The sequence below is a fragment of the Biomphalaria glabrata genome, chromosome 2, assembly GCF_947242115.1.
Source record: "Biomphalaria glabrata chromosome 2, xgBioGlab47.1, whole genome shotgun sequence".
Taxonomy (NCBI): domain Eukaryota; kingdom Metazoa; phylum Mollusca; class Gastropoda; family Planorbidae; genus Biomphalaria; species Biomphalaria glabrata.
This window is the reverse complement of record NC_074712.1, coordinates 32,351,858-32,595,650: the sequence shown is the minus strand read 5'-3', so window position 1 is coordinate 32,595,650 and position 243,793 is coordinate 32,351,858. Positions and strand designations below refer to the sequence as shown.

The following is a 243,793-nucleotide window of genomic DNA, read 5'->3' as shown; positions in this document are numbered from 1 at the left end:
AGTGAATGCGGCTGAAATAATGGCTAATATAGCTCCACTAACCCTTAGGAGGGAAAGATCAGTACTGACCTGCTGGGAGCGGTATAAAAGGCTGGATGAATACCTCCCAGCTAGAAAACTAGTGGATGGTTGGAGATGCAGAAGACGTATCCAGATACAGTCTTTTATGCATCATGCCACTAGACTATCTGATGAAGCTGGCCTCTCCACCAACCGACAAAACATTCAACGCTTTCATCCCCTTCCCCCTTGGTGTCGCCCAACAACCCCAGACATACGCTTGAAATTAGTAGACCCTAATGCCACTAAGCAAAGTCGTTCATCTAACGACCTTCAAATCCTAGCTCTGGAGACCATTAATACCTTCAAGCCCAGTGCTATTTTTGCATACACTGATGGATCGGCATCAATAGATTCTGGAAGAGCAGGCTATGGAGCCTACATCAACTTTCTTGGCTCTCACACAGTCAAAATCTTTGGACCATGTGGTAGTGTTTGCAGTTTTGATGCGGAGACCATGGCAGTCTGTGAAGCCTTAAAAGTCATTGACTCTCAACTTGGCGAGGGACATTTGAGGGCAACACAGATTGTTGTGGTCACTGACTCAAAATCTGTACTACATGCTTTGCAAAGCCCCGGACCATGCCCCCCCCCCCCCAATATCAACACTGTCATCATGGCTTCACATAACATCAAACAACGCTATGGCACCCCTGTAATAATGCAGTGGGTACCGAGTCACATAGGTGTGACTGGCAACACAATCGCAGACTCTTTGGCCCACCAGGGAGGGCAAATTCCACCCACTGATCAGGCTGTAAGCTTTCATCAAGCCCTGGCTATAATACAAAAAAACAGAAATGGAAAAGTGGTTTGAGTGCTGGCACAAGTCCCAAAAAGCCCGTGGAGTCTGGGAGCGCATGAGGCGCCCTGACCGCACTTCCCCGTGGTGGAGGCTGTCCAGGCCTGAGCAAGCTATTATAGCACAGTGCAGGACAGGCCACTGTCCTGTTGGCTCATATTTCTCGCGGCTATGGCCAAATTTCGATTCACGGTGCCCTCGCTGCGGGGAAGAAGAGGAAACCGTGCCTCATATTCTGTTTGACTGCCCCAGACTTGCTGATCTCCGTCTCGACAGGTCTGGGAAACCCAAAATTCTCGACCTGTATGGCGACATTCATGCACTACGCAAGACAGCAGGGTTTCTGTCCAGGGCTTTTACAAGAGAGGATTTGAGCCTCTCAAGCCCTCACTCTAATGGAGTTTGATGATGATGATGATGATGATTAAAAATATAGATCTTAAAAATGTAAAAACATAAATAAATTATACAGATCTAGAGATTCAGACCTACATTTGATCTAGACTCAAATGACTTAGGCCACATCGCGAAAAAAAAACTTTGTTTTTTAATTATTAAAAAGATTTTGTAGTTGGCAGCTATATCTACGTATAGGGTGTTACTGTAAACATCAACCTGAGTTGGACGGGCAGGTAAAACCCGTCCGTAGGTTTAATTATTCGCATTACTTAGACGTCTAATTAAATGTTTTTCTTTTTTTTTTTTTTTGGCATAGATCTGGTTTATGCGCTATGTCTAGATCAAATCGTGTGATGCCAGATCTACTAAGATGATTAAATTAACACACTAATTTTCCAATGGATGACTTTTTCGATCTATATCTATAAATAATAATTTAAATAAGACAGTAAAATCGTCAATTCGATTGGAACAAAAAGAAAAATGGCGTCAAAATGCCAAAAGTTTGTTCCTAATATGTTTAATAAATCAAAGTGCCAGCATTGTTTTGCGGCAAAAGAAGCACACTCTGCAGCAGCTCTGGAAAACAATAAGGTAAGCTATAGACACGATAGTAATATTAGTATTAATAATAGTTTAATAATTAAACTAGATCTAGACTCTGTGAGTCTGTCAACTCTGTCTAGATAATTTAAGATAATGATTCTAATCTTACTAGATCTAAATCTTAGTCGTAGTCGTAGACAAATCTAGTTTATCTAGTCACCTAGACCTAGTGACTAGTCTAGTCAGTCTAGAATAGATTGTAAATTAATATCTTTTTAATTTTTTTTTTAAATCTTCTAGATGTAATTTCTATTCTACCCCTAAATTTAAATGGCTCCAAGCAAATCAACACCAAAATAAAATAACAATTTAAATTTAAAAAAATAAATAAATAATAATAACAATAAACTCAGGTGCACCCTGACCTCAACACAAGGAACTGTCTTTAGTTAGTCTTTAGACTTGTCACTTTAGAAGTTTAGTTATATTAATTTTAATATAGATCTAGTTACTAGAGTCTAGATATTTATAAGTCTACTAGATGTGTTTATAATTTATATAGATCTAGATCTAACTATAGTATAAATAGTATAAAAATATAAAATAATTTTATTAATGTAATTATAATATCTTAGCCGCTTAGACTTAGGGCTTAGGACACACTTTCTTGATTCTAGGTCTAAATTCTAAATGGTTGATTAATTATAATATATTATAATTTAAATTTATATTATAATATATTAATATAATATTATATTCTATATTCTAGGCTAGATTGCCTAGATCTAGATTCTAGAGTCTCTAGACTCTAGTAGAGTAACTGACGCCAATTGAACAAGTTAAGCTCAGTCGCCGACATTTTTTATGTTTGAATTTATTTCCACAAGGATTAGGCCTTAGGTAAAAACTGATTGTATCCATTTGCCTTAAAATAAAAGTAGATATGTTTTATAAATTCTTGTATAAATAACTATTCATAGTTAAAATTATATTTGATGTTAAAAGTGGGTCAGATCGATGCTTTTAAGAGCTTACTGCTACCTTCAAGAATCGAACATCTTAAGAAACTTTCACAGGAAGAGTATGGTGTTTTAAAAGTGCTATAATCTTAAAATTGTGTTATTTATATCATTTTCTTTTTACGCCATGTCAAGACAGACAGGTCTTAGTCAATTTCCTATGTTACATATTGCACACCTCTGCTTAAAAACTGACTGTACAGAAGTGTAAGGTGCTAAGCCCAGTAACGCATTACTGACATATTACTGTACTGATACTTATTTAGTTGAATGTCTTGAAAAGGCCCTAAACTATTTTGAGATATAAAGCCCTTTTAAAATCCATATATATATTATTTATTTGGGGGAGAGCCGAATAAGCTTTGGTAACCTATAAATAATCCCGCCATCCACAAGATATTGGAGGACACAACAGTTTACCTGGTTGACCTAAAAAAAAAAAAAGGAACAGCTGTACGTATCTAGCAAGCTCAGTGTATGTAATGACCCAAAAGTCAGTGCTAGATATTTTCGGAAGGGGGGGGGGGTTAAAAAGCTATGGTAGCTTGTGAATTGTGTTACCTATAGATCTAGATAAATCTGCGCCCCCCCCCCCCCCCAGCCACCTGGTTGCCCAAAAAGCGTATTTTAGAGCAAGCTGAGTATTTGTCATTCACACACACACAAACAACTTATCTATATATATAATACACTTCTAGCATGCTTAGTGTTTGTGACCTAATTAGCGGCTTGACCATTGGTACTTGATCGATCAATAATTGGCTCCTCCCTCTTTCCCCTCAACATTTTTCTCACTACAACTTGAACAAATAATGTTTTGGGGTTTGTGTTAATGGTCTGGTTTACACCTGTGTGTTGCGCTATCATTGACCCTTTTTTGTTGTGTCTTAGTCTGGTGACTGCTCTTGGATTGTCTTGAAATTTGTTACTTGCACTGAAAATGTGTGAATGTTAGAAAGTGAAATTGTGTAAGGAGAAGCCAGGGAAAGGGGGTGTAGTCAGAATAAGAGAGTGTTTGTGTGTTATTATTATTATTTTATCCATTAGTGATGACATTATTATCTGTTTTAAAGAAGTGTCTTTGTAGCGCATCATGAGCTTTGTGTAAAAAAAAATAATTTTCTAGACCCTGCGCCACATGTCTAGATCTAGAAGCACAACTGACTCTGCATTTGAGGCTGACATCACATTTTAATGGTCAATCAATTATTGATGATTTATTGATACAGTGTCTTGACTGTTCCCCCCCCCCCCCTTATTACCTGCCAAAGACATTTTAATTTTACAATACCATATCTACATTCTATATCTCCCCCTTTCCTTTTATTAATATCTCTTCACATCAAGTAAATGCGTTAGGTATTGGTTTTAAACACATGAAACAGAGATCTATTTAGTATATCATAAAAATACTTTAACAGAACTTTCCAATGGCTTATAAATTTAACAGTTAGAGAAAGTTATGATTTTTTTGTGGCATTTTGATCTAACATTGAGCACAATGGAACAAGTGAGAGGAGAGCTTGGCTGGGCGAGACACACCCCCAGGTCAAAAGTTCAAAGATGAAGTCTAGTTTTGTAGATGATAGATCTACTTATTAAATTAAAATAAGAAATTTAATATAGATCTAGTATTAGTAGTAAATTTCTATCTGACAAAGCTGATTTCATTTATCTTTACTTGTTAAGAATGTAAATATTGAAGGAAATAAACAAATTATCAGGTCTTGAGCTACAATGTCAGAGTAGTGTGGACAAAATAGGGGCGTAGTGATGTCAGAAAAAAACAAAATATTTAAAAAATTGTGATCAAAATAGTCTGAAACAATTTTTTTTTCAAATGCGCTTTTAAAACTCATGCACATTTTTTAGTACACAAAAACTATTTGAATATATGCATAATATATGGCCTGAAGTGGTTTTATGTTTTTTAAGAAATTTCTGTAACTGTAAATCCCATAGGGTACAATGCTAACTGTATTTTCAACTTAGTGATATGACGTAGCGCGATAAAACTTGGTAGAATTATTGCCAGGCATGATATCTAGCATTAAAAAAAAATGTTTGATTATTTTCCTGAACTTAATTAAGCATTAAATAGGCCATTTTCTAAAGTTGATAGCACTTTTTTAAAACCTCTCACATTTCACATTTAATTTCCAAGTGCAGCCTGTGTGAAAAAACATCAAAAAGGCGATCTCTAAATTATCTGTCGTTTTTTACTTCCGCACTTCCGTTTTTTTTTACCAGCTACTACATATATATATATACATATACATATATATATTACTAGATATAGAGTTAGCTCTTATATTTCGAACACCTCATCAAATTCTCATTCACCGAATGCATCATTTTTTTTGTTTGTAATTCATTTGTGTTTATGGTTGGAGCAAAAATCTATGTTTTGGGACTGCGCCTGTCCAATTTTAGATAAGTCCCCCTGGCAACTCAAACCCATAATGGAAAAATGTACAGCTGGATCAGGGCATTCTTAAAAAACAGAACCATCCAAACCCGATTCGAAGGTGCCATCTCTAGTAAAAAAAGTTTGGAAGAAGGACTACCACAAGGTTCAGCCCTTAGCTGCACTCTCTTTCTAATCTTCATGAATGACCTCCCAGACCTCATTTCGGTCAATAAGGCACTTTATGTAGATGACCTTTTAATTTGGACTACAGAGAAATATCCAGTGCTGACTAGATCCAAACTAAATAGAGCCCTCACAACTATCTCCACATATTCAAAATTATGGAAAATGGAAATAAACAAAGAAAAGTCAGTTTATTCAATATTTAGCAACAGCAAAAAGAAACTACATCCTAAAAATAGACTCTCAGCCAATAAATAAAGAAGAAAATCCAACATATCTTGGTGTAAAACTAGATCAAAGACTGTCTCTAAAACACTTTATGGCAGATTTAAAAGAAAAGGCATCACAAAGATTAAACATAATAAAACACATAGCAGGAACATCCTGGGGAGCTGAAAAGAAAACCTTAAGACAGTTATACACTGGATATGTCAGATCTGTAATGGATAACTGTCTCTCCATACAAGTAGCTGCCAACAAAACCTATCAATCATTATTAGATACAATCCAAAACCAAGCCTTGCGGCTAATTAGTGGAGGTATGAGAACTACTCCCACAGCAGCCTGTGAAATAGACTCCAATATTGAACCTCTCAAGTTAAGGCGCAACAGAGCAGCATTAGAAGCTATTGAGAGATACAGAAGGTTGGAGGACGATCATCCAAACAAATTACTAACACAGAGAAATAGGAAAAACAACCAAAAAATTAAAGGACTCTGATCCAACTTACTGATGAACTAGCCCTAAAACACCACCTACCCAATAACAGAGAAAAAATTACCAGGTTTTCAAACATTACACCCGGACTAAACTACAAACAACCAACCATCAAAACACATTTACTAAATAACACCTTAACAAAAGAATCAAATCCACTGGAGCTCAAAGTAGGCACGCTTGAAACAATCGAAAGCTATCAAAAAACAGCTATCCATATTTATACAGACGGATCGGCTTTCAAAGCTACCATCAATGCTGGTCTTGGTGCCTTCCTGGTCTTCCCTAAAAATAAACACTTTGAGATAAGCGCACACTGTGGCGATTACTGCTCAAACTTCCAAGCCGAAATTGAGGCAATTACCATAGCACTACAGACAGTGGAAAACAAATTATATGAAAGAGTGCAACCACCATCAGATATTGTTGTCTTTACAGACTCCCAATCTACTCTGCAAGCACTTAACAGCAGCAACTCAAACAGCCCAAGAGAGTTGACAACACTCATTGTGATAATCCACCAGATGATATCAAAATTAAATATCAATATCACACTACAGTGGATCCCTGGACACATTGGCATCATGGGAAATGAAAAGGCAGATAAGCTATCAAAGGCAGGTTCATCTATGGAACAACCAGATAGACCTGTTAACTACCTCACCCTAAGGTCAATGTTAGTCAACAATCACAAAGAGGAGTGGCTCAACCAATGGGCATCAGGAAACACAGGCAGAGCCATGTACAGAGAAATGACTACGCCTAACAAACTGGACAGTATTAACTTCCTCCCCCGCAAAGAACAATCCAAGTAAGAACAGGACACACACCACTATTAAATTACCACCTGAACAAAATAAACTCCACACAACTACCCCTTTGCAGACACTGCGCCCACCCCTTTGAAACCGTAAACCATATCCTCTTTGAATGCCTGTCCCTAATCCACCTTAGGCAGACCCTACTTCCACTACAGCCCAACATAACCAACACCCTGTACGGCAGTGCTGAACAACTGAAGAAAACAGCACACTTTTTTTCCTTGGCACAGTCTGCAAAAGAGCTCACAGCTCAGCAGCAATAAAGCTGGCTAGAAGAAGAAGAAGTCTTATCTGTGCACAAGTGAATGATCATTATTATTTTAAACTATTGACAAATATATATTTTTTATCTCTTGTTAGTTTTAACACAGAAAAAGGTTTGAAGAAAAAAAAAGAAAGAAAAGAAAAGGCATAAAACTGTACACAAATTTTATTTGACAAATTCAGAAATCAAAACATTCCACTCTCAAACTATTGCCGTTTGGTATCAACATCACTTCAGTAACAATCATATCTGCATACACTAACTGTATGTCCTGCACCTCTGGATATACAAATATATTTTTTATTTCTGTGCCTTTTTAAAAAATTATTTCTGCGCTGATCATCCAGGACTTCTATCACAACTCCTGTTAGAAAAAATTACCAGCAATGTTGAAAAGTTAATACTTCAATCTAAAACATACTTTGAACTTGTTTATTGAAATTAAAAGGTACACAGTGCAAAAAATTATACCTGGATAGAATATTTCCCCATACTTGACAATCACACAGCTATTTATAATGTACTTTTGATTAGTGAAGGAATTTGTTTGGGCCTGAAAAAAACAACAACATGGGGCTGAAATACTTAATTTCTAAAATGAGTCTAAAATTATTTAGCAGGGTATATTATTAAAAAACAACTTATACAATACAGGTAACATAAGATTCAATGAAAATTTTAAAAATGTTTATATGTAAAAGCTCCTTACCTTTGAATTTGAGCATATGGGACTGACATCCAAAGAGTCTTTAAGATTTGACTGAGATTGCACTACTGAAGAAAAAGAAACAATTTCATTTAGAAATCAATTAGGTAATTTTAAAATGAATAATGTTTTTTCTCAGATAATTGTAAAGTGCTATTTAAAAATAAATAAATACAAGGTACTTACCATTTTTTTTCTGAAGTTTGAATACCTTCCAAGATCCACATATTTCATCATGCAGGCACTGACTGCCATATGAATTTCTGCATGGAAAGCAGAAACAGCTTCTATTTCTGTAAGCAATAGTGTTAGGTGTAATACCTCTCACTAGGTCATTGAAAGATCCTTCTTTATTTACTGGTTGCCACTTTGTTACCTTTCACAGTGTACCATCACTCTGAACATACTCATCCATCATCTTTGACCATATACTATACTCCACTTTGCTAATTCATCCGTGCAATTTTTTAAAGGCTCAATACTTGTTAATTAAATCCACACCACAGTTGCTACATGATCTTTCAATGCACTGCAGCTTATGAAAACAATTGGCATTAGTTCTAGGGCATAGAGTAAAGTTGAGTGATGAAGCTGGATTTTTAAATGTCAGCTCTCTGTGTCCTTTTTTATTAATGCCCTCTATATAAAGAAAAATCTTCAAACAGAACTCACATAAGCAAGACTTCAACTTATGTTAAGTAGCTTTTGCATGAAACGTTTTCCTGTTTGAGCACTAACAGATGATTGAGAGGGATCAGTTCTTGAGACATCCTCTCTACTGTAAAAAATGAATATTGTTTCCAAGGCATTTTGTGCAATGCAATCACTTAGTTTTTTTTCTTGCAATTTGTTCTGATTTGCACTTGGACATAAAACTTTGGAAGACCAAAATGTTAGAAATGAGTAGCACAACCTCTGAGTTTGTTGTACTTACTAAGGATACTGCAGTGTACTTGTCTATGAGCACTAGACATCTGACTTTTTTTTTTGCTGGTGGAGTGTAGTTAGGTTTTGATACTTTCTTTATTGTTGTTTAGAAAGATGAGCTTTCTTCTCTCAGGTAGGTGCAGAAAGCATATGTCATGGACAGCTTTACTTTTTCTTGGGGAGCATATTTGTGTGAGACCATCAAAAACTGCAGCATATTTCTTGGGTGACCTAGGCAATTTCATCAAAGCCCTTGAAACAGCCATTCTTTTTGCCACTGGAGTCTGGAATCCAGTACCTAGTGATTCACCAACCTCTGCTGAGATGACATTAAGTGGACTATTAGCTTGCTGTTTTCTTTCTTTGTGTTTTCTGTTTATCCAAGCTTTTTCATGTGGGCTTAATTAGGCCCTGTATGCAGCTTTTCTCAACCTTTCCTTTTCTCTCCGCTCTAAAACAGCAACACGTGTTAGAGACTCAGGCTTTGATGTTTGTAAATTTAGAGTCTTTCTTGGCTTGTAGACGCCTTGAAACTCTAACAGATACTCCATTACTGAAATCTGTAATTTATAAAAATGTATAAGTATCTAAATAAATAGATCTATTATATATACTAATAACTTTCATAACATATATTATATATTGGTGCATTATTTAAATCTAGTCTAGTAATGCCCATAATTGCTTGATAGGGATAGACTCAATCAATAGTATAGGACTAGTACTGTTAATTATATTAACTTAAGTTATAATCATTCAGTGGTAGACTGAAAGAACTGAATACAATATAATTGAATATACTGTATAAACAATACAATGGAAATTAAGTGCAGGTTAAACCAAACTTTGGTTTAGATACAATCTACATTTTAATATAGAATAGGTCTATAATATAGATCTAGATAATTTTCTAGATACTTGTCAATTTAAAGAAAAATATATATTAGATTCTAAATCTAGTCACTAATGACCTAGTCTAGAGTCACTAGTCTAGATTCATAAAAGATCTAATGATTTCTAATCTAATAATCTAGTTTAGATCTAAATCTAGATATTGAATTAGATCTAGACTCTTGTACTCTACTCTAGGTCTAGATCAAGAGTAAATCTAGCTATAATATAATGAATTACATAATTAGATCTAGGTCTAGATCTAGAGTAAATCTAGATAATGAATTACATAATTAGATCTAGATGTAGAGTAAATTAGGTCTAGAGGTCTAGTCAGTCTATATTTCTAGATCTAGAGTTTAGCTATTTAAAGTTTTAAAGACAAGTGTCAGAGATGCGCCTCAAACGAAAGATCAAATTTAAGTCTAAATCTTATTTACAGTAATAAGTAAATTTTAATTATTTAATATTTCTTAAACAGTACCGCTTTATTTCTTTTAGATGTAGCTAATATTATCTGACACTGTAAAATCTTTAACAAAATATCACTAAAATCTATTTGGACTTAACAGACGCAAACTAGGACACCATTTGTAAACAAACGGAGTAGTGTCCACTGAAATGCCCCAAACGATGTAAAGTAAAATTACTAAAAATATAAAATGAAAGATGTCAACAAAAAAAATATTCATTTAAAATGATTATGAAAATAGTTTATTACATAGAGTAGAGTCACTATTGCGGAACAGTTTGCAGCTACTTTTAGTTTTCAATTTTTTGCTCCGTAATGGTTAGAACTATGGAAAAACTAAAAGTATCTAGGCATTGCCCATCCATTTTCCGATAAAAATAGACGCATTGTTTAGTTTTTCAACAGATATTTAAATTTTACATTCAAATCGACTGAGATATGGTCAGTCACAATTACGGAACAGGATTTTTTAAGAAGTCACAATTGCGGAACACTGGAAAAATGTCGGAACAACGCCTATATAAAGCATATATTTATTAGTCTAATATAATACTTGAACTCCTTATCTTTTACATTAGTTTTATTTTATTAAAGCTTAAGACAACACATTGTCACTTTTTGATCCTTTACCTCTTTAATTAATTGACGTCACACTACCCTGATTTTCCTTTCAAGATTTTATTTTCCACTATTCTTTAATTCTTTTTTGTTATATTATATTATATAGGCCTATATGATATTATTTGATATTATGATTTGTCCTCTTTTTGCTGGACGTCTGGTAATCATAAATTATATATTATATGCCATTTTATTCTCTAAATGTTTTTAAATTATGTATACTAATACAAACTCATATTTAAATTCCGATAATCTAAATCACTATGTAAATATTAAGCTAAATGCGCAGGTCAAATAAATGACATCTATAGTGTTCCACAATTGTGACTATCTTTAAAAAGGTAAAAACTGGGTAAACACCTCCCGATTTTTTAAAAATTAAATTACTGGTAGATGGCTATGAAATGAAGTTTTTCCACATCCATTTATAAACCGAAATATAGGTGTATCATGCAGGTGATGTGTCATTATCATTTTTAAAAAGTCTTAAGCCCTGACCTATGCGGTTCTCCTGGTACGTGAAAAATAATGGACGATTCCACACCTGTCAACTTTAACCTAGAGTCAAAATTAATTTTCTGCTGTGAAAGGAAAACCCTTATATTGGAAATGTAGAGAAATGGACCATTCGCAGTACCGTTACAGTATTTTAGCAGAAAATTTCTAAATAAAGTAGATTTTAACTAATTTCGATGAGCTGTTCCGCAAACATGCCTGCTCCGCAATAGTGACTCTACTATATATTAAAATCATTTAATCTTAATTGAAATTTTCCATGAATACAGAAAACTTAAATCCTGAACTCGCATTAGACGCTACACCAACACGGGGTCCCATGGAGTGCCTCAACGCCTAATCCAATTTTCTTCTCAAAATAAAAACAAATTAATTATTTTAAATCCCTATACACGTCTACTATTACATCAACATAATTGTTTTAGAAATATAAACTTTTTGTTTAGTAACAGGCTTTAAAATTGATTAACTTTACGATTTAAGACTAAATTGTATTCAAGATGCTTCTCGTGACGTCATGATTGAATGGTTAAATTTAGTAACCTCGTAATAAAAAAACACTTCGATTAGGATATTGCAATCAATCAGTAGAATAATGAAATATCTACGTACCCGATGGGTTGTTGATTCACAAAAGATCACAAAAAACAGATTAAATGAGGTTTTTGTGCAAGATTGCCGGCGATTGATCGTGTCGACGCTTGAGGCGCATCAATGGTTAATTGTGGGACACGCTATTGTTTAAGTACTCCTGTTAATTACTACGCTAGTATTTCCAGCGGAAACGGCACTTCTTTTGTTCTACACAATACCTGTGATGCTCAAAAGAACTATCATTCATAAAAAGTAGTTTCGTGGGAAAAATAATCCCATTCTTAACACACGCAGCACAGGGCTTCATTTGGGACACCTCGACCTATTTTAAGCTCGTTATGCATGTTTAGAAAGCTTTTAACAAAAAAAAATACTTTAAAAGAAATCTTTAATGCTTGTTGTAACAGAAATGCAATGTTGAGCATATTATTTATTTCTTGTTTACAATTCATAGAGGATTGTAATTCCGTATTAAAGTGGGACACATCGCGATGCGCTTCAAACACATTTTTGTGGCCGTGTTTAATCAATATTTTGATAACCTTGAGAAAAACTAAATAATGACATTGAAATATGAGGATCTTGTTAACATATCCCAACAAAGATGGAAGTTTTATGCCCCTTGGTTTTAGTACGATATTAATTCAATCATACCATGGTGTTCCGTGTTACATCAAAAGCCGTCATTTTGGGTAGTAATTTCACACATTTTTTACAATTTCAATATTTCCCTAGCACCTTATGAGTTCAAAATATCAAAATTTATAGATTAACCATTTCTTAATGCAATGTAATGTAATTTGTCAAATTTTGAATAACAATCTTATGAAATACTGACTTTTTAGTGAACCAACACCTAGTTGTAACCAGTACTGGAGAAACACTCAGATATTATTGGGAAGGGGGGAAAGAGTCATGAACAATTTATAACCATCTATGGGGAGGGGGTTTAAGGTGCAACATAGCAAACATCCAAATTATGAAAACAAGAAGAGGTTCCATGGATGGAAATTAAAAGAGAGAGAATACATGTAGTTGAAAATGTCACGTTTATTAAATTATAATAATTAATTTATACATCTATAATCTATATATTTCTGTTTCTACTAATAGATTATACATAGGCATATAAATAAAGAAGCTAAAAATAAAAAATATACATATATATATGTATATATATATATATATATATATATATATATTATATATATATATATTGTGATGTTGTTTGTTCAGGCTGTCTTGAGGTCAACCAATTACTCTGCAAGCGTTTGAGTTTTATTGTTCGGGTGTATTCAGTGTAGTTGATCGACAATACAGAATAAACAAGACATCGGTTTTAACAAGTAAAGAGATGTAGTCAACGCTGATGAGCAACTTCACATATATTTATTCTAAGAAAAGGCCACAGTAAAAGTCTCTGTCAACTAAACACGTCATTACCCTAGAGGATTATATTGTTAACTGATTTTCCGGTCTCTAACCCAATATATCCCAAACGTCACTAGTCCCGTTCAATATGCGTGCGTCGCTAAATAATTAAACTATAAATAAGGTGTCTAACAATATTTATAATATATAAATAAAAAACTATGTTATTTAAATTTCAGTATTTATATCATTTTCTTTTTTACCATGTCAAGACAGACAGGTCATTGTCATTTTTCCACTTTCCATATTACCTATCTTTGCTTAAAAACTGACATCACACCCAAGCCAAATTCTGTATTTAAGACTTGAAAAGCCCCTTTAAAAGCTATTTTGAGATATGGGGCCCTTTATAACCCTATATATTATATATGTCAGTGCTAAATATTTCTTTTTGGGGCCCTTACTTTGGGCTTTTTTTAGTTTTGAAATGTGTGCCTATAGATATATCTGGCCCTGCCCAAGCCATTGGAGGACACATCAGTATATCTTGTTAGCCAAAATAAATTGCACAATGACTTAAATTTATCTAGCATGCTCAGTGTTATCTTATCTTATATAATACAGATGTTACTTCAAAAAAGAAGATGATTACGTCCCACGCGTCAGTGTTTGCGACAAAAAATAAATGTGGTAGGGTGTGTTGGGACATTAATGTTATATTTTAAAACTTTCTTTAAAGACAAGCTCATCCTATCTTGTTCACAATGAGATATGTTTAACTTTTTTATTAAATTAAAAAAAATAATTTTGAAACTAACAGGCCAGCAGCTCCAGGAAATTGAGTATACATTTTTTTAACTTATTTAAAATTTTTATTTTAAAGTTAAGAGTTATCTCTTTCTTGATAAGCAAATCATTTTTTTTTCCCAAACACCTTTGAGTTAAAAAAAAGATGTTAAAGGTGTAGCGAAAAATTGGCTTTAGTTCATGTGAAGTAACTTAATCTAGGCATCATAAATAATAAAAAAGTTATCATGGAATTCCATGTTGATAAAATTGTAAAAAAAAAAATCAAACAAAGCTTAACAAAGCATTAGGATTTAAAAAAAAAAAGATTATTTTTTTTTACAAATCAATAAAGAACATAAAACTAAAATGTTATTTAACCTTGGTTAGGCTAAATCCATTATTAGAAATCCATCGTCAGTTTGGGACCCCTCAACTCAGGAAAACATAAAGAAACTAGTAGAACAGATGCAAATAAGCTGTGAGATTTATAGCAAATAAAACTTGATTTAGATCTAGTCAATTCACATTTGAATTTGAGAAACATCAAAATAAAAATCAATAAATTTTAGAGATGCTACAAAGTTCAGAGGACATGCTAGAACAAATTTGTACAAGTGCTCCTTCGATAGTGCCATTAGCACATGAATGAATCAGACAGGAAAACCAAGAATTTAGCAAAGTTAAAGTCTCTGATTAACATGTATGACTAGATTGACACTTTGATATGCTAAGACGTAAATAGCTTCTCTTTTAAAGTAATGTCTGTAATTTATACAATAAGATTTATCTAAATCAGATTATTCTAGATCTGTTACGGTTATTTAATTAGATATCTAGTCTACTTAAATCTTGTTCTATAGTCACTTTAGTATTTTTGATTAGATCTATCATCTAGATCTACCTCTGTTAACTTAATCTACTCTTATCTAGATTCTAGGCGGATCTAAATCTAGAATACTAGCTTACCTCTAGAGATCTTGATAGATCTATATAGAATCTATCTATCTTTATATATTTAAATAAATAAATATATATATTTAAATAAATAAATATATATATTTAAATAAATAAATATATATTTTTCAATGGTAATAGTTTAGATGCCCAGATACCTTTACTGACCACCATGTTGTTTTTAATGTTTCTTCTTTTTTCAATAACATTTTTAAAAGAGATTTCTGTTCTTATGCTGTCAACTTATACATTTTTAAGTGTGTTTACTGAAATGAAGGTCTAAAAAAAATGTTAATAATAAATTGATGAAGTTGTTTCTTCATTTTTTCAATAACTTTTTTAAGAGAGTTTTTTGTTCTTATGCTATCATTTTAAATGAATTTCAATATTAGATCAAATAGCTGCTAGAAAGAAAGACAAAACAGCAACAGAAAAATGTTGGCAAGTAATTCTAGGGAGATAGTCTAGTATTAAGGCTTAAAACCAAAATGGCGTATTTCCAATGACAATATATGGTAATAAGAAATAAAACTTTACAATTTATATTTTAAAAACTGTTTATCTCCGAGGAAATCAAATTACATATTTGTAATCTGCATTTTTTTCTGCATATTCTTTAAAATATAAGAGAAACCTGATTTAGCGTTTCTAGTCACGTAAACTAATACCATTTAAATATATATTTATGTATATATACTAAAATTTGATTTAGTTTATGTTTATGATCTTCCAATCTAGAATCTAAACAGAGTAGAGTCTTATCTTCTAAAATACAGGCTTCAAAAAAGAAGATGAATACGTTCTACACCTGTCCCTTCGTCCTATGTCAATCTAGTCATGCATGTTAATCAATGACTAAAACTCTGCCAAATCATTGGTTTTCCTTGCAAATTCAGGCAACACATTCCATGTTCTAATAGCTTTAGTGAGGAATGATAGATTAGATCTTATCTCTCATTCAAATTGTAAATCACTGTACTCACTAGACACTACTAACTTATTACTGCACTAGATAAAAAGTAGATTACTGGATATAGGTATCTAGATTCTCTAGTCTAGATTTAATATTAGTTTACTTATAGCCTAGGTTGAAAGTCTAGAAACCATTCTATTTAATACTTCACAAGAAATTTATTTTGGAAGTTTATATATTTAAAAAAAATGTTATTTTTACAAATAAATTGAGATTGACATTAAATTCCAATGTCTTTATTGCAGGCCTCAAGGAAGGTTTCAAAATGTGGTTACTTATTTGTGTCTCCTGGCTTTGATTTTAACAATCCTCTGGATAGATCACGAGTAAGTAATATAATTATTTTTTTTTAACAGAAGAGAGATATAATAAATCTCATATGTTTTGTGCTGTAAGTTATAGATGTATACATTTAAAAAAATATTTTAAACAATAAATTTTATACTATTAGATGTTCTTATTAGTTTATATTTTTTATAGTGATTTATAATGTATTATAAATCTAAGCTTTAACATGATTATTTATTACTTAAATTTGGACTTAATGCTTAGCTTTTGAATCGACTAATGTCTTAGACTAGAATCCTGTTCTGTTATCGCAACTGTTGCTTTTGTAGACATTATATAAAACTATTTTTGGTCGTATGAAGCTGACATGGACTGAACTTGTTTTTGTATAAATTTATAAAAACAAAATGAAATGTTGGTATAACTAAATTAGTTTGTGTATAAAGGGTGGAGGTATTAAAAAATAAGATAATAGAATTCTAATATTAAGTGGCTGTTCTAATCCAACGTAACACACCGGTACTTTAATTCATGGACCAAAATTATGTTGGGGTAGCATTAAATTTGTGGAAGTTAAATTGAATTCAGAGGCCAGAAGAGTTTTTGGGAGAGCATTTTATAGCAGGCCATTCCACTTTACTGTAATATATACTAAAATACATAGGCCAAAAGAGGGAGGGGGGTATGTCCAAAATATTATGTGAGTGTTACGATTTGCAGGATGTAATTAGAAAAAAGGGCCTAGGCTAAAAAATTGGTTTCTAGATCCTGAAGATTGGAGAACTTCTACACTGAGCTTGAGAGTCTTTAAATAGAGGAGACAGGTTATGTCAGGGTCCATCAGTCAATAATTTTCAAGCTTCATGTTAAGCCTACTTTTGTGAATTTATTAATGAATTTGGATTATACTGTGTATTATATATATTATTACATTGTAGTAAATCAACTAGGTACTCTGTACAATCAGATTGTCTTCCTAATAGATGAAAAAAACAGTTCTCAAATTTGAAAAACTCTTCCTCCTATGTGAAACTACACAGGACAGCACTTATAATGGTCAACAACAGCAGCAAGAAAATGGATGCCAGTACTATGAGTATATATTGAACTAGAAGAAATTGAGAAGGCTGAAACACTGAAACTAATAGTGAAAAGAATAAATAAGAAATGGACAAGCTCTCATCCAAATCACAAGACAGACGACGCCTATTATAAACTATCCTAATCTGACCAACATATAATCTTTTGCCTCAGAATCTCACATAACATATGTTCTAGCAAGTGCTGCCAACAAAATCTGCCTTTGTGGAGTGTCACCAGAGAATGCTGACCATGTCCTTCAAAACTGCATTTTTATCAAGAGGCCCATAAAAGACACTGGCCCCAAAACACCCCTATAGAAAGAAAACTGTTTGGAGAGCTGCCTGATTTGGAAACCACTGCACAGTTCATATCATGTAATCGTCTAGTCATCTGAATACTCCAACATAATAATGAGAATGAAGAAGAAGTACCTTGATATACAGTATTTGTTTCTAATCTCTTACCTATTTTTTTATTTCCTGTTCAAACCTTTCTGAAGTATTTATATGTCTAGCACTAATTAAGGAGAAACACCAACCAGAATAATACACACAGTCCAGTGAACAGGCTACTACTGCCCGATTAACATATTAATGACGTTTTTGATAAAAAACCTCCAACAAATAAATATTTTATCAAGCCTTGTATTTTCACTTTGTTTAGATACTCTGGTAATATTGGAAAATATTTCATTTCAGAGGTGGCAAAGAAGATTTTTTCGCCTTTATGATGATGGAGAGTTTTCATATTGTGTAGATGAAAATGTAAGTAAAGTCAATCTTTTTGTATTGGTATCTTCAAATAACATGACCTGCTTTTTTTGTTAAACATCATAGCATTTCTTAAGCTAAAGCCCATTGTTATCTTGGCTTATTGAATCATTAAGTCTAAAAAAAAATTTAAACCTTATTTTTAGCATCTCCAGTAGGAAAAGCCACTTATGTTTTTTTGCATCTTATGTCCATCTATGTCTGGCATATTTAGATCCTAAAATCTAAATGCATTATTTAAAATCTGATTTCAAACTTGCCTTTATTATGCTTGTATTAATGTAATTGCTATTTAGATATAATGAACCATTTCAAATCAAGATTAAAATATTGTTTTAACAGTGTTTTCTCAAAGGATAAATACACTTGAAAATTCAGTTCAATTATCATATTCATAGTGCTCCTTTAAAATAAGTGAAAAAATTGGTCCTTCTAATCCTAATTACCTTCATTTTAAGATAGATTCTTAGATAAAAAAGCTCCTTTCTAAATAAATATGTATAGATGGGATTGTGTATACTTTGTGTAAACTATTTTTAATACAAGATTTCAAAGCCAATCATGTTATTCAATAGCTATGTGTAAATGCACGTTTAGAGACATAGCGTTGATATATTGTGACTATAAAGGGACTGGTCACTACTACTGTGTCGCGAATGCGTAGAATGCTGGGTTCGTGCTTCCTGGGGTACTCTTGACACGTGACAAACATAGATACTACAGTCCGTTTCAGCAGACAAATATAAAGTTTATTTGACAACAATAATAATAATACTGCACTTCTTGTTAGTGGCACAAGTCAAGAAATAAACAGTCCTATCCGCATAACAGGGGTATAAAATATATCCAATACGTTACACTCTCCAGAATAGATTACTTACAAATCACGTTCGCATCTCAGCGAGTAACACTGTACAGAATAACTACTAGAAATACATGTCTCAAAAAGACCACTGGCATCAACTGCCCAAAAGTTACTAACAAACTGAAATTACTACTTGACTTTCTAAGTCGCTACTGTCCGTCCCGGACCGAAAATACTACTTGACCGCCCGGTCCAAAGGATACCACTTGACTGAACTAAAAAAAACAACTTTATTCATTCTACTTTCTGTTTTCTTTATCAGGAATTCCACATGTCTTTTAACCTCTTAACATGAAGTGAACATTAAATCAGGCAATGTCAACTGAGACTGTGACACTATATACATCAAACAGATTTAAATATTAACCTTCTTAAGACGGAGCATTTTAGCATGTCTTGTGCCAAAAAGACGGAGCACTATTTCCAGCCTTAACACTTCTCTTACAAAAAAATTCCTAACAAATAAACTAATTACTTTACATATACAAAACTATATATATTATTGAAGGGAAATGAATGAACTAATTTAATATTATGGAATTTATCTGAAATATTAACATTTATTAAAATAAACCAAGCTAATTTGCATAATTTATGCCCATAAAATTCCAAAAACGTTTTTTCAAAACAGAACAGAATTATAAAGGTAAGAGTTTTTAAAGAAGTTTTAGGCTTGAATAAGCCCTAATACATGTGTTTAGGGAAACAAGGTACATTGAGACCCTTCAGACACTTCTATCACATTATTTTACTACTTTTCTCCCCCACCCCCCAGGTACCATGGAAGAGTTTTTAAAGAAGTTTTAGGCTTGAATAAGCCCTAATACATGTGTTTAGGGAAACAAGGTACATTGAGACCCTTTAGACACTTCTATCACATTATTTTACTACTTTTCTCCCCACCCCCCAGGTACCATGGAAACAAGCATCTTCATTATTGTCACAGTGACAGTCACCCATTTATGACTCAGGGATTGTTTTTTTGAGCTGTTTGTTTTCAGAAAGTTGGCATCATACTTATTAGTCTCCCTGACAATTGTTTTAACTAAATTGGTAGTAAAAAAAAGAGCATAAAACAGTCTATTGGGTGCTAAAGACTTGGTTCTCAAATAGGTCTTCTCTATCCAGCTACCCACCCTTACTTCTAAAGCATGTTACCAAGGATAGACATCGTCAACACATACTAGATCTAGATCTAGTATTAGTGTAAACTTAGATCTAAAGTTTTCCTCAATTCTGCCCTTATTTTTATTAATTCTAGCATATTTTAAATAAAATCAGAGTCAGTGAGTTAGCTTTCATCAATATCAACGGCTGACATGTTAAAATTTTCACCTCTCACTAGCTAACTTCAAAAAATAAAAAAATAACAATTATCGTGATAAAACAGCGAAGGATGCCGCCATTACAGTCTATTAATGTGTAAAAATAGTAAGAACTAATCTGATTGGCTGATACAAACACTGGCAAGCCAATGCTACGGTTGGAAACATCGCGGCCGATAGATCAGCCGGCTTGTCTTTTTCGGCAAATAGCCTTGGGCCAATAGATCGGCCGCGTTGTCTTAAGAAGGTTTAAAAAAAATGATCCACAGTTTTTCACTTCCAAATTTGTTGATGATATTAATGGTCTCATAGTTCAACTCAAAGGTAACTGTTTTGAATGTAATTTATGTATGACTAACTAGCAAGTGCTGCCAACAAACTTTGTGTGTAACACTAAATATCTTTGTCATTTTTTTATTATACCTTTATTTTCATTTTTCTATTATTATATTACTATTGTCTTTTCTTTATTATATTATTATTATTATTATTATTGCTACGAAATTTAAAACATAAATTCTATAACATAAAAAACCCCACCTAGTTTAATTATTAACATTGTTCGTTGGATATAAGAAAAATATATTGTTCTGAAATTATTTCAGCCTGATACAGTTCCACAAGGAATAGTTGACATGAATAAATGCACTGAAGTATTGGATGCTCAATCTATTACTACTCATTCTTACTCATTGTCCATAGTAACACCTGAAAAAACGTTATTCATTAAAGGGAATTCTAAAGAAGAAATTCAATGGTAAGATTTGTTTGTTGAAGTTAGTGAAAGCACTATGTTTAGTTCTAGTGGAAAAAAAATAAGTAGAGATAAATCTTTGCTTCCAGCTTGTAAAATAGCAGAAAAAAAAATTAAATCACTACTTGTCTTTTGCTCAGGTGGCATGACGTGCTGGCTGAGTTTCCAAAAGCTCTTAAAAATGTGAAACCAAGGAGGAAACAACCCTGTCTCATCCTTAGCAGCAACAAAGAGCAAGAAGTAAGAATAATTATTTTCAAGTTTTTTCACTTAGATTCACTAGCCCTCAAGAGTTTTACCTCAGAATCTTTTTAAATTTATTATAAGTAATTAAGAAGAGTATTGTGTACATTTTAGACATACAAGTTTTTACTTTAAAATTCAATTGAAAAAGTTCTATAGCTAGAATAGAAGCAGACTTTGATTAATTATATTTCTATAGCCATCTAACACAGGGGTGGGCAAATATGCGGCCCGCGGACACCTACAGAAATAAGGTGTGAACCCACAGTATAAACATATTAAAATGCAAATATATTAAAAATAATTCTAAATATCTATACAAATGATTAAAACGGTCTCATTATAATCAGTTTCAAGTAAACGAAGATTAAGCTAATTGACTATACTTCAATAAACTCAGTCTAAGAGACAATCTCAGGCCAGTATTTATTCAAAGCTATGAAGAACTTGTTTTGTGTTGGGTATGCTTAGAACAAGATGACAAGTGTAACAACTGATTGAACTCGATCTTTAACTGAGAAAAACTGATTTTTTTTTTTGTTTCTTTTAAAGAATATCCCAACCATTAACTATAAACAGGAAAGTTTGCACAAAGTTGCATAAAACGTCATCAGGTTATAGACATCAGGTTATAGACTCAGAAGTCAAAGCGACCAAAGATATCAGAGCTAGGGGTCATAACCACAGGCAGTTCCGACAAGATTTAGAAACATAATATTCCGAAGTATCCGAAGGCTTAGCTTGGTCAAGGTAATGAGAAGAAAATATACAATCTAAAGGAAGAAACTGTTATGTTTCTTGAAGGACATTGACAGTGACCTTGTTACTAATATTTCTAATGAAGAATGGAAGAAAGATTTCATGTTTTTCATAGCAGCTATTGCAATGGGTTGTTTGCACATTGTTATTTGTGAAACTATTTCTAGTAAAATGGTTAAAGATTTATTTAGATTCCTTAATTATGGAATTTATAAAAGCACATTTTAAGACGTAAGAACCAATTTTGAATACCAGTATCTCACTATTTAGCGAAAATACTGATTCAGCTCCATGCAAATTATGAACTGAAAGAGAAGTTCCAGTCAGTACTTCCGCAGGAGTTTAATGGTTGCCACAAGCTGTATTTCCATATTTTGAAAAACTTTGCTTCTGAACTTTCTTATTTTTTGGGTAAACATACATTTGGGAAATTTTGTTTTTGTTTCGAAACTAAACAAGTGTAATTGTCAGGTTTAGGATTTATTTGGGTTGTTAACTAGCTGTATACTATTACGGTCCCGGGGTTCAACCTGACAAGAATATCACTCACACACAGTCGTACATACAGTAACCAACTAGGTGAATAGTTTAAATAACAACAAAAATAAATGAATTTAATTGTATGAAACATATATGTGCATGTACAATGAGGATGATAAATAGACAATATATATATTATATATATATATATATATATATATATATATATATATATATATATATATATATATATATATATATATATTAGGGGTGCACCGGATAGTCGCTCCGGTCGGATATCACTACCGGATAGTAAAAAATACACCTATTTAATATGCATAAAGTCGACCTCGTTCCATTAATGTCTGTGTAGAATGTATTAATGTTTATATTAAAACAAAATAATGAGCTTAAAAATAGAGCCATTATGAATATGCACGAAACATCGTTTATTATAACGACAAGGCGTGTTAATAACTTAATATAAATAGAAATGAAACTTTACATCATAAATGTGCTTTACATGCAGAGCAGCAATGGCTGACACTTTTTTCAATTTGTCTTGACCTTTGAGTAGGTTAGTTAACAATGCTACGACGTCATGCTGACCAGACGTCTGTCTAGCTGTGCGGGTATATCTCCAGAGGTAGAGATGAACAACTCCCACCCCTTTTATTTGTTAAGTCCATCACATTGAGTTTTTTTATAGGCAGGTGACCACAAGTTAAATACGATGGACGTAGGTTTAATGTCAGCGTATTGACACTCTCTAGAGGTCACACCTTTCAAGGGAACTGAGTTTGTTTATTTAGTAGTTAATCTTTATTAGGGGGGCTGGACTACAAGAGCCACACCTCTAAGGTAACTAGGTATATTTCCAGATGAACAACTCCCTCCCCCTTTTATTTGTTTAGTTCATCACATTGAGTCCATTGATTGACAGGTGACCCCAAGTCAGATACAATGGACGTAAGCACTCTCTAGAGGTCACACGAGGGAACTATGTTTGTTTACTTAGTAGTTAATCTTAATTGGGGGGTGGGGGGGTGGACTGGACTTCAAGCCAAACATCTACACGGGTATCCGGACAAAGAGTTTGCTTATTGGGAGAAAAATCTTAATCACGTGGTTGGGCTAGAGGCCACACCTTGCCTTGCATTAAAATCTTTAGAAAGAAAGCTATTTTCATTGTTTAATTCTTTTAACTTAAAAAGTAACGGAAAACCTTACAGTAAATTTTAAAATTGCATAAAATAAATTGAATAATAGCACAGCAGTTAGATCTAGCAAACAAAGAAACAATCAGCTGGAGCGTAAAAAAACAAAACAACCCTTGACCTCTAACTAGTGGATGGGTATAATTTATCTATATGCTTGACTGACCATGCCAATGTGTTATCTTTTTTGACTGACACCCAACTCTATTGCGTGCGTATGCTCAAGGAAAAAAGAATGTTTGATGGTTAACACAAACAACTTTACACACTACACTAGGACTAGATGTGTAGGCTCACTAGATATATCTTATCTTATCTTATATAATACAGACGTTACTTCAAAAAAGAAGATGATTACGTCCTACGCGTCATGCATTTAGTCATGCATATTAACCAATGACTTAAATTCTGCCTAGTCACTGGTTTTCCTGGCTAGCTCAGGCATCCCATTCCATGCTGTAATAGCACTAGGGAAGAAGGAATATTTGTACAAATTTGTCCTAGCATATGGGACGAGGAATGTGCATTTATCTTTGTGTCTTTCAGAGTATTTTATTAATTTTGTTTTTGTATTTGAAGATTATGGTTCAGTGTTTTATGTATAATTGCTACTTTACTTTTGAGTCTCTGTTCTGAAGGCTTTCTTATGGTATATCTGACCAGGTTGTTGGTCTGAAATTCATGAACACATACATCCGACCACTATACAAGGCAGATTGCACTTTACTTATGAGATTTACATTAGTAACTAGTTAAATATATACTAACATTTTTTACATTGACTTTCCTACACACATCCCTTACAGTTGGTGGCATCGTACATACACACAGACACACTCATGCTATACAGATTTTTAGAAATACTGTTAAGCTTGAATAAATCAATCAGTAACAGAGTTTAAAACAATAAGGTATATAAAAGGAAAAAAAAATAATACCAACCAATATAGGTATGTTATTTACAGTTTCGTAAAATGTTCAGAAACACAAGCTATTAACAAGACACTTAGGTATCCGGCTCCGACCCCGGCAGAATATCAAATTTTACTATCCGGTCATATCCGGCCCCGGCCGGATATCAAAAAATACTATCCGGTGCACTCCTAATATATATATATATATATATATAATAGGTATAAATAAAGATATTATTCAATAATTAATTTAAGCACCTTTGCTCCTGCTATCAACTTGTCACCCTGGTTTTATGGTCCACCAGACTCTGACCGACTGGCGTCACAAAACTGCCAACCTCGGTAATAGTAAAGTTAGACCTCAGATAATCGCTAATTTGACAATGACACTGAAAAAGTGTAATATATATTTCTGAGACGGCAAGCGACGCCCACAACTCCAACACTGGCACCCTATAAATGAAATAAACACAATACTCTCAACTTCTACACTAAAAATAGAAATAGTGACAACCTCATACAACATACAATAATAGATATCACAAACGAATAACTCACCCTAAACAGGGGTCCCAAAAATCCAACTGAATAATAAGTCAGAGAAACTCATACAGACAAATAACGTTTTATAACCAAATTCAGAGGGTGAACTGCCTCATGACAAAGAATGACCGATAGATGTCACCGGACTTTGTGACGTAGCAAAACAATTCAAAACAAAAAAATACAAGACACTCTCGCCCCGTACACGTACTACAAGTAGAGGAAATAAAAAAAAAAAAGAGTTAGGATAACTACGTGACAGTAATCACATGTCGATGGTGACTGATTGTAATTTGACAGCAGTCACAAGTATAACAACTAGTAAGCTAGTTCCACAGTTACGGAACATTACGCACGAGTGTAAATAGTGAAATACTTCCCATTAAGTACAACTGTACATTTGTGGTGAAATGTTGTGATGTTAAATAGCAAATTTTTAAAATAAAATCCTAAATTGGTTTCAGAAATTCTCAGAAAGACAGAATTTAAGTCATTGGTTAATATGCATGACTGAATGCATGACGCGTAGGGCGTAATCATTTTTTTTTGAAGTAACGTCTATATTACATAAGATAAGATAATTGCTAACTTATGTTGTAAATCCTCAATTGGGAGTATGAAAAAATGAAATGTGAATAAATAATACAGTAAAAATATGAATTAAAAGACATTATACACAGTTAGCTAGCGTATTTTTTAAAGTTGTAATTACATATAGGCTATATATATATATATATGCCCCCCCCCTCCCCCCCCCATGCCCAAATATTTTTTTTTGCGGCCCTCGATACAAAAAGGTTGCCCACCCCTGATCTAACATAATGAATCTTGCCTTAAAATTACTTCAATCATTCATAATATAGCTTTTTTTTCTGCAAAAGGAAGAACAAGAGGAAAGTAATACCTGTTTTATATATAGATTTTTTATTAAATATTTGGTCTTTTGGAACTTACTATTTTAACTTGTTCCATTGTTTTTAATATCCAACAAATATTTTAAACAAGATTACAGAGAGAATTTGCGTTGTCGCACAAACTTAGAGGTGGCCCTGTCGGAATCGGATCCACCTATTCACAAGGAATGTTCAAGACGTGATTTGCTTTGATTGTTAAAAAAGTATTAATGTTTCAAAGATTCATTTGGCATTGTAAAAAAAATTTTTTCCCCTGTAAAATGTTTTACATGTTTTGGATGTTCCTTCATAGTTAAAGATAATTTACTTCCTTATCCAAATCTCCCGCTGGACAACGGGGGATGGCAGCATGCAGGGTATGAAACTGGCACCGTCGAGCTAATCAGTCTAGCGTGCTAACTGCACGACCAGGCATTGTTGTTAACTTAATAACAAACTAATAGCCTATTATTGATAAAGAGATATATTACACATTACGTCATGACAACTAATGAATATGTACAATATGTCAGACGAGCGAAAAAACAACACAAAACAAGGCTTCGAGCTTGTACTTCGGCAACGTCTGCTCGATGTCCCAGCAGTTACCAACAGAGCTATTGGCATTTTCATTTAAATGGAACTAGAATGAGGATGTAGATCTACCTAAATTAAACTTCTGATTTAGCACTCTTAAGATCTATATCTACTAGATCTAGATCTAAAATTTGGAATGATGTAGATGTAGATTAGATAAGATTTATGTAAAAAAAAAAAAGCCTAGATCATCTATTAATAGACTGAATTCAATATTAAATTTAAAAATAGTAGATTAGTTTTAGTATTTTATAACATTGCAATATTGATCTAGACATTTGAAAATAAAAATTTACACTTTAAGTCAAGAAATTGAGATTATAGATCTTGATCTAGTCTTAATCTTGGCTGCCTGGTCGTGCGGTTTGCGCGCTGGACTGTCGTTTGGATTTATCAATGGTCCCCTAGGTTCAAACCCTGCCCGCTCCCATCCCCCGTCATCTTGCGGGAGGTTTGGACTAGGAAGTAAACATCTTCAACTCTGAAGGAACATCCGAAACATGTAAAACAACAAACATTCTAAACTAGACCTAGAAAATCTAGATCTAGAATCTACAATGATTTTAATTAGAATATAAATTTAAATCTAGATCTAGTATAAAAAATCTAGCTCTAGATCTAGATCTAGATCTAGCAATTCATTTGAAGAATTTATTCCATATGATGTCAAAGGAAAAAAAATCCAATACGTCACACAGCCTAGTTAGACTAAAAAATGTCATCAATATGAGCAGGTTGTTGAGGGTTCATAGACATTGGTGCACCGAGTTATTTTAGCATTTCATTTAAAGAATTAACTACATATTAAGTCAAAGGGAAAAAAAAATCGATTACGTCACAATGGGCTAGTTAGACTTCTTCTTCTTCTTCTTCTTCTTCTTCTTCTTCATCATTCTCATTGTTATGTTGGAGTGTTCATATGACTAGACCAATACATGAGATGAACTGCGCAGTGGTTTCCAAATCAGGAAGCTCTCCATATAGTTTTCTTTCTATTGTGGTGACCTTGGTAAAGAGAGCAGTTTTGGAGGATGTGGTCGGCATTCTCTGGTAATACTCAACATGGGCAGATTTCACTGGTTCCAATTTTGAGCTTCCGGTACATGTGTTATCGCATTCTATTGTGTCCGGTGCTGAGTCGAAAGATTAGACGTTGGTCTTGTCAGGATAGCTTATAGTAAGCGACATCTTTCTTGTGATTTGGATTTCTCATTTATTTTATTTACAATTAATTTCTTCATTTCTTCTGGATAGAGTGCGGAGTTTATTTGTGAGTTAGTTCTCCCACTCTTGGCGAGTGTGTCAGCCTTCTCATTTCCTTCTAGTTGTATATGGGCTGGTATCCATTGTTAGACTAAATATGTTTGTGTGTATATATATATGTATATATATGAGGATTAAAGATGCATTTTTTTTTTATTGTCTGCCAGTCTGTCCGTCATGTTAATATCGAAAAAAAAAAAGACTTAAGGCTATTGAAAATCTGATTAAAATTTAATTTTCCTTCCGAAACATCACAATAGTTTTAAGTTTCTATAATAATTGTTCCGGATGTTTTTATATATATTATATATATAGTGAGAGAAAATAAGAATTCCAGATAAATCAAATACCGTTGATTCAATTTTGGGATGGTTTCGCTTGAAAATTAGATGTACCATAGCCTTGTGGAGAGATTTTCAGACCATACTTTGGTGTTAGGAAGTTGTTTTCCTTAAAAATCGGAACATAATATTTACTATAATTAGATTTTCTAAAGTTTTAGCTAGAAAATGAAATGTAATGTTAGAGAGAAGTGCAATTTTACATAAATAAAGTTAAACAAATTTTCATGAAAAATCCGGAACAACCAATTTTCATAAATGAGAAGATTATCTGTTTTTATTTATTAGAATAGTGATTTCAAAAAGTTATTTGGCGTTAGTTGATTTTGCTTATAAAATTCTGAACATTTTTGGTGACGATTTGTAAGAAAATGAAAGTAATGTAGGTCAATTTCTTTTTCAAAACAAAATCCAGAACATTCTTTATCCTGAACAACCTATTGTTGATATTTTTGAAAAAATTAATTCATTTGACATAAATTTGTTTTAAGATGAAAATACGGAACAATTTGATATTGATAAATAAACGGTACGTGACATTTTGGCGCCGCTGTTTTGGCCCCGACGTTTTGGTGACGGGACGTTTTGGCGCGAGCCGTTTTGGCGACGGGACGTTTTGGCGCGAGATATCATTTGACTATAATTTAATAAGCACGTAGCATTTTTAGCGGCCCCCGAAAGGGGAAAAGACGCTATTAGTTTTGTGCGAAATGTCTGTCCGTCTGTCCCGTTTAGATCTCGTAAACTAGAAGAGATATTGAAAATCCGACTTCACAATATTTTAGACCATTCAAAGTTCTGATGCAAAGGCTACTTTTTTTTTTTCCTGAAAGCGAAAATTCTAATTTTTAAAATCAATTATGCAAGCAGTTTTTTATAAGAAAAAGCTAATTAGTATGCATTATATGTAAGACCTAATTTAAGACGAATAGTAATCTTATAAACATCAATTTCGTGAACATTTTTTCTATATAGCGGAAATTTTTTTTTTTTTTTGAGGATTCGAATATGAGATTGAGCCTTTTCAAAACAAATAACTTATTTAGTTTGAACCGAGGGTCCCGGGTTCGAATCCTGGTGAAGACTGGGATTTTCAACTTCTGAGTCTACCCAGCTCTAATGGGTACCTGACATTAGTTGGGAAAAGCAAAGGCGGTTGGTCGTTGTGCTGGCTACATGATACCCTCGTTAACCGTAGGCCACAAAAACAGATGAACTTTACATCATCTGCCCTATAGACCACAAACTAGTTAGGCCAGGTTCACATCTAACTTTACATTCACTTTCACATATCCTTTGATCTGCGGGACGGTTGGGGCACTACACAAGATCTGTTAACCTTCTTTCTCCATTCTTATCTCTCATTTGTCTTTGATATAATTTCATTCGGATGTTCTTTCTGAAAATATTGAAGCCTACCTGGGTGGACCACTGGTCGTGCGGTTTGCGCGCTGGACTGTCGTTTGGATTTATCGACGATCGAAGGTTCAAACCCTGCCTGCTCCCATCCCCCGTCGTCCTGCGGGAGGTTTGGACGAGGAAGTAAACTATCTTCAACTCTGAAGGATTATCCGAATTATGTAAAACATTTTACTTCGGGGGCCGATTTTGAGTTTGTGTTTCCACACAAACTGTCTTTTGTAACCTTGTTTAAATGAACCATTGAATTCCAAACTTAAAGTATTTTGAGAAACATGGTACATGTATTATATTTTTACTTATTATTAGCAAGTGTTTGGTATGTATAGCTGGAGATAACATACAGTCATTAAATAAACCAATGTTAATGTAAACAAATAATTGCATCAATTTTTAGTCTATCATTGTTTCATTTTGTTTTTAATTTTAAAGTAATATCTTAAAAAATTTTTTTGAAAATAAAAGTGTGCCTCTTAATAAACACATACACAAGCCAAAATTTTTATTAAAGAAAATGATGTGAAAAACAAACACACATTTACATTTAGTACGTGAAAAATATGTCTTAACACAAACACTCATGCAAAAAAAAAAAAGAATAATTCTTTTAAAAGAAATAATACAATAAACGTAAATAATGTATTTCGCGCCAAAACGTCCCGTCGCCAAAACGGCCTTCGCGCCAAAACGGCGTCGCCGAAATGTCCTGCTTCAATAAATAAACTATATTGACGTAGTGTCAAAGAATATAAGTGTAATATTAGTCAATTATGCGATTGCAAACAATCATTTGACATTATTTATTTTTTATAAAATAATATCCGTAACAACTTTATAGTTAATGAAATATAAGTCAGTGTAGAGATTTTCATTTAGCATTTACATGCTATTTGCATTAAAATACCAGAACAACATATTATTGATCATGTGTTTTTTCAACGTTTAAGCATGGAAATTAAATGTAATATAAGTTAGAATAGCAAACAAACATTGGTTGGCATTTATTTTATTTTTTTTCACAAAAACATCAGGAACAATCTATTATATATGCTTAAAACGTTACTGATGTTTCGGAAGGAACATTAAAGGTTAAGTCAGATTTTCAATAGCTTTTAGAGTTGTTGTGTTGTGATGTGGGCACTAAACAAAAAATAAATAAAATCTGATTATTTAAAAAATTTTGAGGAAACTGATTAGTACCATGTTTTGCCGCTACTTGTTACGCTACTGCACGAAAGTTGCTGTATGAAAAGTCCATTTTAAAAAAATGTGCGTGATATTTACATACAAAGTGCATTCTTAGCCTTTATAAACAAACATACATGTTTTCATTTAATTTTAACAGCTAGTTGACCAGAAAAAAACACCTTTAACTACTATTTATATTTGTTGTGAACATTTCTTGTACATTTTATAAATATATTTGACTTAGTGATACTGAAGATACACAAAATATTGTCCTTCTTTTTTAACATATTGTAACATTACCTCCCTTACATTTATGTAATTGTTTTAGAATTGGTGTATTTTTATGAAAAAATCGCTTGCATAATTAATTGTATAAATTAAACGGTTTGCTTTTAGAAAACCAAAAGTAGCAGTTGCACCTAAATTTTTCAAGCTGCATCGCACGATGAAAAAATATTTTTCATTTCTCTTTTAGTTTTCGAGATTTGAGTGTGACAGATGGACAAACGGACATTTTGCACACACCTAATAGCGGCTTTTCCCCCTACAGGGGTTGCTAAAAATACATCAGATAATTTATAACATTCTGCATTGTCATTTCTTAGTTTATCAGTTGTTTGAATTATAGTTAACTTTTCCTTTACTTTTTTCACAGATTGATTCTGTTGATGGTATTTGTGAAGGTAAAATTGATTTTAAATCAGATGCACCAGCGTATGTAACATTCAAAGGTGTGCGGAGTCTTAAACACAAATATGACAACTCTTATCAAGAGGGTTTACGGAAAAGCAGTAGCCTGCATGACCTTTCCTCTGAAAACCCTGAAATGAGAGAGTCTCTGGAGTCATCACGTTACCTGAGCCGTTCAGGGGACAGGCTGGACACTCTTACTAGAGAGAGCATCTATTCTTTGGCTCGGAACACGCCTGTAAGTGTTCACAAATCCACAGTGCCACATTCACCTTGGATGCGCAGCAGTTCCCTCAATTCAAACGTTACTAGAAATGTTGCATCCTCACATTCTTCCATTTCATCTTCTTCCTCGACGACCTCGGACAGGCAGGTGACAAACACTAGTAAAAATGCCAATGGCAAGCTTCACAGAGAAAGATCTTCAAGCCTGCGAGATTTTTCAACTCAGTTCAGCCTCTTGCGTGAAGGTTTGGACAAACCTTTGCAAGCCCCTGATGAAACAGACAGCAACCAAACAGATGAATTAAAAGTAAGTATTGATCAACTTAATAGCTTCTCTTTTTTTTTTTTTTTTTTTTTTTTTTTTTTTTTTTACCTGAAAAAAAATGAATTGTTTTGTTTTTAAACTATTTCAGATACCTTTGTGCGGTTTTCTTATTGATGATAATTAAATTGTTTTCTTTCTTAGTTATTGTTTCCTTAAACCAAATCTATCCAATTGCAGACTTTACAACAAACATATAGATATATATACCTAAACCCAATCAACACTGATAAACTAAGCGTTAATTTATTCCTTTAAAGGATTGTATTTCATTCATGTTTTGTTGATTTTTTCAGCTTAATGGAGATATATAAATTGTAAAAAGTTTTTTTATTAAAATCAGCATAAACGTAGATAAAGTTTTAAAAGCTAGAGTCTATGTAATTAAGTAAATTTATATAGCTTTAGGTTCTACATTTTCTGGAAATCAATAAGTAAAACACATTTTTGAAATAGGTCCTTGATTTATTATTTTGTTAAGGTATGATTCTAAAGGGAAAAAATATGCCTGCAATATTGCAGCATAGAACGATTGATCAATTCAAATATTTTCCTTAGTTTGACATGACTAGCACATCTTTGCTTTCAGTATTTTTTATGTTAACTATATTGGAACAAAAATGTCGCTATTGATTTGTAACCCATATTGATCTGTGTTGCCATGTTAATGCTTCAGATAGCACAAAGTTCAGAAGTTAAAACTTCTGCTCGACCAATTAGGTATAAGTCTTCCAGCACTTCATCTGTTAAAGGGCAGTCTGTCTCCAATAAGTTAGAGGCAAGTATACAGCAAGAGGCTAAATGCTAGAAATGTATTTCAAAACAAAATACTGCAAACATTTTTAAACAGTAGAACTTTCTATAGTACTGCTTTCTTTCCATTTATTCATATCTAATGATATCATTATGTGCACAGTAAATATTCTAACTAACTTAGTACATGGCAAGTAGATTTTAAGACTTTGACAGTGATGCTTCCATGCCTCACTGATTTTCAAGTGTCATCCAAAAATTAGGTGATATTATTTTCAACTACTGATTAATACTCTTGCTTCCCTTTTGATTGATACATTGATCTAATGTAGTTTTTTTCTTTTTTCTAAATTTATTTTGTAGGTGTAAGTTTGAACTGGTGTAAAGTCTCGTTAAGATATAATAAATCAGAAGTTATTATTTGGTGATGATTGATGATTTTGTTTAAAAAAATCACATTAATAAATTCATTTTCATCTACAAGTAGTTTCACTTGAAGACTCTTATAGATCTCAATTTGAACAACAACAAAAAAAAAAGAACTATCATAGATATGATCCAAATGTTTCATAAATGATAATATTTTCTTTTTAACAGTTATTATTTCATAGTGGTCTTTTTTATTTTATTTATATGTTTAATAAAAATGTTAATTAATTAATAAATGTTAATAATTTTTATAAGTGGGTTGCCAGTGGAGAGTAAAAGCAGGATACTGTATTATCTAGATTAAGCTATGTAGCCACAACCATAATCTACTAAAGAATCTACTCTTTTTGTTCATGTTCATCACAAATCACTCTGTGTATGTAGTCCTGTATAATATATGAAGTATTACTGAAAAAGAAGGTGAAAGAAGAGTACAATAGAGATTGTGAAAGATTCATAAAATAAAGTTTAATTTGTTGTAAGACTAACAGTTTGAATTAATGGGGTTTCCACGTAGGAATGGCTTTGATGGGATAATTTAAATAGGAATTAGTATGGTCTCAACCTGTGAATGGCTTTGATGGGATAATTTTAAAATTTCAATAAATTGTGCCTGTACCCCTAAATGGCTGTGATGGGATAACTCCAAAATGTTGTGTCTGTTCACTAAATATCATATATATCTATATGTACTAGTATAACTTCTTTTTCATTTCTAAGTATTTTTACAAAGCTTATATGAACTCTCTATCTGTCTGGTAAAAAGTTTGTACACATTATTTCTCCCACACCCAATCTCGGACCAAGCTGTGATTTTGCACAATTAAAAACACAACAATCAATAAGAAAAATTAGCCACTTAGTCAATTAATAATTGGTAATTGATTATTTTGTTTGGTATTTCGAACAAGGGAAAAAATTTTACTTGACTGAAGTGGTGGTTTAAGTTGAATTAGTCCCCTTTCTAGGTCATTGTCTAAGGCTTAGTGAACACAAACATAGATAGAAACAATATAATTTTCCATGTTCATACGCGCTTCTCTTGCAGAGTGGTTACAGTGTTGGCTTGAGAAGCCTGAGAAGGCTTTAGCCCACTCAGGTCGTTCACTTTTTGTTTTGTAAATACATTTAAAAAATGATGACCCAGATACTCCATTCTTTCTCTCCCACCCTGTTCCAACTGGTCCAGAAAAATGATAGGATCAGAGCATATTGAGAAAGCTAAATGCATGAAATTGCACTAAACAAAAACAATTGGTAAAAATATTTCTAATCGCACAGATTTATTATTGTTAGTCTAGATGTATTACAAATTACATGATCAAAACTAATTTTTGAAAGTTTTTTTTTTTTGGTATTTTGCTTGTTATTATGTACATTCAAGTATATTTTAATAGTAAAGTATTTTAACAGGAAGAAAAGGGTATCAATTTACTTACCTCTGAATTTATATGTTGTTTTTTTATAAAGTATGCAAGCATTTATCTACAAACATTATGCTCATTAATTAACTAATACCCAAGTCCTTATAAATATTTACTATGGTTCATCTGTATTTGACATACCATGTCCAATCTTGTCATGTAAAAGTTGTTGTTTTTTTTAACATAAGCCTGGGTGTATACCTAGAGTTTCCCTGTTGTAGTGATTTTACAGTGATTAAACATCAAACAATTTTAATAATATAAAAGAATGTCATAAAGCTAAAAGTATTTTGCATTGCTTAAAGAAAAATGTTTTTTTTTTACAATTCCTGAGATTACTTATGTAAGTGGTCTCCATCATCCTAATTTCATTAACAATTTTCTGACATTTTATACAAATCAGAAACTATATTTTTGGCAAGCAACCAAAGATTTTTTTGGTCATTGTATTTTTAATGAATAAGATGGTCCAAAAATAAAATAATAAAAATATTATAAAATGGTTTTAAAGATGAAAACATTGAAGTGGCTAAAATGAATAAATCTGATAATTTAAAAAAGATCTTTTTGTTTACATGTTTACATGCACTTCTCTACTTGAGTTTACTAACTGATGCTTCATTTTCAAATTGCTTTAGTAACAGCATCTACATTTTTATTGCTTCATTTTTTCTTTTCAAAACTGTTTCACTAAGGATAGTTTTTATCTGTACAGTGAAATAGCAAGAGCTTAATGAACATGCTAGTAGAATGTCAACATTTAGTCAGGATAGATTCAGAAAAGACATTTAAAACATTGTTAAAAAGCAGTTTAGGAAATTACAGTAATTTTTTTTCCTTTAGAAAGTGCCTGCACATTGAAAAAAAAAAATTAAAATCTACACCTACATTCTTTATACATTTTTCAATCTTTGTATATTTTTCTTTTTTTTTTTAAGTGTCTTATATGTTTGTGTATAAAATATTTAATGACTGTTTTCTTATTCCTATCATAGGTATTATCATTATTATATCTGGTAATCATACTTATTTTGTCTAAAATGTCATTCAATAAAATATATAAAAACTTGATCATTACAAAAATAACACAAAAGATGGTTTACCCAAATTTATCTTATGTAAAAGTTCCAAATTATTGTTTCGCTCTTAAATTTCAGTCCTTTGAATGCAGTAAACAATTCTAGAGGGGGGAAAAGCTGATTTTTATGTTTTCATTTTTATTTCTGCCCAGGATCTAGTGTATATGAAGAAAGGTTGGTTAATTAAACAAGCCTCAACTGAAAAGGTTGGTCACTTAAGTAGTCAATACTTTTTTTTTAGCATTGAAATAAATTTAGTTGTAATAAGCTGGAAATGACATAATACATTATTGAGATTTAAATATTAATAGCTATCCATTTGAAAAGAATACTTTTATTTCTTACAGTTCTGTTTTGTAAAGTAATGAATGTCACTGATCTATGCTATGCAAGTCTATATGGCTACTTCAATAATATCTTCCTTTAATCTAAGCAATAAAAACAATTTCTCTCTCTATGTCTCTTGCTTATGTTGTCTTTACACTTCTGCTTCCAGGTCTAACACCCCAATGTTTTTTTTGTTTGTTTTTTCTTCATTCCCAAAAGAGTTTTTTAATTCTGAAATACCAAAAAAATGTGTTCAACTCTCCTAAACGCTTTTCTGTCATGCTTCTACCTTGTACAGCATATAAGGTATTTCAATCTATTTTGTCAATCCACTACCTTGTATTGTATAAAATGTTTTCCAGTCTACTTTGTCAATCCACTACCTTCAATTGTATTATATGTCTTTCAGTCTATTCATAGTATGTCTAGATAATTCTTTCATTGCATTATCTTGTATGTTGTTTTTTTTAAATAGATGCTAGTCTCAATTAAAAAAAATGTTTGAAATTATCATTTAAAAAAATGGGATCACTGAACTTATCAGTAGAAGTTGTAGTTCCTTTCAATCTAATTGTTTTTTACCCGTGAGTGTATCTACTTTCAATGATCTCTTATTGTATGTAGGAATCACACAAACATTGGTTTGTATTAGCTGGAAACTCTTTAAGATACTACGAAGATGCTAAAGCTGAGGAAGCCAATATTTTAGAGGGCCGAATTGATTTATCCACTTGCTATGAAGTAGCAGAAATTTCTACTCACAGGAACTATGGTTTTAAAATAAAGGTCAGTATCACAGAATTTCAACTCTTCGATTATCATGGATCTCTTGTGTGGTCTCAATTCAACCATATCTTGAACCTGGCAGTAGTTTACAATATTTTTTTTTTTAGTTATGATGCCCTTAATACATTTTTTAAATGCTGCTATAATTATACAGTAGACTTAAAAATTAACCTTCTTCTAAAGCAATACTAGATTTTTGTCATTTTTGTGGTAACTTTTTGCAAACAATTAGATATCTAAAACATTAAGTTTCTGGAAAGATAAAAATTATTCACGACAAAGTCATAAATTAACTTGTAATCATAGTTGAAGGTGTCACTGGCAATCATTGTTTGATACCATTTTATTAGTGCCTAAATATTTCTTCACAAGAATATTCCCTAAGACTAAGAAAGTTTAACAAAATTTAACATTATAGCAGAAAACATCCTCCTATTCTGTAATCTTGCCTTATCACATGTAAATGTTGGTTTAGAAATACTTTAGCACTTCCTAAAAACAGTTCCAATAGAGTAGTGTTGCACAGTCACATCTACCATATCTTGTTTAGGAATTTAGAGAACAGGTAAAACCAGAATGGAAAAATGCAAATGTTTTTTTAGAAAGCTAGTTTCTCCCTGCAAGGACTTGGCAAGATAGTGACTGGTCTTAACTGATGTATATGATTGTGTTGCATTTGCCTTTGTCATGTTTAAACCAGTTTCCTATCAAATGAATATTTTATCTTAAGCCCTTAACAACTCACAATGGGTAAAGGACATCTATAAGGTGTGGAAAGAAAGGAATAAATAAAAGCAGGCTTAAAAGCACAACTCTGCAATAGGATCATTTAAACTCTCACATATCTAGGACATTTGCTCATTCTATTGAAAAATAATGAATAAAAATAATGGCCTTAAAGAATTTTTGTGATCTTGAAATGTGAAATAACTTTTGAAAAATAATTGTAATTGACAATCAAAATTTTGGACCAAGCATGAATTGTTAAGTCATCAGATCTGTTATTCAGTTTTTAAATATTTTGAAGGTGAGTTTTAGTGCAATACTTAAGGAGCGACAGCAATTATTTTTTTATAAACCTCCATTTTGAAATCATCTAAATTTTAAAATGTTCATATCATATCACTTTCATATTCAATGTGGATGATGTCCATTTTGTTATTCTTCTTATTGTCAATCCCAAACCTTTGTGCTATCTTTACCCTCCTTCCTCAGACTGGAAATGGTGAGTACATTCTGGCAGCCATGACTTTAGGTATTCGCACCAACTGGATGAAAGCTCTTCGTTTGTGCATGGAGCTACACAGTTCTATACCCAAGTGGAAATTGTCTTCCAATGCTTCTCCATCTACCACTCTAAGCCAGCAGAGAAGTGCATTAGATGACCTTGAGTTTAAGACATCCTGTACAAGTTTAACTGCAGCTGTGAAAGGAGTGGGTGGAGAGACTGCATTTCAACTTGTGGGCCACAAAGACCCTTATAAAAAAGAAGTGCCAAGGCAAGCTAGGCGCCACCATTCTGATGTTAACCCCAGTAATGTGAGCAAAGTTTTTTCAGTCAAAGAGTTCTCTCCTACTCTTGAACCAGCCAAAGATTCTCCAGTTATCAACCCGCTCACAGGGGACAGCTCAGCTTTGTCAACTGCTAAAAACAACTTTAGTGGAGCTAAAACATTAGGCTCTTCCCTTGAAAGCACCCCAAAGTCTGCCAGATCAATTTCCAGAGAAGGAGTCCTGAACCTTAAACGAGATGCAACTGACTCATCATCTTTAACATCCAGCAGTGGAGCTGCTGCCCAAGGTCCAGAACAAATTCTGCAGACCCCTAAGCGCAATATTACCAGTGAAAGTAACAAGGAGGAAGTGAAGCGTGAAATGATGCGTTATGCCAAAGCACCCAGTGCAAGAATTAAAGAGAAGACCAGGGTCTCAAAATCAACCCTTTCCCATTCATCCATTTCCTCTGTAGAAGATGCTTATGGGTTCCACTTGGCCTCAGATGCTGGATCAGCCATGTCAGATACCACCAATGATCCAACCTTTAATGACAGCCACATGTCAGAGGTATATATCAGCTAGCCAGATTTCACTGCTTTTCATTTTACTTTTAATGCATATTTCAGTGCTTGCCCTCACAAATAACATCTTATAGATTACTATCAAGTTTGTACTAATCAGTAGGCACTTTAACAAAAGTACCTTCTACTCAGAAATTTCAATGATATACATTTCAAAACAATAATTTTTAAAGTTAATTTTAAAAGAATAGAAAAACATCAGCATTAAATAAATGAGTTTAATAAATTTCACATTTAAATATTTTTGTTTAAATTTAGCTGACTAAAAAAAATAACTTTAAAAACTTATGTTCAACTGATTTGTTTTGTTATTCATTTCTACTTCTTGTAAATTGTTTTATCTTTGACTTTTAGTACTTAATAAAGATCAATTTATTAGTTAAAATTATTAGCTAGAAAATTAGAAAATTTTCATTTTATTTTAGCCTTGATTTTACAAAGAAATTTAAATATGTTTTGGAAATAGTCTATGCAAGTATTTCTTCATTACATATCAATATTCTTCTACAAAGAATGTTTCTTTTTTTTTTGCCAGCTCTTTATGTTTTGTTCTTTTGCTGGCCTCAAGATTTTAGCCTTCTACTTGGGAAATTTATTTCTAAACTGAGGTTGGCTTATTCTTTGGAATATGATAATAGACAGTGCTTCTAAGTTAGGCAAAACAAGTCTTTGTGTGAGTGTATTACTAAAGTAAAAGTTGGAGGAGTAGATACTTTGAAAAACAGTCCACCCTTGAAAAACTTGTGAGAAAAGCAGTTGAGAACTTTGCACTGCCATACTTTGTGATTTCTGAGCTCTATCCTTTTTTATATACTAAACATAAACAAAGGAAACAGAAATGCTAATAATGATCACATGATAATTGTATCATTGTGTTTCTTTTAAATACTGTATACGTTTCACTGTAAATCAAACCATATGCATGCAGCCTCTGCCTTATATAATAAATTTGGCCTCTCTAAAAACTATGGATTAACAACTTGCTGACTGATCTTTTTCTATTAGATTATTTAGCATGGGCTAACAATGTACAAGCTGATCTATACATTAAGTTTAACTTTGGGCTAGCAACAAGAGAATGATTTTTAAATTCTGTATAACTATAGCTAGTTCCCACTAGGTTTCTTTTATTTAGCATCGAGTATAACTGTGAGCTAATAATAAGTGAATTGTTTCAGGACATAAGCATTTGCACCCTGCAGTTAATGTCATTTTATTGTACTTCTTTACAAGTAGCAGTTAAATTTTTGGACAAATGCTTGCATCTTAGTATTAGATTTATTTTTTCATAGTGCATATAGCTCAATCTTTATTGTCCAGAACATGTTCCCCAAAAATTTATGTAAGCTTATTGATGTAGTATATTTATTTTATTATTTTCTAATTAAACAAAAAATGTAGTTTCAATTGTATATAAAATTATTTTTTTATATTATATTATAAAAAAAAATAACCTTAGCAATTTCAAAGAGTCCCACACAGCACTTAAAATAAACATAATTACATTTGTAGGAAGATTCTGAAGATTACCCAGCTCATGAAGATACAGATAATGATGAGGTTGGCAGTGCAACAGCTTCAGATGTGATTGCTGATGATGCTCTTGTGGAAATTTTGGAAACAGAGGTTATATGTCCTAATATTAGATCTGAACTCATGTGATCACATCCTCTTGGACTTAAACATGTTAACATAATGAGCTGAACAGTCTGTTTTACTTTTAGTTAGATTTTAATTTGTCTTTATAACATTACTTAGTCTAATTATTTAGTCTTTTTATATTTAATATATTTACTAAGCTAGGAATATGTTTTAAGACTTAACACCTAAAGTGTAGAAAGTTTTTCAAACATCAATTTTAGTCATGGCATTCAGATGAGCTACATAAAATTTATCTTTTCAAAGCACCAACTACATACAATTTTTCTTTCAAAGCACCTAATAAATAGATCTGTATAGTATATGCACCTATTAAAACTAACTTTTCACACACAAGTACATAGTATTTTTTATATGTATATATACCTTATTCAACTAAAGAGATGGTCATAGTATCAGCTTGGGCACCAGAGGCGGATAAAAAACAATAATTTGGCAATGTAAAATATAAGCAATAATCAAATCTTTTTTGTTTCTGACACCATTTGGGAGTACCAGTACTGTGTTAACATTTCATCTCATCCTCCTTTGGTGCCACTCACTTTGTTTTGTGTGGAAAGAAAGTTTTCCAGGCAGCAGACTGTGTACTGTTTTGTCAGAGACCTAGTGAAAAAATTCACTTATATCCTAACAGACTGCTAACCTCCTTCTAAGTGTGAACTTACCCTGGTGACTTTTCTAACAACCCCACAGCTACCTTTACTCACTGGTCTGTTAAATCACAAATATGTTTAATAAATATATATACTCTTGCTGTCTTCCAATGGTATTATTTTCCAAGTATTTATAACCATATCTTCAAAGAAAGAATTTTAATAAACATCTTGGTTAATGGGTATGTAAGAGTGTCTGTTTTATTCACTTCAGTTTTTGACATTTAATGTACAAGTATTTTAAAAAATAATTCTAATTCCTTTCTAATTATACATATTTGTGAATATAATTGCAAACTGAAATTCCCCAGACCAAACAATTATGACAGTGTTTGTTTGTTGCCAAGGAAGTAGGATAATGTAGTAAGAGATTTCAATGTAAATTAATGATGGTCTAATAAAGTGAGATTTTGTTATTGATAAAATTGCCAAACCATTAATCTAAACAGTATCTTAATATTTCTTTCCATCTTTAACTTAGGTTGAAACATTAAAAGACAGACTAGAACTAACTCAAACTGAACTGGACAAAATACACAAGGATAATTTGGATCTCAAGTCTCGATTACATAAGGAGTCTATCCAGGTAATTGTGGCACTCTATACTTAGCTATATCATTTCATATGTAAAAAGATTACGGTAGAACTTTTACATAGTGTGTGCTTTTTTTTCTTTTAAGCACATAAAAGATAGCAGATTTTGTAACAATAAAGTATTGTAGGGCAATCATGTTTCCTAATGGCAATCAAATCATGTTTCCTAATGGCAAACATCAAGCTTATCTTGCACCTAGGATGTATTCATCCTGTAGTTTGGGCTCGACATGGCCTAAATTGTGCTGATGTGCCAAATCCAAAAATATATAATAAAAATATATTAATCCTGTATTTCTTTTACCATGAAAATGTATTCTATTTATATTTACGATGTTTCATCTTTGATTTTGTTTGAAGAGCGTAGATAGTGGTTATAGCAGCCGTTGGGGAGGACAGAACACAGCATCAAGTGACAGCAACAACTGGCTTGTACCTGCCACTAATAATAATGAGGTAATTTAACTTCTGTTGGGACTGAATTACTATTGTTGAATTATGTTATTTGGGTTAATAATATTTACAATTCCAACTGATAAGCCTTATTCTAGCATCACAACCATTATCTATTTAAAATGCACCACTCATGGTAAATAAACAAAAAATAGATAAGAGCTGCTTCCTTTTGAGACCTAATGATCTATGAAGCACATGTATAAAGTTCACCTACTTCTTTTGACAACATTTAATAAGGGTGTCTTCTACTATAACTTTTCCCATCAGATTTCAAAACAACTTAAGGCAATCCTACTAGAGCCTAGAAGCTTAAGTAAATAACAAAATAATTTTGAAACTAATTCTGTATATTTCATATTGGTAATTTTCCATTATTAATTAACATGCTAGAAACAGCCAATTATATTGCAAAACATATTTTTGTCATAAAAATGAGCATAGACTATCGCTCTTTCCTCTCACTCCTTATTCCCTCACCCCCTCCCATTCAGTCACTCACTTCAAAATGCACAGGCATCCTTAAGAATCCCTGCATTTAAACCTTAGTCTACTTTTGATTTATCCTTATTTTGCACAGATGTTAAAACGACATTTAAAGGAAGCTAAAGATACTATTCAACGGCAGAAAATGGACATAGAAGGTTTAAAAAGTAAGCTGGATATGTCTGTGTCTAAATTGACAGGGACAGAAAAAGCTTTGTCTGAAGCTTTAAGAGACTGCAAGCAGGAAAAAGATAAGGTTGGTAGTTACATTTAAAATAAGCAGAAGAATAAGGATAGTATATACATTTGTCATTTGTCTGATTTGGGTACAAGATATTTATGATTTCCACAAAGTATCAATACTTGATTTAAAAAGGGCATAGTTTTGTGTACGTTTTACATTGTATCACTCACACACATATATATACATTTCCTCCTTAAAAAAAAACTAAAATTTTGTCATGGAAAAGTGCTATTAACCCTGATTTGGAATAAGCAGGAGAAATCAATAGTTGGTTGATACTTTCAAACTACCAAGAAAAACCAAAGGTTGGCAGACATTTAAGCTAGCAGGAGAAATCAAAAGCTGTTGGAACATTATAACAATTTATTCATCAGTAATCTGTATTCTATTAAGATACAACATGTACTTCATTCAATATTTTGTGTGTGTTTGTCTTTCTTGTTTAAGTTAGTTATATTTAGTTAATTGGAACACATATATTTATTCCAGTTTGGGAAATTAAGCTCAGAATTTAATCGCCGCATTCGCTCCATGGAAAATCAGTCAAAAGATACAGTTCATAAGTTGGAACGAAACAGAGAAACTCTTCAAGCCAAGGAGCGTGAATGTCGCAGGCTTGAAGCGGAGCTGAAAACAAACCTTCAGAGGACCAGGGAACAAGAAAGAGAGATTCTCAAACTCAAGGCAGTAGAGCATGAATACAATCAGTTAAAAGTAAATATCTTTCTTATCAGCTGTGTCATTATTCCTTGTCAAACTATAAGTATAAACTTTTGTCGTAAGTTATCTAGTTGGTTATTTTTCATGTTGCATTGTCAGGTAGCATCCTCCATAAGTTTTAGACACATTGTCTTTGGATCATCCCACTCAACACCAATGGTTTGCAAGGTTTTCTTGTATGTGGCCTTCTAGGTGATCTTGGGTCGTACTTGTATGTGTTTTTAAGTTGAGAGAAAACCTGGGATGTCTTGTGTTTCAATGATATTGCTTGTCCACTTCATCTTTAGGTAGAACAAAATCTGCCATTGACATAAACATTATTGCTGTGTGATCCTGTTTCTAGTATGGTCAGAGTAAATGACACAAACATTTCTTCTGACACTTTAAAAGGAATGCATTTGATCACAAATCTAAACTAGATCTTATTCTTTTTTTTTAATTTGTTGAAAAAAAAAGATCAAATAAGCAACTGACCGTATAATATATTTAACAAAGAAATAAAAAGTTGCTAAAAGGGGGGGGGGGGGGGGGGGAAAGAGTTTCAAGCACTTAAATAATCATCCTAATTTTTTAAAAATTTAATTGAAATAAGAAAAACAAAGAATATTTGTTGTAAAACAAAACAAAAAAAAACAATAAAAACTTAATATAAATTTACTTAATAAACCACCTTAGTGATTAGCAAGTCTTATTGTGAATAGTAACAATGCTTCTCAAAATATGTCATACATATTATAAGAATTGGTGTGTGGTGGCTGAGTGGTTCAACTCCTGGAGAATTATGAATTTTATTATTTTTTGGGTACCTCTTAGTCCACCAAGCCCTAATGGGGGTACCTGACATTAATTAGGAAAAAGATAGAGGTAGTTAGTCATTGTGCTGGTCACATATATTCCTTGATAACCATGGGCCACAGAATAATCTGCCTGATAGATTGCAAGGTCTTCACTTTTATTTATTAATAAGATTAAGTGATACTCATTATTACACTAAAAAACAACTTTGAATGTGAACTAACTGCAGCACTATTGCACTATTGTTATATTAGGAGAAACTTGATGACAGGGAACATGAGCTAGCCAACTTGAAGTCTGAAATGAAAGAGAAAGAGCACTTTGCCAAGAAAATAAAAGATGATTATGAGAGTCATCTTGAGGAGCTTGATAGAGAGTTTGTTAAGGAAAGAGATGATCTAGAGAACCATGTGGAGCAGCTGAAGCTGGAACTCTACTCTGCCCATGATAGGCAGGCTTCTATGACAGACAATATGACATCCAACATAGCAGACATATTGAAAGAGAAAGATGACATCATAGCTCAGTTAGAAGAAAAGGTGAGGATATTCTTGAGTCCTCTGAACCCTTAGTACTAAACATTCTCTTAAGATGTAGATACTTTTCATTTTAATAATGCTTTAGATTTAAAAAAAAGCCTTTTAAAATGAGACCATTTTGTCTTCTTTATTGAGAAAAAAAGGTTCACACAATCAACTTAGTTTTAAATTGTTTTGAATGTTTTGTATTGATTTTAAAAAATATACAGAATATTAATGTTGAAATTTATTATATTCACACAAATTATGACAATGATTTAAAAGTAAGCTAAAAATATTTTTATTATATTTTTTCACTAAGTAGTTTTTAATCAAAATTATCCGTAGAAAACACTTACATTGCAAACTTTGTTTTGTGGACCATTATGACATATTTTGTAAATGTATTTCTTAGATGATTGAAGCAGACAAAAAACTTGTGGATCTCTCTGAAGAGCTTCATGCAGAAATGGGTGAAAATGCTGACCTGGCTCATAGTATAGACATGTTACAAAAGGACCAGGTTAAGTTCACATCTACAATTGAAGAGCTGAACACCCAGTTGATGGCCATGAGGACCAAAGTGTCTGGCCTGGAATCTGACAATACATCTCTCAGAAGACAGCTGCAGGAGCTTAGGATTGAGAACACGCAGCTGCACGAGGGCTTCTGCAATCAAGACATTGATGGATTGGTGGCCTTACATGTTGATAAGGAGAGGGATGAGCTGAGACAAACTGTTGTGGAACTGAATAGACGACTTTTTGACCTCCAGGTAAGTAGTGCAGTAAAGTAACATTCCGTTAGTTGAACTGGTGAGTGTAAGGACATAAAGATTTTTACAACTAAATTAATATTGTCAGTGAAAGGTATTGACTAAATGTTTAATGTTAAAACTTATTTACTATAAAATTGCATGGATGTTTTTTTTTAAATTAAATTTCATGTGGGATGTGTGGTTGATTGACTAAAACGGCATGTCTTCCTAATTCAAGTGGCTCAAGTTTGAATCCTAGAGTAAACTAGGTAGAGATTTGGCTTTAGTTGTTTTTGTGAACATATGTAGCATGGAAAAATTTCCCAGCTACCCTTTCCCCCATGTCCACAAAGAAATTGAAACAAACAGACTGAGCATGCTTTAGGAGCATGTAAAACATTCAATAAGACATTCATAAGCAATTATAATAATAATGTCATAGGCTCTCATCAGGAGAAATGGAAACAAATTGAAAGGCTCAAAAGAACTTCCCTAGGTTAGATCAGGAAAGTGGGGAATAACCACCATTACTAACATTGTTTAGCTAGTGTATGTTTTACAGTAAACTCTTATAGGTTTGACATTTTACTTTTTTTTTTATATACTTGCCCCAATTCTCTTTAGTTAATACAACTTTTTATTTTCCAACTCAGACCAAAATGGAGCAAGTTCAGATTATGGCTGATAAGAAGTATGAAAGAGGAGGATCTGTGAACAGCATCAGTAGCCTGGCCAGTGACCACCAGCAAGATCTCCTTCACAATGTTCTCATTGTAGATTCTCAACTAAAAGAAATCAGCGCCACCATGTACTACATCCACCAATGTTTTGACACTTACATTGAGTCTTTGCCTGAAAGGGAGCATTCTAAAGTGATGAAGCTGTCAAACTTAATAGAGAATGTCTGCCACAAATGTAAAGAAACCCAAGACATTCTGCGGGAGGGTGGGGGTCCAGCTGTAAATACAGACTACTCTCACGTCATCACAGTGAATGCTCAAACCAATGGTAAGATCATTATGGAGGAGTACTTCAACTTGAAAGAAAAGTTTGACCTAATTGTGGCTGAGTTGAGGAAATTAAAATTTAGTTCCGTAGACTCATGTAAATCTTGTGATGCTGCTAAGCAAGAGGAAGCTAAATTAAAGGAGAAACTAACATCAATACAAACTTCCTATAGCAAGCAACTTGATGAACTAACTACTAGAGTTGAAAAACTAGGTGCTGGACAGACCAGTTCTGGTATGTCCACTACTAAAGAAAATACAGGTGTCAGTATGAATGATATTGAGGCTCAGTTGAGTAAACTAGAGAAGCAGATACTTAGCTTAGAGAAAGTGCCTTCCACTACTAAGCCTGTTGGGGTCACCATTCAGCAGTCAGAGGAACTAGATAAGTTAAGTAGTATGTTACAGACTGCTCATTCACAAATAGAAGCAGTTGTAGCCCAAGCTAAACAGACTAACACTTTGTCATCACCAGTTTTCTTTAAGCTGGAATCTAGTGGTAAAAGGATTGATTCCTTGTCTTCCAATCTTCATTTACCTGATAAAACTAGTATGACTAATAGCAAAGAGGCAAGCCAGATGGAATCAACCATTGTGGCTGGAGGTGTGATGAATTGTCTCAAAGAAATCAGAGAAAAAGTTCAGGAAATTGGGGAGCAGTTGGACTTGTTAGATGAAGAGGATGAGGACTCTGACAGTGAGAATGAAGGTGATCAGACAACTGTGAATGACATTCGTGACAGATTAGCCCAGCTGACAGAATACATAGAAGAACATTCTAAGTTAGACACATCTGACTGGGCCCTGTTAAGGCTTGTCACTTTGCATAAAGAAAGTCTGGCACCTAAAATAGAAAACACAGAGTCTATAAACACTGACATTGACTCCACAAAGTTGAAGTTATTTTCAGACAAACTTGCTTTGGAGGCTGTAATTCTCTCAGAAATGTCTCATATCCTTCAGGCTAGAGATTATTTATCTCCTCCTGACATTGTAAATAAGGAAATTGATATGTTAAATAGCCAAATGATTTCCCTTTATCAAATGTTGGACAATGAAATGAAAACTATGCACTTTGAGGAGCAACTACCTGATGTTTTTTCTAGCTATATAGAATTGGTGGCAGAAAAGATTTTAATCAATGGTCATCTGTGTAGCAGCTTATTTGACCAGAAGTTCCACATAAGTGTCAAAAGTGACACCCCATCCTCAATTCAACCTGGACTTTTAGCTGTTGAAGCACTTGAGCGAAGTCAGATTGATTCATTCATCAGCACTAACTTAGATCGAACCTCTAAAGATATCTTGGACATTCCGACTCATCTTACAAACCATGCCATTGTTCAAGGGGAACTAACTTTTGCACTAAGGCACTTGAAAGCTAAGTTAGTTCATTGGCCAGAAGCTTTAGAGCCTGGGGCTGGAAATCACCAGTTTATTCTGAGCCAGTTACTACAAAGACAGAAGAGAATCGGACAGTCGTTTGACTCTTATTTTAAACAGATTGTCCATTCTCTGGCTGTTATTATATTCAAAGAGAGTGAAGAAATGACAATAGTGCAAGGTCCTGAAAGTGTGATGGAGTCCATGTGTTCTGAACTATCCACGATTATTGAAACACATATTCAGTCCTTTAAAGAAAATTGTCGCAATGCACAGAACACACATATTGCACACAAGTATGACTTGATAGTCAATGAGTTGCGATCAGTCAGAGAGGCAACACTCAGTGAAATAAAACTAAAGCATGAAGCTTATGTCAAAAATCAGACAGACATAAGAGACTCCAGCTTGGACATACCAGTTCAATCCCTTGATAACACAATAAAAAACTTTGGGGAAATTTTAGCACTAAAAGCAATAATGATGGGATCCAGTGTTTTTGTCATGGAGCTTATTAAGATGGGCAGCTCTGTACTCTCTGACTTGGAACTAGACTTGGGTGACATGACACAAGTCAAACCCAGTTTAGAGAAAGGTCTATTCAGCTATGTTAATGTTTTGTGTCAATCACTAGAGGAGGAAGCATTGTCTAAGTATAGTTTGTCTAAGAAAGTAATGGATGAAACCAGCAGTGATCATTCTGAGGAGGAGGGTCAGACATTGCAGGATGTAGTTCTTCAGATTCCGGACTTATCTGGCTACTCTGGTTTAGCAGAAGTGGTAGTCAGAGAAGCTGTTCACAGCGCCCAGTTAACATTCTCATTATTCAAACAAAAACTCACATATGACCGTGAGCTGAGCAGGACCAAGGGGAGAAGATATACCCAAGCAAAGCATGACCAAGAAAGTGGAGACTCTGAGGAGGCACTGGAGCTGCAGGCAGATATTCAGGTAGTTTAGTGTTTTATACATTTGTTTTTTCATTTTAAATAATTTAATTTAAAATTTAAAAAATATTTGTTAATGTTCTGGTCACTAAAATGAAGGAGCAAAACATTTGAAACATATTAACAACTATTTGTGGCAACAAAATTATTATAAGTCAACACATAGATGCGATTCAAAATAATTATTCTAACTTTGAAGGAATGCATATTTTGTTATGTAGTATGACAAGCATTTAAAAAAGCATATATACATTTATATATATATACATTTACTATTATTGATATGTAAAAATATTAGTTTCATTAGTTTTGACAAAATAATTTAAACATGTAGTTTCATGTTTGTAAATGGATGCCAAGATTTTTTGAAATTCTAAATACAGGGATTTAAGCATCTAAATAGAAGTATTTACTGGCTTCCAATGGCCTCCTTATTTTATCTCCTAGAAATCTCCTGTTTAAATCTAAAATAAAATTCAAAAGCTCCTGAAAAAAATTGCAAGTTTTCATTAAGAGATATAATATTTAATAAATGAAACAAAAAAACTTTAACCTGCAATAAAAAAGTAGGCATTGTCAGCTTTCATTTAATAAAAAGTTAATAACTTAAAGTTACCAATGTCACATGCACAATACTTTATTTACCGACATCAATCTTGATCTCGTAATGTTCCCTAGAATATAATTCAGGAAGAGTGGAACCCACTTGATTGTATTTTGCTTAAGTTGCTTAGTCACATATCAATTGAATAACGGCAGTCTACTATACTGTTTTGTTTATCAGTTATGAGTGCATCCATAGAAATTTCTTAACATCTGGTGTTGACATATGTCTCACAGTTTTCACACTTCAATGTTTTCTTTTTTAGCTTACAGATAAAAATTTGTTTAAATCATTGTATTTCTATATCTTTTGTTAAATCGCAATGGTTTACTTTTATTTATTTGTTAGGTTTTCATTGCCATTGTTTTTATAAACTATTAAATACAAAATACGTTTTTTAACCTCAAATAGCCTTTTCACTTTTATTGCCTGAACATTAAATCATTACTTACACCAACTTCCTTATAAATATCTTCATGCTAGACTCAATTATAATTCTTGAAACAAATCAAAAAGCATCATGGGACATGTTGTTTCTTTTAAGTAAAATAATTTAATATTTTGTGAAAAGTTGTTTACAATGTGGCAAAATTATTATTGTTTTATTTTTCTCACCTAATTTTCACACTAGCACTTGTTAACTGTCTGTCTTTAGGCTTTGCTGGGACCAATTGAAGAAGTTTTGGAGAGTAAACATGAGGATGAACTGGAAGTACTTGATGTTCTCTTGGCTATGATTCGGCAGATCAAACTGAACAACTTGCCCTCTGTAGAGGAACAAGTAAAGCAATTAGAGCTGAAGTTGCAACATGAGCAGGAGGTGGCCAAGGATCGACATAACACCTACCTTGAGGTCTTCAAACAGGTAACTCTTTCACACTCAGGACAATGACAAGGATGACTAACACCTAGTGGGTTAGGTTGAAAAGTATAAAGAAAAAAAAAACTTCTACATTTCCTGTTCATATCATTATATTTATAGATCATTTGCATTAATTTATTTTACTTGTTTTTAATTAAGCTGTTTACTTTAAAGTTTAGAAAACTAAACTTAACATTTATATTTCTTGCAATAAAAGAAGACCAATACTTAATATTAACAAACTCAACACTGTTCCCTGAATATATTTTCTTTGTAGTTCTTATTTAGTACTATGAACAGAAATTCATTCTCTCATTTCTAAATGCAGGAAACCAGTAAACTGGAGAAAACATTAGAGGAGCTTCAGTCAGAGCGTGATCATTATTTAGAAAGGTCTGAGCAGTTAGAAGAAGATCTTAATATACTTCAGATACAGCATGAAGAAGAGAAGGAGAGAGAGAAACAAGACATTCTTACTGCTGTTCATGCCATTAAAAGTAATGATGAAAAAAGTGGAACACATCTGTTAGAAAAGTCTTCCAGATTGGAGAAAGAGCTTGTTATGCAAAAAATCCATTTCAGAGTTAGTATAACACCTTTTTTTTTTTTAGCTGAACTGAACACACAAGTTTTTCTAATAACAAAAACACAATAGGTTTAATCTAGACAAAGTACTTTATCTGTACTAGTAACCGTATGTGTTCATAGATCAACTCTATTTGTCTAGAAACTATTGGGTTCACTGAAGAAAGATTTGGCAACTAAAGACAAGAGTAACATAATCCAGGGCATAGAAGAGCACATGAAATTGATGTCACTCAGTTCTGAAGAAGAGGTTTGTTTGACATTTGGTTTTATAATTATCAACACTCTAATTATAGTAATAAATTAGTATCATTTATAACAGCTATTTAAAAATAAAATACAATTACTGTCTTGGTCCAATTTGGTGATGTATGCTTATATTTGTTTTAGATTGAGCAATAGTTAAACAAATAATATTCTTTTGTGTCTTGCTTTTAGGAAGAAGAAGACTACCAGCCCCCTCTGCCCAGCCAACCCCCTCCTAATGTCACTGTTCCAGAGCAGTCTGTTAGTCCAGTTCTGGAGGTAATCATTGTTAATGTAGTGGATTGAAGGCAAAGTAAAACACACAACATAATGTTTGCAATTATTATTTAGTTCATTCAAATTCTTATATTTCAGGTTGCATCCAAACCTCTGAACTTCAGCTCCCATGAACATGCTGTGGAACTATTAAGAAGAGAGAAAGAAGAAGCTCTTGCAGAAGAAATCAGAAATACTAAAGCTGGTAAGATGAAGCATCAAAGTTTCCTTTTGATCTCTATTATTGAGTTCCAAAAAGAAAGAGTCTCTGAGCTCAAAATTATACATTGGCTTTATATGTCAAGTACATTGTTTTGCTTACATCCTGACACTTCTATGCACAAATATTTATAGAATGGAGGCTGGTAAACATATTTATTTCATTGCTTGTTCAAATATTATTGATTATCTTTTTAAAAAATGGTAGCCATGCTTCTATGTTTATTACAACTTCCTTTTTGATAGTTTGAAATACTTTTATTCTTGATGATTCTGAATTTTATTTCCAAATGACATTCATTAGCTTTAGATGCAGTGAGAAGTGCCTATGAAGATGAATTAACCAAAGAAAAAGACAAGTATAAAGAAGCTTTACGGACAATGTTCACAGAAGATTTTGTTGAAGAAATTCGCCTAAGACATCAGTTAGTATTATGAAGGGCTTGTATGTATTTTTGTGTGTATGTATGTATATATATATATAAACATGAGTTTTGTATAACAAATGATCTAGATTTGTGTATAATAACAAAATTTAGATTCTTTTTTAAAAGTCTTTTCTCTTGTAAAATCCAAACTCTTGATCAATAGTTTTGTTTGTTTTTGTTTGAATAGAGAAGAAGAAAATAGAATGAGAGAAGAACTACAGAAACTTAACATGCATTACTCCAGTAAATGTGAAGATTATAAGCTGCTGGAAATGAAGCTTCAACAGACCAAACAAGATTATGAAAGTCATATCAGTCAGCTGATATCTAGGTTGCATTTTTATTTATTTTTATTTAAAAAAACAAATATAGCAAAAAATGTATTTAAAAAAAAAAATGAGTTTATTGAATGAATTTTATTTTGTATTAGCAATGACCATCTGGAAGAGTTGCTGAATCGTGAAATTGACAGTTTAAAGGATTTTATAAAAAATAAGCCATCAAGTTTAACAACTGGCTCAGTCACCATGGAAGAGGAACTGTATGATGCTAAGGTAAAATCTGTTAGTCTTTAAGTTTACTATTTTTTTTTTCATACATTTTTCCAGAATTAAGCAAGAAATATAAATGTTAATTTGTTACCATTGTTTGTCCAGATAATGGTGAGAGTTAAAGATACTGAGCTTCAGAAGTTGCGATCACAAGTGAAAAACTTAGAAAACAATTTGCATAGGACAACTGAGGTATTTTTGCTTGGTTTGAATAAAACATTATTTGGATGCCTGTGGGCCTACTCACTAGCGGATCCAGAACTTTTGAGTGGGGTGGGGTATTTTCTTCCAAACACTAACCCATGTAAACCTTAACCCTGTGTATAAACATACACATATATTTATGTTCAGAGAATTCTATATATATATATATATATATATTTATATAAATATGTATATTTAGAGAACAACATTAAGGAGTCTATATCAGAATTTAGAGAAGGTTTCTCAACCATTCGTCCCAAAAAAAAAATTACATATGTGCCCCTCTTCAACAGCTAAGTGGTCTGGGAGAGTGCTGTAATCTTAGAGCGGAGCCAACCATTTTTAGATACACAAACGCATTCTCCTGACATGTACAGCTCACACTCCTTCCTATTACAAAAGGCAGGTCAAATAAACTGAAATAAAGTCCCCTGGTTGACAAAAGTGGTCGTCATCTAAACACAATGGACCAACTATCTTCATGTTAATTGTAGTAAGCTGTTTTGGTTAAGTGCAACCCTCAGGCTGAGAAAAGCTGATTTAGAATATTGGGGGGATTTAAGGGTTGCCACTGAAAAAAATGTCTTTAGAAAATAATATTTAAAAAAGGATGTTCAAATTTAAATAAATAATTGTGTTCAATACGTCTGTATGAAACTTTGTTTTGTACAGAAATATAACAAAATCTTACAAAGCTCTGAAAACAAAAAAGGTTGGGGAACAGGAAGAAAAAAGAAGCCCTTTCACTCTTAAGTTTGTGAATTCTAAGCAGTTCATCAGACATTGAAAGTGAAATTATACAATAGAAAAATCGGAAACTGAGAAAATTTTGGGAAATGGTGACTAGGAAAAAAGTATTTGGGTTCAGAACTCATCTCTTTTGTTCCATTTATAGTTTAAATTATTTTTTTTTTAATTCAAAATTTTCCAAAACAGTTTTTCTTAAAAAAATTGTGACAAAGTCATGCCAGAGAATAATATATAATAAAAATGATTAATAAGGTATGGGTCCATTTTATATTTATTACTAATGATTTAATTTGACATTAGCGAGGGGAAGGGGCAACTCAATATAAGAATGTAATATGTTGTATATGTAACTTATATCAGTACATCAACTGCCCCTCCCACAGTTCTACATGGTATTGACCACCCTCTTTTATTTTATATTTACTAATGATGGGATAAAATATCAGTAAGTAGCAATGTATTATATAGATATTTTAATTCATTTTGTTCACAATCTGTGAGTTCTGCAGTAAAATTGAACTGCACCCCAACCCACAACTTGAAAGGTTAAGTTTTATGGGGTGGCGGTAGATGCAATCACCCCTACCTGGATCCGCCAGTGGGCCCTACTATTCTATAACTTTTTTTCCCCATTGACAGCTGGTATTATACAGAACTATTTTAGTTGAAATTGATTTTGTATTTTTGTCACTACAGTATATATATCCTATCTTATAGTTAGCTTTTTATTAGTTAAAGTGCCTATTTGTTTCTCATTTTTCTGTCTTCATTCTTTTGATTAGATATAAGTTGAATTTGTTTTGGATTCATCTAGTTTTAGTTTTAAAGTAAAAGTAATCATGAGATAAAGTCTTTTTGATGATACATTTGAAAAGTTACCTAAGGTGAAGAAAAGTTTAGCCATTTTTGTGGTCAAGTAATATCAATGCATCAGTGGATTAAAGATTTTCTGATAAACTGTAATAATAAATGGCTCTAAATCAACACCAATAACAGTAAACTCAGGTGTACCTCAAGGAACAGTCTTGGGTCCACTACTATTTTTAATTTACATAAATGATTTACCAAATTGCATTACTTCGGGAACAAAAGTTAGATTATTTGCAGATGATTGCATAATATATAGAACAATAAAAACAACACAAGACACAGATATTTTACAAAGAGAATTAGACTCAAAAGTAAAGTAGCAATTATACATAAAACACTGAACCATAATCTTCAAATACCAAAACAAAATTTAATAAAATACTCTGAAAGACACAAAGATAAAGGCACATTCCTCATCCCATATGCTAGGACAAATTTGTACAAATACTCCTTCTTCCCTAGTGCTATTAGAGCATGGAATGGGTTGCCTGAGCTAGCCAGGAAAACCAGTGACTTGGCAGAATTTAAGTCATTGGTTAATATGCATGACTAAATGCATGACGCGTAGGACGTAATCATCTTCTTTTTTGAAGTAACGTCTGTATTATATAAGATTATATAAGATAAGTCTGTTAATAGCTAGGCCAAAACCTTCATTTCTGTTGCCTGGAATTTCTACGTTCTACTCAAGAGATTGTTAAATTCAAATAAACTTCAACCACCAGTTTTAAATTCTATCAAGATTGTTTCCTGTAATCTTGAAGCTGCTGAATGTATCCTACCCCATCCCTTACTCTAGTGACATTTCATAACTTACAATGTGACAATTAGGCTCAGTATAAAACTTTTTTTCTTCCTGAATACCAGGAGCACAGACAGACCATGACTTTATATATGCAGACCATGAAATCAAACAGTGAGCTTAAGAAACAGCATCAAGAGGAAGTAAGCCAACTTACAGACAAGCTGAACAAAGTGTTGGGGAGCCAAGGGCTTAAAGCTAACATACGGCGAAGTAAGTTTTTGAACACTTAGTAACAAAAGACATTCAATATTTTTTTTTGCATAAACATTATTGATGTGTAAAATATCTTCAAAGGAGAAATTTAGTCTTATTTAGATTAGACTTTTAGCATATAACCTGTGTAACAATGCATTGAAAGAGTAGTCACTGAAGGAGTAATGCAGATATGTTTTTCACTCCCCATCGCAGAATGTAATCCACAAGAGTCTCTCAAGGGTGACTATTGTGTTGCACCCCAGCTCCTATGGTTGGCTTACACCCTAAGTCTTTCCTTTCTCTTTATAATAGCATGCCACCACTACTACATATCACAGCACTAAACACTGTCTACATTTGTGTTGTATTTTTTTATTTTTATGTTGTTGTTTTTTTAACATCAACACATTATTAATTAGACTAAAAACTACAGCAAAATTTCAGTTTGATACTAAGTTATTATTAAGTTATGATTAAACTCTCACATCACTGTCACCCAAGAGATACAGATTAAATCAGATTGCTTGAAATATTTTGTTTACATTTATCTAGTGTTAAAATCATTATGAACATGGTAGACACACACATACATAATGAGAATTATATTTACTTAAAAGAAAAAAAATTATGAATAATCTAGACTTGCCTACCATTATACAAAATCTAACTAACTTACCTATTTATATATTTTACTGCTATACAGTGATACTAGTGACTTAAAGGAAAAAAAAAGAACTTTTGGCTTCTGCAACATAGATCTAAATTCTATGTAATGTTAAAGTATTTGTCAATTTCTAAGTGACAAGGAAAAAGAAAACACCCTAAAGACTGAATTCCTTTCAATGTAATAAAATGTTAAATGTTTCTCTGTACTACAGAAACTTATTATTTATTATATGAGTGTACGAAATAAGCAAGTTTTGAAACACTATTTAAAAGAAATTAATGTTTATCACCATCTGTTAATGCCATCTAGGTATGAGCTTGTGTGTAAAATAATGTGTAAGGGGAACTGAGCCACAATGGCTGCTAATATGAGTTTGTGTGTATCTACTCTGTTATATTAATCATGTTATTATTTAGCTTGATATACTTAACAAAACAGTATTTGAGGCACAAGTGTTCCATGTTGAAGTCCTCAGAACACTTTATGGAACAATCAGTATTACACATCTGAACTTTTTACTTGGCAGGTCTGATTACCAAAACTAAAAACATAAACAGTAATAAATATCAGTTTTCCTCTAATTTGGTCAAATAAATATTTATCATTACTAAAAGTCTGCATGATTGTTATTTTAAGTTATTTTCATCATTTCCTCATTCAATTCAGTTTGACAAAAGAACTAAAACATTTCTTTTTGTACACACATACTAATATTAGTTGCGTAAACTCAACTCTTAGGTTCTTGAGTTTTGGTTAAGCAAAACTTTGGGATCTAAATGGGATATTTTTAAAACTACATTTATAATTATTAAAAAGAACCAATCAGAATTGCTTTGAAAAAACTTAAGTAAATTATTAAAAAAAAAACATCCAAGAAAAGAAATCTAATAAGAATTAATGACCCTAGTTGTTTTTTTTTTGTTGAAAATCTTAATAAATATTTTACTTTTATATTTTTAGCTCCATCGTTTCATCAACGTACTCGTAGCCCTAGTCCAGGAAACACAGCTTCTGTCCGTAAAGAATCAGATCATTCTAGTAGAGATTCTCATCGGCGTAGGCACATCCATCCCAAAGGTAAAATTAAACTGGTTTAGCATTAGCATTCATTAGTCCAATTAAAGTAGTTGCTGCCAGTTTTTGGGCTTGTTTATCAAATTCTGATTTTATTAATAAGCTATTTTAAAATTAGTTTACTGTTTGATAGACATTTGTCACCTTTGTCATTTTCAAAATTCCATTTTTACATTTAAAAGAACTTACAGGATAAATCAAAATGTGATGATGGCCCATAAACAGATTTTCAGACATGCCTACAGTCCCGCATTATGCGGAACCGTCCCGCAAAAGCATCAAAAAGGCTCACATGTTCCGCATTGACGATTTTTTGTTCCGCCAAGTCTAAATTCCGACACAAAAAAAATATTTAAAAATTGCCGATTTTTCATTCTTTATTAATAGTGCGAAATGAAAATACTGAATACAAAATAAAATATATATAGGAATATAGGTCTTTGTTTATTGTTTACATTTCATCTCTTCTCGGACCAGGTGAGTCCTAAATTTACGAAGATATTGTTGAGCTAGATCTAGACATAGATTTAGATCTAGTACTCTAGATCTAGATCTATTCTTAGAATCTAGAAAGTGCTAATAAGCCAAATGTTCTATTCAAATCCCTTTCTTTTCCCGACAATAGCTCTACTAGTCTAGACTAGATCTATTCTAACACTAACTTGACTAACTCAACTGGTTTCTAAAGTTTCTTAGACACTTAGGTTTCTATGACTAATGTCATCTAAGAAAAGGGTTTTTTAAAAAATACGTTACCCGTTATTAAATTAAAGATCTAGATCTAGACGTGATTAATTAACTTAGACACAGTAAGGCTAAGGCCTAAATATGGCTATATATCTACTCTACTTACATAGTTTTAATTAGTATCTAGATTTAGGACTAGCACAACTGTTACTAGATAACTAGATGATACTAAATCTAGATCTAGAAATAGATTTAGAAGGTGATAGATGATAATAGATCTCTAGATTCTAGATTTCTATGTATCATTATGTAATAAATTTAGTTGTCAATAAGTCTCTAGATCTAGACATAAATATTTAGATCTATAATATAATTATTATAATCTGTGTTCTTAGACTTAGAGGACTTATTAGTCTAGGTCTAGACTAGTTGACTCTTAAATTATTTTAGATCTATTCTAGATCTAGAACTAGAGACAACATCTAGAGTGACTAGAGTAAAGCCCTAGAAAAGGATAGATAATCAAGTAGATCTAAAATCTAGAATAATCTAGATCTAGTCATTAGATTTAGTTAGATCTAGTAGTAGTAACAAATAAAAATAAATCTAGACTAGTAACATTTGAGTCTAGTCATTAGAATACATTTTTTTTTAGAATTCATCATATAGGAACTATTGATTTCAAACAAAGGACATAATTATGAATTAAAGGTTTTCTTACTTTTAATTATACTATTTACATCTAATTTATAAGAAGCTAACTAGTATTGTTATTAAAGTAATAATTAATATAATTGAAGTTTTATTTATATTGCGCACTGTATGGCTGACTAACATAAACAGGTTTATGTTCCACATTGGGGCCCAAAATTCCACATTTTCAACCTGAGTGTTCCACATTCTGGGTCTTGGGGGTAGGCATGTCTGGATTTTGAGCTTAGCAAAATCGTGTAGCTATTTCATCTTCTGTAAAATAAAATTCTTATTAACTGATAATTAAGTCAATAGTTAGATAACATTCATATGTATTTCTTAGACAAATATTTGTGAAGATACTAGTTGTAATAAGCAAAAATGAAAATTAACAGTAAATTTCCTTTATAAAAATGTATAGTTGCAATTTGATATGACATGTTATTGTTTGTGGGAAACAAAAAATCACTAGACCAGTTATCTTTGAAATATAAATTAGTTTTAATAATTTGTTGGGTCATCATCACAAATGTAAGTTTTTAACATTTTTTTTTTGTTTATACAATTTATATGCTCACTTTTTATTGAATTCAAGCCTATGTGTTTACATTACAGATTTAAGACGATCAAAGAGCAGCCCTTCACTTCCTTTTGTATTTGATAATAAGGCCATATCTCCTAAGCCGGCCACTCTAGGCTCTACTGCTAAATCCAGAAGATCACGTTCCCCAAAGTCTTAGTAGATAATTGTTAATAAGAAATGCACACCACCGGTGTCACAGTGTATACTTTTGTTTTTAAACTTCAGTATAGAAGAATCTCATAATGCAATAGAAGCTTTTAAGAAATTATTTTTTTTTTAGTTGTGAGGTTTATTTTTATATCTAAGTTTTATTCCATGTTTCTCTATTGTTTTGAAGAATTGTTGTGATGGACACTTAAGATATATTCTTGCTTAAGAATATTAGGGACATACAAGAGATTAATTACTATTTACCTCAAGAGTTGATGTTTAAAAGTTCCTTGATTTCAACTTTAAACTTTTTTTTTTCTAAAAAGAACAATGTTGTACAAAGAAAACTGTAAATGTTCTGTATCCTGTCCAGTCTCATACACAATCATTTATCACTGTCAGACATATCATTGCTTGATATGGTGTTGTTCTAGACATGTATTCAAACTGTACATATATTTGGACTCAACATATCCATTAAAGAGAACTTACTGCTTCTATTGTATTTATTACTACTGCTTTTTTGTTTGTTATGCCATTTATTGCTATTCATTTTTTTAGTGTAACAAAGAGTGTATCTGGTGCAGGCTAGTTGTACCATTGCTAGACATTTTATTGTGAATAATGTAAAAGAAACAATACTTATATTAATATTGACTTAAACTATTTATTTGTGATGTTTGATAATGCTGGTTTGTGTGCAATAGGTCATTTAAGTGTATTCATTGCAGAAACGAAAAATGTTTATTTTATATTTACATTACATTGAACCAAGCATCTGGTTTGTGTAGAACTTAACAAAAAATGTAGATTTTGTTTGTGTTTGGAAATAGACTGTGTATAGAAAGTTCAACTGTCAGGTTTTTTTAGGAAACTACTACTGTCCAGAAAATGTGTTACACATAACATTTTTCAACTTTAGAAACTTTCTATAAAAATTCTCTTTGTAGTATTGGACTATTATTTAAAAATGCAATTTGAAACCAAGAAACTATTGATTTATCCAGTATATAATAATACATTTTATGTTTAGTATTTTTTTTAGCAAAAAAAAAAAACAGAAAAAAAAAACAATCACTATTTGGTAGTTGGACATTTTTTACTGACAAAAAAATGAAAACACTTCAAAAGCTCTAGATAACTGGATCTTTTAATGGTCAAAAAATGAAAACACTTTAAAAGCTCCAGATAACTGGATCTTTTAATGATCAAAAAATGGCATGAAACTTATTTTTTTGTATTTATATTGCTAGGATTGTGAAACAGTTTTGCAATACTAGTTTAGCTAGGCCTGTGACTTGTCTCATTCTTATATAGTCTTTGAACAAATCAAACTCCACAAGACAGAACAAATCTTATTTATGGAAATAAATCCATGGTCTTAGTGGTTGAGATTATAGCCTGTAAGACTTTTGTCTGCAAGTACTTAGATGTCTGGTGTAAGGAATTCAGTCTTTTAGGGTGTTTTCTATTTCCTTGTCACTTAGAAATGCTTTAGCTGTGTATTGGTCTTTTTAATCAAGAGCTTTGGAGAATTTTTTTTGTTTACAATTGCATGTTGAGCTTTGACATTTATCAATATTCCTTGAGATTAAATTGACATGAACAAGCATCTTCACCATTCAAAATGTACATGATATCTTTACTTTCCTAAATTATATTTATGTTTGTTTCCATTTGTAACTTTTGAGTTGTGGTGTGACAAGTATATTGTTTTCTAAACTGAAATAAGTTTGTAAAAAAAAAAAGTTTGCTGTTTATCATCAAGTTTATTATTTTCAAACTTGAAATTAAAATTGATTGCCTAACTAAAGATGTTTTTTAATACTAATTAATAACATTCTAAAATACAATAAATATTATTTAATCTTTACACACATTTTTTGTTTTAGTCTTTAAACAATTGGAATTTATTTATCACTTCATTTTGTTAAAACAGAAAAATAGATTCACTTTTTTTTATTTTCAACTTGTCCAGTGCAGGACAGTATTTACAAAGTCATCACTTCCTATATTTTTAGCATAAGGCAACAACAGATAATCAAATTCTGATGATTCAAATGTTGAAAACAAATGCATGTGATTTCTCTATGGAGCATTTCCTCTTTAAAAGAAATCAAGCAAGTTTGATGTAAATGGACAAATTTAATAAAAACAACCCTTTAAAAATATTTGTTCTCCAGCAGCACATTCCATGGAGAACTATCTAATATTAAAACCTACTTTGTTCATCATAGTTATAAATCATTTTGTACCTTGCAAATAGATACATATGACTACATAACGGTAGCATTATTTTATAGATATAAGAATTTTTAATCCTGTATATAGATCTATGAAAAAAAAAGTTATTACTTTCTAAAGACCAAAACAACTTTTTATAAATTAGACCAAAGAATGACAACTCTTTCCACAATTAAACAGGATATAGAATGTAGCTCTATTCTACATTATTTACTTTATTATATATTATAGACTATGAAACAAAATCCTTCAAACGCTTAATCTAGTCAACGTTTTAAACGAACACTGCCTAACCCAAATATTTTAATGTTAATACAGCTGTGTCGTAAAAGGGAAAAAACGTTATGATTATTTGCAACTTTAAATTATCGGGATGGCCTCCCTTAGCTACATTGAATGTTATCGTTTAATTATGTCTGCATTTGTTGTTATTGCTGATAATATGACAGGACGTGATAGCATTAAGATTTAGATCTAAGTAGTGAGAGCATGGAACTAGATCTAGATCTAGATATATACTTAAGCGATCTCGCGTTACTAGACTAGATCTAGAAGTAGACTAATCTAAGATGATCTAGACTAGTATTTATGTGACTATATAATTATATATAATATAATATTACCAGAAAAATTACTTTTACTGAAGTGTTCTGAAGTTACTACTACTACTAGATTCTAGATCTACTAGCCTAGCCCTAGATATAGTTCCTATCTAGCAGTCTAGATCCGGCAGCTCTAACCAATCGTATCAACTTCATTGATCCACCAAGTAATAGACAGATCTAAATTAGTAAATAGGTCTAGAGTCTAGATCTATATATATCATACTATCTAGACTATTCTAGACTAGATTAAATAATTCTAGATCTAATCTAGAATTCTAGATTTTGTAGGAGTAGACTGAGTTAACTGAGTAGATGTCAAGACTCTCTAGAATATTATAGATCCATCTTGATCTTATCTAGTGAAATGAGTTTGAGTTTTTGGCACATGGAATGATAAAGGATAGTCATAATGATAAATGATGAATGAAATACTTAAATCTAGATCTTCTAGTTTAGATAATTATAAAGAGTTCACTTTTTCCGATTCTTCAAAAAAAGATGAACATCAAGTCACCATTAAAATATTAGAGGTAACCAATGATCCATTCCAGATGGGCAACATCAGTAAAAGTATCAGTATGAGTGTCTATCTATACTGAGCACATAAACTGGGGAATTTATACTTAACTAAAAACAGTACCGGTATTCTTGACTTGTCTTGGGTCACTTTCCTAGTCCTGGCTATAATATACAAATAATAATAAGGCTTAGTTATTTTAGATCTAGTCTAGCATGTCCCTTCAATCCTTTACAAAGTTAACTAAGACACAGTAAGACTAGCACAAAAGTGTAGACTATCTAGATTCAAGATGGACATTTGAGACTTCAAAGTCACAAAGACAAGACAATTAAAAAAAACCCAACTTAATCTAGATCTAAATGACATAATGGAAAACGTAATCAACCAGCATCAGACAAGATTAAACTGTGTCTAGGCGAAATATGTTGCTCCCAAATTGGTCGTACATAGCTTAATCTTTGGACTCAAAGACATGTCATTATTATTATGACTCCTAATTGCCTTAGAAAGTAAGTTCTAATTCGATTTCAAAAGATGGTATCACCCCCCCAGTTTTATGATGTTTATTGACTTGGGTTGATTACATGGCTGCCTGGTCGTGCGGTTTGCGCGCTGGACTGTCGTTCGGATTTATCGACGGTCGAGGGTTCAAACCCTGCCCGCTGCCATCCCCCGTTGTCCTGCAGGAGGTTTGGACTAGGAAGTAAACTATCTTCAACTCTGAAGGAACATCCGAAACATGTAAAACATTTTACAAACATTTTTTACAAACATCACTATATCCTGTATGCTTGAAATAGTGATGTTGAACTCATGTTGATGACCAGCTGGTTAAAAGTCACTTACTATGTATTTGATATGGATGATTAGCGATTGGACTTTTTTTTCAATGGACATTTTGCACTTTATGCACTAATAGGTGGTCTTCCAACTTCATTTGAGTTTTGCTTTTCTGGATTAGTGTTTTTTTGTGTGTTCCCCCCCCCCCTCCCCTTTTTTTTTAAATTCTGAGTGGCTAACTGCCTATCTCCCAAAATATACTGATTCTTTCTGGCATATGCAAGCATAACTAAAATTTCAGGCTTGTTATTTAAACTATCACACCATAGCCATGTACATCCTTTTCCCTGCTGTTACGGAGTGGCACAACTGCATTTATCATTCAAGTATATTCTTTCATTTATTGTATCAATTATAGTATACACAATATTATATGATTATATGTTATATGATTAAGGACATGTTTCAGCTCCCAGGTGCTGATTATGGAACATATATTTGGCCTTGTGCACCAATACTTGCTCAGTATGTGTGGCAGAATAAAGATTTGGTTAGAACACAGAGCATTTTGGAGGTAAGCATATATTTATATATTTTTTTTTTTAATGCTTTTTGTTTATTTTCAAGTTAATAGTTGTTCTCTTAGTTTGTAACAGACAGTTTTTCTCAAAATTAAATTTCTTTCATTAGATTGGAGCTGGTACAGGTTTACCTGGCATTGTAGCAGCCAAGTGTGGAGCCAATGTTATTCTGAGTGATAGCAATACAAAGCCTTTAAGTTTGGACCTGTGTAGAAAAAGTGCTGAACTGAATGGATTGAAGAATGTGACTGTCTGTGGAATCACTTGGGGAGAAGTAACACCAACACTTACACAGCTACCACCTATTGATCTTATTTTGGCTTCAGACTGTTTTTATCATTCAAAAGGTAATATTTAGTCTTCATATATAGAAGGCACTGCAGCTGAATGGTTAAGCACTTGGTTTCTGAACCTGGGGTCCTGGGTTGACTGGTATTTTGAATTGCTGGATTTATATGATCCACCCAACTCTAATGGGTACCTGACTTTTGTCTGGGAAAGTAAAGAAGGTTGGTCATTAACTGATGGCTAAAGAAACAGATGACCTTAACATCATCTACCCTATAGATTGCAAGGTCTGAAAGGGGAACTTTACTTACTATTAACATACATTGTACCGGTATATATTTTTTTTTTTTTTTTAAATATTGATCTATCATAACATAATTAGAAGTTATTTGAATCTTTATGTTTTTTAAAATAGGATCCATGAGTGTTTTTTTTTCTCCCACCCCGGCAAATATCCAGGAACTAAAGGGACCCATAAATACAATACTGAATATTTTGGCAGTTACATATTCCCTTATTAAAAAAAAAAGCAGCAAATTATTAAGTCAAAGTTTGAGACCTGGAGGTCCTGTTTCTTTTACACTCTTTATGTCAGAGACCATGACACTATGTGGTAAAAGGGCAGTGTCATAAATCTTATTTTGCTTTACTTTTTCTTGACTGTTAGATTTTGAAGATGTAATCATGACCATGTCTTTCATTCTGCATCGATGTCCCAATGCAAACGTCTGGTGTGCCTACCAGGAAAGGAGGTACCATGTATATATATATATATATATATATTTTTATTAAATTACCTTATTGGATTCTTTTTAAGTTTATTTACACACTCATGACCTTAGAATTTGAATACACTGCAATCATATTGGTCCAATTATCCAAACAATATTTGTTACAAGCATGTTTCTAATTTTAACTGTATTCTATTGTATTTATAGTGTAAAAGTGAAGGCTAATGACTTTGTCTTCAATTTTGTTTTCTTGCACAGCTCTGAAAGGTCTATAGAATATTTATTGGACAAGTGGTCACTTTATGGACATGAGCTGCCCCTTCCAAGTATGGAGCACTGGACAAGCTCTTATGACAGCCATTTAAAACATATAATAAGAATATACGAAATAAGGATAAAAATGCAAAATAAAGTTTATTGAAATATTTTCTTTATTCTTAATTTTATGTTTAGATATTTATGCTTAGGATAATAACAATATTGAAGACAAATGAATTTGTTCATAAAGTAACAAGTGCAAGTAAAAGAGCAAGATAGAACACATTTTAGTACAATTATGTAACATCATCATGAAAATTAGGAAATTTCTTTTCAACAAATATATTTCGAAACATACTGTAATATTATATGTTTTTAATTACCATACATTTGTACAGTGTAATTTTCATACTATAGGCAGGCTCAGGTCCAATCTCCTTTGTAGAACCATGTGGGGAAGAGGGGCTCTTGGAGGTTTCTAGGCTACCTTTACAGGAAACTTAAGCCCCCTTGATAGGCTACCAATTGGTTTTTACCACTCAGCCACATATCCCACTAAAATATTGTTACATTTCATGCATATACAGATACCCGGTATATTATCTGTAAAATATTTTTTATTAATGTGCAACTAAAAGACAAGTCACAATTTTCAATAATAATAAATAAAATTCACTAAGAAAAAGTTGTCTTTTGCATTCATAACATACAAAGAATGACTTGGCATATGAAAAATGATTAACATTTGTAGAAAAAAAATGATGTGAAATAAAGATATGTTTTAATGTATAAAGTAAACCAAAGATAGGAATGTACACTCTTGTGGGAAATAAGTGGCACAAAAAGAGGATTATTGTTAATGGATGATGTAATGATACATCAACCTTTCACTTCATTGTCACCTTTAAATAGAATCTCATATAAAAAAAAATATACCCTTTTCACTGAGAGGTCAAACATAACCCATCTACAGAAATCATTAAAATTTACACATATACATATTTGCATATACCAGTACCAGTAGTAAAGATAAATGTAAATTGTATTACATACATTTGTTTCATTATGTTGTTTATACACTCTAGTAAAACAGTGACTCACAAATTTGAAGTACTCAGTGTAAAATGTTTTCTACACAAATCCAAAGAACTCCTTAACTTTAGTACTGTATATTTGAGATATTTAAAAAAAAAGTAACTTTTACTATACTCAAATGCACAATATATAACTTAAGTCACTAAATACTAAGAGTATGTATATACATTTTATCTGCCTAATCTATAACCACCACCAGCTCTTCCCCTATTTCTGTTATCTCTGCCTGGATTTTCATTGCTTCCAAAAAAATTGGAAATAAAATCAGGTGCACCATTCTGACTCCAACTGCAAACAGCAAAAAGTAAAGCTCCGAAAATCAACCCAGGAAATCCAAAAAGCAATAGAGCAATTAAAAATCCCACAAGAACTATTGGTTCAATCACTATGTTTCCCATATTCCAGCGAGGTATTCCAAAACCCAATAGTCGTTGATTTAAGATCTGAAATAAACTAACTTGTTGAGGTATGTGATTATCTTGATTTACCCCTGCTGAATGAAAGCCTCCCTGTAAATTAAATAGACAAAATAAAAACATTGTTATGCCATTCAATATTATTTAACCTTTTCTTTTATACAAAATCTACAGCAACTGCCTTATCATTAGCTAAAAAAAGAAAGAAGAAAATGCTAAATATTTATAACCAACCTTAAAAAACAGCCACCAGAAGTTTATACAGATAAATTATTCCCTAATTATTTTATTTTCATTACTTCTCAATTTCTATCAATATCCCCCTCCCCTCTGTCTTAGCTTTGTTAACAAATACTTTTCAGACTACCTATAACTCTTTTTTTTAGAAAGAAGTTATAGCCTTTTAAAATTATTTTAACCCAATCCCATCACTCTAGTAATAAGTTTAAAATTATTTTGATTTTTTTTTTTTTTTTAAAAGGTTTACATAATAATATGATACCTAATTAGTAGACTTTAACTGTGACTATAAAAGCTAAAAATCTATACCACTAATTGAAAACAAGTAGTTACACAAGAAACAGTTTTAGGCCTAGTTCTTTTATAAATATACAAAGTTACTGAGTATCCTGCAATCCCATTATTGACTCAAAATATTTGTTTCAAACAAAAACCTGCTGTTTATTAAAAGAAAGGTTTACCTATCAAATAAGAAAATTAAACTAAGACTGCTATTTAACCTTAGGACAGTATCAGTATTTGTACCAATAGACATCTGTTAAGAAAACATTGCAAAGTACAAACCTTTGATTAGAGGAGGCGTAAGATTTATTACTACAAGAGTAATGCTGTTAAAGCAATCATTTAATCATTATAAAAGATGGTTTTACATCATTTCAATGAGAACTGAAATTACCTGAGTATTGTTCCGTTGTTGAGCCCTATTTTGTGTTACCCTAGGATCATTGTCGGGAACAATATCCCCATTAGCCAAAATTTTAACCATCACAGTTCAGAAATTACGTTTGCTAAAACAATAAAAATATTTTTTTTATTATCAGTCTCAAAGTATTACATTTTTTCAAAGTTCCTGTTTGGGGTTAAAAATCTTTAAGGAAGATAATCATTTTTTAATGTGGCCATTGGTTTATATGGCTTATTACAGAGATTAGGCATTGTACCACATTGTACATTTTTATTATTCCCTTAATTTAAATACAGTATTTTTCCCAAGGATTGAACTATTAGTCTTTAACTTATCTAGAATTAGTCTGAATAGATTTTTAACTTATAGATGAGTTTAAATAATTTCCATCATGTTTATTTGTCTAAGGAGCGCTTGGCTTCTGAACCAGGGGTCCTGGGTAACAATCCTGGTGAAGACAGGGATTTTTAATTTTGGGAACTTAGGGCACCTCTGAGTTCACCCAGCTCTAAATGCTGGCCACATGACATCCTCGTTAACCGTAGGCCACAGAATTAGATGACCTTTACATCATCTGCCCTATGCCTTCTATAGACCACAAAGTCTAAAAGGGGTTTCTTAAAATTCTTATTCTAGATACTTGTGCCGATGTGCCTCAAATCAACAAATCAAATTCTAGATACAAGATCTATGTAACTATTAGTTTACTGAATATAAAAGTCTATAGATTAGATCTATTATATATAAGTATAATTCTATAATAATATTTATATATAAATTGCATTATATATATATATATATATATATATATATATATATATATTGTATTTCTTAGAGACTAGATCTAGTGTTCTAGATCAACACCTAGCTAGATAAAAAAAATACTACCAAAAATACATATTTTATAGTTACTATCTTAGTTACAAACTAGACATCTGATCTCGGATGATCTAGAATTAGAATCTAGATTATTCTTGATCTAGTAATCTAAGTATCTTAGACTAGCTAGAGTAACTATAATTATAATAATATAAAATATAATGACACTGGTCACTATTACTTAGTCTTAGTACTAAGTATATAGTATTAGTATTATTTCATTATAATTATATAATATTTATAATATAAATATCATAATCATGTACAATGAATGTAGACGTAGATCTATAACTATAATCATAATGATTTCTTTTTTCTCCAGATAATGTTAGTATAATATATAGTAGATTCTTATATTAGGCACACCGTATTTGGGAACTAGGTCACATTTTTATTTTATTTTTTTATTTGGTGACGGTTTAACTTACAAAAAAAACTGAAAGCAGTTTCTTATTCTGCAACTAAAGGACTATAAAAAATAGCTCAGTTTCTTTGAATTTACCACTCATAGTCAAGATTTTATTTTAAAATAAATCAGGTCACTTCATGCTCCTATAATAACACATTTTTTGTGCTTTCTCCTTTAGCGCACATCAAGCACCGTTAAGAAACACCACTATGTTATTGCTAATAAATTATTTAGATTGTATTAAAAGAAGTAGATTCACTTCTCCAATATGTATTTATAGTATATTGCCTCTATCTCTCTCTCTCTATATATATATATTGTTATAAACCTGGTGGTGGCACAGATGGGGGTGGTGTGTGTGTGTGTAGTCAGCCAACGCCAATCGCCCCAGGCCAGCGCTAGATGAGCGGTCGAGCGTGACGAGTTACGACGGTCAGCCGAGACGAGTTTCAACATGACGGTTCGGGAAGGATCGGCGTCGTGAACACAGCTCAGGAGCGTCACGAGAATTGTAGTCATCTGACCACCCAGAATGGTCGAGCGACGTTCTGTCCGATTCGAGAAGGCCAGTAGGGACCCTATATAAAGAGCGAAGGTATCAGAGACCAGTCAGTCACAACTTCCCGATCTACAGTTCGTTACAACGGCTCAGTACAAGTCCGAGACGAGACAGAGAGACCAGTGCAAGAGTGGATACGGCGGAGAGATATTTGTACAGTCTTGTGTTACGTGCTGCCAATTGTACAGTGTTGGCTGCTATTTATTGACATTAAACTATTACGTTACTTTGAAGCCCAGAGTTGTCAAGTTCTTTAAGTTGAAGGTGTCGTTTGGTACCATTTGCAGCGAGCCTGGATAGGGAGATTCGTAACAATATATATATATATATATATATATCGTTTTTATAGTTTATTTATTTATATATGCCTACCTATATAATATATGTGTAGAAACAGACAGAAATAAATCTCTATAAATTATAGATCTAAAAATTATATATCATAATTTAATAAACATGATATTTTCAACTAGGCTACATGTATTCTCTCTTTCTTTTTATTTCACATCCAAGGACCCTCTTCTTTTCATAATTTGGATGTTCGTTTTGTTACACCTTAACATCCCCTCCCTCCCATAGATGCTTATAATTCTTTTCATGACTCTCTCCCCCTTCCCTCCACTGCCTGTATGATAGGTTGTGACACTACACGCTTAGTGTATACCTCTCCTCACCACCAGCACTCGCCTGGCGTGATCACCTGCAGTGGGCATGGTCTCTGGCTTCAAATTAGCAGCCCACACTTTTTCTTTCATTCATAAATTATATATTATATATATCTCGATCTAGGTCACGTTTATTCATTGAAAAAATCATATGATTTATTAATCCCAGTAATATTTCTTATTACGATTTTGCCTTGTGCACTATAGGAGAATGTGTTAAATTCATTATTAATGTTGAAACACCTCCTTTTTTAATTTTATTTAACTTTTAACAGCTTATGGAATAAATGTGATTGAAATGTCTTTCTAAAGATGTTTGGAACCTTTTTTTGATATATCCATCAGCCTACGATCAAAAAGTTGAAACAGGCTAATAATATAGCCTTAATCCCTTATATGGGTATGAATTGCCAGGGGAGGTTAAAACAATAGCTTTACATATTTGGTTACAGAGAATCTAAAAAACTGCCATCTGCTTTGGAAAAGCGGAACAAAAATACAGGAACTTATCTAAAATTGGACATGCACTGTCCCGAAACGTCGTTTTTAGCTCCAAACATAAAAATAAATTAATTATAAACAAAAAAAGCGACGTGTTTCTTAAAGGAGAATTCGATGAGCTGTGCCTAATATAAGAAGCTACTATATATCTAGTATTGTTACAGTAACAGTTAGATCTACATCACGGTAGTACATTAAGTAACATTACTAGTCTAGTACTAGATCTAGACAGTAGATTCTAGACTAGATGATAGCATAGCATTGATTGATACTAGCTAGTAACTACTACTAATTAGCTACTATAATATAGATCTAGATCTTGAGTCTAGACTGCTAAGACACTAGAATCTGGACACTGAAAATCTGGTTTAATGATAAAAGACAAGTAAACTAGACTAGATGTTTAGGCTTGCGTCTAAAGAGTAAAGTCTAACTCTAACTCAAGTGTCTCAATGGCCACGTAGATCTATAATAATAGTCTAGTTATAGTCTAATATGAAGGTCTGTGTGTAGTCTTTCTTATAGTAGATCCAAATCTAGATCTATGTTTGTAATCTTTTATCGCGTAAGAGTGAGTAAATTTGAGCCCACAGACCTATATATATATATATATATATAATGTCATTTGAAGTGTTGCCAATTTAGCTATTTTGTACAAATTTTATGTCTTTTTTTATGCTTGCCCTGGGTGTGGCAAAATATGTAGGTCACAGTTGGGGCTGCGCAGCCACGGGAAATACTGCATTCCCAATGATCTTGGGACTTGAAGACAAGCCTAATTATTATTATGTGTTTTTTTAGCAAACGGTTACAAAAATATATTTCTTACAAAGATCACCAACTTCTTTGTAACATAATAGTAATATATGTACATTTGCACACTAGCGCGTCAGTGCAACACCGCTTGTGTTTACGTAATAAATGGAGTTCCTAATATGTCTTCCCTCTTAAACACTAGTTTGTTATTTGTGTAACACGAATATTCTACATGGTGTCAGAATAAAACTTAAAAAGCTGTCCAGACAAAGGTTTTTATTAATCTAATAATGGCTTCTTTTTATTTTGAGCAACCAATCTTGAATTGGAATGCTAAAGATCTGTATCAAGAGTTTTTAAGGTTTCAACAGCAGGTGAGCTTTTGTTTCAAAGGACCGTTAGCTGGTGCCGATAGTAAACAAAAAGCCGGATGGCTGGGAATGTGGATAGGCCAGCAAGGCCGTGAGGTTTACAAAACTCTAAATATTACTGATAGTGAAGAGGGAGATCCGCAATTGCTATTAAAGAAAATAGAAGACTACATAAGGCCAAGACAAAATAAAAGAGTGTCTAGATTTAGAGCACATCAGAGAAAGCAGGTAGAAGGAGAAAGTTTTGATAACTTTGTTAAAGACCTAAAGCTTCTCATTATGGACTGTGAGTATGACAACCCAGACGATATGCTTATTGATTTGATCATTAGTGGAGTCATACACGAAAAGGTACAATTAAGACTTCTTGATCAGGGACAGAAGTTGACCCTTAACAAGGCTATAGAAATAGGACAACAATATGAGATGTCGCAAAGCCAAGTGAAAATGTTTAGGGGCCAAGAAGTTCTAGCGATCAAGAGAGGGTCACACAATGTACTCAAGCAGAAGTCTAAAGACAACTCAGATAAATTATGTAGTAAATGCGGCAAGAACCACGAAAAGGGAAAATGTCCAGCAATAGGAACCACATGCAATTTCTGCAAGAAGAAAAACCACTGGTTTCAAATGTGCAGAAAAAGACGCAACGTCAATCTAGTAGAAGATGACAGTCACAGTGATGAAAATATTATACCTGTTAGCACTGCAAGTAGCCAGTATAGAAAGGGTAATATTGAGAACATCAATGTCGTCGAAGACAAGTGGACTGTAAAACTAGTCGTGCATGGCAAGACATTAATTTTTCGTATCGACACTGGTGCAAGATGTAACATTCTTGTCAAGTCAGAGTTTGAAAAGCTCAAAGACAAAGTAAAACTTGCTTATTCAGCAAAGTCGCTCAAGTCTTACTCTAATCATGTTATTAAGACTTTAGGAGCAGTAGTGCTACCTTTGAAAAATAATATCCAAGAGGTGAAAGCAAGGTTTGAGGTAGTAGACATTAGCCAAGAGAACATTTTGAGTGGTGACACAGCAGAATGTTTAGGACTACTACAACGGATAGACAGCATAGAATCCAAGGCAGAAGACGAGTTACAAAGAGAATTTCCTGAAATGCTGAAAACAACTGGAACACTGCCAGGAGAATACAAGATTCAGTTACAGGAAAATGCTAAAGGAGTTATCCATCCACCAAGTCGCTTAGCAGCATCACTACGTAATAAAGTTGAAGAAAAACTTAAAGAAATGCAAGCTGATGGATTTATTACTCCAGTACATGAACCTACTGAATGGGTTAGCTCCATGGTTGTTTCGTTCAGGAATGACAAAGTTAGAATATGTATTGATCCAAAAGATCTCAATAAAGCAATCAGAAGGGAACATCACCCGATGAAAACTATTGAAGATGTGATCACTAATATTCCAGATTCGAAGATATTCTCAGTTCTCGATGCCAAGTCAGGGTTTATGCAAATAAAGCTTGAAAGAGAATCTTCATTTCTCACAACTTTCAACACACCTCTGGGAAGATATAGATGGTTACGATTACCTTTTGGTATCAAATCAGCGCCAGAAATTTACCAAAGAATTATGGATGAAATGCTTCAAGGAATTGAAGGAGCATATGTCATCATAGACGACATTCTAGTAGCTGGTAGAGATGTTGAGCATCATGATCACATTTTGAAACAAGTCATGCAAAGAGCAACGAAGTACAATCTAAAGCTGAACTATGACAAGTGCAAGATAAGGCAAAACAGAGTACCTTATATGGGCCATATCTTGTCAGAGAAAGGTTTAGAACCAGATCCAGCAAAGATAAAGGCAATTATTGACATGCCAGCTCCTCAAGACAAAGATGGAATCAGAAGATTTCTAGGTTTAATTCAGTACCTAGCAAAATTTATTCCTTATCTAAGTCAAGCAGATGCTCCAATACGAAAGCTTCTAAAAGATGATATAGAATTTCAATGGAATCATGAACAAAACAAGAGTTTCAAAGAATTGAAACATCTTTGTACAAACCCTCCAGTTTTAGCATATTATGATGTCAACAAGAACGTAGAGATAGAATGTGATGCAAGTAAAGATGGACTGGGAGCAGTATTACTCCAGGAAGGTCGTATAATTGCATACGCATCAAGAGCTCTCACAGATATAGAAACAAGATATGCTCAAATTGAGAAGGAAATGCTCTCAATTGTGTATAGTACAAGCAAATTTCACTGCTACATATTTGGTAAAGAAGTAACAGTTTATAATGATCACAAACCTCTGGAGCAAATCTTCAAGAAACCTCTATTGTCAGCACCAATGAGAATACAGAAGATGCTAATAAGACTGCAGTGGTATGATCTGAAAGTCTGTTACAGAAAAGGCAAGGAAATGTTTATCTCCGATACACTTTCTCGTGCACATCTACCAAATACTGATACACAGACATGTGAATTTACAGATGATTCAGTGCATATGATCTCTGTAAGTGATTCGAAATACAATGAAATTAAAGACTGTACAAGCAAGGAACTTTCAATGCTTCTGGAAGTAATTATGACTGGTTGGCCAGACACAAGAAGCGAGACTCCAATTGAAGTCAGGCCGTATTGGGATTCAAGAGACCAGTTATCAACTTCGGATGGTATTATATACAAAGGTCTGAGAATAGTCATGCCACCAAGCTTACGTAAATACATGCTAAATCTGATTCACAAGTCTCACTTAGGAATAGTCAAGTGTAAGCAGAGAGCCAGAGAAGTCATGTATTGGCCAGGCATGAATGCAGACATTGAAGTGACAGTTAGGGATTGTAGCAGGTGTGCTGAACAACAGAATCAAAATGTGTCAGAACCGCTAATACCTACCAAGACACCAGATCTCAAGGTGGTGAAGAAACACTTTGACTCCGAGAAACAGTCTGAGAAACATTGTTATGATAAGAGGAAAGGAGTTAAGAGTCATAATCCACTACAAAACGGAACGGCAGTCAGAATGCAACTTAATTCTGAGTGGAAACCAGGAACAGTAGTTTCGAAGCATTCTAAGCCTAGATCGTATAATGTCAAAAGTGGAAATAAGGTCTACAGAAGAAACAGAATACACATCAGAAAGTCTTCTGAGAAAGCAAACAGATTTGACAATATTTATGACTTTCCAGATGACATCTCAGAACAACCAGAACCACTAAATCTAGAGAGTCCAAGATTACAAACTACACTAGATTTTGAGCCGCCACTACACACTGCTTCTTCTAACACCTCTAGACCAAATGAACCTTATGTAACACGCTCAGGCAGAATAGTTAACAAACCCAAGAGACTTGATTTGTGATGAACTGATTAGACTTTTTAGTTGACTAGTTTGTTAGTTATTCTGATAAATAGATTTTCTAAATTAAAGAAGAGAGATGTAACATAATAGTAATATATGTACATTTGCACACTAGCGCGTCAGTGCAACACCGCTTGTGTTTACGTAATAAATGGAGTTCCTAATATGTCTTCCCTCTTAAACACTAGTTTGTTATTTGTGTAACACGAATATTCTACATTCTACATTCATAATTGTCCTTAGAGTTGAGCCTCAGAATATTGGGAATCTAGTCTACGGTTAACGAGGGTGTCATGCACTGGTGGATCCGGGGGGGGGGGGCGGTAGGGGCGATCGACCCCCCCCCCCCCACTCGGCCGACCAATTGGGGAAAAGTAAAGGCGGTTGGTAGTTGTGCTGGCCACATGACACCACTAGCGGATCCAGAACTTTGGAGTGGGGGGGGGGGATTTTTTCCAAACCCTAACCCTAACGCCCAGTAAACCCTAACCCTATGCATAAACGTGCGTACAGCAAATATATATATATATAATATATAATATAAATATATATATATATATAACATGGGCTTAGCCAGGGAGGGGGGATCGGAATTTAGTGACTGATTTTTGGCTTTGATTTGTTTATTTTAGGTGAGATTTTAATAACAAACCATCACTTGTCCCAGCACAGCCAAGGGGTTTTTGAGTTTAAAACCCTCTACCAGGGGGTTTGAGTTTACAACACCCTACCAGGGTTTTTAGAGTTTAAAACCCCCTACCTGGGGATTTTGAGTTAAACCCCCTTACCAGGGGTTTCTGCAGTTAAATTCCCCTCTTCTATAAAACAAAACAAAAAGAAAATGCAAACGACTATCCTCATATTCCAAGAGCACAGTTAAGGAAGATTTTGATTTTAAAATCCCCTCTTCAATATAAAAAAAAAAAAGCAAATTACACACTCAAAATTCTATGAGCATAGCCAAGGGTTTTGAGTTTAACCCCCCTTTTCGTCAGTAGGCTTTGAAGCTAAAAAAATACTTCTTCAATATAAAAATAAAGCAAATTACGCACTCAAACTTTTATGAGCGTAGCTAAATGGGTTTTGACTCAGTTTTGAGTTTAAACCCTCATTCAGCGGGGTTTGAAGCTATAAATACCTCTTTAATATGAAAAAAAAAAGTAAAGTATGCACTCAAAATGTTATGAACGTTGCTAAATTAGTTTTGATTCAGTTTTGAGTTTAAACGGGGTTTGAATGTAAAAAAAATACCTCTTTAATATTAAAAACAAAGCAAATTATACACTCAAAATTCTATAAGTGTAGTCAAAGGGTTTTTGAGTTTAAACTCGCCTCCAGTGGATTTGAAGATAAGAAATACCTCTTTAATATAAAAAAATCTAAAATCAATGAGCGTAGCCAAAAGAGTTTTGAGTTTAAACCCACCGCCAGCGGGGTTTGAAGCTAAAAAATACATCTTCAATGAAAAAAAAAAGCAAATTACGCACTCAAAATGCTATGAGTGTTGCCAAAAGGGGTTTTGAGTTTAAACCCCCCTTCAGAGAGGTTTGATGCTAAAAAATACCTCTTCAATATAAAAAAAAGCAAATTACACACTAAAATTTCGTAGCCAAGTCAAAGAAGGGGTTTTGAGTTTAAACCCCTCTCATACAGATGGCTTTTTTTTTAAAGTTTAACCCCCCCCCCAGATGGTTTTGAGTTTAAAATTCCCCTACAGAGAGTTTTGATGTGGAAAACCTCTATCGTCAATATTATTCTAACGCAAACTACAGTTACCAAATTCTATGACCGTAGCTAAATGGGGTTTTGAATTAAAAAAAACAAAAAAACTTCACAGATTTTTTAGTTTAAAACCCCCAACAGATGATTTTGACGATAAAACTTCCCTTTTCGATATAAAATCTAAAGCAAACTACAGTCACCTAATTCCAAGAGCATATTCAAGAGAGGTTACACATTTCCACCAGAGGCGGGGCTCCATGACGGCAAATGCGCCGAACGGCGCGGGAGAGTCTAAGTCACTAAGAATAGCACATTAGCTTTTTGAAATAAAACTTTTAATAGCAGGAAAATGCACTGCAGATACCTCAGAATGTGCATTTTGTTGGCTTTCAATACCAGAAATAGTGCTTGGCGGCGGGGCTCCGCCCCGCGCAGAAGGAGCTCCAAGCGCTCCCCCAGACCTCCTTGCTGGCAATGGCGGGGAGTCTACATTTTTTACACTAACACCAGAAAGAACCTTTTCTAGGGCACAATAAACGTCTTCCGAAAGAATGAAGGGTCAGAATGTAATAAAGATTATGTACACACACACACATACATACATATAAATATTTTTTTTCTCGTGGGGTGGGGGTGGGTGGGATAAAAAAAAGCCCCATCCCAAAAAAAAAACACCCTGGCTACGCCCATGATATATATTTTTTTCGGGAGGGTTTTTTTTTTTGGGGGGGGGGGGGGAAATGCCTCCCCCGGCATATAGTTTATATTATATAGATATTCGACTAATTTTGTTCACATACTATGATTTCTCCATAAAAATAGGACAGCCCCCCCCACTCAGAGGGCTAGAGTGGGGAGGGCAGTACTTGCAATCGCCCCCCCCCCATCCCCCACTGAATCGGTCAAAATAAAAGAAAGGGAGTGACATAATATAAAATTTATATTTTAATTCAACTAATTTTGTTCACAAACTATGATTTCTCCATAAAAGTTAGACCGCCCCCCCACTCAAAGGGTTTAGGTTGGAAGGGAAGTATAGGTATTCGCTCCCCCTCCCCACCCAACAGGGGAACGACATGATATAGAGGTCGGTTAAAATACCAATAACAAGTTTTAATCATATAGATATTTAATTGATTCTGTTAGCAAGCTGTGATTTCTACAAATAAATTGGACCATCCCCTCACTAGAAAGTTTATGGGGGGGGGGGGCGGGATTGATGCCATCACCCCCTCCCGACCCCACTATATTGGACAACATACTAGAGTTGGGGGGTGGGGCGAAATAATCTAAAAATAGGTTGAAATATAAATAATTAGTATATATTATTAACATAAGTAATAAATTCGTATACAAATTGTGTGAATTATATTCTAAAATTCTTCCGCCGAGTGGGGGGGGGGGGCGATCGGCCCTGCCGGATCCGTCAGTGTCTCTAATAGCATTTTCTTGACCAATTCTTTCCTGTCCTTCATCTTGCCCCAAGGAATGAGGATTTGAGAGCATTATTACTAAATGCTCAAGTAGGCTCAGTATATGTTTTCTTTTGCTGGACACCAACCATCCTCGTGATGCCATCATTCTTTATTATCAGCATTACTGCAATCAAGCCTGAAACACGTCAGCATCGTACTGTCAAGACACTGAAACATGCAAGTACTGATGGATAGGAGAAAGATATTATATAAGATATATTATATAAGATAGTATATTAAAATTAAACACCTAACCCAAAAAGTAAGCAGACTGCTGCAGAGTGAATACATAAACAATGTAATATCTAAGGATAACAACAAAAACATATGCCATACATTAATTAACTCCAAGAAAATGGAAAAAACTGGAGTAGCACCATTAAAAGGAGAAGATAACTTAAGACAAAATGATAATGAAACTAAAGCTAGTATACTAAATAAATACTTTCCATCAGCTTTCTCAGCCCCAGGAGACAAAGACATATTACTTAATTTGAACCAAGTAGATAACATAGGAGATATAGAAGTTCCAAAAAAAAGGGGATCCAAAAACTATTAGCAAATATTAAACCAAATAAAGCATCTGGACCTGATGGTATTTCAGCTAGACTACTCAAAGAACTAAGCAATGAGCTAGCACCAGTGTTCAAAATACTTTTTCAGTCATCTCTTAACCAGGGCAGAGTACCAAGTGACTGGAAAGAAGCTAACGTCATCCCCCCCCCCCATTTAAAAAAGGAGAAAAATCTGACCCAGGAAACTACTGACCAGTATCACTAACCAGCATCACATGTAAAATCCTAGAACACATAATATGTAGCAACATCATAAACCACTTAGACAAACATAATGTCCTCACCTCATACCAACATGGCTTTAGGAAATATAGATCATGTGAAACACAACTAATAGGACTAATTAATGATTTTTCAAAAGGTTTAGATAAAAGTGAGCTAATAGATGCTATCTTATTAGATTTTTTTCCTAGACTTTTGACAAAGTTTACCACCATAGTTTGCTTAAAAAATTAAAATATTTTGACATTGATGGTCCATTGCATCAGTGGATTAAAGATTTTCTGATAGGGAGAGAACAAACTCTAATAATAAATGTCTCTAAATCAACACCGATAACAGTAAACTCAGGTGTACCTCAAGGAACAGTCTTAGGTTCAATACTATTGTTACGAATCTCACTATCCAGGCTCTCTGCAAACTGCACCATACACCACCAACTTAAAGAACTTGACAACTCAGGGCTCCAAAGTAACATAACACTTTAATAGTTGAATAAATAACAGCCAATACTGTACAATTGGCAACACGTACACTGTACAAATATCTCTCCGATAACACCGTTCCGCCGTATCAACTCTTGCACTGGCCTCTCCGTATCGTTCCGGGCTTGCACTGGGTTCAACTGTTCAGGACTGACTTCACACACTAGGCTCGTTGTGTCGGACTCGATCGCAGACCAAGATCAAGACGCCAGCCATCTCAACTGTACTTGACAGTACTCCGCACTGAACCGTCGTAATGCTCCGTACAGAACCACACCGCTGAACTGTGCTGTAGTCGACCGGACTGTAGTGAACCGGGCTCTGAACCGTCTTGACTGCGTCACCTCCGCTCTTATATAGGGTACCTACTGGCCTTCTCGAACCGGACAGAACGCCGCTCGACGTTTCTAGGTGGTCAGATGACTACAACTCTCGTGACACTCCTGAGCTCTGTTCACGACGGCGATCCTTCTCGAACCGTCCTGTTGACACTCGACTCGGCTGACCGTTGTAGCTCGTCACGGTTGACCGCTCGTCTAGCGCTGGCCTGGGGCGGTTTGCGTCGGCTGACTACACACACACCACTACCCCTCTCTGTGCCACCACCAGGTTTATAACACTATTTTTTATTTACATTAACGATTTACCTAATTGCATTAGTTCAGGAACAAGAGTCAGATTATTTGCAGACGATTGCATAATATATAGAACAATAAAAACAACACAAGATACAGAAATTTTACAAAGAGAATAAGATGAATAACATAAATGTCTTTCCATCCTGAAAAATATCAGTTATTAAGAGTAACAAAAAAACTTAAATAAATTCCACTTATCTTATTCATGGTAAACCAGTAACACAGACTAAAAACGCAAAATATCTAGATGTTATAATAAATGAAAAACTGTCATGGAATCTCCATATTGATGAATTATCAAAAAAATCAAACAAAGCATTAGGGTTTATTAAAAGAAATTTCTAAAATCAAAAAAGAACATAAAACTAAAATGTTATTTGACATTGATGATTGGTTAGGCCAATAACAGAATATGCATCCTCTTTTTGGGACCCCTCAAGAAAATATTATGAAACTGGAACAGACACAAAATAGAGCAGTGAGATTCATAACAAACGAATTTTCACATTTGACTAGAGAAACACTAAAATCACTAAAGTTAGAAAGCCTTCAGAAGAGAAGACTCAAAAGTAAAGTAGCAATTATACATACATAGGTAAAACCCTGAACTATAATCTTCAAATGCAAAAAGAAAATCTAATAAAATACTCAGAAAGACACAAAGATAAAGGCACATTCCTCGTTCCATATGCTAGGACAAATTAGTACAAAAGCTCCTTCTTTCCTAGTGCTATTAGAGCATGGAATGGGTTGCCTGAGCCAGCCAGGAAAACCAGCAACTTGGCAGAATTTAGAATTTAGGTCATTGGTAATTTAGATCATGACTAGATGCATGACGCGTAGGACGTAATCATCTTTTTTTTTTTTTTTTGTTTGAAGTAACGTCTGTAAGATAAGAAGATGTTGTCTCCACATACCTGAAGGCTAAAGGTTCTACACGATTTCCTCTCACTAAATTTACAGTCTTGCCGCAGTCTTGCTCCAGATGAATGTTTAACATCGTTTTGTTTTTTTTTGTGTTCTATATCCTTCAGCATGGTTTGGAAAAGGGTAAAAAGGGGGGGGGGTCAAACATGTAGGAGCCTTAGAATAATTCATCCATTATCCCTTCCGAATGAAGCTCCTCGAAATCTTTTAAGTAATGAAGTTATAGTTTTATGCCTTCCCTTGACAGAGGCCTGTTATTTTTGATAGTCGACATGATAAATAAATTGTAATGTTTTAACATTGTCACGTTTCTACAAAACATGTATGATATTATTCTTTGCCAAACTGCTATGAATTAAACTTTACTTCTTGAAGTTTTATCTTTTAACTTTATTGTAAAAGTACGCATTATTTCTCCCACCATTCAGTTTTATGAAATGTACAGAGTCAGCAGAGTCATTGAAACTAATCTATCGTGTCTTCTCTTTCAGTCCTCGACAAAAGAGCAAATATCAACTTCTAGAAAAATCTGGCTATTGATCTTTAGCGCCATCGTCTGCTTGTTAGGATGTTAACGATTTGGCTTTTATTGATTGAGGTATAAAAAAAATATTTATGCAATATTGGGGTCGTATCCATTTTCGGGAGACAGTTTCGAATTCCGTTTCCTGAAATCTGGAGAGGCTATTTGATCAACAATATTTACATAATCGCCCGAAATCGCCGAGCAATCGACACCGAAAAATGTCCATGCTTTCCCCCCTCAAATTACCACGTTTTGGCGTCGTCCTTAGAGCTCCCATCTAAATGGAAATACAAGTCTCGATTGAGGGCGATGCGCTGTAAGATTGGCTGGACTTCCTCCGCCCAATGGCCCCCTGTTTCTTGTGTATGAAGTAATTAAATTTGAATTAATCAGTCTCCCTGTGAACACCGTGAACGCGCCTGATAATTGAGTTTTCTGTGTTTAGATAGAAGAGAGCTCAGAAAGATGACGTATGTAATATCGGGGTAATCAAGGGAGCTTATTGAATGCTGCTGGATTACATCGTAAAATTGGCGGCGCGAACGAGACGGATGGTCTCCCGGGCCTCGTAACTATTCCGCGAGTCAGCAGATAAAATCTTGGAATGGGGAGTGGGTGCGTGTAGGGGTTGGGGTACAACTGACCAGTGTTAGCCGCTTGACCGCTGGATACGGCGCTCGAGACTTTTGATCAGCAGAAGAGAAATCGGAATGGCTAGTTACCATTAGTTATATTGAACGGCGGAATGTTGTTGTTTTTTGTTTGTTTTTAGCTAATGTAGTGTAGGCAACGAAAAAAAAAACAGGAAAAAAATACATTTAACATATTAAACTTAACAAATCTCAAGAAAAAAAAATTATACATGTATTGTAGAACTATTAGGCCTAATTATTCTACGAAATTCTGACATTGAAAAAATTAGCCCTTCAAACTTTTTTTTTTTGGGGGGGGGGGGGGGGGGAAGGCGGGGCTGGGTTGACCTACTTTTTCAAATAGTTACCAGTTTTATCTCGATGCTTTTAATATAGTAAAAGCTAATTTTCTATGGATTCCCACGATATCAACAAAACAAAAGGTGTTCCACTTAAAAAAAAAAAGGAATTCATGCAATTGTTAAGAAATATGATTTTTTTTTTATTGAAAAAAGGCAAAGAAAAAAAATTGTCGGGGGCTTGGTGGCTGAGTAGTTAAATGCTTTGTTTCTGAACGCAATGGTCTCGGGTTGGAATTTCAGTGAAGGTTAGGATTTTTTATTTTGGTATTTTAGTCATCCCTGATTTCCCCCAAGTCAAATGAGTATCTGACATTAGTTTGGGAAAATAAAGGCCGTTTGGACCTTTGTTAACCGTCGGCCAAAGGAGCAGAAAGATGACCTTTTCATCATCTGCCCTATATATATCGCAAGGTATGAAAGGAGTAATTTACTTTTGTTTTTAGTGGTAGATAATACAAGATAGGCTATGTGATGAAAAGAAAAAACAAACAAATTAAAAAAAAACAATTATGATGAAAACTTTGGATAATTTACACGAAATGAACATTGGTAGGTCACATTAAAAATTTCATTTCTTGAAGCCCCTATGATAAACTATTTTTTTTACAAGCTTCTATCAACTCACTCCGTCTGTCTGTCTTGTACAATATTTTTACACGTCGTTTCTCCAATCACAATCTCGGATCAATCTGAAATTCTGCACAATTATTTCTCTTAGCTGACAACACAAGAATCAATAAAACAATTAACCAATTAGTTAATTAAATATTGGTAATTAATTATTTTGTTTGGTATCTCAAACAAGGGAAAAAATGTACTTGACCTTTGACTGTAGTGGTGGTATAAGCTGCTTTAAAGTAAATTTGAAACAAACAATAGATTAGTGTACAATCTCCAATTTTCAAACGCACCTCACTAGCAGAGTGGTTAGTATGTCAGCTTGGGCCATGAGTTCAAACTAAGGTCGTCCCCCCTTTAAAAAAAAATGCTTTTTAACGGCGACTACGGTAAAATTCACTCAGATCTCCCTTTCGCTCTCCCCCCCCCCTCCCCATTTTCCTGAATGGTTCACATAAATGATAGGATCATAGCGTTTTGAGAAAGCTAAACGCATGAAATAGCGCTAAACAAAAACTATTGGTACACTAATTGTACAGATTTATTGTTGTTGGTCTAGATCTATTACAAATTTAATGACATGACTGACCCAAACTAATTGTTACAATTACACTTCGTATAAGCTTTTTTTTTAAAAAAACAAACAAACAACTTTCCTCCTCCCTCATTTAATTTCTTAAGAAATTGATTCAACTAAGATTTCAATTGAACCAGGCTGCTTAGCTTAAAGTCACTGATGAAAGGAACTCGAAAATTGAAGACTCCAAGTCCCGGTCCATCCTATAAAACATCGCGTCTGCTCCTCAGGGACATGAAATGGCTCACATTTGCTGCTTCCCGCCAAATCCTTAGGGCGGCACTAAAACAATCTTCTGACACACGAGTCCATTAGCTGACCTGACAACACTGTCTCTTCGAAGCTATTACAAGCCCCCCATCCCCCTTTGAGCCCATTAACCTCCCTCTTCTCCACCCCTCCCGGAATATTAGATGTTGTTCTGACAGCCTGTCCACACATTGTTTTTAATTGTTTAAAATCTTTGAAATGCTCTAATGGGTGACAAGCGAGTTGTAAGATTGCTTGACTACAACACTGTGTAGAGATATAGTCTATGTGTGACGTTATTCGTGGCAGACCCGCACTTGGGAGTATATTTAGTGTGGGCATTGAAAATAAGAAAAAGAAGATGAAATTAGGAAAGAAAAGTTAATAGGCGAAATTGTTTTGTTGGCTTGCTTATTTATGTACAACGTTTATATCAACTGTCTTTCTGGGTGGAATCTTGTACACGTCATTTCTCCCACTTCCCGTACTTGGAACAAGTTGAAACTTTGTACAACTATTTGTTGTCAATGACAACACACGAACCATTTAAAAAAAAACTAATTAAGCGATTACTCGTAACTAATTAATTTAGTTTTATGAAGAGAAAAGTAGGGCCTAGTGTATTAGGTCGTTCGCTAAAATTTTAAACTAGCAATAGACAATAAAACCTACTTTTATTAGTACTTAGATAGCTCAATGGCTAACAAGTTGGTCTTCTATAGCTATAATATAATATTCAATATAAGCTTTATTTTTTAACAGCTTTAAAAAAAATCTACTACTTTTTTTAAAGCATTAGGCCTACTATGTCATTTAAAAAAGACATTTTTCTTTATCTAGGCCAATATTACAGAGTGGCCCAAAAGCACTGGCTATCGCCGCCCCCTCCACTCGGCCAACCCCCCTCAACGAAAAAGGGGGGGCGAATTTTAGTAGAGAAATCACACAATTTGTATTCGAATTCTTTATTTAAATTAATATTATTTATATTTTAACCTATTTTTAGATTATGTCACCCCCTTCTAGTATGTTGGCCGATTTGGGGGATGAGGGGGGGGGGTCGATTGCATTAATCTCCCACCCCGACCCTAAACCTTCGAGGGTGGGGGGGCTGTCCAATTTATCTGTAGAAATCACAGTTTGTTAACAGAATTAGTTACATATCTAAATGATAAAAGCCACTTATTGATATTTTAACTAACCTTTACATTATGTTGTTCCACTTCTGATATGCTAGCGGATTCGGTGTGTGTGTATGTGTGTGTGTGGGTATTATATCTACTGCCTTCGTACCCGTTCGAGTTGGAGTGGGAGGAATTTAGTGACTGATTTTTTCCTTTGATTTTGTTTATTTTAGGTGAAATTGTAATACTAAACCATCACTTGTCCCAGCACAGCCAATGTTTTTTGAGTTTAAAACCCCTACCAGGGTTTTTTAGTTTAAAACCCCTTACCTGGGGGGTTTTGAGTTTAAAACCCCCTACCAGGGGGTTTTGAGTTTAAAACCGCCTACCAGGGTTTTTTGCAGTCAAATCCCTCTCTTCTATAAAACAAAACATAACAAAAAAAAAAAAAAAGGCAAACGACATTCCCCAAATTCCAAGAGCACAGCTAAGGAAGATTTTGATTTTAAAACCCTCTCCAAAATTTACGATAAACCCCCTCTTCAATATAAAAATAAAGCAAATTACACACTAAAAACTCTATGAGCGTAGCCAAAGGGGTTTTGAGTTTAACCCCCCTCCCCTCCTCAGTAGGGTTTGAAGCTCAAAAAATACCTCACCAATATAAAATAAAAGTAAATTACGCACTTAAAATGTCATGAGCGTAGCTAAATGGGTTTCGACTCAGTTTTGAGTTTACCCCCCCCCCCCCTTTCAGCGGGGTTTGAAGGTAAATAATACCTCTTTAATATTAAAAACAAAGCAAATTATACACTCAAAATTCTATGAGTGTAGTCAAAGGGTTTTTGAGTTTAAACTCCCCTTCAGTGGAGTTTGAAGCTAAAAAATACTTTTTGAATATACAAAAAATTAGCAAATTACACACTCTAAAATCTATGAGCGTAGCCAAAAGAGTTTTGAGTTTAAACCAACCACCAGCGGGGTTTGAAGCTAAAAAATACATCTTCAATGAAAAAAAAAAGCAAATTACGCACTCAAAATGCTATGAGCGTTGCCAAAAAAGGGTTTTGAGTTTAAATCCCCCTTCAGAGAGGTTTGATGCTAAAAAATACCTCTTCAATATAAAAAAAAAAGCAAATTACACACTAAAATTTCGTAGCCAAGTCAAAGAAGGGGTTTTGAGTTTAAACCCTTCTCCTACAGATGGCTTTTTTTTTAAAGTTTAAAACCCTTCCAGATGGTTTTGAGTTTAAAATTCCCCTACAGAGAGTTTTGATGTGGAAAACCTCTATCATCAATATTATTCTAACGCAAAATACAGTTACCAAATTCTATGACCGTAGCTAAATGGCGTAGCCCAAGGGGGTTTTGGGTTTAAACCCCCCGCCAGCGGGGTTTTAAGCTACAAAATACTTCTTCAATGTGAAAAAAACAACAACAAATTACGTACTCAAAATGCTATGAGCGTTGCCAAAAGGGGTTTTGAGTTTAAAGCCCCCTTCAGAGGGGCTTGATGCTTAAAAAGTACCTCTTCAATATAAAAAAAACAACAAATACACACTAAAATTATTTGAGCGCAACCAAGCCAATTAGGGGTTTTGATTTTAAACCCCTCTCCTACAGGTGGCTTTTTTTTTAAAGTTTAAAACCCCTCCAGATGGTTTTTAGTTTAAAATCCCTTTACAGAGCGTGTTGAGATCTAAAACCTTTATCTTCAATATTATTCTAAAGCAAACTACAGTTACCAAATTCTATGGCCGTAGCTAAATGGGATTTTGAATTAAAAAAAACAAAAAAACTCCAGAGATTTTTTAGTTTAAAACCCTCCAACAGATGATTTTGACGATAAAACTTTCCTTTTCCATATAAAATCTAAAGCAAACTTCAATCACATAATTCCAATAGCGTATTCAAGAGAGATTACACATTTCTACCTGTGGCGGGGTTCCATTAATAAAGTGCAGTGAATAGTCATTTGCCGAAATTGAAAAATACTAAATGTGGCTCAACAAAGATGGCTATGACAGATTTTAGGAGTCAGCTATAGAGATCGGGTCTAAATCAAATAAATCTATGCCGAACTGGGAGTCGACTCCCTAGTAAGATTGTGACAGTGCGTCGCATGAGATTTGCGGGACATGTTCTCCGACAAAATGAATTACGCATAAAAAGAGTTGCGATGACATTCTAGTACAACTTGGCTCCACACAATCATGGAGGTCCTCAGAGCATGTGGGAAGACGCTTTAGACATTAGGCCTACCAGTGACAGATTTTTGTGGAAACTGCTTGACGGCAAATGTCCCAAATTCTCGGGAGGGTCTAAGTCAGTAAGAATAGCACTTTATGTTTTTGAAATAAAACTTTTTAATAGCAGGAAAATGCACTGAGATACCAATAATTATAAAATGAGATACGACTCTTACATGATTAATCGCTTTCACTCTACTGCCCCCTCCCCTTTTACGACGAAAACATGACGTTTAAAAAACAGAATATTCAAATATGACGACAAAGTCTATGTAATTGCGCATGAATTAGTCATAATTATGTAAAGAAAGACTTTGTTTTGGAAAATTTAGAATTCATAAGAAATAATAAGAGTTACAATTAAGATGAATTCTGAGCCCAAATATTTCTTCCTAGTCGCCTTTTCCCAACCTTTAGAGATTTTTCTATTCTATATATAACTTTGGGGCTATAACTTAAAATTTATACTTCGATCCTAAAAAATATATTAAAAAATTAATTGGTATTCTTAATTTCTCCTCCCTCTTAAAAATTTTTGTTCAGAACTTTGAATTATATTTCTGTAACAAAACGAAGTTACAAACAGGCGTACTGAACAAAAGTAATTATTTATAAATTAACTTTTTATTTTTTTATATATTATTTTTCGAAGACTTTTTTTCGGCTGCGACCCTCAAAGCCTTAATCTAAATATGTGGGGAAATCTTTTCTTTTCAAGGAAAAAATCGGTATGTCTTTACCAACCTTTTCCCACTGGTGTGTGGGAACTTCATGATTCATTTAAGTCTCTTTCTGTTGAATGAGTTGAAAAGCTTGACATATTTCGCAAGTTGAAATATAATGCTTTATGTCACTAGTCATTCTTAGCCAGAATAAACTCTCACGAGCTCTTTTCAAGCATCCTTCAATGCCTGAATGTGTAGATGTAGACTGAACTTCTCTTTTCATTTCTAATCGTAGCGACTTGGGCACTACTACTCTTTCACCTTTGAATATTATATAAGCCCCTCTTGAACTGACATTTCGTCTCTGAAATTATAATAAGGCGTTATTTGATATGGTAGAAGATGCTTGCCTTCTGGCCAGCCTTGATTAATTGTGAATAGAAGTTTTTGAAGCGTCCGATCTCTCTCGGTTTCTTCCTTTAGTCCACGTAGTCTTCTTCCCCAATGGCTAGGAAACTGGCCATATTTATGAGCTCAAACTCCCCTTGACTGTTTGCTAATGACTTGATATGCGCTCTAAAAAGTGCATCGGCCAGATACATTTTCTTTTTATAAACTACTTTTATATCAGAGTTTTGTATGTGCAGCATCATTCCCTGCAATCTTTGGGGAGCAGCTGAGAGAGGTTTAGACATTATTGCTTCAAGAGGTTTGTGGTCACTTTCAATGTATGGCGACCAAATGTGTATTGGTGGAACTTATCCAGCGCAAATACAATTGCTAGCATTTCTTTCTCGATCTGTGCGTATCTTGTCTCAGTATCAGTCAAAGATCGACCTGCGTAAGCTATGTGTTTACTTTCCTGCATTAAAAACAGCGCCAAGACCATTTTGACTGGAATCACACTGTATGGTCAATTCTGTAAGTGGATTGTAGAATGCTAGCATAGGAGCTTGAGTCAACCAAAGATTGTATGTCACAGAACACGTGAACACACTGAACAGTAGAACAAGGGAGATTACAAGAAAACAAACATAACACACACACACAACATATATAAAGATAAATACACATACAAATGTAACCCATAGGGTTTGGTTTTACTTGGCGTTAGGGTTACCATTTGGAAAAAAATCTCCCAAAATCTACTTTAACATTGCAACATTCTTCAAATCTCCCCAGGACACTCTGACACACAATGTGGTAGTTAAATAACTGCAAACTACTTTTGGGCCACCCTGGATATAGATAATAGTATATCGGTATGTCATGGTAACTAGGAACGCTAAAAGTGTACAACAAATATTCATCCTTGAACATTAGGTTATGCTTGCGCATGTGTGCGTGTCTATTTTCTTAAAATTCTAAATATTAAAACAAAGTCCCCCCCCACAAACACGTCTTCGCCTTCATCCAAAACTTATTACTAGAAATTTCTTGTTCCGACTTTGTACAAATGTTGACCCTGCTATTTACACACAGAAAATGCATGTATTAGAAAAACAAAACCGAATGAAATACTCAGAAAGACACAAACACAGAGGCACGTTTCTTATTCCTTATGCTACAACAAATTCGTACAAGTGCTCCTTCTTCCCTAGTTCCATTAGAGAATGGAATGGTGTGCCTGAATTAGCCAGAAAAAACAACAACGACTTAGCAGAGTTTAAGTCATTGATTAACATGCATGACTAGATAAACATACGTAATATATTTTTTTTTTTGCAACGTCTGTAATGTATATGATATGATTATTTAATATTTTAAAAGCGAGGAAGAATGTTAGAATAAGAAACTAAAATCAAGTCTTTAATAATTGCATTCCTCACTTATAACCGGCTTTTGAAAGCGACAAATAATTTTCTTAGTTCTCTTTTGGTTCTTAAAATACAACACGACGGTGCTCGTCTTTTAAGATTTTAATTTTTGTAAATATATTAAAGGCTGAAGATGTCCCGTAGAAAAGATTTGTAACAAGTAGCGAATAATAAACTAATGGAGTCATAAAAGTCTTTTTATTAATCGTGCAATGGCGCACCATCCATTGATAGTCATGCTAAGTCTTGATCACTGCTGACTAAAAGAGTGTAGGTAGCATACCACATGGCACTATTTTGACTTTCATCTCTTACATGCTGTACAGCACTATTTTAACTTTCATCTCTTACATGCTGTACAGAACTATTTCGACTTTCATCTCTTACATGCTGTACAGAACTATTTTAACTTTCATCTCTTACATGCTGTACAGCACTATTTTAACTTTCATCTCTTACATGCTGTACAGAACTATTTTGACTTTCATCTCTTACATGCTGTACAGAACTATTTTGACTTTCATCTCTTACATGCTGTACAGCACTATTTTGACTTTCATCTCTTACATGCTGTACAGAACTATTTTGACTTTCATCTCTTACATGCTGTACAGAACTATTTTAACTTTCATCTCTTACATGCTGTACAGCACTATTTTAACTTTCATCTCTTACATGCTGTACAGAACTATTTTGACTTTCATCTCTTACATGCTGTACAGAACTATTTTGACTTTCATCTCTTACATGCTGTACAGCACTATTTTGACTTTCATCTCTTACATGCTGTACAGAACTATTTTGACTTTCATCTCTTACATGCTGTACAGAACTATTTTGACTTTCATCTCTTACATGCTGTACAGCACTATTTTAACTTTCATCTCTTACATGCTGTACAGCACTATTTTAACTTTCATCTCTTACATGCTGTACAGAACTATTTTGACTTTCATCTCTTACATGCTGTACAGAACTATTTTGACTTTCATCTCTTACATGCTGTACAGCACTATTTTGACTTTCATCTCTTACATGCTGTACAGCACTATTTTGACTTTCATCTCTTACATGCTGTACAGAACTATTTTGACTTTCATCTCTTACATGCTGTACAGCACTATTTTAACTTTCATCTCTCACATGCTGTACAGCACTATTTTGACTTTCATCTCTTACATGCTGTACAGAACTATTTTGACTTTCATCTCTTACATGCTGTACAGAACTATTTTGACTTTCATCTCTTACATGCTGTACAGAACTATTTTGACCTTCATCTCTTACATGCTGTACAGAACTATTTTAACTTTCATCTCTTACATGCTGTACAGAACTATTTTGACTTTCATCTCTTACATGCTGTACAGAACTATTTTGACTTTCATCTCTTACATGCTGTACAGAACTATTTTGACCTTCATCTCTTACATGCTGTACAGCACTATTTTGACTTTCATCTCTTACATGCTGTACAGCACTATTTTGACTTTCATCTCTTACATGCTGTACAGCACTATTTTGACTTTCATCTCTTACATGCTGTACAGAACTATTTTGACTTTCATCTCTTACATGCTGTACAGAACTATTTTGACTTTCATCTCTTACATGCTGTACAGAACTATTTTGACTTTCATCTCTTACATGCTGTACAGAACTATTTTGACTTTCATCTCTTACATGCTGTACAGAACTATTTTGACCTTCATCTCTTACATGCTGTACAGAACTATTTTGACTTTCATCTCTTACATGCTGTACAGAACTATTTTGACTTTCATCTCTTACATGCTGTACAGAACTATTTTGACTTTCATCTCTTACATGCTGTACAGAACTATTTTAACTTTCATCTCTTACATGCTGTACAGAACTATTTTAACTTTCATCTCTTACATGCTGTACAGAACTATTTTAACTTTCATCTCTTACATGCTGTACAGAACTATTTTGACCTTCATCTCTTACATGCTGTACAGAACTATTTTGACCTTCATCTCTTACATGCTGTACAGAACTATTCGACTTTCATCTCTAAGCTACAAAACGTCATTTATCATTTATTAGCAGTTGTATGAACCTTCCTTCTGTCTGACACATTGTTTAAATCCACAGAATACGATCTCTCAATTGTTTGTTTTGTACTTCTATATCAGAACATCTTCGTTTAGGTTTCTGAAAGCGAACATTTTTGTTTTTTTTAAATATTAAATATGCAAACCATTTTTCACGCACATGCACCATTTACAAAAGACGATTTAAAAGTCTCCAATAGTTGTCCAATGGAGATCGGGAGCTGTAAGAAAGTTGTGAAGTGATCCTACGTCTGAAGACTTTGTTCTTGGGTGCACGGAAGGGTAGAAGCTATCCAGTGTGTGTCACTGTGTCTTCTTTTCTGGACAATGTAGTCTGGCATTGACACAAACTCAATGGAAAAACATAAGTTTGCCAAAAAAAAAAATATATAAATAAATAAAAAAACAAAAATGAACAATGTCTCTATACTGTTGGTCATTTCATTGTTGTCTTGTCTACTTATGGTCCCAGCCAGTGTGAGTCTTTGCTTAAAAAAAACCAACGACGTATGTATTTCCTTATATACAAAGACTTAGATACAAATATTATAAAAATTATATTTAATGGTACTTTTTAATGATCTCTAATTTTTCCTAATGAACTTGTAAAGTTTTCTGTGGGCACAACATACCTGCAGGACCTTCCAAGAGTTTGTCTTAAACACAAAACTCCCTTTATTATCCTTTTTTCTTTTGGTTAAACTAAACTAATTGTCTTGTATTTGTCTTTATACTCGCACAATTTTTTTTCTGCATTTTCCTTGAGCTTTTCAAACGTTTGCCTTTGTTCCAGAGCTTAAGCTCCGACGCCATGTATTTGAATTCTTTCCATTTCAGCCATCTCGATCTCTTTCTTAGGATCTCATTCTTTCAGAATCAAACCATCGCCTGGCTCAACTTCTCCACCCAGAGCCTCGATCGCCAGCGCAGACTAGGCCGTCGATGCGAAACAATTACGCGGTTAATCTCGTCTTTAGGCCCAGGGATTGCTCGTGCATTTCCTTCCGGCATCGCTCGTTTAATTCCGAACCAGCGTTGCGACTCCGGAAATAAATTTATTCTATTGCCAAATCGCTCGTGCGTAAAATGAGTTTTCTATTCTGATGAGTAATTGATATGTTGAAGGAGACTGTGATCACTGGAGCGACTTGGAGTTCTCTCCCCTAGACTTCTGCTTTAATGTAGTCATGGGACTATGAATAGGAGACGGGTGAAGTCAGGTCATATTCGAAGACGGTGAAAAGGGGACGTGTGGGGGTTCACATTTTGTTTTTGACAATGCTCAGTGAAGAACTCGGAGTATCTGTCAGTTAAACATTGAAACATAATTCTAATCGGATTTCGGCTTCGCAGCCAGTCATCCCGAGAGACGAAGTGATGACCAAACATCTCTTTTGTTTCTATTTGGTTGAGAAAGAGAGAGAAAGAGAGAGAGAAATAGAAGGGGAGAGATTGGGGTAGAGATTTCTTTCGTGACGTGGAATTTCATCCATGTCAGGTTTGTTCAAGGCTGTCACGTTTATTTTGAGAATATGCTCCAAGTTGTTGTTTGGTGTGAATACATCCCCAACAGAATGAGGCTGTAATGGGGAGACAGTTCTCCACAGAAAACTTAACTCGGGATGACATGTTGCACTTAACACTGGAAGCGAAAGATACAAGAAAGCCAAAAAAAAAAAAAAAAAAATGTCGCGCGCAAAACTTGAGACTGATCATTGAAAGGGAGAATTGTGGAGCAGTTGATTCTAAAAATGTCGGCACGCCAACATTAATCTAAAGGCAGAGCCCTCTTAGTTTGCAGAAGATTTTTTATGCATGGTGGAAAACCAATCAATAGCTTGCTGTTTGGTGTATCCGATGTACAAAAAAAAAAGGAAGTGCTGGTAAGCTGTTATTTAAAAAACAAATTGATATTATTTGTTCACTTTTCGAACATTTTCTAAACTCGTTTGTAGTACAAAATAATTTCACTATGGAGGAAGCCTTACAATGTAGACTTTCAATCTAGGACTTAACAAAACTGGCGGTACTATAGCAGTCTTGCAATGAAGACTACCACGCATTGAGATAGTATAAAAACAATGGCTCAATTCTTTTTTATTTCGTTGGCAAAAGTAAAGTCCAACTTAGCGACCTTGACATTGTTTATTTTATCGGAAAAGTCTCCAATGTTGTAACCATACCAAACTAATCTCATTACATTGGAGATTTTTAAACTAAAGGTTATTTACAGTAATCTATTTTTTGATTTGATGAGTATAAAGCAACAACGCTCCGTAAGAGAGAAAAAATAAGAGAAAGCGATATGAAAAAATGTGATGGTAATATAATGGAAGCTAAGCAAAAACGTTTCTCCTGGAGGGACCATGTCTCCAATCAGGAAGTTTTGAAATTGGCCAATATGCACAGCATCTATGCTCTCCTTACACCGAGAAGACTACTCTGCCTCGGACATTTCACCCGATGCCAGATGGTAGAACCCCGAAAGATATCTTATATGCTGAGCTTGTGGAGGGAGTCAGACCCAAGTGCCGCCCAAGACTAACCTATAGAGATGTCTGCAAGCGAGACATGAAAAGCACAGGCATCAACGGATATAGCCCAAGACCGTAGTGCTTGGAGACAGACTGTGCGTGCTGGTACGATCCTCGCTGAGAGCAAAAGAAATGAATCGGCCTTAGTCAAGGGAAAGAAAAAGAAAGCTGCCCTAGCAGCTAGCCCTAAAACGGATGCATACACATGCACGAACTGTGGTAAATTCTGCCGCTCCAGAATTGGCTTGATTAACCACATCAGATTCTGCCCCGTCTCAAGACGAAACCAAAACCAGTGACTCATCTGGGCGCATCCATTATCTTCCGAGACAGAATATATCAAGAAAAGTGAAAAGAGGATTGCTGATAGAGATTTTGAACTAGACAAACTGAGCAAAGTCAAGGACGCCTTAGTGAAAGCTGACTGTTGCCAACTATCAAACTACTTTGTGCTAGAAGTGAAAGAGCTTCAAAATGAAATTCTTCAGTGCTGAAAAGCTGACACCTCACTAGAAATACGTTCATATTCTGTACACCGGATACACCGAAATGCTTACTATTTATGGATTTACCTCCATGTATGAAAATCACCAGTACATTGAAACAAACCCTGTACTTTTCACGATGATTTACTCAAGCCTTCTTGGTAGGTAGCCAAGCATCCCACAATGACATTTAGATTTATGAGGGACATAGTCACCTGTAAAATAAAGCAAAAACGAAAGTGCAATAGTTATAGTAATACATAATAAAAGCAATAGTAATCTAACTTCGTCTTTGACCTGCGTTACCTATCAAACAGCAGTCCCACAGAACCGTCTACAAGTTTTAGTGAAAACACAAACTACGCTATATTTGTTGTTGTCTTGTTTAAAATACAATACATATAAAATTCAATACATATTTCTTTATCGGCTCGCACTTTCTTATGAGACCATGCAATTAGAGAATGGAATGGTTTGCATGAATCAGCCACGAAAACCAACAACTTAGCAAAGTTTAAGTCATTGATTAACATGCATGACTAGATTGACACATGAAATGCGTAGGACGTAATGATCTTCTTTTTTGAAGTAACGTCTGTAATATATAAGATAAGATTGGATGTCAACATATAATGCATGTCTATTTTTTTTCCTTTCAAGAAATTCACATTCAAATTGAAAGAAGTATACAATAAATGGCCAGCTGACATTTGGTGAAACAAAATTTGGAAGTAAATCTCAAAACTTCTGTTTCTCTTTCAACTTTAACTTCAGATTAAAAATAAGCTAAAAATTAAAATATGAAACATATCAAAATGTTCACTTAAAAAAATGCTCTTGTACAGCGCATTTTGAGCATGCTCAGTGCGCTATGGTCCAATCTCTCTTGTGTCTGTGGGGACGGGGGTATGTTGGAGAATTTTTCCATGCTACCATCAAGCTCTCAGAAAACACAACTCAGCTTGAGTTGGATTTGAACTCGAGTCCGCTTGTTAGATAGCCTTTCAACCACACATTTTACATTCAAATGATACGTCTTGTCTCCGAGGAAAACGTTTTGAATTCTGTCAGATTTTATTTTTCATTATTTCCTAAAACCAGTGACAGTTGGGTTGGCGTTTTTGCTGAATTATAGAGTGACTATAATGTTGAAGACTCTGTTTGGTTATTGTCACTTCTGCTTAGAATGGTTAAAGTTACTGTAAAATGTGCTGCATCTCCTCTCCCCCTATCACAAGAACAATCTCAAGAACTTGTATTTACATCAAATTTAATGTAACTTAAGTAAAAGCAAAATATGGAGGGAAAAAAACCTAGGAGGTCTACAGGAAGCAAACCCAGAAATGTTTGATTTAGCTATTCTCTTTATTTCAATCTAATGAGACAGCAGAGCAGCTAGAGTCATCAATACCATTCAATGAGGTGTATCATTATTAAGACTTTAATTAAGTAGTCCTATTAGATTTATAAGGCATTTTCATTATTAGAAAACTATTGTATTTAGTGAAATCTTAAAGTTCAATTTCGTTCATAAATTTTAACTACTGGTATAAAATGTTAAATGAATTCGGTATATTATAAATTGAACAATTTGGGAAAAAAAAAATTTAGAGTTCTGGCTGTTCATTCATATAATTTATCTCTGATAAATTTGTGCATGGAAACATTCCTGCTTCGAACTTATCAATCTTCTCAAGTCAACATCCAATAAATGTCTTCTGAATGTTTTTGTTGTTATTGCTTTTATAAAATCTAATTTCACTTCGCCTCTTTTCGCCTCCACCCTCTCCCCTCCTCCCCGCCTCCTATATGACTATTTTCAGACACTTTTAAAACCTCTTTTCTTTTATATCAAATTACTCATTTTTCATAGAACCCAGTCACGTGATGGCGCCTAAGTTGTGCCCCTTCCCGCCACCTCCAGCCCACGCAATAACGAGATGTGACATATCAATGAAAGTGACAAGTGATAGAAATTATATTCTTGCCAGGCGACACCGTGTGTCTTCGAAATGTAATAGTATTGTGATCCTTATTCAGCGGAACTAGCACATTTTTCAATGTCTGGACTAATCTGCAAGTTGGTAACACGTGTGGTCCTTACACAACACAAGTCTGTATGACGTCTGCCTCTTTGTTGTCTGTAAGCACTAAATGTCTGTTAGCTGTCTGTAAGCACTAAATGTCTGTTAGCTGTCTGTATGCAGTAAAGGTCTGTACGTTGTCTGTATGAAGTAAATGTTTGTTGTCGACTGCATGCAATAAAAGTCTGTTAGTTGTCTGTATACAGTAAATGTTTGTTAGCTGTCTGTATACAGTAAAGGTCTGTACGTTGTCTGTATGAAGTAAATGTTTGTTTTTTGTCTGTATGAAGAATATGTTTGTTGTCGTCTGTATGCAATAAAAGTCTGTTTGTTGTGTGCATGCAATAAATGTCTGTTAGTTGTATGTATGCAGTAAATGCCTGTTAGATGTCTGTATTTAGTAAATGTCTGTTAGTTGTCTGTATGCAGTAAATGTCTGTTAGTTGTCTGTATGCAGTAAATGTCTTTTTTTGTCTGTATGCAGAAAATGTCTGTTAGTTGTCTGTATGAAGTAATTGTCTGTTTTCTGAATGAGGTAAATTTCTGCTTGTTATCTGTATGCAGTAAATGTCTGTTAGTTGTCTGTATGCAGTAAATGTCTGTTAGTTGTCTGTATGCAGTAAATGTCTGTTAGTTGTCTGTATGCAGTACATGTCTTTTTTTTGTCTGTATACAGTAAATGTCTGTTAGTTGTCTGTATGCAGTACGTGTCTGTTAGTTGTCTGTATGCAGTAAATGTCTGTTAGTTGTCAGTATGCAGTAAATGTCTGTTAGTTGTCTGTATGCAGTACATGTCTTTTTTTTTTGTCTGTTAGTTGTCTGTATGCAGTACATGTCTGTTAGTTGTCTGTATGCAGTACATGTCTGTTAGTTGTCAGTATGCAGTAAATGTCTGTTAGTTGTCTGTATGCAGTACATGTCTTTTTTTTTGTCTGTATACAGTACATGTCTGTTAGTTGTCAGTATGTAGTACATGTCTGTTAGTTGTCTGTATGCAGTACATGTCTGTTAGTTGTCTGTATGCAGTAAATGTCTGTTAGTTGTCTGTATGAAGTAAATATCTGTTTGTTGTATGTATGAAGTAAATGTCTGTTTTCTGAATGAGGTAAATGTCTGCTTGTTATCTGTATTTATCAAAAGTTTGTTTGTTGCCGTATGAACAAAATGTCTGTTCTTTTATATAAATCTACACAATGTACGAGCTAAGGAGAGATCTGAATGTAAAGTTGTGTTGAAGCAGGCCAGAGTCTCTCCTTTTATAATTCAAAACTTCTGGATATTTTCTTCTCATTGGAAAACAAACGTTTTAGAGGATCATTTGGAATACAATATCTGGCATACAAGTTTTATATTCACATTTTTTTAATTGAATGTAGACCATAGACTTATATAGACTACTCTAGACTGGAGATGGAGATTTTTTAACACTACAAAAAATGTCGTGAAAATTTTTTAGAAAGTTGGATTAAGGCGTTGTTTTGTAAAGTAGTTAAAAGAAGTAAAGTTGTTGTTGTTTTTCAACCCTAACCTACGTAACATATAATTTAATTTTTAGATCTAGATCTAGTAATTGAACATCAAAAATAAGAGTACTCTCGTCTTATAATTATTATTTTGCAATTTTTAGATACATAATCTAGAAAGATCTAGGTAATCAATCTATTTAAATGTACATAACATGATTTAAAACCTTATCTCAATGGAAACAAACAGGAAATGTCTAAACTTTGAAAACTAAAGATCATTACTTTTCTAAGACAGAAAAGATTGTTTGGGGCGACTCCCCTTAGAGTCTGAAAAAAGAGTTTACGTACATAAAAATCTCTATATGTATAGGTCTGTGAATCGATCAGTCACAGATAAGAATTTACTTCCGGTTTCCAGTCTAGATATAATATAGAAGTTTTTGTTTTTTTTTCTACTTATTTCCGCTATTTTAACAATAATTGTTTATACATGAAGAATGAGAAAAACTAATTATAAGGAAATTATGCGTAAGTTTGTATTCTTTCGCTACAACTGACTCAAAACACTGATACAAACACATAGGCACAAAAACACAAATAGGACATTAAAATGAGCCTTTGAAAAATGGCCAACAAAAGTTAGTCACATATCACTGAATGGAAGAGTTAGTCACATATCACTGTATGGAAATGATTGCCGCTGCTGTTGTTAGTGATTGATCACTCAATGGAAGACACTCTAACACAGGGGGCGCTGTAGTAAAGTGTCATTGGGACCTTCTCATTGGCTAGTAAGCCTCGCGTTATGATCTTCCATTATGACAGATCTATCGGAGTTGGGGTGGGGGGGAATTTTATTTGTGAGTTGTTTTTAACATCAAATTTGTTTCATTTTTATTTTCACTTCTGAAGTTCATTTTTGTTACATTGTTTGCAATACCAAGTTAATTATTCAATTATAGGTAACAAATAGTCACTATCATAATTGACTTAAGGCTTAATAATAAAAATTGTTTCTTAAAGAAAGGAAAGTGTATATAGGAGCAAATCAATCAATCAATCAATCTATCTATCTATCTATCTATCTATCTATCTATCTATCTATCTATCTATCTATCTATCTATCTATCTATCTATCTATCTATCTATCTATCTATCTGTCTGTCTGTCTGTCTGTCTGTCTGTTATATATAATGTTAATTGCTTAAATGTAAGATAATTCTTAAGATTTATAACTTATTTTACTGTTTTTCACACAACCACATCCCTTTACCACACACACTCACACACACTCACATATACACACAAGAATTCGTGCTAGTCTTTTGCCTAACAAGAAGCTGATCTACAATATATTCCATAAATCAAGAATAAATCTGTTTTACTAATGCCGAAAGGAACATCCCTCCTCCCCCCACTCCTTCCACTCGTCCAAATAGACACCCCGGAGTGTCTTCATTTGCGGCATCATTTCTCTTTGACTGTTATTGGAGCTCTCACATACGCCCCCTCCCCATCCACTTATTTTTACGTTCATGCACGCTAACCTCCTGCTGCAAAGAGAATTATGGGTGTAGGCTGGGGAGGAGGGGTGTCAGAAGTTGTGATATATATATATACCTTGTCCTAGATGAGGGGACATTACATTAGTAAACATGAATGTAGATATCGGGGGCCGCTCGTTTCTCTTTCGTTTCGTCTTATTTACCAATCACTTCTTTTAATCTCGTTTGTGTGTGTGTGTGTGTGTTATATCTAAACAGACGGAGCGCATGGATTCTGGCAACAAAATGGCGCTGATTTAAAAAACAAAACAAGATTACAAAGAGAGTTCTGACTAGTGATGTTGAACAGAGGGATAGATGGGCGCAACACTTTCAAGAAATTTTGAACCGACAATCTCCAGAATCTATTCCGGACACACCACCAGCAACAGAAATAATGGAGGTCAACACAGCGTTACACAGGTACTCCTACTAAAGTGAAAATCATCAAGGCCATCAAAATTACAACAAAAAACAACAACAAACAAACAAGGTTACAAAGACAGTTTGTGTGGAAACACAAACTCAAAATCGGCCCCCGAAATGGTCCACCCAGGCAGGTTAAAAGGCAGAAAGAACACGAGAATGAAATTCTATCAAAGACAAATGGCAGAGAAGAATGGAGAAAGAAGGTTGACAGATCTTGTGTGGTGCCCCAGCGGTCCACAGACCAAAGAATAGGTGAAAGTGAAAGTGAAGTTAGATGTGAACCTGGCCTAACTAATGTCTTATAATGAATATCTAATTGATCTAATTGTTTTGTAAAGAGTCAATCTCTTATTCAAAGCCTCAAGAAAAAAAGAAAAACATTTCCGTAAAAAAAATTCCTTTAGTTAAGAGTTCCATCAATATAGTGCAGCTCTGCACTTTATATATACATACGTAAAGATAGTTATGAATTGTTGTTTTAAATATATTCCATTTCTATGTATACTAAATAGATATTATCTCTTGAAAAAAAGTAATTTTAAAAAATTTGAATGTAGTAGTTAGTATGACAGAACTTACGTAACTTAGCAATACAATTGTGAAAAAGGTTTTTTAAATTAAAAAAATCTAAAACCGTTTGCATAAATGTCTTTAAAATATTGTAAATAGATATATCCTTTGCTAAATAGCCTCCCGTGTTTTTTGCTATTAATAATGAATAGTTGTAAAAGTGGTGTCTTTATGAAAAAAAAACTGCTTGCATACTTGATTTTAAAAATTAAAATTTTCACTTTCAGAAAAGAAAAAAGTAGCCGTTGCATCAGAACTTTAAATGGTCTAAAATATTATGATGTCGGATTTTCACTATCATTTCTAGTTTACGAGATCTAAACGGGACGGACGGACAGACAGGCCACACAATACTAATAGCGTCTTTTCGTCTTTCGGGGGCCGCTAAAAAAAAGTGGAAAGGCGGGAGGTGCAGATGGTATACCGGTGGAAGCAATTCAACTAGACCCCAAAACATCAGTTGAAATGCTACATCCGCTGCTGTAGAAGATTTGGGAACCGGGTTACTTAATCAAGTTTCCCAAAAATTGGACCTTACTCAATGCAATAACTGGCGAAGAATCGTGTCATCGTCAAACCTTAGTATGGTATTAACTAGAATAATACTGAAACGCCTAAAATGCCCTAAAAGATGCACTAGACAAAAGACTAAGACCCGAACAGGTTGGTTTCTGGAAGGTAAAATCATGCACTGACCACATTGCTACACTGAACATTATCATAGAACAATCTGTTGAGTGGTAATCTCCTCTGTACATGACTATTGTGGATTTTGATAAAGCCTTCGAAAGTATTCAGAGACATAATCTGGAGACTGAATAAATCACTACGTAGTTCCAACCAAGTTCAGTAATATCTTTAAACAGTTGTATGTTGGCTCATCATGCCACTTAATACACAATGGTAAGCTGACAAAGCATTTTCAAGTATTAACAAGAGTAAGAAAGATATGTAGGCTTTTACCATTGATATTTTTGTTGGTGATTGGTTGGGTCATGTGACAGACAGTCTTAGACAACAAAAGCGGCATGCAATGGACCCTAACACAACATCCGGAGGATTTGGATGTCGCTAATGACATCAGCCTCCATACGCAACAAAATGCTCAGACCAAGCTGACCAGACTATCAGAAGTAACGAAAAAGACTGGACTTGTAATAAGCAATAAAAAAACAGAGGTTATGGGAATCAATAACAGACATGAGAACCCAATCATTCTACAGTGTAACTACAGGGGGGGGGGGAATATTCTCGATGTAAACCACTTCACATACCAGGGAAGTTAGTCAAGACAGTGGAACTGGTGACGATATACAAAATCGGATTGCTAAAACAAAGATAACTAGTGTCACTTTGTGGGAGAGAACCAAGCAAAAACCCTTAGCCCAAAATATCAAAAAGCAAAAATGGAACTGGATAGGTCACACCCTGCAAAAACAAGCTAATATTGTTGCAAAACAGATACTTGAGATGAATCTTCAAGGAAGGAGGAAAGTGGACAGACCCAAGCAAACCTGGAAGACGTCTGCCATCAGTGAATCTGAGGAGACTGGAATGACACGGGAGCAGATGAAGAAAGCTGAGGACACTGGAATGACACGGGAGCAGATGAAGAAAGCTGAGGACACTGGAATGACATGGGAGCAGATGAAGAAAGCTGAGGACACTGGAATGACACGGGAGCAGATGAAGAAAGCTGAGGACACTGGAATGACATGGGAGCAGATGAAGAAAGCTGAGGACACTGGAATGACATGGGAGCAAATGAAGAAAGCTGAGGACACTGGAATAACACGGGAGCAGATGAAGAAAGCTGAAAACACTGGAATGACATGGGGGCAGATGAAGAAAGCTGAGGACACTGGAATGACACGGGAGCAGATGAAGAAAGCTGAAAACACTGGAATGACACGAGAGCAGATGAAGAAAGCTGAGGACACTGGAATGACACGGGAGCAGATGAAGAAAGCTGAAAACACTGGAATGACACGAGAGCAGATGAAGAAAGCTGGGGACACTGGAATGACACGGGAGCAGATGAAGAAAGCTGAGGACACTGGAATGACATGGGGGCAGATGAAGAAAGCTGAGGACACTGGAATGACACGGGAGCAGATGAAGAAAGCTGAAAACACTGGAATGACATGCTGGCAGATGAAGAAAGCTGGGGACACTGGAATGACATGGGGGCAGATGAAGAAAGCTGAGGACACTGGAATGACACGGGGGCAGATGAAGAAAGCTGAAAACACTGGAATGACATGCTGGCAGATGAAGAAAGCTGGGGACACTGGAATGACATGGGGGCAGATGAAGAAAGCTGAGGACACTGGAATGACATGGGGGCAGATGAAGAAAGCTGAAAACACTGGAATGACATGGGGGCAGATGAAGAAAGCTGAAAACACTGGAATGACACGGGAGCAGATGAAGAAAGCTGAGGACACTGGAATGACATGGGAGCAAATGAAGAAAGCTGAGGACACTGAAATGACACGAGAGCAAATGAAGAAAGCTGAAAACACTGGAATGACACGGGAGCAGATGAAGAAAGCTGAAAACACTGGAATGACATGGGGGCAGATGAAGAAAGCTGAAAACACTGGAATGACACGGGAGCAGATGAAGAAAGCTGAGGACACTGAAATGACACGGGAGCAGATGAAGAAAGCTGAAAACACTGGAATGACACGAGAGCAGATGAAGAAAGCTGAGGACACTGGAATGACATGGGAGCAAATGAAGAAAGCTGAGGACACTGAAATGACACGGGAGCAGATGAAGAAAGCTGAGGACACTGGAATGACACGAGAGCAGATGAAGAAAGCTGGGGACACTGAAATGACATGGGGGCAGATGAAGAAAGCTGGGGACACTGGAATGAAACGAGAGCAGATGAAGAAAGCTGAGGACACTGGAATGAAACGAGAGCAGATGAAGAAAGCTGAGGACACTGGAATGAAACGAGAGCAGATGAAGAAAGCTGGGGACACTGGAATGAAACGAGAGCAGATGAAGAAAGCTGGGGACACTGGAATGACACGAGAGCAGATGAAGAAAGCTGAAAACACTGGAATGACATGGGGGCAGATGAAGAAAGCTGAAAACACTGGAATGACATGGGGGCAGATGAAGAAAGCTGAGGACACTGGAATGACACGAGAGCAGATGAAGAAAGCTGAAAACACTGGAATGACATGGGGGCAGATGAAGAAAGCTGAGGACACTGGAATGAAACGAGAGCAGATGAAGAAAGCTGAAAACACTGGAATGACATGGGGGCAGATGAAGAAAGCTGAGGACACTGGAATGACATGGGAGCAGATGAAGAAAGCTGAAAACACTGGAATGACACGAGAGCAGATGAAGAAAGCTGAGGACACTGGAATGACACGAGAGCAGATGAAGAAAGCTGGGGACACTGGAATGAAACGAGAGCAGATGAAGAAAGCTGAGGACACTGGAATGACACGAGAGCAGATGAAGAAAGCTGAGGACACTGGAATGAAACGAGAGCAGATGAAGAAAGCTGGGGACACTGGAATGAAACGAGAGCAGATGAAGAAAGCTGGGGACACTGGAATGACACGAGAGCAGATGAAGAAAGCTGGGGACACTGGAATGAAACTAGAGCAGATGAAGAAAGCTGGGGACACTGGAATGACACGAGAGCAGATGAAGAAAGCTGGGGACACTGGAATGACACGAGAGCAGATGAAGAAAGCTGGGGACACTGGAATGACACGAGAGCAGATGAAGAAAGCTGGGGACACTGGAATGACACGAGAGCAGATGAAGAAAGCTGGGGACACTGGAATGACACGAGAGCAGATGAAGAAAGCTGGGGACACTGGAATGAAACGAGAGCAGATGAAGAAAGCTGGGGACACTGGAATGAAACGAGAGCAGATGAAGAAAGCTGGGGACACTGGAATGAAACGAGAGCAGATGAAGAAAGCTGAGGACACTGGAATGACACGGGAGCAGATGAAGAAAGCTGAAAACACTGGAATGACATGGGGGCAGATGAAGAAAGCTGAGGACACTGGAATGACATGGGGGCAGATGAAGAAAGCTGAAAACACTGGAATGACATGGGGGCAGATGAAGAAAGCTGAAAACACTGGAATGACATGGGGGCAGATGAAGAAAGCTGAGGACACTGGAATGACATGAGAGCAGATGAAGAAAGCTGAAAACACTGGAATGACATGGGGGCAGATGAAGAAAGCTGAGGACACTGAAATGACACGAGAGCAGATGAAGAAAGCTGGGGACACTGAAATGAAACGAGAGCAGATGAAGAAAGCTGAAAACACTGGAATGAAACGAGAGCAGATGAAGAAAGCTGAAAACACTGGAATGACATGGGGGCAGATGAAGAAAGCTGAGGACACTGGAATGACACGAGAGCAGATGAAGAAAGCTAAGGACACTGGAATGACACAACAGCAGATGAAGAAAGCTGAGGACACTGGAATGACATGGGAGCAGATGAAAAAAGCTGAGGACACTGGAATGACACGGGAGCAGATGAAGAAAGCTGCCCAGAACCGAGTTAGGTGGAGAGGTGTGGAGAATTGTGGAGAGGTGTAGTTGTGGCCCTAAGCTCCATAGGGAGTTCACAGGAATAAGTAAGTCAACCTTTATAAAAGAAAACCGATTATGGAACTTTTGGACCTTAATTAAATGCAATATTATTCAATATAATTTCAAACAATCATTTGGCGTCAAGGTTCTTAAGCAAATCATTTAACCGAACGAGGAATCGAGTACTTTTATTTATGCAATCTTTCCAAATGACGCCAAAGAGAACAAATATAGCTTTTATTTCATGTTACAAGGCTTAATTAGACTAAAATATTTATATGTAAATAAGACATTTTAAATGAATCACAAGTGGCTAATAAATGCACCACTGTGTCCAAAAGCAACTCGTGATATACATCTAGCATAATTCTGAAACAAACCATTAACCATGTGAGGAATCGAGGTACTTTTATACATAAAATCGTTCCAAATACATTTCCCTCCAACCTCCTTGTTTTACACCTCTTTACCTCCTTGTTTTACACCTCTTTACCTCCTTGTTTTACACCCCTTTACCTCCTTGTTTAAAACCTCTTTACCTCCTTGTTTTACACCTCTTTACCTCCTTGTTTTACACCCCTTTACCTCCTTGTTTTACACCTCTTTACCTCCTTGTTTTACACCTCTTTACCTCCTTGTTTTACACCCCTTTACCTCCTTGTTTTACACCTCTTTACCTCCTTGTTTTACACCCCTTTACCTCCTTGTTTTACACCTCTTTACCTCCTTGTTTTACACCCCTTTACCTCCTTGTTTTACACCCCTTTACCTCCTTGTTTTACACCCCTTTACCTCCTTGTTTTACACCCCTTTACCTCCTTGTTTTACACCTCTTTACCTCCTTGTTTTACACCCCTTTACCTCCTTGTTTTACACCTCTTTACCTCCTTGTTTTACACCTCTTTACCTCCTTGTTTTACACCCCTTTACCTCCTTGTTTTACACCTCTTTACCTCCTTGTTTTACACCCCTTTATCTCCTTGTTTTACACCCCTTTACCTCCTTGTTTTACACCTCTTTACCTCCTTGTTTTACACCTCTTTACCTCCTTGTTTTACACCCCTTTACCTCCTTGTTTTACACCCCTTTACCTCCTTGTTTTACACCCCTTTACCTCCTTGTTTTACACCCCTTTACCTCCTTGTTTTACACCCCTTTACCTCCTTGTTTTACACCTCTTTACCTCCTTGTTTTACACCCCTTTACCTCCTTGTTTTACACCTCTTTACCTCCTTGTTTTACACCCCTTTACCTCCTTGTTTTACACCCCTTTACCTCCTTGTTTTACACCTCTTTACCTCCTTGTTTTACACCTCTTTACCTCCTTGTTTTACACCTCTTTACCTCCTTGTTTTACACCCCTTTACCTCCTTGTTTTACACCTCTTTACCTCCTTGTTTTACACCTCTTTACCTCCTTGTTTTACACCTCTTTACCTCCTAATAACCAAAAAAAAAAAGGTGAAATAAATTAGCACTAATTATACTAATGGTATTGTATATTGTACTAATAGTAAGAATTGTGGATTCATTTTAAACTGTATTTAAGACAATACAGATTAAACGTGTCTCTCATACGGTGCAGAGCCTCCTCAATTTTCTAATTTTCCCAACTCACAGCATAAAGAGAAATGAGTTTAAATTCTGTCTTTCGTTGACCGGGCATAAAATAGAAAATTTTTTGTTTTCCAAGTGGACCATCCAAATGTGGGATTAGGTGCGAGCTATGTCTTGTGAATTCTTGTCATCTATCACGTATGGATCACGGCTAGGAATGACCTGCCATTTGTTATGTGTCATTTGATGCATTGAATTTCTAAATTCACTCCCCTTGTCCATAGAGCTGGCCCTAGTAGTGAGGAGGGGGGGGGGGGAGTACTCGAAGACGATGAATAAAGGGAGCTTATTTAATGTATGAGGCAATTCAGTTTTGTACATTTCGATCAAATTGTCATTTCAGTAACAATCTTTTGTCTGTCCTATCCTGGTGGCATGATTGATAGATTGATCCTCCCCATGGCTATCAAAGAAATGTATTTCTAGGAGATTGGACGGAGCTGCGTTTCTATTTGTGTCAGAGAGTTAACAGAGAAAATAAAAAGTGTTACCGGGAAAAAAAGGAATGTATAAAACAAAACGAAAATGTTAGGAAGAAAGAGACTAAGACAAAGTCAAAGAGGAGGAAAGAGTAACAAGCGAAATATTAAAAAAGATACTATTTAAAAAAACAAGGGAAGGAACTGTACATTTACTGCCACATCTCTCAATAATGCATGATATATTTCTCTTTTTAAACAAAATTAATTAATTACCGCCAATTAATTAACTAAGTGGTATTTTTTTTTCTTTTTATGCGTTGTCATTGAATGTGCACACATTTCAACATGATCCGAGGATGGGAAAATAGAAAAAACTTGTAAACCAAAAATCCTGCCAGACAGACAAACAGACAGATAGAGTACATATAAGCTTTATTAAAACACCCCACTGGTCAACTGTTCCGATGTAATCTCTCACTTTGTTTTTTTTTCATGTAGGGTAGTGCGCCTATGAGCAGTAGCTTTCTGTTAATCATTAATTATGAGAATGCTGAGAGCATTATCAAGGACATACTCATTCACTCACTCACTTGCTCATTCACTCACTCATTCAAACACTCGCTCACTCAGTACCTGCACTGAAAAAAAAAATGTTTCACCGTGAATCATCGGAAAACGTGAGAGAAAACTAGAAATTATTCCTTATTTTAATTAACTACGACAGTGCTTAGAAAACGTTTTGACAATTATAAAACAACAATTGTTTTGAAGAAAAAGCAAAGGAATAAATTGCCTTATGTTGACTACAAGGGCCCCCCATATGTCAAACGTAGAGCCTTATCGTCTAAAACCGACCTGGTTGATTTGAAAAAAATCTATAAATATGAATAAAAAATATTTAAATAAAAATAATCTATAAATATAAAACATAAATATAAATATATAATATTTAAATATATATAAATAGGCCCTATATAAATATAAAAAATAAATATAAATATATAATATTTAAAAATATATAAATAGGCCCTATATAAATATAAAAAATAAATATAAATAAATACATATAAAAAATATAAATATATAGAAATAAAATATATATATATATAAATATAAATTTCTTTGTATATACATATACACTTATAAATATACATGTTGACATTTGACACTCGTCCACGTGGGGTCTATTGAGTCCCCTAATTAAGTCTCACCGAATGTACTTCATGTTAATTAGCTCTGGGACATCGCCCAGTTACTATACCTGTATAATGCACATGGGGGGGAGAGTGGGGTGAGGGCGGCACTGCACCCGACGCAACGCCTCAAGGAGAAACACGATCTTAAAATATCCACTTTGTATTCATTAATTTTGCTTAACACATTCTAATATGCTAATTCTAATGAATATTAATTTTCATATTTTCTTTGTTGGAACGCGCTGCTCCAAAGGGAGAGAATAGCATCTTGACTTGACTAAGTCCGCCGTGATATAAAGGAGTAAATGGAGACAATATGCCGCTTTAATTAGAATAATAGAAAGAAACATATTCAGAGGAAGAGAGAGAGAGAGAAATAATACAATAGTGAAATTCAATTCAACTACAATTTGGTAGTAGATAGTACTATGATAAAAACTTATAGGCTATATTGTTTAAAATACTGCATTAAAATCCCATAATCAAGCAGTTATTAAAGAATTACCAGTACTCTATTCACACACTGAGCTTTACATTTAACTGTATATACACTAAATATACAAACTCCATTGATTCTTGTGCTTAAATCTCAACGTCTTTGATTTTCAACTTAGAATTTAAATCTTAGACCTTTACGCAGTTATCTTTCTCAAGCGTCCTGAACGACAGCCTGGAAAAAATCATTTTGCTATATCATTCTTATCATCACTAATTCTACTATGAAAAAAAAGCTGAGGCACAATATATATATATCATGGACGTAGCCGGGGGGGGGGGATGAATGAATTTTAGTGACTGATTTTTTGCTTTAATTTTGTTTATTTTAGGTAAGATTTTAATACTAAACCATCACTTGCCCCACCGCAGCCAAAGGGGTTTTGAGTTTATAACCCTACTGGGGGGTTTTGAGTTTAAAGCTCCCTACCACCAGGGGTTTTTGCAGTTAAATCCCCCTCTTCTATAAAACAAAACGCACAAAAAATGCAAACGACAATCCCCAAATTCCAAGGGCACAGTTAAGGAAGATTTTAAAACCCCCTCTGAAATTTACGATGAACCCCCTCTTCAATAGGAAAACAAAAGCAAATTATGCACTCAAAATGTTATCAGTGTAGCTAAATGGGTTTTGACTCAGTTTTAAGATTAAACTCCCCTCCAGTGGAGTTTGAAGCTAAAAAATACATCTTCAATTAAAAAAAAAGCAAATTACACATTCTAAAATCTATGAGCGTAGCCAAATGGGTTTTGAGTTTAAAACCCCCGCTAGTGGGGTTTTGAATTTAAAAAAAAAACAAAAAAAAAGTCCTGAGATTTTTTAGTTTAAAACCCTCCAACAGATGATTTTGACGATAAAACTTTCCTTTTCCATATAAAATCTAAAGCAAACTTCAATCACATAATTCCAATAGCGTATTCAAGAGAGATTACACATTTCTACCTGTGGCGGAGTTCCATTAATAAAGTGCAGTGAATAGTCATCTGCCGAAATTGAAAAATACTAAATGTGGCTCAACAAAGATGGCTATGACAGATTTTAGGAGTCAGCTATAGAGATCGGGTCTAAATCAAAGAAATCTATGCCGAACTGGGAGTCGACTCCCTAGTAAGATTGTGACAGTGCGTCGCATGAGATTTGCGGGACATGTTCTCCGACAAAATGAATTACGCATAAAAAGAGTTGCGATGACATTCTAGTACAACTTGGCTCCACACAATCATGGAGGTCCTCAGAGCATGTGGGAAGACGCTTTAGACATTAGGCCTACCAGTGACAGATTTTTGTGGAAACTGCTTGACGGCAAATGTCCCAAATTCTCGGGAGGGTCTAAGTCAGTAAGAATAGCACTTTATGTTTTTGCGATGACATCCTAGTACAACTTGGCTCCACACATTCATGGAGGTCCTAGGAGCAGGTGGGAAGAGGCTTCAGAAATTACCAGTGACAGATTTTTGTTGAAACAGCTTGACGGCAAATGCGCCGAACGGCGCAGGAGGGTTTAAGACAGTAAGAATAGCACATTAATTTTTTAAATAAGATTTTTTAATAGCAGGAAAATGCACTGCAGATACCTCAGAATATGCATTTTGTTGGCATTCAATACCAGATATAGTGCTGGGGGAGCTCCTAGCGCTCCCTTAGACCCCCTTGCTAGCAATGGCGGGGAGTCAGCAATTTTTCCACTAACTACAGGAAGAAGCTATTCTAGGGCACAATAAACGTGTTCCGAAAGATTGAAGGGTCAGGATGTAATAAAGATTATGTACACACACACATATACATATATACAAATATTTCTTTTTCGCGAGGGGGGGGGTTAGGGGAGATGATATATATATATAACTATTTTGATTTTTCAGTGAAATGTTAATTTATATTTACACCGACTCCCATTTATTCTCCCCCCCCCCCCCCAATTCTTTTTTTTTCTTCAAATTCCCCCCCCCACCCCAAACCAGTCCTTAGGCTAAAACAATTGAGATCCTAACTGCATTAAATTTAGCCTTTACTATGACCAACGGAATGAGCCAGAGGAGATAGACTCGATGGAAACACGACTAAGGGGAGGCTATTAGCAAGAGATCATGGGTTAATACTTCCCCCTATTGTTACAATTCCGAATTGATTCTAAGGGAAGTAAATGTGATGATTGTTCAGATAGGGTGCGAGGGGAGACTGCGCGCCTGGATATTAATATCAAAGCAAAGAAGTTAAAGATGTATTAATGGATGGGGACCGGTTGGAGATAAGAGAATTATGTCCCTTGGCTGAGATAGACTTTGAACTTCTTAACGGTTATAGCCCTGTGCCTTAATTGCTCGTGGGCTGAATGCACAACTTATTCAGGGCACAGCGTCATCAGGTCAAGCATTTTTTTGCTTTGTTTTAGGTATGCTGAGATGCTGACTGACTATTCAGACAATAACGACAACTTTATATCGAGAAGTTCCATCTTAGATGTCACCGGTGTCTGTTGCCAATATGCGTTTAAATGTTAAAAAGTTTTTTTTTTTAAATTAACTCCACCTTTCCCTCCGTCACCCGTAAGCTATACTGCCGGGTAGTTCAAATGATAATCTACTTTTTGTAATTTTATGCCTCCTAAATAATAAGCTCCCGTTCATTTACTTACCCTGTGGCACCTCCTCTGAGCTGAATTACATACTGAACCTGTTGGACTATCCTCAACATCATATGCAGTCACTAAATAAGCTCCCCCTCCCCCACAACCACCACCGATTTCTGCTCTTATCTTGACCCCAGTTTGTGTTGGTCATGACAGCGTCTGGCCAGATCAGATGAATTTGAAGGCCGTGACACTCTGACCAGTGGTCAGTCAACTGCTGACATGCCGCCATGTAGCTCACCGTCTCCCCTGTCCGTTTAAAGGTCATTGTTTCGAAGTGACGACTGCAAAGGGTAAAGCTGTTCCTAGGGTCCACCGTTGGAGATGCGACACGTGTCGCAAGCGTCTCGATGGCGTCCCAAAACGATCGTTGACAAAGTATGGCCTGGGGCCTTGCTGATGACTTCGACACTCAGTAACGTAGCCTACCTGTTTGTTTGTGTTTGATCTCTTCGTTCACTAAATGATAACTTTGAGTCTATGATACATTGTCATTTAAAGTGAAGGCTACAGACCAAGATGTCAATTTCTTTAATTTTATGTCTTCAAGCTTTGCAAGTGGCATACTAGGCCAGTTTTAGGTCATGCAATAACTAGCAATAACATATTATTATTTTTGGTATCAGCACTGTAGAACTTTTAAATGGTAATATTGGAGATTTTCTCGATAAAGGCACCTAATGAAAAAGACGCTAAATTTAACTCCACAATGGCCAACTAAATAAAAGTTACAAACGGAAGAACTAAAAAAAAAAAAAAAAAAGATTCTGCAGTGTTAAACCGCTAGTCAAGACAATTTATGAACTTTAAAAAAACATCTAGCTTATCAACATTTTATTTGGTACACCGGATACACCAAAAAGCTTATTATTTATAGTTTTTTCCGCCATGTATGAAAATCTTCAATGAAGCTAAGAATGATTAATGCATACAGGTTACATATATAAAGACACGTTTACACCGGAAATGGCGAACACTAACAATCAAAAAGATTCTTTTTTTTTTATTTCCGGAAGGTCAAGCGGTTAGTTCGCTTAGTTCTGCTGGGCAAGGTTTTTGATTTTACTTTGTTAGGTCACAATATACGTTTTGACATGTGATACTATTATTATATTTTGAAAATGTATTCATCAAACATTGCTTAGACTAGGATTTGTAAGTGAGAACGTCAACAAGAGTTGGCAACATTTTAATGCTACTACGAAGAGGCGCCTTCCCCATAGCCCTCTAGTATTATGCTGTAGAACACTTGCTTTTGACGACCCACAAAGTTCCTTATTTAGGATCCACGCTCCGCTCCTGCTGGTTGAGACAGGAAAACTACCACTTCGAGGAGAACTACGTCACTGGGAGCGCAAACACGAGCTGCTACTTATCCCCCCCCCCTTTTTTTCCCCTCAAAAGTGTCTGACGACCAACCACCCCACCAGACCTTGCACAAGTATCTCCCTTTTGGTTTTTGTAAATACTGGACAGCTCAATTTAATGGAACGACAACAAATAGAATACCTCCACCACCGCCCCAGCCGCTCCCGTCTCTCCCGCGCCATCATCGACAGCCTGTATTGTTGTGCCATTTGAAAGACTTAATACTCTCTAAGAGCCTGCTAGTTATTTTTTCAAACTGAAAACTGGCTGCATTTTGGGGCTTTTAACACAACCCGGCATTTCGTATCCGCCGTTGGGACTACCCACATGGCAAATAAGCCATCAAAATTCCTCAAAGCCATTTAATTCAATCCGGGCTTTATAAATACAAGAACGAGGAGTAAAAAAAAAAAAGTAGGCGGCCACTCATTCATTCAGCGTAATTGCCTTAACTTCTGAGTGAATCGTCTGCTACTCACTTCCTTACATCTTGTCTTTGTTGGCGTCTGCAGCGCGCGCGCGCCGGTAAGCGTGCAGTGAGGGGCAGAGAGTAAAGGGGGTTTGAGAGTAGAACAAACCCATTTGTTACAGCCAATCACGTCATGGAGACAAGTAGGTAAATAGAGGCTCTAATGTCCCACGGTCTTTGGATTGGTTCCATTATTTTTCTCTGGTTGAAAAGCAAATATCTTTTTATTGTTATTTAATTGTAAGAGATGTTTGATTTCATTTCTCCATCCGGTTGCTCAAACTTACGCAAAGGAGCAAATCATTGTCATAGATTTATTGGAACTTGATATTGGAAATATGTTATTAATGGATGGTAATGGTTATAGAGGACAAACTATTTTCTGTTTTGTATTCAGGTATATTTAGATGTTTGCAGTGTCAATAATGACAGTTTAGTGCTGTACATAACCTTGACCAGTAAAGCAAAAATCATGGCGCCTGAGACCATGAAGAAATAGGGGTCAACAAAGACACAAGGAACAAAAAAACGGAACGAAAAAAAAATCAAACAGTCCTTACATATAACTTATATAAGTGTTTTCGAATTGTAAATTTGTGTTTGTTAATATGAACTTGTGTAAGTCATATAATACTTGTAAGAAGTTGTAGCAAAATTGAGTCCTGGGCAATGCTTCTCAGCTTAACAAGATGTCTGGCTGGAAACGATGGTTAGAGGAAACGACTAATATGGTACGTTACCCTGCCTCAAGGCGGCACTCGGGTGAATGAAACGATTAGGCTAAATGGGTACTACAACAAGATTCCTGTGGGAGTGTGGAAGGGAGTGCGAGAGCATTCTAATTGCACAGTGCAGAGCTGTAAGGGAGCTTCCATGACCTTGTTCAAATCCTCAAGGGACCGTTTCATCAATGGCGAGTCCTGCACAGTTAGCTTGGTAAACTATAGGGAAATGGAGAGGTTCCCACTGCCCTCGGCCTACGGCCACCCATTCTAGTCCGTGCGTCCAGAGTGTCCGACCCATTGAAAATATAAGTGTTAAATATGGACATTAGTCTGGGCATGGACCTCTTCCAGACAGAGCGCTTTGCTCAATCAGGCTTACTCACCTAGAGTTTCATGAGTTTCGGTTCAACTCTTTTTGAGAGTAAAACGATCAATAAGGAAACAAAACAGAACTTATCCCGTTGGGGTACCTAATGACAAAGTCTATAGTACTAGCGGGGATGGAAGAGAACCCTAACTAAGAAGTCACTATCCACACGCCTCTAGGTTAACATCCGCACGGCTGATGTGGTACAGCAGGCTGGTTCCCGGTGTGCTTGACCCAAACGTCTTGAAATACGAGCCATCGGCACTAGTGATTTAACAAAATACATCTGCTTGGATACCTCCCAGAAAGGACTGTAGTTCTGATGGAGATTCTGTGAGCCTAGAATTCCAAGAGACCATTTGGTTTACAGTTAGTGTAAACGCTATCCTGACGTACAGCTACATACATATACATATATATATATATAATACTAATTAATGTGTGGGTAATACAAATAGAGGTAAGGATATCATGTTTTGGCCAGGAGGCTCACATTTGTGGATATAGAACTAATTAAACCAACCAGAATGCAATTAACATAAGAATACTAATGTGGGCCCGAGAGCAATGAAATCGATGGTGATATTAGATTTTTATAAAGGATTCTCATTCATCCTATGGTAAAATTTTCCCGTCCATCAAGCCATCCGTCTCTTTGACCCTCCCCCTTAGTTTTCTAGATCTCATTCTGATGTCACCCCACCAGGGCCGGCCCTAACAAATGCGGGCCCTATGAGAAATGGATTGCGCGGGGCCCAGTCTGGGTAGGGATAAGCATAATGTTAAATTAAGATTTTGTATTAGAAAATGCAATCGACTTTGCTGTTGTTGTTTTTTTTCGTGCGTAGGATTGGCTCCCTAAATTGACAACTTTGTCTATTTTTCAGGAGATTTTAATAATTTCAGGAGATTTCCAGGACTTTTTCGTATATTTTGCAATTACAGGAGATTTCCAGGAGGCCCTGATAAATCATGATAATGGTTTAATTTAATAAATTAAACCTAGAATTAGCGCGGGGCCTATGAAAGTGCGGGGCCCACTGCGACCGCACTACGGCCGGCCCTGCTCCCCAGTCTCTGTAAGGCACATAACGATGACGTTGATAGCTATGACCATCTAAGGTGATCTGCACAATGACTGGGTGTTAGAGCGTTGATACAGAGTAACCGACTGAATGATTGACTGAATAACCGACTGAATGACCGACTTGCAAGAATGACAAAGACATCTGTTGACACAACAGTCTCCGTACACCAGGAGCCCAGTGTGTATACTTCTCTCAGCTGATCTAGTCGGAGAAATGACAACCAACCGCCCGACTCGATGCCACCGTGTTCGCTAACAAAAAGGTCGGCAATTAGCACTGTTAATTACTCAGTAACCGGGAACAAATAGAATTCAGCAGCCATTGTCCTTGTCTGCAGAGGATGTGAGCAGTGGCGTGCCCAAGCTCGCGTGGATGGAGGAGGCGGCATGCGGACACACGCTCTTTAAAAAAAAAATTGCACTAACTCGCAAAATATTTGACCATCTCTTGGAACATGTCGCAAACTTTGACAAAAATCCTAATTGAAGCTGATGGTAATATGATACTATTGTCGATTTAGAGATTGGGCTGAATTAGCTGTCAATATCAAATGTAACCCTGGTCTAACAATTAACTTGTTTTATCATAACAGACGAGCTAGTTAGATGCGGTTAAGTTATGTGTACAATTCATACAATTACTGTGTATCCGGGAATGTCTGAAAAAAAAAAACGCTTAATGTTTAAACGAGAATATAAATTGCGAAACTATTCAAGGCAGTGTTGCGTTGTTTTAACATTTCGTTTAATAAGATTTTTTATTAAAAGCTCGAGCGATAGAAACATCCGAAAAATAATAATTATAAAAAGACAAAAGGGATGATGTAATGGTCCAGATATTATTGATGTAAAGTACCATATAGTATTGAGATAAAGGACCAGATATTATTGATATAAAGGACCAGATCTTATTGATGTAATGGGCCAGATATTATTGATATAATGGTCCAGATATTATTGATGTAATGGACCAGATATTATTGATGTAATGATCCATATATTATTGATGTAATGGTCCAGATATTTTTGATGTAATGGTCCAGATATTATTGATATAAAGTACCAGATATTATTGATAAAGAGGACCAGATATTATTGATATAAACTTTTTAAAGGACCAGATATTATTGATGTAATGGTCCAGATATTATTAATATAAAGGACCAGATATTATTAATATAAAGGACCAGATATTATTGATATAAAGGACCAGATATTATTGATATAAAGGACCAGATATTATTGATATAAAGAACCAGATATTATTGATATAAAGGACCAGATATTATTGATGTAATGGTCCAGATATTATTGATATAAAGGACCAGATATTATTAATATAAAGGACCAGATATAATTGATATAAAGGACCAGATATTATTGATGTAATGGTCCAGATATTATTGATATAAAGGACCAGATATTATTGATGTAATGGTCCTGATATTATTGATGTAATGGTCCAGATATTATTGATGTAATGGTCCAGATATTATTGATATAAAGGACCAGATATTATTGATGCAATGGACCAGATATTATTGATGTAATGGTCCAGATATTATTGATATAAAGTACCAGATATTATTGATGCAATGGACCAGATATTATTGATGTAATGGTCCAGATATTATTGATATAAAGGACCAGATATTATTGATGCAATGGACCAGATATTATTGATGTAATGGTCCAGATATTATTGATATAAAGGACCAGATATTATTGATGCAATGGACCAGATATTATTGATGTAATGGTCCAGATATTATTGATATAAAGGACCAGATATTATTGATGCAATGGACCAGATATTATTGATGCAATGGACCAGATATTATTGATATAAAGGACCAGATATTATTGATGCAATGGACCAGATATTATTGATGTAATGGTCCAGATATTATTGATATAAAGGACCAGATATTATTGATGCAAAGGACCAGATATTATTGATGCAATGGACCAGATATTGTTGACGTAATGGACCAAATAGAGATAGTATGCTGTTGTTTAAGCAGTTAATGCATTAAAGAAGTCTAGTTTAGTAGATGCCAGTTTTCTTAGGAAGCGTCCCATAGGTGGCGCGATGTCCAACCAAGGGGCACAACGCTCTGACTACTGGAAAGGGGAGGGCGCGAGACCTGTCAATTTATTTTTCGCGATACAAAATCTTGTAGTTTCATTGTAGTTCTAAATCCATGTTCTTCTAATATTAATCAAGTAAAATAACAATGTTCCAAGCATTTAAATATTTTAAGTAAGAAACTTCGTTTTATCTTTAAAGTAGGACTTTTAAAATGTTTTCTGTTTTCACGAGAAGCGTCTGCAACAATATCGACTCACAACCTTTTGAAAACGCAATTTTTCCTCGACTTTCGTTTGTCAGCAAGCTTGAAGTGGTACATGGTTAAGTTGACGACTTTTGCGCAGCAAATAAAAGGTCTGCGACAAAAAGTCTTACTACCAAGAGCATCAAACGACGATCACGCCTTTAACAGACATACGTGGGCTTCATTTACCTCAAATGTCCCTCGCATAGTTGTATTGACCTGTGCTGTCATTTTATTAGATTTCATTTGACAGGCGTATTTCACCTCTTTCTTAATACAAAAATTATTTAAAGAAAAACTAAAAGAAGTGTGTTATATACGCCAGGAGAATGAGTTTCTGAAGCTCAGAATGGCAGGGAAACGCTCTGCTCCGGAACCCCGCCAAGGGATCTTACAGCGATCACTCATAACCCTTTGCTAGATAGAGTGGAAATCCTCTGACTATCCAATACTATCTCCAAAAAGAATTGGTTCAAGTCTACAAAACAATTACTGTGTACGAAATAACGATTTTGCTTCGTTAGAGGTGAAGGCAGGAACGCCACTGGTAATAATTTGAGAAAAACTGGTCTAAATGTCATTAATAAAACATTAATATGAGTAACTTAAATCAATTAATTAGCAGAGATCAATATGTCTGTCTGGCCCCATTCTATCTTCGTTTTACTTGTAATAATCTTCATCTAAATAAATAGACTCGAGTAAGAGCGGGAAGTCCACGCGCCCTCCAGCGCGCTCGCGGAACTAAGAAATCCTTAAAGAATGAGCCGTCAAGCATTCAGCCGTAAGTGTCCATGACATTGTCGAAAATCGGAAGTAGATTTGCAGACGACTGCACACGCGACGATATCATTGGATGATTTTGAACAAATTATTTTAAGCTCACAATGAAATTCAAAAATTTGAATCAAAGCTCCAAATTAAAGAAAAAGAGAATGAAAATCATTATTTGAAAATTAAAATTGCAATCGAAATAAAATGATAAAAAAACAACTGCGAATACTGTAGCTAGAGCAAGTCAAACTGCGAATACTGTAGCCAGAGCAAGTCAAACTGCGAATACTGTAGCCAGAGCAAGTCAAACTGCGAATACTGTAGCCAGAGCAAGTCAAACTGCGAATACTGTAGCCAGAGCAAGTCAAACTGCGAATACTGTAGCCAGAGCAAGTCAAACTGCGAATACTGTAGCCAGAACAAGTCAAACTGCGAATACTGTAGCCAGAGCAAGTCAAATTAACTTGAAACAATGAAATTTGAAGTCTTTTATTTTCTTAAAAAGTCTGGTTTCTTCAAATAAATAGTCTACGTGATAACTCTAAACATACCTTTGGGCCCTCTTGTATATAAATAAATTAATGTGTGTGTGTGTGTGTGTAATGAAAAAAAACAATGTTATTTGGGGCTGAATAGACCGATGTAATTAAAGGAGTGTGTAAAGCAAATGGAGGTCAATCGAGGATAATGAAAGGTCCAGAACTTGTAATCATGTTTCAAATTCTACAACTAAGTTCTCCCACTGATCAGTGTAATTTGCTTCCGTTTGGCCAAAATTGTTTTTGTTTCAGAAAGACAAATAGCTAAATCTGTTACTTCACTTTGAGTACTGTGCACTGACTATTGGGCAAGTAACTTGCTTACTCTTTATGAAGAGTTACTGAAGGAGAGGTACAGGTTAACGTATATGTATATCTTTGATTTTAAGAAACTTCAGCCACTTACAATCTATATAAAGCTTATATTAACTCACTCTGTATGGTATAACTGTTGTACATGTTATTGCTCCCACACCCATTCTCGGATCAAGCTGAAACATGACACAATTCTTATCTTATCTTATATAATACAGACGTTACTGCAAAACTTTGTACCTACAAAACATGAATTAAAAAACAAGGTTACAAATACAGTTTGTGTGGAAACACGCATTCAATATCTGCCCTCGAAGTGTCAGCCCAGGCAGGTTTCAATATCTGCCCTCGAAGTGTCAGCCCAGGCAGGTTTCAATATCTGCCCTCGAAGTGTCAGCCCAGGCAGGTTTCAATATCTGCCCTCGAAGTGTCAGCCCAGGCAGGTTTCAATATCTGCCCTCGAAGTGTCAGCCCAGGCAGGTTTCAATATCTGCCCTCGAAGTGTCAGCCCAGGCAGGTTTCAATATCTGCCCTCGAAGTGTCAGCCCAGGCAGGTTTCAATATCTGCCCTCGAAGTGTCAGCCCAGGCAGGTTTCAATATTTGTAAAAAGAATATCAGAAACTATGAACTACAAACTATCAACAACTACAACCCAATCTGTCCGTCGATACAAAAAGAAGAGACGTGCTCGTGTCGAAAGTATTGCCGATACTGTTGTAATTTTAGTTCGATTAACGACTTGATACCACAGGATTCGAAGATTTATTAATATTATACATTGTTAATATTCATATGTATTCAATCAGCTTATACTTATGAAGATATAGTTAAATATGAACCTGGCCTATCTGATGTTATTGAATGATCACACTCTATAACGTTGATGTGATGAAAAGGGATTTAAAATCAGTGCACATTGATACTGACCATTGCGAATCCTTAGACCGCACTAGTTGGAGAGAGACGGTGACCAAGAAAGCTATAGACAGCGAGAAAACATGGGCCTCAGAAAGGCGTGCCACACAGAAAATGGCCAGCTTCTCTACCACCAAAGCGAAAGCTACCTTGACCTGCAATATATGTGGACGGGAGTGTCTCTCCAAAATAAGGCTCCACAGCCATATGAAAAAGTGTTCGAGATGAACCATAGTCATTTCACGACTGAAGGGGGCCGATGATAACAATACTACAATGACAAACTAATTGACTACTTTAAAAAACAAACATATTACCGCTGCAATTTGAATAATTTTTTTTACAAAGTCCAAACTAAATTGTTTTTTCTGACCTGATGTAAACAAATGTCTATACATTACTCCAACAAAAAAGATTTAATTGCCCCTGTAAATAAAAAAAAAATATTTACAATAATAAATGAAAACACACGTAAAATTTAAATTTATACCATTTCATAATTTATCACGAGATTTATAGTTTGAAAAAAAAATCCAAATATTTTCTCTCTAATCTTTTAATGAGGCTTGACATAGGACTGAGCAATTACAAACAAATACAGCAGCTTAACACTGTCGTAAATGCACACATAATTGTATATTTCCTCACATTAACACACGCACATATCTCACACAACCCATTACATCAATTTCTGGACTCTGAAATGCAAAAGAGTTACAGTTTAAGAGCCAAAGATCATAATCCTTTAATTTCCTGTTGCTAAGGACAACAAAAGAGCAACAGAAAAGACGCAGCCCTTTTTAATGGAGTTCTCTCCCCCCAACAATTTGGTTTACGTTAATTTCATTTGGGATAATCTCCCTTTACTGGCAGCCCTGTGTAATAATAACATTGAACAAGAGAAAGCCACAGCGGCAATAGGGCTACTTGTGCGGGAAATCCCCGTTTCTTCCCCTGAGTCGCGGAAGCGAGTGAACGATGGAGAGCTGTTCGCTCATTACAAAATGGTTGTCAATGAATAAATCCTGGCCAGTAAAACTCACCAAAAGGATTATCTGAAGTTGCAAGCAATAAAGATGATAGAAATGGGTAAAATTTTGAGTTGCTTCCCTTGTTTTTGTATTTGCTGGTTTTATTTAGATCTACATATTAGCCTAAAAATAAATGATAAATAAATAAATAAATAAGAATAATAAATAAGAAAAAATATCCATAACCGTTTTATTAATTATATTTTTTTTTGTAAGTCATTTTCAAACTTGGGAACATGACGATGAAAAGTATAAAATTCTGAAATCGAGGCTCTAGTTTAATTCTTGGTGTCTAAAACAAAGTTTATTAACTCAAGTATTGTTTCACACTAGAATCTGACAAGAGATTCACTTGAAAGATTTCATGGCATATAGGGAATGGACATATATCAGTTTCATTCTTATTATTGATTAATTCTATATCGTGATCCTGAGCTACAGTGCGATGATCAAAGGCAGCTTAATTCGATCCCTGGCTTTGTCTGCTTGGATTTGGCAAAATATGTAGGTCTCAGATAGGTCATGCACTTACATCATTGGACTTGGAGACAAGCATTATCACATAGACTACACTGCTCAGTGTGCTGTGTGGTTCCGTCGTGTGGAAAAAGGGGAGGTGGGGCACGTTGTGCTGCCTCTAGTTTAGAGCGCGATAAATATAAATCAGTTTGATTTAAATCTCCAATTAAACCTTCTTAGTCTCAACCAGGATTTGATCTTGAGAGCCTTGGTTCCTCGGCAAAGTGGTTTATGACATTAAGAATTTAAAGTTTTGTAAATGTATCGCCAAAAAGGGGACAGAACTCTTCAACATTATCTGTTTATATCAGTCAGAGACATCTCGTTTGGTGTCAACTCAGTTGCAAGAGCTCCATGAAATAGAAAAGAAAGCTCAGGGGCCAGGTAAGTCTCTGCCTGGGCGGGGGGGGGGGGGGGGTAAACTGTCGTCACGATAATCCTGGTATCAAAACCCTCCCCGCTACCATTTCCTGTGGTCAGGAGGTTTGGGCTAGGACGAAAATAATCTTTTCTGAAGGAACATCCGAAACTTGTAAAACAAAACATTTTTAAAGGCTTTAGGCAGGTCATGTAGAGCTACCGTCAGAACATTTTTATTAATTTTTTAAACTGCTTGTTTTACTGCCCGAAATGTGATTACCGTCCATAATGAATAAAATTACACTCCAAATCACAGTGTTGTGATCAAAGGCAGCATGAACAGTATGAAATTAAAAGCAGTTTCTAGTTACAATGGGCGAGTCACTTATTCCTATGGCGACGAGGCTATGACAATCTTTTCAACATCATCTTTCTGCTACTGGCTTAAAGAAGAAACAGATGAAGAAAGAAGATGCGCTTATATTTGTGAGTAAAATTGCCATTGAAGGATGACGCAGATGACCAGTATATTCTAGGCTTCATCGTGGCACCCCCATGTAAATGTTTCTTAGGGAGAGACTGATACACTAGCTATGATACTGACCGAACACTGCCCCCAAAGCACTTTAATCCAAACAAGCATCGCTCATGGAGATGATACAGGAGTTACTCCGTTAACATGTCCCATCCACCTCGGGGTCATATTGGTGGTGATGGCCTTCTCACGTATAAAAGCGGTACATTTTAGGAACACATAGTAACCCCTCATGGGCTCGGTCTCCGGCCTCATTCGGGAAGGAAGAAACCAGATGTGTCTCAAAGAGCTATGTCTCACAATAAAAAAAAATATGATAAATGAACATCTTGTTGATGGGGAAGGGGGATCGGTGAAGTGACACTCCTGGCCTCTAGTTAAAATCCTTCCTGCTGGTCAAGGGCACAAGGTCAACCCTAACTCACTGAGGCGCACACGACCCCAACCTCTATCAAACTTTAGATATGGGAAAATATGTAGGTCACTGGCAGGTCCTTAGCCTTGAACACAAACTTTGGACGTTATAACGGTAATAGGAAATGTCATGTTTATCATTTTGAATCTGTCCCCCACGCGTACCATGGTGTCTTCGTCTGTTTCGTAATGGTCATAAGACTTGCGCCTCGTTCTGCATGTCTAAACAAACTTCTGCCTGGGAACGATCCAAGCAGATGTAAATTTTTATATCCCTATTATCGATGGGTCGTATCTCAAGAAGCTCGGGTTAGAAGCGAGGCCGAAGGCCAAGCACACTGAGAAAAACTCTCTCATATTCATTCTCTGTACATCAGCCGTTTAGGTATCCGACATAAAAAATGGCCCATTGAGGAATGGTGAGTGAATAGTAACATCTTTTGTTGGGGCTTTCTTCCGTCCCCGCCAGTGCAATGGACTCGGTCCTTGGGTACCGCAAACGGGGGTTCTCTTTTGCTTCCCTATTTGCTTAAATCGTCTCTTCTAACGATCGTTTCCACTCGAGCGCCACCTTGAAGCTACCACTACGACAAGCCGCTCACTACAAGGGTCAAATGGGAGCTGGTTGGACTAACAGCTGTCAGGATGATGGTATTCCGAATGAAATGTTCAAGGTTCAGCAAAGTTTGCTTTCTTTTCAACATAGACTCTACTCGCTCTTTTTCAATTTACAATACAAACTTTATGGGATTAAAACAAAAAGCAAGACAAACATAAAAAATACTTTAAAAAAAAAAGGCTTATATTAAGTCTATTGTATCAATTATTTTTTACATATGATTTTTTATCAGTCATGTAGGTTACTATTGACAAATCTGTGCGATTATAAACATTTTTTACAATTCTTTTTGTTTAGCTTTTGGCTTTCTCGGTGTGTTATGATCATATCACTTGTCTGGACCAGCTTTGAAAAGGGGAGGAAAGAAGGGGTTATCTTGGTGAATGTTTACATGATTATTTTTAAATGCATAAAAAAAATGTTCACCCACGGCTCGATTATTCAAGGGGACTAATTCAACTTATACCACCACCTGTCAATTACGATTTCTTTTTCTTGTTCAAGATACCAAAACAGAATAATTAATTACCAATAGTTAATTAAGTAATTGTTTTTTCTTTAAATTGATTCTTATGTCGTCAGGTAAAAGAAATATTTGTGCAAAATTTCAGCTTGATCCTAGATTGGGTGTGGGAGAAATAACGTGTACAGCCTTTTAACCAGACAGACAGACAGACAGACAGACGGAGTGAGTTGATATAAGCTTGCAAAAAAAAAAAATAATTACAAAAATTATGAACCCAAAAAAAAATTACGCATATATTAAAAAAAAAAACAACAAGGTTACAAAGACAGTTTGTGTGGAAACACAAACTCAAAATCGTCCCCCCAAGTGGTCCACCCAGGCAGGCAAAAAGGCAGGTATCAATATCTTCAGAAAGAACATCAGAATTAAATTCTATCAAAAACAAATGACAGAGAAGAATGGAGCAAGAAGGTTGACAGATCTTGTGTGGTGCCCCAGCGATCCAAAGGATAGGTGAAAGTGAATGTGAAGTTTAATGTGAATTTGGCCTAACTGATGTCTTATAATGAATATCTAATTGATCTTATTGTTTTGTAAAGGGTCAATCTCTTATTCAAATCCTAAAAAAAAAAAAAAGAAAAAAAATTCCGTAAAAAAAAATATTCCATGTACATATTAAGGCGCTGTAGTTCACGCAATAATATGAAAAACTAATTGTTAATTGTTGTTTTAAATTATGTCCAACTTATATACATATTAAATATATTTGTTTTCTTTTTTTAAAAAAGTAAACATTATTTTTGGGTAAATGTGTATTCAGTAGAACAGAACATAGCAATACAAATGTAAAAAAAAAATATTTTTTTTGACAAAAAAACTAAAATCATTTGCATAAATGTGTTACAAATATGGCAAATTTTCATCCCCACTACTAAAGAGCCTCCCGTGTTTGTTACTATTAATAGTGGATAGCTGTAAAAGTGGTGTATTTTTATGAAAAAAACTGCTTGCATAAGTGATTTAAAAAATTAAAATTTTCGCTTTTAGAAAAGAAAAAAGTAGCCGTTGCATCAGATCTTTGAACGGACAAAAATATTTCGATGTTGGATTTTCACTATCTGATCTAGTTTACGGGACGGACGGACGGATAGACGGACGGACAGACATTTCACACAAAACTATTAGCGTCTTTTCCTTTTTCGGGGGCCGATAAAATTTAAAAAAAAAAATGTCATTTATTCAAGAAATCCTTATTTATAGAATACGAAACTTAACTAGAGTGACTACATAAATGTTTGTTGATATTCAGTGTAAAAATAATCTCTATATTTGTAACATTACAATGTTGCTTTTTAATTTTTTTTGAAGTACGACTGTCACCCTTGGTAATCATGGTGACATATATGTTTCATGTCATGCCCAGGAATGCCCCTTATGCCACTGTAGGCCTATATCCTTTCGTTGTATTGTCGAGCCCTTCTAAGATACCTTAACGATTACGTCATTCTGACATGCCACATATGCCCCTCTTGATATGCCTGTCAAGGAACTCTGATGTGCCCAACTGTTTCAGAAGACAATTCTATTTCTAAACACTCCTATGCCTTCGTGACGTCTCAGTAAACAGTTGCCCTCAAGTCTGAAATATTAAATTTCTTTTTGGCTATTGCCCCGGCAGCAGACGATCTTCACGAACAGGAATAAAAAAAAAAGAAACAAAACAAAAACGAATTCATAATGAGGCTGACTAGAGGTCACTCCGTGGTGTCCCTCCAGGCTAATGCTGTTGTCACGTCGAACCCGCTGAAGCCGACAAGAGGGAGGGGGTGTGTAACACCACGAGACTGACGCCTGTCATCCGGCTGGGCCACGCCATTATTCTCCTCATTGTGAAGTGGCTAAAGACAAAAAACAAGGCTAAAAGGGGCGGAGCTGATTAGCCATAACACCGATCGATAGACCGCGCCCTGATTGGGTGATCGTTAACCGCGAGTGATAGAGAAGAGGAACGGGAAAAATAAGACAAGAGTGGAAAGGGGGGGGGGGTGAACATCAAACGTCGCTTGTTATTGGAACGTGTTATTGGAAATTTCACCCAAATTTGTCGTAGCCACTTCGGGGTTGGAGTTATTTCCCCCCAAAGGTATTAATTCAATAGAAATCAGTTGTAGTGGGCTCTGGGAGAGCTAATGGTGCTTCTGGTACGACTTAAGACGCGGTTCAGTAAGTCTTGAGTGAAATTTTCATATCATTTATTGATACACTAAATTCAATCTATTCTCGAGGCAGAGACTAACGTGTCTAGGTCCAAACCACTTAACAAGAGTGGACATTCTGTTTCAAGTTAGTCTTTCTCCACACTATTAAATATAATGACGGATATTTGAGTAGGTGTAACATCTAAAGAAATTTGGTGAAGTAGCTGGTACAGTAAGAAACTAATTATAATCTGATGAAATTGAGCTTTTTAGTTTTGGTTTAATATTTTGAATCTGCTATGTGACACTGAGCTAGAGACTTTATTTTTTTAATCCGTGTCAAATGTATTCAATAAAAATATAACTTATTGTCTGTGTGGAGACTTCGAGAAGTTACAAGAAAACACAATGAGTCTGAGAGACATGCGCCTTTTAGCAGCGGCATACCCTGGAGCATTCGCCGCTGTGTCTTCCATGGCCGCAGTTAACTATCACCACGGTTACCCTTTGGGGTTCCCGACATTTCCCTACCAGAGTGCCGCGGACCAAATCGCCGCCCTCGACTGCTCCATGAGACACCATCACAGAATGATGCAGGAGGAGTCCTCTGGGAGAGGTCAGGTCACGTCTTCCAGTGTCGGCCCTGGAGGTTCCCACGGAAATAGTCTTATGGAGAATTTAATGCTGGAGAGAAAAAGCCCCCAGAGGGTCTCGCCAAATGTGGACATGGGCGCCTTTTCTTTCTTGGAGGCGTCAGACAATAGCAAACTGGCTGATGCCCTGAGCTCTGCAGGTAATGCCGTTGTTTATAGCTCATGATTTATTGCAGAAGTTGTCAATAGATTGTACTGAATCTAAGTAGTATTTCATTTATCTAAGATATTTCATATTGATTCATATTGCAAGCTTCATTTTGATGAATTAAATGAACTAACATAAGTATGAATTATAATTCATTTGTTAATCAAGATATAAGATTGGGGCCTATTCTTGTTTCATTAAACACATTTAGTTTTTAACTATTCAAGAAAAGTGGATTACAGAAATGTTAAGATTCAAAATTCAATTATAAAATAAACCCTGTGCAATCTGTAGAGGGATGAAAATATAGGTTTGAAAATTAAAAGTATAATTAGTAAAAGTGAAATAATTAGAAGTAAAATAAGCAATGTTGAGAAATAAATTAATTATAATTAATTTAAATATGTGAGCATTTAAATCTTTGTGATAATATAGCTTTTACTTGTTATCAACGTTTTTTTTATTCTTTAAAATACCTGATAAGTCTTTATGTATTAATTAAAATTGTGGATTTGACCCTACTCATTAATTTGTCCGATTTACACACTGTCAAAACAACCTTCCACCCATTTTAAAACTATATTTTAAAAATATATTATTATAGATTTTTATATCTTTTGTTGTAGTCAATAGAATTAACAAACAGCCTCTCACACTGAGACAATATTTACTCAAATGCTAGAGTTTCTAAGAACAATTTAATAGAATGACACTTTGGGACACATAGTCGAACTTAAGGAATTTTTTTTTACGCTTATAAACCTTTTGTACAATGCCTAATATTAATTAATCGTGGCTGAATTTAAGTGGACTGGTGTTTCGAAAATGGCTCTAACCATATTCCTAAAAATGTAACAGTTATGTATATTTTTGTGAAAAAACAATGCAAACTCTGGTTTGACCCATATAATACAATCATCTTAAAATATAATAATCATCTTAAAATTAAATTTGGCTTATGTTGTTTTTTTTTTAAACGACTTTATCGGGGATTCCCGAACTCGACTTGATTGTTTTTGTGACCTAAGCAAAAAGCTGAAGAAATAAATAGACGAGCATGAACATTTAGCGCAACGTGTTAACATAGGGCATAGACCATAGGGCATAGACCATAGGGCATAGACCAGAGGGCGTAGACCATCATCAACTTCATAAAGCAGAAAGTGATTTTCAAAACTATATTGATTAATTTTTTTACTTATCTTTTTTTTATATACTATAGAAAACTAAAAAAAAAAAAAAAAAACAAATTGTCGCACAAGTCACTCACACAAGTCACTCACACAAGTCACTCACACAAGTCACTCACACAGATCACTCACACAAGTCACTCACACAAGTCACTCACACAAGTCACTCACACAAGTCACTCACACAAGTCACTCACACAGATCACTCACACAAGTCACTCACACAGGTCACTCACACAAGTCACTCACACAAGTCACTCACACAAGTCACTCACACAGATCACTCACACAAGTCACTCACACAAGTCACTCACACAGGTCACTCACACAGGTCACTCACACAGGTCACTCACACAAGTCACTCACACAAGTCACTCACACAAGTCACTCACACAAGTCACTCACACAAGTCACAAATCCAAATATAAGAAATCACTCAATGTCAAACGTAGAAATGTCAAGAACAGTCAGAAATGATTCACATCAAAATTAAATATTCAAAGAAAAATTAAAACATTCTAAATGCTAAACAAAATAATTTGAATTTATCATCAATAACTTTTTTTAAAAATATAAATAAAACTTCATGGAAAATATTTAATGTAGTATGCATACTGCTAGGATAATAAAATGTATGACTTATACATACACTGCAACTTAATCTATCAATAGACAAGGTTTGAAGAAAGAGGTTTGACCAAAAAAAATAATTTTTTTTTTGTTTTAAACTAAAACCTTTGTCTTCTAAAGTAGAAGTTTGAAATGTCACACTAAAGATAAACCTCCGACACCAAAATTGAAGTAGGCCTAGTTGAAGAAATGAAACAAATAGACGAAATGTTTACGTACAAATAGACAAATGCTTTTGAGTGTGAAAAGAATGAAAGAAACTGAAGAAAAAGAATAAATTTTATATTTTGATAAGCTTTTTATATTATGATTTCATCCCCCCCCCCCTCTTTTTTTGTTTGTTTTCTCTTTTCTCTTTTTTTTTGTTGTTTTTCATGAGTGTAGATTTAATTCCAGTAAAAACAATTGAACAATTAAATGAATGTTGTATGTTCCCTTTCAATTCCTACATCACACATTCAACGTAGTCTGATTGAAAATGTGAATCATTTAGGCCTGGAGAACTTGTGTTGATCCGATCGAGAGGAAATGTTCAAACTTGTGGTGATTGACAACAAATTGTATTTTAATTTCAGAAAGGTCACTTTCATTAATTATTCAGTTACAGTAAAAATAATTTTAAAAGGTTAAAAAAAAAAATCGGCTGCCAGTTTTATTGTTCATTCATTTAGAAGTTATCTATACATCTGGATCTATAAACTTAGATTTGACCATCTATTGAATGACTGGTTTGTTAATTGGTCTTGCAAAGAACGCGAAAGTTGTGGGCTCGATTTCCAAACTGACCATTTTTTTTTGTCTTTATTTTTTTTAATGTCATATATCAGTGATTCCCAACCTAATTCGACTTGCGGTCCATTATAATTACTGACACTCGTGTCGCGGGCCATATGAACAAAAAGGTAAAAAAAAAAAAATGAAATGAAATTTACCTGAATTTGTAACTAATTGATTAGAAACCCGTGGATCTAGTATTTACATTAAGGAATTGGATATCTGAAGCGATTTTTTTCACGCGTCAGAAAATGTCTTAATTTCTCTACTTAAAATAGAGCAACATTGTAGCTAGCTGTACTACCGACTCATCTTCTTGTCGCTTTTTGGTAAATATTCCTATCGATCCTCCAATCTGTAGGCGTAGTTTAACAATCTTTTATTCGCGGCTCAAACCAAGAATGTCGTCATGTTTGTTTCATAATGACGTTTATATGTTGTTGTTTTTTTTAAACAGCCACACTTTCTTTACACATCAAACATGTTGGCTTATGATCAGCTCCACAAAAAAGTTAAGATCCGTTTTCTTTTTCTGGTAGATTCTCATTTCATAAACACACTATTGTTAAAGGTCATGGTACCAATCAATTAAAGAAAAATTGAGGGCCCTAACGTAGGTAAAGATACATAAGTCAACTTTTTTCTTTTTTTGGAGGGGGGAGGGGTGTGTCTACTTTTCGAGTCAACTTTTCGGCGGGCGGATGGAACAATGTCATCTGGCCCGCGGGTCGTATTTTGGGCATCACTGTCATATATAAGTGTTTAGTTTACTCTTTTATTTGAACATGAAACTTGACATAGATCAAACATAGATATATGTTCTTATTTTTCATTACTAAGTGACACATCCTTACCGAAAGGGCAGGCACAACCGGTGGGTAAATGATTGGAGTAATTTATAAAGCTAAATGTGAAAGTTATTTTGTTTTGTTTATTGTTTTGTTTATTGCGTAGATCAGGACTGGATGACTTTTCTCCTGGAGATCAGAACACAGGGAATCGCTTAGCGGCACCGGCTGACTTGAACGGCTTTCTTTCTTGTCACAGTACACAGGGCCTCAACATTCAGGGCCTCAACATTCAGGGCCTCAACATTCAAGATTTTTAACTGTTGAGGCCCTGTGCACACACACACACAAATGATGGACTGGCGTTTCTGGTTAGAATAAATGAAGCGCAATGGTCCTAACGATTCCTATGAACTCTTGATGGGCAGTGAATCCCAACTGACGACATAATGATGAATAAGTACCATTGGACTCGATGATTTCTTGAGGTTGATGCGGCCACTGACATGTGTGTCAGAAAGTTCTTTTGATTCTGTCTGACAAAAGGATTGGGACCACTGCTTTATACCCATACTTTACAGTAATACAACAAACAAATGAACAGATATTTTTGTAATACATAAAATATTTGAGAACATCGTCATTTTAATTTCTAGCATGAAATACAGCTTTCTTTAAACCAAGTCGTTAGAGTTTTAAAATGCGTGTTTTCATAAAACGTTGCTTTATTGCAGTCAACAAATACTTGCAAATACTAAGCACAAATTAACAGACTTTTACTTACATTTCTAATTTGATCATTGGCTGATCATGTTGTTTTTTTTATTAATAAAGGACAATTAATACTGAAAACAAAAAATCTTAAAATCAGTTACAAAAAAAAAAAAAGGTTACCCCAAAATTATGTAAGGATGGCTAATTATGGACCAGTAATAAATAAAAAACGAAAGGAAGTAACATTTTGCGGTATTAAAATTTGTATTAACAATTTCTATTTAAAAAAATATGTACTGCAAGCAATTTTGGAAGTTGCCTAAAAAATGATTAAGACTGGTAATAGAAAGCTCAATGTTTTTCTCTATTTTCCACAATTACGAATTTATTAAAACCGTTTCTTAGTGAGCCTATAATAAGGAAGATAAACATTGTACACAAATTCATGCTCATCCGTTCGGCGGTTCCAGAGATTTCATGATGAGTCAATCAGTCATCAATCAATGAGTCCGTCAATGATTCACTTTAACTGTCACATGACTTTTAGTCTGTTGACCCGTTGTGGCACCACACATGATTTGTCGACTGTCTTACTATTTTGCCATTCCCAGCGTTGTTTCGTGTAGAAATAGATAGGCATGCTATTTACGCAATAGTTTTTTTTTTGTTCAGATGGGTGGGTATCTAAGATATTTGTTTGTACAACTTCTCTTTAGTGGGGTAGACTTTAGATGCACTCTTCACTTCCCAGGTGTCTTGGACGACTCCAAAGACTCCAATGGCAACAAGAGAAGGCGGACCAGAACTAACTTCACTGGCTGGCAACTGGAAGAACTTGAGAAAGCGTTTCAGGACTCTCACTATCCTGATGTCTTCATGAGGGAGGCCCTGGCATTGAAGCTTGACCTGGTGGAAAGTCGAGTTCAGGTGAGTTGGCTCAGTTACTTAAGCGACATAGTTTGTACAATTATAAAATCTCAAATCGTACCGTTTAAAAATTAATTGTAAAAGTTGAAATCATTTTTATTGCAATTATACCGAGTTTTACCGTAAGATGCTACAAATGGCTCAACAGTTACGTTGATATGTTTAGATTCATTGTTTAGAAGTCATTATCTTTAATTGGAAAAAGGTAATTTAAAAAGTTACTCTAAATGATTTTTTTTTAAGAAAACAAATCTAAACCTATAAGTTATTTTTGAGAAACGGATTTAAATACTGAGAAAACATTAAAATTAGTTCACGCTCATGGATTTCCGTACAGCTTGTCTCTGGGTCCTATCTGTACTGTGGGGGTTAGAAGGGAATATTGGCCAGTAGATGTCCTTGCTGTCTTAATTGCTCGGCAAACAAATATCGAATTAAATCATTTCTAGTCTCGACATCGGGATTTGAACACGACCCACTTCAGGTGCAGTACAGACTATAGGTCTATATTGTTTTTTTTTTTGCCGCTAACTCTTTTATATCTAACAAAGCAGAAAAAAAAAGTTTGTCTTCAACATTGTTTCCCAGTGTTCTGAAATGACTGATAGAAGTATAAACTTAGAAAACAAATTTGATGAACACTATTTATAGTTACAGATCAAGGGAAGAGTAGACTCCCGTAACGTAAATAAAGACTATGTTTAAACCGGTTTGCAATGGAAAAGTCCGTAAGATTTCTCAGCTATAAAGACTTACGCGGATGATTACCACATTGAACTTAGCACTACGAACTTGTGCAGAATAAGTTCCTTTGCAATGAAAGTACAAGTTTTCAATAAGAAAAAGTTTTATTATATCTACATTTAATTCCTGATTGAAAATTAACACTTTTGGTTGGGTGGGAAGGGGGAGGGGGTGGGTTGAGAGTTTTGAACCTTCAAGATGCACAATCAGCGATTTACAAAAATGCTGAATGATTCCCTTGTCTTTTGTCTGTAAAGTAGAGATGTAGAGACACATCGCAGAGTAACATGTGTATACACGGTTCATCCAATCAAATGGCAACATGTTCTTCCAATCATCATTTCTCTTACATAATAATAATAAGGCTTGTCTTCGAGTCCGAAGATTAGTGAGGAATGCGTTTGTCCTCGGCAGCGGATTTTCTTCTGGTCTCAAATGTGTATCCCGCGGCCCTTGGTGAGTGACCTCCAGCTGTCTCGTTCTGAAGCTGCATGCAACCAGGTGCCCTCTTCTGTCCTCCAAGGAAAGTTGACGCCTAAGCTGGTCTTTGAAGCGTTTCCGTGGGGCGCCTCTGTTACGTCGACCACCTTTGAGCTCACCAAATAAAGACTGCCTTTGGCATACGTTCGTCTCCCATACGTGGCCTAACCTATGTCTCTTACATATTCAGTGGACATTCATTTAGTGATTCAAATATTTCTTAAAGCAGCATCTAATTGAATGCACATAGGGTAAATAAATCAATCTCTATACGTATGTGTATACAATAAATAAACTATAACATATAACTATATATCACACCTAGCCTGTGCTAATTTATCCAAACCAATGCAAAGTTATCCAATTCTATCCAAAATCAATGCAAACTTATCCAAACCTAGGCAAACAGTCATTTCAACTTAGTCCTCTTCACTCTTCCACTTGTTCAGAAGTTTGTTCGGACGAAACACGTGATCTGCCCACCCATTCCTTCCATTTCGCTCTTGCCATTCTTATTGTAATGATCGGCTATTCCTTCTTGTCTTCCCGTTGTACTTATGTTCACCTCTCTTCCTATTACCTGGTGCTGTTCCTTGCAGAAACATTTTGGCAGGTCCTGCAAGTCCTGGAGATCATCTGACATGTTACCTCAGTTTGCTTTTTTGTTTGCGCTGATTGTCTGTTCGTTCGTCTGTCTTTATGTGTCCCACGATTACATCTCGAAAACTAAAACGCTTTATAAAATATGATTTCATGAAAGTCTGTATCCCTTTTTAAATACAATAAGCAAACTTTTTGTTTGAATAAACATACACCATTTTTAAAAACAAGATTAAAAAGGCTTTTAGAGTAATACTACAGTCTAGCAACCACACGAGTATAATAGAAAGCAAAATAATAAAACTGTTTTTTTTTATTAGAAACACACACACAAATATAGGGGATAGTTATTTATCTATTTATGTACAAACATATATAACGTTTTTGTATTAAAAAATAAATGCAATGCTAAACAAGGTTAGAAAGACAGTTTGTGTGGAAACACAAACTCAAAATCGGCCCCCGAAGTGGTCCACCCAGGCAGGAAAAAAGGCAGGTTTCAATATTTTCAGAAGAATATTGGTATTAAATTCTATCAGAAGTGGTCAACCCAGGCAGGTAAAAGGGCAGGTTTCAATATTTTCAGAAGAATATTGGTATTAAATTCTATCAGAAGTGGTCAACCCAGGCAGGTAAAAGGGCAGGTTTCAATATTTTCAGAAAGAATATAATAATGAAATTCTATCAAAGGCAAATGACAGAGAAGAATGGAGAAAGAAGGTTGACAGATCCTGGTGGTGTCCCAAAGATCCAGCAGACCAAGGGATAGGTGAAAGTGAATTTGAAGTTAGATGTGAACCTGGCCTAACTGATGTCTTATAATGAGTATCTAATTGATTTAATTGTTTTGTAAAGGGCCAATCTCTTATTCAAAGCCTCAAGAATAAAACATTTCCGTAAAAAAAAAATTCTTTAGTTTCGTGTTCCATTGTCTTTTTCGCAATTTGCAGTTCACGCGATAATACGAAAAACTACTTATTAATTGTTGTTTTAAATTATATCCAACTTATTTGCATAGTAAAAAGATTTTTTTCTTTTTAAAAAAGTTAAATTTATTTTGTAGGCTATATGTAGTATTTAGTATGACAGGACTTACATAATTTAGCAATACAATTGTAAAAAATAATATTTTTTAAAATAAAATATCTAACACTATTTGCCTAAATGTGTCACAAGTGTGGTAAATTAAAGTGTCCCCTACTAAAAAGCTTCCAGTGTTTGTTACTATTAATAGTGAATAGTTGTAAAAATGGTGTAATTTTATGAAAAAACTGCTTGCATAATTGATTTAAAAAATTAGATTTTTCGCTTTCAGAAAAGAAAAGGGTAGCCGTTGCATCAGAACTTTGAATGATCTGAAATATCATGATGTCCGATTTTCATTTTCTCTTCTAGTTTCTGATATCTAAGCGGGACGGACTGACATACGGGCCACACAAGGCTCTTTCGGGGGCACTAATAAAAATGTGTTTAATGTCGCATCAATATGCAACACTGAGAAATTTGTAAAGATCAAGCTTGCATATTTTATTCAAAGGCTGTATACATATAATATCAGTATTAAAACATTTAAAATGCATTTCTTATCAATTCCAACCTCCATCACGTGAAGGCACTTATATATTTATTTGTGAGTCACGTCATCTGTGAGTACAATTGACTGAAGCTAGCCACCCAAGATTTATAGGCAAACTCTATTTAATATACGCGTGATGTATGAATTTGGTGGTCGGCACATTAAGTCTGATGACCCAATAACCAACATAGCCTCATTCAAATTAGTGAAGAACCAACAGAAATCCTTTCAAAAGAATTCCCAATTTTAATAAAGGAAATCAATAAACACAAGCTGGTAAGACTACACGGAGGCCCGGTGGCTGAGTGGTAAAGCGCTTAGCTTCTGAACCAGGGATCCCGGTTTCAAATCCTGGTGAAGACTTACCTTTACCTTTACCTTTACCTATCCCTTAGTCTGTTGGACCGTTGGGGCACCAGGCAAGATTTGTCGACCGTCTTTCTCCATTCCTCCCTTTTTTTTGCCTTGTTCAGAACCTCTCTCAATGGCAGGCCTGTCCATTCTTTAATGTTGAACCAGGGATCCCGGTTTCAAATCCTGGTGAAGACTAGGATTTTAAAATTCGGGATCTTTCAGCGCCTGAATCCAACCAGCTCAAATGGTTTACCTGACAATAAAGTAAAGGCGGTTGGTCGTTGTGCTGGCCACCCTCTCTAACCGTGGGCCACGGATGACCTTTACATCTTCTGCCCTATAGATCGCAAGGCCTGAAAGGGAACTTTACTTTTAGTAAGGCTGCATAATACAATTGAATTTCAATAAGAAATTCACAGAAATAATTCAATATGATGGAGCCCTAGTTTACAATTGTTTCTCTCAGTATCTGTACACATTTGCAATTGTCGACAGAGTTGAGCGATAGACTCTTCAAACTCCAGACCAGAAAGAAGCTCCCTTGCATGACCTAACCATAGCTTCATGAATATTTCCGCTATTCACTTTCACCTATCCCTTAGTCTGTTGAACCGTTGGAGCACCACACAAGATCTGTGGACATTCATTCTCTATTCCTCTCTGTCTTTTGCCTTGGATAGAACTTCTTTCAATTACAGGATTGTCCATTCTTTTATGTTGCTCTCCCATAGCTTTCTCTGTCTGACTCTTCTTCTTCCTTTTCCTGGTACTGTTCCCTGAAGGAAGGTCTTTGCAAGCCCCGAGGACCTTGTGATATGGCTATAGAGCTAAGTTTGCGTTTTTTTTTACAGTAGTTAGTAGGTCATCGTGGGGTCCAATACTTATATTAATCCTATTTCTAATCTCTTCATTTGTGATACCTGACATCTTTCTGTAGCATTGCTCGGATCCTTCTCTCGAGATCTGATATTTCGTAGTTTAAACAATTATTTCCCCTGAACCACATTTAACTACAGAGACCTACGTGCTAATCGGAAGAGAAACAACGTGTTGTTGATATCTATAACGTCAAAATATGAAATTGTGGCAGTATCTTTCTGTTACCTTGGTTTCAAATGTTTGAGAGAGCTATCTTCATACACAATTTTAATTTCTTTTACGTTTATAGAAAAAAAAATTTTATATTAAAAAATAATTTTCAAATTAGCAATGTGTTGTTAAAATTGCTTATAAAAATTGATTTTTTTCCTACTTCTGTCAGTCATTCGATTTTTATTATGATTAACTGTAATTGTAATTTTGTTTTAAATATTACTGTAACTTAATTATCTGCCCACTACTTTCAGATTGGCACATTTGTGCGTCTTTAATAATATTTTTTTTTCGTACCAAATCTAAATGCTGATCAGATGAAATTAGTGAACTTGAAGGGCCTACTAATGAAAAGAATAATGGAAATTGGATTTCGTTTAACAAACTTGATCCCAGATTTCTATGTATCAATACTTAGAAGAACATAGGGAAAAAAAGTCATTCAATATACATCTAAATCCTAATCATATGAATGCAATGTTTAGGATGGTCAACTGACGGACAGACCAATGTTGTTATATAATTTTGTTACATCCGTAACTGCTAAACAATGTTGATTATCTTCTTTATTGCATTTAGCGCGTCTATTATATAGCCTTCGCCAGTTATATTTATATGTTTCATTGAAAATGTATAGAGGTGTATTGTGATGTTCAATGATTCAAGTTTAATCTTTGACAGGGTCCGTTTTTAAGCACATGACATAAACGAGTTCAACTCAATCCAATGAACTGATATCTTCCTATCTATGCTTGTTTCTCAGGTCTGGTTCCAGAACCGCAGGGCCAAGTGGAGAAAAAAAGAGCACACAAAGAAAGGTCCTGGGAGGCCGGCCCACAACGCTCATCCTCAGACCTGCAGCGGGGACCCCATGGACGAAGAAGAGATAAGGAGGAGGGAACAAGAGAGGCTGGAGAAAAAGAGGAGAAAGCAAGAGGAGAGACTGAGGAAGTTAGAAGAAAAGAGAAAGAACATGAACGGTGTTCATTCTTCACTTTCACCGGACAAAAGTAATATGAGATTCCACGTGGACAACTTCCTGTCTCCTTCCTCCTCAACTTCCGGAAATGACGCAAGCTGTGACAGCTTCTCCGACCACATGGCTGACAAATCTGACCGCCATATGTCAGCTAGCTTTCCCATGTCTGTGTCCCTCCTGAGCACCCCTCCGAGAGCACATGAGAACCCCTCAAACACGAACAATGCCAAGTCCAGTGCTTTTAGTATAGACAGACTGCTGGAGGCTCCTAAAGTTCCCAGAGGACGAAGGCCCAATTCGAAATACCCATTGGTTCAAGCGTGCAAGTCTCTGGGCTCTCTCAGCCTTGGACTGCTGCCTTTCTTTCCCATCACACAGCCAATGGGCTTTCTAGTCAAGCAGGCAAACCACAGGGACAGCAATAGTCCAATGAGCCCACTCATGGGATCGCCAGAACGAGAGGCTCCCACCTCTGGCAGTAGCGACGACAGCTTCACCGAGAACCACTTGGACAAATCCAGAGAATCGCCGCACTCTCTCCTTAGCGACGACACTGGTATGGGCAGGCACGGCGAAGCGCTTTTACAAACAAAGCGAACAAACACTGACAGCGCCATTGATAAACTGAACGTCTTCAGAGATGACATACTAGAGATAAAAGCGCTACACGACCAACTCAAGCCCAACTCAGAGAAAACGACAGAGTGCAGCGAGGCGGAGAAAGTTATAAACCTGAGCATCGCCAGTGATCGAAATAACAATAGCAGCTCGGACAGGCGTGATGTCCGTGACTGGACCAGCCTCTTGGTCAGTGATGCTAGCAGAGATGACCTAGATGACGACGTGGACCTGGAAGTTTCTTAACAACACAAAGACTTGTAAATACACAGGACAGATATTAAAGTGAGCATATAAGACGTAGTTTTCAATTGTCTCTCAATAGTTTCTGTCTACTCTTTAAGTAGGATCTACATTTCGTGTTGCGCAGTAAACTGTTAGACTGGACTAGGACATTGTTTTACACAGCTATTTATTTGTTTATATATCTAGTCATTGCTTCATCTCTCTTATACAAGTATAATAATCAAATTTTCTGAAAAAAATACTTTGCGTAAATTCCTTTATCTATGGAGGTTTCTGCAAATCAGAGTTGTAGTCATGAATAATCATGTTTTTGAAGTAATGATTGGGATGACTTAGTATTCTTTATTGAGTATATTAAAACATGAATATACCTACAGACCTACAGCGTTTTTTTTCGTCTACATATATATATATATATATATATCTAAGTCTCTCAGGTGGGTTATTTGCTTAGATAGAGTATGATATTACGGTTCCGTATCCCCACCCTAAACAGTAACAAGCAGTGATGCCCAAACTACCACCCGCCGGCCAGATCCTGCCCGCGACGTGGTTCCCACCGCCAGCCAAAACATCGGCACAAAATGTAGAAAATAAAAAAAAAATAAAATGTATTTTCTGTATGTTAGGACACTTACATTTTCTTTGATAGATTTCATTGTAATGTATTGTCTTGTAATATTCATATTAATTTTTTTTCTATAAGAACACAAGGCGACAAGAATTGACAGTTGTTTTAGAGTCTTGGATGATTCCGCGGCTGTCTTGAGCTAGCTGTGTTCTTGACATCTCATGTGTGTAACACTTCACATCTTTTCTGCATCATTTTGGTTCGTGTACTTCTGACATCAACATGATTGGTGCCGTGTCGTGTCACATTTGCACGTTAATAAAATGGGAGAGTCGAAGAAACAAAAAGTGGATGTAGAAACTTCCAGGACAAGTGACAGACAGATCTTTTGTTGTTGTTGTTGGTGGTGGAACACAATAAGCCAACATGTTTGATCTGTAAAGAAAATGTGGCTTTTTTTAGGAAAATAATATAAAAGCATTCTAAAACAAACCATTACAAAGATATGGTGGCATTGTTGGTTTGAGCCGCTAGGAAAAGATCGCTAACTTACGTCTAGAGTTGAGCGATTGACGAACATATTGACCAAGAAGAAAAATGAGTCGGCCTTGATGGAGACAACAAAGCTGCTCAAATTTTAAGAACGAAGCTTAAAAAGTGCCTGCTAGCAGTGATGGAATAAAATAGTACTAAAAAAAGTTGAAGCTGTGCCGCCTTTCTGGCCTGACAGTTACAAAACGAGTGGACGATGTTGGTGAAAATCATCCATTCAAAACTCAATGACAGAGCAGCAGATTTTGAAATAATTACTATTGCCGCTGAGGAGTGACACCTACTGGAACTGATTGACTTACAAAGCCAGACTTCCCTGCTTGAGAAATTTCGAGCAATGCAGTCAATAGAATCGAGCAATACAGTCAATAGATTTCTACGCCGTGTTGTCTACATAAACCTTGCACATTTCCGTAAACAATGGCTGTGTAGGATCACAATGTTTACAAGCACTTAATTTAGTAGAAAAACTTTTTCAGTTATAAGACACCTGAAACCCTTGTTACGTAACTGGGTGTAAGTATGTCTACTGGAGCCACGGGATTGTAATAAGATTGTAATAAGACTATTTAAAATGGTTTATTCTCTATTTAATTTGTGTATCTTTTCGTTAATGTGGCCCGCGACACAAGTGTTTGAAATTAAAATGGCCCTCAGGCCGTATAAGGTTGGGCATCACTGGTATAAAGCAACCAAAAGGTAATAACATACCGAGCTACGAGCACCGAATAAATGTTATTCAACTAGACAGTTAGTAAATAAACGGCAATTGTTCAATATGAACACTATTAATGTTAACAGTAAGTGAACTGACATTAGTTAACAACCCAAGCGGAAGTTTATCAATTTAATGAACAGATAAAGTATTATGATAAAAATGATGAAGTCTTAATGGTATTTACAAAAGCAAGTACACATACACAAATTATTTACAAACCTACAACTTCCTACATCTCAACAACGATAGTTACGATACGGCTCCAAGGACGGAAAAGGCGACAATCTTTCCCATAGCCCAAGCCTAACACCCTGAAACGAAAAGAAAACCTAGACCTAGCGATGCCGCTACAACAAAGAACTTTTTGATAGCGACACCCGTACCGAAAGATCATCCTCCTTAATAAAACTATGTACTTAGGCCTACGTACCGTTACAACGGGTAAACAGAAAACTAGATAACCAGCCAACAACAGAAGGTCTCTCTCTCTCGCGGGAACTAAGGATGACGTAAACACACACATACACAATATTCTAGACCACAAAACGCACCTAAAAGAAACTACTTCCTAAAAAAAAAAAATCCTATACACTAAAACAAGATATTAAATAACGGCACCTTTTTGAAAAAAAATATTACTTTTCTTGTATTTTAACGTATATTATTAATTTTTAGTAGTTAAAAGTTAGGCAATCAACTACTGAGTATCGGCACCTAATCGCTGAGTACTGGCACCTTTGTTTTTTTAAAGCACTGAATATATATATATATTAAATAGATTATTTCTTAGACTATAAGATAGTCCCACAAATATGGTAACCCCCTCCCCCCCCCCCAAAAAAAAAACAAAAAACAACAAAACTTGTTAATTTTAGTAAGCTATATTTTACTATTATGCTTACCGTAGTTTAGAACACAAAACTCTAAAGATGAAGTAGTACAGTGGTATTTGTTCTAAATGAACAAGACACTGACGTAATAGTTGGATTAGATCGTCGTTTTCTGGCAGCGCATAGGAAGAAATGTAATTGTTTTAACAGATTATCTTCCAGATCAATGTACAGTAAAAGTTAATAAAGAAACTTATTAAAAGCAAAAATCGATTTTTTAGAACATGATTTAAGTTATATTTTCTCTGATAGCATTTTTATTAGCAAATCCTATTGAAGAATCTATTTCACATTAGAAATTCAAGATAGATTTACTTTTAGCTTTAACTCTTTCTCTCCTAACTAACGATACCAACGTTTATTCCAACAGAATGTGGTAAATAATTACGGAGATAAAGAGTTAATCAAATAAAATTTATTTATGTACTCAAACAGCATTTTGTTTTTTTGCTATCAGAATATGTTTTTTTTCATTAATGTCAGTTTTGTGATTAGAGAAATGAGAACGTCTGTGAAATACTGGTTAAGCTGAATTACACTACAGACCAAAACTCATGTGTAGAGTTTATTTTATTTTACTGCTGTTATGTCGTCTTTCATATGCTATTTCTAGGAAGTGTTTTACTTAACTCTTTCTCTCCGTAATTATTTTCCTCGTTCCGATAGAACTATTCCTTTTGCTCATTTGTATTTCACTATTCTTGTTATGATTAAACTTCAATAACATTTTTGTTTGATATCAGAAAATGTTAAATTTGGTGTCGAATTATAGGGGGATTTCATGCTCTTTTTTCACAACACAAATTTAAGTTTAAAAATCCAAAAATCAATTTAATTTAAAGGTATCAAATTAAAGTTGGCATCGTCAATTAGGAGAGTAAGAGTTAAGGGATTTCTTTTAATTTGTACTCTATAAACATCATAACAAAATGTTGGTATTATAATGTCAAGAACACCAAGTTTTATTTATCTTTTTTTTTAAATAGTGGCATACATTTATTTTAAACTAAACAATAATTGTATAGCTTTACTATATTAGTACTTCATAATTTCAAACTGCTAACATAATCTTCAGCTTTCCTGTCTCTTTTCATTGCTCAATTTCTCTTGTTAATTGAATGTTTCTTTCATTTTCTTTCGTTTATTCTCCGTTTCTCTTTTTTTCTGTATCTAATTTCTGTCTATCTTTTGTCTTCTGTTTTTTCTTTTGTTTTTTTTCTGTTTTTTTTTTGTGTCGGGGGGGGGGGTATTTTTTTTTCGTTCTTCCTTTTCCTTTTTTTTCTCTCTTTATTACCTCTTTTATTTTCTGTCTCTGTCTCTTTTGCTCTCTATTGTATTTCTCTCATTAATTTTATATTCTCTAATTATCAATGAGCTAAGTGTCACTGAACTGAAGAATAAGAAAAAGAATACCAAATGTTTAATAAAAGAGTTTAAAGTCTTCATAACTTTAAAAAACAAAGACATTTAAAAAATGTTTTTTTGTAGATATCAATAAACAAGTTTATATACCGATTGCCAATGAGCGCAATAAAATTAAAGTTAAAGGATATATAGCAGGACAGTTAGATAGATAGAAAGAGGTATTTAAATCTATACATTTTCTTGGAAAACACTAACCAATGTAGCCCCCCCCCGCCTCAAAAGAAGTTCATTATTTTCTATTATCTTATCCTATTAAATGGACTTCTGATGTAGTAGTTTAGGGTTAAAGTTTTTCTATATCTGTTACCAACAGCAAAACAAGTCATAAGTGGATGAACAGAGTCATGATATACCAATATATCAAGAGTTTCAAGACTAATTGTAAAGACCTACACTTCTAAACAAGTACCCATAGGCCTACATTTTAATTTTTTTCCCTTCATTTTTTACTAGCTGCAATATATGTTTACCATTTCCATTGCCATGTGTTAATGCAAACTATCCCATTAGACCTGTATCGATGGCATCTGCCCACACGCATTGGCGTGCATTGTTGCAGCGTGGCATTGGGCTGACATGTGACATAATCTTTAGGTCTGTGACATTTGTTGACCTGTTTGATAGTATAGCATATATAGTGAGAAATGTCAAACTCACTGGCTAAATACTAATGTGATCTTGACTGTTGTGTTGATTTATTGAATGTATATTCATGTTTGCATAGAACTCAGCTATTGTATACTATTCATTCTTCTTAATTCTATAATGGGTCACCTTGATATTGGCTACACTGACCACAATTATTATTATTTGTATCCTTATTATTATGTATTATTATGGAAATGATTTTTTTCCCATCATAAACCTTCAAGTATACACACACACACAGAGTTTCTGTCTGTTGTATAGTGTTTTAGCCATAAGTTTACTTTTTGAAGCGAAGAAAGGACTCCAAGGACGTAATCATCTTTTTTTTTTTTTTTGAAGTAACGTCTGTATTTTGTAAGATAAGATAAGAAAACTATTACAACAGAATAAAATGTGAACTTACGAATCACGCATATTTGTGTGTGTGTGTGAGAGAGAGGGGGGAGGGATTGGGGGCTCAAATATAGTGATCAAGAAAGAAACAAAAATTATGGTTACATTTTTTCTGTTAGATCAATCCAATGAAACACTTATGACGGAGAATATGTTAGCATATACATACATTACCTACACAATCGCGCTGACATTTACTTTCGCTATCCATTGACGTACTTCCGCTATTTACTGCCGAAAGAAAGACTGGTGCAGTTGTACATAGCTTAAAATACTTACATAACATTTGGCTCGCTACATTCATTACTCGCTCATACACTTCAACATTAGATCATCCTTATTATATGATAGACACGGTAAAATTACACTGATATATATACAAGATGTTATATAATAGGATAAGATAAATTAAAATGTTATATAAGACTGTTATATGATAGGATAAGATAAAATTAAAATGGTATATAAGACTGTTATATGATAGGATAAGATAAAATTAAAATGGTATATAAGACTGTTATATGATAGGATAAGATAAAATTAAAATGGTATATAAGACTGTTACATGATAGGATAAGATAAAATTAAAATGGTATATAAGACTGTTATATGATAGGATAAGATAAAATTAAAATGGTATATAAGACTGTTACATGTTAGGATAAGATAAAATTAAAATGGTATATAAGACTGTTATATGATAGGATAAGATAAAATTAAAATGGTATATAAGACTGTTACATGATAGGATAAGATAAAATTAAAATGGTATATAAGACTGTTATATGATAGGATAAGATAAAATTAAAATGGTATATAAGACTGTTACATGTTAGGATAAGATAAAATTAAAATGGTATATAAGACTGTTATATGATAGGATGCAATGAAATTAGATGGGGGGGGGGAGCTATCAATAATAAATCACATTTCGTATATATCTTCGTACAATGAAGACTGTATCTAGTTAGTGACATTTTGGTGAACACGAAGCTGAGGTGTATCTAGTTAGTGACACTTGGTGAACACGAAGCTGATGTGTATCTTGTCTTGGCAATACCAAAATGAAAGCTTTGCGCCATCATCGCCACAGTTTATGTAGATATATTGAACAATGTAGGCTATTTAGTGTGTGTATGTAGCTGATCTGAATACGTTGTGACAGCCGGAGGAGCAAGTCCGTCTGTGGAATTGCGTTTGATATTTTGAAATGAAATATTTGGTTATAATAGCTGTCTTTAATTATAAATGTAAAAAAAAATAAACGCTTTGAAGGGCAAACGTGAACAAATCGGCAGAGAAATTTTAGTAGTTTTGTGCAAAGTGAAATAGAACAAAATATATATATATATATATATAAAACAGCATGTGAATATTACGATGTCTACAGTAATTTCAATTAAATCTTCACTTCTGATATCTATCGATTATCGAAGTCCTTTTTCACTCCCATGCATTAATAGTTGTAGCTTTCTTTCACCCCAGCATTGATGAGAAATTCTTTCTTCTAATTAATCCAGTATTTAGAGAGCAATACAATCAACTGAAGTCAGACGGTCAAAAAATATCAAGACATCGACTCTTTTGCTGCGTCTCGCTTTTCACCCCTTCAAGCCCGGCGCTTAAATGGGAGGTAACCACAAAATAAACTTGTGGCCAGTTGCCCAATTTCCGCCTGGAATGACTCTTATATTTTCATTCAATTAATGGCCAGGGTGGCGGCAAGTCATATTTGGCCATATTAAGGGACCCAAAATGTTTTTTCGCCCGTTCCAGGGGTTGCCATTGTGTTATTTTTATACTTTACAGTTTGTACCCGGCCGAGGGCAATGAAAACATATTTTAATTAGAAATGATCAAAAATGTTTTTTCTCTCTCTGCCTCTTCTAAAGAAAACATTTAACCGAGAGAGTTTAGTTGGCTTTTTATCTCCTAAAAGTCCTGGCCAATCAAATATTAGCTCGTCTAATTTCATTTTCAGATCAATACAACTAGATCAATAGAACTGGCTATTGGCACGTGCAAGTGCCGAAATGGGGGCACTTTTTTTGGAGAGGTTGTTAAATAGTTTTCTCTGAATTCTTTGCCGCAGTGATAGTTAATTGGTCTGTTGGGGGAGTATTCGTTGTGTTTATTTAATAGATTCATCCATTAACAATGTCTTTTTAAACAAAGCTATTGAGATTAAAATAAATATGAAGACTAGAGTAGAAGTGGGTGACAATTTCTTTTTCTTTTATTTTCCTGAAGTTAATATTCATTAGATGGCTGGAGCCAAAACATTTCTTGTTCTATAACATGAGATTACGTAACTGTTAGGAGCCAAAACATTTCTTGTTCTATAACATAAGATTACGTAACTGTTAGGAGCAAAACATTTCTTGTTTTATAACATGAGATTACGTAACTGTTAGGAGCAAAACATTTCTGTTCTATAACATGAGATTACGTAACTGTTAGAAGCCAAAACTTTTTTGTTCTATAACATGAGATTACGTAACTGTTAGGAGCCAAAACATTTCTGTTCTATAACATTAGATTACGTAACTGTTAGGAGCCAAAACATTTCTGTTCTATAACATGAGATTACGTAACTGTTAGGAGCCAAAACATTTCTTGTTCTATAACATAAGATTACGTAACTGTTAGGAGCAAAACATTTCTTGTTCTATAACATAAGATTACGTAACTGTTAGGAGCCAAAACATTTCTTGTTCTATAACATAAGATTACGTAACTGTTAGGAGCAAAACATTTCTTGTTCTATAACATAAGATTACGTATCTGTTAGGAGCCAAAACATTTCTGTTCTATAACATAAGATTACGTAACTGTTAGGAGCCAAAACATTTCTTGTTCTATAACATGAGATTACGTAACTGTTAGGAGCCAAAACATTTCTGTTCTATAACATGAGATTACGTAACTGTTAGGAGCCAAAACATTTCTGTTCTATAACATGAGATTACGTAACTGTTAGGAGCCAAAACATTTCTTGTTCTATAACATAAGATTACGTAACTGTTAGGAGCCAAAACATTTCTTGTTCTATAACATAGGATTACGTAACTGTTAGGAGCCAAAACATTTCTTGTTCTATAACATGAGATTACGTAACTGTTAGGAGCCAAAACATTTCTGTTCTATAACATGAGATTACGTAACTGTTAGGAGCCAAAACATTTCTGTTCTATAACATGAGATTACGTAACTGTTAGGAGCAAAACATTTCTTGTTCTATAACAGGAGATTACGTAACTGTTAGGAGCAAACCATTTCTTGTTCTATAACATAAGATTACGTAACTGTTAGGAGCAAACCATTTCTTGTTCTATAACATGAGATTACGTAACTGTTAGGAGCAAAACATTTCTTGTTCTATAACATGAGATTATGTAACTGTTAGGAGCCAAAACATTTCTGTTCTATAACATGAGATTACGTAACTGTTAGGAGCCAAAACATTTCTTGTTCTATAACATGAGATTACGTAACTGTGAGGAGCCAAAACATTTCTTGTTCCATAACATGAGATTATGTAACTGTTAGGAGCCAAAACATTTCTTGTTTTATAACATGAGATTACGTAACTGTTAGGAGCCAAAACATTTCTTGTTCTATAACATGAGATTACGTAACTGTTAGGAGCCAAAACATTTCTTGTTCTATAACATGAGATTACGTAACTGTTAGGAGCCAAAACATTTCTGTTCTATAACATGAGATTACGTAACTGTTAGGAGCCAAAACATTTCTTGTTCTATAACATAAGATTACGTAACTGTTAGGCGCCAAACCATTTCTTTTTCTATAACAGGAGATTTTGTTATTCAAATAGTCATTGATATCGTCTGATTCTCAAAGGTTTGTTTTAAATGTCTCGGATGTTCGTTCCGAATTTAAGATTATCACATCCCAGGCCAAATCTCGCACAGGACGTCGGAAGATGGCTGTGGGCAGGGTACGAACCCTGAAACATCTAGACGACAGTCCAGAGTGCATTCCACACGACCAGGCAGCAATAATTTCATTGAATCTGAAATCCTCTGTTGCGATGTACTCAATGAGGAGTCCGAGCATCTGCTTGGTTAGTGAAGATGAAGTATACTGAATTTGGTTCCTTACAGTGGCGTAGCGAGGGTATATGATGCCCGCTGAGGAAGCTCCAAATAATGACCTAAAAAAAAATCGTAATAAAACTGCAAAAGATACTTTTTTCCGCAATAACTTGTATTCATAGTTAGACCATTTTCAATACGTAAAAAAAAAGCTATAAGACAAAAAAAGATTTTACAAATAAGTGAATAGGCCGTATGTAGTGGCTAAAGTAACAATAATCTGTATCGAAATCTACTTTTTACGTCAGCTCTTGATCAACAGACACCAAATCCCTGAGGCTCGTTGATCGCCAGTAGTTCTTTATTGACATTATTCCAGAGAAACTTTGCTTGTATCTACACTTACACAGTTGTTAAAAATATGTGAACCAAGAGGACGTTTGGGATCCAACCAATTTGGATTTCTATAAAACACACAGGCTCAGAAGGTTCTTGTTTCATAAGTTCAATGGTTTCTTAACAATCAGTTGAAAGCGGCCCAAGTCCGGCCCTGTCTTGAACAATCCGGCCCCGTCTTGAACAATCCGGCCCCAAAACTATTTATTTCCATACGAAGCTCTTTTTTTTTTTTTTTTTTTTTTTTTTCGTTTAGAATCATCTTTTAAAAAATGTCACCAAATAAACTTTAATGCTTTCAGTTTCAATGAATAGACAATCTGTTTTTTTTTAAATGTATACTTGCTGTTCGTTTATTTACATTATTACAGGAGACCAAAAAAAAACCAAGGTAGGCAAAACAAAAATATGCCTATGCCTGCAAATGGTTCAGATCTAGTGAAAAGATTTTCATCTTTACTTGTCAGTGTCTCCAGAATTTCTATAACTGAATATAATTCGCAGTTTACGAAAAATCGCAAGCATTCTATTAATCCTTTGTATTTTATTTTCGGTATTTCCCCCAAAAGGTAAATTATGGTGTTAAGGTTGCGAATCAGTTGTCAAAACCGCGTGTTAGTGAGCACGTAAGTGGTAAAAGGAACCTGTGTACGAAACTTAATGCGAATCCCTTTACTAGTTTAAGAGATCTCTTGATGCACGAGTCAGTGATTGGTATTTTACAAATATAATTTAAATTATTGCATTTTTGTTTAAAGTTTACTATAAATTATGCAATATTTATCAACCATAATTGCTTATACGAAGTTTTTCTTAGTCTGTCGCAAAACTTTAAATTTATATGGCACATATGCCGGTATACTAATAAATATTTTTCTAGTACTCAATAGTGGTTCTCAAGGAGAAGAAGTGAAAAAAAAAACACGTTTTCTCTGCACAAGGTAGGCGTATTTCGTAAATTCGTAATTTAAACATAGCACTCTCACTTTTGTGAAAAAAAAAGATATTGTTAAAATTTTAGCTTTAATTCTTTTGATTTAGTTGGCAAAAATGAATTCTAATTTAGCGTCCTTGCACTTTCTAAGTTTCGCTTGAAAATCTCCAATAAAATACACTGACTATTATTTAGTACAACCATTTCCTTTCAACTTTTTAATGTCTCTACGTGGGTGTCTCTAAATAAATGTCAGTACCAAAAATTTAATCTGTTTACAAGCCAGGTATTTAATCTACCACTGACTGGGAGATATAAGGAGAAATAGTACGCTGTAGAGTCCGTAGAATGCAACACTAATGTGGTGCAGAATTCATGAAAATGCTTGGTACCAGGGGATGGTAGGGAAGAACAGGTATTTTCTTTTTTTTTTTTCAATTGCGTGTATCAAGGAAACGTTTATCCTGGTCCGGTGTTAGGCTGATTTGACCGATTGCTCAAATTCGGGGCCCAGGCCTGGCAGGGGCCCCGCAATTAATATTTATTATATCACTATCAGTCATGGTCCTTGTCACAGACTTTGAATGATGTAGCACTGAAAGGGTGAACATAGTTTATGTCTCGTACGATTCACCCGCTAGCGCCTTTTGCGTTTGAGTTGCTTCCTATGCAGGTTGTATAACAGATGTTGATGCAGGTTGTATAACAGATGTTGATGCAGGTTGTATAACAGATGTTGATGCAGGTTGTATAACAGATGTTGATGCAGGTTGTATAACAGATGTTGATGCAGGTTGTATAACAGATGTTGATGCAGGTTGTATAACAGATGTTGATGCAATGATCTAAGTAGTGATAATAGTTAGTGTAAAAACGTTTAGAAGAGGGACCTCGCAAGCTTCCATTATATTGAGCCCCGCAACTTGTAAGGCGGGCCCTGCGTTTGAGAAACACTGCGGCCGTTAATCAATTCTCTCAGTTTGTACAAGTACATAACAAATCAACGGTACATTTCAATAGGAAGATGTTTTTTTTTAGCGCGGACAAGGGAGAGTGGGGATGGAAATGATGCAATCAATCGCCGGAGCTGATAATTGTGAAAATAGGATATCTAAATATGTATGTACAGAGTATTAGAGAGAAAGATAGAAAGAGAGAGAGAGAGAGAGAGATAAAGAAAGAGAGAGAAAGAAAAAGAAAGAGAGAGAGACAGATAGATAGATAGATAGATAGATAGATAGATAGATAGATAGATAGATAGATAGATAGATAGATAGATAGATAGATAGATAGATAGATAGATAGATAGATAGATAGATAGACACTTAACATATGATATCACACAGACACATCACTAAACATATGCCATCACTTTCTCACACAGACATATATAACATCATTTTCTCACAAAGACACATATAACATCACTTTCACACACAGACACATATCACATCACTTTCTCACACAGACACATATCACATCACTTTCTCACACAGACACACATCATATTACATTCTTACTCTAAGTTCAGGATCCGACTTCGAATGGAATTACCATGGCCAACTTATTCAACGTTAGACAAGAAATCCGCTCTCACTATTCGCCACAAAATCAAAACAGCCTTTGCATTTTTATAAAAACATTTAAGTCAATAAATTCCCAGCGTTTGGCTTGATTCAGATGGAAGATGAGGTTAAAAAAGAAAAAGACGATGCATTAAAAGTGAACTTAAGCCCCCCAGCTAAAGGAAGTCTCTAACACTGATTGTAGTGAAAACAAATTTATGCCAATCTTATCTTTTGTTTCCATCTGTAGGCGCGTTTGTCAAAACTCAAGACGAGAATAGATATCCCTTCGAGCGCAGCCAGCAACAAAGTGACAGACGCAAGCTCCCGCGCGCTACACAAAACTCGCCTCTCTCATTTGCATGGAAATGAAAATGGCGCTATCAGAGATCGCGGGTTCACAGATTCCTGTGATCCCATCTGCAGATCCGGTCTGACACGACGGGATCTCTCGCTGGACTTTACTTGTAACTGAGGACTACAGGCAGCCTAATCAATTTGGAATTAATCAGCACTTCGCCCTTAATGCTATGAACACGACTCTAATTATGTGTTGTTTCTTTTTTTCTTTTACTCCTGTCTAGCTGGAAGGCGGGAGATGCCGTTGATCAGCCCAGCCGATTTGGCAAGCCTATTTATGATAATGTTTTACAGCCTGTTAAAGATTTTGGCCAGTATTTCTTGAAGTGGGAGGCCAAACAACATGCCATGTATTTTCATAACATTGGTTTCAATTGATGTCATAAGGCTTTGACTTTCAATGATTTATTGGATTAAACTTACACTCGTTCTCTCTCTATCGTACACACATACACACAATATATTTATATGTAGCCATGTAGGTATAAATGTAGGTTTTACTAAGTCTCCTTAATACAAAAAAAAAATACACACTTATTGAATACGTCCGTTGATTTGTTCATTACATTTACAAGTTGTATCATAGCCGGAACATTCTCTTCCTCTTCGTTTTTTGAATTGTCATAAACGTGCCACTTGATCTCCCTAACAGACTTTTTAGCCCGTGATTTCGTGTATCTGTTACAATGAAACTAAACGGCCAACTCTCTTTTTATTTTCTTCTCTCTCTTTCTTTCTCTGGAACCCCCGTTTTTTTTTTTTTTTACCTGCGCACCGTAATTTCTCCGACACAGACTTTTAGTTGATATAGAAAGACTCGCACGCCACTCCCCCTCCCGATACTTACAAGCACTTGCTTTTGACCCGTGAATTCTAGTATCACTTATACTCCTCCCCCCTAAATCTCCCGCCCACAACAAAACATTTGGGACCCCCCCCCCAAAAAAAAAAAGTGCTCACCGGGATTCGATCTCGAGATCCCTTGGTTCGGAAGCCAGGCACTATCCCTCAGCCATCACGCCCCATAAACCCTTTAGGTCTAGCGCTGCTTAATATTTTAAATACTTTTTTTAAAAAAACAAAACGAGCACAAAATGTCATTAGTTCTATGATGATTTTAAAACTCTTGACTGATTAAAAATGTTCAGGTTTGTGATCTCAATGTTTCTAAACTCTACATTTTATTCTTTGAATGAATTGTGTGCGAGTTTTGTATTGGGGAATTAACTACTAAACTACCAAAACTAATCAATAGTTAAGTAAAGTGATCTTCTCTGAACATTCTTCTCAGAAAAAAATAGTAACCAATCAGTTAATGACCTCTGGAATTTCCTTAAAAACTATCATAAGAACATTATAGAAAACCATTTACCAACTGCACAGGGCATGGACAAAATAAATAAATGCTGATCTAATAATAAAGAAACGTTACTGACAAAAGGAATACCTATTTAGAACATTTAAAGAAACCGAGAATGGCATATGTGGTGGGTTTGGCACAGAACAAACTAAATGACATGACGAATGTAACTCGTAGGACGATTCCAAACTTTATTATACACTAAAGACCTGCCAAAGGCAAGCATAAAACATAATTACAAATGAACATAACTAAACATAATTAATAGGCCTAAATACTAGATCTAACAAAAAACAAAAAAAAAATCTTATATCATCTCTTTTACAAACACAAGAGAGATATGGAACACCAAAAACATTATAAAAATAAATGACAACGTAGTTTTCTAAAAATAAATCAACTAGTTCTACATAACACTAACATACATTGTTTGAAGAGTTTCGCTCTTTCCTTTCCTTACAAAAACTATAATTAAATATAACAAATCTATACACTCACAAATATACTGTTTCTTAAAAGCCAGTATCTAAACACTTGTTGTAAAAATACAATTACAAGATGGACAGTTCACATTCTATATAGAATACTACAGGTACGCATTTCAATAAATGAATTCATCTACATGCTGGCTTCTAAAAATAAGAATAGTCCAACATGAACAAAAACCGCGGTAGTGATATTCTATATAAACTACTACCGGTAATTAAATTTACAATCTAATATGAATAAGTAAAATGTGATTACCTGCAGCCATACGTGAACACATGGTGTAGAACCAAGCACAAAAGGGAGTGGAGACGACTTAGGTCCAGTAACATACGGACATTACAGCGACAAGAAATGCCGGTCGAATGGACAGTGCCCACGTTGGTCTGCCTCTTTATGCGCGGACACAAGGTGCTATCTAGGGGGAAGGGTCACGTGGATATCGGGGTGGCCGGTGTTTTCTAAAAAGATATCCACTCCACTACAGAGCCCCTAGCTTGAAACGACCCGTTCCGGGGCGTTTAGCCTAGTAGGTTTCTGAAAACCGAAACAATTGTTTCTTGTCAGTGTCTTCTGGAACGACAAACATCTTTACAGTTTGTAACGTGCTGGTTCCATCGGTGATACAGAGTGGTCTGTCTTCCTCTATCCTTAATGTCTGGGAAGCTGTAGAAAGTGTGATAGGGAGTAGTGAGCGAAATCGTCTCTGTGCCTGGTTCAACTGCTTGTAGTTTCTTTTTTGTCTATGTGTCCTCCGGACTCTGTTATGCCTGTTCTTGTTTTGCTGCCCAGAGATAAAGTTCCTATTTTCCGATCCGGGGTATGCTTAATCTGTAGTGGAAATTGCATCAACTTGTTGCTCACTGGTTCGTTGCACTACTTGGTGGGTTGGTTGTGAAACAATGGGTTCTCTATTGCACACAGATTGAACCTCAGCTGTGAGTTGTGGCGATTGCTGACAGTGACGCCTTACATGTCCAACTTCCCAGCACTGGGTGCAGACTGGTGATCCATCATCAGTGTATGGGAAGAATCCTCTCTTGGTCCTCGTCCACACAAGACCCGGTGGTGCTGTTGGTCGACTTCTGTTTTGATGGCTATGTTCCATGTGTCTTTGTGTTGGTCTGCGTTGACTATGCTGTTGACTAGAGGGTGGGTTCCTTGAACTTAGCCGACTGTTATACCCGGACCCCTTTATCTCTTCAAGTTGCTTCTCTAGTTTGGCGAACTGTGCTAAGAGAACTTCAGGCCAATGTTCTTGGGCTCGAACTGCATCTTTGTTCTGGTTCTCCAACTTGAACGCATAGTTTCGTAGCGTTTGAAAGCTTGTCTGGGGATGTTGCGCCATGAACTTAAACAGCTCTCTACGTAGGTCAGGATCACTGATTCCATAGGCATATTGGTCCCTCAATCTTTCCTCCTTGAAGCAATCTAAGCCTTCTCTTTGTTCTTGTCTGATGGCCGTTGTAAACTCCTTAAATAGTCGGTGAGAAAATTCAAGCAGCGACTCACTTCTTCTCTGCTGCGACATCAGAAATGTAATCTCTGCCTCTCGCACCGGTATGATTACTTCAAAAGCAGATGTAAGTGCATCAAGCAGAGCTTCTGGATCACTTCTGATATGAGGTGGCTGAAGATCTACCTCTACTCTAGCTGGACCACTTATATTCGCAATGATGGTTGCTGTCTTCTCTTGAGGCGAGAGATAAGGCCGAAGTTCCCATAGATCTCTTATTTCTCTGACGAAATCTTCAATTGAAACTTCATCATTTCTGCCATCCCCACTGAAATGTCTAATTTTTCTAGCAGGTTCTATGATGTAATGAGAACGCTGACAGGCCAGTTTCAATGCCTCAAGTTCAGCTTGTAGTCGAGTCAACATTCCCTTAGTGACACATTCCATTCCCTCCAGCTCTCCTCCACTGCACATGGGACCCACGTCTCTCCCCTTCACTGGACTAGGTTCCACCATATTTCCCTCCATCTGGCTGCAGGTCTTAAGAAACTCTAACAATAATAGTAACCTAATAACGAAATCTATCTCAACAGAAACAATGTTCAAGCTAAGTAAAATCACAACTAAGAAAATATAAGCAAATTATATTAAAATAAACTAAACTAAATCTAACTACCCTGAAACAAAAAGAAGAAAACAAAAATATTTGAAAGTACAGAAACCGGAAAAAACTAACTGTTACTTGTAAACGTCTACGTCTGGTTGTCACTTTCTTAGTTTCGGTTGTCAGGAAGCAGATTCTGAGACGTCTTCTGATCCAACAGTGTTGTCTCTCTTCCTGACCGCACTCGTGCTACCAAGTTTCTGTGGTGGGTTTGACACAGAACAAACTAAATGACATAACGAAGGCAACTCGTAGGACGATTCCAAACTGTTTATTATATACTAAAGACCTGCCAAAGGCAAACATAAAACATAATTACAAATGAACATAACTAAACATAATTAATAGGCCTAAATACTAGATCTAACGAAAAACAAAAAGAAAATCTTATGATGTGAACCAATCATCTCTTTTACAAACACAAGAGAGATATGGAACACCAAAAACATTATAAAAATAAATGACAACATAGTTCTCTAAAAATAAATCAACTAGTTCTACATAACACTAACATACATTGTTTGAAGAGTTTCGCTCTTTCCTTTCCTTACAAAAACTACAACAATTAAATATAACAAATCTATACACTCACAAATATACTGTTTCTTAAAAGCCAGTATCTAAACACTTGTTGTAAAAATACAATTACAAGATGGACAGTTCACATTCTATATAGAATACTACAGGTACGCATTTCAATAAATGAATTCATCTACATGCTGGCTTCTAAAAATAAGAATAGTCCAACATGAACAAAAACAGCGGTAGTGATATTCTATATAAACTACTACCGGTAATTAAATTTACAATCTAATATGAATAAGTAAAATGTGATTACCTGCAGCCATACGTGAACACATGGTGTAGAACCAAGCACAAAAGAGAGTGGAGACGACTTAGGTCCAGTAACATACGGACATTACAGCAACAAGAAATGCCGGTCGAATGGACAGTGCCTACGTTGGTCTGCCTCTTTATGCGCGGACACAAGGTGCTATCTAGGGGGAAGGGTCACGTGGATATCGGGGTGCCCGATGTTTCCCGAAAAGGTATCCACTCCACTACACATAGTTTATAAAAAGTATTTTAAAATTAAATACCAAACCCAAAAAGTAAGCAGACAGCTGCAGAGTGAATACATAAACAATGCAATATCTAAGGATACAATAAAAAGCTATGGTCATACATAAACTCCTTATGTGCAGTGTTACTCTCAGCGAGTAACTTGTAGGCCTAATATTTCTTTTAATTTATTTATTTTTTGCAAATGAGAATGATTGTTCTTTGTTTTGATAGTAAATTGGATGCGGGACTACGACTTTTTTTTTAGCCGTTTCAAAAGTGAATAGATGCTATTAGTTTTGTTTTGGTCTGTCTTTCGTCCGTCCGTCCATCCCATTTAGATCTCGTAAACTAGAAAATATATTGAAATCCAACATCATGTTATTTAAGACCATTCAAAGTTCTGATGCAACGGCTACTTTTTTCTATTTTAAAAGCGAAAATAATAATAAATGGCTCTAAAATGTAAATAAACACCAATAACAGTAAACTCATGTGTACCCCAAAGAACAACTTAGGTTCACTATTATTTTTAACTAGACATATGTTACCCGCGACCCGCGGGTCTTTATTTGCGCATTACTGTCGATATAGTCACTGAGAGTGTTTTGTAAACCATTAAACGAAGTAATAATGTAATAAGTAAAGCGAATGTGTCAATGTAAAAATAGTGTGAATGAAGCTATCAAATCAGAATAGCTAATATGCTTAAATCCATTTGTTCAAATTAAAACATTTGCTTGTAGGCCTACATATATTTGATTAAAATTTGAGATGAATAGACTAAATTTTGTATGTTCATGTGTATAAAGTATATATTGAGGTAGACATAGATCTAAATCTACACTAATCTAGAGTTAAACATTGGCTTTTATAGAGTTCATTCTGTGCTGTACATGCGTGACCTTTTTTCATGAATGAATATAGGCCTATCTCAACACGGCTACGCAGCTTTAGCAAACAGCAAACGAATGTATTAAAATGCTTTAGAAAAACAAATTTGAATGTTAATTTGATTAAAATATGAAATGAATGGACAATAATTAGTATGTTTATGTGTTAAAGCATAAAACTATCTTTGCGAAAAGAAGTTTTATCATCTTAGAGTTCAATCAGACTCTATCACCGCCACTCATTGATCAGGGCACATGAAATGCACCAAGATACCTGTGTGTAGTCGCTGAATGAACTCTTCATGTTGTCTGTTGTATTTAGGTGTATGTTTCTGTTGTGTTGTCTTTATATGAGAAACGAGTCCTTGTAATCACAACAAATTTCCGTAAGGATCAATAAAGCAGTCTTAGTCTTAGTCTTAGTCTTAATAAGAGTTTTAGACCTAGGCCTAGGAATAGACTCAGTAGAGAGATGTGTTAATGTGTAACCATTTGGTAGTGTCTAATGAAAGAATGTTCGCCAGGAAATCTGTAGTCACAGATATCAGGAACTAATTTATGTAAAAAATGCTTTTGAATAATCTAGTGGGTTAGATTTAGATGTATGTTAAACGTAGCTAATGATCCTTTCACGTTATTTCTCTTTCGCTACGAAAATAAAATTAGTTTTGCGAAAATGGGTTTACCCGAGGTCGATACATTCTTATCTATTAAAAGCGAAAAGAGCGATAGCTTTGTTAAATGAATGGGATTATAAAGTGAACAATTAAACGAAATATTATTTAGTACGCGATTCATGAATGAATATAGATCTAGGCCAATCTCAACTCGGCTTCGCAGCTTTCGTAGACTAATGTAGCTTTAGAAAACCAAATTTGAATGTTTATTTGATCAAAATATGAAGTGAATGGACTTTAATTAATATGTTTATGTGTTAAAGTATAAAACTATCTGTACGAAGAGAAGTTTTATCATCTTTGTGTTGAATTAGAGTTTTAGATCTAGGGATGGGATTATAAAGTAACAATTAAACGAAATAATTTTTAGTACGCGATTCATGAATGAATATAGATCTAGGCCTTTAACTCGGCTGCGCAGCTTTCGTAGACGAATGTAGCTTTAGAAAACCAAATTTGAATGTTTATTTGATCAAAATATGAAATGAATGGACTTTAATTAATATGTTTATGTGTTAAAGTATAAAACTATCTGTGCGAAGAGAAGTTTTATCATCTTAGAGTTGAATTAGAGTTTTAGATCTAGGGATGGGATTATAAAATAAACAATTAAACGAATTAATATTTAGTACGCGATTCATTACGGTATTGTCTAATGAAAGAATGTTCGTCAGGAAATCTGCAGTCACAGATATAACGAACTAATTAATTCAAAAAATGCTTTTGAAACACAAAATTGAAGGTTAATTTTATTATATAATGAAATCAATGGATCTTCTTTTGTCTTTTCATGTGTCAAAGTAAAAAACTATCTGCGCAAAGTATATTTCTTAAAATTAGATCTAGGTCTAAATCCTTTCGATCTTTTCTATGTCAACATTGTAGACATAGCCTAGATCCATAAAATACTATAGCTGTAATAGAGTCGGACAACTTTATTTTTTTTTAGGGTCTTAAGTTTGTTTTAGGGCTACAATACACACACTACGGTCTAAGTTGGTACCCAAGAAACATTCCTGCCTAGTTTTATCAAGATTGGTCAAGCGGTTTTGATGTCTATAAGTAACATACATCCATACATACACCACACATTCTACTTTATAATATAGATAGTATAGATTTACATAAATGATTTACCGAATTGCAGTATTTCAGGAACAAAACTCAGATACTTGCAGACGATTGCATAATATATAGAGCAATAAAAACAACACAAGATACAGAAATTTTGCAACGAGAATTAGAAGAATTAAAAAAAAGAGGAATCAAATTGGAGCATATCTTTTCACCCAGAAAAATAACTGTTATTAAAAGTAAAAAAAAAATAAATAAATAAAACAAATAAACACCACTTATCTTATTCATGGTAACCAGTAACACAGACTAAAAACGAAAAATTCCTAGGTGCTATAATAATAATAATAATAAGGCTTATCTTCGACTCCGAAGATTAGTGACGAGTGCAGTATTTCCCGTTGCTGCGCAGCCCCAGCTGTGACCTACATAATTTGCCACAGCCAAGGCAAGCATAACCATTGTGCGCAGGTGGTCGATTTAGATTTTCTTTTCACCGTCTGCGTTTGTCCTCGGCAGCGGATTTTCTTTTGGTCTCAAATGTGTATCCCGCGGCCTTCGTGAGTGACCTCCAGCTGTCTCGTTCTGAAGCTGCATGCAACCAGGTGCCCTCTTCTGTCCTCCAAGGAAAGTTGACGCCTAAGCTGGTCTTTGAAGCGTTTCCGAGGGGCGCCTCTGTTACGTCGACCACCTTTTAGCTCACCAAAAAGACTGCCTTTGGCATACGTTCGTCTCCCATACGGGATACGTGCCCTGACCATAAGAAGTCCCTCTATACTGTCCATACCAGCGTTCGCAAGGACATCACTGTTTGTAGTGCGGTCTTGTCACCGTATGTCCATGATGGAGTGCAAGCATCTTTGGTGGAAGCGCTCAAGAAGTCTTAGTTATTTTCTGTATAGTGTCAATGTCTCAGAGCCATATAGAAGGGTTGAAAGAACCACCGCCTGGTAGACATTGATTTTTGTAGGCAGGCGGAGCGATTAGTTATAATAAATGTAATACAATAATGGTATCCCCATAATGCTGAAACTATTGAAAAAAAAAAAACCAATGCTCTATGGTTTATTAAATGAAATTTCAAAAAAACAAGAACATAAAACTAAAAATGTTACTTAACCTTGGTTAGGCCAATAATAGAATATGCAGAGTAACACCTTTAGTAAAATCACTAAATTTAGAAAGCCTTCAGGATAGAAGACTCAAAAGTAAAGTAGCAATTATACATAAAACACTAAACCATAATCTTCAAATACAAAAATAAAACCTAATAAAATACCCAGAAAGACACGAAGATAAAGGCACATTTCTCGTCCCGTATACTAGGACAAATTTATACTAATGCTCCTTCTTCAACAAAGCTATTAGAGCATGGAATGTGTTGCCTGAGTCAGCCAGGAAAACCAATGACTTGGCAGAATTTAAGTCATTGATTAGTGGGCATGACTAGATTAATCTAGAAACATGCATAAGACGTTATCATCTTCTTTGTTTAAAGTAACGTCTCTAATTCATAAAGATAAGAAGATAACAACGCAAGAACTACAAAATACTCATGAATAAATTATCGATAATATGATTTAAAAACATTAAAAAGATTTTCTTTTTCAATCAGAATGTAATGATACATTTTCTTTTTTATTTCATATTTTAAAAACAAATCGCCTTAGCCTCTCCCCCCCCCCCCCCTCCTATTCCCCTCTCCAATCTTGTTAAAACATAAAAGGAAAAAAAACTGAAGTTATCTGACGGAGTCTATTGACTTTCCAAGTGGGCGAAGATGAATTACCATAGAAATATCTTGTCCTGGCTACACTGAATGCTGCATAAGCTGAAGAACTTATTGAATCACTCACATCTTCATACACTTGACTATGCTAATGGCCCACGGAATCAATCAGTTTTTTTTTCTTCCGCCCGTGCTACTCCGCGCAAGGAAATCATTACACTTCGTGGTCTCACAATTACAGCAGACTGAGTTTGTGTGTTTGGTGTCAGGAATTCACTTGAGTAAAGCCATTTTGGGGAGCCGACGAAATCAGGGAAGGAAAAAGAAAAAGGGGGTGGGAAGGGGAGAGAAAACAAATGGACGCGGAAAGAAATAGTTACGTTTAATCATACATGGCCTGCTCTATTATGAGTTTTGTCCCTTGATTCTGTTCGTTCTAATTGCTGTCTGAGTTATGGTTCTTAACACTTTACTCCCTTAGAGCATATATCTTTTAAAGCCTAAAATTAACGGGTTAGTCTTTTGAATGGTAAACTAAATTTGCTAATGAGAAAAGTATTAAAAAATACTTTTTAAAAAAAAGACATTACCTTCTTTATAACTATAAGTAAGGTGACCAGACGTCCCTACGTAGTCAAGACAGTCCCGCTTCGGACCATCTGTCACGCTTTTCAGAAAATGTCCGGGAGGCACTGCCAATGTCCCACTTTCATTAAAAAGTCGATCAATGTAACGCTTTGATTTTAAAATATTTCTTAATTTTTTGACTAATAACTGGCGTGTTGTGGTAACTCATGTTTCTGACTGATTCTGTTCATCTCGATTCCAGCAGACAGTATTCCTTGGCTTGGCTTTCCATTCTGTTCAAGACAATGACAAGGTGATGGATGTCGTACACAAAATATCCAAGTTCATAGGGGCCTACAAACAGAGCTCCCGTTCATAAAGCGAGCATGAACAACCAACAACCACAATTGAAGCACAATGCTAGAAATGTCGTTGACAGTTTTCTGTTGCACATGTTGATAAAACCAAACATCTGAATGCAGATCGTAATTTTCAATTGGTAGCTTCCAGTAAGCCTCCATTAAGGTAGCCTGCTTTTCCAACACTTAAATATTGGTATTATTCATCAATACGCAGCCGCTTGAGGTACTTTTGCCTAACATACAGTTTTCTATGAAGACGTTCTTTTTATCGAGGGACAGAATGTCAGTGCTCTTTAAGTATCTTCTGCCATCGACGAATTGATTTAGAAATACACGTAAACAAGCGTGAAATTTGGAAAAGGTTCCTCCTCAACGAAGTACGAGTTGGTAAACAAAAAGTGTTGTAGCAGCGACAATCGTAAACTTTTAGGAGTACTGGGTATTTCAGAGAGAATCGGCCTATTCGACAGGTTAACGCTTTTAGAAAGATGATCTATCCTGCAAAATGTTTCAAAAAGCCTCCAATTATTTAAATTAGTGTGTGTGTGTCTACATTGTGTGTGTGTACATTGTGTGTGTGTACATTGTGTGTGTGTGTACATTGTGATGTATTGTACTAACGTCTAAGTTGTGGAAATATTGTTCACAATGTCTGTTCCTTGCACGTCCCATGATCCACATGTGTCAAGCTTTGGCTCCCCAAATGCCTGGTCACCTTAATCTTATCAATGACAGACGTTTTTTTTCAAGAGAGACGACAGAACTCTAATTACGTCCTGCAGATACAAACGTGGTAGATTGTAGATGTCACTGCCCTATATGAAGAGGAATATAGTTTTAAATTGTGAACAAAGATGGTATGCCTATATCGCACGGTGTCTCAACCTGCGACCCACTTTTACAGTTCCAAACTACGCGGCGAACCTCAACCGTTTATAAGCCTAGCTATTACGTTTGTCCATCTGTAATTGTCACGAGTTCTTCTTGTTGATGTAGGTGCTAGAATGTGCTATAGGTACTCCTGTAGAAGATAGTGTTAATTCGTTGATGGTGCTGAGAAGTGCTAAAGTAGTAGACTCTTTCTTGAGATGTCAGATGTTACACGAAGTTACTGTGACATGCCGGGGATTCTATGATGTATATCTCTAGATCTAAATACTATCTTAGAGATTGAATAAGTGAAGATCCTTTAAATCAAATAGAGAACGTTAATTTACAAAACTAGGAATCACTGCAATGCACAGTATTTACAATAGCAAACTGTATCAAAATAAAATATTCAAATTTACTACTAGATTTAATACAACTATAAGACTGATCTCTACAAATTTAACTCAAAACTAATATAAGTTTTATCTCCAGACTGACTTTTTCTTTATTCTCGCTCCCGCGTGTTTATTTGACCTTTAATATGACACTTGGCTTAACCAGTGCGTCATGTCATTGTTTGATAGCCAGTGACATGAATTGGTTATGAAGCACGAGATTCAGTTGCTTTATGAAGAGTATGAGGTCGCACGGGAAAATCAAAGGGGCCACAGTGAATTGTGGGATGTTAGTCACATGGTCAAGTAGTAGACCCTAGAGATATGGTAGAAGACAGACGTGTCTTGTATTTAAGATGAAAGTATTATTAGCTATGTATTTGATGAATTCACTTAGATTATACTATTGTTTTATGTGAAATATTCTACGCTATTTCTTGATGGCTGAAGTTGCCAATATATTACCTACTAGTCGACCGGCGGCGTAGCATACGCCGCTATTTTGCAGGGCCGGCCTTAGGCCACTACAACCTATGCGACCGCATTGGGACCGGCACTTTCATAGGACCCGCCCTTTCATAGGACCCGCCCTTTCATAGGACCCGCGCTAATTCAAAGTGTATAAGTTATTAAATTAAACCGAATTATAAATTTAAACAGATTTCCCGCGCCCTCCTGTCGATTTACCAGGAGCTCCTTAAAATATACGGAAATATATAGTCGAAAATTGTCATTTTGAGGTGTCATTCAATATGGAAAACGCCAATCCTAAATAAAAACGGCATTATGCATTAGACGTAATTGTGTAATCTGAGGAAAGAAGCATCTCGCGCCTCAAACTAATGAATTACTTGAGGTCAACAATTCTCAAAGATATATTGAAACATTTGGTAATTCTTGCTATTGAGAGTGATCTATGTAGGAAACAGAATTATCATGATATACTATATGACTTTGCTACACGCAAGGCTCGTAAAGTAATTCTGTACGTAGTAAAGAATAATAAAATGCATAGACGAATTTATTTTCTAATACAAACTCTTAAATTTCACTTACTGTCCGCTTCCCTACCCAAACTTGGTCCTGCGAAATCTTTTTTTGCACAGGCCCCACAATGCTTAAATCCGACCCTGCTATTTTGTGACGGGTCAATTATACATAGTAGATTACTTGTTCTCTTTCCATGACTTCTTGGTCACAATGGTTAAGTACGGCGCTGCTATTTAGTGTTTGTAAAATGTTTGTTTGTAAATTGTTTTACATGTTTTGGATGTTCCTTCAGAGTTGAAGATAGTTTACTTCTTAGTCCAAACCTCCCGCAGGACGAAGGGGGATGGGAGCGGGCGGGTTTGACAGTCCAGCCAGCCATCATGTTAATACCCACTTGTTCTCCCCCCCCCCCCCACTTATTTTTTTTCGTGGGGTTACTATCCACAGAAATAAGAGAGTGATCTTTCCTTTACTTCTTGCTCGTCCAAAACTGTTGAGGGAAGAAGAGAATTATATATATACTAGTCGACAGCCGGCGTAACATACGCCACTTTTTTGCAGGGCCGGCATTAGGCCACTGCAACCTATGCGACCGCACTTATATATGACCCTCTCTAATTCAAGGTGTATAAATTATTAAATTAAAGCATTTTATAACTTAAAACAGATTTCCCGCGCCCTCCTGTCGATTTACCAGGAGCTGCTGGAAATCTCCCAAAATCGCAAAATATACGAAAAAGTCCTTAAAATATACGAAAATATACTCACAAAAATTGTCATTTTGGGGTGTCATTCAATATGGAAAACGCCAATCTTACGCGCGGCATTATGCATCAGCCGTAATTGTGTCACCTGGTGAAAGAAGCTTCTCGCTCCTTGTTATGAAAATTATATTCTGTATCGGTTATCGTTCTTATTTTTACATGTGCTTGTAACTCGTCCGTAAGAATGTGTTCACGAAATGTGTGTTGTGTAGTCATTCAGTGTATTAAAGCCATACTATACAGACATGGTTTTTGGACTCTCTTATCTTTATGTTCATAACAATTTAAAACACTGAATCAAACTGTGAAGTTGTAAGAATTTCGAAATGGATAGGATATTTCGCCCAGAGAAGTTTGACATCGAGCCCACAGCACCTCAAGCAGCAGAGCATTGGCAGCACTGGTATAAAACTTTTTAAAATTTTATATCAGTAGTATCAGTAGATAATCTTGATACTAAGAAACTAGATAAACTATATCTCTCCTGCTGTATATCAAATGATACTTGATAAAGAGACATTTGATGAAGCAATCCAGACTCTAAATAGCATCTACATTCAACCAAAGAATGAGGTGTTTGCTAGGCACAGGCTAGCTACTTGCAAACAAGAGCAAGGTCAAACGATAGACGCCTACATGCAGAAATTAATAATTCTATCCAAAGATTGCAACTTCAAAGCGGTGACTGCTGAACAACACCGAGAAGAGGCGATTAGAGATTCGTTTATCAATGGACTAGTGTCCAACAGCATTCGAAAACGTCTTCTTGAAAAGACTGTTTTGAGTTTAAAGGACGCCTTCGAGGAGGCTAGCTTACTAGAACATGCTTATCAGCGCTCATTACAGTATGAATCATCACAGCCGGAAACTAATTGCGCGGCAACTACTCTCACCAATTCTTCGGCCTCACCCTTGCCAAATGTAACAATTCCTCAAAATGCATTAGATTGCAATTGTTACTTTTGCGGCAGGGCTAAGCATCGCCGCTCTCAATGCCCTGCAAGTGAAGCCACATGCAATCAGTGCTTCAAAAAGGTTCACTTTCAAAGAGTTTGCAAATCTAGATCTTCAACAGTTTCGGCTATCGCTACTGTGCAGCCTTTGAATTTAAACAAATCTACAATACCAAAATTTGCATCAACAACGTGCCATTGAAAGCCCTAGTAGACACTGGGAGCTGTGTAAGCTATATTTCGACGCACATTGCTAAGAAGCACAAATGGCAGACATGTTCCTCAGGCAACAGAATTTTTATGGCTTCCACGCATCTATCTCAAATCACTCAAGGACATATCTACGCTAACATACGTCTCAAAAATGAACGATACGAGGGAGTTAGACTTTCTCTACTAGACAATTTATGCCCTGACGTAATTCTTGGACTTGACTTTATAAGTTTGCACCAAAACTTGTTTATTCCTTTCGATGGCCAGAAACCATCGTTGTGCCTGAGTACTCTACAGCCAGCGAGGGTAGAAGCTCCTAGCCTATTTAGTAATCTGTCACCAAACTGTACCCCAGTGGCTACAAGGTCTCGCAGATATGCCTACTCAATCCCAAATAGAAAGTTTATAGAGAAGGAAATTCAACAACTAATAAAGGATGAAATTATTGAACCATCTAAATCTCCCTGGCGTGCACAAGTCCTAGTCACAACAAATGACAGACATAAGAAAAGAATGGTTATAGACTACAGCCAAATCATAAACCGGTTCACTCAACTAGACGCCTACCCTATGCCCAGAATTGATGAACTAGCAGAAAAGATTTCCCAGTACTCTGTATATAGCACTTTAGACCTGAAAAGTGCATACCATCAGATTCCTATAAAAGAAGAGGAAAGGCCGTTCACAGCCTTCGAAGTATGTGGGAAACTGTATCAATTCCGTCGGATTCCGTTTGGCGTTACGAATGGAGTCGCCTGTTTTCAGCGTACGAATGACAAAATCATCGAAGACGAACGACTCACTGACACTTTTGTTTAAGTGGACAATGTGACCATCTGCGGTATGGACTCTGAATCACACGACCGAAACCTACAGCGATTTCTTGATAGTGCTCAAAAGTATGGAATCACTTTTAATGAAACAAAAAGTGAAATTAGCACTGCTAAAGTGAGACTGTTAGGATACGAGATTTCCAAAGGACAACTTAAGCCGGATCCTGAGAGATTTCGCGCTCTAAGGGAATTACCCGTACCAGGGAACATGCGTGAACAGAAACGAGTAGTGGGTCTTCTGGCTTACTACTCACAGTGGATACCTAACTTCTCAACAAAAATAAGCCTGTTAACAAGAAATCAACAATTTCCTGTCTCCGAAGAAGTCAAAAGAACATTTGAAAGTTTGAAAAATGAGCTGGAAAAAGCTGCCGTATATACTATAGATCCAAATCGCCCTTTAACCGTTGAGACGGATGCTTCTGATATAGCCATTGCAGCTACCCTCAACCAAGATGGCCGGCCCGTTGCTTTCTTCTCTCGCTCATTAACAAAAAGTGAAAGAAAACACTCTTCAGTTGAGAAAGAAGCATATGCCATTGTTGAGTCGCTGAGGAAATGGAAACATTTCTTAGTTGGTAAAGCGTTCACACTTGTTACGGATCAGCGATCTGTCTCTTTCATGTATAACAGGTCAAACAAAGGAAAAATTAAAAATGAAAAATACCAGAGGTGGAAACTAGAACTCTCGTGTTTCCACTATGACGTCATCTATCGCCCTGGCAAGCAGAACACTGTAGCTGATACATTTACCAGAAACTATCTATCTGCCGTCACTCGCAATGACCTTAAATTGCTGCACACTAGTCTTTGCCACCCGGGCGTTACTCGACTATTGCACTACGTAAGGACTAAAAATCTTCCATTTTCCTGTGATGACGTCAGAACTGTAATAGAGCAATGTCAAACTTGTGCAGAACTAAAGCCCCGTTTTTTTCGACAGCCGACCGGAGAACTGATTAAAGCAACTCAACCTTTTGAGAGAATTAGTATGGATTTCAAGAGACCTCTCTCTACTGTTTCAAGAAATAGATATCTACTTACCATTATAGATGAATTCTCTAGATTTCCATTTGCATTTGCATGTCCCGATATGTCTTCCTCTACGGTTGTTAAATGTCTCAATGAACTATTCGCCCTATTTGAATTTCCAGCGTACGTCCACACTGACAGGGGAACTTCGTTTATGTCTACAGAGGTGCAGCATTTCCTCCACGAGAGAGGAATTGCAACCAGTAGAACGACCCCTTACAGCCCGAGACGGAACCAACAAATAGAGAAACTTAACGGGACTTTATGGAAAGCCATCACCTTGGCTCTACATTCTAAGGAATTGGACATAGCTAAATGGGAACTAGTACTAAATGATGCTCTGCAGTCCATCCGGTCATTACTATGCACTGCAACTAACAGGACACCACATGAACGACTTCTTGGGTTCAACCGAAGAAGTGGTTCCGGGACATCCTTGCCAACATGGTTGACCAGTCCAGGTCCTGTCCTGCTGAAGAAGAACGTTAGATCATCTAAATATGATCCCATAACAGAGGAAGTTGATTTGGTAACATGCAACCCTCAGTACGCTGTTATCCGAACACCAAACGGCCGAGAGGAAACTGTCTCATTACGAATGGTAGCCCCTAGGGAGGATCAAAAAGTTATAGAAAATGAGAATCAGAGTAGAACAGAGCTTGATATTGGCTGCCCCGTCCAAAGCTCACCTCCCAGGAATCAACCGACTGATTCTATCATGCCTGAAGAAACCACCAGCACCACCGAAGACATAGCCAGACCGTCCGAAACTCAAGCAGATGAAACTACACATACATACAATCTTAGAGTAAGGAGAACTAGGCCCAACTATAAAGTGTAAAAGCTCATCAGCTTACTAGAACTCTTATTTTGTTTATTTGACTACTTTCTTTTGGCTTTGTTGACTTTAATGTGATATTTGATCTATCATGATATATTTTAATAAGCTATTTGATTTATCATGTTATATCAACATGTTACATTATGTCATGCTATTCTACATTGTTTGTTTACTTGAATCTCTATTATTATTCTACACTTACTTAATTCTTTTATTGTTTATAATACTAGTTAGCATAATTTGAACCGGGGGTGAATGTTATGAAAATTATATTCTGTATCGGTTGTCGTTCTTATGTTTACATGTGCTTGTAACTCGTCCGTGAGAATGTGTTCACGAAATGTGTGTTGTGTAGTCATTCAGTGTATTAAAGCCAGACTATACAGACATGGTTCTTATGTTTATGTTCATAACACTCCTCAAACTAATGAAGAATTACTTGAGGTCAACAATTCTCAAACTTGACTCAAAGATCCATTGAAACATTTGGTAATTCTTGCTATTGAGCGTGATATATGTAGGAAACAGAATTATTATGCTATACTGTATGACTTTGCTACAGCAACGCTCGTAAAGTAATTCTGTAAGAAGTAAAGAATGAATAAAATGCATAGACGAATTTATTTTCTAATACAAACTCTTAAATTTCACTTATTATCCGCTTCCCTGCCCAAACTTGGCGCCGCGAAATCCGTGATACGTGACAGTAATCATAATGCAAATGTCTGATATTTATGTTGCATTTTTTTTTAAAGCTGAAAATTTCTTAGTGTTTGATATATGAAATTTTATCTTTATGAATTGCATTTATTTACTTTTCTAATGCGTATCATATTTATGTGACAATTTAAAAAGCAAGTTGGATCGTAGATAACAGTCCAAGCAACATTTAATTGCGTTGCTACAAAATTGAGGCCCGTTTATTACATTAAAAGACAAAGAAAAGAAGGTATAAAGCCTGGAAAGAAATCAAAGGGCGTAGCCAGGGGTGGACTGGCTATTTGGGCATTTTAGCAAATGCTCTGTGGGCCGATACCCAATTGGGCCGGTAGGGTAATTGGGCCGGTAGGGCCAGTGAAAGAGTCACATGGATGCCACTAAGTCATTTAACAAATATTTTATAATATTCTTTTATAAAAATAATTATATGTGAACTCCATTAAGGTAATGAAAATTGCCAGCCTGATGCAGCATCTAACTGTGCATATCCTCCTACACAACTCAAGCTCAATCCCCATCCTTGGCTGCACTGGGGCAGTAAGTAATTCCCTTTCAGACAATAAGGTTCGGGGTAACTGATAGTCTGACCCCCCCCCCACCAGGCTACGCCCTTGTATCATATTATATGTGTATACTCTTCAAAATATATAAAGTTTGATAGCGCATCGAAAACTGGACGTTTGTTTGCGTAGGATTATGTAATGCATGGACGTAGCCAGGAAGGGTTGGGGTTCAACCCCCCCCCCCCCCCCGAAATAAAATCCCCCCCCCCCGCAGGGGGAGTGTCGGTGTTTAGTGACTGCCTCGGGAAAAATATATATGTGTGTGTGTGTAGATAATTAATCTTTATGACATTCTGACCCTTCATTCTTTCGGAAGACGTCTACTGTACTCTAGAATAGGTTCTTCCTGGAGTTAGAGGAAAAATTGTAGACTCCCCGTCCTTGCCAGCTAGTGGGTCTGGGGGAGCGCTGGGAGCCAAGCATTATTTCCTGTATTGAAAGCCAACAAAATGCATATTCTGAGGTATCTACAGTGCATAATCGTGCTATTAAAAAGTTTTATTTCAAAAACCTAATCTGCTATTCTTACTGACTTCGACACACCCGCGCTGTTCGGCGTATTTGGCGGCAAGCTGTTTCCACAAAAATCTGTCACTGGCAATGTCTAAAGCCTCTAAGAACCTCCATGAATGTGTGGCGCCAAGTTATACTATGATGTCATCGCAACTCATATTATGCGTAATTCATTTTGTCCGAGAACATGTCCCGAAAACCTCATGCGACGCTCTTTCACAACTTTACTAAGGGGTCGATAAAAAATTCTGGCTACGCCGATGATATAATGTTTTATATTTATAAATACATATAAGCAATACAAAACAGCATAAATGTGTTTGAAATGAATAAATTATTAAATGTTTTGGAAACTTTTTGGTATTTTAATAGATTTAAGACGTTACTTCAAAAAAAAAAAAAATTACTACGTCCGACGCTTTTCATGTATCATTCTGTTGTTCTGTGACTTAAATTACTCTAAGTCGTTGGTTTTCCTGTCTGACTCAGGTAGCCCATTCCATTAAAGATTAGAGAACGCAGAACGGTTAGAGAGGCACTTACTTAATGTGAAAAGCTCTTGCTTCGTCCTAGTACATTCTCAAAAACGCGAAATGTATATGTATACCATGATCAGTTATTTAAAATATAGGCTATAGGCCTAAATTTAACTCTTTCTCTCCTAACAGACAATACCAACGTTGATTTCACCTTAATGTGGTAAATAATTACGGAGAGAAAGTGATAAATCTCCTTTCATTAAATATCGGATGTGACAGCGCTATATAAACCAGATAATTATTATACGTTTTTCCATAATTACTGACTGCATATGTGCATACTAAGCATAAGTTGCCATTAATTATAATAGCAAAACAAAGTATTTAGATCTAGATTTAGATCTGGTTTTTTAAAAACATACAATAATTTATTTTTTTGTGTAAGCTAAAGTGTAGTTTTTTTTAGATCTATGTTATTAAAAAAAAAACGAAAAGAAAGCTTTTGGTTTTCTGTACAAATCACAGAAAGAAAAACTCTATATCCATATTAAGCTGTGAATAAGTTATGTGGTTTGTAATTTCGCGGCTGTTTGTGTAAAAGTTTATTTCTATTAAGTATTGTTAAAGCTAATTGTCGCCTCTATTTACTTTTTTTTCTGCTGTGCTATATCAATGTTTTCTAGCGTAACCTCTCTCATCCCTCGTTTTCGAACCCCACTGTCAATGGAAACGGAACCATCAAAAGACGGGGAAGGGAAGGAGAAAAAACAAATGGAGTGCCATTAAACGTCCATGCCGATCAGCCAAGCACAAACCTCGAAGAGATCAAAGCAGTGATGAAGCCCATGTCGCTCGTACACAGCAAAAAGTACAGTTTAACGTTTTGCAAATCATAATATGTACAGTGTATAGTGTAAATTCTTTGATATTCTAGTTGAATTTCAAACAAATTTAATTGTAAAAAAAATAATATAATAAATAAAATAAAACGTTTAGTGGCATCTGTGTCTAGCTGATGTCACTAGTTTAAAAAGTTGTCTGCATTTAAAAAAAAATGCAGTTGGTCTAGACCAGACCGGACCATTTGGTGCCGACCTCCGAGCATCTTTCCATGCGATCCATCTGAAAGTGTTAACCTGTTGAATAGGCCGCTTCCCTCTCTCTCTGAAATACCCGGTACTCGGCATAATTTTCATAAAAGTTTACGATTGGCGCTGCTACATAACATTTTCTGACCAACTCGCGTCATCAATTCGTACTTTGTTAAGGAAGAACCTTTTCAAGTTTTCATGCTTATTCTTTCGTGCTAATACTTCAAGAGCAGACATTCTGTTCCTATATGGAAAACTGTTTGATAAATACATTTAGCGGCTGCAAATTGATTATTCATACCAATATTTAAATGTTGGTGAAGCAGGCTACCTTAATGAAGGCCTACTGGAAGCTACCAATTGAAAATTACGATCTGCGTTTAGAGGTTTGGTTTTATCCGCACGTGCGACAGAAAGCTGTCATCGACATTTCTAGCATGTATAGGTCTGTGATCTGACCATAATCGGATAAGAATTTGTTTCCGTTTTCCAGTCTAGATATTAACAAGTAGAGAGTGCTTATAAGGGAGATCAATCTGTTTTTCTTTTTTCATAAACAATTACAATATCTCAATAACTCAATATGAATGAACAGGTATTAGTATACGACACTAGAAACGCTAAATCAGGTTTCTGTTATATTTTCAGAATATGCAGAAAAAAATGCAGATTACAAATATGTAATTTGATTTCCTCGGAGATAAATAGTTTTTAAAATATATATTTTTAAGTTTTATTTCTTATTACCATATATTGTCATTGAGTCATTGGATATACGCCATTTTGGTTTTAAGGCTTAGTACTAGACTATCTCCCTTGAATTACTTGCCAACTTTTTTCTGTTGCTGCTTTGTCTTTCTTTCTAGCAGCTATTAGATCTAATATTAAAATTCATTTAAACTGCAAACAATCTTTTGTACTTTGAAAAATAACTAAAAATCGAAATTAAAATCATGTAGTTAAAGTAATACAACAGACAAAAAAATTAATAGAAAAATAAAAAAATAACTCTAAGCCTAACAAAATATCTTTTATTGGCAAAATAAAAGTAATTAAATAAATAGATACCGGTACCCTGACTTTAAATACATGAAAATAATAGACATTAAATGTTATTTAAGATATTAAAAGCATGCAAGAAAAAAATCAAATAGCCAAATAGATCTAATCTGAATAGATTGTAAGATGAAATATTAATCAACACTTAAAAATTTAGGCTAAAGCATCATACTCCAAGCAGTGGATTTGGCAAAAAACAGTTACATGTGGCCTCTTGTGGTACAACCACATCAAAGTGATTACCATTTGTATGCAATAGTGTTATGTTGCAGCATATATGGTTGTCTGTGTGAGATAGTATGTATGTGTTTGCATCATGAAATAAAGGTTTTAATAATAGCCATGAGTATTTTGTTTTGTTGTGGTTTGGTGAGAATGTATAGATGTCTCTTTGCAGTAGTGTAGCAACTGCAAGCATTTCTGCAGTTGTGGCCCATGTTGTATCTTTTTTCATCAGCTCCATATGCTGCTGTTAAAAAAAAAATATGGTAGCTATAAGTACAAGTTCTTTATCCTTCTCTTATTAAGTACGGCAACTTATAATCATATTGAATGAAAAACAATGCACAATATAAGAACAAGCAATATCTACAACAAGGTAGAGAAAGTAATGATAGGACTGAAGAGTGGAAGGGAACTCCTTTTATAACAAATTCGGGAAATGTTACAATGGCATCACAGTTAGTAACCTTGTGATGGCTCCAAATAGGGATGGGGCGATGAAAATCAAAGGCTTTATCAAATCTCTTTAATGAGATGAAAGAGCTTCAAGATAAAAATACTATGCCACTACTTCTGTGAACCAAATAGGGGAGGGGGACTAGACTCTATGACAATCAGAGTGTATTTGTCATACGTAACTACTTCTTGATGTAACTACTTATAGACTGCCGGCCAACACGATATGATCCAACCACGGGAGTTTTTGTCGTACATAACTATCTGTAGAAGCTGGCCGACATTATAGGATACAACCACAGGAGTTTTTGTCGTACATAACTATCTGTAGAAGCTGGCCGACATTATAGGATCCAACCACGAGAGTTTTGATCGTGACATCGTTATGTTGCGTCACGTTTCAGTCTTAGTCTCATCCGACTAGACCTCAGTTGAACTGCATGTCGGTGAAACGAACCGGCAAAGAAAGCGAAGAAGGATAAATTTTGACCAAGTAAAACACCGTACCTTGCCCTTCTCCCGATCCTAGCAGTAGATGACCTAATATGACCACGGCGCCGGCGAAGCTCTGAGCAGGGGAAGGTGATGTTACATCACACCTAGTTCTGCCGTAAAGACAAAGATCGCGTGTGACGGCCGGCGCAGCGAGGGTTTAAAGGTACGTAAGAATAAACGGAGAAAATCGCCACCTGTACGGTACGGCGGGAGAGAAAACTTGCTTTGGACTCCGTAACGGAATGTAATACATGGGCGCTAGTGGATCCATGTGAAGAGAAGGGTTGGTAGGTGGAGTCGCTAACCCCCCCCCCCCCCCCGCAACTACACATCTTAAACAAATTTAGTGTAATAGGTGAGGAGTTTTTTTTTAATGAACTCCGAAAGTAAAGATGCATAAATTATCTAAATAGTAGTGTATATGCTTCTTATCTGTTTCTTTATACATTGGCTTTTGTTCCCCACTCTACGCAAAGTAAATTTCAGATTGTGAAACATGATAGTTTAACAGGTGCTACGTAACGTTTAACAAAGACGTTCGTGATCTAGTTACACTCGACCTATCCTTCCTCCAAGAGAGGTGGAGCCAGAGGTAGTGGTAAGAGCTATAAACACCGACATTAGTCCTATCTGATCATAAAACACACACCAAACAATCTCTGGTAGACAGTAGACTCCACTCAGAAGACCTCACGGCGAAAGAGAAAGGGACACTGATATGTGTCAGCTTCATAAAATTCTTTCTCTTCGTGGTGTGATTTTACGAAAATAGAGAGCGCTTAAAATTTCTTTAGAAATGTATAGATCTAACTGTAGTCTTAATCATCAACAGATAAACATAAAAGTATTATTTCTTATAGTAGTAAGTTTCCCGTACTAGATCTATATCATTTATTGTCATTGCTCTCAAAAGATCACTAAGTCATAATTTTGTTCAAAAAATAATAATAATTAAACATAACATGTATATCTAGATGCGTGTTTCATTTCATTTAATTCATGCATATTTGTTTTATATTAATTATAGATCAAATTGTTAACATATATTTTTTAATTAATAATTTCATAAGTAGAAAAAAAGAAGAAACAACAAGTTCATCAATTTATTAATAACATTTTATTTAGACCTTCATTCAGTAAATACACTTAAAAAATCATAAGTTGACAGCATAAGAACAAAAACTCTCTTTAAAAAAAGTTATAGAAAGTTCAATATAGGTCAATCTTGTCTTAGACTTAGACTATCTATTATTCTATTTAATAATTTAATTCTAACTGGTTCTAGACTAGATAAAGATTATTTAAGAAAGAAAAGAATAGAATCTAAGATTTAGAATAAGTCTATTATAAGTTCAATAACTAAGTGAAAGTCTATAATTTATAATTTAGATCATAATTAATAAATTATCTGTCATTTTTTATTTATTTTTATGATAATTAATATAAATTATATCAATAATTATATTTTATCATCATAAATATAATAGACTAACTAAGACATCTAAATCTAAGTAGATATTCAAATGATATTGATCTAATCTAGATCTATAATTCTGAAATTCAGCTAGAAAACTTGTGGATGGTTGGAGATGCAGAAGATGTATTCAGATGTAGTCTTTTATGCGTCTTGCCACTAGGTCGCTAGACTATCTGATAAAGCTGGCCTCTCCACAAACTTAAATAACATTCAACATTTTCTTCGCCTTCTTCCTTCGTGTCGCCCAAGGACCCCAGACATATGCTTGAAACTAGTAGACCCTAACACCACTAAGCTAAGTCATTCATCTAACGACTTTCAAATTCTAGCACTGGAGACCATTAATGCCTTCAAGCCCAGTGCCATTTTTGCATCAATAGATTCTGGAAGAGCAGGCTATGGAGCCTACATCAAGTTTCTTGGCTCTGACTCAGTCAAAATATTTGGACCATGTGGTAGTGTTTGCAGTTTTGATGTGCAGAGACCTTAAAAGTCATTGACTCTCAACTCGGCGAAGGACATTTGAGGGCAACACAGATTTTAGTGGTCACTGACTCAAAACCTATAGATAGATACTACTTGCAAAGCCCTGGATCATGGCCTCCCAATATCAATACTATCATCATAAAGCAATGCTATGGCACTCCTGTAATAATGCAGTGGGTACTGAGTCACATAGGTGTGACTGGCAACACCATTGCAGACTCCTTGGCCTACCATGGAGGGCAAACACCACCCACAGAGCAGTCTGTGAGTTTTCATCATGCTCTAGCTATAATCCTAAAAATAGAAATGGAAAGTGGTTTGAGTGGTGAAACAAGTCCCAAAAGGCCCGTGGAGTCTGGGAGCACATGAGGTGCCCTGACCGCACTTCCCCATGGTGTAGGCTATCTAGGCCTGAGCAAGCACAGTGCAGGACAGGACATTGTCCTGTTGGCTCTATTTCTCACGGTTATGGCTGAATTTTAACTCACGGTGCCCTGTTGTAGGAAGAAGAGAAAAACAATGTCTCATATTCTTTTTGACTGCCCCAGACTTGCTGGTTTCTGTCTCGACAGGTCTGGAAAACCAAAAATTCTCAACCTGTATGGTGACATTTATGCACTATGCAAAACACCAGGGCTTTTGCAAATCAAATGGATTTTGATGTTGATGATGATGATGATATAGATAGATCAAGATAAAGGAGTCTTAGTATTATTTGTGTTCTTTTCAGTGATTAAATGAAACGTAATGATAAATAGATCTTTATCTAAACATTATTTAATTACAAATGTAGGCTTTTATTGGAATGATAAAGCTAGCAGCTACAATCTTACATTTTCTGTTCATCGACTATAATGAAAATTTTGCTATAAATAATAAATGAATGTATATGACATGTACATTGATTTTAATGAATGCTTCTTAAATTTAAAGGTTAATTTACACATAAAAAAGAAAGAATTTTTGGACTTACTATAATTAAGCAGAAAAAAAAGTAAGTTGAGGAAAAATAACACTGTCAATATTAGAATGAAAATAGGGCTTGATGAATCTGGTCAAGTAATAACTGAGCCATTAGACAGTCTGAGTGAGCTCTTGCAATGGAATCCAGAGAACTTCTCTTTTAACAAGTCAGTAATACAAAAACAAGTTCAGATGGTTGCTAATAATGATTCATTGAGGAAAGGACTAGAACCATCTACTCGGCCTCAGGTGTTGGTGTGTCATGATATGTGTGGTGGATACTTAGATGACAGGTATTTTACTTTTTTTTCTACCATACTGGCCTAAAATCAAATACCCTATAGATCTCTTTCTTTACTTAATCCTATGTAAAATATTCTGCTCATTGATAAAATACTTTTGATTTCATGAATATAATCATTGTTGATCTCTTGTTTATATGAAAGGTTCATCACTCCCCCCCCCCCCTTTTTTTTTTTTAGTAGCACTGGTCTACAAATAATAAAATGCACAGTTATACAAAAGGCTTTAAAGGACATTTAACAGCTTTAGAGACTGACATAAATTGACTTGAAAATATTCCTCCAGATTTTGCCAGGGTTCCAGTTCAGTTTCCCCTTACTGCTTCTACCATTGGCAGCTGATTGACAGCTTTGTTTATTTTAGTCATCACTTCATCACCATTCCTCCAGTTGGCTGGATTCAAGCAGCTCACAAGCATGGTGTGGACATCTTAGGTAATCTACACATTCGGATGATTTAAAACAGTTAAAAAAATATGGTATTGACATCTTACATAATCTACATATTTGGATGATTTAAATCAATTTTAAAAAACAAGTGTTGACATCTTAGGTAATCTACACATTTGGATAATTGGTAGCGGTTTAAATAGCATGGTGTTGACATCTTAGGTAATGTGAAATGCAAGTCTCTTTGTATAGAATTCAAAGAACACAAAGTCAATCATGAATCTTGAATAATCTACTGGTAGATATTGCTACTTGCATTTCTTCTCATTGTAAAAGACATAATTAGGCTTGGATGGGATTTTTCCTTTTTATATGTTTTGTATTTTGCAGTTCTCTTTTTTAAATATGTTGATATTTTAGAGAAGAAATAGTGAAACTTATCCTCAATGTTATTGTTGAAGTACACCAGGTTTTTAATAAATTGCATACTTTTAGTTTTTTCGCTGTTGATTTTTATTTTTCTATTTTATTTGGGGCTACCAAATTCAATTTGCCTAGGGCCTCCAATTATCTAAGGCTGGCCCTGACTGGCGATTCCGAAAAGTAATTGAAGATTTGGAAACAAAACATTCTGATGTTCGGTAACACAGTAGTATCCGCTGGCCTAGCATTAGAAGAACATGAAATCTCAAGGAAAAATTGAAGGACATTGATTGTGACTTTGTTACTAATATTTCTAATGAAAAGTTGAAAAAATGTTAATCATCTGAGGCATTGCAACATGTTGTTTGCACATGAAATGTATGTGCATCTTAAATCTTTTCAGCTCACCATTTAATGCAGAAGCTGACTTAGCTCCAGAAGACATACCTCCTCGCAAATTATGACCTGAAAGAGAAGTTCCAGTCAGTTCTTTCGCAGGAGTTCATGGGTGCCAGAAGCTGTATATCCACATTTTAAAAAAACTTTGCTGCTAAACTTTCACATTTTATGGAACAGCTTTTTTTTTTCTGTTTGAAAATTTTCAAGTGTTAGAACAGATCGGTGCTGATTGACTGTAAATGACAGCTGTTACAAGAAAAACAACTAGTAAGCTAGTTCCACGGTTCCGGAACATTTTGCATGAGAGTAAACAGTTATATACTTTATATTAAGTACTACTGTACATTTGCATTTGTGGCGAAATGTTGTGATGTATACAGACAATAGCAAAATGTAAAAAAATAGTTTGTAAAATTAGTTCCAGAAATTGCTAACTTTTGTTGTAATTCCTCAATTGGGAGTATAATATATATATAAATAAATATATTTATTTATGTATTTATTTATGCGAAACCCCCCCCCCCCTCCCCCCTCCCCAAGTCCCTAAATTTTTTTAATGCGACCCTTCGTAGAAAAAGGTTTCCCACCCCTGGTCTTGACCAAATCTTTTAATCACAGACCTATACAAAATATAGATATGAATTCTAAATGTAGACTACCATATTTTCGTTCATATAATGTGGGTTATACAAATTTGTATTGCCCATTGTATAAACTTGAATATGCGGAAAAAAAAGTTCAGATATAATGACAATATAAATGAAAAAAATAAATCCACAGTGAAAGTATTGAAATCAAGCACAATGTCCTAGTGAGCAACTCTAAATATTCTATTCTTCCCTATTTTTTCTTGTTTTCTTGTATTTTCATCTTGTCATGAACAACTTCCATAGTTATTAATAATGAGCATAATCTAGATGATAAGTATTATTATGTGTGAGTTTGACTGATTTTGTTTAGAATAATTTTTTTTGTTTTCTGAACTCTTAGTCTCTATTATTTTGTAAGTTGATCTCAAGATGGATTTGTATATATGTATGTCAGGGAATAAAAAATGTGTAAGGTAGCAGACTTGTCTTTCTGCACATTTGATTCTAAATGCTTCCTGTCTTTACTATGAAGGCTAAATAATTCAGGAGAATAATTAAAAACCATAATTTAATTTCCTATTCTGGAGTGTTCTGCCACTTGCTAATTGAAATGTAAAAATGTAAGTTTTAAGCTTCATGTTCAATCTCTTACTGTGGATTTGTTATTATAATTAATTTTATATTGTGTATTCTTACTTGGAATTGTGTGTGTGTGTGTGTTTGTTGATTCATTTTATGATTTCAATTGGAACGCTACTCTTAAAATAGTCAATTCTTTAAAGAAGATTTCTGTTTGTTTTTCACCAATTCAAATATCCCTGGCTAACTTTGATAATTTAATTAGATAAACAGACTAAAATGTCAGAATGTGTACAATCATTTCTAACCAATACCAGCGTAACAATTTACAAACCTTTTAGTGTAACTATATTTCAAAACCAGTGTTGTGCTGTCTCTAGGTACTATCATTACTGAATGGGAGACTGGATCCAGTATATGTCAAGAGATGCTACAGTCTACCTCAGTCATTGACAGAGTCACCACCAAACTTGCACAGATGGCACTAGCATATGGATTCAATGGTTGGCTAATAAATATAGAGAATAAAATAGAGGTAGAATAATAAGGTTTAATTAAACCTTTAAAAAAAAATGAGCCTTAATAAATTTCAATATAGAGAATGAGACTCCCCATGGCAGAAATAAATGTATTAATTTAAGTCTCATATACTAGTCAAAAGTTGAATTTCTCATTTAGAATGAACGGACTATGGGGGTTATGACGTAAATGTTACTCTTTTCAGTGCTGTAAAGTTAGTAAAGCTGTCATTCTGTAGCACAACTTTATTCAACAAAAGTCAAGTTGCCAGGAATGTTCTAAAACCCCAATTCAGACTCATCACTTTTACCTGAATTCAAATTAAAAAGCATCATTTGAGGGTGCTTGCCACATTTTCCATCTAGCCTCCTTTCTTACTAAAAGCACATTTAAAATCCTTGAACATGATGTGACCAAGACCCTTCATTATAGAATGCTTGAACACTGACGTGCAACATCATAACCTGTGTGCATATTAGACCAGACCTGTGATGTGGCAACAAGCGGTCTAAACTGCCCACAGCTTGTGACATTGCAGATAAGTGATCAGGCCTCCTATAATAATTGTTCTTGGTGTGACGCCCATATATCTCAAAACCTTTAGGTATTTTACTTTTTTTTTTTTATGATGAGCAAATACATGCCATATTATAAGTTTCACTATTTTTATCTACTTAAAAATTATTTTTATCATGTCTGATCCACTACATGTAAATATTCAGCACTTTTCAATATAATAACTAGTAAACAAATATTTGTTCAAACAACACTGATAACTTATTGTAATTCCAGAAACTTTCCTAGATTCTTTACTGTTTCTGACAAACATAAATGGATTATCTTATTGTGTTAGCCCTTTAACAGATGTAAAATTATGGGCAGATAACTGCTTAGTATAAAAAATCTAGAAAATAAGAAATAGCCAATGATAATGAGTGTAAAAATAAAACAAAAATCGACATAAAAGTTTTAGAAAAAAAGAAATACTGTTAGTTTATTTCAATTAGTTACAAAATATACATAACATTTCTATGTATTAATCTGCTAGAATGTTGAATATTAACATCTAATGAAGTAATGAGTTTTGGCATCTTATTAGATCGACCACATACCAGGACTGCAATACTTTGTACATGAACTGACTTTAAAGTGTCGAGCAATGCTAGATGCTCCAAAAGTACTCTGGTATGACAGTGTTATCAACACTGGTGAACTCAAATGGCAAAATGAATTGAATGCACTCAATGAGTAGGATATGAACTTATATTTTTTTATGCTCATTTCTGTCTATATTTTTCATAGTTAGGTCATTATTGTGTGTGTTTTTTTTTGTTTTTATTTTAAAAATTCCTTTTACCTTAGTATTAAATAGTTTTGTAATACATTTCTTAAAATGTCTTTTTTCATGAAATAATTTTTGCTTCTAAAAGATTATTTGTTTCAATTTGTTAAGAGAGTAAATTTGTTCTCAAAGATTGACAAGTTGCTAGACTGCAATGTAACCAGCACAACCACCAAACACACACAATCACCAACCACATTTCCTTTCTGAACATAAAGAGGCAGTTAAGTTGTTATTTATGCTTACTGCATTTCTTGAAAAAGTTAATAAATACTGAATAAAAACTTCTGGCTACACTAGGATTTAATCCCATGACTTTTACATTTTTCACATGATCTCACTTTGTCTTTTAGGTCACAGTTTCATGGTGAAATATTTGACAAAATGGAAAGTTGTTCTTGTTTGTTTGTTTTGTGTCTTTTAGATCACAGTTTCATGGTGAAATATTTGACAAAATGGAAAGTTGTTCTCGTTTGTTTGTTTTGTGTCTTTTAGATCACAGTTTCATGGTGAAATATTTGACAAAATCAAAAGTTGTTCTTGTTTGTTTGTTTTGTGACTGTTGTTGAGTAGCAAATACATGATCTTTCCTTAGAATGTTCTTTCAAGTTTGTGATGGGATATTTCTGAACTACTGCATCTCCAATGATCATTTATCTCACTCGAAGATGATGGCAGCATCCTATGGGCGCCAGTTTGATGTTTATGTTGGTGTAGATGCCTTTGGTAGAGGGACACCTGGTGGTGGCGGCTTTAATTGCAGGGAGGTCAGACATATACTAATTAGATTATAATGAATAAGAGCCAGCCACTGTGGCTCATTGCTATAAATTTATTAGAGATAGTTTATAGGTGCTGATATACAATTTTTAAATAGCACTAAATATTTAACTTATAGATTGACAATTTTTTTAAAAGCCTTCCTCTAATGTACGCATAGTTTTACTAGAAACATAAATTAAAACATAAAATTGATGTTCTGAATGGTACTGCTTTTAAAAGTATATTGATTGTAAATTATTTAAACACTTTATTTGTTCTTGCAATGTATGATATTTGTTATGCAAAATGTAAGTATTTAAAAATATAAATATATTGCATTTTAATATCCACTTGAGCTTATTTTGTATACTGTACTGCCGTTGTATATTTGATGCTATCTGCATCCTGGTTAATAGTAACTTACTTGTTAACTCTTTCTCTCCTGATTAACAATACCATCATTGATTTGACCCCATTAAATTAACTTAATTTTGGGGTTTATAAACTTTAATTTGTGTTTTATAAAAAGGGCAGGCATCTATCTATACCAATTATAACATTTTCTGATTAAAGAAAAATGTTATTGACATATAATCCTAACAGGCTAGTAAAACACAAATGGGAAAAATGAAAAATTTCTTCTGAACACAGAAAATAATTATGGAGAGATAGTGTTAAGGGAGTTTGAGCATCAGATAATAAAATCAGACTTGATGAATGTTGTCACAGTTGGCAATTAAAAAGCTTATATTAAAAAAACAAAGATTGATTAGCAAACCTTGTTGATAAAGAGATTGAACAGAAATAGTAAGAAACAATGGTGAGGAGTAGATAAGATTTGAGTTAGGTAAATATACAAAAGATTACAATTCTCATGCTCTTAATTTTTTTGAGAAAATCAGAAATGATGAGATTCTTAAAATAACATTAACCTGAATATTCTGGGCATTTCTTTAAAACTCAGCAATCCCTTTCTTAGAATGAAAACTAAGAGCTAATTGGTTATGTATCACAGTCATCATACATGTGCTATTACAGAGTCATCATACATGTGCTATTACAGTCATCATACATGTGCTATTACAGAGTCATCATACATGTGATATAACAGAGATATCATACATGTGATATAACAGAGATATCATACATGTGATATAACAGTCATATTACAGAGTCATCATACATGTGCTATTACAAAGTCATCATACATGTGATATTAAAGAATCATCATACATAATTATACAGTGATTTAGACTCTTCTTAATGAGATGAATTACTTTGGGGGGGGGGGGGTCTGTTTCAAATATTAGAAAGTCATGAAGCTGACTCCATATAATGGTACAGACAGAAGATTATTGTTATATCAACTTGTCTGGTTATTTTTTTGGAAGATATTTGACAAATTTAGGCTCCTGACTTAAGTTTTGCCAGTCCTTAGTGTAATGCTCAGAGCCAGTTAGCAATTCAAAATTTCACTACATTAAGATCATACCTATTATATCAAAGTTTTAATTTAAACAATTTATTGATAAAACCTTTTTTTTTTTTTCTTTTTTTTTTTTTTTAAGAACATTGTGGGTAAAGGCTGAATGTCAGTAGTAATTATTGTGATCAATATTGTGCACCATCAATGAGCCAAACTTATCAATGTGGTATGGTGAGGGCCTTGTGAGCACCAAATACAAATTGCTGTGTGCTTGAAAGTTAATATAAGGTTTATTATAACCTGTAGGTGATGGAGATGATACAAACTCATGGTTTGTCGTGTGCTTTGTTTGCTCCTGGCTGGACGTATGAAAAACATCCCAAAGAACACTTTGATGTTCAGGAAGTTATGTAAGTAATAATTTAGAACTATGTTAGAAGCTGGATTTAAAAAAAAATAGTTTGTAGATAGATTTGTTAGATCGTCTAAGAGCTGAGCTGAAGGCTCTTCGAGCTCTAAGATTTTAAAAAAAAACCTGTTTGAGTGTCAAACAGTAAAAAAAAAGTAGCCTGTCTGAACCACTGTTCTGTCTGGAAGAGACCCAAGTCAATGCCTAGATAAAGTATTGCTATTTCCGATATAACTGGCCTCCAGATGCATGGGCTAGACATGGCCAAAGGACTGAGTTTACTGGGAGCCTCTGCCATTTTCCTATGTTATACCAAGCTAACCATGGGGGAACTCGCCATTAATGTAACGATCCCTTGAGGAAAAGCGCTTGAATTATCGACAGGGTCGTGAGAGCTCTCTTTCAACTCCATCCGTGCTATGGGTCCACTCTCAGGGAAGTTTTGTTTTGCCATTCATTTAGCCTAGTTACCCCCTCAAGTAACCGTTTCCACCCGAGTGCCACGTTGAGGTAGAAGAGTGCACCCAGGACCTAGGTAGCACAATCATAAATCAATAACCGTATAATATGAGTAATTTTATCTCAGTATCTGTCATTTTCATTATTATTTTATTTGCTTCTATATTATTTTAATTGTTTTACTTCATTCAATATTTATCATATACTAATATTCTCCTTTACAATGATTTCAGACAATCAATTTTTAATATAAACTTTAGAAGATTATTTTTATAACATTAACTCCACTAAGTCAAATTGTTCAATCAATTTTCTTATAAATGTTAGAACTGACTTAACTCTTTATCTCCGTTATTATTTTTCATGTTCTCACAGAATTGTTCATTTTTTACATTTGTACATTCTACCCTGTTATGATTACACTTCAATAACTTTTTGTTTATAATCAGAAAACTTTTCTTTTTGGTATAGAATTATAGAAGAATTCATGCTCTTTTAATACAACATAAATTAAAGTTTATAAAAATTAATTTAATTTAATGGGGTCCAATCAACAATTAGGAGAGAAAGAGTTAAAAATGTTTATAGCAATAAATGAAACTAAAAAGTAATTTAAAAAATTGACAATTTTTTAAATTGTAACTGAGATTTAAATACATCTTGTTCCTATTCCTAAGATAATTTTAAACAAGCAAAATATAAAAATCTTTTTTAATAAACAAAGCTTATTTAAGGGAAAGAACTCTACACTTACAAATATATCTCTTAATAAGTTATTTCCTTTATTCAATATCAAACATAAATAATTAATTACCAATAGTTAATTGACTAATTGGTTAACTTTTTAATTGATTCATGTTTTGTTAGGTACAATTATTAATTGTTTTAAGTCTAAAATTGATACAAGAATTGGTGTTATGAAACCCTACATATTTAGCCTTATCTTTTAATACTGAAGGATTAATTTCCCTTGTTGGTTTAAAAAAAATAATTAATTACCAGTAATTAATTTAGTAATTTTTTTTTATTGATTTATGTCTTGTCTATGCCAATGAATAATTGTGCAATGTTTCAATTTGATCAGAGAATGTGTGTGGGGAAAATAACATATACAAACTTTTTAACAGACAGTGATTTGATACAAGCTTAGTAAAAATGTGTATTTATGATTGCTCAGGCTCTAACACCAAAGCACCAAATTACCAAATATAACATCACAACACTACAGTACCAAATGTAACATCATAACACTAATTTACCAAATGTAACATCACAACACTAAAGTACCAAATGTAAAGTCATTGCCCTAAAGTACCAAATGTAACATCACAACACTAAAGTACCAAATGTAAAGTCATTGCCCTAAAGTACCAAATGTAACATCACAACACTAAAGTACCAAATGTAAAGTCATTGCCCTAAAGTACCAAATGTAACATCACAACACTAAAGTACCAAATGTAAAACCCAGCACTTAAGTACCAATACAGTACCAAATGTAACACCAAGCACTAAAGTACCAAATGTAACATCACAACACTAAAGTACCAAATGTAACATCACAGCACTAAAGTACGGTACCAAATATAACCTCTTAGCAGTAAAGCTCCAATGTTGTTCTTTTCATTAATGGGAAAATTGTTATTGTTATTAATGGTAAAATTGTTATAGTTATTAATCGTTATGTCACACCTCATAGTTTTATCATTTTCAGGTTTTGGGGACTACTCAATGATAGAATGTCAACAAGAACAGTCAAAGTTCCATTTTCTACTTCCTTCTGTCGTGGATATGGAAACCAGTATTTTTTAGAAGGGCAGGTAATGCAGCCAAAAATATGTTCATAATTAGCAGTGATTTCCAGTCTCCATTTAATTAAGACACAATCCTTTTATACATTGTCCAAGAACTGCATTCCAAAATCCATTAAAAAATATTCTACATGTATGTACTATAAAAAAATCTTCAATTCTTTGTGACCCCTTTTGGTACCTTGATGTACCAGTAGCTGGAAATCAGAAGTAAAATATGACTTTTTCAATTAGTGCAAGTTAGTGAATGGAAACTATGACTTTTTCAATTAGTGCAAGTTAGTGGATGGAAACTATGACTTTTTCAATTAGTGCAAGTTAGTGGATGGAAACTATGACTTTTTCAATTAGTGTAAATTAGTGAATGGAAATTGTTTTTTCAATTAGTGTAAGTTAGTGAATGGAAACTATTTTTTCAATTAGTGTAAGTTAGTGAATGGAAATTGTTTTTTCAATTAGTGTAAGTTAGTGAATGGAAACTGTTTTTTCAATTAGTGTAAATTAGTGAATGGAAACTGTTTTTTTCAATTTGTATAAGTTAGTGAATGGAAAATATTTTTTCAATTAGTGTAAGTGGATGGAAACTGTTTTTTTCAATTAGTGTAAGTTAGTGGATGCATCTTTTTGTTTTTTACACTTAGGATTAACAAAATTATAAATTTTAGTTTGATAAAGATTTTTGTCTGAGAACTTTTAAGCTTATGCCACTAGAGACCTGATTTATAAGATAAATCTTCCTGATACCACTTAGAAAAGAAAACTCTTTCTCCTCCTTCTCATTGGGCTGGTTGCACTATACCCTCATTTACCATTGTTGGTTCTGTTTTTGCAACAGGCTTACAAAAGGAATAGAGTGCTGTAATAATAATATTAATAATTAGGCTTGTCAGCTGTGACCTACATATTTTGCCACATCCAGGGCAAGCACAACCATCATTTTTGGGCTAATTCTGCATTGGTTGTAATATTAACAGGTGAATATACCACAACTATCAACATTATATGATTGAACAACACAATGGTAACAATATAATATTAATTTAGATAAATAACATTGCATAAAGAAATAATATACAATATATAAAGATATGACTGAGACCTGTCATGGAACTACTAAGGAATAATCTCATCTAAACTCAAGCTTCAGATCTAGACTAATCTCTAGTTCCCTGTGAAAAATACAAGGTAAAGACCTTGTGATGCTGCTGCATAGAGATTTTGGTGGCAATGCAAATAGCAATAGTTCAAGACCAAAGTCAACCAAACTACTTACCAATAAAAGGGCAACAGCGGCACAACACCATACACTGAATGCAGAACTGTGTGCCTTCTCCAAAGTTGTTAAAGGAAAAGGGATTATGCCAACCCAAAAGTCTGGCAACACACATAAATAAAAGCTTCCTTGTGTTTGATGTGTATTACCTTTTTTTAGCTCATAATTGGGTGTATTCTAACTGACCTGTCTCGAAAAGACCTAAAAGTTTCATACTAGAACTAGACATTTATGTTTTTTTGTTGTTAGTATTATGATAACTTTATGTCTACCTTGTAATAGCTTCATCAGTTTTTAGCTTGTCTTTTAAATTACAATTACCTTTAGTACTATAGATGACTGACCTCTGACTTGCACACTTTGATCAATATTGGTGTAAAATCATTAAAAATGTTTCCTGTCTCAGAGCTTGAGTGAGAGTCCCTGGTACAACCTCTGTGTACAACAGATTCAGCCATCATTCACACAGAGCCAGTTCTACAGGTACACTCTAGCAAAAACTGTGAGACAAGTCACAGAGAAAACTGGAGAAGCCAAAGAGGAAATAGATGTGAAGGTACACTCTGAAGTACAGCATCCAGCAAACCCAAGTATGGACTTTGATGTAAGCTGTGGATATATAGGAGGTGGATGTCTGAAGTTGTTTGCTGAGAGAATTCAGTCCCAAGCTGTGTGCTTCAAGTAAATTTTTTTAATGGAATCTTTGTCTGTCACAGACTGAAATTCAATGTGTATTTTTTGTTTTAAAGCTACTATTTCAATAACTAAATTAATCTTTTAGCAAATATATCTGTTATTAATGATAAAACCAGTGAGTTTGCCCAAAATTTGAATTTTCAAAAATGTTAACATTGGATTGGATATAAACTGATTACAATTTTGAGCACCCATATAAGGCCTAGAATAATCTCATTCATTCATCCTTGTTGTTTGAGATAACTAGATCTAGTCCAACTCCACTATTTACCAAATAAAACTTATGTTTATATGTGACCATCATATTTGATTCATTTGGAACACTCTATACAAAATGTTCTTTTGACTAGATCTAGCTGTCATGAAAAAAAAAATTAAATATTGCTTCACGTTGCTTAAAAAAATTACTCCTAGCTAACAATAGTTTCATTTCATGAAAGAGAAGTAGGTTATTTTTTTTACTATATAATAGAGTGGTCTGTTTTGTATAGAAGCATTTAATATTTATAAATAATTTTGATTATAAATGCAAACATTTCTTAAGTTGAGCATGTAAACTAAGTATATGATATGCAGGGATGCTTTTTTGTGTGTGTAAATAGTGACATGTCACTATCTATCTACACACAATTATGGCATCTTTAACAAGATTTTTAAATTGTAAATGAATTCTGAAAATGTTAAAAAGTAATTTATTTCATGCTTTAAATTTCCTGATCTGAAATTTACATATTTCAAAATATTTCTTTATATCCCCCCCCCCCTCCCATTCCGGACCTTTTATAAATATTTCTTTTTGACCACTTCCAGATTATTTAAACTTGACTCAGATTACTTCAAATCTCTGGAGATTTCTGTTGTTTGGAAAGCTTCTTGTATTGATGACTTTAGTTTTGCACTGGCACTGACATCCGCTGATGAAGAAAAAATTCGCCCCATCTTTACTCTCCTAGAGACTACAAGCTTGTCAGACAAGCAGCGCAAAGATATGAGCCTACAATTGTGTGAAGTTGATCCATCGATATGTGTGCAGACTATTAGGCAGATGGAAGAAACAAACCTCAAAAATGGATTTACGAAAAGGTGAATTTAATGTATAAAAAGTTATAATCCAAACTTACAAGGGCAAGTGTAGTCAAGTATTATGAGTCTTTGCTTGTAATGTGTCTTGGTTTATTTGGGCAGTCAACATGTTGACCACCATTTGCTGCACCACATGACACCACCACTTAAAGAACTTAACAACTCAGGGCTCTAAAATAACATAAAGGTTAATGTCCAATAAATCATAGCCAGTACTGTACCATTCGCAGCACGTAACAAAAGGAGCCATATATAACACAGGCTGTACAAATATTTCTTCGTGAACAACCGTACCGACGTATCAACTTTTCTTGCACTGGCCTCTCCATCTCATACCGGGCTTGCACTGGGTTCAACTGTTCAGGACTGACTTCAAACACTGGGCTTGTTGTGTCGGACTTGATTGTAGACCAAGATCAAGACACTGTCTCATACTAGTCAAGGTGTCTTGACTGTACTTGACAGTACTCCATACTGAACTGTCACAATACACTGTACAGAACCACACTGAACTGTGCTGTAGTCGACCGAACTGTATTGAACTGGGCTGTAGTGAACCGTCTTGACTGTGACACCTCTGATCTTTATATAGGGTCCCTAATGGCCTTCTAGAACCAGACAGAACATTGCTTGACCATTCTGGTTGATCAGATGAATACATCCCTCGTAACGCCCCTGAGCTCTATTCACAACACCGATCCTTCCTGAACTGTCTTGGCTGACCGTCATAACTCGTCACAGTTGCTTGCTCGTCTGCACTGGCTTGGTGAGATTTGCGTCGGCTGACTACACACACCACTACCCCCACCTGTGTCACCATCAGGTTTATAACAGCATATATGAAGTTACTGAAATCTTGTCCTTGTGAAACATGATTATTTTTAACTGAGAGTCCATGATTATTTTTAACTAAGGGTCCTTAACCTGAATTAAACTCATTGAGTTATCAAACCCCAAGTGTGTTTCTAGCACCAGCTGTGGAATTTATACGCCATTGCTTGTTTATTGATCTGAAATCACTTTTCTAAATAGCTACTTACATAAAATCAAAGAGTCCTTAAATCATGAGCTAAGAAAAAACTATTTGTAGTGACTTTTAGTTCATATCTTAGATGAGTAATTATGTTCTTTAACCAGCAAATCTCCCATCTGATAGTGTGGATTGCATTTAAAAAAAACAAGGTTGCAAAGATAATTTAAAATCGACCCTCGAAGTGGTCCTCTCAGGCAGGTAATAGGTTCTTTTCAATATTTTCAGTAAGAATATCTGAAGCTATGAAATTCACAATATTTTAAACCACAACATTATTTTCGCCAATTCAATGTATGTATTGAAAGTGTTGCTAATTAATATATAAGATATAATATTCAAATGTATGCAATGAACTTATTGTTACAAAGATATGGTTCAATGTGAACCTGGCCTAACTGATGTTATGGACTGATTATATCATTGATGGTTTTCTAAAGGGCCAATCTCTCATTCAAGGGAAGAAGCTTTTCCCTTTAAAAGTCTAAGTATATCCACTACTATGTCTATCACACTCCATGTGTAGCATATGAAACACAACTTCTGTTGTTATCAATTCTTTTTGACTTAATCTGCATAAAAAAAAGTAAGCTTTGAGACCTAGAAGCCCAAAGTATCCAAGATTTATCCAACATTCACCAACTATTGTTAGGCTCCATTATTAGAGCAGAGTGGACTGCGGGACATCTTGAAACGCCCAAACATAAGATTCTAGTTTTGTTGATAACCAAGCTTATTTCATGCTTGGCCAATATCATAATTGCATTAGGCTGTATTACCAGTAGCAGTATATCTGGTTTATTACATTTACAGCTTGACTTTTATGTAGGCCTAATTTCAGGCCAGAATGCAAAAGAAGATGGGTTAAAAATATATCCAATATCATTAGCTACATTATCAAAATAAAAGACTACTGCATCTTTTCAATCTTTTTGTCCCTAGTACTTTCCTTGTGAGCAGTTCAAAGTTTATAGAAGCTGGATACAAAGACAATTTGTTTATTCTATCTGCTATACTTGTTCCTTGTGATAATGTTGGAGCCTTGAATTCTTGCATGACTGTACATATAGGGCACATCACAGTAAGTAGTGCATACGTACATTACAGTAAGTAGTATATCTCTGTTGCCTCTTTCAACAGTGAGGTGACCATCATCTCATAAAAATGAGATGAAAGCCTATAGTTTGGGATCAGTAGGTTCTGCCAGGGTGTGGCACTGTGTGATCACTGGCTTCTAAAGTTTAAATTTGATTCAGAGTTTTCTTTCTCTTAGATGTGTAGTCAGCCAAGTCTAACAAGCCCTTCCTGGCCGCAGCTTACTGGTTTAGGCATCAGTTGCTTGCCTTTGACCTGATAGCAGAGCCACATATGAATGTCAGAGGCTATTTGAGACGCATGCCATTGGAAGCATGTTATAGGTAGTGGAGCACTGTCACCACTTCTGGCAATAACAACCTTATGGAACCAAGTAGTATAAATATATAGAGCAAATGGTGCAATATCTTGAGCTTGAATAGCTGAAAAGTAATATTAAGGAAATGTCAGCAGATGAACATGGGGCATTTAATGCTCAGAAGGCTCCCTAAGGGCATAAGGGTTATGTCTGGTATATATAGTTCATGATTAATATAATACTTTTCTTTCTGGATGAGCGTCTTAATAGTGATTATAGAACATTGTGTCTGAGTTCAGAATTGACACTCACAACACAATGAATGAAGTCTGTATTCAGAATTGACATTTACTATATTAGCTCTTCCTAGGGATACATTAGAACCCTTTAAGCTCTAAGCATATGACATGGCCTAAATTACGCCTTTGTGCCAAAAATAAAAAAAAAAAATCTAAGCATATCTGTTTTTGAATATCCTCTTTCTCTAAGTAATATCAAGACAGCAAGGGTTTTGGGACTAGACACTAGAGGTTACTAGACTATGTCATTGCAACATCCATTCTATTTTTAAACACATTTCAATCTTTCTCAGGTTCATGAATATCACACAGCTTTGTTTCCCCGGCCATCTTTAAATAATATGTTGTGCTGGACTCTGAAAGCTGACCTGCCTTTGTCTATAGATGACATGCACAAAATTTTGATCAATCCATATCTCAATATCAACCTGCAGAACACAAAAACGCCCCCTTCCACTGAGGAATCCTCCATCTCTTTCAACACTGACTCTGTCAGTAAGTCTCAAGGCAGCATAAGTGTGAGCTCATTTAGTGCTCAAAATTGTGACATTGTTTCCTCCCTCCAGTCAGCCTTGTCTCAAAGCAGCTCAGAACTCAGCAATCCCATTTACATCTTGAAATGGAGCTACTCTAGTTCTATGAACATAGATTATATTCTGGTATCCAGTTATGACCAGTCTGGTCAAAGAAAACTACTAGGTCAGACAGTGGGGGAAAAGTTTGTCTATGTTCCCTCTAATGATGATAACAAACTTGTCTCATTTTCTATACAGCCAATTTTTCCCTTTGCAAATAGTATTGGTGATGAACAATTTTACAAACTCTGATAATAGAATACCACTTTTAAGAAAACATCAATTTTTAGTTATAATTTCTATCTAACAAATCAACTGCAAACTTTTGACCAAGATGAAATTGTCATTTGAAATTATTTTTTTCTTCCACAATTTATGGTTTTGTAGGGCAGATTTCATGTTCAACAAGTTTACTTCTCAAATGGGAGTCAAATCCTAGCTGCTTGTTGAACAGACTTTTTTTTATTACCACTAGACACATTTAGTGTTTCTAGCTGTCAAGCTGCTATTTGTGACATTTTTATAGTGTACAAACACATTAGGATGTGATTATTATCTCAAGTTTATATAAGTTATTGAAAAGACCAGATGGCTGATTTATTTCTCATATGTATTGTTTTTTGCCTTTGCATTTTAACAAAATATTTAAGTTCATAAAAGCTTTTCTAGTGTAAAGAAAATTTAAATGATTTTAATGTTCTACTGAGTTGTTTTTTTTTTGGAATGCTTTCTTTACTAGTACTTTTTGGAAGATCTTCAAATAGTCTATCAACAATAAAATGTAGTCATTTGGAAGTGACTAAAATTTATTTTTTTAATTATGTTCAGGCTATAAATTATGCCAATAGTAATGCTTATTACCGACAGATTTAAAAAGTCAATGAATGTGGGTTGATAAAATAGCCTTCTAATTACTCCTCAGTCTATCCACTAGTCATAAGTACTCAAAGTTCTCGTAGAATTTTAGTCATGTTTTCTGTCCCAGATTGAATATTTGATTCATATTAAATGAATTTCACTTGAGCTAACATTTGTTTACATGTGTATATCAAGTTGTTATGTCAGACATTTTGCATGTAAAAGTTGTTCTAATGGCTATGAGTCAGACATTTGAAATTTAAAAGACAAACTGTTTATATGGCTATTGGACAGTCATATCAAGTTCTTTATGTACCAGTAATAAAAATGTTAATCTAATGATAGTACTATTTGTTTTTTTTTTAATGGTTTAATTTTTATATTATGTTCTTAGAGCAATAAAAAAAAAAAAACTACACAGATATGGAAATATTACAAAGATTAATGTTAAAAAGTTTTCTAATAGACTTTTGCCCTAATCAGTGGGAAATCACATTTGAAAGTCTGAAAATGCTTTAATTTAAGCACAAAATTAGCCTCATAACTTCAAACATCAATAGAAACCTATTCTCCACAAGAAAACATAAAACATATTTGTTTCTACAATCTTTTATTTGTTATACATTGATTTGAATAGACATTGTATGTATACACAATAATGTATCAGTGACAGTCAAACTATTGTCATCAGTTTCTAGTACAATGTAAGAACTTTCCAAACAATCATGCTGCCATGACATTTATTAACAGTTGAATGAAAAATCATCTGGGGAATAAAAAAATCTGATGTTTAGATAAAACAACAGTTTTGTAACAGACTGTATACTGGCCACACAGAAGAGTGTCCAACAGCACCTTCATTCACAAGGAAAATCACAACTAATGAACTCAAAACTATTGAACAAGAACCACTGCAATACAGATTACACCACAATAGGAAGTGGTCACTGCACAGAAGTAGATGCTAAGTACAATCATTTAATGCTGCTAGAGTCGACAGTCACAGCCAGAGGATAAGGAGGAAATACAATTATAAAGTACAATAGATACAACAGAGCAAGAATTCAAACACAAAATATTAAACCAGACAACACAGCATAAATCCAACTAACAGATGATCAACATATATATATATTGTAAATATGGAGCACACTCAGAACAGTCACATTTCATGTCCACTACCAATTCATCCCAAAATAAAACTTTCTATATTTTCTGATACAATCTAATACCTTGATTAGTTTTAAGAAAAGGAAGATGATTCTCACAAGTAGGTACTGGTATACAACTTTCAGAATGATATGGTCATTATTTTCATTACCATACCAATGAGCAAATCCTATGTATGCTGTTCAAAAAGAAACGAGTAATATGACAAGCAAATCTTATGTATGTTGTTCTAAATGAACTTAGTAAGGATACATACTTATTAAAAGTTGAAAGTTCTGGGGTGGCCATCAAATGAATGCAATCCATTCAGAATGACTTAATGTCATCTGTAGAAGAGACTTGGCACGCAGATAAGGCATCAGCTGCCACATCAACTGGAATGTCTGGCATAGAGAGGCACTCATTATTCTGAGATTCATTCAGAGTGGAGAGCTCATCAGCTCCAGGAGAATCAACTTCTGAAGTGGCAAGGCCAGAAGAATCTGCTCCTCCAGCAGCTTCAACAGATATTTCATGGGACTGGTCAGCCTCTGCCTCACTGGAAGCACTACTCTCTTCATTGGCATCTTCATCCTCCTCCTCATCATCATCATCACTGGAATCGGAACTTTCAGAATCTGTGTATACTTCAGCCCCTTTAAAGACATAGCTACTTGGTGGGAGATAAAGTACTTGGTGCTCTGAAAAATGAATGGCACACAAGATTCATTACAATTTTGAGTCACGTTTAAAGTATTTATTTTTGTAGAAGTCTAAAATTTAAGAAAATTTTTTTTATAAAATAATTATTACAATAAGAATTTTAAACAAGTCTAGTTCTAAGATACAAATATAAACATTAAGAGTCCATGACAAAAGTTTTAGCTTTGTCAAAAAGCCTGGTATTAGAATAAGGAAAAAAAACAACAATGTGCTTGATTTGGCATGTGTGCATACATTTAAACACAGAGAAAATCAAATGCATATTATTTCTATTTTCATAATTTGTCAGCATTAACAAAAACTCAACTAATAAAATAGATCATTTATGCCTTATTGAAAATATTTTGGTCGAATTAAGTTTGTCCCTTTAAGAAACATCAAAACATGAATGCCTTGCATATGGCACCTTAGCTATCAACCATATTGTGTCGACATAATTTATACATTTCTTAAAATCTTAGATTTAGGTTGTCTTACCAGCCATTCTGTGTGCCAAACTGACCCTGTTTTTACTACACCACATTTTTCTGATGTCCTCCAGTGATCCATCTTGTGATATAGAATCACTTCTCACTAGATCAACCTCATTTCCATTCACTTCTTCACAGTGAGATTCTAGCCGAGGTCTCTTCACTTCAGCACAATGTTCCCCCTGGGAATCAGCCTCAGCAAATTCACTAACATCATGGGCTCTTTTTTCTGCTTTCTTTGGCTGCTGAGAGCCAAGCTGATCAAGCAATAGAGCAGCTCTGTGCTGCTCAGGATCAAAAGTAGTATGCACGAAAGTGCCCAACTGCTGCTCCTGGCTGTGGTGATTGTGGTAAGAATGAGAATTGGTTTGCCGGTGGTGTGAGTGAGACTTTTTGTTGGGCACATACATAACATCCTTTTTATGACATGCACTGACCAGTGTTTCAATCTCCTGGGATGAGCAAGAGCTGTTTGTAGGGTGGTCGGAGTGAGGGGAGCATGAATGATCTGCAGGTGATACACAGTCAGTCAGGGCTAGAGTGTTACGAGATGATGAGAAAGTCCACTTGCCTGAATGTTTGTAGTGGTGGGCCTTGTGACTTTTGCAGCAGGCTGAGTCAGATTGAGATGTCACAACTTCGTTGGTGCCTGCAACATCTTCCTCTACTGAAGGGGATGATGCTTTCTGAGATGTAGCTGCAGAGCTAACAATGCATTCTGATGTGCTAATTTCTACTTCATCCTCTGCATTGGTCAATGAATTGATGTAAGCTGCTCTATTGGTGACAGAAGGAGAAAGAGCCTCATGAGATTTACAGCACACAGAAGCATGGGATTCTATTGATTCTGGACTTATTGGTGGAGTTGGAAGACTAGACATAGTCACTTCATCTAGTGGTGGTCCTGGTGTAGCTAGGTGGTCCCAACCTGGACCAAGCCTACGACAAAGTTCAGCCATAATTCCATCACAATTACCAAGAAGTTCTACATCAAAGTTGAAGTGGTGAAGTCTTTCCCTGTTTATTAAAATCTGTGGCACATGAGCTGGTAAAGAGTCTGAAAATACATAAGAAAGAATTTAAAGAAAATGGCTATTGACTTTTTTCAGTGATTTAATACTTTACAAATAAAATTATAGTGGTCGAGAGGTGGAGTACTTGGCCACTTATTAAAAAATCTGATTTTATAAAAATTAAAAGATCTAAGAAGACCTTTATGTCTCAAAGAGAAATTCGACTTCTGTTTCCTTAATACATATCCAAAGAAAATTAGCAATAACAATAGACAAATTAAATTAATTAATTTTTTTTTTATAACTAACATACAAACGTAACATCAAAGTACAATAGAGTTTTATATATGAGAACCTTTGTCTACAAGACAAACTTATACTTACTAGGAATAAGGGCGACAGGGCGAACTTTAAGAGATGAACCAATAACAATAAGAAGGTCACATTCATCTTTATCCGCTGCCATTTGGTTGTGAAAATGCTCTGGAAGACTTTCTCCAAAGAAGACAATATCTGGTTTCATTACAGCATTATGTACTGCTGGGGAGCATCTTGGACAATGAGGGATCACCTATGAAAAAAAAAAAAAAAAAGGTTTTATGAAAGACAGTAGAAATCTTGTTCTGTTAAGCTGGATACAATGGCTCAGATGGCTGCCTGGTCATGCGGTTTGAGCGCTGGACTGTCGTTCAGATTTATCGATGGTCTATGGTTCAAACCCTGCCTGCTCCCATCCCCCATCTAACTGCAGGAGGTTTAGACTAGGAAGTAATTATCTTCAACTCTGATTGAACATCCGAAACATGTAAGGCGGAAAACAGATTCTCTATTGAAAATGCATTTTTCGAGTTCAATATTCATTATCTCTGAATATAGACCATCTGTGGTATATTTGCTTTTACTGATGGATAGATCTATGTTTCTGGAAGCTTCATTAGCAAAATTTTTGTGAAATTCGTTTTTATATTGAATTTGTGCGTTTGTGAATATCATGAAGTATTGCCAAAAAGACAGACAACATTTACTTTTGGATTTATGTGATCCCATTTCAAAAGGTAAGAAACATATTTTAGAAATATAACTCATGTATAAAATACATACTTAGTATTTAAAAATGATTGTTGCACACCATAAAGAAAAAAAAAAGTAAATAAAATGCTTCTTTTGTCTTAAATTTGAAAAAAAATAGCCTCGATGCAATTTTTGAATTTGTGATGTCGCCAAACAATGTGTACATTTTTTTTTAAATATTATTTATATTTTGCAGATTTTCGCTGTAAAACACTTATTTTTGTATTTCCATCATAATAATTTATTATTATTTTTTTATTTTTGGTTATTTAAAAAAAAAATATTTATAAAATCTCGTTTTTTTTTAAACCAATGAGAATGGAGGTCGCCGGAACTAACTTCATGACCTCCCTTTCAATGTGCTTTTTTTAAAAATCATTCGCTCAGAATAATTCGAAGCGATAGCATCTAGCAAAGGTAATTATAGACAGAATCTATTACAGATAATTCAGTTCATAATATCAACTGCTTAGTTAATTATTCTGCTTTAATAATAGGATGTCGTAATCTTCAATAATTAACTTCAAGGACGGGAACACGGGTATCTATCTTAAGCCAGGCGCGCGCGGTGAAAAAAAAACAAAACACGCGTTTTGACTTAGTGTAAATCTGTATTTGATAGTATTATTATATTATTATGATTTCTAGATTTTATAACTAGATTAGTATTTAGATTTAGAAAATATAGATCTAGAATATAAATAGGCTTATGTCTTAGCGCAATTTTTTTTAATCATTTAAAATTTCTAGCGAAACGTATAGATCTAATCTAGACTTAGACCTACATTAGTCATTAGCTTTTAAGACGTACGGATCGGACCACATGTTATTTTATATAGATCTATATTATAATATATATATATAGTATAGATCTAGATCTAAATTCTCTTCTAGATAGATTAGATCTAAAACTAGTTAATTTATTAATCTAGCAAAACGTGAGGCATATTAGTATAAATCTAGATTGTAACACTGACTATTAAACATTGTCACTGACGTCAGCGATCGATAAAATCACGCACCGTACTGTATCTCTGTTATTTTCTAGATCATCTAGAATGTTCTGAATATACCAGATACGGAAATTTTGAAAAATAATTTTAATCAAGATCCTAGATCTAGTGATTGTTAGTTTAGTGTTTACATGACTTTATATCTAGATTTAAGATCTAGACTACAGATTTAGTCCTAGATGATGGCTAGATCTAGATTCAGCCTGAGAAATAGAAACATTACCGTAATTAGATCTAGACCTGCAGACACAATTTAAATCACATTAAATTCCGTAGATCTAAATAAAATAAATAATATTTATGGACTTCGAAAAAAAAAACGTTTAGAATATTAAAATCAAAATACTATAGATCTATAACATGGTATTAATAATTAATATATAAATTAGATCTGGATCTTTGTGATATATTTTGACAATTGATATTATTTTAAAATTCAATATTAAAATAATTTAATAATTAAATCTAGATCTATACTAGATTTAGTCTAGATTCTAGGTCTAAGTCTAGATCAATCTAAATAATTCTAGATCCAAAGTTGTAATCCCTTTAGCCTAACTCTAGATCTTTTTTTTTTTTTTCACTTTTACGAAATGTCTCACTTTTTTTTGTTACATAAAAGCAATCTAATTTGAGTAGAAATAAAATGTCTGATGTTCAAAATCGTCGTCACAAATTAAAGACTGAAAATCCAGAAAAGTATGCGGAATTGCTGGCAAAAGAAAGAGCAGCATCACTAAAGTACCTGCACACAAAAAAAAAACAATGGGAAGAAGGTAACCATAGCCAGGCTGAAATAGAAGAATACAACGCTAAGAAAGAAAAAAAAAGGTTTGTAATGATTTTTAAAAGCTTTTGAATTTAGGTATATACCATATAAAAAGATAATAAACTTAGAGATGCTAGAAATATCTGGGTTCAAACTAGTTTTAAGAAATCTAATTGTATAATAATATTATATATATATAAATTCTATTTTTTACTTCTGAATTGTATTTATAGACAATATATCAGAGACTATTATTGGAAAATTAAGACACAGAAGTCTCGCCAAACACGGAACAGTGCAGGTGCCACTCCCACCACTCCAAAATCCGATCATGAAAATAAGAGACCTAAGGATATGTCACCTAATGAGTTAAGGAAGCATCGATCAAGCCAGAGAAAAGCCCAGAGAGCAGCTTTGAGCCATCAAAAAAAAACTGCTATAAGGTAAGCAATGACTTTTTTTTTTTTAATTAGTTTTTTTTGAGAAACCTTCATGTTTTTTTTTTGTTTTTTGTTAAAGAAAATTAATTTTTAGTACAAACCATTTTTTTTTTCTTTCTTTGCATCATCAGACTTAAAGAAAGAGAAAGGAAAAGAAAACTGCGTGAAGCAGCTAAGCTGGCTAGAATTAGTAACAGTCCTGCTGGACTATCTGATAGAGTTGGACATCTTAAACAATCAGCTTACAACCTGAATCATGAAGTAATTTTTCGCAGTATTTTTCTTCTTTAGTATCTTCATGGTAACAATGTTCTAAATAATTCTAATTATGCTTTAATTTGTTTTTAGTTCAAAGCAAAGACCAAGAAACTTGCTATGTCTCCTATGGAATATGCCCAGACTGCCCTAAATTTACTCAACCCTAGAACTCCAGAGAAAAAACAAGCTATTAGGGAACTGCAAAGAAAACACCCCTGCCGATCTCTTTTCAATACTCAGGAGTCAGATGATCTGGACATAGAAGAGGAACTTGGTATTCAGCTGCGAGATTCACTTTTGGAAGTACCTGAAGCAGAAGAAGAAATTTCTAAGCCTGCTCACAATATGGTGCAGGTTAGAAAAGAATGAAATTTCACCTTTATTTTTAATTTAATAAAATATTTGTTCAAGCTCAATTACAATTACTAATTATCATAGTATTCGTACATACAGCTTTTCTACATTCGTGATGATGTATCCCGGATGCTGCCACATGCACGTTACTCGACAAAGCATGGGGCTGCGAGAGTGATGGTGCAAACTATCAAATCGGCTCATCAACTGTACAAGAAGGAACACCCATCTTTGCCTGTGAGCCTGACCCTTTTTCAAACTCTGCGACCAAAAAATGTGAGGCTTTTGGGGTCTGTGCCAATAGACAGTTGCCTTTGTGTGTACTGCACAAATGTTCGGTAAGAATATTTCGCAATGCAATTTTAACTCAGAAATTTTTCATTCTTGTCTTTAATTTAAAACTTCTAATGTGCCTCTGCATTTTTCCCAGTTTGATGATAAATGCCTTAAATAGGCATTTAGGCTCATCAGGTCAATTACCTAAAGAAACTGAGATGCTCAGGTTTATGACCTGCCTTACAGAGAAGGATTGGCCTGATATTAAATGTATCGATGGTATGTTGGTTTCAATGCTATCATATACTAGTATAGATTAAATCCTAACATTTCCTTTTTTCTTCACATTGTCTTTAATTTTTTTGAAGGAGCTTGTGTTGAGTGTGCCGACAAAATGAGACCATTCAAGATCTTCTGTAGGGACATAATTAAAACACAAGGTGTCCGGTGGAAGAGATGGGCCAAATCAGAAGCTGGAAAACTGGAGCCCATGGAAAAGGAAGGGTCCATAAGGTCTGTACGGTTGAAACTTTGTTTTGTACTAAGATTATTTTAATACATTTTGTTTTTATTTATTTTCTTATTTATTTCACCAGGGACTTGCTTACAGATCTTCAAAAAGCACTGGAGGAGCCTACAAAAGGCACAAGCTTTCTGCAGCATCTATTCACAGCATTTTGGCAGTATAGACAGTTTAAGATTTGTAGAAGCAACCCTGAAGAAAGTAAGTCTCAAATAAGTAGTCCTTATACAAATTTAGTTTTTCATTTTCAAAATATATGAGCATTTTTTTTTTATTTCAATTTCAGATGAGGTAGTAATGGTTCAAGATTTTGGAGAAAATCGAAAAGCAGCCTATGCGTCCGAAATCAAGAGTGCACATTTTGGGAAAACCCAAATAACAGTGCACCCGGTGGTATGTTTTTACCGTTGTGGTGATCAAGTGGTCAGACACAGCATCATTTTTTTAAGTGATGACATCTGCCATGATCATCATGCGGTAAAAACATTCACCATGAGGACATTAGAGCTGCTTAGAGATAAAACCACATTCTCCAAAATCACCATATGGAGTGATGGGGCAGCCAGCCAGTACAAGGTAAATTATAATAGAAAGCGGTCTAAACTAAATAGTTCATTTAGAAGTTATTATATCATCACAACTACTATATCTTGACACTTTTTCTTTCCATCAGGGTAAGGGCACATTCTGTGACCTTAGCAATATGCTAGGTCTTGATGTGCAGAGGTGCTATTACGGCTCCGAACATGGCAAGGGTGAGGCGGATGGTGAGACGGGGGTCTTGAGTCAAGCAATAAAAAGAGCTGTCCATGAAGGCATCTCTTTCAGAGATGCAAAGGACATGGTTGACCACCTGTCTAAACTGAACTCAAACTCTCACAGGTAAAGACTATGTATTTTTCTTGATTTCCAGCTCTGCATGTGTACTTAAAACTATTTCATATAAAGTCTTTATAAGAAAGTATGATTCATTAAATTTTTGTTTTTCTCTCAAGGCAATATGTTCTGGTGAGTAACATCGAGAGAGACAGTAATGATGATGACTCACTTGCCATCCCAGGTAGCCGTAAACTGCACCAGTACCAACGACTGGCTGCTTATGTCCTAAGAGCCCGCCGGCTGTGTTGTTTTTGTTGTGCCTGCAGGCAGAACAAATTCAACTTGTGCATAAATGCTGACATTGTTGGGGAATATGAAATTCACAAGTTGAAACCAAAGTATGATATACATTTTTTGTTAGTTTTTCAAATTCCAATTTAGTTTTGAAATAAATGTGTCCAATTAATTATACTATTCTTTTGATTCATGTCTTGTATTTTTTTTAGCGTGAATGTCATTCTCAACAATGGCTTTTTAGAGGATCCAGATGTACAGAGGAAAAGTTCAGTTCCTGAGCCTGAAAGGTACATAACATAGAAGTGTAGAACTAAAGTTTTTAGTTAAAGTTGGTATATAAGCAAATAAATAATTTAATCTTCTTTTTTTTTTGTTCAGTTCTGTGCATCAGCTAAAAGTGGGAGACTACGTCAAACTGCACTGCAGCATAAATAAAGTCAAGAAAATTTTTTATGCTGTTGTAAGTTCTTCAATTTGTTAGTATTATATAAATCATATTTACCTTGTTGGCTTGTCAAACAAAAATAAATTTTTAGTTTTTCTTCCTGACCAGGTGATTGTTGCTCCCGCTGAACAAAATGCTGATTTCAGTGTCAGGTTCTTAGAAAAAAGTGGGACATCATATGTATTTGGCGGCCAGATGGATGTTGGGCTAATTGCACCTGGCCCCCCTGATTTCTATACATGGGAATTCATTCCGCCAGATAAGTACCGATTAGATAACCGGGGACATCATTTTTTTGGGATATAGTTAATTTTTTTCCTCTGAAGGATAAACACTAAAATTGGGGTGGGGGGCGGAAATCAATTTTTAAAATTTGATATTTGTTCTAGAGTTTTTTGGTAAAAGTAAAAAAAAACTATTAGAATCAATTCATTTGGTAACTATTTGTCAAGTTTTAGGGATGTGCTAAGTAGGTTTTTCATGAAAATTTAAAACTCCTTTGAATAGTACTGTATGATTTTTCTTTTTTAATTTCATGTATTAGGGTTAGGCAATTTGTGATTCTGTTGTGAATACTGGTCCTATGATTTGCATCTGAACATCTGGGTCTTTAAAAAAGTGATCAGCTGTGTAAGTTTCATAAACCAAAATAAAAATTTAAAAGGTAAGTTTTCTTTTATTTTGTACTATTTATGTATATATCTTTATACTTGTTTAAAAAATGGGTAAGGATTCTCGGCAGGTAATCATTAGACATTTTATAATTTTTTTATAAAATTAAAAAAAATATATATTTTTAATTCATGTATTTGTATGCTTCACTTATTGACACATTTTTCTTTTTTAATGTTTTTTTAAATTTGTGAAATACATGGATTTTCTGGGATAACTTTGGTGAGTGATGGAATTTTCCTTCTGAGAGGTAAATATATTTAATTTGGTAAAACATATTTTTTTTATATTAAATACTTAAGTCTGCTGCTAATAATTTTATTTGTTTTGAATTCCTCTATTCCTGGGCATTAAAATCGATGTATAATATGTCATAACTGTAACTGATTTTGGTAAATAAGCTTCTATTGGTGATTTATGAGGGAGAATTGTAAACTTTTTTTGGCGTTGGATGGGGTCTTGGGTTCTTAATTATTAGGCAGTATCCATTAAATAATCAATAATTTTATATATTTTTCAAATCTTCTATCAAAATACATTACTTTGTGACACATTTTTCTATTGCTATTAATGTAAATTTGTGAAATTCATGGACTTCTGAATACATCTTCTGTGAGTGATGGGTTTTTCATAATTAAGGGTAAGTGTACTTGACCTACTTTTTTAATGTAAAATACTTGTCTGCTGCTAATAATTTTATTTTTTTTGAATTCCTCTATTCTTGGGCATTAAAATTGATATATAATAGGCCAAATATGTGGCTGTTTTTTTTTTTTAAGCAGAAAGATAAGTTATAATTTGCGCCTTTTTTTAAGGAAAGGGGGGTGGGACCGGGAAAGCTCAATAATAGGCAAAAATGTAGGAAACAACTAGTTTTTTTTTTTTTTTTAAATCTTCTATAGACATACTTTACTTTGTGATACATTTTTCTTTTAATAATATTGTGAATTTGTGAAATTCATGGATTTCTGGATATATCTTCTGTGAGTGAAGGATTTTTCAAATTAGGGGTAAGTGTATTTGACCTAATTTTTTTATGTTAAATAATTGTCTCATGCTTCTGATTTTATTTTTTTTGAATTCCTCTATTCTTGGGCATCAAAAATGATATATAATATGTCCATAAATGCCAATTTGAAATTGGTCAAAAAATAAGTCCCAAAAGTAGAATGTTGAGACCTCAATCTGTTTTCCGCCGTAAAGCATTTTACAAAACAAACATTTTTGTTTTACAAACAAATATTTGTTCAATTAGGGAAAAAAAAATGATGTCTACAAAACTGATTCCTATAGTTAAAAAGAACTATGTAGTGGTACTGCTTACTTGGTTGAATATATCTTCTTGAATTGCATCAGAATCCACCTTATATCCACAAACTGTGCAAGAAGCTGTGGCAAATGAACCTGCAGAATAAATATAACAAAATTCCACATTATAATTCTATTATTTTGTTTTGTATTGAAATTTTTGTAAAAAGTAGATGGTACAAAGTTTGATCTTGGCATTCATTACCATGGCACTGTATCACATTCTGTATCCCAGCCACTTGTTCTAGTGTGTCTATGTTTTGCGTATAGTTTCTCAACAGTTTACCTTTCTCTTCTAGCAATTTAATGAAATAGTGACAAAGGGAAGGACGAAATTGACCTGGGTAAATTTCCTGAATAAACAGAAAACAAAGTATTTATGTATACAAATTTAAAATATCTAAAAGGTATTTTAGAAATATATTTTTTTTTCTGGTTTACAAAAAAAAAAAAAAAAAAAAGTAATAAAATTTGACACTAAATATTCAATAGTTACTTTAGCAAATTTGAAGAATGGCCTTGGATCTGATCGGAAAAAGTGTATATCAAACATTGCCTGTGGATCTGGAAGATTGGGAAAATCCTTAGCCAGTCTTGCATATATACCATCACGAGATCGAAAATCTGGTATACCACATGATACAGAAACCTAAAGTAAGAAATTTTATTTGGAAATGTCAGATATTGAAAGCAAGGGACATGGGTAACAAATAATAAACATAATCATTACGAGAGAATAAAATCTTCACTGTGAATGAAGCAACAAAGGAAAAGACAACTTACCCCTGCACCAGTCAAAACCATTATCTTTTTTGAGTTTCTGAGCAGCCTAAGCACATCATCTAATGTGTTAATGTCTGTCAGTTTCTTGCGCTTTGGTGGCTCCGAAACAATACTAATGATGATCTTCCACAACATTATTGGATCAAGACCCTCAGGAATCACGGTACCAGATGGTACAAGGTCTTCCAATATTTTGTGAGGGCTCTGTCCTTTTCTCATCTGTTCCTGAACCCAGGCTATGGGACCTAATTAAAAGGATATTTAATTTTTTTTATTTTATTGCTAATGAGTATTTTAAATAATGATATATTTTGGATAAAAAAAGTTTTACAAGTTTGTTTATTGACTCAATGATTAAAAGCTTTATAAAATCCTCCCACCCCTCCAAATAATAATATAGTAGACCCTGTGCATCCTCTTGGTAGCAGGTGGCATGCATTATACAGCACATCAACTTCTTGCTTGTAAGATGACCTGTGATTGGGGCTATTGGAGAGTACATGTATTGTTCATGTCCACATAGGAATGAAGTAAGTAGAAGTTTCCCTTTCAGACTTTGCGATCTATAGGGCAGATGATATAAAGGTTATCTTTTTCCATGGCACATATCTAACAAAGGTGGTCAACACAACAACCAACTGTATTTACTTTTCCCACAACTAATGTCAGTTGCCCATTAGAGCTGGGTGAACTTAAAGGTGCCCTAAAGATCCTGAAAATAAAAAGAACCCAGGACCCTTGGTTCTGAAGCCAAGCGCTTTACAACTCAGCCACAACGCCTAACAATCAAGTAAAATTGCAAGATCACAGCTTATATATTAATCTATTAAAGAAAATAATAGGATAAGGCGGAAAACAGATTGAGTTCTCAACATTCTACTTTAAGGACCATTTTTTTGACCAATTTCAAAATTACTTTTATTGACATATTATATATCAAATTTATTGCCCAAGAATAGAGGAATTCAAAAAAAATAAAATCAGAAGCAACAGACAATTATTTAACTTGAAAAAATGAGGTCAAACACACTTACCCCTAATAATGAAAAATTCATCACTCACAGAAGATATGTCCCATAATCCATGAATTTCACAAATTCACAATATTATTTATAGAAAAATATATCCCAAAGTAAAGTATATTTATAGAAAATTTGAAAAAAATATAAAAACAAGTTTTTTAAGTCATTTATGCAAATTAATTGAGCCACCCCAGACCCCACCCCCTCCGTAAAAAAAATTAGGTTGCAAATTATACTTTATCATTATCCTAAATAACAAAAACATAATCAGTTTAGACATATTATGTATCAATTTTAATGCCCAAGAAGAGAGGAATCCAAAAAAAGTAAATTCATTATCATCAGACAAGTATTTAACATAAAAAATGAGGTCAAACACACTTACCCCTAATAATGAAAAATCCATAATTCACAGAAGATATGTCCAATAATCCATGAATTTCACAAATTCACAATTTGATTATTATTTGCTTAAAACTATGTCACAAAGTAAAGTATATTTATATAACATTTGAAAAAAAAAACAACAACCTTAAAAAGTATTTATAATTAATAAATAAGCCCCCTCTTCGGCCCACGCTACCAATAAAAAGTCTTTTTTTTTTTCTCTTATCTTCATGTTTTAACATGATACTATTTATATCAATTTTAGATAAAGGTTATAGATATGTATAATTTTAGACTAGAAAAGATCTAATATTAAATGAAATATTATCAAGATTTAGATCTATTCTAGTTCTTGATCACTTTTTAGATCTAGGTCTAGAGTACTCTACTTAGAGTTAGACCTAATAAAGCTTAACTTGCATGGTGCATGATCTATATCTATTGACTATTCTGTTTACTATCTCAAATAATCTCAATCTTTGTATCTGTAGTAACTGTTGCTGAGAAAAGAAATAAAAACAACTTTTATAATTTGGTTAATATGTGTTTGTTGTTATTTTTAACTATGTCACTATGTCTATTGAATCTCTTCTACTCTTGTTTATAATTGACTAGATCTAGATTTTTTCCACTTTAACTTTAAGTAATTTAAGATGTAGATCTAGAGATCAGATCTAATTTAACCCTACTGAGTTTATAAGATCCTATGAATTAGATTTAGATATATAAAATCTTAGTCTTAGATCTAATCTACATTTAGATTCCTAGATCCACACGTGTACATCGCTAATTGACTATCTACTAGTAGTACTAGTTACTAGATCTAGAAATGACTAGATAGTAGATTTAGATCTCAGATTTTTTTCCATGTTAAAATCTAGTCCTAAGTCTTACTATGAATTATATTTAGACGTAGATATAAGGCTATATAAATTATATAGATCTAAGACCTAGAGTCTACATTTAGACTTAGACTAGATCACTACGGTCTTGATTCTTGATCCACGTGTGTACATCGCTACTTGACTATCTACTAGAAATGACTATATTATATAAATATAGATCTAAATCATCTAGTTCTAGATCTAATCTATCCTGATAAGAGAATTTAGATCTAGATCAGTAAATATTTAAATAATTTCACGCTTATTAACTCTAATGACTAGATCTAGACTAATCTAATCGCAGAGTCTAAGTCCAGTGACCTAGATCTAGTCCTAGACCTAGAGATCGATCTATGTCTAACTAATCTAAAAGCATTTCGCTAGATTGATTTTAAAATATGGTTAAGATCTAGTCTTTATAGATCTAGATCTAGATCTGTAGAAACTATTATAGATCTAGAGATAGATTAATTTAGATCTAAAATCTAAGTTCAAAATGTGCCCCCCCCCCCTCGCGCTGAAACATCGCATTGCCGGGCCGATTTTATGACGCATGCAATGCACCAATATTAAAGTAAAATAATTGCCGTAGTAGTCGATATTGATTTAAAAATTATAGGTTTTTAGCTTTTACAGACTAAGATCTCAATTCAGAGGTGCCCCTTCAGGTTGACTAAGTCAAAACGTGTGTTTGTTTGTTTTTATCGCGCGCGCCTGGCTAAAGATAGATACCCGTGTTCCCGTCCTTGAAGTTAATTATTGAAGAAAACGACATCCTATTATTAAAGCAGAATAATTAACTAAGCAGTTGATATTATGAACTGAATTATCTGTAATAGATTCTGTCTATAATTACCTTTGCTAGAATTATCGCTTCGAATATTTCTGAGCGAATGACAAAAAAAAATAGCACTTTGAACGGGAGGTCATGAAGTCAATTCCGGCGACCTCCATTCTGATTGGTGTTAAAAAAAACTAGATTTTATAAATATTTTTTTATTTTAAATAACCAAAAAATAAAAAAAATAAATAATTATGATGATAGAAATACAAAAATAAGTGTTTTGAAACGAAAATCGGCAAAATGTGATTTATATTAAAAAAAAAATGTACACATTGTTTGGCGACATCACAACTTCAAAAATTGCATCGAGGCTATTTTTTTTCAAATTTAAGACAAAAGAAGCATTTTATTTACTTTTTTTTTCTTTATGGTGTATAACAATCATTTTTAAATACTAAGTATGTATTTTATACATGAGTTATATTTCTAAAATATGTTTCTTACCTTTTGAAATGGGATCACATAAATCCAGAAGTAAATGTTGTCTGTCTTTTTGGCAATACTTCATGATATTCACAAATGCACAAATTCCATATAAAAACGAATTTCAAAAAAATTTTGCTAATGAAGCTTCCAGAAACATAGATCTATCCATCAGTAAAAGCAAATATACCACAGATGGTCTATATTCAGAGATAATGAATATTGAACTCGAAAAATGCATTTTCAATAGAGAATCTGTTTTCCGCCATAATACATGTAGTTCCAGCTGAAAAACATTCTATAATGAATGCAAAAATTATAAACAGTATATTACTTATTAAATACATAATGTGAAAAAGTTTCTTTTATTTCACAGAAATTCATTTTTCACTACAAAATATTTCCTGCAAAAAACAAGGCATCACTGTGCTTTTCTCAAAGGTGACTTCGGTGGAAACCAATATCCCAGTTAAAGATTTTTTTATTTTACTTCCTCCACACATAATTTCTTTTATTTTTTAAGCCCAACTCAACATTAGTAAAATGTTTCTGAATTAGTTGCAAACACTTTGTATTCCTACCTTGTACTGGTTGCCATGACTCCTGACTCAAGTCTGAGAAATCACTGATTTCACTGGTATTGTCATTATCTGCCTCATTACTGATACACTGAGGTTGAAAAAATTTGAAAGTGAGTTACATACCCAATGTTTGTTTTTTTGTTAGTGTGATTGCCATTACAATGTAACATCATAATAACAAACAAAACCCCTGAGAAATTGTTTTAATTAAGATGTTAGTAATACCTGGTTTTTAACAGCAAGTGCACTGGCTGAACCTGGGCCTTCATCATGTCCATCGCTTGCTAATGTAAAAATATATTTTTATTATGAGTTATTGATTTGTGAAACAGTAAATGCTTTAAATTCATTTCATTGTGAAAAATAAATTTGCTGTCATTGGAATTTTTACCTTAAGATCTAACTTGCAAAATTAAGGTACAAGTTTTATTGAAGTTAAAATATTTAGTCACTAAACATGTCTCTAGAAAAACTGCCATATATATCAAAATAAATGTGCATTGATAAAAATGCTGTAAGGATATTAATGTTGAGACAAAAAAAAAAAAGGGGGGGGGGAATATTCAATTAAGTAACTTTTACTCTAGAAGTCGAGATATATATTCAAATAATAATATTAACTTCCTCAAAATAAAGTCATCAAAAAAATAAAAATAAACTTTATCATTGGAAAGCATTTCTCAAGCTCTATCTAGCTAAGTAGGTAGTAAACATTGAGTTGATAACATAGTAATTAGTATTTCTGTCATATCTATCAAAATAAAGACACATTGATAACAATACAGTTAGGATACTGATGCAGGAGACAAAAGGGGGATGCTTGAAAAGGTAGCTAGGTTTAGATCAGTAGATCTATATCAAAATTATAATTATTATCATTATGAATATGATGATTATCAGTTTCCCTCTATTTAAGCTTTTAAAGTTCAAATATGATATATAATATGTATTATATGGGGTAGCTAGGCGAAAAAACCCAGAAGTGCAGAAGTAAAAAACGACAGATAATTTAGAGATCATGTTGTTTTTTTAACACAGGCTGCACTTAGAAATTTATTACACTTTTGAATGAAATGTGAGAAGTTTTAAAGTTGTGTTATCAATTACTATAGACAATGGCCTAATTAGGATTTTTGTAAGTTAAATATCTTTTTAAAATTTATTATTAAAAATACCCCTTTTAAAGCCTTTTTTGTTTTAAGCAACACAGGGTCCAGGAAAATAATCGAACATTAATAAAAGTTCAAAATACAGCGTTTATACGGTTAGCATTGTTAGCTATGGGATTTACAGTTTTTGATAACGAAATTTCGTAAAAGACGTAAAATTACTTAAGGCCAAATACTTTTTGTGTATTAAACATATGCGCACAAATTTTAAAGCGCATTTGAAAAAAAATTGTTTCAGACGATTTTGATCACACTTTTTAAACATTTTGTTATTTTCTTCCATCACAATGCTGCCATTTCGTCCACACCTCTCTGACCTTTCTTGAATCTCAAGACCCCATTTGTTTATTTGCTTCAATATTTACATTCTAAACAAGTAAATTTTATAAAAATATAAATGAAATCAGGCAATCAGCTTTGTGAGCTAGAAATTTACTACTAATACTATATCTACTATTAAATTTCTTATTTAATAAATAGATCTATTGCCTATGAAACTCAATTCCAACTTTTAAACTTTTGAACTAAGTAGGGGTGTGTCTCGTCCGGCTGAGCCAGCGACAAGCTCTTCTCTCACTTGTTCCATGTCAACAAATTGAACAATGTTATTCAAGTTATTGTTAGGTCAAAACGCCACAAAAAAACACAACTTTCTAGCTAATCTAGAATCTAACTGTTAAACATACTGATACAGTCATAATTTATACATCATTGGAAATTTAAAGTATTTTTTTTAATTTTAGCTCCCTAGCGCCTAGATTATATCAGTAATCAGTAATTAATATATCATAATATGGGGTTAAATAGATCTCGATTATTCTTAGTCTTTTGATAAAATACCTCTTGAGCTTTGTGATGTTTCATTTACTTGGGTTGTAGACGTGCAGGATTCGGCGGTAGCTGATCTAGAGCTAGCCTTAGCAGCTTCTTCCGAGGAGTCTGAAGAAATCATCGTTTCAGACATTTGTGGTGGAAGTGGATGCGCCAAAGATGAAGTGATATCTGTGGCGTTAGAAGTTGCTTGCATGTTTGTAAATCCAGAAATGAAATGACTTATTGTTTCTCCTGTATTTAAGAAGCACGGAGCAAGAAAAGAAATTAAAAGTTTATGGAAAAAAACAAAACAAAAACAATTTGAAATTAGTCAAAAGCTATACACCAGTAAGATAAGAAAACGCTGAATCTACTACGCATGCCCGGATGTTATCTATGGAGGGGGGCTTTTTAGTACTGTGCTGCATATTTTATTTTTATTCTTTTATTATTTTGTTTCTTGTGTCGTTTCAAAATATTTTTATACGAATATTTTAATAGTTTTGAATTCAACTATTTTATATATCTTCGTATATGATTTATTTTCTAAATTCTAATTTATCATAGAGCTTAGTGTTATTTACTCTTGAAAATAGCCTCCCTATAGATTAGTTAAAATTTTGGACACTACTGACGTAACAGAGAAACGAAGTAAATAGAAAACAATATAATTATATCATTATTTATTAGATCTAGATTTATACAAGACATCATCTAGACGTCTATACTCACATACAGTTCAAGACTGCCAGTTGGATATCTAGATCTAGAATCTAAACTGACTTAGTGGTTGGGAGAGCATGATTTTCACCTAGAAGATCTAAGAAGAGAGATTCTAAGATTATCCTAGATTCCTAGATTATAATTATACTAGATATACATCATATACTCATATAGACTACAAAAAACTTATCTACAATATAGACTATATATAATATATATTATTATTATAGTTATAGATCTAGAATTCTAGATGTATCTAGATCTAGATTTCATTTTCAACTTGTTGTACTCTATCTGTAATGTACTCAGTACTGACTCAGTGACTGTAGATCTAGACTTGTTACGGACTTGTTGAATTAGTCAATAGTGAAGTGACACTTAGATCTAGTATAAGTAGTTACTTACTTTTAGTCTCACGTACTGACTTATTTAGTCTTAGTGAGTTAGTCTTATACTTATAGTTATAGTCTTATTAGAAATTAGATCTAGATTTGACTATTTACTATATATATTTAGATCATCAGTAGACTCTAGATGATATTGATATCCAATCATCTTCTTTTTTGAAGTGTAGACAGTGTATCTGTATTTTATAAGATAAGAATTCTAGATCAAATCTAAATGAATTCATTAGATGAAATAATCAATTTTGAAAGAAAACAGGAAGATGATTATTACTTTATTCTTGGCTGTAATAAAAATTCAACGGTAATTTAGATATCTATTTTTTTTTTGTTTGACAAAATGTATAAATAATTTTATAAATAAATTAAAATAGATCTAAATCTCTCTATATAAAAATAAACCTATTGTGTATTTAGATCTATATACTATAAATAAATGTCTTGGAGCTATTGTCTCAGATGAAGGAACCAAACCTTAACTACTGGCCAGAATTGCACAGTCCACAGAAGCACTTGCAAAACTCAAAATAATCTGGACTGACAAGGCATAGCCCTCAACACTAAAATCAGACTGATGTGCTCCCTGGTGATGACCACTGGATTCTTATATGCATGCGAATCTTGGATGCTGACTGCAGATCTCGAGAAGATGACCCTTGCAATGGAACTAAGATGCTATAGACAGATCTTAGGTGTCACTTACAAAGACCGCATCACGAATGAAGAGATTAGAAACATGATTAATACAGCAATAGGACCCATGATGACATGCTAACCACTGTCAAAAAACATAAACTCAAAACTGTATGGCTACATCACAACGTCCTTCCTTCACAAAACATGTACCAGAAAGAAGAAGACGAGAAAGCGATGGGAAGACAACATCAAAGAATGGACAGTGTAGAATAATAATAATAATAATAATTTTATTTATAAAGTGCTGTTAACAAACAAAATGTAGGCTCAAGGCGCTGTAACAACAATACAAACAAAAACATGAGAGCTAAAATGACAGTTAATCTAAAAAAGTTTTAAACAGATAGGTCTTAATGTTCTTCTTAAAAGTGGTGTAGCATGTTGTTATGTTAGTTATGTTAGTGAATGAAGTTCTATTCAAGGCAAAGGACAGAGAGGAATGGAGAAAGATGGTTGACAGTACTTGTATAATGGTGTTTCAATAGCCCAACAGACTAAGTAGAGGTGAAGTTGATACTAGACCTTAAAAATACTATAGATATAATAGGTCTAGTAGAATAACTTGATCTGTTCAACAACAGACTTCAATATCTTATAGGCCTACTTATTAACAAAGTACCAATAAACCAGCTGGTTTCAACTGGGCTATGACATGTTGACAAAAGGAGGGGAAGGGGTGGTCATCTTCTCAATATGGTATCATTGACAATACTATACTAACTATAGTCTTAATCTATATAGTTAATAGCTTTTTATGTCAAAATAAATTATAGATCTACTAAGACTAAGATTAATCAAGTGAAAACATTCTTATCAATATTTAATTTTTTTAAATGATTATAAAATTGAGAAATTCCTTTTCGTCTTTCAAGTAGATTGTCATTTTTTATACTGTTTTTGTGAGAGCAAGAAAAAAAAATAACTCGAAACATTTGCTTGCCAAAAAAAAAATAATTTTGATATTATTCTGCCAACAATATTCTGCATCTCATATTGTCAAAATGAACCCAGAGTGCATTTATGAAGCAACTGGCAGTCCTCATGTTGACATAGATTTTGATGTGACCAAAACAGTTATCCTGATGTCCTTCCCCCACTCTTTGTTGCAGCTCAGAATGCAGGAAATCATTTAGACCACTCAGTTGATCCTTTTCAATTAAGTTCCCTAATCCACACAGACATAACACACACGTTGGTGATTTTAAAACTGATTTAAAATTGATAAAAAATTATAACTGAAACATTGACATACTATTTAAAATCCTGAGAGTGTTTTTTTTTTCATTGCTTTTGTTACATTTATAAAAAAATTTTTTTGGGCATTCCTTCAGATGCTTATTGGACCATTAAAATGTATCATACCGGTAACTCTAATTTTGAAATTTACATTGTGTTAAGGTAGAGCAAATATCAGCAGAATACAAGTCAAGAGTGCTCTCGTGTCATCCAGACAAAGCTGACAATGTTAAACTTGCAAGTAAGTCATCATTCTGAAATAACAATACTATTGAAATAACAATACTATTGTCTGTCATCAGTGTGAAATTACAATAGGCCTACTATTGTCTGTCATATTCTGAAATAATAATACTATTGTCTGGTTTATATATATTCATTCAAATGATACAATGTAGTAGGTAAAAATGTAAAAAAAAAAAATAATAATAGGTTTTAAATAATAATTTTTGTTTTGTTTTAATTAAATATCTATGAATTAGCATTATACTTTTTTTTTAAATTGCACCTTGACATGTAGTCCAATTTTATGTGGCTAAATGAGTAGGTATTATATGGCTAGGTTTTGTATTTGAACATTTTTAAAACTTAAAAAATTATTTTTTTTACTATAGATGAACAATTTTCAAAGCTTTCACAAGCTAAAGATGTTTTACTAGACTCAGAGAAAAGAAAAGAATATGACAAGTGGAGAAATAGTGGTGTTGCTATTCCATTTGATACCTGGAAATCTATGTCTCATGTTCATACTGTAAGTGAAAAAATAAGCGATGAAATTTAGATTTAAAAAAAAATACCAAAAGGCATTGTTTTTTTTTGTTAGTGTCTATTGTTTTGCCAATCTTGGGATATGATTTTTTATTTTAAAAGTTTTCTAGTACCGGTACTCAATGATTTCTTTGTTATATTAGTTCATTTGAAGATTTGATCAAAAGACATGCATTTTGTTTGTGTATCCAATAATAACAGTCCTTACATTGGGGATATCATAAAGAACAGTTATCTCTCAATCATCCAAGTCAGACAGCTGCGGAATACAAGCAGAGAAAGCTGAACTTAACACAAGCAGAAAAAAGTCAAAGTTTGATAGAGCTTGAAGACAAAATGAGGTTCACACTAAGAGGCAAGAATTTATATGTTAATGAACTTTGAACAAAGAAAAAAAAAGGCTTATTTGTTTCAAATAAGCACCTTCAGGGTTAGGGTTAGGGCTTTTAGAAACTTGATTTGTACAACTTATTAAAAACTGTAATCCCCATGAAAATAGGAACAACAAATTACATACTGGTACTTTGAAAAAACAAAAAGGGGCTGATTCAGTTAGGGCATATCACTTTTGAATGGCTAGCTTGCTAGCTGTGACAAACATCTTGATTTAATATGGGTGAACATAGATGATGAAATGCCAGCAGACTCTTTTATAATTCTCATCGTGCAAATTTAATTATAGCATTGGTTTGGATGAAAACATTTTGGCATCAGAAAATATTTCTAGTGAAATCATGTTTTAGAGTGTTAGCTCCTCATCTGTTCATCATTGACAATGAGTAAATTTAATATTTGAACTGCATTTGAGATGTGTGGCTGAGGTGCAAAAAACACTTGTTTACCTATAAGTGGGCTCAAGTTCAAATCCTTACTTGAGCTAAAACTAGTTGTTGCCTAAAAGCAGCATGAAAACCTGCCAGATACTCCTTTCCTTCACTAGTCCAAAGAATTTACTGACTTATTCGGTAGTTAATGTTTCTTGAATGATTACACTGATTAAACTGGGGTGCATAGTGCTCTGAGCATTTTATGAGCATGAAAGTTGCGCGGTACAAAACTAATTAAAAAAAATTTTTTTATGGGATAATGGTGTTTATTTTTTTGGAATGGTCTTTTGATGGGTTTTAAAAGATATTGTTGTCAATATTTAGATGTCTATTTTTTTAACTCAGATTTTCTATATCAAGAAATAAAAAGATTACTTGTAAGTCATCAGTAATTTAAAATTTAAATTAACTGTATAGTGACATCAATAACGTAATATCTTAAATCTAATTATTTGCTTGTACAAACATGAAATAGACACATAGTTTTTTACATATACTGTATTGTCCTATCTTCAGGGGCTCAAAAATTAAAATTAAAGAAAGCAATTCTCCAATCTGAAATTGTCTAGTAGTGTTGTGCGTCGCACTTGTCCTGTCCGAGGGGGGGTGAGACTCGGGGTTAAACTTAGAGTTTGTTTTGCATTCACTTCCACTGGACACGGGCACTCCGATTCATGGACTAGAGATGTGACCAAAGGCTGCACCACTGGGGCCCTCGTCGTATTTGTATACTGTACCAGGCTAACCGTGCGGGACACACTATGTATGAAATGGCTGAGGGATGGCGCCTGGACAGACAAATCTCAGCAGGAGCTTTTTTACATCCCTGCACAGTGCAATGGAGATGCTCTTGCACCTCTTAGGCACTCTCTCAGGAGCCTTGTTTCGTTACCCTTTGGCCTAGTCGTCCCCTCACATGACCATTTCCACCCGGGCGCCACTATGAGGCAGCCTGGGGCAATTCTCCAATCATTTTCTGAATGTTGAGGAACATTTTCTTTTTGAGCTAAGACAAATATTTTAACTTTATAAAAAGTTATTTAAAAAAAAATGTTTGTTCTTTCTCACATTTTTAGCGCTCCCGAAAGGGGAAAAGACGCTATTAGTTTTGTGTGGTTTGTCTGTCCGTCCCGTTTAGATCTCGTAAATTAGAAAAGATATTTAAAATTTGACATCATAATATTTTAGACCATTCAAAGTTCTGATGCATCGGCTACTTTTTTCTTTTCTGAAAACGAAAAATTTAATTTTTAAAATCAACTATGCAAACAGTTTTTTCATAAAAAGACACCATTTTTACAACTATTCACTATTAATAGTAACAAACACAGGAGGCTTTTTAACTCTTCAAGATCGTAATGGCGCTGACAGCAACCAGTCTCCCGGCCGTGCTAACGTAATGACGCTTCCAGCGTCCAATCACTATTTCCCTGTTTACTTCTTTTTCTTTTCTAATCCACGTTTTTAATCCCTTAAATGGTTTAAGGAAACGCTAGAGCGGCCATTTTGAAAGTTTTTTCCTTCTGATACTTTGTTGATCTAAGCTGTTTTTATTGTTCTAAATATTTTTTTTTTGTAAGTGACTAGTGAATTTTTCGTTTTTTTTTGCATCAGACATCATGGCTGACAGGCCTTCTTTCCGTTTTACTGCTGATCAGGCTCTAAATATCTTTTTAGATACGAATGATAGTGACATGAGTGACTTAGACTTAGAGTTAGATAGAGATTCTAGAGCTAGAAAGTTATAATGAAAGCGATTTTCAGACTCAAGCGAGTCTGATAGTGAATTATTCATCCCTAGATCTAGTAAAAGTAGTAAACGAAAGGGGGCGTCGCCCCAGCCAGGCCCTAGTAGATCTAGAAAGAAACCTCACTAAAAGTGTAAATATTGATCAAGTTTGACAAAGTTATGTTTTTTAAATAGATAATTGGATAGAGTTTAATATTTCATACAATAATAATGATTGAGGACTGTTAGAATATTCTTTTTTTACTTGGGAAAGTCAGTTTTTAAAGATCAAATTTAAAAAAAAAAAATTTTTCATCTCTGAAATTACCTAATTTTTTTTTCCAGTGACTATCTATAACATTGTCAAGATAAATTATCTTGTAGTACATTCAATTTCCAAAAAAATTTTATGTAACATGTCTATGTTTTAACAAACAGAAAAAACAGTATGACGTTTACAAAAAGGCTTATGTGATAAAAATTGTGGGGAAAAAAAATAATTCCGGTAGAATGAGAAAAAAATTACGGTTTTTAGGAGTTAATAAGGGAGCTAGCTATTAACCATAATTTTAACACATTTATGCAAATGGTTTTCGAATTAAAAAAAAAACAAAAAAACTTTACAAATGTATTGATAAATTCAATAAGTTCTGTCAATGTGTGTACTACATTTACACACAAAAATGTTTCCTTTTTTTTTTTTTAAAGAGAAAAAAATCTATTTAATACCCAGTATGCATATAAGTGGAACGTACCGTAATTAAAAACAATAATTAATAAGTAGTTTTTATATTATCGCATGAACTTCAGCACTTCGCATCACAGCAAAGACACTTAACTAAAGGAATTATTATTTTTTTTACGGAAATGTTTTTTTTTTTTCTTGAGGCTTTGAATAAAATTTAGAAAACAATTACATTAATGCGATAATCATTATATGACAGTTAGGCCAGGTTCACATGTAACTTCACCTTCACTTTCACCTATCCTTTTGTCTGCTGGACCGTTGGGGCACCACATAAGATCGATCAACCTTTCTCCATTCTGCTCTGTCATTTGCCTTTGATAGAATTTCTGAAAATATTGAAACCTGCTATTTATTTATCTGCCTGGGTGGATCACTTCAGGGGCTGATTTTGAGTTTGTGTTTCTACACAAACTGTCTTTGTAACCTTGTTATAAAATATTTAGAGGCTTTATTAAAACAAAGTACATAACAAAAAAATGTAAAATAATAGTTGGAAAAAAATGCTAACTACTTTTTTTTTTATTTATCTTTTATTTTCTCAGATCCATCTAAAAAGAATTCTTCTGTTCAATGGGAAAGTGACAGATCAAATACAATTTTGGAAAAGTTTAGAAAATATGAGATTTGATAATGATCTTATTTAGTAACACTATCTGTAGTCTTTCTATTTTGATTTACTAGTCAATCCAGTAAAAAGCAATTTTATGTGTGCTCTTCTTGCAATATGAAAGCTATTTTTTAAATACTTTAGAGTTATAGTAGTTTGATTTATTAGATTCTTGTTTGTCTGAACTAAGACAGGTTCAAAGATGGTTTACTTCACAAAACCACACATAGAAATGTTAAAGCTGGCACTTATGAGTTGCACAGCTTCAGTACCACATTTTAACTTTTCTTGATGCAGTCATCTAAATAAGAAGATGCTTATAGATGATTATAATGTTAGATTTTCAAATGAGCATAGAAATAACTACACTGTTATTGAAAGATATTTTCCAGCAAATCTGAAAGTGATCATGGCCACTGTTGCCTAATTCATTGCAGCACATTTAGAAGTTCCTAGGGCGACTATTTCTCATACATGGCACATTTAGCTGTTCACATGGCAACCATTACATCATTCATGCAGCACATCTAGAAGTGAAAACACCATTGTATTATAGGAAAAATGATTTTACATGTTAATAGGGCCACTGTTACGAAGCTTCTTCATCTTGAGCGCAGAATGCCGCAGAAATCAATTATGTCTTAAGAAGAAGGTAATAATGTTGCAATCTAAGTGAACATTGTTTTTTTTTAAACCAGGTTAGAAAGTTTAACAATATATTTCAATATCCTTTTGGATGGGCACACAGGATTGCATTTGAAGTAGGTATGGGAGAATCCAGTAAATGTGAATAAAAAAATAACATGAAAAGTTGAGATCATTTTTTTCATAAATTTTTACATAGGCTTGGGCTTGAAATCTGCTCTTGATATAAAAGATGTGCACTTGGTGTGAATGGTTTTAGGTTCCTTAGATATTCAGTAACATTATTTGCTTGGCTTTTTTTTTTAAACTCTTGTTATTTAGCAATATAGCTAAAGATTGAGTTATTTAATTGAGTTCTGTTAGTAGCTAACGTGTACTCTGATTTTCATAAAGCTGAGTTTCACAAATTCCGGGAAGATATAATAAATATCTAATACCATATCTGACTGGGCTTGTGTCAACCATAAAGCTATATTGCTCATAAGTGAGTCTTGGGAGAAAACCTTTAATGAGCTTCATTGCCACCTACACCCACTTGATACTATTGCGAGTGCAGGGCGGCATTGAATTCTCTAGAGAGGGAAAGGGGAGACCTATTTGGAAACGATTGTTTAGCTGGAAATATTGTTCTTGCCCTTATAAACTTAGGTATAAAAATGGACTAGGAGAGTTAATTAAAGGATTTGTCTTATTTTTAATTAATTAGGGTTTATAAAAGGGCCTTTTTTCCTCTGTTTAGAGGAAATCGCCTCCATATCATTTTTCATACTTGTGAGATAATGGCCCTTTATTATGACACAATACTTAGATTTTTGGAATCCTTCTCCAACACCTGTCAAACACTTAAATTGTGTTTCAGTCAAGACCTCAAGAGGGAAACAACACGAAAAGAAATATTTGTTATGGGCATAATAAGGAAACTTGACAGTCCCTTGGATGAGAAAATTTTACACATCACCTGATGGGCAAACTATTTGTCATCTTAAGGGCATTTCAGTCATTAAAGAAGTTCTAACCCAAGTACATCAGTGCTTGGAAAATCCTATAACTGTTTTTACTAGGCAGCTAGACTTCTTTAATGAAAGCCTTGATGCCACTGATGTTGTTTTGGAGGCACTTTTGCTCTGCCCTCAGGATGAGGTGAAAAGTGTGATGAAAGCCAGTCTGTCTTCGATTGCAGATGTTATCAATCAGCAGTATAAAAGATATCTGCAGATGAATGTGACGAATAAGCTGAGCACTGAGACCGAATCTGCTAGGCTACACAGCATATATTCTGAGGAGGTGATTGGAATGTTCAGTGCAGCCAAAAAAATGCTCCAAAATGCAACAATAGGCTACATCTCCTCCAGTCTGTGGTAAAAAAAAAAATAAAACTGTAACCAATTTAGATTCCCTCAGTGATTCAGCTAAGAAAGAAGTGGTTGAATGGGCCATTGGTACATCTCGCACAAGGAGACAGGCTGAACGCTTGAGTCAGTCAGAAATGATTAAAGAAATGGTGAAGAGGGCAGAACAAAAGTGTCAACAAAAGGAATAGCAAGATAGGAGTAAAGTGGAAAAAATATTGAAAAGAGACAATTACATTGACAGCCTAAAGACATTTTTTCCCAATGTGACTACAGACACTTTAAATGATGTGCAGGAAGTATTGTGTGGTAGAGTGTGTGGTAGGTCAATCTGCCACTATTGATACGATAAGGGCCCAGTATTATACTGTGGCAGGATTGAAAGTTTTAATAGTAAGGATGATGAGTATGTGATAGCATATTGGCAGATTATTGAGGATAGCGTTTTTACTAGTCTCACTATTACTAGAGTTATCCCTATTTCCCATAAATTAAACAGTTTTTACTAGTCTCACTATTACTAGAGTTGTCCCTATTTCCCATAAATTAAACAGTTTTTACTAGTCTCACTATTACTAGAGTTGTCCCTATTTCCCATAAATTAAACAGTTTTTACTAGTCTCTCTATTACTGGTGTTTAACATTTCAATTTTTTAAAGATTTCTTTGTACTTGTATTTACTGATTATTATTTTACTTTTCGATTTTTACATGTAGCGGTATTTTATTATTCATTAGGTGGAATATGTTTGTTTTTAACTAACCGTGCTTGACTATTTCTAGTTTTGACTTTTTTTGTAAGGATTTGTTTAGGTACTTTAATTTTAGAGTTGTTTATATTAAATTGTAAATATGACTCGCTTTTCAGCAAGAAAATCAGAGTGGTCCTCAAACGAGCTCTGATATAACATCAGTTGTAGTAATTATTTCTACTTAACTTGTTTCATTATTTATTGGTACTTATGAAAAAAAAATTAGTATTAACATTTCTGTTTTTGGTAATTACATTTTTCTAAACATTAGAATTAGTTATATTTCCGAATGCTAAATACTTAATCTAATACACTGCCTTGCTTTCTATTTTTTTTCCTGAACTATTATTTGTCTTTTTCATCTCTTAATTAATCTGTTATATTTTCTAAATATTATTTTTTAACTTTGCACTCTGTCAGATTCTCACCTTGTTTGGGTCTGGTTTTATTCCTGACTGGGAAATAATGTGCCCCAAAAACACAACTTCTGATTTTAGGAATACTTTTCGGAATCATTTAGTCTGATGTTCTTTTCCTTTAGCCTATTGAGTAATTTTCATAGGTTTTCCTCATGATTTGTGCGAGCCTCTTCTACTGTGTCCCCCTTGCCAATTACCATTATATCATCCATCACGTTAAAACATCCTATTGGTCTCTCAAACGCATCATTCAAATGTCTTTGAAAGACTTCCGAGCTTACTTTGAGACCAAAAGGAAGCCTATTCCATTTGTACATACCGAATGGAGTCGCCATTGCAGTGAGACTTCATGAGTCTGAGTCTAGTTTGATATGCCAAAAAAGCTTCCTGAATGTCGACTTTGCTAAATATCTTGGCGTTACCCATTTCAGCCAAAATGTCATCTAGTGTTGTTAGGTTGTAATGCTCACTCAGTAGTGCCTTGTTCAAGGGTTGAGGATCAATGCAGATTTTAATCCTGCCATCTGATTTCTCTACCGATGACATTTGGCTAACCCACTCTGTGGGCTCAGTTATTCTTTTCAGAATTCCTCGTTGAACTAACGAGTTTAATTCAGCTCTGACTTTCTCTTTTAATGCTATCGGAATTCTTCTACATAGTAAGACTTTGGGCTTCACTGTTTTGCCTATTTTCAATGTAGCCACGCCCAAGTCACCGAGTGCATCAAGGTTTTGATGTTTGTTTCCTGTGGCTTCCACTTTGGCAATAAATCGGTCTTCATTTATGTGAATGAGCTCCATTTTCCTCAGTGTTGATAATCCTAGCAGGCATGTTAAATCATTTGGTACTACCACATACTCTACATTGAATTTCTCATTGGTCTTTAGATTGGTGGTTACCAACGTAGCTTTTACTTTTGGCTCCATTACCGTCTTATTCCACATAGTTAATCTCTGGGACGTTGGTACTATCTGGTCTGGGCACACATATTTTTCGTTTATGGTATTGACATCCGCGGCACTGTCCACTTGGAATCTGACTCTTGGGTTGTTGATCATCATGACGGCAGTCATCCTATGCTTTTTGGGGCCATTTATTGCCATTACCCATTCAGTTTGGAGTGTAACTTCATCTTCTTCTGTGTCTGAGTCTATGTTGCTCTGTGTCTTTGCCTGAGTAATGCTGTATATTTTCTTTTTGCAGACTGAAGCAAAATGATTCCTGCCTCCGCAAATGTGACATGATGTTCCCCAGGCCGGACATTTTCCCTTTATGTATTCATGGTCGTCCTTGCAAAATTTACATGTTTTCCTTTGTCTTGGCCCTTTGTCACTCTGTTGATATTCCTTTCTGTATTTTGGGCCTGACTTAGATGTTGAGATTCTTTCAATCGTTGGTTTGTCCAAAAGTTCGTTTCTTCCTTCTCTGATATCCTTCATTTGCCTTAGTGATCTTTCATATATCCTACACGTATCTATGCATTTCTGTAGGGTTAGTTTATCATCTTGCAACAGTTTTATCATCAAGTGTTCACTTCTAACCCCTAAGATAATTCAGTCCCTAATCAGACTCTCTTCTAGTTTATCAAAATTGCAGCTGCTTGCCAGTTTCTTCAGGGCAGTTATGTATGAGTCAGTGTTCTCGTCCTTCTTTGTCTTTTCGTATCTCTATGTTTCATTCGTTCTCCCAATGTAGAACTCTTCAAAACTTCATTTATTTTTGTCTCCTGCCCTTTTCCAAATGAATCAAACACGTCTGTTGCCTCACTTCCAATTATGGTCACTAGTGTTGCTACACGTATATCTTCTGTCTCTGTTATGAGTTTCATGGCTATCCCAGTCTCTTCTGAATCTTTTCCGATTGGCCGCCATATTGCCTGTTTGCAGTTGCGGTTGCGGTGCTGGGAAATATCTGTTCTTTAAGTTTCTCTAGGCTATCGTTTACCTTTATTACACCGCTGCCACCATGTTATTGATAATGGAATATAAACAAACTCGAAATAAGAACACTTTCAGATCATAAACAAACAACTTTAATTAATCAGCTTTCTTGGCTGGGCATGGGCACAACTCTTCCCACCGTATAACATTCCATCAACATATAATTTTCAGATTGTGCTTTCAACAGTGTTAAAATATATTGTCACCATGCTATCAAAAAAAAAAAAAAGGCTCTGGGGACTTAGGTAGATTTTATAAACACGGTGTGTGAAATTAGTATAGCACTTATTGGCCAAACATGCCTGAATATTGTTTTGACAAGCAGAGACAACAAACTACTTGTCAATTAGACTATTTCTTTCTGTTGACCAAAGCTTATAGAGGTGTTTTATGTTGATAATTCTGACTATTAAATAATAATAATAATTAATAATAAGGCTTGTCTTGAGTCTGAAGGTTAGTGAGGAATGTAGTATTTCAGTGGCTATGCAGCTGCAGCTGGGACCTACATACTTTGCCACATCCAGCGCAGACAAAACCATTGTCTTCCAGTGGTCGATTTAGATTTTCTTTTTTCCATCCTCGACAATGGATTTTCTTTAGGCCTCAAAAAGATGTATCGCGAGGCCTTTTTAAGTGATCCTGATCTCATTCTGAAGCCAGGTCTCATTTCTATGTCAGTTAAAGCAAGTTGGTGCCTAAGTTAGTCATTAAAGTGTTTCCGTGGGGCACCTTTGTTACATAAACAAAATAATTAACAAAGTTAAAAATAATCACTTTTAATGCCTTTATAAGCAATCAACAGAAGCAACAATAGCCTATAAATTGTATGAGTCACATCCCATCATACTGCACGAATAGGAAATATTCTAAAGGGGCAAACTCTACACTCTTTATGAAAGGAATAACATACAACAAACAAGCACAACTGTTACATACAGATGAGACTTTTAATGATACAATAACAGACTCATATATGGTAGATTATGATGACTTTAATCTTGAGTTACAATTAATAATGTGTTGATAAAAACTTTGATTTCAATGCACATTCACACCATTCCACATTCACACTATGCTGCGCACGTAACAACCAAAAGAGCATTCAAAGCAAATTGCCTTGGAAACTCCAGCATTGACAGTAATTGAAATGAAGACCATTAACCAAGTAGCGATTGGCAATTTGGCTAATACCTTCAAAGGTAGCCTAAGTTTTAATCTGAATGGTATAATTAAATTCAGTAACATGTTTTCTCTTGAGTTTTAATTTACTGGTTTGCCATAACTACTTTTCACTTGTTAGACATTCCAACACTATAACTCACCAAGTGACCTCCATGTTTGTGAGTTTGAAATGATCTTGTCCATACCCACCAGCATGACCTAGAAAGTCTAGACTGTTGTAATGGTTTTTATGTATATTGATTTTTTTTTTTAATTTTTGGTATGTAAAAACTTGAGTACAGTTTATTTATATGCGTACTGCATTAAAATGTTTTGCTTATTTCTGTAATAAAATTTGATTCATAAAAATTTTTTTTTGTTGGTTTAATGTATTTGTCCAATGTATTTAATAGTTGAAATCTCTAAGCCAAATAAAAAAAATATAAGCTCCTAATACTATTATTAAAAAAAAAAAAACAACAACAATACTCATAACCTAAAATTATTATTATTATTAGATAAATACATTTGACCTATTATAACAATCTAATCTCCTGTATTTTACACTCCAAAAGTTACAAAACTGAGCACCAATAGATAAGTACAGTGTGAGTGTTCAATAATGCTAGCACAAAGAGACTTTAAAAATTGTAAGTCATAGACATAAATAAATATAGACTGGAAGTAGGAAGTTATTTTTATTTGGGGGGAGTCAATATGTTTTATGTACTATATCTATGTGAAAAAAAAATGGCGGCGATTGAGCTATAAATTCTAGGACTAACATTTTAGCCAATATATACCTTTGATCTTTAGTTTTGAAAAGTGCAAAACTGCCATATTCCCAATATTTTGTCTTTGTTTTATAATCATAGACATAGGCAAATATATATAGGTTTGTGATGTGGATCTACAAACTTATCTTTTCACAAATATTTCCGATAATAATTTGTTCTTTATCGTCCAGTCTATATATATATGTCTATGTTGTAAGTTTTAGAAATAAAAATTTTTAAAAAGTGTGAGTGTGTATACATGAGTCAATGCAAAGAAAGATAAAGTTTTGTTGTTTGATAGTTTTTTTTTGTTTTTTTTTGGGGGGGGGGGGTAGTATAGTTAAAAGAGTTATGCTTGTTTCCAAAATATTTTTTTTATAAAGATTGTCTATCAAAATGACTTTATACTAGAATAGCAGTTCATCTAAAGCAGGGGTGGGCAAATTACAACCTGCGGGCCACATCTTATCTTATCTTATATAATAAGACATACTTCAAAAAAGAAGATGATTACATCCTACGCGTCATGCATTTAGTCATGCATATTAACCAATGACTTAAATTCTGCCAAGTCACTGGTTTTCATGGCTAGCTCAGGCAACCCATTTCATGCTCTAATAGCACTAGGGAAGAAGGAGTATTTATACAAATTCGTCCTAGCATATGGGATGAGGAATGTGCCTTTATCTTTGTGTCTTTCAGAGTATTTTATTAAATTTTGTTTTTGTATTTGAAGATTATGGTTCAGTGTTTTATGTATAACTGCTGCTTTACTTTTGAGTCTTCTGTCCTGAAGGCTTTATAAATATAGTGATTTAAATAAAGGTGTTACTCTAGTCAAATGTGAATATTCGTTTGTTATGAATCTCACCTTCCGATAACTTCTTCTGCGCACCCAATAGTGGTATATTTGAAGTTGGCCCACTCTTCTTCAAGGGTCAATATATCTGCAAGAGCCTCAAAGCGGTTCGTTAGTTTCAATTGGAACTGTGCTGCAGTATTGCCGTCTTTAAGCTTCTCTACATTAAATGGGCGGGGTCGTGTGGCTCGTTTTGGTTGGCGTTTCAATCGGAGCTTACATTTGCCACTGACAAGGTAGTGGTCTGAGCCGATATCAGCTCCTCTGCGGGTCCGCACGTCTAACAGAGATGACCTCCATCGTTTGGAGATGCAAATGTAATCTATCTCGTTGAAGGTTTCTCCATTTGGTGATCGCCATGTTTTTTTGTGTATTTGTTTGTGCTTAAAATATGTGTTTCCAATTGAAAGGCTGTTGGATGCGCAGAGAGAAATCAAACGCTCGCCATTATCACTGATGTTTTCTGCAGAGCCATATGGTCCCATTACATATTCAAAGCCAGTTCGGTTGGGATTGATTTTGGCGTTAAAATCTCCCATCAGTAGAATTAGGTCGTGAGTAGGTGTTTCATCAAGAGTGGTTTGTAGTTGATTATAGAACTGATCTTTGATGGTATCTTCTGCATCCTCTGTAGGGGCATAAGCTTGGATGGTAGTGACTTTAATTTGCTTTGTTTGGAGTCGAGCTGTAATGATGCGGTCACTGATCGGCTTCCAAGCAATTAGCGCTGAAGCTGCTATTTTAGACATGATGATTCCTACACCACCAATGTGCTCCTTGTCATGTCCTGAATATATTATTGTCTTGCCATCATTGATTATTTTTCCACTTGACGTCCACCGCATCTCGCAGATCCCAAGGATGTCCAGCCGATATGAGTCAAACTCTCTTAAAAGTTGGGCCAGTTTACCGCATTGATTCAGGGTTCTTACATTCCACGTGCCTATAAGAGTCGGTTTCCTTGCGTTGAAAGGCTTGCCATGTATCGGGTATTGGACTTCCAGTTGGCTTTGATCCAACACCGTCATCAGGGTTTGGCCGCCCTCGCCGCATGTATAGTTTTCATTATGTGTCGAGTTTGCCGTTTCTGTAGCAATAGTGGTTTTACAGGGTGGGGTCGCTAGCCCCACGCCAAACCCTCCTCCTTTCTCACCCGGGCTTGGGACCGGCATATGGCGGAGTTATCGGAAGGAGGCGAGGTTCATACAAGGAACGGTGGATACAAGACAGAACATGGAAATTGATAGATGAGAGGAAAGAGGCCAAACGTAGACGAGATCAGAAAAATGAAACACAGGATCGCAGCCTAGCGGAAGAAGCCTATAGGGAAGCAGATCTGAAAGTAAAGAGAAGCTGTCGGCAAGATAAACGGGACTGGATTGAGCAGAAGGGACAAGAGGCACAAGCAGCTGCAAGCAGAAATGACACAAAAACCCTCCATCGTATTGTCCGAGATCTCACTGGAGCAAAGAGTGGACATGGGGCACCAATAAAAGACAAGCAAGGCAAAACTTTGTTAACGAAAGAAGAACAGGATGCAAGATGGGTAGAGCACTTTAAAGAGACCCTTAACCAACTGTCGCCAGACCTAACTTACATATTCAAGGACCCCTCTCCAGACAATGATCTCAAGGTCAAGACAGACCCAATAACTGCTGAGGAGGTTACCATGGCCATTGCAGTGCTAAAGAATAACAAAGCACCAGGACTAGACATGATATCAGCAGAAATGCTAAAATATGGGGGACAGTGCATTGTTAACAGAATGACTGATCTTTTAAATCTCTGTTGGCGAACTTCAAAAGTCCCAGAGGACTGGCAAAAGGGAGTGATTGTAAAGCTTCCAAAAAAGGGCAACTTGGCAGACTGTAACAACTGGAGGGGCATTACTCTCCTCTCTGTCCCAGGCAAAGTTTTCAGCACTGTTTTGTTGAGACGGCTTCAACAGTCTGTAGATGAAAGGCTCAGAGAAGAACAAGCAGGTTTCCGAAGAGGCAGATCATGTACAGAGCAGATTTTCGTTTTACGAAATATCATAGAACAAAGTCTTGAGTACCAACAACGGCTAACGATCAGTTTCGTGGACTTCAAAAAAGCGTTTGATAGTGTCCACCGAGAATCACTATGGAAAATAGTTAGAGAATACGGTATACCAGAAAAATTCGTCCAGATCCTACGACACCTTTACAGTCAGTCTAGTTGCTGCATTAAAACAGAAGAGGGAACAACAGAGTTTTTTACAATCGAGACAGGTGTTAGACAGGGGTGCATCTTATCTCCCTTCCTTTTCCTCCTAGCCATCGACTACATAATGAGGAGAGCAATGAACCAGACTGCCTTTGGTATTCCATGGCATGAACAACTCCAATTGACGGACTTGGACTTTGCTGATGATATTGCACTACTCGGGGCTACAAATAAATGCATTCAAGAAATGACGGAGAGCCTAGACAGAGAGGCACCCAAAATTGGCCTCCGCATAAACTTGGATAAGACTAAAATTATGCGAGTGGGATATAAGGCAAAGGGTGTCCCCGTCAGACTTGGCGAGTCAAAGCTTGAAGAGCTGGACAAGTTCACGTACCTTGGCAGCATCATAACAAATGATGGAGATGCTTACCATGATGTAGCGTGCCGAATAGGAAAGGCAGGGAGCATTTTCCAAAGGCTGCAGCCTATTTGGACTAGCCAAGCCATTGGACTCGAGACAAAAATACACCTTCTCAACACAATCGTCATTCCAACTGCTACATATGCATGTGAGACATGGAAGTCATCTGTCAAAATTGAGAAAAGACTAAATGTGGCTCAACAGAGATGGCTGAGACGGATTTTGGGAGTCAGTTACACAGACCGGATCTCAAACAAGGAAATCCTTTGCCGAACTGGGAGTCGAACACTTAGTGAGGTTGTGACTGAGCGTCGCATGAGGTTTGCGGGACATGTTCTACGTCAAAATGAATTACGCACACCAAGAGTTGCGATAACATGGAAGCCAAAACGAGGAAAGCGCAAACAGGGACGTCCTCGTATTACCTGGCGACACACCTTCATGGAGGACCTCAGAACAGTGGACACCAGATGGGAAGAGGCTTCAGACATTGCCAGTGACAGATCATTATGGAGACAGCTTGCCGCCCAATGCGCCGAACGGCGCGGGAGGACCTAAGTAAGTAAGTAAGTATGAATCTCACTGCTCTATTTTGTGTCTGTTCCAGTTTCTTAATGTTTTCTTGAGTTGAGGGGTCCCAAACGGAGGATGCATATTCTATTATTGGCCTAACCAAGGTTAAATAACATTTTAGTTTTATGTTCTTATTTGATTTATAGAAATTTCTTTTAATAAACCCTAATGCTTTGTTTGATTTTTTAATAGTTTCATCAATATGTGGATTCCATTACAGTTTTTCATTTATTATAACACCTAGGTATTTTGCGTTTTTAGTCTGTGTTACTGGTTTGCCATGAATACGATAAGTGGAATTAATTTGTTTTAGTTTTTTTTGTTACTCTTAACAACTGACATTTTTCTGGGTGGAAAGACATGCTCCAATTTGATTCCCATTTCTGTAATTCATCTAATTCTCTTTGTAAAATATCTGTGTCTTGTGTTGTTTTTATTGTTCTATATATTATGCAATTGTCTGCATATAATCTGATTTTTGTTCCTGATGGCTGCACCCAGATGTTTGGCGAGAACTTTGTGTGTCGAGCTTTGCAGGGAGAACGCCAACTCCAAGAAACCCATCTGCAAGGTCTGTACCCAACAAATGTTTGTCCAGCTGACGAGACCAGAGTGCGAAACCCTGGTGATGGTCAAGTAAGTGAACTGGAGCCTGATGCTGAAGATGAGGGTCCTTCGCAAGTGGAGTGCTGCCAACTTGCTCCACTAGTTTGCCCTCCGGACAAGCCTGAAGATGATGTGTGCCACTATTTCCCCTCCTGTGGACCTGATACCCATACCCAAAACCTGTCTCTTGAAAGCCCTATGAAACAACCTGATAGGCCAACGATCTTGGTGACCCCAGTCCTGACATCCCATCCCTCCCCGTGTGTTAAGTGGCTGCCCTCAGAAGTCAGCGACCGAAGAAGGCGACGTTTGCTGAGTCCAAAGTGCACGGCGATGCAACCACGACGTCAGTGCAGCCAGGTGAAGGTCACCTGGAGTAGGAGAAAGAGACATACACCGAATACAACGCAGATGACTCCATCGAAATGGCAATATAAGCCCATTGTCGCCCCCACCGATAGACCACCTTCTGCATCGATTCACCTCCACTGCCCATGTCTTGTGATAGATTTTGTCCGGGACGGACAAATCTGAGAAGGGGGCAGTGTTACGACCCTATTGGCAGCGCAGAAGGGTTAACTATAGGCTCAGCTGACACACACGTGAATCACTAAGGTCAGCGGGGCCATGGACAAGGGACAGTACTACGATTACACGCAAAATGACCAATGTTATGGTCATGTGATCGAAAGCCTGCGGTACGAGTGACAGTGTGTAAGAAAGCGGCAGTTCAAGACCGGAGAGCGTTGAGACCAGGACTGTTAGTCGGCCATGAAGTCGGTCCTGGTCGAGTCCTCAAGTGTTAAGTACGAGTCCAGGAAGAAATTGAGACAGTAGAGTTGTGTACGGTGATGTACAATGTAACATTTTAGTTGTTGATGTGTTGCCAATTGTGTCGTATTGGCTGTCTTCTACTTATTCACTCATTAGTACCAGATTATTGTGGAGCTCTTGTTGTCAGGTTCTTGATGTGTTGATGTGTTGTGTTGTGTTTAGCAGTGTTTACAGAAGGCCCGAGTAGGAGAAATCGTAACAATATAATAAAGGGAAAAAAAATAATTAAATACTTTTAAATATCTTCTTATCTCTTATGATGAAGAGGCTAAAGAAACATTGTCTCTGCATGTCATTCTAAAAAGTTTAAAGCAAATGAAGATTATGCTTGTTTGCAATATTTCCATCCATTTAGTCAAAGACATAAAATCAGGCCAGTATTTATTCAATGCTATGAAGAACTGTGTTGGGTTGGCTTGGAACAAGATGGCAAGTGTAACAACTGATGGAGCCCGTGCTTTGACTGAGTAAAAAGTTATTTTAAAATAAATTAAAGAACAATATCCCAACGCTACACGGGAAAGTTTGCATAAAACTGCATTGAATATCAAACATGTTATTGACCCAATTATCAGCAGTCAAACTTATCAGAGCTTGGGGACTTAACCACAGACAGTTCCGAGAAGTACTTGAAGATGTGAAAACAAAACATTCCAATGTTTGGTATCACAGTAGAGTCTGCTGAGCATGGGCAAGGTATTGAGAAGAATATGGGATCTCAAGGAAGAAATTGTTATGTCCCTTGAAGGACATTGACTGTGACTTTGTGAGTGATATTTCTAAAGAAGAGTGAAGACAGACTTCGTGTTTTTCATCGTATCTCACTGGGTTGCTTGCACAAAAAATGTCTGTACATCTTTCCAAACAAAACTTTTCCATTTCTTCAGGCAAGCAAGTGAAAACAGGTTTAATAATTTTCCTTTGCCGAAAGGTTTCTAGTAAAATGGTTAAAAAGTACAAGAATTGTTAAATTTAAAATACAAATTTTAGAACACCAGTTTTCAATATCCTCACGTCACCATTACCATTAAGTACAGAAGCTGAATCAGCTCAAAAACGAAATATATCCAAGCAAATTACGACCTTCCACGGGAACTTGATGCTAAATTTTAACATTATTTGGGTCCACATAAATCGTGAACAAGACTTTTTTTGTTTGAAAAAAAAAAAAACAAGTGTAAGAACAACTCGATACTGACAGACTTATTTGACAGCTGTCACAAGGATAACAACTAGTTAGCTAGTTCCACCACAGTTCCGAAACATTATGCGCAAGTGTAAAATTAAATATTTTACATTAAGTACAACAGTACAATCGAATTGTTGTGATGTAAAAAGGCAATAACAAAATTTTAAAATTTTTCGTAAAATTAGTCTCAGAAATCGCTAAATCTTGTAGTAATTCCTCAATTGGTAGTGTAAAAAAAGATGTAAATGTTTAATACAGTATACTTGTATATTTTTTAAGTTGTAAATACATATTTATATATGCGGCCCCCAATTCCTAATGACTTTTTAATGCGGCCCTCGATTGAAAAAATCTAAAGTAATAATTTACAAAGTAGCTTCTTTTATATTCTATATTTACTTAAAGTTGTTTAATATTTCATTGAACTACTAGTGAGAAAGTGTTTGGTTTAATTTAATAATTTCACATTTCCCATTTCTCAAATTATTGCTTTATTTCTGGAAATCTTGCTGATCATACAGGCATTTTTTTAATACAAAAAATATAAATATATATAGAAATAAATAAATACTTGAGTGATAAATGTACATGTTAAATGTTATGATTTAAGCAAAACTAATTATTTTATAATATTGTTCACCATGGCCAGAGCAAAACTAATTATTTTATAATATTGTTCACCATGGCCAGAGCACCAGGGCCATTGTCTGTGGGAACCTGAAAGGAAATAAATCAATCATGTGAAACCATTTTCTAATTGTTGCATTAGTTTTCTTTTTATTTCATTTCTTTAAAGCCAGCATATTTAAGTCAAAATCTTCTTACCATATGACCAGCATCCAGTACCCAAAAAAACTTCAAGTTTTCATATTCCTTTAAATAAAAACATACGCCAGGCTGTTCTCCACATTTTAAATTTTGTTTTGGCTGTTTTTGAAACGGTGCTGACTTGTCAATATATTTGTAGAACCAGGTTTCAGTTCCTAAATTTACAAATAAAAAAATTGCATGGAGCAAGACTAGAAATAAAATAATTGATAATACAATTTTTGAGCTAAAAAAAAAATTGAATGGAAAAAAGAGAATACCTAAGACATCACAGATTAAATCTAACTGTCCACTATAGATGATCACCTTGAGGGTTGAGTTATTGACAAGATTATTTACTGTAGATAGAAATTAATTGCTTCGATAATTTTTTAAACCTCTAAAAAGATTAGCAATGTCAGAACTAATTCTTCAAAATTTTTAAGTAAGCTTACAAATATTTATTTTTCCTATCAATTAAGGAGTTGTTTATCTTGTACCTGTAGATGTAACATTTTTCATGAAATCTCCAGCTTGCTTTTCAAAGACAGTGCCAGACTGACCTAAAATTGAACAAAGTATGTGAATAATTATTGATAGTATTCCATATGTTGATTGTGAATGTGTGCAGATTATTAGTCTGACCATTTTGTTTTGGTACTGATACCCAGTTGAACGTACAGGTATGAAATGTATTCACAAGTTTTAGTATAATTATTTACATTAGTCATACCCAAAATACAAGTCATTTCATTTACTATAGGACTAGGAATTTAAAGAAAATAACAATTTGTCATTACATTCTCTATACTGACAATAATTTAACATATTGAAATTAGAACAAATTTGTATAATAAACTATTTTAATGAATGTAGCAAATGAAATTGCAGGATTTACCTCCCCAGGTTACTTTGTCTGGAATAACTTTTAGTTTTTTCCTAATTGGCCCATTCATCAGAGCATCTAGGTCGTCATTCTGCATCACACGCACATGGCGATTATACAGCTTATCTAAATCATCCAAAATGAATTAAATTTATGTACACATATAAATGCAGCTTTTAAATTGAAGTGACCAGTTATTTGAAAATTCTGATTTATTTCTCGTGGTAACTAACAAAAATGTTTTAGCATTATTAAAAAATATTGTACTAAAATGAGCTAAAATATATCCTGAGATTTATTTCTGTGACAAATAAATACTAACTTTTAAAGTGAACTTTCTATGATAATGAGTAGGTAGTATTAAATGTTAATTGCAACACTGCATGAACTCAATTTGTATGCTACATACTTGTGCCACTAACTATAAAAACATTTTCTAGAAATAATATGTTAATGACAAAAAAACAAATTACATAGTCTATAAAAAACAATATGTTTTAGTAAATAATCTAAGACAAAAATTAAATAGGCCTAAATATAAATGTTTTATGAACAAGATTAAATACAGTTTCTCTGACAAACATTAAATAAATATTCCATGATAAACAACATTTTGGGACATGAACATATTAGATCCTACAAACCTATAGGACTTCTAAGATCAGGTTTTCCTGATTTGCTAAACAAGGTAGCATCGCCATCCCAGTCTAGTATGTTATAAAAATTGACTCCACCACTTTCAGCACTAACTACTCCTTCTGTTAGACTCCAAGCTTCAGTTGCCTCTTCGAACTTTCCTTTTGATAGAAATATGTTAAATATAGATTGGAACAAATTAATGTGCAACATTTACATTTCAAAAATGTTCAGGAAATACAATTTAAAAAAAAAATTAAGTTGTCAATCTTACTTTTATGATAAGATAACATAATTTTATTGGTTCAAACAAATGCAAATTTAGTCTGAGTAGCTCATCATTACTACTAGATCCATAATAACTACAATATCTAAATAAAAACAACATAATAACAAACAAACAAACAAACAAAAAACTCACACACACACCTACATCTAAATAAAAACAACATAATAACAAACAAACAAACAAACAAAAAACTCACACACACACACCTACATCTTTTTTTTTCAAAGCAAAACTATTCTACCAACTTACCCTGTTTCACCAAATCTTCTGCTTTTTTGGCAGCAGCATTAATTCTTTGCATTCCTGCTAGATCCACAATAGACTGAAAAATTATGTCATTTTAAATTTAATAAGATAAACATTTTTACTAGACAGATAGAGATTAGACGTCTTTCATTTAACTTATTCTTATGAATGGCTAAAAATGATCATCAAATATTGGGTTAAAATTTTTTTTTCAAGCTTCACAAGCTAAAAAATATTTTTTATAGAATCTAGAATTGTTAATCTTAATTTCCTTAACTTGGTAATGGGTAATTAACTTACAGTTGCATACAAGAAAGGACCCCAAGAATTTGTTGAATCTACTGGAGATATCCAAGAGTCTCCCATTGCAAAACCTTGAAAATTCATTTTAATTCCACCATTTTGTATTTCCTGCAAACAAAATTAATAATGAAATGATAGAAAATGTTACTAAGAACATGTTTTTAAATCACTTGTCCTTTTTTAAAAATATATTTTTAATGTTAAATTAATTTGAATACTGTAAGTAAAACTAGCTATATATATAGGAGATTTTTATTTTAACTCAATTTAAACAAAAACAGACTAAGAGCTTCATTGTCACTATTTTATTTACCAATAAACTTGACTTTTTCAAAAACAAGATATCACATTCTTAAACTATATTTTTTTTTTTTAAAGTACCATATATAGATGTACTACTGCTCTTTTCTGAAGTGCATCTTAAAGCAATGTAATATAAATCTTAAGGCTTTAAACTACTCATTTTAATTTTCAGAAATGATTGAAACAAAAAATGTAAATAAATTAAAATGATGTTAATAAAACAGATTTAATAAAAAAAAAAACAACTTCAGTAGAAAATTAGACTATCCTTATATATTGGTCTTAAAAACTTTTTCAGCTTTTTATCTTAACCAATAACTCATTATTTAAAAACAACAAAAACATGTCTTAACTTACATTGTATAAAACTGAACTGAAATCTGCTGTCATTTTTCCACCATAAGACTCAGAAAATATATAAAATGGAATGTTCTGTTAGAAATAAATAAAAAGAAAAACTTAATATACAATCATGAGTGTCCTAATTCACATCAGATCTTTATTACTTTATTATAAACATGTCATAATCTATTATACATGTTAAACAATTTTAGTATAAGCATATATGTGTTAATGTTAGTGTAAGTCTGTGCGAAATTTAAACAATGTTAATTATGTGTGTAACATCCTTAGTGTAAATGTGTATGTGTTTGTTAAACCATGTTTGTGTGAATGTTACAATGTGTTTTTCTTTAGTCTATCTCTTGTTAGGGTAATAATTTTTAAAGTATCCTTTGTTCACCCATAAACACAATGTAACTCAGAATGAATAAAGCACAAAAGAAATTAAAATATAAATATTTGCTAAAAATATTAATTAAATGAACACATTTTCCTCGACAATATTGAAGGTTTGTTAACTTTTATAGCATTTACAAACATGTCTTTCTTTTTAGATCAATCTCAAATAGAAATATATGATCTATTTTTATTAACATAATTTCATTGTATGTAAGATGAGGTCATAATTTTTTCCCATAAAGTCAAATATTCAAGACTAGATTAAGCTTTGGTCAGTAACAGTGAGTATGTTATAAACCATAATAGTACTTTTAGTGCGTACATGTGTAAACCATATTAATATTTTTAGTGTGTACATGTGTTAGTATAAGTTTATGTGTTTTAAACAACTGTATTCATATTTGCGTGTGTTGTTTTTTTTAAACAATACATTTCCATGTATCTTAGAATATAAATAATGAAAATCAACCCCTCATTATAATCACTAATTCTCATTACTAGATACATGAGCACCAATCATGCATAGCACATTTCAGAATCTTTCATGAAGACATGTGAATGTATTGTAAGGTGTCTAATATTTGAAAACATTTCAAAAATAGTTCTGTAATTGATCAACAGCATAAGATATATGTTTACAATATAACTTTGTATGACATTATGAGATTAAGGATACCTACTTGGAAATCTTTGTATGTAGTTGTAAAGTTTTTCATCAAGCTTAACAGATCTCTAGATATTTCTGCCACATTTGTTGTAAATGCTGAATCATCCTCTGCATAGCTATATCCAGTTCCAACAGGACTATCGATGAACAAAAGACTAGCTGTCTGAAGCTATGAAACATAGACATAGAGAAAGGTACAAATCAAAGATTAGCTGTCAGAAGCTATGAAACATAAACATAAACAGAGAAAGGTGTAAATAAAAGACTATCTGTCTGAAGCTATGAAACAGACATAGAGAATAGGTATAGGTCTAAGTTCAACAATAAATAGCAATTATAAGGAGAGCACATAAGGCTGACATTTTCTTACCCATGTTGTACTTCTGGGTTTGAGGTTGCCATCTAAAGGACCAAGTTCTTCAAAGTTACCAAAACCTGTTCCTGAGCCACCAGGTCCCCCCTGTTATTTTTTGTAAAGTAAGCAAAATAAAAGTATATATTCATATTATTTAAAATATATTTAAAATAAATCTAAGGTCTAGAAGTTGTAAATCTTCATAATAATTAATAAATCATATAAAGTATATTGTTCAAGAAGTTGCATTAATTATATCTTTTCATTATATCAGAGAATTGCAGTGCAACATTGTAGGCCTACATTATAAATGGACTGTGAGTCTTTAATTACATTTTCAATAATGCATATAAACTATGAGACTATAATTAAAGTATTGGATTGATGCAAATAATGAAAATACTGATATAAAAATGTGTCTAGTCTTCTCTAAAAATATTGGGTATCTGTTCAGATAATTTTTATTTAAAATAATTCAGAGTTATCTCCCATAATGTACACATATTAGCTATGTAGACTAAGTATGCATTTTAGATCTGTTTAATTAATGAGCCTGAGATTAAACCCTATGATCATCCCTAGCAATTTTGCAGGATGTATGGGCTATACATCAATTTTTCTAAATAGTGCCTTTCTTTTCTTTAAAAAAAAGTCTAAAAGTTCCTGATTTATTTGATAAGGCTTTTTTTCTTTCTTTTCTTTGTAAAAGTGTGAATTTTAGATCTTGGCTTACTCAAGAGCATAACAATGTAGACAATGGATTCATTATGTTAGGTTATACTATATTTATGTTCACAAACTCAAGTAAAACCCTTCCACATGAAACCTCATATTATTATCTAAGGACAAATATAAAAAGCAACAATAACTTTACCACCTAAATATTTTTTACCTGAAGCCACAAAATAAGTGGTCTGTTTTTATAACCTGACTGGTGAGTGGTGTAATACAGCCAGTAAAATAGGTGAGCCTTGGGTCTCACTTGGACATAGCTCCATTCTTCATTTGGCTCATCTGATGTACTCATGTGATGTATATTTGCACCTACAAGTTTATGATGGGTACAAAAGTGTAATTTTAGATTCTATTCTTTCATCTATATTATAAGTGTGCATCATAATGTATTTTGAAGACGTCTTCTTCTTCTTATAAAATACAAACATTACTTCCAAAAAGAAAATGATTAAATGCCCTACGCCTGTTCCTAGCTCAACCTTGTTATGCATACTAATCAATTACTTAAAGTCTGCCAAGTCATTTGTTTTTCTGGCTGACTCAGGCAACCCATTCCATGTCTGCTCTAATAGCACTAGGAAAGAAAGAGCATTTGTACAAATGTTCTTAGCATATGGAACAAGGAATATGTGCGTTTTTCTTTGTGTCTTTCTGAGTATTTTATTAAGTTTTGTTTTTGTATTTGAAAATTATGGTTTAATGCTTTATGTAAAATTGTATCTTTACTTTTAAGTCTTTGCTATCCTGAAGGGTTTCTAAATTTAGTGATATTACTTAAGGCAGGTATTAGGGCCTACTCTAATCACTAATTAAATGTAGGCAGTACCCAAATGTAAATATTCATTTTTTTATGAATCTCACTGCTCTATTCTGTGTCTGTTCTATAGTTTCTTAATCATCACTTAATGTTTTCTTGAGTTTAGGGGTCCAAACAGAGGATGCATATTCTATTATATATTGGCCAAGAAGACAAACTACAATGTATCAGATGTATGGTCAACAAGCAAAACAAAAAGTGCTCGGGTCTATTTATCTAGATCTAGACCCATTATTGGTGCTTAATGTTGTAAAGCCAATAGTCAATGAATAAGGCATGGTAATGGGCCTTATATAATAATAATATATAAAAATAATCATAAATTTTAAAATTACCTTTAAAATTGTGGCGACTTTGTTCTAGATACGAATGACTATAATCCACGTTAAGTCCATGCAAAATACTTGTATTGAAAAAAAAAAGAATTAAAATTAATGAATAAGTAGACAGGGGGTTATACATTGTGCAAATGCTGCGTGGTTTAGAGAAATGCATAAATGGATGTTGTTTAGAACTGATACGGCAACTCATCTTTGCCAAAACTTTGGCTCTGGATCTGTCACATGACTTTATGTCACGTGAAAACGTAACCTCTTCTGTCATGAACTTTACAGCGGTTTATTAAAGACTAACTGAAGTTTTTTTTTTTTTTTTTTTTTTCGAAAATTGAGATAGCGATTAATTTGCATAGTACATAGCATTAAGGTTAGTTATAGGACAAGTTAGATCAAGGTTATCAATCTAAATGCATTTTTATTAATTATAAGTTATTTTGCTAACTATTTTCTAGGTCTAGATCTAACACACTTAAGGAAATCTACTCCATGTTTATAGATTTATTTAGATAAAAAACCTAGTCACAAGTCTACTATAGATGTCTACAGATCTATAGGCCTGCAGTCTATTTAATGACTATAGTCTACTAGTTTTGGGTCTCAGTCTTATTTGACTTAGACATGTTACCGGTAACGTTCGAAATCCGGCAGTCTATATATCTGATATCCTTGATGCTATAATTCCATTGCTAGGAACTGAACATAGCAAAAGCTTAATTTATTTAGTGTAAAATAAATGTCCACACAAACTATTTTTCTAATCTTGTACAACGGAGAGACATAGATCTATAATTAAAATGTGCACACGTCCACTAGGGACAACACTTTGGATAGTAACAGGGGCGGACTGGCTATACGGGCAAATGCCCGGTGGGCCGGTACCAAATGGGCCGGTCTGGTCGCGACCAAAGAAAAAAAAATTCAATGCAGACAGCTTAAAAAACAAAAGTGACAGCAGCAGGACACAAAGGCCCGAAAACGTTTTCTTTTTTTTTTTTTAATTCTTATTACAATTAATTTTGTTTGAAATTCAACAAGAATATATAAAAAAAAAAAACACTATTCACTGTACGTATTATCATTTGCAAAACGTTAGACTGTACGTTCTGCTATGCACGAGCGGCATGGACTGCTTTGATGTCTTCGAGGTTGTGTTTGGCCTACTCGTTTTGCTGGTCGGCATTGGCCTTTGATAGCACTCCAATTTGTTTTTGCTCCTTCCCTCCCCCGTCTTTTAATGGTTCCAATGAAATTTAACCAAAAAGAGGGATGAGAGATGTTAAGTTAGAAAACATTGATATAACGCAGCAAAAAAAAAAAAAAAAAAAAGGCGCGACAATTTAGCTCTTTAACAATACAATAGAAATTAACTTTAACACATACACACAGCCGCGAAATTGCAAGCCACTCAACTTATTCACAGCTCAATATGGGTATAAAACTCTACTTTCTGCGATTTGAAAAGAAACAGTAAGTTTTTTGGTTTATTTTTAATAACACAGATCTAAAAATACTACACTTGGGGCTTACAAAAAATATTATTTAATTAAAAAAGTAAATCTAGATCTAAATCAATTTTTATACTATTATAATTAATGGCAAACTTATGCTTAGTAATGATA

At 34.6% G+C, this 243,793-nt stretch overlaps 13 protein-coding genes and 1 long non-coding RNA gene across 27 annotated transcripts; 10 read left to right on the top strand and 4 right to left on the bottom strand.

Moving 5' to 3' along the window:
• Positions 1 to 1,452: 1,452 nt before the first annotated feature.
• Positions 1,453 to 61,630, top strand: LOC106055142 (golgin subfamily A member 4-like). Of its 5 annotated transcripts, XM_056020112.1 has the most exons (31): positions 1,453 to 1,855; positions 16,283 to 16,363; positions 18,107 to 18,172; positions 20,974 to 21,125; positions 21,263 to 21,362; positions 31,635 to 32,201; positions 32,893 to 32,994; positions 36,054 to 36,107; positions 36,853 to 37,014; positions 38,230 to 39,078; positions 40,605 to 40,718; positions 41,886 to 41,990; positions 42,359 to 42,454; positions 43,032 to 43,193; positions 43,671 to 43,895; positions 44,951 to 45,235; positions 45,630 to 45,989; positions 46,625 to 49,312; positions 50,568 to 50,777; positions 51,103 to 51,357; positions 51,502 to 51,609; positions 51,798 to 51,884; positions 51,981 to 52,086; positions 52,405 to 52,525; positions 52,716 to 52,859; positions 52,959 to 53,082; positions 53,185 to 53,271; positions 55,771 to 55,918; positions 56,117 to 56,143; positions 57,531 to 57,647; positions 59,640 to 61,630. In XM_056020112.1, exons 1-31 carry the CDS (start codon positions 1,745 to 1,747, stop codon positions 59,762 to 59,764), a joined length of 7,938 nt encoding a protein of 2,645 aa, XP_055876087.1. In that variant the 5' UTR covers positions 1,453 to 1,744; the 3' UTR covers positions 59,765 to 61,630. The 5 variants fall into 5 exon arrangements, with proteins under 5 accessions (XP_055876087.1, XP_055876090.1, XP_055876092.1 ...); XM_056020115.1 differs by lacking the exon at positions 32,893 to 32,994; XM_056020117.1 differs by lacking the exon at positions 38,230 to 39,078.
• On the bottom strand, positions 7,374 to 8,095 carry LOC129924568 (uncharacterized). Of its 2 annotated transcripts, XR_008776555.1 has the most exons (3): positions 7,933 to 8,093; positions 7,695 to 7,776; positions 7,374 to 7,587 (listed from the first exon to the last, which is right to left on the bottom strand). It is a non-coding gene; the product is annotated as an uncharacterized LOC129924568 (long non-coding RNA). The 2 variants fall into 2 exon arrangements; XR_008776556.1 differs by having other exon boundaries at positions 7,374 to 7,776; positions 7,933 to 8,095.
• A 968-nt stretch (positions 61,631 to 62,598) lies between the features above and the next one.
• On the top strand, positions 62,599 to 66,454 carry LOC106063452 (histone-arginine methyltransferase METTL23-like). 3 transcript variants are annotated; one of them, XM_056020110.1, is made up of 5 exons: positions 62,601 to 63,136; positions 64,364 to 64,480; positions 64,597 to 64,834; positions 65,443 to 65,527; positions 65,765 to 66,454. In XM_056020110.1, exons 1-5 carry the CDS (start codon positions 63,023 to 63,025, stop codon positions 65,925 to 65,927), a joined length of 717 nt encoding a protein of 238 aa, XP_055876085.1. In that variant the 5' UTR covers positions 62,601 to 63,022; the 3' UTR covers positions 65,928 to 66,454. The 3 variants fall into 3 exon arrangements, with proteins under 3 accessions (XP_055876086.1, XP_055876085.1, XP_013077269.1); XM_013221815.2 differs by having other exon boundaries at positions 62,604 to 63,136; positions 64,376 to 64,480; XM_056020111.1 differs by lacking the exon at positions 65,443 to 65,527 and having other exon boundaries at positions 62,599 to 63,136; positions 65,765 to 65,931.
• Positions 66,455 to 66,951: 497 nt separating this feature from the next.
• On the bottom strand, positions 66,952 to 68,303 carry LOC106063453 (protein FAM241B-like). The gene is made up of 2 exons (XM_013221819.2): positions 68,192 to 68,303; positions 66,952 to 67,368 (listed from the first exon to the last, which is right to left on the bottom strand). Exons 1-2 carry the CDS (start codon positions 68,279 to 68,281, stop codon positions 67,030 to 67,032), a joined length of 429 nt encoding a protein of 142 aa, XP_013077273.1. The 5' UTR covers positions 68,282 to 68,303; the 3' UTR covers positions 66,952 to 67,029.
• A 22,539-nt stretch (positions 68,304 to 90,842) lies between these two features.
• Positions 90,843 to 92,597, top strand: LOC129924679 (uncharacterized). The gene has a single exon (XM_056021165.1). The coding sequence runs from the start codon at positions 90,843 to 90,845 to the stop codon at positions 92,595 to 92,597; it is 1,755 nt and encodes a 584-aa protein (XP_055877140.1).
• An 11,859-nt stretch (positions 92,598 to 104,456) lies between these two features.
• On the top strand, positions 104,457 to 115,002 carry LOC129924678 (sex determination and dosage compensation protein sdc-2-like). The gene is made up of 3 exons (XM_056021164.1): positions 104,457 to 104,777; positions 105,042 to 105,713; positions 114,901 to 115,002. Exons 1-3 carry the CDS (start codon positions 104,457 to 104,459, stop codon positions 115,000 to 115,002), a joined length of 1,095 nt encoding a protein of 364 aa, XP_055877139.1.
• Positions 115,003 to 127,558: 12,556 nt separating this feature from the next.
• On the top strand, positions 127,559 to 145,247 carry LOC106057381 (homeobox protein unc-4 homolog). The gene is made up of 3 exons (XM_013214554.2): positions 127,559 to 128,497; positions 133,353 to 133,528; positions 139,138 to 145,247. The coding sequence occupies exons 1-3, from the start codon at positions 128,113 to 128,115 to the stop codon at positions 140,215 to 140,217; spliced, it is 1,641 nt and encodes a 546-aa protein (XP_013070008.2). The 5' UTR covers positions 127,559 to 128,112; the 3' UTR covers positions 140,218 to 145,247.
• A 21,327-nt stretch (positions 145,248 to 166,574) lies between these two features.
• On the top strand, positions 166,575 to 167,231 carry LOC129924677 (uncharacterized). Its single transcript, XM_056021163.1, has one exon. The coding sequence runs from the start codon at positions 166,575 to 166,577 to the stop codon at positions 167,229 to 167,231; it is 657 nt and encodes a 218-aa protein (XP_055877138.1).
• Positions 167,232 to 168,085: 854 nt separating this feature from the next.
• LOC106055131 (uncharacterized) lies at positions 168,086 to 169,948 on the top strand. Its single transcript, XM_056021162.1, has one exon. The coding sequence runs from the start codon at positions 168,086 to 168,088 to the stop codon at positions 169,946 to 169,948; it is 1,863 nt and encodes a 620-aa protein (XP_055877137.1).
• Positions 169,949 to 177,066: 7,118 nt separating this feature from the next.
• On the top strand, positions 177,067 to 195,429 carry LOC106055275 (uncharacterized). 3 transcript variants are annotated; one of them, XM_056020107.1, is made up of 11 exons: positions 177,067 to 178,765; positions 179,061 to 179,209; positions 181,536 to 181,690; positions 182,774 to 182,922; positions 183,612 to 183,783; positions 185,511 to 185,614; positions 187,787 to 187,892; positions 189,563 to 189,837; positions 190,663 to 190,935; positions 192,908 to 193,046; positions 193,951 to 195,429. In XM_056020107.1, exons 1-11 carry the CDS (start codon positions 178,539 to 178,541, stop codon positions 194,482 to 194,484), a joined length of 2,283 nt encoding a protein of 760 aa, XP_055876082.1. In that variant the 5' UTR covers positions 177,067 to 178,538; the 3' UTR covers positions 194,485 to 195,429. The 3 variants fall into 3 exon arrangements, with proteins under 3 accessions (XP_055876082.1, XP_055876084.1, XP_013066929.2); XM_056020109.1 differs by lacking the exon at positions 179,061 to 179,209 and having other exon boundaries at positions 178,624 to 178,765; XM_013211475.2 differs by lacking the exons at positions 177,067 to 178,765; positions 179,061 to 179,209 and adding an exon at positions 180,026 to 180,253.
• Positions 195,430 to 195,683: 254 nt separating this feature from the next.
• LOC106055258 (NAD-dependent protein deacetylase sirtuin-1-like) lies at positions 195,684 to 213,985 on the bottom strand. 2 transcript variants are annotated; one of them, XM_013211449.2, is made up of 10 exons: positions 213,624 to 213,985; positions 211,840 to 211,898; positions 211,615 to 211,702; positions 207,474 to 207,718; positions 207,187 to 207,339; positions 206,896 to 207,043; positions 206,707 to 206,786; positions 198,830 to 199,016; positions 197,440 to 198,489; positions 195,684 to 196,940 (listed from the first exon to the last, which is right to left on the bottom strand). In XM_013211449.2, exons 1-10 carry the CDS (start codon positions 213,808 to 213,810, stop codon positions 196,567 to 196,569), a joined length of 2,571 nt encoding a protein of 856 aa, XP_013066903.2. In that variant the 5' UTR covers positions 213,811 to 213,985; the 3' UTR covers positions 195,684 to 196,566. The 2 variants fall into 2 exon arrangements, with proteins under 2 accessions (XP_013066903.2, XP_013066910.2); XM_013211456.2 differs by having other exon boundaries at positions 198,004 to 198,489; positions 213,624 to 213,984.
• Positions 199,259 to 206,172, top strand: LOC106064543 (uncharacterized). The gene is made up of 15 exons (XM_056020104.1): positions 199,259 to 199,933; positions 201,152 to 201,360; positions 201,532 to 201,741; positions 201,870 to 201,999; positions 202,087 to 202,350; positions 202,450 to 202,688; positions 202,781 to 202,905; positions 202,995 to 203,139; positions 203,223 to 203,350; positions 203,436 to 203,725; positions 203,823 to 204,031; positions 204,145 to 204,366; positions 204,475 to 204,552; positions 204,644 to 204,725; positions 204,819 to 206,172. Exons 2-15 carry the CDS (start codon positions 201,176 to 201,178, stop codon positions 205,014 to 205,016), a joined length of 2,505 nt encoding a protein of 834 aa, XP_055876079.1. The 5' UTR covers positions 199,259 to 199,933; positions 201,152 to 201,175; the 3' UTR covers positions 205,017 to 206,172.
• Positions 213,986 to 214,252: 267 nt separating the features above from the next.
• On the top strand, positions 214,253 to 221,472 carry LOC106055227 (J domain-containing protein-like). Of its 3 annotated transcripts, none has more exons than XM_013211439.2 (6): positions 214,253 to 214,385; positions 214,894 to 215,027; positions 216,818 to 216,896; positions 217,270 to 217,406; positions 217,625 to 217,778; positions 221,270 to 221,472. In XM_013211439.2, exons 2-6 carry the CDS (start codon positions 214,941 to 214,943, stop codon positions 221,353 to 221,355), a joined length of 543 nt encoding a protein of 180 aa, XP_013066893.2. In that variant the 5' UTR covers positions 214,253 to 214,385; positions 214,894 to 214,940; the 3' UTR covers positions 221,356 to 221,472. The 3 variants fall into 3 exon arrangements, with proteins under 3 accessions (XP_013066893.2, XP_013066886.2, XP_013066879.2); XM_013211432.2 differs by having other exon boundaries at positions 214,259 to 214,385; positions 214,889 to 215,027; XM_013211425.2 differs by having other exon boundaries at positions 214,259 to 214,385; positions 214,836 to 215,027.
• A 5,944-nt stretch (positions 221,473 to 227,416) lies between these two features.
• LOC106055217 (retinoid-inducible serine carboxypeptidase-like) lies at positions 227,417 to 242,423 on the bottom strand. Of its 2 annotated transcripts, XM_056020106.1 has the most exons (15): positions 242,172 to 242,423; positions 241,177 to 241,328; positions 240,300 to 240,389; positions 239,943 to 240,098; positions 238,879 to 238,953; positions 238,216 to 238,326; positions 237,919 to 237,991; positions 237,389 to 237,541; positions 236,757 to 236,870; positions 236,359 to 236,421; positions 236,140 to 236,217; positions 235,877 to 236,034; positions 235,746 to 235,768; positions 232,433 to 235,704; positions 227,417 to 229,250 (listed from the first exon to the last, which is right to left on the bottom strand). In XM_056020106.1, exons 1-14 carry the CDS (start codon positions 242,365 to 242,367, stop codon positions 235,671 to 235,673), a joined length of 1,476 nt encoding a protein of 491 aa, XP_055876081.1. In that variant the 5' UTR covers positions 242,368 to 242,423; the 3' UTR covers positions 227,417 to 229,250; positions 232,433 to 235,670. The 2 variants fall into 2 exon arrangements, with proteins under 2 accessions (XP_055876081.1, XP_055876080.1); XM_056020105.1 differs by having other exon boundaries at positions 232,433 to 235,768.
• Positions 242,424 to 243,793: the final 1,370 nt, after the last annotated feature.

Bases quoted from the DNA above. Each gene is read 5' to 3' on its own strand.
- LOC106063453 (XM_013221819.2), bottom strand. From the start codon at position 68,281: ATGGTTAAAATTTTGGCTAATGGGGATATTGTTCCCGACAATGATCCT. The intron at 67,369-68,191 runs GTAATTTCAGTT...TTTAATTTACAG, and splicing joins AACAACGGAACAATACTCAG to GGAGGCTTTCATTCAGCAGG.
- LOC106055131 (XM_056021162.1), top strand. From the start codon at position 168,086: ATGGACTCTGAATCACACGACCGAAACCTACAGCGATTTCTTGATAGT.
- LOC129924678 (XM_056021164.1), top strand. From the start codon at position 104,457: ATGAAGAAAGCTGAGGACACTGAAATGACACGGGAGCAGATGAAGAAA. The intron at 104,778-105,041 runs GCTGAAAACACT...ACATGGGAGCAG, and splicing joins CACGAGAGCAGATGAAGAAA to ATGAAGAAAGCTGAAAACAC. The intron at 105,714-114,900 runs GCTGAAAACACT...TTTTGTATTCAG, and splicing joins CACGGGAGCAGATGAAGAAA to GTATATTTAGATGTTTGCAG.
- LOC106063452 (XM_056020110.1), top strand. From the start codon at position 63,023: ATGATGAATGAAATACTTAAATCTAGATCTTCTAGTTTAGATAATTAT. The intron at 63,137-64,363 runs GTAACCAATGAT...TATATGATTAAG, and splicing joins TCACCATTAAAATATTAGAG to GACATGTTTCAGCTCCCAGG. The intron at 65,528-65,764 runs GTACCATGTATA...TTTCTTGCACAG, and splicing joins TGTGCCTACCAGGAAAGGAG to CTCTGAAAGGTCTATAGAAT.
- LOC106057381 (XM_013214554.2), top strand. From the start codon at position 128,113: ATGAGTCTGAGAGACATGCGCCTTTTAGCAGCGGCATACCCTGGAGCA. The intron at 128,498-133,352 runs GTAATGCCGTTG...TTCACTTCCCAG, and splicing joins TGATGCCCTGAGCTCTGCAG to GTGTCTTGGACGACTCCAAA. The intron at 133,529-139,137 runs GTGAGTTGGCTC...CTTGTTTCTCAG, and splicing joins TGGTGGAAAGTCGAGTTCAG to GTCTGGTTCCAGAACCGCAG.
- LOC106064543 (XM_056020104.1), top strand. From the start codon at position 201,176: ATGTCTGATGTTCAAAATCGTCGTCACAAATTAAAGACTGAAAATCCA. The intron at 201,361-201,531 runs GTTTGTAATGAT...TTGTATTTATAG, and splicing joins GCTAAGAAAGAAAAAAAAAG to ACAATATATCAGAGACTATT. The intron at 202,000-202,086 runs GTAATTTTTCGC...ATTTGTTTTTAG, and splicing joins CTTACAACCTGAATCATGAA to TTCAAAGCAAAGACCAAGAA.
- LOC129924679 (XM_056021165.1), top strand. From the start codon at position 90,843: ATGCTGTACAGCACTATTTTAACTTTCATCTCTTACATGCTGTACAGA.
- LOC106055258 (XM_013211449.2), bottom strand. From the start codon at position 213,810: ATGCAAGCAACTTCTAACGCCACAGATATCACTTCATCTTTGGCGCAT. The intron at 211,703-211,839 runs GTATTACTAACA...TTTCAACCTCAG, and splicing joins CACTTGCTGTTAAAAACCAG to TGTATCAGTAATGAGGCAGA. The intron at 196,941-197,439 runs GTAAGACAACCT...TTCATTTTTCAG, and splicing joins TTTGGCACACAGAATGGCTG to AGCACCAAGTACTTTATCTC.
- LOC106055142 (XM_056020112.1), top strand. From the start codon at position 1,745: ATGGCGTCAAAATGCCAAAAGTTTGTTCCTAATATGTTTAATAAATCA. The intron at 39,079-40,604 runs GTATATATCAGC...TTACATTTGTAG, and splicing joins ATGACAGCCACATGTCAGAG to GAAGATTCTGAAGATTACCC. The intron at 49,313-50,567 runs GTAGTTTAGTGT...GTCTGTCTTTAG, and splicing joins AGCTGCAGGCAGATATTCAG to GCTTTGCTGGGACCAATTGA.
- LOC106055275 (XM_056020107.1), top strand. From the start codon at position 178,539: ATGAAAATAGGGCTTGATGAATCTGGTCAAGTAATAACTGAGCCATTA. The intron at 181,691-182,773 runs GTAGAATAATAA...GCATCTTATTAG, and splicing joins ATATAGAGAATAAAATAGAG to ATCGACCACATACCAGGACT. The intron at 183,784-185,510 runs GTCAGACATATA...TATAACCTGTAG, and splicing joins GCGGCTTTAATTGCAGGGAG to GTGATGGAGATGATACAAAC.
- LOC129924677 (XM_056021163.1), top strand. From the start codon at position 166,575: ATGATACTTGATAAAGAGACATTTGATGAAGCAATCCAGACTCTAAAT.
- LOC106055227 (XM_013211439.2), top strand. From the start codon at position 214,941: ATGAATTCATTAGATGAAATAATCAATTTTGAAAGAAAACAGGAAGAT. The intron at 217,407-217,624 runs GTAAGTGAAAAA...CAATAATAACAG, and splicing joins CTATGTCTCATGTTCATACT to TCCTTACATTGGGGATATCA. The intron at 217,779-221,269 runs GCAAGAATTTAT...TTATTTTCTCAG, and splicing joins AATGAGGTTCACACTAAGAG to ATCCATCTAAAAAGAATTCT.
- LOC106055217 (XM_056020105.1), bottom strand. From the start codon at position 242,367: ATGAGTTGCCGTATCAGTTCTAAACAACATCCATTTATGCATTTCTCT. The intron at 238,954-239,942 runs GTAGGTATCCTT...TATTTCTAACAG, and splicing joins CTACATACAAAGATTTCCAA to AACATTCCATTTTATATATT. The intron at 236,035-236,139 runs GTATTCTCTTTT...TTGTAAATTTAG, and splicing joins TTTAATCTGTGATGTCTTAG to GAACTGAAACCTGGTTCTAC.